We start from the raw sequence: 243,205 nt of genomic DNA, 5'->3' as shown, positions 1-243,205 counted from the left end.
AGAAAAGTACGGAAAATCATCAAAACTGTAAAGATATTTTTTTTTTAACTTTTCCATCATTATTTACTTACCTTACCCAAACAACAACACAAAAAAGTAATATATGATATGTTCCTGAGCACTTTATCATGCTTAGATATAACGTACAATGTTGAAAGATGTGGAGGTGATCTGGCGTAGTGGTAACATCCATACCTCTCACGCAGAGATCACGAGTTCAATTCTCACTACCGACATTTTTCCAAAAATGTAAGTAAAAGTGATGAACCAGTCGAAATGTGTTGAAAATCACTATAATAGAGAAAAAAAATGTTGGAAGTGAAATGCACTTTGTTTATATATTCCACCATATCTCTGGAACGCCTTGACCGATATTCACCTAACTTGACAAACATGTTCCTTACACATTAGAGGTGGTCAAAAGCGTATTAGAAAAGGGAGAACAGGCACTGAAATGGGGAGTTGCTGAATTCCGAACAAATCGAACATATAATTTCCTCTTTTTATATAAAAAATACTTGTCTCTATCAAAATTTGACCGTAATATTGTCACAAATGATCTTAGGCAACTTGTTCCGATAATGACAAGTAGAAAGAATACCAGAAGAGTTGAAAAAATTATAAAAATATTTTTGTCTGATTGCTTGTTTGGGAATCGTCCATAGTGGGACATATGATGGAACCATTAACTGTGAATAATGAAAATTAAACGTGTCTCACGATTTTATTTTAGTCTCATCAATGCCCTACATTAATGAAGGAAGTGGTGTGACAACTGCTAACTTCTACTTGCCTAATTATTATATAGCGTTTAGTACATTGTTATGTTTAATCACCATGAAACCGTTTAACCGTTTTTTTTTACTTATTTTATTTTATAGTTTTTGGTGCATTGTCTGTTTCATAAGAATATTTCTCTACAATAAAACCATTGTACTGAATTCTATTAGTCTAATAATTTAATTTGATATCGGTATTGAGTGGATTGCAAAAAATACATAGTGTGTTTTCCAAGTCAAGTTCGTTCGTTTGATACACATATCCCAATCAACATTGTTTGAGATGATATCGAATCAGCTATTTTGTAGTGGCGATCAAATTGGATTTTTCAAGATCATGGTATAATGGCATGGTGGTTTATAAATTTCAGAACAATCGGTCAGTTCCTATTGTTCAAATTTCTATTAATGTGGCACAACCCTATAGGCATATATACATACATAAAATCAGTTCAAGCTAAATAAAACCGTTTAAAAAAGTAATTTGCTATTTTGTGATTGCGGCCATCTTGGATTTGGAGTTTTCAAGTTATGTGATCTACTATTCAAGCCCTTTTATTTGATACCCATAATAACTGGGTCTTGAGAAAAATATATATTGCCATTTTGTGATGGTGGCCATTATAAATTTGCATTTTTCATAAATAACATAAATGAATAATTGAAAAACAATATATTTATTGCTGTTTTGTAAAGGTGGCCATTTTGAGTTTGCATTTCTAATAAATAATTTCGTTCTGTTAGTCAATTCCTTTCATTTGATACCCATATTGATGGGGTTTTAGAAAGAATATATTTATCACCATTTTGTAGTGGCTACTATCTTGGATTTGCATTTTTCATAAATAACTGTGTTCTACTAGTCAAGCCCTTTCGTTTGATACCCATACTGTTGGGATTTAGAGAAAATGTGTAGTCCGCCATTTTGATGTGGCAGCCATCTTGGACTGCATTTTTCATAAATAACTGTGTTCTACTAGTCAAGCCATTTCATTTGATACCCGTATTAATGGGGGTTTGAGAAAATATGTGATCCGCCGTTTTGTAACAAAATATCGAGTCAAATTCTGTTCTCCATACGGTCGTCTCGAGCCGTACTTGTTCTGCGCGCTCGTACCGCATACATTTTACTTCCCTTTTCACACAGCATGGTCGTCCCGATCCGCAAATATTTTCACTTCCATTTTTACACAGTACGGTCGTCCCAATCCGCACTCTTATCACTATAATTTTTTCATACGGTCGTCCCGATCCGCAAATGTTTTAACTTCCATTTTTAAACAGCACGGTCGTCCCGATCCGCAAATGTGTTTACTTCCATTTTTAAACAGCACTCGTCCCGATCCGCACTCTTATTATCTTTTTTTTCATACGGTCATCCCGATCCGCAAATATTTTTACTTCCATTTTTACATAGCACGGTCGTCCCGATCCGCACTTTTATCATTACCATTTTTTCATTCTCTTATCCTTATCATTTTTTTCAAAACTTTCCAATCAGAAAATCCACAAGCACACATAATGAATTCAACAACAAAGCGGCTTTCACATCAAACTCTGGAGGACTTCTAGCGGTCTGAAAACATATTGTTTCTAGAAGACATTCATTTGCACACGAGAGTTCGAATGATTTGTGGCTTTGTATTTTTATTATTGGGCCTATACTATACGATATATATTATATTTTTCAAACGACCACTTCACAAATCGAAGATTTTTCGTTTACATTCCGTTTTAATAACTAGCTTTATGGATATGGTTTAAGTTAAAACCAAAACTACAAAGCTGAAATGAACAAAATGAGTTATCACAGTTCCGTTTTTGTGGAATAACTGGGGCTATATTCACTCAGTCAACGGCCCATCAAGTCAATTATCATTTCCAAACACACAAGATATAGTTCGCTGTAGCGCAATATATTCTTTGTTCACATTCATTGAAGCAAACCTCAAAAGCTCAAGGCAAGTTCAATGAAATGCGACACAAGCCCGCTGGTTATGGCTCTTTCACATACGCACCAGCACAACTCCCACAATCGCTGAGTTGCCAGTCCCAACAGCAACGGAAACATCGTCCCGTAAAACAGCAATGGAAACTATAATTTGCAGCAGTTACCGAAACACCAATGATGCCAATAGCGTAAATAAAAACATCGTTTATGCGCAGCAAACACATAGTGGTATGCTCTCCTCATTGCATGTCATTTGTTACCCTCTTCCTTGGAAAGTTCTAACCGTACAATCAGCAATATTTTGCAATATTTTCTTTTGCTTTTTGTGTGTGGAATTGCTTTGGTGGCAATAAGAGCATTGAAAAGTTGAAATGTAATTTCATTACTATTAAAACTAGATTTGTAATATACTCTGTCTTATTTTATGTTTCAGCACAAATCGACCCTCGGTGGCGGTTGGTGATGGAAATATTCTTCTCGCGTTTTGCAGTATATTTATACCGATTCCCCTCGCGCATTTATTGACACGGTCACACCTTTAGTATATATACACACCTTGGGCCACCCTTTTCACTTTCCGGATCATGTTTACAATTCCGACTTTCTTACAATATTTCACCTTTTATTAGAAAACTCACTTGCGGCGTGGGTGATTCCTCAGTAAAGAAAAAGGATATTCGAAATTTCTGCTGAAAATTCAGCAGTCTGGCAGGATCGCCAAAATGTGCGACCTCTATTACCGAGGAATCATCCAACGCGCTCTGCGGAGCCGAATCACTCCTTCATCACTGTTGGTATGCCAAAGGGCCGACTGGATATGGGTACCGTGCGTGTGTATGTGCATCAAGTATATGCATACTAGATGGGATATTACTGTGAGGCATAATAGGCGATATCGGCATAATTATTATTATAGCTTATGGTGCCACACAGATACTGCTCGTTTAAGCTCTTCAAATCACTCATACTGCTTGTAGCTGCATCTACTATTCGTACGATCACTCTTCATAAGTTCTTGAAAGGGCTTAGATTTGGTAACCAAACTGACCAGTCCAGAGCCTTGGCGTTAATTTTTAAAAGGAGTGAGAGTTTTATTCATCTGGTTCTATAGTTATGAAACTCTGAAATTTTTGAATGTTTTGTGCCTGAACACAACAATAAAGTTCAAATGACCAGTTTTATAAATGAAGATAGTTATTATATTCTACACTATATACTCTAATTCCACTGCCTTCTCACATATCTCTGGAAAGTCAGATAAATGGAGTGGTTCTATAGTTATGAAACGCAGTGTATAATATGCTTGGTGTATGAATGTGGTGCGTGGTAAGAGGTTTGTACGTTATGCCTGAATGTATGCCTCACACGTAAACGATAAATGTTTTCCATTCCGCTGGAACTGGTCGATATCAGGCATGAAATTTTTCAGGAAATATTTCAACGAAACACTAGTGCCAGTTTTTATATTATTATTTACCTTCCTATACTCGCGCATAGGTCTGATAGACCGAGAATGAATGAGGTGGCTGAATTAAATGACTATTTTAACTGAAGAAAGTTAAAGAAAACATGTTTTCTGGAATTGTTTTCATTCAATTATGTCTTTTTCTTTGCAAAAATACCAATAACGCCTGAAAATACACAATAGCAATATTACAGAAATACGCACAGTCTGTGAGTATAAGAGCTACGATTTTGCACGCGAGTACAGGTTAATTAAACGGTTTTATTAAACTGAAATCGTGTCTACCAAATAAACAGGAGCATGCCTACACAGGTTTTATTTCCATCAAACTGCTGCTACTTTAGCTAATAAAGGTTACAATATCTCTAATGAAGTATACGCGTCCGATAGCAGAGAGTAAAAGAAAATGGAAATGCAAATTCTCGTCTGGTATAAAAATGGAGAAAGCTGCTCTTCAAGCAAAATCTGTGAAGTACAACTTCCTTTTGACCGATTGATCTGGAATTTGGAACACACCTTTGTCTCCGTGACCGAAATAAATCGCCCAAGAACACAACTTCAACAGAAACAACCGCTCGGAAAAAATTAGTAGACTAGACATATTGTTGCGCGGGCAAAACATCATGATTATAAAGCCGGACAGATAAAAAGCGTAATTTCTATTTCTAATTTATTCTGGGTTCAATATAAACGAGGATATGGAATCGAGGCGGCCCAAGCCGCCCAAATGACGCGATCCGAGTTGACCGCCGACCCGCCGTCGGAAACTGCGGTCTTCCGAATGCAAACCTGTGTTCCACTGACAAGATCCTTTGGTAATGCATCGTGCACAAACTACGTAACGCTAAACATTCGGATTTTGGACCCCCTTCCCCCTATGTAACGCAATTTCCTATCTCTAATACAAATTAAGTAACGCAACCTCACCCTTTTCGCGTTACGTAATTTGTGCACGACGCCTAAGGTCGGATGGCGTGATAAATATTTTCTCAGAACATCATATGGGTATCAAATGAAAGGGCTTGACTAGTAGAACACAGTTAGTTAAAAAAAACTTAAATCCAAAATGGTCACCATCACAAAATGGCCAATTACTTGTTTTCATGCATCTCCCACATATGAATATCAAATAAAATATCCCCTTCCTTTTGATTATTTACTACTCAATTTAGTGCACAACTTTATTTATGTTATCATTATAATTATGTGTATTATATAACATGAAACACCCAATAAAGCTGCCGCTACAAAATGGCTGATTTAATATTTTCTCAAAAAAAAGTTGGGTATGTGTATCAAATGAATAGTCTTGACTTGGAGAATATATTACATTATGAACAACATAAATCCAAAAAGTTCCCCGCCACAAAATGGTCGACCATGTTTTTCTTGCAATTCCTTCAATATCAGTATCAAATGAAATAATTTGCCTAATAGGATACAGTAAATCATGAAAACATTCCATACAAAATGAAGCAAGAAAAATAATGAAAAAAAAAATTTGAATGGTTTAATTGTAGAGAAATATATTGTAGAGAAATATCAATTTCCGTTCTGGCCGGGAGATTTTTCGTCAATGAAATTTCTTCCGACTTGCACTGTGGTCACGTGTATTCTAGAGCTTGCCACTCCAGAACACATTCAAGGCGTGTGTTATCCGGCATAGAAATCTCAACTAAGTACTGCTAATAAAAATGATGCAAATAATACCTACGTTGAGAAGGCAAAAATTCCACTGGAAACGTTAGTGAAGAACAAGAATAAGGTTTCATAATATGACCCACATCACAATGAGACCGTTTAGCTTGAAAATGTTTTTCTACGTATTGTTTTTTTTTCTTTTTTTGACTCTCTTTTCAGCCATTTGTAACATTTTTTAATTTTTATTATTTTTTTTCGTTTAGTAATTTTTGTATTCTTAGGTTAATGAACAAATAATAGAATATGAATGCAAAAAAAAAATTTTTGTTTGTTCAGAATTCAAAAAAACGTTCGAAAATCGAACTTCTTAGAGTGTTTTAGTTTTCGTTTCGAGTCTTATGAACAGTTTATTCAGCAACTTTCCAATCGCCAACTAAACCGAGAATGATTCACTGGATATACTCGGCAATAGTGAGACCCTTACGAACATATGTTTCGTTAGTGTGGTGGCCTGAAAACTACACAAATATTGGCTCGGAAAAAAGCTCGATCAACTACAACGTCTGACATGCTTATCAGTAACTGGAGCAATGTTCAGCACACCCTCCAAAGCGCCATGGATGTTCTACACCTACACCTACTTCCCTTGTACAAATATGTGCGACTTGGAGCGGGATAATGTGCTCTTAGGCTTAAATGTGCAGAATATTCTCTAGACAAAGAATCTCAAGGGGCATTTACAAATCCTGAAACATTTTCAACTGTACACTATACCGTTTTGTTTCAAATTCCGGCCATTTAAGCTTTGTTGACCATTAAACAGTATCTCATTACTCAAAATGGTACTGTTTCGCGAAATAAGTTTGATTTTTGGATACAATATATGCTTTTTTTCACATGACTACAATATAGTTGATTTACAAACACATATTCATGGTAAAAAACTAAAAATATGTTCAATTGCATTTGTCCCAAATTCCGATCACTATTTAAATACTAATTTCAATGATGATTTCTGCATAAAAGATCATTTGCTCATACATTCATAGTAGATTCTTACCTTTTCTAGCACTTAACATGAAAACAGCAAACATAACAGTTGGAACAACTACAAAAACAGAAAAATTAACTATGCTAACTCAAACCCGCACAATAAAGGGTGTGTCACATCAAATTGCATCACGGAAAAAACGCTGTAGAAATTTAATTTTTAGGAATTATATTATCAGCTTTGGTTTTATAATCAGATAAGAGTGTATAGATCACGTTTGCCATGCTTCACTGTCAATTTTACGTAAATTTGGAAAAATGTCGTCGAACGAAAAAGAGCGTCGTGAATTAATCTTGTACACTCATTTCGAGAATCCGGAGTTGTCACATCGGGACATCGGTAAGATGCTGGGAATCGTCCAATCCACGGTCAGCCGAGTACTAAAACGATACTTCGAGAACCTAACCATCGACCGGAAGGTGAAGAACGGCAAAAATGGATGCTCCGTCAGTGAAAAAGATCACAAGCGCGTAGTTAAGCAGTTTAGACGTGATCCGAGAAATTCGGTCCGGGATGTCGCCAATAAGCTGAATTTGTCAAGTTCATTCGTCCAGCGGACCAAGCAGCGGGAGGGCCTGCGTACATACAAGGTTCAGAAGGCTCCTAACCGCGACGAAAGGCAAAACATGGTGGGGAAGACGCGAGCCCGGAAGCTGTACACCGAAATGCTGACGAAGCCGCATTGCCTGGTAATGGACGACGAAACCTACGTCAAAGCGGACTTTCGTCAGCTGCCGGGCCTGTTGTTCTTCTCCGCAGAGGACAAATTCAGCGTTCCGGAGGAGATTCGCAAGCAGAAACTATCCAAGTTTGCCAAAAAGTACATGGTGTGGCAAGCGATCTGCTCTTGCGGAAAGCGGAGCGCCCCCTTCGTGATGACCGGCACGGTAAACGGGCAGGTTTTCCTTAAGGAGTGTCTACAGAAGCGATTACTACCACTATTGAAGCAGCACGAGGGCCCAACCATCTTCTGGCCGGATCTCGCTTCGTGCCACTATTCAAAGGACGTGTTGGAGTGGTACGAAGCCAACGGGGTCACCTTCGTGCCAAAGGAAATGAACCCGCCCAACGCGCCGGAGCTTCGCTCAATAGAGAAATATTGGGCGATTATGAAGCAGGCCCTCCGGAAGAACCCAAAAGTTGTCAAATCGGAGGCGGACTTCAAGAAAAAATGGATTTCTGTTCAAAAAAAACTACAACCTGACGTTGTACAGAACCTTATGAACGGGGTAAAGAGGAAGGTGCGAGCATACGGGCTTGGGCTCGAAGTATGAATAAAAAGAAAATGCCAAAAGTTGTTTAATAGTTTTTATTTTACTGTCTAAAATTTTCAAAAGGATCGGTCTACTGGGCGAATTTCTACAGCGTTTTTTCCGTGATGCAATTTGATGTGACACACCCTTTATGATATCCATGTGTTCGGTAGAACTGGTACCAACTCTGTGGTTTTCAAATCTGGAACAAAAATGCTAACAAAGATTCAATTTCCTCTGGCCAATAACCGAAACATGGTGAAGTGCCCACCCCGAAGACCTAATTAGTTTTGTTTGAAAAATCGAACAGAATCTTTGATAGTTTTTTATGTCTTTGGACAGCAGACTTATGGTAATGATTTTGTGCTAAATGATAGTTTAATTTATTAGCTATCACTTACCATCATTTTCCTTAAATTTTATATATGTTTTTTGTGCAATAAATTCAGTTTAATGAAATACAATAAAAGCTGATATTCTTACAGTATTACTTTGGTAAAAGAACGCACATTGTAATGTAGGACAAACCATTTGATTGAACCTCCAACAGGAAGTAAACAAGCGGGAAATTAAATCCGAAAATCGAACATTGGCTAGAAGGAACATTTTGCTCTGCTGAATAATGACCAACATATCTGATCTTCGCAGCGTATTCAATTTATGTTTTTATGTTCGGAAGACGATATGATTTTCATTTATTTTTGCATTTCCAATTGTGAATGATTAATTTAGCAAATATTGATTACATTTAGTTCACAATAACGATCCGTAAAATATTGAATGTGGTGAAGATGGAGGAAATCGTTGGGACGTGGAACAACGGTTTCAATGAGATTGCTAGTGTGAATGTTTTTTCGCCGTACCCAGTGACCCATCTCACTGATGAAGAAAACCTAGATGACGATTATATTCCACTGAATGGCAACCTCCCAGCCCCCAGCCCTTGTTTTTTCGCGGCGTATTTGTACTTTTCAGGATCTGGAAAATGTACGATTTTCGGGAAATGGATAATCAGAGAGAAATAATTCTCGAGCAATGGCATTGCTTCACCCTCAAAAATAAAAAATAACGGCAATAGTTTTCGCTTGAAAGCAAAAGCTCGCAGGTAATATGTTCAAAGTATATGAAATAAGTAAGGTCACATCTCAACACAAGTGAATGAATTCAGGTATTCCCTTAAAAACTTTCATTCTCCTGTGCATGTTCGTCTTGGAATATAAAAGTTACAGAAGGTTTTATCCGAGACACGACCGCATATAACGTAGGATTACGTTAAACTATTTGTTATATATTGATTTGAAAATTGAGATGCAAGCTTGCTCTTTTTACACTGTCAGTTGTTAATAAACTAGATTTTACGCTTCGAAATATATTTTATCATGATGGACCAGGAGTCCGAAAGTGAGGAACGTGGACGTCAATTAATATAGGATTAACAAATTAAAAAACACCATAGAGGAGATGTGAGAGAATATAAATACAATAAATATAGGCAATCGTGCTAGTCAATGATAGAATCCTACCATGTAAGTTTTACATTTGTAACATGCTTTAAAAAAATAAGAAAAATAATTTTCTTTGGAAGCAATTTTCGATGTAATTTTCTACATCATTTCTATAAGGTTTTTGATGCTTGAAACCGATTTAGAGGCGATAACTGTGGGTCATATTTATTGAGTCGAGTTCCCAGTGAATATCTCAGATGAAGAAAATGGTAATAAAGGATACATTTCCTTCTCAATTTGATATTTTCCGCATCAACTTACCATTGGGCAGTATGGCATATCCTCGATCGGGGCAATTTGCTCGCTCTCGGCCGTAAACATTCTCACGAGAGAAATAGCTTGTATGTGAGGGATGCCAGATGATTTTTTGAAATATCTCTGCATGGCACGAATAAATGTCTTCAAATGTAATTATAATGAACAAAAATGAGCAAACCATCACGATATTTCTAAATCATGTTCGATAAATCACACAAACAATTGTTTTCCCATACTTGGAAATGACCTCAGTGTGTTTTCACAAACATTAATTGTCTTCACAAAATTAAATGTCTTCAAAACGAAAACATGTCTTCACATCTGAAATCTATATTATGTGCTCAGAGAATGCAGGAAAACAAGAGCGCGGACTGGAGAATTATTGCACGAATACTGGGAGAACACGCTCACCGGAGGAACGGTTTCTTCTCTTCGCTGGTGGGCATGAAGGGAATAGATTGTTGGAATCTCTCATTCATATAAGCTGTTTCTCCGAGCTTTATAGTCTCTGAGAGAAACAACTCATGGGCATATTATACTTCTGCAGGGCTTAACACCGTATGATTGGAAATTTAGAATTTTGGCGCCTTACAAAATAAAATTCGTAGCACTTTTGTTATTCAGTATCTAAAATACAGAACGATAAGAGATAACTGAGGGTTAACTAATCTACGTACTGACGTAGTTGTTACCTTAAATTTTAAGACAACAGTCAAGATAAATCCATTCTCGCTTAGGGGGTGCGTATTACACACTTCTCCTATATATGTATATATTTTTATTTTTTTTTCACTTTCATAAGCGAGCTACTCACTTGCTCAAATCATAAAATCAACTCCAATTTTGACACGTCGTTGTTTCAAGGTGTCAGTAGGAGCTGATTAAATAGAGAAAGTTTGAAAAAAGCCAAGGTGCAGTTCGTGTGATTGTGGCAAAACCTAATACTTTTGGGTCAGCAGCTCAAAGATCCAGAAGAAGTTGTTCTTTGGGAGACAGAAGCACCAGCAGATGAAGGAATCCTTCGGGAAATAGTGAAATCTCTGGAAGCCATCCTGCGTTTAATCCAGGAAATACTTTCGCTACCTATTTCTGACAGAACCATTCGGTCAGCTGATGATGGTTACAATAGCAGAAGAGGGAAAAGGCGTCATCAGCAAAATAATAAAAGCGATGTGCCCATTTGCTTGTTTGCGGTATTATGAGTTCAAAAGACGTGTTTTGTAGACTGACTGTAGACTGTCAAAATTTGAGTCCTGAGAAGGAAAACCTGTTAAATTAATTGAGCCTGATATCGCGGAGAATTACCTGTGGGAAACCTGAGATGGTAACCGAGAGAATTCTTCTAAAATCAATCCGGCGATATATTATATTAATCATCGAGCTTACTCTATCGAACTCTCATAGCGACGGTGAAGAGCTTTTTTGGGAAAAGGTAACCTTAGAAGGTAACCGTGAAAGATCGTTCAAAATCATACGACTCAGCGATATTTTTCGTTATTCATCGCACGAACACCTTTAAGAAATGAAGTGTCTGGATTTTCAATTGCGATTGTGGAAAGTTATCTGTGGGGAACCTGAGAAGGTAACCAAGAGAAATCTTCCAAAAGCAATCTGTTAATCAACGAACGTGCTCTTTATCGAGTATTTGATAAGAGAGATATTGTATTGGGGAGTAGAACATTTTATGTTATCTTTCAGCTCATTTAATGTAATAAATCGGGATGCCAGAAAATGTGCTAAAAATTAAGTTTGGGTGTACATGGTTAGGTTACCTTAAATATTTCAGCCGATCTTTTCCCATGTTCGACGTTTGACATTGTTTGTCACTGATGATAATTGAAGAGTGGCAAACAAATTAGTGTTTGTACCTATCAAAAAGTGTCAAATATCCGACCTCCGGACAAACAGTGCACAATATTTAACCACCTACAAGAATACATAAAGCTGATAACATTGCTTAAAAATCTATATATATATATATAAATGGATTTCTGTTTGTCTGTCTATCTGTCTGTCTTCTTCTCATGACCTCGGAAACTACTGAACCGATCCGAACATGAAAATTGGTATGTAGGGTTTTTTGGGGCCGGGGAAGGTCTTCGTAATAGTTTGAGACCCCTCCCCCTCTCTAAGGGGGGGGGGGCTGCCATACAAATGAAACACAAATTTCTGCATTACTCGGAAATTAGTCAAGCAAACGAAACCAAAGTTGGCATGTGGAGGTATTAGGGTGCACGAAATGTTTCTATGGTGAATAGACACTCCTCCCCTCTCGCTAAGGAGTAGCTGCCATACAAATAAAACCCAAGCTTCTGCATAACTCGAGAAATAATCAATAATGTCGGGCACATGTACAGAGCATTGGAGACAGCAACATCCCAATTACGAGAACACTTGTAATACTAACCTCGAGCCGACCGCGAGTAATCGGTTACATATTACTATCATAGAATAAGAAAAACTGTCAAAATATTGAACTCTGGCCCCGTCAGGCTAACGCCATATGATCCTTGATAAAAATATATATTTGGGAAAAAAAAGTTTCTATGATGGTATGATACCTCTCGTTCCTCTGGATTGTAGAGGAGGTCCCATAAAAATAATACACATATTTTAACCAAACATATTCCAACCAAACATTACAATTGAAAATTGTCGGAAAACTGAAAAAATGGAAAAGGTCGAAGAATTCAATTCGCATATATTCTACAATTACATATTGACAAGCGTTCTTAGTCTATTTGATGTTTGCGCTAACGAAATTTATCTTCGTTCGAAAGTGGAAATGAATTTTGAAACATGTGATAAAACACACTCCCATATATATATATAAATTAAAATGGATCGCCGAATGTGTTGATAAGAGCAAAACTCTAGAAAGGAATTGTCCGATTTAGGGCTGTCTTTATTCTATCATATTTTCTGTTTCAAACATTTATTCCATGTAACGGAGAAACATGTTATTTGCAAGTGGTTGGAAAAACCATGAACGAGAATTGTGTCTGAAAATGATCCCCTAATCATAATATTGTAATGACGAGTTTTGGTAGAAGTATTAGGAATTTTATAGTAAAAGGTAATTTTAAAGGGTAGATTAAAACATCAATCAATGAATATTTTTGCGATTGAACCCATTAACGTGCGCTTAATAAGAAAACGTGGATGTGACAACGAAAAATAAATTTTGGGCGAGACGAAGTTTGCCGGGTCAGCTAGTACAATATAAAAACCAAAACAAACAGTGCGGACATTTTTTTTGCCGGTCACTGTATATTTTACAGCTGTTAATTGTTAATTTGGTTCTCTCTGCTCATGTTATGCGGCTAAATAGAATGCTGACGTGAACCTTCAGATTTGAAGCTTCATCTGCACTTCATCTGCACCCACATTCATATTGACAACTTTTGATAAAACTCAAAAGAAATCACAAATCTTCTAATTTTGAGAAAGTCGCTTACGAAATTATCTTCTCCTCGACCAGTTCATAGATCAACTAAGTAAAAAGCAATATCCACTGTGAGTGTCCGAACATGGCTATATAAATATTGGCTCATGCAACAACCAGATAAACCACGATTCTTGTTTTCGCACCACTCGCCGCTTCTCGCATGCATTTAGCACAACTCGTTTTGTTGCCCATCGATATAGTTGGGTGTTAAACTGTAAAACTTCTGTCTTTTATTATAAAGCCATTCACAAGCAAATCGAATCAGTTGCAGTTTGTTCTCCAAACCGTTCAGTTCCTTCTCTGGACGATTGGCTCCGTTAGTTTCTGACCGCGTTCCGACACGTTAACAAGTGGTGCCAATCGCCGTCTTCTCCAGTGGTTCGTTTTGTTTTGATCGGTACGTTCGTTGTGTTTACACGCGGTGAAGTCACTTTAATGCTTCCTATGTTTGTTTTTTTTTCTCGGATGAGCTTTTTGTGTTTGATTTGATGTTTATTTGTTTATCGAGAGTAAAATCTGAAGATCTGAAGATGAATGAATTCGCGAATGGACATTTTACATAAACTGATGCTGATTTTAGTGATGATTGATAAAGTGTATTGTTTCCATGGATTTATGTATAAATGTGCGATTGATAGTTAAATGTTGTGCGCTGACATTGGTGTAATGTTTTCGTTGGCACTGAGAGCCCTAATAAAATGAGCTGTATCTCATCGGATAAACTTGAACCAAAATTGCCATCTCGGGAGAGCGAATCGTGCGGAACCATGATTGATTTATCGGCATGTCTGGTGGCTGATGATTAATGACTGAATTGAACTTGAAAATTCGATTTTGGGCTGAGTAACGGTGAAGGCGTTCTCACCGTAGGTGACCATTTGTGAATGGGAATTCGATCGATTGGTTTCGAAACTAGCTAGTATAAGTCTAGGTAGAAAAAAAAGTCATATTGGATGCGAAGTTGCACATATTTTCGTTCTACTGGAAACAAGTGTTTCTTCGACGGAGGCATCAAAAAACAGTGTATAAGGTAGACATCAACATGAGATAATTACCCAGAACGGCGGATTGGTGGGACCTAGCAACATTAAAGTGCTTAAATTTGTTCCACGCAACAGAATAGGGTACAATTTTTAGATTGCATGCGTACGATAGAACGATTGACGCAAGCCGATATCATAGTGGCGAACAAATATGTAATTCAGTCAAGTGGAACGTTGGACGTTGATCAATTATATCAAGTGCTTCATATGAACTATTGTTCGTCAGGTTGTATTAAGACATAATGACTGAATCCGTCTGTCGAGATCGGTGCCAGCATTGATGTCGTGTGAAAAAATGTGTGAAAAAGATTCGCTGAAACGTAAAGCACAATGCAGAGTATCGCTGGGAGATTGCAGGAGCCGCAAGAAACAGCAAATCTCATTATGCTTAACTTCCTTATTGATATTCGACTACCATGAATTCTCTATCAACAGCTACACATAATTCAAACTTTTTGATTGAAGTCTACCGTGGTATTTGTTCAAACTAAACAGCGCTATCTGAGTCACATTGAAATGATACGTATTTAGATACCAAAATGAAAAAAATAATAATCAAATTTTATATAAGAACTGTGCTTCCGCAGCAGTATATTTCACTGATATTCTGAGATATCGATATCAAGACTGGTTTTCCTTAGGCCAGAACGAATAGGTGACTGGACCATGCGGATCACTGGTGGAATGCAAAACACTTGGTAAATGATCAAAAGAAATGTTCCTAATTTTTTTTTATTTCGATATGAACATTTTTTACATTATTTCAAACCAAAAATTATACTCCAAACAGTTTGTAAGTAAATACTTATTGTTTTAATCGTTTCCTCAACAGAAAATCAGCTTATCAGCATGAATTATCACACCGTTAGAAATAAGTGCCTGATATTTTGTGCTGCATTCTTTAATGTAGTTTACAATTTTCAATTATTCTATTTTGAAGGCATCTTGCTGGAAAAGTTATAGAAACATACATACAGCCATTTCATGTCAAAACATGTCATGTCAAAAGATTTTCGTGAAAATTGGTAGTTTTGTGCCTTTTCGCAAAACATTAGACCAGTATTTTTATATTTTCATTAGGGTGCCCATTTCCATTTTAGGATGGTTCGAAAAATCAACTTTTTCCACTTTTTTTCAAAAAATTTAGGTGAAGGAAATCGGGGTTTTCGAATTTTTTTTTGTGCCAAATGTCTTAAAATAGCATGAAACGTCGAGATCTAGTGCCATCTCGAAAATTTTTTTTTTGTCAAAAATCGACACTCTGGGACACTTTTCCGGAGTACGAAACGAAAAGTATGGTTTAGTGTGCCAATAAAAATAGTTATCTCGATTTTTCATTCGGGACTTGCTACGAAATGTTGATTTGCACAATAATATACCCTATGCAAAATATAAGCTCATTCGGACTTCATTTACTGGTGTCATAAATGTTATAATTTGAGTTTTTTGGAAACCGAAAAATCACCGGAATCGGGGTTTAAAAAAATTGATGAAAAATGTTTTAAAATTGCATGAAACGTTGAGATTTACGGTTATCTCAAAACATTTTTTTTTCTAAAATAGATTTTTCAGGCGGAAGAACGACCAAGTGCCAAACAAAAATTTTTTTTTGACAAAAAATTTTTTTCGAGATAACTGTAAATGTCGACGAGTAATGCAATTTTAAGACATTTTGCATCAATAAATCTCGATTTTCGATCAAATCAAAAAACCTCGATTTTCGATGATTTTTCGTTTTTCAAAAAAACTCAAATTTTAACTTTTGTGACACCAGTAAATGAAGTCCGAATGAGCTAATATTTTGCACAGGGTATATTATCACGCAATTCAACATGTGTTGAGCCGTATTCAGTGGAACCGAAACCTTATTTTGCTGGTAAGAAAAAAATGCCCCAGGATAAGCTTGTATTAGTCGACTTTCCCAAAAATTTTCGAGATGACACTAGATCTCGACGTTTCATGCAATTTTAAGACATTTGGCATCAACATTTTTTTTTCGAAAACTCCGATTTCCTTTACTCCGCCTTTTTCGATTTTCAAAAAACTCAAACTTTGACCGCTTTGCGCCACTTTCCCTTAAGTCCGATTGAGCTGATATTTGGCATAGTTTTTTCGAGGTGGTAAATATTTTGTATAGGGTAACTTTTTGAAATTTTAGGGTCGATTTTTTCCCATACATTCATTGGCATCCTAATGTACATCTGAAGAAATCATCATTTAATATGTGATAACAAATTTAAAAAAGATGGCATGGCACTACCGGAACATAACCAGAGAAATGTAGGCTGTCCTTTGAATTATATTATTTTATTTTCATTTGTTTAAATTTTACAAACGACAACGTGACCTTTGCGTGGAGTAACCTACTCGAAAATTGATTTAGGTGAAAAGAAAAACTATTTTATAGCATAAAAAAATGCAAGCATTGTTCTCACTCTGCACTGCTGCTAAAGGAAAATTCCACACAACGAATATAGGTAGCGTCGGTAGACGCCGGAAAACGCGGCCGCAACAGCGGTAAAGCCACTAATCTGAATAGAAAGAGAGAATATTTAGTTCTAACTGTAGTCTTGAAAAAGGCTGCTTGATATCAAATAGTTAGCAGAAGGGTTATAAAACGTTGGACCACCTAAGCGTAGTGTGTGAATGATGATGAACTGATCGCTTCGCTGCCCCGCCAGCTACTGGCTGGCATGCGTATCACAAAAGGGTGGTGCTTGCGATGCATTGTTTCGTTCCTGAAAAATGTGCGATATATTTCATTGTACAGGTCGGACTCGATTGTATACAGTTTGATTTTTTTTATTTTTAATATGGCTTATTTCAAGCAAAAATGTAATATTTCAAAGTTAAGGCGAAAGTCAACTGGTTATTATAGGTACAGTAGAGTAAAAATAGGGAAGTGCACCCGTGGCCGAGTGGTTAGCGTCTCACAATATCATGCCGGGTGTTCGGGTTCGATTCCCGTTCTGGTCGGAGGATTTTTCGTCAAAGAAATTTCCTTCTACTTGCACTGCAGTCACGCGTATTCTAGAGCTTGCCCCTCAGAATACATTCAAGGCGTGTTATTTGACTCAAGAAATCTCAACTAAGTATTAATAAATGACGCTAATTATTTCATAGGTTGAGACGGCAAAAGTTCCACAGGGAACGTTAACGCCATTCAAGAGAGTAAAAATAATGATTTTAGAAAATTTTAATTGAAGGATTACCAGGGATTTTTTCAAATGGTATTGCACCGAAATTGAGAAAGATAGAATTTCGGTATCAAAGAACAAATTGTAGAGCGGTTAGTGATCTTTATTTTGGTTGATTGAAACAATCATATTTGTTAAAGTAGAGTAAGTTTAAGACAAACGAAGCCTGGAACAGAGAAAAAGTTCAATAACTCTGTCATTGTTGAAAAATATGACCACCCTAAAAAAATTTTTGTATGATAAAGGCATGTTCTGACTTTAAGAGGATGTATCTATCAGAAATTGAATTCTGTATATAATCGCCCTGTATCGAGCAAAACCGTTGTGATATTGGCATTAGGAAAGACTGTTGTCTGCTGGCTAACTGGTGCGAGACTGTGGTGGCAAGATCAAGGCACGTTTGGACAGTGCTTGTTATTTTATAATTATTCAATCGTTTATCTCAAAAAATATATTGTTTTATTGTGATAGATGCGTAGAAATGTTCCCAATCAATTGATACAAACGTCATTGCGATCTTTTTATTTTCTGTTAACATTTTCGAAATTCTCCCTAGTATTTGAAACATGTGATTATTACCATAATAAAGGATGGTTATTCAAAGAAAAGAATAAGCTCTTTTAAATAACAACAAATGATCGAAAACGATGCTAATTTGATCTAAATTGGAACATTATAGCGATGTCAAATGAAGTCATGATGTTTGTGTAAAAATGATTTCTTTCTCTTGTGAACAAATTACAACTATTGGATGTACCAGCAGCTTCTTCTGTGACAAAGATCGCTTGCCTTGTAATATTCTCGACATGCAACATGTGAATACGCGAACATATGTAAATATGTAAATGAAGTTTTGCAACCTTGTGGGTGCAGATATAGACGAATTTCAATTCACGCTTTCGTGCGTCATTCTGGCATACGCCTCCGCAAATCATCCGTTCGTCTGCCAATAAACGAAAGCTTAACAGCCGTTCACTTTCCAAACAGCAAAAGCTAGTACCACAATTTGACTTAATAGATATTGCTAGAACACACAAGTTCAAGGAGACAAGGAACAATGGTCAGGGAAAGATGTGTTGTCGATAGGAAACAGTCGTTTGAAAAACTAAACATATGTGATACGGTTACATGTTTCACTTCAATAGCAACAGCATGAGGTGATGTTCAGAATGCGAGAATGCATTCATGCGTTTAATTTGAACGATTTCTAGGCGTATACAATAGGAGAGAGCCAAACCATTCTGCACGCGCTTGGTCTACTTGACCTTAGCTGTCCCAAGTTTTCTACCAACCTTGCGAGCCGGGAGTTAACTATTTAGCAACGTACTTCATAGTGGAAGCATACATGAACTTGATCATTATGAGGGGTTAAGTTCTGTTATAAGTTCAAGAAAAGGGTGCTTTATTGTTCAGATATTGAAAAGCATACGAAGCAAAGCAATGTGAGAGTGTTAAAATTAGTATTATTTTCTTTCAGTAACAAATAACTGTAAGTAATCATGCCAATCCGATAAATATACGGAGATTTACGCTCTGCGAACTATTATTCCATTGAGTTATTTATTTCCATCATTTGAGATCTCGAGCTAAATTATGATTCGAATGTTGATGATACATAAATAACACATGCAATCGATGTCGATGCCACGGGAGAATAATTTCGAAACTGATTTCAATTCAACTAGAAGCCACTGCTTACAACAGGGCTGCGCTCGACCATGTGATCGTTGCTGGAAATGCAAAGCTTTCGGAAACAGTTCACATTGCCCGATCGATTTTGAAAATGGTTTTCATATTTCATTATGCAAATATCCATGGTCACTTGAAGGTAGAAGGTGCGTCATCTTGCCTCGAATTTTGTAAGCGTCCCGACTTCGGTCGACTGTGAACTAAACCTGTTTCCGAGCAAGTTGTCTATTTGACAGGGTTGTTCGTTGTAGTTTTGCGGAGCAAAATTTAATTTTTTGTGTGATAGTTGCTTCTTGTTTTATAAAAAATATATTCTTCCATTCCTTGAAACGTTTTCGGGTTTTTCTGCTGGTGTGCATACACTTATTAAATCTTCCTCCGCCGCTGCATCTTAATTTTGAGTTGTGGATGATTGCAAGTCTTTACATATAAGGTGTGCAAATAGGAATCCACTGTTTTTCATTAGGACGTGCCAGTAGTAAATTTTAATCAAAAAGGACGCATTGAAAACGTTACAATGTGAAGTTAAATACTCTTAAACAATTCATCGACATTACCATTGAGAACTTTTCTCGGTTGTCAGTATTTTATGTGAGAAAACTGAGGCCAACAAAGCCTAATTTGTGAAAATTTTGCTTTTCGTATTTAATTCAATGAAATAGGCGGTAGAAGCGCATCGAAGGATTGTTGATATTCATGGTGAGAATGCTATTAGTGAAAGAATGTTCTTGTCTTGGTTATTACTGGGGATGAACAGAGGATCTATTATGACAATTCAAAGCGAAGATAATTGCGCGACTTTCGCGGTCATCAACCAAACCGTGTATTCGGTGTGGCCAACAAGGCGGGCGGACTGTTGAAACCAGGTGAAAACATAACAGAAGCTCGCTACAGACCAAACCTTATGTGTTTGAATCGAGCATTGAAGTCAAAACTGATGCCCTCACCTCGTGAGAGATCAAGTTCAGTGCCAGTAGGGGTTGTGAACTTTGAGAGAGAAGGTTAGAGCAGTGGATCGAAACATAGTTGTATGAATTATGCATTTTTTCAACTCATTCATTATTGCTTACGCATGCTAACGGAAAACGTTCCTTTCCGATCATATTGTTTTTTTTGTGGTTATCGAACGGGATTTTTTTTTATTATAAAAAGGATTTTGACCTATTCAACAGGAAAATTACTATTCTTTTACATCCGGCATTTTCAGAATTTGAACGCCACATTTCTGTTTGCGTCACCACCTGGGCCCTGTTGCATAACCGAAATTTCACTAATAATATTAGTCTTGTAACTTGTAACTTGTAGATTGCTGTTGCATAATTAATCTAAAAGTACAAATCTACAAGTCTAATATTACAAGTTGTGTACACTAATATTATTAGTGTTACATATTAAATATTACAAGTGAATATTGCATAAACAAAATACAACAGTAAATTATTAGTTCCGACTTGTACTGTTTTCTACAACTTCGAGTGGACCCGTAATTTCATTTAGGGGAGAGGGAGGCAAGTTGGCGACTTTAAGCTTTGGCGAGCCCTGGATCTTCGAATTATTTTTTTTTAACGTTGATGCTGATTCATATAGCCTGAAGTGTTTTCTATCATATTATTTATTGGATGGGCAAAAAAATTAAGAAACGTGTCCACCGCAACACGCAGCTTTGCGCAAAAAGCGTCGAATTCGCCATCTTACCTCCATGTGGGGGAATATGGTTTGGTCACCTAAAAATCAACAAATTGTAATAACAATTATTTATTTATCCTTGGCACGAACAGTGGAATTTTTTTTTATTCAGTATTATAGTGATTTTCAACTCTTTTGGCTGGTTCGTCACTTTTTACTTCCATTTTTGGAAGAATGTCGGGAGTGAGAATTGAACTCGTGACCTTTAGCGTGAGAGGCATGGATGTTACCACTACGCCAGATCGCCTCCTCTGCAGTGGAAATACCATTTTCATCAATACTGTAAATGTCACACGCAGGAAGACGATACTGAGCTCGTATATCTCCCAAAGTTCGAAAAAATAAGTCACAATTTTCTTTATTGAACGCCATCAATCGAGCCCATGAGGTATTTTCTGGTTTTCTCAAAGATAGTTTATGAGCCTTCATAAACATTTCAACCCATGTCCGTCCAGCGCATGTTCCTTTGAAAGGGTGCTCTATGCCATTTTTAACTGCAAACGAATAGGCAATTCTTCGAAGCTGGACCTGAATGTGGCTTTAAAGCGGCTTTTATTGGACGACGTATCCTGAAATTGATACATATTTAATATTGCTTGCATAAAGAACATGGAAACGCAAAAGCTGAATTGAAAACCTAACCTCCATGTCTGGATATTTTCGTCGATAGCGTCTCAAAGTTGGTTCTGGCACACCGAACTGTTTTGAAGCACCCACAACAGACAAACCTTCTACAGCCTTCATAACATTCTCCCAACTGGTGTCCGACCAATATTGGTCTCTTTTTCGCTTATAAGTTCTAACCATCTGCAATAAAAAACCAAAAATAACATAATGTTGCAGTTCGACAACTTGCCCCCAAGCGACTTTTTCAATAAAAAAAAATTAGCTGAAAAAAATTCATGATTGAAACTCGCCGGAAACAAACAGATTATGTACAATAGAGTACCTTTATCATGTATAAAATTATTTTGAAATTTTAACTTTTCTGATAAAGTGGATAATGAAGTTTGAAAAAACAGAAAAAACAACAAAATTATGAATTTTCTCATTTTTATTTTTCACTTTTTTTGTGAATACGTTTTCGGCAGAGTTACAGAGTACAAAGTTTGGCCTTGTTATGATGCATCTTCAGTAAAAAGTAGGTGGCGCTACCTTCATTACAACGCGTCAAATTACCGATTCGTCATCTTGCCTCCCTCGCCAACTTGCCTCCCTCTCCCCTACCTATTACTTTAAGCAAGCACTATCGTGATTAGACGTCAAAAACAACACTTATCAGGCTTATCTGCCTGATGTCACACACAGCGGTTTAGCAGTTTAGTATTTTCCTTAGAAGGTTGAACACCAGAAAAAAAACGTTAAAAACGCATTAAGGCAGTATTTTAGTCTAGAAAATTGAAAAAACAATTAAAAAAAAAATTCTTCATATTTCTGAAGTTTATGCATTCAAGGATATACCATAGAAAGAACTTTTTGAAATCCCATCAATTTCCATTTTAGTGATGCGGTATCTAATCTAGTACGGCTTTAGAAATTAACTTCAAACGAGTTTTTCTCGAAACTAGTTTTTTTCAAACTGGCGTACAGCATAGCTCAAGTTCTACTGAACCGATTTGTGTCGAATTCATATAAATATAATCTGTATTAGAGATGTGCCATCCGCTCATGAGCTGTTCCGAAGAATCGACTCTTTGAAGTGAGTTGACGCGGAACAGCTCGCAAAAAAAATCAAACAGCTCTTCAGCTCACTTTGATGATGATGAAGGAGAGAAAAGAGCTGTAGAATTGAAGAGAGTGTGTGAGCTGTAAGATTCAAATGAACTGACCGTCTCTCGCTCTTCGTGTTAAGACATCAGTTTAGTTTCATTTGTCCCTCGTCTTTTCAACTGTTATATTCGCGTTGACGGCATTGAGCTTTGTTTACCAGTTTAGGGGGCGCCAAAAATAATAATTGGCTCTCAGGCAGAATGAACACGTTTTTAAAATTCAAATTATTAATGAAAATTAACTTCTGTGTATCAAATGAGTATTCTATTTCAATGAAAAAGACTTTGTTTGCAGGCGGTGCAAAAATCTCATAATATTTTTTTTTTTTTTGAAGAAAACTTTCTATTGTAATGTAAAGCCTCAGTAAAAATGTCGGAAATGTTGTACTCGCCGAGTCTGTTGTAAATAATAGTCTGGAATACGTGTTTCAAGTAATTAATAATATGGTGTGAAAAATTTCATTTGAATTTTAACATTTTCAAACTGGCTTCGTGGCTATCGAGTTTGGGACCCAAATTGAAAGTCGGCTCTGACAACTGAGCTGAAGAGCTGTTCATAAAGAACAGCTTATTTAGATGAGCTGATATGATCAGAGCTGTTCATCATGATGAGCTGATTTGCACACCTCTAATCTGTATGCATCTCTATTTCGCATGAACCAACAAAAAATCGTATTTTTTAAAATTTTCCTTTTTTTTTAAATTCGGAAGAATTCGGAAAAAAAAACGTTAAAAACGGATTTTTTTACCGCTGCTATTTTACCAAAAAACATGTTTTTGACATGCGATAGCGGCATCTTCCTTCACTGATTCAGAATCTGTTTGAATTTTTTCTGTTTCAGATAAACAGAATAACCAGAATCGTAACACAAAGATTCCGTAAATCGCTTTATTATTGAAGAGATTACAAAATTTCTACAAAAAAAAATTGTTAGTCATAAACCTAGGTTATATACAACAGTACATACTGTTAATGGCTCTTCTAGCTATTCGAAAAACGAAATTTAATACGAATAAGTTTGTTGTAGATCCTTGAAGAGTAAAAAATATCGTAAATTATATCAAAGTTTGGTATAATAACATTATTTTTCTCTACTTTTATCGCGAGTATTTTGAGAAATAGTGTTTTCCTTTTTGACGTAGAACTACGTCTTTCATTAAGGGTGCCAAATCAGAAAACAGGTCACGTTTTTATGAAATAAAGTTAACGTTAATAATTATTTTTGCCGCGAACGAATTTTGGCGATTTACATACTAAACGAATCGGGAATTCCGTAAGATTTGTTTAATATGCCATACATTAGAATCCCCTGGTTAGTAAATGGTTAAAATTCATGAAAACTTTAAGTGTTTCTATTTTCCCATACATTTGTTCTGTCCATTTGAGTGCTTTCCCGAACAGAGCTATCAATAACGAGTAACTTATCTACGACCAACGGAGGGGAAATCGTAGGATTTAAAGTCTCCGTGAACAAAGGAAAAGAAGAAGAATGAAGGGGAATACTTGCCTAGAGTATAAACAGTGGATCTCGCTGAGGCAAACTTTCATTCGGCATCGGACTGTTGAGTAATCCAGTTCACTTTGCCTTCGCTGCGCTTCGATCTAAGATTGGACCCCACCAGTGGTAATCCATCTTGGAAATCGTCGTTTGATTTTTCTGTTCGTTTTTCGCGTTATTCGTATCGTGTGTTCTTCTTTCCGCGTGATAAATTGGACGCTTTACGTAGTGCGCGATGAGCAAGAAGAAGAGGAAGGCAGGCTCGAGCCCTGCAAAAAACGAACGCATTGTTGGTGTTGGTGCAGTGAAAAGCGCTCGCACTGAACCGAGCCTTCGTGAATGTGACACCGCACCGTACAACAGCGAAGTAGGCGATTTCGGCGCGTCGATCGAAAATGTAAACGCCCAGGCAGCAACCAAAATCAAGCTCCCCTCGCTGGTGGTGAAGGCGGTCGCTCTTGACAAACTCATCAGCGAATTCGCATCGATGGGTGTTACAGCATAGTACAAGCTGTGTAGCATAATTTAGTCTTTTTCTAAGCAGTTAACATTGTTTATTTTCCGTCTTCATAAGGGCTTCGTTGGTTCCTTTGAGAATACATCAATGCATTAAACTGACGTTATGGCGAAGCAGACGTTAAGGTTGTGCACCAAAAAATTATTTAGGAATACCAAGCATCTTGAATGTCTTACTGGAATGTTATAAGTTATTTGGGTTCGCGTGCCAGTCGCAAAACTGCCTTCAACTAGGATTGCATTTGCGCTCGCTAATCGTGATCATAATGAAGCAAAGCTACTCTTTTCGAGGTTGTTGAGATTAACAGAAAGAGATTATTTCGTTTATTTAGTCACCATGAAAGTAAATGTCGTTCTGGAATTTTGCTCGCCAGGAGTAAAACATTCTACACTAAGAATGACAGATTCGCTTATCTTGAGCATGAGAAAGTAATGCATCTTTTTTCGAGGCCAGTAATATTAACAGAAGCGTTTCTTTTGAGAATAGCGCAAAATGATGAGAAATGTTTATATTGCTAGTAGTTTCAAGCCACCAATGTATGGCTCTGTATGCATGCTATGGTGAACGCTTGTTTGGCGCTTGGTTTACGCTTAGTTTGTACGAACAATATCTAGAGGTGTGATTCCTTTGAGGCAATACTAAATAACATGTAGCATGATATTTGATACTTGCAAGTGTTGTCATTGTTGTTGTTTACATGCGGTGCCAAAGATATATTGATGTAGTTATGAGATATGGAATAATGGTGCTGCTGCAACATGTATATAATCGACTGTAGCCGAGTCTATGTCAATTTCGAAAAAGGCCACCGGAATAGCCTTCGAGGTAAATTTTCAATGCATTGACATGAAATAAATTGCGACATACGATTGTTTTGCGAGGGCAAGAATGAATCATCAATCAATTATCGTCAACTGATTCTACAAAGAAAAAATAATTTCAGAGATTATTCTACTAAGCAGTTGTTTCTAAAATTTCACAGCATTATAGAATAATATCCGAAGGTATAAACAAGCGACTTATATAAAATAATAGCGTAGTTCTACGTCAACAATGCGGTCGTATCATGGACACAACCTCCTATAATTTTTTCCAGCATTTTTTTCGTCTGAGACATACACAGTGAAAATAATAAAACAAGGGAGCAATTTAACAAATAAAAGAGGCATGTTTTGCGAGCGGATGCGATAGTAAATCATGTATTATGCATTCTTTTTTTCAACTTCGTTCCCATGATGTTGTATGAAACACAAAATTGTGTACAATAATTCGTTCTATGTTGAAGTAATCAGATGCAAGATTTCATGCACCACGTTAATTTTTATGTAAGATTTCATTAAAGCAATGAGAAAAGTGTCACTCATACAGCTATTGCTCCCGATGCCTTAGAATAAGACTAATAATACGAATAAGACAATGGAAAGAAATCACAATACCATATCTATCCATTAAAAATAAAGCAACATCATATTCAATGTAATCAATAACGATTTTTTTTTGTTTACCGATCCTCATATCCTTCATCTGTTAGATATGTTAGATGAAACAGGGTGTCACACTGATATTCATTAATCATTTTTAGTGACTGTCTAATTTTCAGAACTTTTTGCCAGAAGCTTATTTTCTTTTCTTGTTGGTTGACAGTTATGAATACATATAACAAATGGCCCTCTGGACTACTATTTGGAGTTTCAAAAGAGTTAAACTAACAGATTTCTGGACAGTGAAAAGAATTATATTCGAAAAAACAACTGTTCTGAACAATCACAGTTCTACGTCAAACTTTCGTCCGTGCCTCTAGGTTCAGACCCTTCTCCTTTTTTTTTGTTACAAGTTACCTCAGAAGTACAATTCAGTAAGTGCGCACTTTTGTCCCCACTGCGGGGCAAACCAAACACTAAACGAAAAAGAAAAAGATCACGATTCAAAAAAAAATTTGATTCCAAATGTCGTAAAATTGTATGAAACGTCGAGATCTACTGTCATCTCGAAAACATTTTTTTTGTCAAAAATTGGCACTCTGGCATTTTGAGTCTTTGTTTCCGAATACGAGGCAAAACGATTTATTGCGCCAATGAAATTGGTTATCTCGATTTTTCATATGTAACTTCGTTTGAAATGTTGATTTACACGGTAAAACATCCGATGCAAAATATTAGCTCAATCGGACTTCATTTATTAGCGTCGTAGAAGTTCAAATTTGAGTTTTTTGAAAAATGCAAAATCACTGGAAATCATGATTCTCAAAAAAAAAAACAGTACCAAATGTCTTAAAATTGCATGGCACGTCGAGATTTACAGTTATCTCAAAAAATTTTTTTTTCTCAAAATCGACCTTTCAGAGGAAAAAATGATGAGCGTCAAAAAATGTTTTTTTCACATTTTTTTCGAGATAACAGTGAATCTCGACGTTCCGTGCAATGATAATTTTTACATTAACATTTGACATTTGGCGCTAAATTTTTTGTAAACTCCGATTTCCGGTGATTTTTGGCTTTTCACAAAACCTCTAATTTTGACCGCTTTGCGCCATTCTCCCTTCTGTCCGATTCAGCTGAAATTTTGCATAGGGTATTTTTTCGAGGTTGTGAAAATTTTGAAATTCGAGATGACGATTTTCATTTGCACCTTAGGGTGAACAGTATTTTTTCATATCACTGATATTATTTCACTTGAATTTTAGCATCGTTGTGCTACCAAATTTTCCCCGTACAAAGCGTCAATATGCCGTTCTCGTCTTTTGCATTTCACTGAAATTCCATTCATTCACTGATGTTTGTTAAGAACTTTTCATCGATGTCCACCTCCAGGATGTCATAAACTTGTTAAAGATGAGGTAGTGAGTTGTAGATAGGAAAATCATTCTTAGGTCATTCTTGTGCTCTTCGATCAGATTATCAAATCTTTTTGAATTTGTCATGGAATGAAAACAATACACTCATCAGAAACTAAAACCAGTTATGGAGACATACAAACCTCGATAACAATATTCGATACATTCAAATAAAAAACTTTATCAATCACCAGTTTAATATCATGCAATGCTTCTGTCTTTCTTTTCGATTCATACAGCGTACCCAGTCCTCTCTCAACCGCAACAAGATGCCCGAGATGGAGGTAAAGCAATCATCAACGAATGCTCAAACCGTTCAAGTCAGCGGTGCTAACGGCAACGAGCTAAATAATAACGGCAGCATCCGTGATATTATAGTAGCGGATGTGACACCACACTCACAGCCTCTATTTGCCGATGACGAGAAGAAAATGAACAAAATGCAGGAATTGCGGAATCTGGTTGAAAGTAAGTGCAAGTTGGGATTCTTTTTTAACTTACTTCGTCGCTTGTTTTATCTCTCGAACAGGGATGCCAAGTGATTTTTTATTATTCAAGTGAAAATGTTTGCAGAAAACCAACCATAAAATGAACAAAATTCAAATGTCTTTACAAAATTCGGTGTCTTCACAGAGAGTCTAGTGTTTTGAAAAATTATCACATCTGGAATCTCTGCTCTCAAGTCACTCAGGATGCCTGTATGATTGCCGTGTAATGCTCAATAAAACTCGTTCCGTAGCTTAACAAATAAATGTAGTGGTCGACCAAATCGAACTGAAAATTGATTATCACACGAGTCTGCTCTCTCTCTCTATCTCGCCTGAGAAAAACTATGGGCTGAAATCGCAACGAACATGAAAATTAGGTTTTAAGCAAACAATGATCAAAGTCATTTATCGTTCACATGGAAACGATTAAATGACTTGTTTTGGTGGGTTGTATAGTAATGAACATTGTCGATGAGCAGAACATTTTATATCATACTTAGCTTAAGCTTCATTGTTTGGTTCCGTAAAAAACACTGAAAAAGATGTTAACTATCTCGCATCAATGAATACATAATTTGGCGAATGAAATGCGTCTGGACGTCTGGTTTATTCATAGACATAGGCGAATGAATTCGGCGAGTTGTTTTTCAAGGTGAATCAATCACTCTTTGCTTCGCTATGATATCATTCTATTCTATGCATCCTAATTATTAATATCTTCCGCTTTAACGTCACAGTGTTGTTGAGAATGTTGCAAGACGCCGTCATTCACTGTCTACTGTACCAAACTTCTGAACCTACCCGTACGGAACGTGATCAGCTTCGCTGATTATTGCGCCGACATTTAATTAAAAGCAAGCTCAAGAAACGTGAGCTCAACAGTGGTCGAGTGAGACATGAAAGTACCTACCATAAATTATCTGGGACCTTATACGGTTTTCAATATATAATATTATATATTGAATATTCGTCTGTCGAAGTCTAACACTGGGCATAGATTTATTACGACAAATGGAGAAAATTTCCACCCTTCTGCAGCGGTCTTGCAGCATTTTACGACACTTTATGCTCAAAATCGTTGTTTATGCTAATGAGGCTTGACCGTCTCGGGCCCTGACTGTCCAATTGCAACGTGTCGCGCGGTGACGGTTTCGCATTCGAGCGGCAAGTTTTCCTGCAATTGCTAGGACGGAACAGAAGTTTTGCCGAACAGAACGGCTTTTTTCGAAAGGGTTTTGACGCAACGATTGCCAATACGCACATGTGATTAGCGGATTAATGACGTGTAATAAAAATCATTGAAAATTAAAATATGACACACGGTCTCAATACAGTCGATTTTATGTCTTAACAAAATGATATATTTAAACATGTTTAATATTGGGCAGTCAATAAATTGTGATACATTCATTTTTGGACAATCGTGAACTCCATCAATATCATCCAATCAGTATAGACGATGTATTCAGTCCCCACGTACTCGTTTCATCAATGCTTGCAGCTTCAGGAGGCTACCCTCAACCTCAAAATTTATTTCAACTCTCTAAGTTTTAATTGGGGGCTCGACATCCCAGTCTCTGGAAGAATTCCGACCTAAGCGTAATGGCGGACAACTTGAACATACTCGAAGCTGTAAAATGTACATTACAGCTTCGAGTTTTTTTTTACGTTGTCCACTTTCCGTTTCCATGTTTCTAGGTTTCACTAGACATGCAGTTCAGTTTTTTTTATTTATCTTAACGTCGAGAAGCTTGGCCCTTTCCTGTTTAATTATTGCTTTCTCATTTATAAAGATAAAGACGATGTACGCGGTCGGTATTTGTCCCAGCCAGAGATGCCCACCTTCCAGATTTTTCGGGATTTTCCAGATCTTTTGTCATGTTCCCTGTTCTTGATTTTGACTGATTTCTGTAATTATTCTGATTTTTCTTGATTTTTAAATATTTCATTTTATCTAAATGAAAATTATATGTTAAAAATATACTGTAAATAATATACAAAGTTTTCCTGGTTGGAAATGATAGCTGTCATAAAAGACGAATTTCATGTCAACTCGACTGGCCATTGGAAGCAATATCTCAGATTACAGTGAAACGTTGTGAGTGTAAAGACATTGGTTATTTAACACTAGAAAAACTGAAACTCTATATATACCTAGATTGCTCAAAAGCAGTCAAAATGACTGATTTGCGAAAGAATAAATAATATGTAAAGAAATTGGGTTTAAATTAATTTTCAATACTTGTTTACAGTTATATGACAAGTTATTAGTAAATATCAACAATGAAAAAAAAAATCACTAGGGGAAAAAAATATGCATTATTATTTGTACTTTTTTAACAAAGGAAAGTGGAAATCTTTTTATGTGTAAATCTTCCGCAAGCATACTTTTGATATTTTTTATTATTATCATTTGTATGTTTGTTTTATAGTTGCAGCAAAATCGTATTTGACAAATTTAGCGTTTGTTGAATGGTTTAGATATGATAATTTTGCAGTTGATCTTTGTGCGTCTTCATATTCAAACGATTTTTTCTATCTTGCTGCTTTGTATTCGGTAAAAAACTGTTCTGCGAATTGGAACAAGAACTCTTTCCGGTTTATTTGGCATATACAGCATTTGGCATATACAGCACCTGGCCTATGACGGAAATAATTGTTCATCAACTGTTCTATTTTAGTCGATAGCAAGCCTGACTATTTTCAATGACGATGTCCCATATTTCCGAAACCGAGGTGAATTTATTTGTTTGTAGGCGTCTACTTTTATATTTTGTCAAAGCGAATACATCGTAGGATTTGCTAGAAATTTCCTGTAGCCGTAATTTTTCTAAAAACATGGGATCCCGCTTTGGTAAGTAAAAATAAACCAGTTTATTTTGTTATACCTTGTAAGTTCCACGAGCATATAAAACCCCAAAATATCCATGTATTTCCGGTATTACTGTTGTCCAATCGTGCCTCAAAATTTGGCAGCCTTTTCCTGCTGTGCGCTTTTTTTCCCAAAATAAATATATTTTTATCAAGGCTCATATGGCGTTAGCCTCACGGGGCCGGGAGTTCAATACTTTGACAATTTTTCTTATTATCTATGTTAGTAATATGTAACCGATTACTCGCGGTTGGCCTGAGGTTAGTATTACAAGTGTTTTCGTAATTGGGATGTTGCTTTCTCCAATGCTCTGTACGTGTGCCCGACACGGGATACTTCCTATTGGGATGCAGCTGACCATTAATCAGCAACGCCCCCCTAGTCTGTACCTCATATCAAACGTGGTGCGTCTTTCTCGACTCGAGGAATCCAGGATGGAATGGTCACTAGCCGGCGCAATCATCAGTTCGTGTAGAGTTGTCATGAGCGGTACAACCTTTGGCTCTTGTTGAATGATCAGTGGACTGCACAACCTTTGGCCCGTGTATCTGTAAAGAGTGTGTGTATGTATTGCCGCGACTAAGTAAAAGTTTATCGTTTGGATAGGAGGGATATGAAACGGGGACACAACGAAGGGAACATCATTAAACGTTGACATCGGCGTTCCTGAGGAACAGGTATAGATGAAGCAGAAGATCAGGATCACGGCTACCTAAGATATCCCGGACGGGGATCTCCGATTGTCTGCATTGTGCTCTCAGTGCTCTAGAGAGCTGAGAGCGAGCAGTATGGAACCGGATACACGACCAGACAACATGCTCGATGTCGTGGTAGCCATCGCCACAATCACAAAGATTGTTTGCCGCGAGCCCAATGCGATAGAGATGCGCGTTTAGGTTGTAGTGATTGGACATAAGCCGAGATATCACGCGAATGAAATCACGACCTACATTCAATCCCTCGAACCATGCACTCGTCGACACCTTAGGGATAATCGTGTGTAACCAACGACCGAACTCATCTCCACTCCACATGCGCTGCCAACTTACGAGCGTGTACTGACGAGGAATGTGGAAAAATTCATTATAAGCAATTTGCCTTTCAAAAAGAGTGCCTTCTAAAGCGCCCACCTTAGCTAGCGAGTCCGCTTTCTCATTCCCCGGAATCGAGTAATGAGAGGGAACCCATGCTAAGGTAATCTTGAATAATTTTTCGATCAAAACACTCAATAGTTGTCTTATTCTTGTTAGGAAATAAGATGAGCGTTTATCAACCTTCATTGAGCGGATTGCCTCTATTGAGCTGAGACTGTCTGAAAAAATATAATAGTGGTCGATGGGCAATGTTTCAATGATCCCCAGTGCGTAGTATATCGCACCCAGTTCAGCGACATACACGGAACAAGGATCTTTGAGTTTGAAAGAGGCACTGGAATTTTCATTGAAGATGCCGAAGCCAGTAGACCCGTTTATGATGAACCGTCAGTAAAGAACATTTTATCAGATCTAACTATGCACACCATTCTGTGCGCTTTTGATTATGTTTGATAATATTGTTATCTATTATCAACGAGAATGCACCGATAATATTATCTGACATAATGTTCTTTCTTGCGCAGTCTGACGACTCTTTCACACTCTTGAAAGAAGATGATAGCCTTCTAGGAATATCACCTTCGTCAAATTTTTACCACACAATACCATCGGTTTCGGTTCTCTAGAGGATTCGAACAACAAGTATTACTTTAGCTTTACAGAAATTGAAACTTATCAAGTATACGCCCAAGTCCACAATTTACTATTCACATGTATGGTAGCATGTGATGGTTATAGAAAAATAATTAAAACTGTCATTTCAATACAAAGCCGAACTGTTAATATAAGAAATCCACTTAATTCAATAGTGAGAGTCATTTGAGAATCTCAAATTCCCAAGCAGTCAAAAGGACTGCTCTTGGGCAATATAGGTATAACACATATGTATGTACCGGAAATGAAAGAGGGGGGAGGTAACTGCAATTATGTATGAACGCGTGTATATGTTGTACAAAAAGTCGCAACATTCTTAAAAACATGCCTCATTATATAGATAGTTGTTTTTCTAATTGAAATTTAAAAGCAGCCAAAATGACTTCCTTCGGAAATCTAGTGTTAAGTAACTTTGCACACTTGAAATGTTAAAAAAAAGAATTGAATTACTTTTTGAAAAGGCCCAAAGTTTGTATTTCCTATTTTTTACAAAAAATCATGACTCAAAAATTGTAATACCTACGAAATTTTGGTGAAAGAACTAAATGTAGCAAATTTTTTTTCATTAAATTATACCAAAAATTAACAAAAAATCACACTGAAAAAAGTATTTTAAAAATTTGAATTGATAATTCTTAAAAAAATCGTATTATTTCGAACAAGTAATCGATACATTGGAAAATGTACACTTTTACGAGAAAAGGGTTTTTCCAATAACAACTTTTTTATGCTTTCTTTGAAAAAATTACAGTTAATTCTGATTTTGTTTAAGCGGGGACCCCGGTTTGGAAGGTTTTTTGCATTTTTCGGAAGTTTAAAAGATTGCGGTATAGTGTATTCGACGAAGGTTCAGATCTCATTGAAATATGAACTGTTGTGTGTTATGTGTAAATTCCCGCGTTTGACATGTTCTTGACAAATAAAAATGTTACAAGTTAAACACTAATAGTAAATTTTCAAAGAATATATGAAAAAGTTGTTACTAGGAAAACTTTTTCTCTGTAGCAGTGTCCTTCTTCCGATGACTTATTTGGGTATTGTATGGACTATTCATGTATATTTTATTCAGAATAAAAAAAATGTTTATGAAAAAATTGGATTATAATTTTCAAAATACAGTGAAAGCTCTCTATAGCGACATCGCAAGGGACCGTCGTTATAGAGAATTGTCGCTATAAAGGACTGTCGCTATAGAGAATTCGCATGTCGGTATAAAGAGAGAAAAAGAGGTGGTTTTGAGAGGGTTGGCTTATAGTTCCACTATGAACTACTTCGTCAGACACTGAATGAGTTTCGTCATCCTTGTTATCTATAGATGATTGATCTTGCACTGTTTATTATTATTTATTATTATGTTTATTATGAGTTTGATCCCGAACGTCACTTCACATCTCGTCACTTCACTTCACATTCAATTTCATTGAAATAACATTATTTCGGGAATCCAAATAATTTTTTTTATGAGCATGTTTTTTAAAAAATTCTGAGCAAAAACAATTTGAATAAGCCATATAATTACCAACAAGTCACTCATAAATCGGAAGAAAGGCGTTTTTTTTATCTCATTTATTTATTTATTAGGCTCATTAGCATTTTAGCTGTAACAGAGCCGGGTTTTAATCGTGTACATGTACATATGTGTATGTTTCTATAAATTGTAAATTATACAGTAGTTAGTAGTAGCCATTTAGGCGTTAAGTATTCTGTTCAATTACATTATGGTAAATCACACAGTAGTAGCCATTTAGGCGTAAGGGTATTCTGTTCTTCCATTGTTCAGCAGACCGGACAGCGAAGACAGTTGATATTGATCATTGTTGAGTTATTTATAGAACAGCAGCCCGATGTGTCTTGCAGAGCAGAGCATTGTATGGATGAATCGATCTAATTTCGACCGTGGATCGATTTCCATCGCTGATGATGGTTGCGTGGACGTAGTTATTCTATAACAACACAAAGATTGTCAATTGAGGGCCCTGAGTTTGAACTCACGATCGATCGCTTGGTAAGCGAACGCGTAACCAAGTAGCTACGAAGACCCCCCTAAGAAGAAAGGCGTTGCTACAGAGGAAAAGTTTTCCTAACAACAACTTCTTCGTGTTTTCTATTGATATTTAACTCGTAACATTTTAGTGTGTAAATTATCGCGATTGACATATTTTGCAAACTTTTTTCTATTTAGCAACGCGTCAAGAACATGTCAAACGCGAGAATTTACACCCTAATTTTTCAGGAATCTCCATACAAAAATGCAATATGTTCCAGAAACTATAAAAGACAGAAAGTTGACATCTTCGACAAAAGTTCATATTTTATTAAGATCTAAAACATTGTCAAATACAAAATCTATTTTCAAATCTGAATCCATTTTTTGGTAGCCCTGAAATGGTTTTTTCTAAATTGTAGAATATCGAATCATGCTACATGATATTTGGTATTGTCTCAGTGGAATCCAACATCTAGACATCGTTCGTACAACGAAAAGCAACCAGCACCAAACAAGCGTTCAACATAGCATAGCAAATTAAAGCTCTCTAACCGCTCTACGATTTATTCTCTAACAAACAACTTCTATTTCTCTTAATTTCACTGCAATATGATTATAAACAATCTCTGATGAGGCTTCAAAAAAACCTAAAAAATCACGATTTTACGTACTTATGATAGCCAATTATCATTTATTTATTTATTTAATAGGTTAGAATGTGCCTAATTCTGCTGAAAAACGAATCGCATCAAAACGAGACCCGTCTTGATGTAGGAGACTTCGAGATTTCTACGCAGGATGTACGACTCTGCTATCATGATTCCATTAATCTTCACCAAGCTGTCCACCTCACCCCCATAAAACGACTTCTTGACCGTCCTTTTGATGTGACCGCTCCTGCAGCAGTTCATTCGACTTGCGCAACAGATGAACTCATCTTTTTGATTGAAAAGCTCGAATTTGGGTTCGTCTATTAACAGCACCGTTTTCGAGAACTCCAGCGGTTTATCAGCGTACTGCTTGGCAAATTTAAGACGTTTGGCTTTGTTCGCCCTGCTATCGAAAGGCCGCCTCAAAGCCATTCTGCTGCTAAACCCATCCACTTCGATGCGACGACGGACAGTGCCGGATGATAACTTTCAGATTTTTCTCCACTTCCCGGATGATCGCCTTGTCTGTTTTGGGGTTTCTTCCTCTGTCTGAGCGATCCACCATCGATCCGAACGTCTTCAGCATCTGAAGATTTTTTACGATTGCTGCCTTGTTGATGTCATACTTCTTGGCCACCGCCGGGTGCAATTCGCCGTTCTCGACATCTCGAACGACCAATTTTCGGATGCACGTAGGAATCGCTTTAGAAATAATTGCGTTCTTCATTTTTCTCGACTTCACCAAGTGCGAACATGTGTACAAATGCTCCAGAGTCAAGCCAGTTGTTTCTAAACGTCAAAATACTCAAAACATAAACAATCGAGGAATCACGCGATGGAAAATTATTGAAAATATATCGATTTTCATAGTGGGCCCTTTATTTTGTCACTGTTTTTTTGGAATAAAAACTGTTTTTTTCTATATGAAATATTTTTATTTTTCTGAGTTCAACATGAATGAAACTTAAAAAGAACATAATAAGATTTTTAGAATGATCCTGATGTGTTTATTTTTATTTGAACCATAAAAATGTAAGAAATGAAAAAAAATTAGGGGGCATTTTATTTTATCAATAACTGTCCTTCATAACGTTGAAATCTTTTTTTTTTTAAATAAGCCATATTTGAAACATATTTTTTGTTTCAAACTATATAATCGAGTCTAAAAATGTGTGGAATGATTTTTTGAATGCAAATATTTTTTTTGTACATACAATGAACGCATATAGATGGGATGTGCATTATTAAAAAGTATAAACTCTTAAAGTGTTTAATATTTTACGAACAAAGTTTTATTTTGTTGCGTGTAGATGTGATGGACAAAGATATCGAGAAGAAATAAAAAAATTGATTTCTTTCTGTTTTTTTTTTTAAGATTTTGTGGACTAACACAATTTTGCCAATTAGTTCAATAACAAATCCAGTTAGTGTCTTTCAATACAGAGACTTTTTTGTTTGAATGAAAAGTTTACTCTTCGTCTTTGATGGTTAATTGTTCAATAAATAATGATCACATCGCAAAGTGAAAGGCAGTTTGGGAATCGATGAATAATTTTGTATAGAATTTATTGGAGTTTTCTGTATATAATCGAGTCCGACCTGTATTTAGAACTTCAATATTTGAAAAGTATTTTTCCCCGTTTTGCGTGGTGAATGACTTTAGATGGCGTAAGTCCCAGTATTCTTGTGAGCGATCTTTTGTCGGCTTAGGTATAAAAGTAGCAGGGTTTGTGCCAAGGGGTATGGACAGAAGCTTGACGTATCACTTTGACTATTGATGATCATGATCACTTTTGAATTGAGTTCTTATATCTGTTCAAAATCCGTAAATTCAGTACTCCCAAATGGCGTGGTTAAATTTAGAGTTGTATGTATGAATGACTGCACTGCCTCACAGTGTTAATCTAAAAACATTAATCAATGGATGTGGATGGATGGATGTTTTATCTCTGCGGTTGTAACGGACTTTACTCGCATTACTGCTTACGCCATTCATCCCGATTGTGATATGCTATCTGGTTACGGTTGTATTCCGTTAATCGTTATGATTCACCAATGTTTTCAGTTCGATACTGATTTTAGGGCACTGTTATCAACACGTGAAAAATCCGTGTTCCACGTCTAGCGCGTTTCGAGAAGGTATATAAACTCAATGTCACAATTAAGATCGCCATCATTTAGTTTGTACTGATCTAAGAACATGTTCAACATGAAAGTGCTGTTGCTCTTTACCATCGGGGTGCTGGTCGTTTCCACGACTTTTGCGACCATAGAACCAAACTTGTCCCGCGGTCGCCCGTCTGAAGCTCCGTCAGTGAATTTCATATTAATAGATAGGCTTCTCAACGTAATCGATTCTTTCGTGAGGAAAACTTTGGACACGATCCGGGACTTCCAGAAAAGGTTGGAAGACGTGATTAGTGATGCGATTAAAAAGGTGGAAGACGAATTACAACTGTCTCTGGAATGTTTGAATGTTACAAATTTGGGTGATCATGCGACTCCACGGTGTTCCGTGGGGTTACGCGAAGTTCTATACAATGCTTCCACGGAGGGACAAGACACTGTTACTAAGTGTTACGATCAATTTACGTCCCAGATTAGTTCTCTGCGCGAGAATCAGGATAAGCAGATCGACTCGATGGTCGCAAAAGTGGAGAAAGTTCGGGACGATGCCGCACAATGTATGGAAAATAACTCGTTGCTTGGCAGATTGCGATGCCTGACGTATCTTGTAAGTACTTGCTTCAAATGTATGACCGTTATCAATTTTTAATTAATTTTTGTACAACAGATCGAGGATATTGCCGTTCTTGGGAAAGAAATTTGGTCCGATTTCGAAGAACTGCTGGATGATTCTATCAGAGATACGAAAACATTGACCAAAGATTTCGGTGATTGCATAAAGAGTGTATGCAGCCCTCAACACGAAGAAGTCAAAAAGTTGTGTACAAGTGCATTAATAGAATAAATGTGAAATAAACAAATCAACCGGAAAAAGTCTATCAGTATTGTTCTGAAAATAACTTTATATTGTGATTGCTTGGTGTAATGGAATTGAGAAATGGTAATTATTACTTTACGTATACCATAACATATCTCACAGTGGTTATCAACAAGATAAATTGATATTATTGTTCTTAGGTGACATCATGTTAACACTTTACGAGGCCGTGCAAACTAGGCAAGGAACTTCAGTAAAACATAATCCTTACATAAGGAAGAACGCTTACTTACCTTTGATAGGGATACCATCTGGCCTAATTTAGCAGGACATATCCTGATTCGGAGATCTGAGATTCTGGGACGTCCTGATTTATTTTTCATATTCTAACAGTTGTCCTGATTTTCAGACGAAATTCAATTTTGTTGAAGAATAATAATCTTTTTCAGCGTATCTTGTTCTTGAGTAAAAACTTTTTTATTGGTGACTTTAATTGGTTTTGCGAGCGTGTAAAGAGTGACATCTTTCATCTTTCATTATATCTTTCACGAGATCTTCTTTCTGTTTTCATACAGAATTGTCACATCACCGGCCACGGTGCTTTTTATGGATTGTCTCGATATTCTGATATTCCAATCTAAATGTCTAAAAGATTAGTGTTTTTGTACTAACGATTTGCGCCGGAAGAACCATTGTTTCACAGAAGGACGTGATGATTATGAGGCTAAATACTGCATATGTGGTTTATACGTTTCGTTGGCTAATAGCGATAAAGTACATTTTGTCATTTTGTTGAAACAGAAGTTTGGGAACCACAATGAGCCATTCCAAGTAAATTTGGTTTAGGAAAGCATATCCAAACAACGAAACATAGCAAAAATGTTCACCAGTTCTTCAGACGAAGCATTTGTACGCTGCCAGAAAAGATAAGAAAATGTTGTATTTAACGAAGGACAATACTTCTAGGAACGAGAGAGAGGGTATACCTGGGGTATGTGTTCAGATCGTGTCGCAAGTGGGATACTGTTATTGGTCTGTTATTGGCCTGACACGTGAGAGTCAATTTTGTAAAATTGACACACTTTCTATGGCACTAATGGAATTCGCATATACAAATATTTAGCTAGTAGAGCTTTCGCATTTACAAATATAGTCGTAATCATTCTTTCGGTAGCCAATGAGCCGTAGGTTTGCGCGCTCCGTATTCAAGGAATTTCTTGTGAAATTGATGTTTGGGGGCAGAGTGATCAGTGGTGAATAACGACTTACGATGTTCCGTTTACTAAAGCAATCTGTTCTTGAAGAGGTTTCTTTTGTGGCTTAAAAACATGCCATACCAACTAAATTAAGCCTCATTATGCGAAACGTTATGTGTTTCTTAAGACGTGTTTTAACGTAAGAGAAAATTTCTATTACGACCCTAGATGAATAGGCTAAACTTATTTCATACATGTACCCACTAATTCTATAATTATTTGAACATGTTTGCACACAAAAACGCATAAATCTATCCCATTTTGCATGATATGAGCGCGTGACCACTTTATCTCAAAGCCAAAAAACGATCGATTTTTCAACTTTTTTTTTCTAATGATGAAAAATGTACTATTTCAAATTTTTCTACTAAAAGCCGTTTGCTATCTCGAACAACAATAAGTTGAACTACATTATTCTTCGGAAAACGGGGATGAAGCGGTATTTAAACGCAGGAAATGGGAACATTCCTTAGGGTGACCACTATGCCCTCGCTCTCCCTACCATGTATGTTACCGTCAAACTATATGCAAGAATGTTACTTATTGCGCATTGTCGGAAAATGTGAGCGGCGGGTAAAATCAGAAAAACCTACTTATTTTATTCGTTACATTGATTACTTGTTACTACACTCTGTCCAGCTTCTATAAGACCACCCTGATTATATTTCGTTGTAACACAAACAGTTAGAATTTCAACAAGATACATTCATACATTGTAGAATGCTTAGAATAAAGAATACTTAACGTCAATGTCGTTCAAAAGAATTGTTTGTTTATTTATTTTGCCTAAATATGATAATTTCAGCTGTCAAGTTTCTATAAGACCATTTCAAAATTCATAAGTATTATCGATGAAAAATTTAAAACTATTGCCTGATTTACAAGTCAATAATTAGCTTTGCGCAGTGGCGATATCGTAACCAATGAGGTACATCCGAGGTGCGATTATTGCTAGTTGAAAAAGATGTCAATAATTGGCAACCCTGCCATTTTGGGTTAATAACCCCGAAAAATTTGTGTTGGCATACTAATTACCAAATTTTTCTGAACGGATTTCTCAATATTTTTCCATTATTCAGAACATGCATGTAATCCTTGAATGATGTGAAAGCTATCTTGAGCTTTCCAGTTGCACAGAATCCCGCCCAAACCATGCACGATCTTCCACCAAAAATTCCTGATTAAAAAAAATACTGTTCCTCCTTCCGTAAATCACGCCAGTACCCGTTGGAACCATCAGGACCATCCAAATTGAACTTTTATTCGTCACTGAAGATAACCTAGCATAGTTAAATATAAAAAAATAATTGAAGAACTTTTTGTTATGGTATGTAGCAAAATGTATTCTTTTGAAAACGTTTTTTTGTCGTGACATACCATGACCCACTGTTGATTCATGTGAGCTTTGGCAAAACTCAGACGTCTTCCGATGTGAGATGGTGTAAGATTAGGAGCTTTAACCTTTATTATGTAAGGACTTTTTACCAAAATTTGACGAATTGTCTCCCGTGAAAAAATTAAATTCAAAGATTGCTTTATTTGCATAAGCGATTTTGAAGAATTCGAAACTATTCTAACTATTTCCCGATTATCCCGGTCAGAGAGCTTCGATTTACGTTGAGCTTTCTTCTTTTTACCGTATCCTTGAGGATTCGTCAAAAAATTGAGAACTACTTGATGGGATCGTCCAATCCGACGAGCAATTCCTCTAATTCCAACATTTTCTTGGTGAAATGCATCGATTTGTCCTTTTTCTCTATCCGTGAGCACTTTTCCTTCCTGCATTTTCCAGATTTATAAATCGAATTAACTAACAACAACGGAAAATGTAACTGGTCTTATAGAAACTCGACACTTGAAAAATACAAAAACATTTGATAGTTACCAATAATATAAATTGAAGCGTTGTTTGTTAACAATGACACAAAGCAGCAAGGTCATCACCTGGGTTTTTAGAAGTTGAACAGAGTGTATGTATGCCTTAGGCAAAAAAAATCGAGATATTTTCTGTTGATTTGTGCATTTGGAATCAAAATCCATCCATTAATTGAATAGATATTAACGATCAAAATATTAGGGTGTAAAAAAAGTCCTGCGGTATTTTTTTTGAATTTTCATTTGTTCATAAAAATAGTTACAATCATCTGTTTTAAGTCAAATATGCGCCGTTTTGTTCGATGACTTGTTCCCAACGAGATGCCAACTTCATAATACCTCTGTTATAGAAGCTCGCTTCCTTATTGGCAAAAAACTCGGATAGCCAATTTACACAGGCCTCTTTTGTGGCTAACTTATGACTACCTAGCTCGTTCGCCATGGACAAAAACAGGTGGTAGTCACTTGGTGCAAGGTCCGGACTATACGGCGGATGCAAAAGAACCTTCCATCAGAGCTCCCGGAACTTCTGGCGCGTCACCAAAGAAGTGTGTGGCCTGGCGTTGTCCTGATGGAAGACAATGCGGCCTCTGTTTATCAAAGATGGCCTCTTCTTCATGAGTGCTACCTTCAAGCAGTCCAGTTGTTGGCAGTACAGGTCCGATTTGAGCGTTTGGCCATAGGGAAGCAGCTCATAATAGATTATTGCTTGACAATCCCACCAAACACACAGCAGAACCTTCCTGGCCGTTAATGAAGGCTTGGCCATCGTCTGAGCCGCTTCAGCGGGCTTCGACCACGACCGTTTGCGCTTCATGTTGTCGTAAGTGTCCTACTTTTCATCGCCAGTCACCATCCGCTTCAGAAACGGGTCGATTTTGTTGCGATTCAGCAGCGATTCACATGCGTCGATACGGTCAAAGATGTTTTTCTGCGTCAACGTGTGTGGCACCCATACATCGAGCTTCTTTGTGAATCCAAGCTTCTTCAAATGGTTAATAACGGTTTGATGACTTATCCCCAGCTCTTGGCCGATGCTACGGCTGCTACTATGCCGGTCTTTCTCGGCTAATTCAGCGATTTTGTCGCAATTTTCGACGACAAGCCTTCCGGAGCGTGGCGCATCTTCGACGACCTCTACACCAGAACGAAAACGTTGAAACCATCGTTGTGCGATGGAAATGGAAACTGTATCGGGTCCATAAACTGCACAAATTTTATTGGCAGCTTGAGATGCATTTTTGCCTTTGTCATAGTAGTAGTGTAAAATATGTCGGATTTTCTCTTTATTTGCGACACTATAACTCACGAACGACTTAACCAAATAAAACACTGCCAAGGACTATATTATAGCGCGCAAAAATACCTTTCCAACAAGCTATAGTATGACTCGATACAATGAATACAACTAGAACTACGCGCTTACAACGACACCTCGCGGAAATACCGCAGGACTTTTTTGACAGCCTAATATATAAACTTTTTCCTTCCGAAACATTGAAATGGATCACTATATTGAAAGCAGATATCGAAACACTCGCTGATTTGAGAGAAAGAAAATATCCGTTTTCACCCTCTGGGAAATAGTTGAGAATGTGAGAGGCGAGAGAATATTATACGCTCACTTCGATTCTCGCGAGAAACGCAATGCCGATTTTGATTTTTCGGCCAATTATAATTAGCCGAAAATGGTTTCGTTTTCAGTGATTTCTTGATTCCGATAATGGTTTTTCACCTCTTAGGTACAGCTGAAAATATTGCACGAAAACATGCGGTAACATTGGGTTTCATCGTCAAGTGAACGTGAGATTTGAGAAACAATTTTGTTCGATAGAAACGGACGAATTCGAACTATGCCAGGGGCAGTCTTCCATGTTTCACAAAAACACTGCGTCCGGAATAAACATGTCCACGCTGCTGTTCACAGTTTTGTGTTTGAGTACAAACATGATTTTTTCGTACCTATGTTAGAAAATGTGACATGTTTGTATTCGTGGTATGTTTGGACATACGATGTTTAATCCCAATGTTTCACATGATGTTCGAACATGGTGTACAGTTTCTCTTGCATTTTCACCCCAAGCACCGGCAGTGCGTAGAGTAGAAGAAGCGAATCGGACAGCACACCACCACCACTCAACGCGTGGTGTGTTGGTATGTTGACATGGAAAAAATGCTTTCCTTTCATGACAATGGGTGCTTCATCAAAAATATTGGGCAAATAAAATAAACCTCTTTTTCTGTTCTGAACAAAATAAACATCGATTGATATGAGAGTTTTTCACATTTGATATCATTATTTAGTGCACGCATCAATTTATATATTGAATTCATGTAACATTCGCTATTATCAGCTATTTGAACAAGTACTAAAATTGAATTATTCAGCAGTGACATGTTAGGCGTGACGCTAACCACTCGACCACGGGAGCAACAATTTTGGCTGGATCTTTGAATACAAATGGCCAATACTGCTTGTTCGCGACGATCGCGACCCGAGCTATAAAACGAGCGGAGAAGAGGAGAAGAAAGGATGATGCAATCGCATGCACACATAGCATATGTAGTGCAGTGTAAGTGTAGCTTTCAGTTTTTTCCTTCATTCAGTTTGTGATAACATCGAGAAATTAATGATGTGTTTTAGCCGCTGAAATTTCTCTGCTGGTTCTGCTGTGTGCCGCTGAAGGTTGCATCTAAAACTAATTTTTGGGTATTTATTTTTTTGGTCAGCATTTGTACGACGTCGCCCTCTATGCAGTCGGCTCACCAGACTTTAATTGCCAACATGCACGCAAAAAAAAAGCTTCTTTCTAGTCAGAGAATGTTTTCTTTGAACGAAACCAAGGATTATTTAATCAGACTTGCAAAATGTGCATGAACGATCTATAAACTTTTACTTAGTCGCGGCAATACATACACACACATGTGGAGGCGATCTGGCGTAGTGGTAACATCCATGCCTCTCACGCTAAAGGTCACGAGTTCAATTCTCACTCCCGACATTCTTCCAAAAATGGAAGTAAAAAGTGACGAACCAGCCAAATGAGTTGAAAATCACTATAATACAGACAAAAAAAAACATACACACACTCTTTACAGATACACGGGCCGAAGGTTGTGCAGTCCACTGATGATTCAACAAGAGCCAAAGGTTGTACCGCTCATGACAACTCTACACGAGCTGATGATTGCGCCGGCTAGTGATCATTCTATCCTGGATTCCACGAGTCGAGAAGACGCACCACGCTAGATATGGGGTACAGACTAGGGGGGCGTTGCTGATTAACGGTCAGCTGCATCCCAATAGGAAGTATCCCATGTCGGGCACACGTACAGAGCACTGAAGACTGCAACATCCCAATTATGAGAACACTTGTAATACTAACCTCGAGCCAACCGCGAGTAATCGGTTACATATTACTAACATAGTTGTAAGCAAACATTGTCAAAATAAATATATATATATATATATATATATATATATATATATATATATATATATATATATATATATTTTTTTTTTTTTGGTGCATGAACTTATAGCCTCTTAGTTCGTGCAATTTTTGAAATGCGAACTAAATTTCAAGTTCGTTTCTGTGAAAAAGTATTCTACGAAGAAATGTTTTGGGATGAATAATTTCTTTCCGTGTATGAAAAGAAACGAAACGAAAGCAATGAATACTGCGACATCGGGTGATATGTTTGTACATGATGTTCTTGAATTATAAACATCGTGTTTGTTTTCACATGTCTATGTTTGTGTATCGTTGTTCGTGTTGGGGATAGACACTCAACACTAGCGAGAATCATGTTCGAATTCAAACAAAAACATGGAATTTTCACATCGCGTGGACATGTGTAAGTGTTTTTCGGAAGACTGGCCAGGGGTAGCAATGTAACCACACAAATACAATTCTATGTAGTTGTTTACTTCTCACTATTGCCTACGATTCGTACAGTCACACTTTCACACATAGCCGCAACCACTGTCAGCGCCGCGAATGTTGGTAAAGTTAGTTTTGATTTTTCGCTCCTTACTTTCAGAATTAAATGAGAGACGAAAAAGCATTCTCGTTCAATTTCAGGGAGAAATTTTTCCACATATCTTCCTCTCTGAAAAAGAACTTTCGATAAAAAGGAAGAGACGAAAATTTCAACATTGTACAACTCATCGAAAACTAGATTGATTGACTGAATACTTATCTCGCAGCTGAGCGAGAATTTCGATCCCTGATTGAAAGGTTACACTTAGTCCTACGTTAAAAATACTGATTTTGTGCCAAATAATCGTCATTTTGGGAAATTGTTGATTTTTTGTCATTAACCGCCGTTTTCGTCGAGGCGGTTGAAACGCTTCGAATGTTCCAAAAAGTTTACGAAGATGCTTCTCTAGGTAAAATAACATACTGTGATTAACTTCGTTGCTTCAAACACGATGATGTCAAAGCATTTCCAAGTGCTTGCATGCATTGGGAATGATTCAAAAACAAGGAATTCAGGTTCCTTGTAATTTCAAGATCACTCTGGGACACTGAGCGGTTTTTTTTCGTCGCACCGCCTTTTGACGGGTGATGAAAAATGGATTCATCAAAGTAAGCCAAAACCAAAAATCATTGGGAATGTCCGATCATGCGTTGTCTTGTCCAAATATCCACACTACGAAGGTTATGTTGCGTATTTGGTGGGACTTGTTCAGAGTTATTAATTATGATCTCTTACTCGTCATTTTTGATTGAAGATCTCAAACGTCGTCAAAACACGTTTCCCGAAGAATACCGGCTTGTTGACATCAGAAAACAACTCGGAATCGTGCAGTCAACGATGAGTCGTATGATTAAACGTTACTGCGAAACTCGGAGCTGTGTGAGTCATTCGTTCAGAGAGGGACTGCATACGTACGAAGTACAGAAGGCTCCAAATCGTGACGAACGGATAAATACGGTGGGAAAGTCACGGGCCCGGAAACTGTACATCCAGATGCTGATGAAGCTTCATTGTTTTATCATGGATGATGAGACTTACGTCAAGACAGACTTTCGGCTGTTATCGGGGCTACTGTTCTTCACCGCCCTGCACAAGTTTGATGTACCGGAGGAAGTAAGGAAACAGAAACTTTCAAAGTTTCCCAAGAAATACATGATTTGGCAAGCGATTTTCTCATGTGGCAAATGGAGTGCACCGATCGTGACAACCAGGATTGTAAACGTCAAGGGGTGTCTACAGAAGCGTCTGCTTCCTCTGTTGAAGCAACACGAGCTAAGCGTTAGATACAAGCTTACGATTGTGGTATTGAAGTTGAATGAAATAAATATGTCAAAAGCCTACTAATGGGTTATATTTTAATGTCTGAAAGTTTGAAAAGGATAGGACAGCTAGGTAATTTTCAACAGCGTTTTTTCCGTAATGCAATTTGATGTGGGACACCCTTTACGAGCGAATTTACTCTGCAATCTAATAGGAGTACCGGTAAGTTTCTTCGTTTTTTTTTCAATTAATTCTTTATTCTGCGAAAAATGGTTACAAATTTAATATTCAAAGTATTGCCCATCGCTAGTCACAACTTTTTCCCATTTTTTTGGCAATTCACGAATCCCTTTGCGGGAATAATCGGCCGGTTTGTCGGCTAACCACGAATCGGTCCAATTTTTGACTTCATCAAAATTGGAGAATACTGGTCAACCAGGTCATGTTGCATCGATCGAAAAAGGTAGTAATCGGACGGAGCAATGTCTGGAGAATACGACGGGTGGGATAGGACATCCTATTTCAGCGTTTCCAAGCATGTTTTGACCGGTTTCGAGACATGCGGCCAATACATTGTCGTGCTGCAAAACCACTTTATCGTGTCTTTGCTCGTATTGTGGCCATTCTTCCTTCAGTGCACGGCTCAAACGCATCAATTGTCGTCGGTAGAGGTCCCCGTAATGGTTTCATTTGGTCTTAGCAGCTCATAGTACACCACACCCAGCTGGTCACACCAAATAGACAGCACAACCTTCTGGCCGTGAATACTCCGCGCGGCCGTCGATGTTGATGCATGGCCGGGGTATCCATACGTTGTCCTACGTTCAGGATTGTCGCACAGGACCCACTTTTCTTCACCAGTAACGATTCGATGCAAAAAACCTTTCTTTTATGCCGTTGGAGCAGTTGTTCGCACGTGAAAAAACGGCGTTCGACGTCTCGTGGCTCCAATTTATACGGCAACCAATGTCCTATTTTTCGGATCATTCCCATTGCTTTTAAACGATCGGACATGGTTTACTGAGCTACTCCAAGTGTATCTGCAAGTTCTTGTTGCGTCGGTGACGGATCTTGATCGAGTAAAGCTTCCAATTCTTGATCTTCAAACTTTTTTGGCGGTCCGGAACGTTCTTCGTCTTCCATGTAAAAATTACCACTTTTAAACCGTGCAAACCACGTCTGACACGTTCGCTCAGTTGGAGCATGGTCACCTTAAACTTCCACCAAAATGCGATGACTTTTCGCAATCGAATGGTTATCGATGGATTTTTCTTGATTTCTCGGATGACCATTGAATCGATGCGGTCTGTTTTCCACAGACCGTCGCACTGACACACCTCTTCTATGCGTTCTGTCAGCCACAGATCCAAGTCTCTGATACTTTGCCCAAATTTCTTGTATAGCACCACGACTGATACTATATTTTGCAGATAGATAGAAGTGTAGTGTAGTATAGTCTTTTACCACCAAACGTGTAGTGTAGTATAGTATTTTACCATCAAATTTCGGATGGGAATTGAAATTTGTTTACCAGCCATGAATTGTTCAAATTCCAACTCTCTTTACAATGATAAGTAACTGCAGCACAGCTTGAATCGAACGTAAATGGCGCGTACAAACAGTTTTGACATAACGTAATGCCAATAACAAGGAGAGTGTCAATGTTTTGTTACAAAATAGTGTAAAATTTTCCAGTGAATTCTTTTCATGTTATGTATATCCGTTATAACCAAAAATCACAGAATTTGCATAAAACTGACTTTCCATAACCTCTCATTTACCTTAGTTATCATCCACATATTTCTATTCATTCCGCTATGGAAAAGTTTATGAATTTGGGTGAATTTTTTCGTTGCGGGTCACTGTATGTCAGTACATGGTTTGATGAAGAAGTTGGCAAAAGTTTAAACTGTCCAGAGCAAATAACTATTCTGAGTAACAAGATCCTAGAGAGTAGATCACGCTGAGAAAATGATTTGACACGTTGAGTCCCGTCTTTGTTACTGTCGTTCCCATATCGTCGCTCTGCAAACGATATGATCACTATCAGCCCGATGAGAGCGACGCGAACCAGACGGCCAGAGGGGCTCAACGTGTTGATTCACAAATTAACAGGTAGTCACCGAGGGCCATGGGAAAAGAGTTTGCTTTCCACAGTAATGGATTCACGCGCAGGTTTCAAAAGTATTAATTGGTACTTCTTGTTCACTGTGTCAGTGACGTTTGTTGCAACAAAAAATAAATTAATTAATTATTGCCTTTCATACAGCTTTTGGTACGCAGAATGGTACAAACTGTTTATAGGGTAAATAAACCCTGCTATAAAACAGCATAAAAACTAGGAGGTAAGAGGTGAACGTGCCAATTAGCAACCAGATCCAAACCCATGCTCAACATGCTCAACGAGTCAGCTGGGGAAACATGTTTCAGTTTTAATTCATAGAGCAACAAGCACTTGAGTGGGCCCCAAATTTTGCAACACACTTATCAAAGTTGAATGACTGCCGGTTTAGAGTGATAGTGTGTGAAAGCGAAACACTGAGCCAAAACAAAACGTTTGAAACTGACTGACCATAAGTGCAACCGTTCAATCTGAAGGAAAAAATCGACTACTAATTTGACAATAATTATTCATTTCAGATCACGACGACATCGTGCGACGGTCTGATGATTTGTTCCTGTGCCGATTCTTGAACTGTTGTGACTGGGATGTTGACCAAGCGTATGAGCGGATGTATAAAATTTTTAAGCTCAAGGTGAGTTCAAATTATAACTGATAATTAATTGCCAATTAGAGATCTGTTCGTTCATATTTTTATTTGATTTTTTAATTATATCAGCAAGATCACCAGGATTGGTTCATCACGAAACCGTTGGCACACTACAAGCGTTTGTTAGATCAGAACATTAAAGTGGTCCTCGACAAGCGGGATAAAAATGGTCGCCGAATCTTTGTCACCAAGCTTGGTAAACTAAACATCAACACAATGGCTGCGACCGATGTATCCCATTTGGACGAGCTTTGGGTTGAGTACATGTTGAACGATTTGGAAACCCAGGAGAAGGGCATCAGCTGTCTGATCGATATGAGTGGATACTCGATCAAGAGCATGCGATATCTGACTCCCACCAACATTAAAGTTGGCATGCAGAGAGCCGATCTAATGCCACTGAAGCACATGGAGTTTCATGTGGTCAACTCGTCGGTGTTCTTGAACGCTGCCCTGGCTATTGTGTATCCGGTGCTGAGCAAACATTTCAAGGATCACGTTCATTTTCACTACAGAAACTGGGATTCTCTGCATGCGTGTTTGGGAAAAGAGGCCCTGCCAGCAGAGTATGGCGGAACGTACGGAGCGGAACTTGACTACGACCAGCTGAACAAGCAACTGTGGGATTTAGAAGAACACTTCGATAGTTTGATTCGGTTCGGCTGTGAATTGAAACCGAAGATCGACAGCACCATGTGCGCTGATTCCCCACAAAAGACGAAAAATGGAAAGAAGAAAAACAAGAGCAAGGATCAGGGTCAGATCGGTGTGAAAGTGTAAATATAGAATAATTAAGGTTAAGAGTTGTACATGTTTAATAAAACTTTATATTGATTACGGATACATGAGCTTATTCAAATCTAAGAACGCATATCGTTAATAGTCGTGTAGTGCTTTCTCTTCTCTCAGACAATTGGAAATCTCCTCCGCTAATTTATCCGTGGCGTCGTGAGACAGCCGGACCACGTCCACGAGACATCCACTTACCTCGGCAGTCAAGGCGAATGTCTCTTTAACTGTGTCTGTCAGCAGTTTTCCGGTATCGGATAGAACTTCACTCACAACAGCAACGGCATCGTCCATCTGGTTGAAGATAATGATTACTGACCTGCTTATTTCAAATAAGAACGCGCTACTTACATGACGAACCAAACATTTAACATTATCGAACAAGGAATTGTCAGCCAGACAGGTTTCGGCTAGTTTTTTGAGCTCTCCAACTTTACCAACTAAAACATCGGTTTGTTCTTTTGCGTTCTCATATACAACGTTCACCTGAGCTACGAACTTGGTGTGGCATATTTGAGCCTTCTCCAGACACCTTGCCGATATCTGGTCCAGTTTCTGTGGTACTAAGGCGGTACATTCCGAGAGGTGGTCCACTTTGGTACCCAAATTTTGTTTAAATTCCTCCAAATACAAGTTGACGCGCTCGATGGTCTGCTCAAGAAGTTGTTTTCCTTGCTGAACAAGGTTACCGAGCAGATCTTCCAATTTCTGTCGCAGCTCGTCAATCACGTCTAAACCCTGTTGAACAATTGATTCGAGAACGTTAAGGAGTTGATCGAGAATACTTCGGTGTAGGGTGGAAAACTGTTCATTCTGCCTTGTCTGGATATCACGTAGGAGATTCAGATGCGAGAAAGTTGCATCCTGGAACACTGACGCTGAACTGGATGCAACAACCAGTGCGCTTATGGAGAGAAGCAATAATATTTTCATTTTTAAATTTGATTAAATTGAACTGTAGCTGGGATTTGGACGCTACGATATATATACGTTCATGTAAAGACTGTGATGCATCGTTATCTATAGGAATTTTTAGGTTGTTGATAACATGAACGGTTGCAGTGCAGCATAATATATGATAAGCCTATGGATTAATTTAATTCAGCGTTTAAGGGAAAACCAGGTGCTCTGCCAGTCACCGATTGCAGTCGACCTGGTTTGGATTCCACATCGTTTATCTGGACGGTTTTCGGTTTGTTCAGTTTTGGGATTGTATATTTCGTTCTGGAACAGCTATGCTAGTTATCGAATTGTTTTGATTCAGAACAATATGATTCAAATGTTTTGGCGAGAGACGTAGAATTCGTCTTTTTTATACATTCGCTCAAATATATACCACAAATTTGTAATTTTGGATCTCCTCGCTAATTTTTTTTTAAAGTTGATACAACTGGTCTGATTGTAAATTTTGAGCGCGGGCGTCTCGTTCAGGGCCACAGAAGGCGGCTTCCATCATATCTCATTTCACTTCGGCATCTTTTATCTTGATACGAACCATCCAACGACAAATCACCATCCTTCTGTCATCATCACTCGGTTGTAAACATTAGTGCAGCGAACAAACAGTACCCAACAACCAAACAAAACAGTCCTTTTCAGGACCACCAAAACATTATCAAAGAGTTTAACGATGCAATTCTTCAAACGTATTAAAAAATCAGCTACTAAAATTCATTTTTTGCTCAAATGTAGTATTTTTTTGAAAAAAAAATTGCTCATTGGCTTCAATTTGATATGTCGGTCATCTGAGTAGGTCCAGCAGTTCAAAAGTTATGAATTGTTCGAAATAAGTCATTTTTGGATAAAAGGATCATCGATTAACTTTACAAAATCATAACTAGAAACGAAAGAAAACGCGAATGAAATTTTAGGATATGTTATGAAGAAAACCTCAGCTTTCAAGAAAAGCCCTCTATTTTCAACCGAGTAGACTATAAAAAACAAATGCAACCAATAATTACGAAAACAAAATCTTTTTTTTTGGTACGTGTAATATTTCTTCAAAGAAGACTATCTCATAGGCTTTATTTTGATATCTCAAGCATCAGTATCGGTTCAGTAGTTCAAAAGTTATAAATTTTTGTGGTGAAAAAAAGGAAAAATTGATTTTTTACTTTGAAGAATCGTAACTCAAAAACAAAAAATAACGCCTCTCGCTTTTAAAAAATATATAAAAAAGTAGATGAGTCTGGGCCTAGGGGCACGGCTGCTGTAGTAAATTGATCTCATCTGGTGCTAAATTCTGCTTATTTATATGGAAGGGAATGAAGAACGGACAAGTGAATTCAGGTAAGTAAAGTGCTAATGGACTTTTCACGAAAATCTAAGAACCACTCACCGTAACGCTCTCGTAGTCGAATCTTTGATCTTACACCCCGGTACAGAAATGAAAGACGTGGTCCTATGTCAAAAATGAAAAGTGGAATTGCTCAAACATTCCTTCTCGAATGAAATGATTTTATGTGCTATATTAGACCAATTTTATGTACACTCAAAACCGCCTACCAAGTATGCAACCAGCAATTCATGGCAGCCCGGACACACCAATGAGCGCTGCCATAAAATGCGCTTTGCCATAAACGTCTGCCAATCACGTTGTCACTTGGCTAGAGTCGCAGATTGTCACGATGATTCACGTTGTGCACTTCCCGAAGAGAGCAGTTGTCTGACGGGCAACCTGTAGTGTGAATCCGAGCGTCGCGCTGATTGGACCAATATTTTTCCTGGTTTTCGCTGATTCCCTCTCTCTCTGTTTGATGCGCAAACACACGCGAACAGTGTCAGTGTCAGCGTGTATCCGTTCGGACTTCCTGTGCGGAGTCCTTGCAGGCATATAGTATCGTAAGAAACATCTGATTGCGTGCACTGGTGGTGGTGGAGACGGTAAACTATTGGGAATGTCCGATGCTATCTTATCGGTGCGCTTGTGTTTGTGGTGAATTGGCAGAATTTTCATTCGAGCTTTTCCCCTCGAAGGTTAAACAAGTGAAAGTATCGCTTTTGGGAGGAACCGTGAAAATTTTCAAGATCCGAGAACTGTGATAGCTGAAAATTGTTCTATATGTTATGATTTTTGGGTCTCTACGAAACGTGATACTGTGTCAGAAATGTCATAATAATCGTGAAAATCGTAAATAAAAATAGTATTTTGGTGTCATGAGGAGATCACATCTCTAGAGCTCGACTGAATTGCACGAAGCGTGGCGTTGTGATTTGTTGTGCGGTAGTATAATGTTTCATCAAGAGCACTGACCTATTGAAAGGATATACGGCCCAAACTTGATGATCTTCGATGTAAGTGCTATTGGATATTTCGAAACTAAGCTAGAAAAATAGCTTGCGAATCTCAACTCACATAGTGTGTAGTTACTTTGTTACTTAATGGCTCATTTGCTGGCGACACCAATGTGACCGTGAGTGTTAACGGTGACGAAAATAATTATAAATGTGAAATTCCTCTCTGAAAGGGATATAAATTACCAATTTCTCAAAAGCTGAGACAAGGCAGAAAATGTCGGTATTGTCACGAATACTATAGTTCAGTGACGCTCATATGCGGATGAAAATTTGTGGCTGGCCAAAAATAAAAGAGAATGAAGAGGCATTGATGTGTGCTGCTGGTGAAATCGGTAGTAGACAACTTGGCCAGAATTCGCGTGACACCGTGCAGAAGTTTACGATATACATATACAAGCTAGTGTGAGAGGCGCCAGAGGAGAACAGCTCAAAACACGAGCATATTATTGTTTCAGCATTGTGGAACAAGTTGTGATGGATTGCAGTTAATGGTTGTAAATAAATTGTGGTATGAAGGAATGTGAAAAAGCATTTGTTGAAAATCGAAACACCTTCGGAGGTGAAACATCAAATGAACAGTTTGAGAAAATTTCGAAGGTAAAAGTAAAGAAGTGTTTAAATATTTGACAGACTAAAAGTTTAAAACAAATCGAACTATTTGATATAACACTTTTTTCGATGTGTTTAGGTGTATATGCCGTTTTTCGATTTTCACAGTGGAAACTCCAAAAAGTCTGGCTGTGCAACTTAGTATAACGGTGCAACACAATTAATTTCCCAGTAAATACAGCCCTTAATGCAAATCGTTTTCCGCTCACAACCGCGGAACAGAGTCGTTTGAAGTTCTACAGTGCTTGGTGCTTCTCGGAAGTCAAATTTTCTGGCGCCAAGAAGTCTGTTTATACAATGACGCCGTTCGTTTCGAACGAAGGATACCTCTTACTAGTTGAACACCGTTTTTTTTTCTATTTTTACATGCCCTGCTTGCGAGTTTTACTGGCGACACGCGATTATCAGTAGTTCAGTAGTCTTTGCTTCGCTCCTTCTCACACAATTCGCTTGAAATGATTTCCTAGTGCACGCAATATGCATGGTTCCAATATAAAAAAACAGGAAGTGGGTTATATCTATGGTATAACCGCAAGGGTGACGTAGGACTATCGTTGATTTAGAGATCATTTGTTTGAAGTTGAATCTGAATTCATTCTGAATGAATGAATATTTGGAGGACTTCGAAAACGAGAGCGTTACGTTGGAGGCTCAAGGTTTTATGCATCCAATATTGGATACGGAAATATCCTACTGATGGGGAAGAATAATCTTCAGAAGCTATCCTGTTAATTGCGATTGATTGAAAAATCACAAAACCAAATGTATTTGATCACAGTGTTACATGGAAAGAAAACATTCAAATAAACTCTTTAACATGAATATATTTTGAAAATTCCCAAAGGAACTGGCAGATTATTTTCAGTAACGATTAGATATTTCCACATTTTCCTCGATACTGGAAGCCCACCAGTGGTTAATGCCAACTCGATAACCACCTGTTAATAGCACTTGATTGAAACATATTTGGTCACAGTGTAACATGGATAGAAAACATTTAATTAAACTCTTTCACATGAATATATTTTGAAAATTCCCAAAGGAACTGGCAGATTATTTTCCAGCAATGATTAGATCTTTCCGGAACTTTCTCGATGCTGAATGGCATCCTAACGGAAAGAGTTCTGCGCGTGTATGTGTCGATCCTTCGCCGTCCACCTCCTCCAGCACGTTAGGCAACGATGTTGTCTTGTCGATGTCCTCACGAAAAATGAATGTGTCTCACCACCAGAATATCGCTTAAGTATGCTTTTTGTGTGTGATTGAATCGAGAGAAGGTGTGGTTTACGATGGCAATTTGGAAGGCAAACTAGAGGGGAATGAACTCTCTGAGCTCGGAACTTTCGGCGACTGAGCAATAATCGATTGCGGGCGCATACAATATTGGATACGGAAATATCCTACTGATGGGGAAGAATAATCTTCTGAAGCTATCCTGTTAATTGCGATTGATTGAAAAACCACAAAACCAAATGTATTTGGTCACAGTGTTACATGGATAGAAAACATTCAAATAAACTCTTTCACATGAATATATTTTGAAAATTCCCAGAGGAACTGGCAGATTATTTTCAGTAACGATTAGATATTCCCACATTTTCCTCGATACTGGAAGCCCACCAGTGGTTAATACCAACTCGATAACCACCTGTTAATAGCCGCGCGTGTATGTGTGTGTAGCGATGTCTTCCCAGGGAACCGTTTGTGGCATCACTCTCCTCCTGATAGATTCCCTTCTGGCCTAGGGTGCACAAACAGGCTCTTGGTGACACCGTTCATCCGCGCTTTCATGATAAATAAAGAGCTTCACCGCAACAGCGACAACATGCTCCAATCGCTGTTCAATTAGAACTGAGTGGATTTCCGCCGCTCGCTTATATACCGATTGGTGATTTCAATAGCCTGTTTTGAAAGCAATTTTAAGACTATATCAGCATTTCGTTCTAAAGACAGATTATTATTGTTAAGCAATTTTAAGACTAATATCAGCATTTCGTTCTAAAGACAGATTATTATTGTTATCACTCGTTGAATTGCACTGAAATCGATAACAACACCTGCAAGGAACAAATACTCAAAACGACCGAAATACGACTTCGTGTTGTTTTGACTGTTTTGTTACTTCGGACGTTTCGGGCGTCGGAGGAAAGTGACGTCCGAAGCAGGGGTATGACTAAAACGTCAAATCCCTCATATTGCCTGTGTACCCAATATTGCTGCGGTTCACTGACATTTTGGTTTTGTCAATTACTGTTGTTTACCACTCGGTCCGGTTATATAGTCGGATAGTGGCTAACTTTAAACTCCATGTTAAATGTGAACACCTCCATGTGAAACCGAAATATGAAAGTCGCTCATGCAGTTAGAAATAAAGCAGCGAATTTTTCTTTATTTTTACTATTTCCGTGATTTCAACGATTTCAATCCTCGCAAATGATTGGTAAACAAATGACGCCATATTGATTTTGATTTTGGGTAGCCTATATTCAGTTGATGTCTAACCCCTGGTCCGAAGTAACAGCCGGGTGCTTAAAATCCGAATCTGTACATTGGATATTTTTTGTATCTGCGATAAAAAGATGAAGAAGATAGATACGTGAACGATTGTTTTTGTAATGCATTCAATGATTGAAAACTAATAGCGTGCATCTATTAACTTGATTTGTTTACATTTGTTACATAGGACCTTTTCAAAAGTTACGCGAGAAATCATGTGGTTATTTGTACACAGCTGCTCTAAACAGTTAGTTTGATTGATTTGTGTTAAAATGAAAATCAATGGACACCAAACGTGTTTGCAAGGATTTTTTGTAATTTGTATCCAGGTGGTAGAAGATATTATATTGGCTGTTAGACATGCAGTGCGCGCATTGCAGATGAAAACAGCAATTCTGAACAACCATCGTGTGCGTGATATTGCTTTCTCCGTCATATCAATAAGGCTTCCGGTTGACCATGTATGCAACAATGATTGCGATATTATTGTTGCATACATGTGAGCCACTGCTCAGTAGTCTGTCAACAAAACAAACTGACATTATGTTTGCGATTTGTACTACGTGATTTCACTGATTTGAACGGTATGACGAGTCATGAGCGAGATTCTTCAAGCGAAACGATCTGGTGATCTCGGCAACAGAAAAAAGTAGGTGCGAAATATTTGTGTCTGAGCCTAGATGCACGGTCGGAAACTTGACGTAGGACTTTGAGGATAATTGCTTTTGAATTGAGATTTTGTAACTAATTTGAAATCCGTAAATTCAACTCATTCATGATTCCGAATGATGACCCTACAAAAATCTTTTGTTATACACTGCGTTTCACAACTATAGAACCACTCATTTTTTCTGAGTTTCCAGAGATATGTAAGAAATCGGTTGAATTGAAGTATATGGTGTAGGACATAATAACTATCTTCATTTATAAGACTGGCCATTTAAACTTTATTGTTGTGGCCAGGCGAGAAACATTTAAAAAACTAAAATACCAGTGTTTCATATCTATAAAACCAGGTGGAAAAACTCTCACTCGTTCACAAAATTAACGTCAAATTCATATGACTTATTATGAGTTTTCAATTCGTAACTCATTTTTAGTTCTTAATCAGTTCAAATAACCCATTCGGGGTGGTTTCGACCAAGCTGCGTCATGTTGTAGTGTGTATTTCGTTCTACGTAGAGGATTCTACTCGTTTAAGCTCTCCGAATCACTCATACTTCTTGTAAACTGCATCTACTTTTCTTACGATCATTCCTCATGAGTTCTTGATAGGGTCTGGTAAACAAGCTGACCAGTCCAGAATCTGAAGCCCCTATTCATTAAAACATGCCATGTCTTCCCGGATTTTATAATTGATACCAAATGACCCAATTACCACTGTGTTTTTCGTGCAAAAACAGAAGTAAATGATGCTGAAATACTTCGTTGTACTTCTAACTGTTCATTTGTGTTGATGGTGAGCTATCTAAACTTGGCTTTTTTGAGAAAGTTCTCCCAGAACCATAATAATCCCATCTTCAAAGCTCCAAGAACTATTGTAGAAGATAATCCCATGGGTTTCCCTATTTCACGAGAGCTTCTCTGATAAATAGAAATTCAACTTGAATAGAATTTCTTCATACTGGAAGGACTTACGGAACGTGTCATCTAATTTTTGTACTCGTAACTTTGCAGGCGGCAGTTTGATGGTTGAAGAAAATATTTTCAAAAAGGCTTGGTTCAGATAGCTTTTTATCAACACGAATGCCAGTCTTATAAATGAAGATAGTTATTATGTTCCACACTATATACTTCAATTCAACCGACTTCTTACATATCTCCGGAAACTCAGAGAACGAGTGGTTCTATAGTTGAAAAACGCAGTGTATGAACTGTACGGAATTGTAAGAGATTGTAGGAGAAATCAGATAGTTATTCCAACATTATCACGAAAAACTCGACATGATGATTTTTTTATCCGATTTATTTATTTAAGGCTCATTAGCATTTTAGCTGTAACAGAGCCGAATTTTAATCGTGTACATGTCACATGGTTATCATATCTATAATTAGCACATTACACAGTTGCCGTTCGCCAGTATTCCTTCTATACCATTACATAAGGTACATTCACACAGTAGCCATTTAGGCGTAAGAGTATTCTTTCTGTTCTTCCATTATCCAGTTGGACCACCGGACAGCGGAGACAGTTGATTGATCATTGTTGAGTTATTTATAGAACAGCAAGCCCGATGTGTCTTGCAGAGCAGAGCAGTTTTATGGATGAATCGATCTTATTTCGACCGTGGATCGATCTCCATCGCTGATGATTGTTGCGTGGACGTAGCTATTCTGTAACAACACAAAGATGGTCAATGAGGGTCCTGAGTTTTGAACTCACGATCGATCGCTTACGAAGCGAACGCGCAATCAATGTGGCTACGGAGACCCCCATCAATTGATGATGAAACGGACAGTATTTTGGCCGGATACCGGATAGCTTCAAGGCCGGTTAGCCGGATATCCGGCAGTCGGATATTCGTCAGTTTATATGCGAATACGAAACTAGAAGACACTGCATGTGTGCATGAATCAAATAAAAGATATTGCTGGCAATGTTATTGGAGTACATAAAATATCTTGTGACGAATCTTCTGAGAGTAACAGCTCATCGTCGTCTTCAAGACCTGTAAATGAAACAAAGGAGACGGCACAGCTTTATGATTGTTTCAACGAAGTGGAAAATGAAAATAATAATTAGCGTCGGGTTCAGAAAAAAACCATTGCTAACAAAATCGACGAAATGTGTAACCCGCGACGCTGGGAAAGCGTGCGAGCCAGTCGCTACCGGGGCTTTTACGTAGATAAGCGGCTGGCTTATGCGCCAGTCTTGCGAAGAAGAGGAGACCAGCCGCCGTGTTTGCTGTCGTTGCCCGGCTTTGAGACACCCAACACCTGAGGGCGGGTTTGTGTCCTTTTGTCGCTAAACCCGGTTTGTTCCGCGACTGTTGGCTGCGCTCCAAAGAGAGACCCACGACACCGTTTGTCCGCGTTCCGAATCTAAAGCAACAGAAATTCACTCCGGTGGTTCTCAATGAACACCGTTTATACTGAAATTCTCATCACTGGATCTACCTCAATGATGATCGGTCCCCACCCACCTTGAAGCTTGCTTCAGAAGAGGAAGCGGGGGCTTTATGCAACAACAGAAACGAGTCTCAACCCTGGGGGGGACTCGTGACCTCACACTGAAAAATCTATTCGGTTTGACGGGTTTTAGGCCACACCGCGGCCAGTAAATACGCAAAGTTTTCCTTGCCTAACAATCAAGAACTACATAAACATTTATTTACAATAATAATCTTTGAACAAACTAATTATATATTTAACCCACAACGATTCAATTTATATATATTCGAGGACAACATAAATTACGAACATTATTTTCCTTAAACGTCTATATAAACATTTTATTTGGTAATTTGGGTTTCGATCCTCTGACCCATCGATTCTCTGAACGGCACGTTTCCTAACTACTCTATCGCCTCATCTCATCCAGGCTTTTCTTTCTGCCGACGGGCTCGCGCTCACTGTCGGTTAGAACACTCTTCAAAATCTAGTGTGGCATTGTTGTGTGGCATTTATTAGTTGTGTGGTTCTTCTGTCTCTATTTATTCCTACATGCGCATGTATTAGTTACGGAAATAAATAGATTTGTACTCACGACCTAGGATTTTACGTGGTTCTGCTTTACCGTCGTTCGCTGCAGACGGTGAACGGGACAATGAATCAGCGCACACGGACGAGTGATGGCTCCGTGCTGCGTACTGTGTGCTGTTTCCCCTTTTGGCGCGAGTGCCGTCTTGCGTAAGCGCTCCGCGCGGCCACCAGAATTGACGGGTATGATGGTAACTTCCAGACCTTGCACGTGGGGTCAGTAAGCGGCTTTTTCTACATACCACATAAAAAACGAAATACCACAAAAGCCATAATAGAATTATTGTAATTTTAGCCACGTGCCACGTTTTAGGCTTACCTCCAATTGGGTTTGCTGGTGCACTGGAGAGTATCTAACTTCTTCAGCGTATCAATTAATTCGCACTACTAGTTTTCTAATCTCACTACACATTACAAAAAAAGGAGAAAAAAAGGAAAACCTTTAGTATACCAACTGCGATGCAACTTACTTCCCGACTTTTACCTTCAACACGGGTAACACGCGGTATAAAATCACTAACCGCTTCCGCCTTCTTCCACGGACAAAGTCGGAATGGGCGACCACACTTTTCGATCCTCAGATCAGCCAGATATTCATTGGAACCGGAACGGAAGTCGTAGTCGTTCCGAAGTCCCTTCTGTGCTTGGATTTGTCCCGCTTTCAAACATTCTCGGGCAATTGTCTTTTCATCTCCCGAGCGCAGTTTAAGTCGAGTCGCTGGCCGGTTTTAGGTTTCCAAGAACAAGAAAACCCACTGAAAGACTCTTTCCACTTGGGGGAAAACAACAGAAAATGAAAAAAAGGTCTACGAGGCATGTGTTGGTGCTCTGCGTCCTGGCTAAATTGAGCCGCCGAGTTACACCTGGCACTCAATATGGTCAGCCGCCCAAATCGAAAATGGGAATGGCACTCGCATTGCCATGCATCTCATTCTACACAGAGAAAGACACTCAGAAGCACACACCGTTATTGATTCTGAGCTGAAGAAAATAGTACGAGGGGTTCTCCAAAGTAATTTGTGGTACATGCTACAAATGTAAATCACGTTTGCGATTGATTCTAAATTTGGTGGTCATTAAAATCTAAGCAGAACTACATTAATTCAACTTCGTTGAATAATTTCGTTATTCAAGTTGGGATCCAAAATGAAAACTGGGCGTGAAACATTTATTATCATAAGTTTAAATTTTGTAAAGAAGTGAGAGTTTTTCCATCTGGTTCTATAGGTATGAAACACTGGAATTTTACTTTTTTGAATGTTTCGCGTCTGAACACAACAATTAATATACCGATTGGTGATTGAAAGCAATTTTAAGGCTCTTGAAATAAGTTTTTGGATGAAAAAAAAAATTGGTAGGTATAATATAACCGCAATATAACCGGTATAATATAACCGCAAGGTTGACGTGGGACTACCTTAGCTTAGCAATCATATGTTTGTATTGATTGAATTTTTGATTGAATGAAACTATTTCCGAATTCAACTGAATTCAATTTATTTGCTTTGGGAGTAAAAAGACTGAATAAATGCCATGTAAGGTTAATTCATACATTGTGATAGATTATGTTCTCCGTTACAAGTAAATTTTAGTGACTGTCCTTTTACGTTTGGTATGATTCCTAGGACAAAATATATGAACGGAAGATTATCAAACGATTATTTTATTTTACATTTCCCTCTGAAGTCTGCATCTCTCAAGTGTACGTACTTCTCAAACCGCTAATTTGCTGGATTTGATGAACTTCAGGCACTCAGTTTTGATTTTGACTGTACGTCGAACGCATATTGTTTAATCAATAGGCGTTTTGGCAGCAAACGGTTATCAACATTTTGCCCAACCATCAAATAGTATGCGTAGAAATTCAGTGAGTAGAGGATATGAAGGCATATCCTTCAATGCAATCTTGAATAACCGAGCCAAAGCGATGTGTTCGTTGTCGCTTTTGTAATCCGTGTTTGAAGAACGCTTTCTGGAGTGCAAAACGAAACATGCGGGTGCAGAAGTTCCCGGCTTGCATGAATCAACAACTTCAACTTCTACTTTTTATACAACAGATGCTTTAAACTTGAATGTTCATTCGCCTCTAGTGTCTGCACGATTTTCCCACGTTCCTAAGTTTAGAAGACTGTGTTAGGGAAACATATTCTAGATTATACAAAGGCAAGCGAGTATAAAAGTGCTCGCATTTTGCATTTATTTGCAAAGCCGGTTTCCCCAGACACCTTGCCAATTTTCACACGCTCCATGTCGGAACATCGGAACAAAAATACCCCCGACTTGCATTTATTTGCAATGCCGATTTCCCCCAGGCACCTTAGTTTTGGAATCTCTATTAGGGAATACATTTCGGTGGGAATAAAAGCTCTCCCTACTTTCATGTATTTGCAATGCCAATTTCTCCAACACTGCTTGGTTTTGAAGTCTGTGTTAGGGAACATATTTCGGTGAGAACAAAAGTCCCGCTACTTCCATGTATTTGTAATGCCGATTTCCCCAAGGCTGCTTGGTTTTGATGGCTGTGTTGGGGACACCGTAAATCGGGCCAATCAAAACGAGGCAGTTAGGGCGTTTAGATAACGCTTAACATTTTACAGTTATTCAATTGTTTATCTAATGAAAAATAATATTTTATTAATTGCGATAGATATGTAGAAATATTCCCTATCAATTGATGCAAACATCTTTCCGATTCAGTAAGAAATGTTCGAGTTTTAAGCATTCGAAATCTTGCATTTTTTCCTGCATGTTCTGTGTTTAGGTTTTCATTTTACCCCCTATATCTTCCGGTTAGACGTAGTCCCACGTCAAAAGTAACAAGTATATAACGCGTATCTATTTTATCTTTCTAATGAAGTGTTTATCATACCATTTCATTCGGTTGTTTAGGAGCTATTAATGCTCAAAACCTCGGTCTCCGGCGTAACGCTTTCGTTTTCGAAACTTTGATTTTACACCCCGGTGTAGAAATGAAAGACGTAGTTCTACGTCAAAAATGTATTCATTGCGTAGAAATATCTCCTATCAATTGATGCAAACATCTTTCCGATCTATTGAGAAATATTCGAGTTACAAGCATTCGAAATCTTTCAGTTTTTCCTGAATTTTCTGTGATTAGGTTATCAGTTTCATTTTCATAACCCCTTGTATTCCGGTTAGACGTAGTCCTACGTCAAAGAATATTTGTAATGCTGTTCTGGTGTACAACGATTAGTAATTATTCGAACATTTATTCTCCTTGTTTAAAGGAATGCTGTATATGCAGTTAAAATTGTTGGTAATCTGATGATTCTATTAGAATGATTGAAACCGATGATGTTTTTATTTTAAGCTATTTATGAAATCCCAGAGAATTTTCAACACGATTGGTATGCAAATCGTTGTCCGTTCATTCGTCAACATCCATTATCAGCAAACATAGTTATATTATTACATATAAATTGGACATATTTTTTGATCTGGCACCCTTACTGACACGTAATCTTGACGTAGGACTAGTTGATTCAGATGAAATATTGGAGGCTAAATTTCTCAAAACTATCCAAAATTTTAAGTCCATTCCGGAGATTCAAAGTGGCATTATTGAAACAAATTCCAGTTCATATAGATTACAAGCATTATAATTAGTAAGATAAAGAGGTGGAACAAATAATCCGTACCAGTTGCAAATCGTTGTGGGCAAATATATTTTCAGAAAAAGAAAACGAATTTCTAGACTGTAAGAAATTCATGAAGCTTACTGATTGGCTTACTTGAGCATTTGGACAACAGAAAAGACGTGATATAAATGCTATGGTAATTGACAAACAGAAGTTTGATCTGAAATGACTAATTTCATGATACAATTAGCGGGAACATCTAAGAATGTGTGATTGATTGAACATATTCTCCATAAAATTTATCAAAAAATGTTAAATATTAAATAATAAATATATTTTTTTTGTGTCCCGTTTTTTTCTGAACTATATGGTCAGCCTAACCACATCAAAAAGATAAAAAAATATAAAAAATTAAAAAAAAAATTATTGTGATGTATAATTCTTGAAAATATTTTTGATTTTATATATTTCCTATAGAGACCAAAAATTTTCAAACTGCAATAAAACACGGTGTTGAAGGTCGTCGCAGCAATACTCTTCAGAATTTGTTAGTATATTTTATAACAATATAATATACTTATACGTTATTCTGTTATTATGATAAAACAAAATGTGTTTAAGAAATCGTTTTGTTTTCGAGAAAAAATGCATTTTTTTTTGCAATTTTTCATATTTATATCTCAGGTATAGTACCTGCTACAGTTCTGAAATTTTGAACTTTGCTTAGTGAAAGTGTCTACTTTCTATAGGAACTAAAGAAAAACAGATTGACGACAGTCACTTCTCCGATTTTTGTCCGTCTGAAATCCCAAAGTGGGAATGGCTGTATATACATATTTAATGTATATATAAATCGCTCGTAGTAGAAGCATGCACACTCCCAAACTGAGAATTTCTGTAGTTAAGGATAAAGAAACGAACTCATTCTTCATCTCCAATTGCAAAAATCATCACATTTCAACAATTTTACTGAGTTTGCTTGAGAGTTCATAGAATCATAGTAGGGTTTTGTTGTTGGACTAAGCCTAAGGGGTTTTCAAATGGTGATCCGCGAGAAATAAGTGCTCATTCATCAGAATAATCGCTCCGCGTATCGATCATGCATTCATGCAATGATAATCGCGGGTCATCCGCTCGTGAGCTGGCTGTCTTGTCCAATTATCTCAAGTTTGTGATGTCCTGAACCAATTTGGAGCATGTTTGCACATGGGCAGGAAACCCGGAAGTAACAGAAAAGCAAACTTAGCTGATCCCGACGACAACCTAGGCAAACTCGTCGATGATATGATTCGAAATGATCTACAATTCCCCTCAAAACCGTCTCGCAAATTCTATTGGAATGACCTGGGCACGTAACGGGTGTTAAATAAAAAGTGAGAATTTTCTCAATCACACATAAAAAAAATTGTTTTTTCATCGATTTCAGTATTTTTTATTAATAACATAATGTATTTTCTTCAGAAAAATGCTGTTCGACGCAACTTTGTCGCGATGCTCTCACAAGAACGTTGTACGGCACTTACGTCCATTTTCCGGATACAATTCCGGATTCTTGTAGTCAGTTGCTTCGTGTCCTTGGCCCTTCAATTGTTTTTATACACTAGGGCACTGAGTGAGCCAAAGAAATCCTCTATTAGGCGGCACTGGGGCAAGTTTGTTGGGTTACGATCTTTCGGCACGAACGGTATCTTTTTTTCCTCAAGATACGCCAGCGTCTTCTTGGCGTAATGGGGAGACGCCTTGTCCGGCCAGAAGACGTTCTTCCCATCCGCGTGATGTTCGTTCAGGAACGGCAGCAGGATTTTATCGAGGTACTCTTCTCGGTAGATTTGTTGGTTGATTGCCAGACCGCTCGGCTTAAACCAAAAAAGGCTTTGAAATGCCCCCGTCGGAAATGGCGATGTACAACATAACCTCTTTTTCAAACTTGTGCTTGAACTTGTATTTCACTTCAGGCGGTGTGGATGACTTGTGGCTGGAGTAGTAATTATCATTTCCTGGAATATACGTTCTGGACAGCGGAAAATAGCTTTTGTCGTCCAGAACGAAAGACGTCCCGCGGTATTTTTTGGTCATCCACCGACACTGTGATTTAACCGTCTCAATCTGCTCCTCCGTGTACTCCGGCGACCTCGTCTTCTTCCTGCAGACGATTCCTTCCATCTTGAGTCCTTGTTGTCAAACAGCTTCTTTAACGATGTCTTCCTCTGCTTCGTCTTTATCGTCACCGGACGACCACTTCCGACCTTCCGCTCTACGTTCAGGGAACCCAGGATACGATATACTGTACTGACAGGTACATTCTTCCTTAAAATGTGCCACCGTGAACTTTTTTCCTTGCTAGAAATGCGTTTCGTAGAACCGTACAATGCGTTCGCGGAGCACGTGTTGTTTCGACGCCATCTTTGCTTTGACTAAATTCAAACTAGCAAAACCAAACACGCCTACTGTTTCTAGGGAGCTCAAAGAGTAATTTTCTTGGAGAAAGAAAATTTTTTACGATGTTTATTTGAGTTACTGAAAGGTATTGAAAAAAATCTCATTTTTTATTTAACACCCATTATTGGCTTAGTTATTGAACAATTGAATTACCACAAAATATGTCCCGGGTGGGTACCACGACGTCTCACAGACGGAAGCAAACAGCATAGATTGGAATGCTGCGAACAACCTTTACCGTGAGGATTAAGAGTCTACCAATAAGACCCATAAGGGAAAATGCGGAGCACTGAATAAACACAACCGATGTTAAGAGAAAAAAAACTGACTATCAATCTCCAATGTCGAGATCATTTAGATATGCTGTTCTCTTCATTCTCGAAAATGTATATTCCTTGATTTAACGATAATTTTATTCCATTTGAATACAAAACTGAAACCTTTTAATCTGTTTTATTATTTGCTTCTTAGAGTGTTCGTTCAATTGCTTTTGAGCTATCGTATCGTCATCTAAATGGCGAATGACCGTTTAGTTTGTGATCTTCAAAATCTCATGGAACATTTATATACATGTTGGTGATTCACTCTTGCTATCTTGATAAGAGTAGGAAATGAAAAAAATGCAATTTTGACTACTTTCTACTTTCTACTTCTATTTTTTTCGCTTTACTTTCATTCTAGAAAATGATTTCATGACGTAGGCCTTAGAATCATGAACCTGGCACCAAACGCATACCCAATCCATCGATTTAATGCACAGCTATAGTATTGAACTAAACAAAAGCAACCGATCGATATAGTTGAATCAACAAAATAGACAAATACTATTTTCCTAAGTCTAAAAAGAAAATTAGAGACGCATAATGTCGAGCACCGGAAGCACACCCATCAACAGTCCACGGAAGGTGTTCGGGAAAACAGCCACGCTGGACAGAAATGCCATGTTGGAGTACGAGATGAATAAGAATCTAGGTGAGTTTAGCAACGTCGTCACTAACGTACACAATTAGATAGGAGTGAGTGTTAGTGTATATGACGATTTCAATTGTGTCTCGTGAAAAATGTGGTCAGTGGCCCAAGTTTGGTCGCCTAAATTTTCCTTTGTTCGTGATTCGTGATTCGTAATTTGCATTTACAGACAGTAAGTTTCGTGAGAAGGCTGAGAAGGAGCTGGGCGAAACGGGAGGGGATCTGACTTACACAAAAATACGCCAGCTTCGTCAACAGCTGAACATCTATGCGGAACATCATCAGCGGGGATTGGGCGGCCGAAGGGATGATTCATTTTTGTTGCGGTTTTTGCGCGCGAAAAAGTTCGATGTTGATAAGGCGTTCAAAATGGTATGGTGATATCGGAGTGTATGTATTTCTTCATTTATATTATATCCTATTTTTTCAGATGCAAAAGTATTATAGGATGAAGGATGAGTATCCAGAGATATTCAAGGTCTCTCCACCATCCGAAATGAAATTTATGCTGGAGATGCAGATCCAGTGTATGTTGCCGAAAAAAGATGATAGCGGGCGACAAATTTATATATTTAGAGTTGGTAAGCATCACTCTTCACATAAAACCCAACATACAACTTATCCCCTTGTGTCGTATTTTTTTCTCTCGCACTCTCGCACTAAATTCCAGAGAAATGTGATCCATACAAAATTCCAGTAGACTACGTATTCCGCAGCAATGTGCTTGCCCTGGAGGATGTGGTTCGGAACCCGGAGACTCAAATCGGTGGCCTAGTGGTGCTGCTCGACATGGCGGGGTTGGGATTCGCACATGCTAGGTTGGGCGAGGTATTTGCAAACAAGCGAGGTATGAAAACTTATGTTTTGTTTACCATGTTCCCGCAGATATTTGTCACCGCATTTGGCTAGGAAGACTGTGGAGGTCGTCCAGGAAGCTTTTCCCATGCGTTTCAAAGCGTTCCACGTGCTACACGAGCCGTTCTATTTTGATGCCATCTTAGCAGTGTTGAAACCATTTTTAAAAGACAAAATTCGTAGACGGGTTGGTATTATTAAATATGTCAAAAATTAGAATGTTTCAAAATTTTCGCATTATTTTAGATACATTTACATGGAAATAGCCTTAGCTCGTTGCACAAGTTTGTCCCGAAAGACGTTTTACCGACGGAGTACGGTGGAACTCAGCCACCGTTTGACAATACAGAATGGCGCACGTCCATTCTTGACAACGAACAGTACTTTATTGATTTGGAGTCGTACAATAACGGCGCTGAAAGCTGCTTCCAGGACGCGCTGGATAACGTCGACGCAGAGAGCATTGAGAGTTTGCAGTTTGGTGATACAGAAACAGAGGACAGTGAGTTTGATGATGATGACAAGCGGGTTCTGAGTCCGAGGCGGACCCCGCGGTCCGTAGTTGATATTGAGGAGATTTTTCTCAGGAATGATATGAAAGAGATGAGTGTCAATGGGACAGTAGACGCCGATGGGCGTCCGGAGAAAGAGGTGGAAGATACGAAATAAAGCGAGTGGGTGCGAAGTTACTTTTTTAAGTTATGTTTTATTTTATTTATTACACTAAGTAGTCTATTCCGCTTTCATCTCACAGTGTTCATGCAAGTGATGATATTATTTTGTTCTATTTAAAATTAATTTCACGACGGGCCGAATACGATACGAGTATCATCTTTATACCTGACTAGCTGACCCAGCGAGCTTCGTCCCGCCCAAAATAGATGTTTTCAAATTAACACTTTCGAACATCGTTCGTTGTTCCAATCCCAGAGATATTCTTTGATTAAACTACTAAGTGGCCTCATTCATGGCTAGAGGTGAATGAAGTTTGTTATCTGAAGCCTCAAAAACTGATAAAATCATTCTACCAATAAATTCGCGATGATGAATTGTGAAATGAGGTCATCTAGGGTGGGGTGCAGCATATAACTCTATTATATTAGCAAACCCGAAAGCAGTTTCAGATTGTTAAAAATGGAATGAAAATTCTTACTTGAAATTTTTGGAATGCTTAGAACACGTAGTTTTTCTTAGTTTTTCAATAAATTTTCTAAGAAGACCAAATAGTGACATGTTGATATAAAACAATTCTCGTTCAAGATTCTTAAATCAACACAAAGCTCATTTTCCTCAGTGAAAATTCCAATTTATTCCATAACACCTATCACGATGTCATTGTGGAACATATGGTAATTCCATTTTTTGAATTTTCCCATTTTTTTCAAGTTTTCTGGTTTTTTTTTTCGATTTCTCTCTCTAACATTGAACAACGGGCAGAAACGAATAGAACAAAATAAAAACGGCTGAAATCGGATCTTCCCTGAGTTTCGCGCTTAACGACACATTTGGCGATCCATTTTTGTTTATATAGATAAGGAATTGATAAATCTAGGTCAACTCGTGTTCAACAAGTAGGATCAACAGCTGATTTTGATTTTCAAGGCACTAACTCATGGAAGCAAGCGACTTTGATCGCATTCCATTTAGTATGTTTCCATTATTAGAGAAAAGTATTGTCATAACAGGCATCCAATGATTCTGATTTGTTTTCACAAGTGTGTTGTAATATTTTAGGCTAAATGATTCTCATCATTAATCTGGACCGGATAATTTATATTCATTGGCATCAACGTTCCTAGATGTACTTCACTCTTTAATTAGTACTTCGTTAAGATTTTCATTCCGAATAGTACTCATTGTAATCTTCGAGACACGCTCGAGAAAACGCGTTACGAAATTGGAATTCGAAGGAGCTTTCTTTAGCGAAAACCTCGTCTTTTGTCAAACGAACGAGTCTTTAGCATATCTGCCGGAATTATTACAAAGCATTACAAACTTTCTCGAAATTTTAATTTAGAATGATAACATCGAAATGTTTTCAAAATACTGCTTGTTATCGACTCAGTTGCATTGGTTTTAAAGAGACGATTTTCTTGCTACATTTTAGCTTAAAATCTTTATATATAAAAGAGTGTTTTTCCCACGTACGTATAACTCATCATCACAGGAGAACGGCTGATCAGATCTACGTCGTCCATATATTTTTTGTGCGATAACATACAAACTCTCTTGAGGTATATTCGTTGTTTTTATCAACCAAAATATTCTCTAGAAATACATTATATGGCAGAACAACGTTTGCCGAGTCAGCTAGTTAGAGTTAAAATGATGGCAACTAAATGATAAAGGATGACTCGAGAGAAAGGAAAAGGAGATGCGAAGATGGAACTAATCGAGACAATCACGAACGAAAATCGAAAGCTCGAGAAGAGCCAAACATTTCTCCGAACTCGAGGGGAATTCTCTTAATTCGAGTTGACGCATACCCTGTCGCCATCCCGATGTCATCCGTGAAATCAACGTTCTCCACACCTTTTGGCCGACTTCTGTTGAGATCTTCATCGAATCCAACCTAATGGATGTCTCGTAACTCAGAAATCAGTACAGAAAATAACTTCTTGTTATTACGCTCAGGTAACCAGTGACCTTCATTCGGTGTAGTGACTAAGCTAAAGTGACCAGATGATAAGAGATTTAACGCGGGACACAAAAAACAAAACGTTATGTATATATGTTATGTGAATATAAACCATAGTTTAGCGAGTCTAAACTGATCAGTATTATTTTCTTCTGAGTATCGGCACTCAGTTGTGATTTTTCGGTGGTTTAGATTTTGTTTACGCCCGAAAATCACTCGCTCAATCAGAGTTTTTACGCCTGGCAAGCCCGATTCAAATCCTACAACTAATTTCAGATGGCGATAAAAGATAATTTATAGGAACAAATTTTCTTTAGATCTTACGTTTATTAAGTCTACAACAAAAATGATTCAAGGCTGTTGATTCGCAGCAGCAGCACTGTCAAGCAACTAGATAATTTTTCCATACTGCAAGCTCCACCCCACAGCAAAGGAGTTGGACATCCTGAGGCACTTTGTGTCCGCCAGATATAGCCGATCTGGTATTTACAATATCATCTCTTTGCCGCTCCTTAAACCGGGAGATCGAAGCAACCGGCCAAACGGTGGAGAAGAATCAGGCCAAAATGGACATTTTTATGCGGAAGCTTCAGACGAGACCTGAACAGCAGGCAATCACCCAGAAGGAGTAGCTTGAGGTGCTGCTGAAAAACTTCTTTCCAGCGAAAGAAGTGAAAAACTTCTTTTCGTACTCATAATGAAAGACGAGACGTACTTGATGCTAGAGTTCAACGAATGGCAGGGGACCGGGTACTTTACGTTCCCCAGGTAAGCGATGACGTCGAATATATCATTCACATCAAGTTCTCGAAGAAGGTCCTTCTCTGACAGACGTGAAGGTAATGTCCAAGCCGCTCTTCTTTCGAGTCATGTGGTGAACGGGGAGATATATAGTACGAAGTGCTTGCCGGAGTTGGGAAGGTGATGTGGTCTTTATGCCGAACCTGGGATCAGTCCATTATGCCAAAAATCACTGGAGGATGGATCGGCTGCAGATAAACATTGTCGCGAAGACCACCAACCTTCCAAACAATCCCCAGCTTCGCCCGATAGAAAACTTTTGGGCGAATGGCCAAATAGAGAGACAGACGACCCCCAATGTCACGAAAAGGTAAAATGATACGCCGGTATACATCTATTCATCGGCCATGGTTCAGGTACCGGCCAACTTCCGTAAGACCGCCCAGCGCTTCATCAAACAACTCTGCCTCTTCCTGTCGAGTATACACTAGTTTTTCCGAAACGTTAGGACCTGACCGAGCTAGGGGACCAAAGATGAACTTTTCGTCTGACTCACGTTGGTCCCTGCGGATCAATAGAGGACTTTTATAAAAATCATTTTCCAATTTTGTTGCTGTCGCTCCCAGTTGACACTCTTTAAACAAAAAGCCCAATGTCGGTGCGATGAAACCAACTCAACGTATTAATCTTTGGATGCATTAGAAGCGCTCTTGAACAGCCTGCCAAACAAAAGTTTTTTTGAGGTTCATCCATTTACGAAAATCAACATGATCAAATTGTGATATTGAAATATATTGATATCGCGGGACATTTTCGTTTCTTTTGCCAAATTCGGGACGTTTCGCGGGACGGAATCTTACGCGGGACATTTTGTTGAAATGCGGGACTGTCCCGCGTAACGTCTGGTCAGTTTAGACTAAGCGATGGCCTCACAGTTTGCGCTATTGATGGCGATCTTGATGTCGATCGTTACTACAGCACAGTATCGATCCCCTCTCAGCTTCTGTCTGAATTATTTTCCGACATTTTCGATCGGAAATTGCATTCACGGTTGACTTTTGGTTTCAGAATTTGAATGAAACTGAATCCTGCTTGTCGAGGAAGTGAGGCATTTTTGCTGAACCATTCTAAACAGTACCGGGTAAATCTTTGATCGCTGCTTTCATCGCTAGGGGATTGCATCGAGATGCTTTTACACTTTCCGACTTACCGCCACAGCCACGAATTCCTCGATGGAGGCATGCTTGTGTTCCCCCCAGTGTTGCCACACGTACAAATTTATCTGGAACGGTTCAGATTTTTTCGTTATTTCTGGTACAGTGGACCCGTTTATGAATGAACCGTCAGTAAAGAACATTTTATCAGATCTAACTTTCCCATATTCTGCCGAAAATATCGGTGGAATAGAATCGGAGCGTAGGTGATCTGGGATTCCATGGATTTTTTGTCGCATGGACAGATAAAAAATGACAGAGGAATTGCAGAAGTATGGGAAGCAAACTTGGTTGGAGATGCCTGGTGAAGGGTGCACGTCGTGTGTAAGGTACTCATGGTATAAAGACATAAAACTTGACTGAGGAGTCAGTTGGAGTAGATTTTCGAAGTTATCAATTGCCAATGGATTCATAATGGCGTGCATTATCATGGTGGAATATTATCGACTCGTGTCTGGTTGCATAATCTGTACGTTTTTCGGCAATAACTCAAAACTGGATCAATTGTTGTCTATAGAAGTCTCCATTGATTGTTTGACCTGGTTTTAGCAGTTCATAGATCACACCCTTCACACCTTTTTGATCCCACCAAATACAGAGCATTAATTTGGCACCGTGGAATTCGGCTTTGACGTTTTGCTCCTTTTGTCGTAGTGAATCCATTTTTGGTTCCCGGTAATGATACGATGCAAAAGTCTTCCATTTGTGCCGTTCAACAGAATTTCCTCGCTTTTGGATGTATCCACGGCTTTGAGTCATATGGTCAAATAGCTTGCACAGTTACTCCCAATGATTCTGCAAGTTCTGTTTGCGTTTGACATGAATCTTTCTGTCTTCAACACTAAAATCACCACACCATTTATCCAATGGTGAAGAGTCACCATAAAGTTCCACAAGCTTTCGATGTACTTCAGCTGCAAAGAGCAAACGTTTCATTAGAGAAGTTAACAAATAAAGTAATTTATTTTGTACCGGAAAGGAGGCCAATCGGAAACTCCTGTGGCACCACCAACAACCAAAGTCGGGTCTATAAAAACAAGAATGAAAGGCAGAATAGAACACAGAACTTTTCAATGATATATTGAACAGATAATATAATTGTTTTCACAATGTTTATACCGATGGGTCTGAAGCAACAAAACGCTCGGGATCAAAAGTCTTAACCGGTATTCGAATGCGACATACAGGACATACACATGGCTTTCTTGTGCAATCTTACGTAGACTCCCCTATATGCAGAAGCCAACAAAGACTCATAATCGAACGTATTCTTATAGAGTGTTCATTTCTGAAAAAAAAGAATGGGGAGCGCAGAAATTCGTGGGAATCTATAAGAAATTTTTAGAAACAACCGCGATAGCGAAACGAAATTATGAAAGATTTGTAAGAAGACTATGACTTTCAATTTGCTTCCATTATTTATTTTTGTCGAAATAGACGTGAATGACGATAGGGTTGAAGCATCTATAAGCCAAGAAAAAGGTACTCCGGAATATCAAGGGTAATCTTTGCATCAAAAGCCGGGCATTTGAATAAATAGCCGTTGAGGTAGATTGAAATTTTGTTAATTGATTGTATGCAATCAGAGTTTAGCAAGAGTATATTCAAACATATTAGTAATTCGAAGCTCGAGTAATATTTTTTTCAGAATAATATAGATTTCCTATGTAACAAATATTTTTAATGGAAAAGAAGTACAGATGAAAAAGATTTCTAGTCCTTCCAGCATAGATTAGTACGTGGTAACAGTGGTTATGGATAACATACGTAAATGCCGCAGGCTACATCTTGCCTATGTAAAATTTCTGTAGTTTCGAGAATCGTATAAGTTAAAGGATTATTCATTATTCATGGAATGTTGACAGAGTGACCGAAAGATTTATCTTTCTAAGACAAATATCAATTGACGACGTTATCGAAATGTACTACTTCCTAAAAAACAGTTAATTTTCATTCGTGGCTCTTATGTTAATTTTCATTCGTGGCTCTTATTACCTGAATCTGGTTTAACGCCTGAAACTAATTGAATTTACTGGCGAAATAATATCCTGCCTCCAGCCGTAGACAATGAACTTACTCAACCGTTACTGCTGAATTTATGATAACATTGTCTCGCATACTGGAGCTGTTGAATTGATAATTTTTATTTCACAGGAAGAGTACTCCGTTCATGGTTACAGCCAGGCAAGCGAAAATAAGTTGTCGGGTACCAAGCGTCTCCTCCCACACTCCTTTCTTTGCATATCTACACTATACAAATATCCTCCTCCGGACGAATGGATAATTTTCCCGCTTGAACGAAAATCAAGTTGTGCTTGGGATAGTAATAAACTTCCCAATGCTGCCGGAACATTGCGAGATTCGTCAGTGGAAACTGTGAGATGAAAGTTGTATTATTCATGTGATTGTTACATCAAATTACCATACATTTGAATACATAGACTGGTTGAAGGATTTTTGGTTGAACAAGGAATCGTGTCATGTGTTGCGCTCAGGGGCTTTGCCGACAGATCTCTAAGAGTGAAACACCACCAAGCTTTAATCGAATAAATGTGTGGAAGGAAAATCTGCGATATTGTGTTGCTGTCGGAAAATACAGTAATCTCACATTCAGGAAACGAGATAACAGTGTTCAGTGCGAGTAATAAAGGACTGAGATACGGGTACGTGGAAGTGTGGACGCATTGGCACAATTGGCGAATGGTGGGCGGTAGATCTGCTCCCTTGCATTCCAATGCGAACCGTGTGGTGGTACAAATAGGATGGTATTAAATTGTAGCACAACCAGATTTCATGAAGCAATTCAGATTCAATTACGACAAGAAGAGATTTTCGTGTTTCATAGTCAGAAGAAATGCGCTTAAAGATACAAAATCAAAAAGACACGTACGACATAACGAAACATAGATACCTTTAACAAATCACAATGGAAACCCATGAGGTTCAAATTTCAATTATTGATGGAAATAGAGTTCCATATTTAGCTAGTTTGTAATTACGAAAAAATTAAAGTGTTACCGGATTTACGAAAATGTTAGATCAATTCATATTATTCCTAGTGTTGGAGAGAATCATCTCAGATTGCTCACATATTTGCCTAAATCAAGCTTCAAAGCAAGCTTATATCATGCAAAACAGATCACTGCGCAAAGATCGCCATTAGATTTATATCTCAATCATAGTACAATTTGGAAGTTACATCGAAAATAAACTCAATCAAAAAAAAATCTCACAATAGATAATTTCTTTGAATCCGAAATACAATATTTCTTTCCACAATGAATTTCAGTGATAATTTTTTTGAGAATTAGATTTTACTGATTTGCAGTCTGTTGTTAAATTGTCAATACAGCTCTGAAGGTTCTTCGTTTCCCAGCCATATGTTTGAGATTTTTCCCGAGACGCTATAGATCCACTTATTTTATATTTAGTTATGATACCGCACAGTTCGGTTGAAATAATGTAGCGGGATACAGTAACTATCTTCATTTAAAAAACTAGCTTCACACACTTTATTGCTTCGGTGAGGTGCGAAACATCCAAAAAATCAATTTCATCTGCGAAGATGCGAGGAATAGATGCGAATTTCAATAAGCCGCAGCTCCTTCGAAAACATTCTGAATAGATTATTTCAATTAATCGAGAACAAAAAGGAACTATGCATCATAAACATGTTGTAATACATGTGAATTGACGTACATGATGGAAGGAGGTTCTACAGTTATTCAACATCGGCATTTTGGTTTTCTTTTAATGTTCCATACCTGACCAAAACAAAGATGGTTATAATACTAGTATTATAAACGAGGATAGTGTACTTTTTTGCATCTCCAAAAACTCAAATAAAGTTCTGTAGTTATGTACGGAGTATATGATGCAAAGTGTGGATTATTTTTCCTTAGATTTGATATGTTCAAGATCATCCAAGAATATTACAAGATTCAATTCAAGAATATCTGTAGGAAGGTAGACAAGCTTCGACCACTTAGAAATCACGTATTCACGGGTATTTTAAACCATTCTTTTAATCGCAACGCTTTCTAAGGATGAACACAGGATACTTCCTATTGGGATGCAGCAACGCTCTCCTAGTCTGTACCCCATATCTAACATGGTGCGTCTTTCTCGACTCGAGGAATCCAGGATAGAATGGTCCCTAGCCGGTAGAATCATCTGCTCGTGTAGAGTTGCGATAAAACAAAGGTTATGAAAGTTATATTTCATGAAATTTCATAAATAATTATATTTGACTAGCTGACCCGGCAAACTTCGTCTCGGCCAAAATTTATTTTTTGTTATCACTACCTTTAAACATTTACGTTTGCTCAATAAGCACCCGTTCATGGGTCCAATCTGTTCATTGATTGATCTTCTAATCGACCCTTTCAAACTACCTTTAACTGTAAAATCCAGACACAACTCTTGTTCAATATTTTCCAACCACTTGCAAATAACATGTTTCTCCGTTACATGGAATAAATGTTAGATATAGAAAATATGACAGAATAAAGATAGCCTTGAATCGGATAATTACTTCCTCGAGTTTTGCTTTTATCGACATATTCGGCTACCCATTTTTATTTATATAGATATAAGAAAATATAGGAGTGCGTTTTATCACATTAAAATCCATTTCCACTTTCGAACGAAGATCAATTTCGTTACCGCAATCATCAAATGAACTAACAACGCTCATCACTATGTAATAGCAGAACATATATTCCTATTTTCCTGCAGAGTTTTCCGAAAATTTTCAATTGTCATGTTTTCTTGGAATATGTTTAGTTGAAATATGTTTAATATTTTTATGGGACCCCTCTCCATTTTAGAGGTCATACCATCATAGAAACATTTCTCAAACCCAAAAAACCCTCACATCCCAAATTTGGCTCCATTTAGTTGATTGGTTTTCGAACTATGCAGAAATTTGTGTTTTATTTGTATGGGAGCCCCCCTTTAGAGAGGGGTAGGAGTGTCGAACTACCATAGAAACGGTTATCGGTCCCTAAAACCTCTATATGCTAAGTTTGATTCCATTTGTATGATTAGTTCTCGAGTTTTTCAGCACCCTCCCCCTCTTTAGAGAGGGGAAAGGAGTTTCAAACCACCATAAAAACATTTATTGCTCCCTAAAATCTCCATATGCCAAATTTGGTTTCATTTGCTTGATTAGATCTCGAGTCATGCAGAAATTCGTGTTTCATTTCTATGGCAGCCCCTCTTAGAGAGGTGGGAGGAGTGTTGAACCACCTTAGAAATGTTTCTTGCCCCCTAAAACATTCACATGCCAAAGGGCCTGGCCGGGTAAGGGAGTAAAAAGTGCCCCCAAACCAAATCACTAGCTGTATGGCAAATATTGTAAAGGATATTAAATAAGAAAATTTGGCGGTTTATTTGAACCCCTATGTGGTTTGACGTAGGATCTATAGTGAAAAACGTACTTTTTCGTTTATTTCACGCCATCCTCAAAAGATCCGAGATAAAAATTTGAAAAAAATACTGAATGTGTATCTTACTACGGTGTATCAAAAAAATTATCAAAAAAAAATTTCATCAAAAATTTTAGTACCAAAAAAAATATTGAAATTTTGAAATTTTTTTTTGAGATTTAGAGATTCAGTACTACTCTAATTCATATTTAAATGTGCTCTTACGGCTTTTCTAGATCGATAAATATCTTCAAACTGTTTTTTTTTCAAATATCTAATAATATCTATCTGCGAAAACAAGAACGAAGTCGTTGAGGTTCTTGATTCTAATGAGCCCTGCCTCATGAGCCGGACTGGGTGAGATAAGACTCCATTGTGTACTCCTCGTACTGTGCTGATATGAGTTATTTTTTTTAACTCATTGTGTCTTTGAGTTGAGACGGTCAAAAGCTTCTTCTTAATCAATGAAAATCGGTTATAGCGACTGCTAGAGCTTGTGCACCTGTTCTACAACAATGCGCAGTGTAGAATACACTCTAATCCCGCCTACTGTCGTCGTAGTGTATTCTGAATGTTATCTAGGATAACTTTGCACAGAACTTTGAGTACAATGCATACAAACAATATTAAAGGGTGAGTCGATAATTATTGCGGCACTTCTAAACTTGCGTAAGAACATCCATACCTCTCACGCTAAAGGTCACGAGTTCAATTCTTATTCCCGACAATCTTCCAAAAATGGAAGTAAAAGTGACGAATCAGCCAAAATGTCCTGAAAGTCACTAAAATAGAGAAAAATAAAAACTAGCGTAACTATTTTCATCTTGACCGAAATTAATCCAATTTTGCCCAGTTTCTCTTTAGAGTGTTTGTCAACATCCGCCCAGTTTTGCAGCTGTCATCTGGATCCAGTTTTGCCAAAATCTGCAAACCGTTCACGAAAAAAAATTGTTCTACACGAAGCTGCTAATGAAATATCGGTGCTGCGTCATTGATGATCAGACTTATACCAAAGCGGATCGCCGGGACAAGAATATTTCAAGTTTGCTGTGGATGTGGATGTTTCAAACCGAAGAAGCTGACGAAATTCGCTTTGAAAAACCTGATTTTACAAACCATATGCACTTGTGATGAACGGATTGAACCATTCGTAAGCAAAGGCACGATAAACGGTGGGATTTACAAAACTGCAAAACAACTTTTTTCGCTTTCGAGACAGCACGATCAAAAACCGTTCTCTATTATAGCGACTTTGAACACATTTTGGCTGGTTCGTCACTATTACTTCCATTTTTGGAAGAATGGCGGGAGTGAGAATTGAACTCGTTTAGCGTGAGAGGTATGGATGTTACCACTACGCTAGATCGGCTCCCAAAAACCGTTGTTTTGGCCCGATGTGACTTCCTACCACTATGCCGTTACTGTAGACAGGGCCCGAAATCTTCGAAGGTGAAAAATGAAGACCGATTCTACTCTCAGTAGCTTCACTTCGACTAGAAATGCTTCGGCAGTCGCCCAAAACCAAAAGTGACTTGACTAGGAAATGAATTGACCAGCGTTAACTAGCGAGGATGACTGGTGAACTAGTCCAGTCAGTGGTTATTTTAACTGACGCGACTAATGAATACAAATCTGCGTGAAGAAGCCAAAAGTTACTAACTGAATACGGATGAAGTCAGTCAGATAGTCAGCTGACTATCCGCAGTTGACTATGACTATGCAGAGCCCTGACTGTGGATTTTCTGTTGAGAGACATGAAACCACCAAACTGTCCTGAATTTCGTCCGATCGAAGCCTATTGGCAATGATGAAGCGTGAAGACCAAAGGAGTGGTGTAGGACGAAAAAAATAAGGAGGGAGTAAAAAAACAGAGAAAAACGCACCAAAAACGGCTATATTCAAACTCACTCTAGAATTTAATCGGTGCATGTAAGCAGAAGTAAATACATATACTAAACATATATTTCAAAATTTTGGAAAGCAATAATTATCGACTAACTTTGTACGTTACGCCTCTCCAATTGTCGCATACAGCCGGGTTTTCCTTCTTGGGTACCTTAAGAATGATGCATTGTTGGGTCAGCTCTGAGCATCGCGACTGATATTCGGTCGACCCCTGTGGCATTGTTGGATTTCATACGTCGATTCCGTTCGAAGTGCTCGAACCAATTGGTTAACTTTAACTGGTGGATCGGGTCGGTTAACAAGTGACCAGACGCGTCTTTTACAGGAATATTTGTATTCAACTTCATCAACTTCATTCAGGTTTTGGGAAATGTCATAAAGGAGACAGATGTCACCTGTTGCAGCGGCTGTTTCCCCTCCGCACTGAAATGCATATAAAGGGTGTGTCAAATTGCATCACGGAAAAAACGCTATAGAAATTCGCCCAGTAGACCGATCCTTTTGAAAATATTAGACAGTAAAATAAAAACTATTAAACAACTTTTGGTATTTTCTTTTTATTCATACTTCGAGCCCAAGCCCGTATGCTCGCACCTTCCTCTTTACCCCGTCCATAAGGTTCTGTACAACGTCAGGTTGTAGTTTTTTTTGAACACAAATTCATTTTCTCTTGAAGTCCGCCTCCGATTTGACAACTTTTGGGTTCTTCCGGAGGGCCTGCTTCATAATCGCGCAATATTTCTCTATTGGGCGAAGCTCCGGCGCGTTGGGCGGGTTCATTTCCTTTGGCACGAAGGTGACCCCGTTGGCTTCGTACCACTCCAACACGTCCTTTGAATAGTGGCACGAAGCGAGATCCGGCCAGAAGATGATCGGGCCCTCGTGCTGCTTCAATAGTGGTAGTAAGCGCTTCTGTAGGCACTCCTTAAGGTAAACCTGCCCGTTTACCGTGCCGGTCATCACGAAGGGGGCGCTCCGCTTTCCGCAAGAGCAGATCGCTTGCCACACCATGTACTTTTTGGCAAACTTGGATAGTTTCTGCTTGCGAATCTCCTCCGGAACGCTGAATTTGTCCTCTGCGGAGAAGAACAACAGGCCCGGCAGCTGACGAAAGTCCGCTTTGACGTAGGTTTCGTCGTCCATTACCAGGCAATGCGGCTTCGTCAGCATTTCGGTGTACAGCTTCCGGGCTCGCGTCTTCCCCACCATGTTTTGCCTTTCGTCGCGGTTAGGAGCCTTCTGAACCTTGTATGTACGCAGGCCCTCCCGCTGCTTGGTCCGCTGGACGAATGAACTTGACAAATTCAGCTTATTGGCGACATCCCGGACCGAACTTCTCGGATCACGTCTAAACTGCTTAACTACGCGCTTGTGATCTTTTTCACTGACGGAGCATCCATTTTTGCCGTTCTTCACCTTCCGGTCGATGGTTAGGTTCTCGAAGTATCGTTTTAGTACTCTGCTGACCGTGGATTGGACGATTCCCAGCATCTTACCGATGTCCCGATGTGACAACTCCGGATTCTCGAAATAAGTGCACAGGATTAATTCACGACGCTCTTTTTCGTTCGACGACATTTTTCCAAATTTACGAAAAATTGACAGTGAAGCATGGCCAACGTGATCTATACACTCTTATCTGATTATAAGCGAAAGCTGAAGATATAATTAAATTTCTACAGCGTTTTTTCCGTGATGCAATTTGATGTGACACACCCTTTAAACCATCGAAAAAAACTAAATGAACGATAACTTCGTCAAATATGCTTCTTTTCATATACCGCACAAAAAAAATCGTCAAAAAAAAACCGCACAAAAAAAATCGCACAAAAACAAATTCGCACAAAAAAAACCGCACAAAAACAGGTTTTACTGTATATAAAAATGGAATTCTGTTTGCCTGTCTGTCTGTCTGTCTGTCTGTCTGTCTGTCTGATTCTTATGGACTCGGGAACTACTGAACCGATCGTCATGAAAATTGGTATGTAGGGGTTTTTGGGGCTGGGGAAGGTTTTCATGATAGTTTGAGACCCTCTCCCCTCTCTGAGGGGGGGCTGCCATACAAATGAAATACAAATTTCTGCATTACTCGAGAATTAATCAAGCAAATGAAACCAAATTAGACATATGGAGGTTTTAGGGTGCAATAAATGTTTCTATGGTGAGTAGACACTCCTCCCGTCTCTCTAAGGGTGGAGGAGGGCGGCCATACAAATAAAGCATACATTTCCGCATAATTCAAGAACAAATCAAGAAAACGGAACTAAAATTGGCATGTGGAGGTTCTATGGGGAAGAAACATTTCTAAGGTGGTTCGACACCCCTCCCCCTCTCTAAGGGGGTCTCCCATACAAATGAGACACAAATTTCTGCATAACTCGAGAATTAATCAAGCAAACGAAACCAAATTTGGCATGTGGAGGTGTTAGGATGCTCTAAATGTTTCTATGGTGGTTCGACACTCCTCCCCGTCTCTTAGGGTGGGCTGTCATACAAATGAAAAACAAATTTCTGCATAACTTGAAAACTAATCAAGCAAATGGAGCCAAATTTGGCATGTGAAGATTTTAGGGGGCACGAAACGTTTCTATGGTGAATGGATACTCGTCCCCCTCCCTCTCTAAGGGGAGAAGAGGGGAAGGGTCTGTCTTTATTCTATCATATTTTCTGTATCAAACATTTATTCCATGTAACGGAGAAACATGTTATTTGCAAATGGTTGATAAATCTTGAACGAGAATTGTGTCTTAAAATAATCTGATATTATAATGATGAGTTTTGGTAGAAGTACTAGGATTTTTTTTAATAAAAGGTAAATTCAACGGGGTCGATTAGAAGATCAATCAATGAACATTTCTGCTATTGGACTCATTAACTTGCGCTTAGTAAGAAAACGTGAATGTTTGAAGGTATTGATAAAAAAAAAATTTGTGCGGGACGAAGTTTGCCGAAGCTAGTGAGTTGATGTGTTGATCTACATCGACTTCAATATGATAAGGGATGTAATAGAAAGCCGCCTTCTTCGGCACCAGTCTATATGAGACTTAGTATAAGTAATATCAATAAGCTTTGCATCATTTGGACTCAAATTCAACTTGTTGATATCTGTAATGAATTGAATAATTGAACAAAATATATATCATACTAGTTTAGTAATTTTGAATGTTAAGATATCTTGTACACCGAAAGGTGTAGCTTGTATCGTGTGTAACATCGTGTAATTGGGTAACCAAGAGCAATGAACTTTATTACATCTGAAATTGAAAATTAGTTGTTATTTCCTCTGCATGAACAAATCATGAATATGTGGAGGCGATCTAGTGTAGTGGTACCATTCATACCTCTCATGCTAAAGGTCACGAGTTCAATTCTGTTACCGTTTAGAAATTAGTTCTTCAATTAATTAAGTTAGATATAGAATTAAATAAATTAGAGTATAGGAAATTTCAAATGAACTAGGATTTAAGTTAGCTATAAATATAATTACACACACATATACTCACACCGAACACATAAACCAGTTGTCGGGCGAAAACGCCATAAAAGCCGTGGATTGCGCAATAGATATTTGTTAAGCGACATCCGAAAAAGGGAACGATGGGAAAAGGAAAGCACTACTGGGTCTACAATAAAAGCTCTTTATCCAAGGCACAACAAAAGCTATTAAAGTGATCCCGATTATAGAAATTCAAATAAAACATTTGAAAACTGCAGTTCGACCTGAAAGGACGGAAGGATCAGGTATGGTTTTGGATAAAGAGCAAGACCCAGTAGTAACTCTGGACTTTCAATTTTTTCCCATCAGGACCCAATATTTTTGCCCTGAATTCAGATTCCCCGGAGCGAAACGATTTTGAGGAAGATTGCTGCCGTCCACGAAGCTCTGCAGCAACGAGCAACTTGAGTTACCAACCCTATAGTAACTCTTCGAGCTACGGCAAAGCTCGCGGCGCCCAGGTTTCGCTCGACAACATCCGGCCGGCCACATCACACTGACATATACACAAATGTAAGTTGAATAAACAAAAAAAAAGGAATCTATCTGTGTTTTTACTTGTGAACTGAATCCTTGATTTGTGCCCAAAAAGAGAGTGAGCCGATCTTGAGCCTCCGAGGGTCAAGCTCGAGCTAACCGAGTTAAAAGAGGCAGTTGAAAGCCCACCCTCAATGGTCCCCGGACATTTTGGATGGACGAACCAACCAAAATGTGTTAAAAGCCACTATAAATAGAGAAGAAAAATAGTTATAAAGATAACAAAATTCTTTAGTATTTCGAGATGGTGTATTTCCTAAATTCGATTAATTGATGGTTTATAGATATTACCATAGTTTATATCTAGGGGGTCTCCGTAGCCACATTGGTTGCGCGTTCGCTTAGTAAGCGATCGATCGTGAGTTCAAAACTCAGGGCCCTCATTGACCATCTTTGTGTTGTTACAGAATAGCTACGTCCACGCAACAATCATCAGCGATGGAGATCGATCCACGGTCGAAATAAGATCGTTTCATCCATACAACTGCTCTGCTCTGCCAGACACATCGGGCTGCTGTTCTATAAATAACTCAACAATGATCAATCAACTGTCTCCGCTGTCCGGTGGTCCAACTGGATAATGGAAGAACAGAAAGAATACCCTTACGCCTAAATGGCTACTGTGTGAATATACCATATGTAATGGTATAGAAGGAATACTGGCGAATGGCAACTGTGTAATGTGCTAATTATAGATATGATAACCATGTGACATGTACACGATTAAAATTCGGCTCTGTTACAGCTAAAATGCTAATGAGCCTTAAATAAATAAATGGGATAAAAAAAAATTGTTTATATCTCGCTTTACTTACCAAGTGGTGGTAGTGATAAAATATTCGCATGAAAAATTATATTGTATATAGTTTTTCATTCGATTTGCAGACAGTTGACTGTGCTAAAATCCTAACCGAGATTTATGACTCCATGATAGGGTATTATTGCTGTTAATTACGCATATATTCTCAACGGTCTAACGCAAGTCAGTTCGTACTCCAGCACACGACAACGTGCTTTTCCTGTTTCTGTATTTCTCAGAATCGAAAGACCTCTCATCTTCACCAGCAAAGGTTAGTACATAGATAATTTCACTCGCTTCATTGATGTTAGAAGCGAAAGAGCGAATCAATGTATATTTCCCGGCTGTTCAAACGTAAACAATTCCACCCACACAGCACTATGAAAATGGCGGGAAACTGCACGCCATGTGTTTTCCCGGATTTTCTTTCTCTCCCTCAGCTGCTTCTCTCCTGAAAGGAAAGAGCACAGAGACTAGCATGTCCTGCGATGAGAAGTTGTGGGAAAACTCCCGAGAACACAAGCTGGAGCTAGACTTGCGAGTTACGGTGTGCCTTGTCTTCAGTTTGTGAGTGAAGTTCGGGCTTGTCGGTCGCAATCAACCAGTCGCTCCTGGCAGTGGTTCCACGATTCGGTCGTTGTCCTAGTCTACCAAGTGTCCCTCACCAATACAGCTCCAAGGGCTGACCCCCGGGGGTTACGGAAACCTAAACTAACACATAAGCAACAATAATAATAGCAACAACATCCCAGCCGCAGCAGCAGTAGCATTCAAGTCTGGTTCACTGTTGAAGGAAATTACAGTGGTGAGAGTGTTTATGGTTGAAGTTTGGGATTCAAGAAGGAAGGGTGATAAATCTCTGTGCGAATATTGCTGTAGAACCAACGACAAGTTTATGGGTTAGATGAATTCTGTGCTCTTCTTCCATCTGAACCACATTGTACCCAGGGAAACCGCGGATGATGGCTGATTTTTTACGTATGCAGTGTGAATTCTGGCAGCGATGCATTCGCGTGTAGATATGTGAATTAGAGTTGTGCTGCTGGGTACACTTCTCCTGATTGAGAAATAGGGTTACGTAACAATTTTTGAGGTACTACTACAAGAGAGAAAGAGTATAGTTTGCGCTTGGAGAGGAGTTTTCGGGTTTAGGGTTCGCTGTAAGCAAACACATTGTGGCACATTGCTGCTGCCTCCCAGCCATGAGCTCTGCCGAATTGTTTTCTTACGAAGGGAAAGTGAAAAAGGATCTCTCTTAGTTCCGCTGAAGGAAAGCAAACCAATGTCGTCGGGAGCTCCAAGTGTCTATGAAAATAAATTCTTTTGTCGTTGTGTATGTGCCATTGAAAGAAAACAAAATAAAATCGCGTTGCGTTTCATACAATAGAGAAAATAATCGATAAATATCCCGGTTTGAGAATTTCCCGCTTAACACCAGACTGGAGAAGATTGAGCGATTTCGGGTGGTGTATCGACGACGGGGGATTCAAAGAACGGCTCTCAGAAACTCGCATCAACTTCTGTTTCAGCGTTTCAACTGGTGGAATGAAAAGGTATGGTGAACAAACATAAGCATTAAATGTTTCGTCTTTATTCGAATGTTAACGAACCGTAGAATTAAGCTGACAGGGAATTGATTGTAATGGAAAATTGTGTCGACAGAATTATTTTATTGTGCTCCGTCGTGTTGTTGAAATGTATTAAAAATTCAAATATAATGCAATTAAGAGAAGAGGTAGTTTCATTTGGACCATACCATTTAGATCCTTAGAAAATTGAAGCCAAATATCAACTCAACATCAAATTATGGGCTATAATTTGATTCGTCACAAAAAAAAACAATTTGTACTTAAAGCCAAGCTTATGCTCGAGGTGTTACAACTTAAAGGATAACATTTAAATGGACTTTTGACAAGCAACATCTTCGATTACGTTTTTTTCATAACACACAACCTTCGTGGAAATTGGGTGACTCTTGTCTGTGCTAAGTTTATGAAAGTCGGTTGTAAACCTCCCAAGAAAATATCGCTTCGTCATTAGATGCGTCTCGTCATCTCGCAGCTCAACTGAATTATCATACACACCTAATAGTGGTTCAGCATTAATCAACACTTGTCATAAGAGTGTAGTTGGGAAAACGACATGAACGACGAAATGACTTTTCGACTTCTACTGAGGCAGACATCCAATTTTGTTCCGTTGAATGAATCTCTGTGGCAGTACATAGAGTTAACTGTTAATAAACGTCGTAATGCTTAAGACTTTAATAATGGAATTCATCCGAGATTCATTCAGGGAATATGCTTTGTCCTTGAAAATGGACCAGTAAACAATATCATTGTTTTTATAAAGTATATACAGCAAGCGATGGAACAGTGAGACTTTCCGCAATTTTTTCGATAATTATGTGTTTGCTAGTCAACCCAAAGACAGAATAAAAAAAATTGTTTTCCACGTTGAATACAACCTAGTTATTAAATAAGTATATTTTTCGAAAAGTTTTGTTCCAGCTGCAGATGGCAATTATGATCGGCCACTCCAGGGTGTATTTTCCCAGAAAAAAATGACAAATGAAAGACCAAACAACAGAGCAGGTAGATCGTATTATCATCTGCATCGCCAAGAAAAATAAATTTATAACATAAGCAAGAACTTGTGTTATGATCACTAAGGATCTTGGAAGGCGACCTGGTGTAGTGGTTAACATCCGTACCTCTCAAGCTAAAAGAGTTCAACTCTCACTCCTGAGGCGCCGTGTTCTGATCTGAGCAGAAGAGCGAACCATCAGAAAAGACCGAATGAGGTCGATTTGGGCTAGACACAAACATTTTAGTCTCACTAGGGTAACCATGTTGCACTAGGGTAACTATGAAAAAACGGGTCTTTAACGTTTATATTTCAAATTCTACATCAAAACCGTCTTCCTATGACTTTCAGAGCTTATCAATACCAACATTTTGCGATGCAGAACTTGTCAATATCTTAATTCTACACAAAGTTATTGATGTTTTTTACCCAAAAACTCATGATTTCAATTTCAATTTACTCAAAAACAAAAAATAACATAGTTTTGGAAAACAAATATTATATAGAGTGAAATTTGATCTTTCTAATTCCATCAACAAACATTTTTTATTTTTTTTTGAGAAGAAATATCAATTACTTTGAGTGAAATTGATATATTGACAAGTTCTGCATCGCAAATGTTTGTATTTGTAAGTTCTAAAAGTCGTCCGAAGAGAGTATGTATGTAGAATTTGAAATAAAAAAGTTAGAGTAAAAAAAACCCGTTTTTTCATAGTTAACCTAATGCAACTCAGATAAAAGGCGTTAAAAACAACTTTGTGGGAGATATTTATTGTTTAGACAAAAATTGTCTTAGACAAAGTTGTTACATAAAAAAAGCGCTCATTTTTATGTTATCAAAAATAGGGTGACCAAAATTGTCGATGAAATGAAAAATCTAACTTCTTATCTTTATAGATAGATATAAAAATAGTTCAACAATGTTGTAGCCCCAGTTATTTCAAACAACTTTATAGAACAAAGCTTTTTTCTATCTTTTAAAATAATCGTTTAACGCTTTTTTTCTAAGTTGCATTAGGGCGACCATGGGAAAGCGTGTTTTTTCTGCTTTCACTTTTATATTTCAAATTCTACATCAAAACTGTCTTCGTACGACTTTTAGAACTTATCGATACCAACATTTTGCGGTGCCGAACTTGTTTATATCTTAATCCTACTCAAAGTTATTGATGGTTTTTTACCCAAAAACTCATGATTTCAATTTTAATTTACTCAAACACAAAAAATAACATTTTGAAAATCACACATCATGTAGAGTGAAATATCCTCTTTCAAATGCCGTCAATAAACTTTGTTTACGTTTGCCCCAGAAAGAATGACAAACAAATGAAAAGAGCGTGTTTTTTGGGAAAAAAATATCAATAACTTTGAGTAAAGTTGAGATATTGACAAGTTCTGCATCAAAAAATATTAGTATTAGTAAGCTCTAAAAGTCTTTCGAAGACAGTTTGCATGTAAAATTTGAAATATAAAAGTTTGAGCAAAAAACAGTTTTTTAAGGTGACCCTAACGTAACTTATAAAAAAGGCGCTATATCGGTTATTTCAAGAGATAGAAAAAAACTTTGTTCTACAAAGATGTCTCAAATAATTGGAGCTACAACATTGTCGAACTATGTTTACCTCTACAGGGAAACTTCGATATAACGTCACTCGATATAATGAACATTTTACCTCGATATAACGTACACATTTCCAAAGTGTAAAGGAAAAAAACATTCAATATTTTTTTCCTGATAAAACAATGAATTATCTGTATTGTGATGCTAAAACAAGTTTTGTACCTTCAATCAATCCCGAAATACAGCTGGTTTTGTGATTTCGGATTCTAAATGAATCAAGCTTTAATCAACAGTACGAAGGAAAACATCATGAGAAAGGCGGGCTTCGTCTCCTGATTGAAGTCATTAATTAACTTTACCAAAACAGCAACACACTAATGTATTATAGACTACGTTTGTGAGTGATTTATTATGCTTCGATATAACGTACAATTCGATACAACGTACAATTTTGAAAGTGAAATGTACGTTATATCGAAGTTTATCTGTATCTATTAGAAATAAGAAAGTTAGATTTTTTATTTCATCGACAATTTTGGTCACCCTATTTTTGACAACATTAAAACGAGCGCTCTATCATGAGTAACAACTTTGTCTAAGACAGTTTTTTCTAGAGAATAACTGTCGAGCTCTAAATGCTAATTTCCACTTAAATGCATCTCCTGTGCCATTGTGCATTGGCGAGAACGAAATTTGATTCAATTTTTGAATTATTAAGCGTCTCCATAATCTGCTAATCATCTAGAACACAAGTGCGAGGGTTTTATTCGGACAATACAGTACCTTCGAACGTATTGGACAGGATCTTGTAACTAAGAAAAAACATTCCTAAACCTTTCATCGTTTAGCTAGAATATGAAAAAAGTTAAAAAAACTATTGACCTGAATAAAGCATTGCACACTCAAAATCCGTACAAGTGTATGTTTTGTAGCGCACGCTCAGTGACCGCGTGATTTTTAGACATTTCTCCTTTTGATGAAACATGATCCAAAGGACGGTAGTCTGCTTATCCGATTCCCACGCGTATAAATATCAATGGTGTACAAACGGTGACTATTACCTCCAACAAATGGACTTGGTAGTAGTTGGGATTGCTATTTTGGTCGGCATTTCTTCCGGAAATGTTTCCATATAGACAACACTTCAAGCAATTTAAATTGGTGATGTCCGGTAATCGTTCGTTGATTCGATTAAACGAATAATGACTGCATGAATCGATTATCATTCGAACGATTACTACGCAATCGATTAATGGAGCGAACGAATAATTTACGTCGATTGATCCATTCAAAGTTCTGAGTAAACCCACTATGGTAAATTCAGTTTGTTCTCCGATAAATTGTGTTGATAACATAAAATTTTCTATGTCGAGATGTCTCACGGATCTCTTAGACTACGTGTGTTTTATCAGCGACATTTTGCATTGCTATTTGTCATTAAAATTAAAATCGTCAGCGTTGCATTGGGTTCTCATTCTGTTTGGTCCGTCGGTGTTAGGTCAAAGTCACAAGATTAAAAATTTCGAGTTATTGATTACATCAGGTCGAGCATTTTGTAAGCTACTGTGGTGTGGTAACACTTATCCGATTTGGAAAATCAAGCGTACAAAAGGAATAACGGAACGAAATTGTGTTCCGAAAGATTAACAAAAACCCCATTATAGCATTAAACTTCAAGTTCGTTTTTCTCGAAATCAAGAAAATGTCACATATTCCGGTCTGACTTAACACCGACCGAATCATCAACCGATGAATCATTGAGCTGTTCATCATAGGAATCTCAAGTATAACTACAAATCAACGCCAATGCGAAAAGCTGTTAAATTGATTGCATTGATACAAATTGATGCAAAAGCATCAAAATGACAATTATATGGTTTGAAATTTATTGTTCAAGCGTATTTAGATACTTTTAATCCAGAGAGAATAGGATTACAAATATTCAAATGCGTTAGTCGAATTAGAAGATCAGTGTTCAGATTTTCATTTTACGCATATATTCTAATTTCGCTTTCAAATTCTGGAAGAGCATTTCGACAGTCATTCAGACTCTCACGACAGGTATGGAACCTATAAATTAGAATTGGTCTTCAGAATTGAACATGTAGGAAGTAATGAAAGATGTTTAACGCTTATAATTCGATCATTTCCTAACATGTCATAAAATATCACTCTCAAAGGGGTGACGCCCACTACCATAATAATTTTATTGTTCCGGAAATTTTTCTTCAAAATTTGAATGAACTTCACCCGTTAGTGATTCTTCTTTGTTCATTTCTTAGAGGCTTTACACTTGAAAGTTCATTCTTCTTGGCTCAATGATTGATGGTATTATTTAGTGAGAAACTTCACCATGGAAATGTTTAATAAAAAGAATCATTGATCATTTTTTCGTTTTGGATGGGAGAAAGGCTGCTGATACGAGTGAAGACATCCGTTATCAAATGGAGAGTAACGATTCAGCTTTCATGAAGTGCCTTTCTACAAGCACTACAGGATTTGTAGACCACTCTTCGAACTTAGGAGGACAACACGCTTTTGATGAGAACTGATGAAGTTTCGCAGTTTCAACTCATAGCATATGCTCCTAAGCCACACAAGTGTGATAGTATAATGACTATCGCAAACTCAATGGATCGCTCATCGTAATGTTGTAAAATCAATTTATGCGAACTACGTTGGACTGATTACTGCCATTTAAGATCCTTCCGAGAACTCGAATACTAGATCAAGTTCATGGCCCCATCTTCTAGTAGTTTTGGTTTTCACTTTCCTGTGTTATCTATACTTCTGGTGCGATGTACTACGTGGAATAGATCTGGCGCAGAACTAGTTGCAAACCAAAAAAATTTATCTGAGTAACGTTGCGACCAGACTCAATGCATTGATAATTTTTCCTGTTGGGAGTTACAAGAGCGACAAAAATCGTCAAGAGGAATAACCGAAATGCTTAAGGTGAAGGTGGAAGCTAGCCATTGTAGTAGTATAGGTAAAACCACGTGTAAAAATGGGGTAATAGTGTTTGTGAGAGAAGAGCAAAGCACATGTAAATAGATCAATTCACTTATCAGACTGTGTGGCGCTTCATTGACACGAGTCTTTGAATACATTTGAAAAAAAAATAACAATTCAATACTGAAGTTAAATGTATGAACGATATGTTCTGATGAACCATGCCAATTGCAAACATAAATATATAGAAGGGGTATTTTTGCATATGAAGTAAAATTCTGATTATACGCGAGCGTAACATGTGCAAATTTATAACACATGCGAATTGGGGCTCTTTTGATATTAACAAGTTCTACCGCATAGTAACTCGATGCTGATAATTCCTCAATATTTTCCTTCGTTGGTCCTATTGTTTTCACATATTCACTTTGGAGAACCTTGACCCTTCTCTTCGTTGGCTGAGACATTTTGATTGAATGTAATACATTTCCGTTTATTGTTTTTGAAAGCATAGGCAGCCGTGGCAGTGTTCCGAGCTCTGCAATACAATTTTCTTACCCAATATTAAAGTTGATAAAACTTACACTATAGACCCATTAAACGTAAAAATAATGATTGTATTGATATCAACACTATTTTATTCTATTGATTTTCATGACATGAAAGGCTATGAATCAGGAATAACATTTTATTGAGTGGTTTTGATAGCTGTTTCGATGATGTTGTCTGGCATCAGTGTCGAAAAAATAACGATGCTTTCACCAATACAAACTCAACCATTGCCGAAGATTGAAAAATGAAAATTTAACTTTCAGAGCACAGAGCACCCTAAGGTGAAGGTGGAAGCTAGCCACAAATGGCTGCCACAATGGCGCTCATTTCTTTCATCTTCGTCCCTCACCCCTCGCCCGAAAATCAATAATTTCGCGAAACAGTGTGAAGAAAATTATCGTTTTCGCACACTTCCCATGGAGTAATATCAACCAAAATTTAATCGATTACTCACAAGATATCAAATTTTCATCTGCTGTCGCACTGTATAGTGAAAAACGTCGGAAAACTCGAGCAAGTGCATCTGAAAGTTAAATTTTCATTTTTCAATCTTCGGCAATGGTTTTGTTTGTGTTGGTGAAAGCATCGTTATTTTTTTGACACTGATGCCAGACAACATCATCGAAACAGCTATCAAAACCACTCAATAAAATGTTATTCCTGAGTCATAGCCTTTCATGTCATGAAAATCAATAGAATAAAATAGTGTTGATATCAATACAATCATTATTTTTACGTTTAATGGGTCTATAGTGTAAGTTTTATCAACTTTAATATTGGGTAAGAAAATTGTATTGCAGAGCTCGGAACACTGCCACGGCTGCCTATGCTTTCAAAAACAATAAACGGAAATGTATTACATTCAATCAAAATGTCTCAGCCAACGAAGAGAAGGGTCAAGGTTCTCCAAAGTGAATATGTGAAAACAATACGACCAACGAAGGAAAATATTGAGGAATTATCAGCATCGAGTTACTATGCGGTAGAACTTGTTAATATCAAAAGAGCCCCAATTCGCATGTGTTATAAATTTGCACATGTTACGCTCGCGTATAATCAGAATTTTACTTCATATGCAAAAATACCCCTTCTATATATTTATGTTTGCAATTGGCTTGGTTCATCGGAACATATCGTTCATACATTTAACTTCAGTATTGAATTGTTATTTTTTTTTCAAATGTATTCAAAGACTCGTGTCAATGAAGCGCCACACAGTCTGATAAGTGAATTGATCTATTTACATGAGCTTTGCTCTTCTCTCACAAACACTATTACCCCATTTTTACACTATTAAGGTGAAGGTGGAAGCTAGCCATTGTAGTAGTATAGGTAAACCCACGTGTAAAAATGGGGTAATAGTGTTTGTGAGAGAAGAGCAAAGCAAACGTAAATAGATTAATTCACTTATCAGACTGTGTGGCGCTTCATTGACACGAGTCTTTGAATACATTTGAAAAAAAAATACAATTCAATACTAAAGTAAAATGTATGAACGATATGTTCTGATGAACAATTGCAAATATAAATATATATAGAAGGTGCATTTGCATATGAAGTAAAATTCTGATTATACGCGAGTGTAGCATGAGCAAATTTATAACACATGCGAAATGGGGGCTCTTTTGGTATTAACAAGTTCTTCCGCATAGTAACTCGATGTTGATAATTCCTCTATATTTTCCTTCCTTGATCGTATTGTTTTCACATATTCACGTTGGAGAGCCTTAACCCTTCTCTTCGTTGGCCGAGGCATTTTGATTGAATGTAATATTTTTCCGTTTATTGTTTTTGAAAGCATAGGCAGCCGTGGCAGTGTTCCGAGCTCTGCAATACAATTTTCTTACCCAATGTTAATGTTGCTAAAACTTACATTATATACCCATTAAACGTAAAAATAATAATTGATATCAATCAATACAATTTTATTCTATTGATTTTCATGACATGAAACGCTATGACTCAGGAACAACATTTTATTGAGTGGTTTTATAGCTGTTTCGATGATGTTGTCTGGCATCAGTGTCGAAAAAATAACGATGCTTTCACCAATATAAACAAAACCATTGCCGAAGATTGAAAAATGAAAATTTAACTTTCAGAGCACTTGCTCGAGTTTTCCGACGTTTTTCACTATACAGTGCGACAGCAGAAGAAAATTTAATATCTTGTCAGTAATCGATTAGAGTTTGGTTGATATTACTTGATGGGAAGTGTGCGAAAACGATCATTTTCTTCACACTGTTTCGCAAAACTATTGATTTTCGGGCGAGGGGTGAGGGAGGGAGATGATAGAAATGAGCGCCATTGTGGCAGCCATTTGTGGCTAGCTTCCACCTTCACCTTAAATCAATTTAAGCAAGACACATGTTAGCGGTATCTGACAACTAATTTCCAAACTGACAAATTTCTACGACGATGTTTCGGACATGGACATTTGAAGGCCGCAGCAATCATACTGGACGATGCCAATTATAAGACTGCATTGGAAGTGTTACAGTTCATCAGGAAATTCTTTTTCTAAGAAACGTTTCAAAATTTTACAGTGAGCTGTTTCTTACGATTTGCGTTTCTGTGGCAGCTAGTGAAAGAATACACGATCTAAATCGGGTCGACAGGTGATTTCAACAAGCCATATGCCACACAGCACACGAATTATTATCGTTAGAATACCAGCCGAAAAGTAACTCGAAGTTGGGCTTCACGTATGGATCACCAGAAAAGTAGCTGTGAACAGCATTTACATGAAATAATCTTAAACAAAGGCAAGGATTGATACAACTCCCAATAATGAATGTTATATTTCTTACAATTTTTCTGTTTCTGTTCTAAATTAAAAACCTTTCTAAATCATATTTTATTATAATAACCCTAAATTTGAGTTTCTTGGATGGGTAAATTTGATTTTTCATTAGAGAACGAAAAAATCCCCGTACTATCGATTCAACAGACACAGTGATGAAATTTAGTTTCGTTGAGCCGTTTCACTCGATTAACATTTTCAGGTAAATTTTACGGACTTTTTCCAAGTTCGATTCTTTTTCGATACTTATTTTGACTTACATAATACGATGAACTGTTTGTCGTGAACAACATTGCAAAAAAGCAGATGGGTCTGGGCCTAGTGGCACGGACGGAAACTTGACGTAGGACTGTAATTGTTTGTAATAATTGCATTTGAGTTGAGTTTTTCCATTGTTCAGAAATCTGTAATTTTTACTATTTTGATACTTTAAATGGAGGTCTTGGAAAAACAGTTTCTTATATTAACTTATATCATTAAAACGGGTAGGATGAGGTGAAATCCGGAACCACATTCTAACTTGGACACGAGTGACTTGACACTATTTTTTTTTATATCGATGTTCAAACATGTGTACATAATGCATTAAAATCATTACCACACTTCTTCTACTTCTATTTATTAAATAATGCATAATTAGCATCAACGCACATTGTTAGCTAACGCCCAATTGTAGGCAACAAATTTGTTCTATGCGTTGTGGGGGAAAATCGTCAAATTGTTTACTTTTTTTACTATAAGCACTTTTCATGTTTTGAGCAAAAAAATTACTGGATAAATTTCCTGTCTAATGGCACATACAATTTACCACGATAACGATTTTGCGTAGTATGTGTTTGAAGTCTCTTGATTAGTCGTTACAAGCCTCATTTTCAATTTTGTAGAGTGATCCCTCTATATAGAAATCAAAAATGTAGTCCTGAGTTAAAAAAACTGACAAATTTCTACGACAATGTTTGGGACATGGACATTTGAAGGGTGCATATGGGTGCATATTTGCTACATTCATTCGTACTCATGAGACAAAATAGTAGGTAAACTGGGAGCAGCGTTACCCGTAAGTAAAAATATTCGGATCAGGATCAGACGAAATGATCATAAATTTCCACTGATGGACGCTCTTTACATTTTTTGACGTAGGACTACGTTTCTATACCGGGGTGTAAGTCCAAAGTTTCGAAAACGAGAGAGTGACGCTTGGAGTGCATGGTTTTGAACGTTAATACCCAGTGTTTGCCAAATGATCCACTCATTGAAAAAATCGCTTTCGTTCGTTCAAATATGATCTTTCAGGAAACATTTCCCCCAGCGGTATTCTTTTGTTGTTATGTGTTGAAAATCCCGACACAAAAGAGAACGAGACAACTCTGCATCGGCTCGCACTTTATTGCACACCAGCATGCAAGCAAAGCTATCATATACGCTTTTAGTCAGAAAGCTTATTTTCTTCTTTGCCTCTAACATATGCATATCGACCTCTTCATGCATCATGAAACAGCAGGATCGTACGGACCACGCAAAGCGAAAGATTCATATTCAGCTAATGTAGCAGATCCTGATTTTTAAGTCTCAGAGAGTGCAAACTATATTATTATTTAGCTCGATAGAGGCTAAGGGAGGGTAGTCAGATTATATTTTCCATTTTTAACGCCGCTATCTCTTGAAATATGTATATTCATATAGACCGCATAGTTTTATTAGCAACACCGCTCCAGTGAGAAGCAAAAACTCTCGCGTTTTATCTCTTTTCCCATTCGCTGCTCTCCGCAAATGGTGACTAAATGATGACGTAATTTTTCTTGTATCATTTATTGCTTTGCACTTTTCTGTGCAGCGGGTTTCGCTATAGTAAAATGGGACGATATATGCGGTTCAAACTTGTATGCAGGCTTCGAAAATGGTATGCGATGTTTGATACAGATCGGATATGCAATCAACAGTCTTCGTTCCTCTCTCAGTTTAATCACTAAATATTACACAAGTGATTACTGACATTCATACAAGTATCTGAATGATCCTCTCATATTTGGTTATATGTTCGTGAGAGTTTACTTGCATGACACATTGTGTATCATTCGATTTTGATCGAAATCCAAACACTGTTAATACCTCTTTGCCGGCTGAATGGAGTGGTATGATAATCATACAAAATTCCAAGAGTTATATGATTGTTAATTATTGACCCGAAAACTTGTTTCAATTGTTTTGAAATTGCTTTGAAAGCAGGCTATCGAAATCACACAAATCTGTATATAAACTGGCGCCCGCTCGTAAATGCATTTAATTGTTATTGTGGTGTTAGATAAGGATGGTAACACTCACACGCCCATGCATTATGCTCTTCTCTCCCAATTCGATTTTTTTCGGCAGCCATACTGTACGGAGCATTTAGCGAAAATTAAAGTATCGAGGATAATTTGATACAAATGGGTGCCATTGACTATGAATTTGATAGTGAAGAATACGAAATGTTTGATGTAGTGTAGTGGATATTTCACCATATCAAAGAAATCACATTGATGAAAGCAGCGTTGTAAAATCATTTGTTTACGAACGCCGCAATCGATCGTCGTTTCCAATAGTTGAGAAGGGAGGTATTATTTGTGTTAAGTAATTCCGAGGGGGAATGCATTCCTTCTTTATGTGTTAATAACCCTTCTCCGGATTAATGATATGGTATGATAACCATTTTAAACAAAAGATAACATGTCCAAGAGTTAAATTCTTGATGCTTAATGACTCAAAAAATTGTTTCAATAGCTTAAAAAATTGCTTTGGATACATGCTATTGAAATCACACAAATCTGTATATAAACTGGTGCCCGCTCGGAACTTTAGAGCCGCTTCAATTCAAGAGTTTGAAACCTGTTTAATTCAACACAATTTAAATTTGAATCCATTTAGTTTTTATTGCGATGTGAGATAAGGATGGTCCCGCTCACACGTCTATGTATTATGCTCTTCTCTCTTAATTTCATTTCTTCTCTGCAAACGGACTGAACGGAGCCGCATTGTTTAGTGAAAGCAACAATTCTATTAACGAATGCTCACGAATGCTGCTACCGACCGATGATTCCAATTGTCGGGGGCCTGGGGAGGGGGTATTCTTTGCGCTGGGTATTTTCGAAAAGGAATCGATGAAATGTCTAAGAGTTAAATGCTTGTTATTTATTGATTACTAAGTCAACGTTGATCCTATGTTCACCTTGCGGTTATATTACGGTTATATCTGTGTTATATCACTTCTATTTTTTTCTATGAACTTACTCTTCTATATAAATAAAAATGTAAGGCGAAATGTGTTACTAAGCGCGATACCCCAAGAAGGAATCGCCCGATTTAAGCCATCTTTATTTTGATGTATTCGTCTTTGCCCGTAGATCAATATAGCGGATAGAAAAATCTGAAAATTTTCGGAAAACTCTGAAGCAAGTTCGGAAAATTCGGTGAATTGAATACGAAAATTACATCATGATAAGCGTTGTTAGTCCATTCGATGTTGGTGCTAACGAAATTGGTCTTTGTTTTTTGAAGGTGGAAATGGATTTTCAGGCGGAATAACGCATTCCTATCTATGTAAATAAAAAACGAAGGCCAAATGTGTTGCTAAACGCAAAATCCGAAGAAGCAAAAATCTCTTTTGAGCCGTCTTCATTTTGTTGCATTTGTTGTATTCTGCCCATATAACAATGTTATGATGCGAAAAAGTTTAGAAATTTGTTCTAAAGAATTCATATTAAAGCAATCATTGGGCGGGACAAAGTTCGTTGGGTCCTGGGTTCAATATAAAAATCAAATAAAAAATAGTGACACCTATTCAAGGATACATGTTGGCGTACAAAAAACTAGAATATTTCGATGAACTTGAGATCTAATTCAAATCATAAATGGTATAAAATTTTCCTTTAAATGAAGTAAAAATTAAGTTTTATTCCAAACTTTTTAATCCCATTATTCTTGAATTTCTTTGAAATACTTATCAATAGCTGCTCTTTTGATTATAATTGGGTTCGACTGCCACACGGGTCATATTTATTCGCCAGACTTGAAGGGGTTTTGAAGGATAACCTCGTCATGCCAAGTTTGACAGATTGACAGTTGCAGTCACTTTTTACAACGTGTTTTCGTCAAATTTGCTGTGAAATGACGAAGTGTTCCCTTTTAATTAAAATATTGCAAATGTAACATTGACATATTCCTATTGAAGAATCAAGTGTAAGTGTAACTTATCCGTGAGTTTCATGCTTATAATAAAACACATTTTATTCGAAAGACCTTATTTCTATTCGATAAACTAAAAAACTATTATGTGGAACTTATTGGCGTATTCACGCCAACGCGCTGCTATTGTGGCTCGTTTACGCCCAGCCCACAAGAATCTAGTTTCGACAGTTGGTTTCACCAGCACAACCATCTCATGCACAATAGCGTAGTAAACAATACTTGTCACTCTTCTATAGGTTTTCTACAAGTTATAAAAAACACAAAAAGCTTAAGTACGAACAAGTAAGCCTCGTGAGTTGAAATTAAAACCGAATCAGATTGTTTACTACGCTATTGTGCTATATGAAAAGTAATTAAAATTAATTGGGAAATTAATTATACAGGACTAACATTGAATTATTATTATTAATTTCCATTACTTAGGAATTAACAAAAACTATTTGAACTATCAGTATTTGAACCTAACCTTAATTGGTAAAACTTATAATTATTTATAAATACTCATGCATAACCTATAGTACGGACCAGGACTCGGCATGGTCATAGTCACCTGACAATCTGACTGACTATATCCGTATTCAGTCGGAAATGACTTTTGGCTTCTTCACGCAGTTTCTCCGCCAAAACGACTGAACAGTCAGTCGGGTGTTTAGTCGCTATTTCCCTCTACCGACTCGACTCTATCATATCATTCTTCCCAGTCAAATTGTCTTCATTGAATTTTGAAGTGACGAAAAACGAAACGAAGTCGTTCCTCTCTCTCTCATGTATCATTATGCTTGCATCGATATTTGAGTTCAACGTGATTTGACATACGCTTTTTGTATCGTACACGAAAATTACTCACACGTATAAAATAGCGTGCAATGTGTGTGCGCTATTTTGCTCGCTATCTACTGATACTAACGCAAGGACTTTATACTTTAATACTTTATAGCATACTTTATAAATGTCTAAGTTCGTTGGTTTGAGTTCACGACGGGTAGACAATAACCCGTCCATTGAGGAGGTAACTACTTTTTTGAATTCATATATATCTTTATATGAACGTAAAATAAGATTGCGTACACGGGTATAAAATTAGTGGCAGGGGGAAATGGAAGTGTGGATTGAAGTCAGTTGAATGAAGATGCAAATTTGTATTCATTAGTCGCGTCAGTTAAAATAACCACTGACTGGACTAGTTCACCAGTCATCCTCGTTAGTCAACGCTAGTCAATTCATTTTCTAGTCAAGTCACTTTTTGTTGGCGGCGACTGCCGAAGCAGTTCTAGTCGAAGCGAAGTTTCTGAGAGTAGAGTAGGTCTTCAATTTTCACCTTCGAAGATTTCGGGCCCTGGCACGGACAGATACTCTTGCCCTAATTTATAATACGAACAGGAAGTACGAATAGAGCAAAATAGTTTGCGAGTGCAACTAACTAGAATCATCTATATTTTGAATTTAAGACATTGATAAGATGCAAGAAGGGACTAAACGTAAGTTAAGCTTATAAAATATGAACTAATTTAACACACAATTTTCAGGAAAACAATAATTCCTCGCAGAACATAAAACCTCAGTTTTCGGTTGTTTTATTGCGGTATTATTATTTTGGAACATCGCGATCCGTGGATCTGTTGGCAATCTCCAACAGAACTCGTTTTGAGACTGTGGAGGCAATATGGCAAAGAGAAGGCAAGGGTAATTTTAATTTTTAAGATTAAACATGTGCATGAATTACCTTTTTTTTTTTAAACCAGGGTAGTACACTGAGAACTGAGTTTTCTTGTTACGAAATAGAAACTGGAGTCAGGAACCTCCAGTAGCACAAATTTTAACTAATTTCCATTGTAAAGTGAAATTTCTAGCACACATAACGAATAGATAGGATTATGTCCTCGAGCTACGTTTGCACCCTCAATGCATCTCTTAAAAACTTGTTCATTATTATTCATTTAATTAAACCAAGCTTGGGGGAAAGGCGGGCTGGTGTAATGTCGAGCAAAAAACTTTTCCTTGGCTTGGCCAACAAAATGCTCAAGAGAAGAAGGGTTTTCTGTTCTGTTATGTTCTGTTTATCAGATTGCAACGACCAGGGAAAAATAATGAGCTTCTTTTTCTTTGTGTGCCTCTCTAGTGGGCAACTTTTGAACAACAACCATTGTGAAAGTGTAGTACTTCTGTGGAACAAAAACGAGAGCTTTGACGGAAACAAGACGAACTCATTAACGAATCATTTGTTGTTGTGTTTTAACCCGGGATTATCACTTCCAATCCGCTAGTTGAAGTTACCTTCTGTTTTGGTGTTAATTGTATGGTACGGTTTTTTCTTATGAATTGTTGACGGAATGTTGAGATGTTACTCTATAATGCAGATGAATACAACCATCAAAATATTTCGTTTGCTTGTATAAGTAAGAAAAGTATTTCTTTTTATTTGATACAATTTTCTGGATATTAGCTACACAAAACGCATAAACAAGCTAATCCATTGCCTCTTCGCAATAAATCATCAATGTTCAACTTCGGGCTCATTGAAATCAATTAGTCCGATTGGTTGGCGAGGTGGAAATGTTTATCTACGAATGAAAGAATATATTCTATATTTGCCGGTCAATTAAGCTAATCGAATTATGGCCAGAATTATATGCGTGTTGAATGACGAATGTTCCACGAATGGAATCGATTGAGAGCGAAGCGGGAAACTTCACTTTTTGATTATCACAAATGTCGGAGAGTTTTCCCGAGCGCCTAATCGAATCATTATTTGATTGGTTGGTACAATTTCCGCAGGTTACGTTTTGCCAGCAGTGCTGACAAGAGAAGCACATAACCGTCAGCTCGATTATAACAGAGGGGGGCACATCCGGACACTTTTTTTTCCTTGATTTTTAATAATTTTTGTAAACTTAAAAAAAATCCTGAATTCATCCTGGTTGTCATTTGGACATCAATGTATCATATGAGCGTGTTAGATGTGTGCGTTGATGAAATTAAAATCTTATGTTTATCAACAATTATCTCCGTTTCCTCTTATTTCCAGCATATTCTGCTTTTTTCTGTTTATCAGTATTATTCTGAAAGGAATCTGCTTGCTATGAGAGTCAGTAAAAATTCGTGATTTTTCTTTCTTCCGTTTTCAATTGGTGGTTTTCGGCGGTGAAGTTTTGGGAAAAGGTTCAACATTTTTCGGGGACAAAGTTGCCAAAGTAAAATTTATCTGTGCTGTAGACGCTATGTTTTGCAGCATTGTTGTATTACCCGATGAGTCAGTTGCTACCTCCGCTCCCGTAGGTGAAATCATTTGAGCATTAAAAATCCTTGTCCGAAAAAACCTTTCTTGAGAATGGATAGCAACCTGTCATTTTGAATCCAGTTAGGATATTACTCAAATTGAAAGAAGCATTAGAAGCCGATGCAACTATACCTGAAAGGTAGTGTATAGAAATAGTTTTTCCAGGATGGTTGAGTAGCCAATCTTTCTGGGAAACTGAGAACTTTTGCTTGAAAGGGCCCATAACTGAAACATCCAGCGGTTGTAAGCGTTTTGTGACATAAGGTGGAAAAGATACACTAATTGTGCAATTTTCTCGACAATATTCAATTGTTTCCAAAGTGCAATGACTTTTTGATTGGTTTTTGATTTTTTGAAATTGCTTTTTACGTTGCTTTTTGCTACCTTTTTCAAAAGTTCCAGAACATTGCGAAACAGTTTTTCCGTTATATAACCGTTTGTTGGGAGATTAGCAAAGACAATGGACCTAGTTGGTCCTGAAGCTGGAATCATGAAAACGCTCTATTCGATAGCTCTTTCCATCTCATCTTCGTTGATGCTGGTTCTATCGGTTTTCTTTTTGTAGTTTCGAACCATCATTAAGTCTGAGAATCTGACTAAATTGATGTTTGTTGCACCCGTGGCCGAGTGGTTAGCATCTCACATTATCATGCCGGGTGTTCGGGCTCGATTCCCGTTCTGGCCGGGGGATTTTTCTCAGAGAAATTTCCATCGACTTGCACTGTGGTCACGCGTATTCTAGAGCTTGCCCCTCGGAATACATTCAAGGCGTGTTATTTGGCTTAAGAATTAAGTATTAATAAATGACGCTAGTGAATGCATACCATTCCATTCAAGAAGACAAGATGATGTTTGTTAGAAAACAACAATCAGACACAAATTATATGAAGTATTAAACAGTGTCCGAATGTGCCCCACCATCATCCGAAGACAAATCATTATTTTATCTAATAAATAGACCTTTATTTCCCAGTTGTATGCAGGTTTTTTTCATTTCAAATTAGTTACTAACTGAGGTGGTGTACTTAAATTTCTAAATCGTTCACAGAGGAATTAGGGAAACACTTACAACTTCAAGCTCAAAAGTTTCGAAACGTGTATGAAAAAGGGCACTGTGTTGTTTTCATAAGTAATAAACGACCAGGAGATGTCAAACCATATGAGGGCTGTTAACTTACTTATATTTTTAATTTGGTTGAAAATTGCACCACTTAATTTTTACAAGCGTTGTCTGAAATTGCCCCCGTCCGAAAGTGCCCCCCTTTCCCCTAATAAAAACGCACGATAAGAGTTTCACCAAAGCTGAAATGTAAATATTTTGCGTCCTTTCGTGGAGCCAACGGCACTATGCAATTCCAACATCACCCACGCCAGGCTTCAACGCTCTCTGAGGAAGCTGGAATCTAGTTGAACGCACAATACTATTTTTCTATTGTACCACTCTTCCACCGTCTTGTTTGCTTTCCTTGAATGGATGATGAGCCAATTGTGTTGATCAAAAGCGAGTTGATTAAAGTGAATCGCTGAAGCTGAAATTCTTCGTAGATTTGCTCTGTCTCATCGCTTTCGCCACTCATTTCCCGCTAAACCCTTTGGGTCCATTCTTGTTGTGTCTGCTGGTAATTATCCTTTTTACAACTTTCCCACCCGCGTTGATGCCTTTCGGAACGTAATTAGAAACAGCCCGAGGTGAACGGTGATCGCTCGGGTCCTTAACGGGGCTATTTATGGTCGGCTGAAATTGTTGATAACTTGGAGAAATATTTTTACTGGTACTGCTGATTAAGTTCTAAAAATATACTTTTGTTTTTTCCCTCTTCGTGGAAATGGCGTGGCATAGTTCACTAATGCCGGGAAAACATTCATCCTTTTCGTGAATCCTAAGTGATTTCTGAATAGATTTTCAAGGGTGTTGAATCTAGGGAATGTGAAATACCCTAGATGCTTGCTTCAAGCAAGACTTTCTTCACGCACCTGTTTGATGTAAAAAAGAGGAAAGAAAAGAAGGGGTTTCTCTTACCAATATACGATTGTGAGACGCCTGCCAACGATTCGATGCTCTCGGCGAAATGATGCCGTTAGCGCTGTCCTTCACCGGGCGAAAGCACTCGAAAGCACACCATTCATTGTCAATTAACTATACGTATCGACGCTGTATTCCGCACACTGTGCACTCACTGGATACGATACGATGATGCTTAATTTAAACGCAAATCACAGTTGGGTGAAGTTATCACGGTTTCACATTCGCATTCTGAATTTTCCACCTTGTGCCTACTTGGGCCACTAAGAGGTACTATTGATATGTACCAAAACTTCAAAATTTAACTTTATTTCTTCGATTACACACTTGAACTAACTTAATTCTACAAAACTTAGAGCTTATAATACATTTCTAAGCCTAGCTAAAAAGAGAGTATCAATCTCCCTTTCCTACTCATTCAGATAACCAACCACGTGGTTATCTGCTCCCTGTTCTCAGCGTGGGATTTTTCCCAGCCTTTTCTATGCCTACTCATGCGTCATAAGAAGACGAGACCTAAACATACATTTTTATCACCTCTTGGGTGGCCCATACGGCGCTCTCGCCATGGATCTTATCAAAACATGCTTCCCACGAAAAAAGGTTCAAGTGGGAAACGTCTAATCGCCTAAATTCTGAAAATAAACATTTTGTTTCCATCTTTCTTACCGGTATCTGTGTTTACCGTAGAAAGAGGACCTAGACCAATCGAACGTATTACCGTTCGCCCAAGCTAACTCAAACACAGCCCGCTTGGGTTTGTTTATTGATAGTTGCTATGCTTCTCTTCGCATAGCATTCTGTTTCTACATGTTTCTAGCGCCATGAATCATGCGCGCTCTTATCGCTTGAACACATGCGTTCAGCGTCCTATTTAGTTGCTCAATCCTCATTCGGTTCTTGTTTGTTTTTCTTTTGCCTAGCGAGCTAATCTCGGCGAAGGGAGAAACATGTATTTTGCTGGCTGATTTTTATTTCATTTGAATTAATTGAAATGCGCCTTTTGCGCTTTTAATTCTCTAATCATACATTGCGCCTGAAAGCGCTTCTGATGAAGCGGGTACGTAACAGATGGAAACAAAATAACCAATGTGATAACTAATTCTCATTAAATTGCGATCACAAGAAGAAAAAAATAAATCAATTACCGTCGAAAATATGGTGCTAATAGGCACAACAACTTCTCTAGATCTAATCCAATCATTTTGTAAATTTAATGTCCATAAAAAAATTATAACTACATTTTGAGCTTAAGCGAATAACATTAAGATCATGAAACATCATTCCATATCTGTTATTCATTGCGAAACTGTTAAAAATAAACTCATATAAATAAAAGTTCCATGATGATTTTTATTCAATTCCAAGAATAATATTCAACTCAAAACATTAACCGGCAACTCAAGGGGGGCAGTCCATTTTCTCCTCATCATTACATTGCATTATCCCCCATCCAAAGCCGGTTTGACTGCTGAGAAACCGAACACCTGAACGCATACAACACCACACAGAATTAGAATTGGTTGAATGAGTTGGCTTTTTGAGTCCTTTTTCCGTACAATTGAAATCCATTGCAGCTGGTTAATACGGAGCATGGGATGATTAGGTTACCGATACAAATAATACACATCTGTACAATGATGCATGTAGATTTAGATGGTAGTCAAAGCTATATAGAGTACATGGTAGTACCAACACGTGTTCTTGATAGCTACGGTTGAAATAAAACATCGATGAACAATCCATGGAAAGAGCATCATATATTAACACATTGATCGCCCCGTCACCCAGATCTGGGTGACGGGTGTATTTCCTGGGAGGCCCCGTCACCCAGATGTGGGTGACACTTTTCTCGTTTAATTTGAATAGGATTTTTAAGTGGAATTTGATAGAATAGGCACTTAAATGTAAATATGGGTGATGTAGAATAATCAAAAAATCAAAAACATGAAAATATAGTTTTTATACTATACTTTTAAACGGTTTCATTTAGCATTACCTACTGTAAGTATGATTGTATGTTTATCTGTAGGGTTGCCCATATTAATATAAATTTAACCCCCTTCCTGTTGATCGATTGATCTGAAATATGGAGCACGTCTTTATCTCTGCTGTCGTTATAAAACTGGGTATTCCATGATTTTGAAAATCCAAGATGGCGGCCGCTACAAAATGGCGGACGACATATTTTATCAAAACCCCATCAATATGCCATCAAATGGAAGGGCTTGACTAGTAGAACACAGTTATTTATGAAAAATGTAAATCCAAAATGACCGCCATCACAAACATGACATCACGACATGACATTTTTTATATCATCAATATGGGTATCAAACGAAAGGGCTTAACTAGTAGAACATACTTATTTGTGAAAAATCACATTTTCAATGTACTGTTGAAAAATCAATATCTTTATGTCGTCTATAGTAAGTTCTTCTAACATATCGTCCAGGTTTTCACTTGCATATAGTTCCTCAATATCCTAATCGGAACTCGATGAGATAATACTCGAAACTTTTCTTCTAACGCTTCGCACTATTTCGTTGTCGCTACTTTCCTCGCTTCCAGATTTACTATTACGCTGTCCGGTGAACATTTTAAGGATAAAAAAACATGGGTGTCTAAAAAAATGTTTTTTTTTAATAAACAGGGGCTTATCCGCGTTGCGCAATTATTATTCTCATTCTCAGAAAAAAAAACTTGCAACTTGCTTCTTCTTTTAGCTTTTTTACTACCAAGCGCAAAGAATGATGAAAACGAATCACATGAAAAATCGGAGCTGCCAAATGTGATATAGTTTATAACGATTATTTTACCGAAAATGTGACATATGTTCTTAGTATGTTATATTCACAGAATCTTCGCAATCGATTGAACCAAATATTCCATATTCTCCAATAAAATTGTAGTTATTCATCGTCATCTCATATAGTGTATAGAGCAAGTACGTTCGGTTGAATTTCATTTTTTATTATCTTTGGCAATCCTGTATAATTGACTGAAACATTATTTTTATAAGTTTTCTAATCAGCAGTCGGTTGATCTCATTTGGATTCAACAGAAAAGTAGTCCTGAATCGAACCCGAATTCATTATTATCGCTGCCCGCTTATTTCTCAAGCGCACCGACAGTTGAATTTGGGCCCCGCAAGAAACTCGACCGAATCGCCCTGGGCGACGAAAGTGTTAAGGATCCTAGCGTAATTATAAATGTTAACTTTTAGTTTTATAAGAAATCCTCAGTATTTTGGCAAATATGCTAAATCGCGGATGCAATGGACGTTGGATAAGCTGAATATGGCTGAAGCGGCAGTGGATAACAGCATGTCCATCAGGACAACATCAATCAGTTTTGGAATTCCTAGAACCACCAAAAAATCAAAGACAATAAATCACCAACGATGAAGCTCGAATCCATTGATCCAGTTTTTACCGCTACTCAGGAACAAGAACTGGTGGAGCATTTGCTGCAGCTGGAGAATCGATTCTATGCCATCACAATCCCAGATGTCAATGAACTGGCATTCGAGCTAGCTGTATGAAACAACATATCGAATTGGAACTAGAAATACCTACTTCGGGGTCATTCAGACTTCACGTGAACAGATGTTGAGGGATTTCACGTAGATAATCGTTCTTATAGATTCCGAAAATTTGGTAAATTGTTCATGAATATTTTCAAAGCTCTGCACGTGGAATATGGATGGTCTTTCAAGAAGTTTGTGTGTAGTTTATAAACAACCCTAAACATTTAGTACCTTAGTACTTTGAAAATAGCATCGCTCCGCCTTACCCCGTCATGGTCCGTTTCACACCGCGGGTGGTCCTTCTTACCCTGCCAGCAAAATAAAAAGTATTTTTTGTCATTTCAAAAATTAATCAGTTTCACATTTTTTAGTAGTAGATTATTATATGCTCAATGATATGTAGTACAACAAATAGGGGAAATCCTGAAGGACGTTCAAATAAAAATTAGTTTTCTTAGGGGGGCGGTCTTACCCCGTCATCCCCTATAAGAGACGGGTGGAAGATGCATTGACAGAGATGAATGAACTGCAAAGTTTAAAGCTTCTTTAAAACAAAGAATGAAATGCATTGATTAAATATTATAAGTTGCATCGATAGTAAAAGACGTATACATTGTCCGTTCTGAGGTTTATATTTTTAGTATCAATTACAATTCGACAGTCAGCCAGCTAGCAACCAGTTGCAGGCGGCGGCGATGGTATCTATCATCATCAGCATCGAGATATTTCCGCCGAATGAAAAGTGGAGGAAGGAAGTGAGAAGGTCTCACGCCTCTGCGGTTAGGCTTTAGAATGCATTTTCAAAATGAGCACAAAGTAATCATAGTACAGATCTTGCACTGATACGCAGAAGCAAAGCAGAGGAGAAACATTAACTGGGCGAGCATAAAAATAATTTCGTTCCCAGTCAAAATTTTAGTGTCGCTCCTGCCAGCGACATGAAGTCTGAGGAAGAAAACGCTTCGGAGGGCCGATAGTGTGTTGTGAATGAAAGATCTTACTCCACAGTGCAGTTTTGATCTTTCTTTGATCTTTCTGTTCTCAAATCTGAGGTAGGCTCGATGAAAAGATGCACCTCATAGCGCCTCATTGCACCCGTTAGGTGAAGAATGTATAACAATTTGTTGGAAAATTTATTGTTTTTCGCCAAGCACTTTTATAACCAAACGACGGGATGTATATGGTCTATCGCTGATTTTACTTACTGAATTCACTCTCCGATGATGACTTTTTGTTAACCGCGGGCGAACCGTGACATAGTCCCGTCACGGTCGCCATATAACGTATTCCTGTGTGGCGGAGGGTGCGAGATATTAATTTGGTGAAATAAACGTAATACACGACTGCGTGTTTACTCGCGTTTATCTGTCTCGTGTAACTAACTAACTCACTGACTAACTGGTCTCTATTTACAATCGTCTGCTTAAATAATAGGTTTTCCTTACAACTCTACACAAATGTTCTATAAGTTATTCTAAATGTGTCGTATATAAAACATCAGACGTTTTCGACGTGTTTGTACAAAAAGTCGTGTTTATTTACGGTATGGGAAATATTATTCCCCAAGTCGTAAAGCGCCTAGTGGATGACTAATATTCTGTAAATTGGATATTGGTTAATTGCATTTCACTAAGTTTAAAATGAGAAAAACCATGCGTGGGAAAAGCAATAATTAATTGGGATCGTGGAAAATGAAATAAGGATACGGATAACACTGCTACAAATGTTTGAATATAACGGGTCTTTCATTGAGGACTTATCAACATTTTTCTATGAAACAGTTTTTTTGTAGATATGGTCAGGGTTCTGCCAAAATGCACCAGAAATTTAAGAGGTGACATTTTCTAACTTGGTTCACTTTGGCTGACCTTTTTTTTCATTTTCTTTGATCCAACCATTTTAGAACCAGAAATAAATGTTACTTTTGAATCTATTAACACGTCTCGGATTCACACCAGGAGAACATGGGTTAGCCGGCGTGTCTGAAAAAAAGTAAACACTCTGAGCCTCAATTTTAGAAGAAAAACCTACGTAAGGATAATAGAAATACAGACAAACTATACATCATCAACAAGGGGCGGTAATTGCGTCCAAGAACATTCTAGCCGGTTACGTCTGTTGTGGAGTCCAAAAATCGATGGGGCGAAGGGGGATGAAAACAGAAACTTGCGAAGACCAACGAGAGAATACCACCAGACTAGATTCGTCAATCGATGGACATTCGGATCGCACGATAAGCTGCTGACAGCCTTGGATTTGCAAGTTCCCAGAGGGAAAAATGGAATAAACGAGGCGAAGTCGTTCTCCAACGGATGCAAATTTTTGTAAATTATATACAGGGGCTAAACCTAAGAATACTACCTCTTAAAGCGTGTGGGAATCTACATATTCCCTTCTACCTACCAATAAGCTACACGGGCCGATCCTGCCTATGATGATCATAAATTTTCCTATGGAAATTCCTAGAACATATTTATTGCTTTTTCGTCCAGCGGTCTTACAACGCTAAGACCGTAGAACAGCAATTACATTTTTCTCTTTCCCATCGCTATTCTACATACAACGTGGGAGGGATTCTCCGATCATTTTCTTTGTTCTTTCCATTTGAAATCATGAATATTTTTGCCTTTCCACGTTCCTTCGGAGAAATGGTATCTCCTATCTCGAAGACATGCGTATCACGCTTACAGATAAGCGTGCGCAATATCAACATTACTCATTCGAGCAGTGACATCTGTGGTTGCCCAAACAACTCTTCTAGCAAAATGTCGTTTGAGCAACGCCTGTCAAATTTCAAGCAGTTTTACGAAAAAGGGATCATCTGGGTCGAGGGAAACACCACGACCCAGATGATCCCTTCTTTGAGTTAAACTTTAAGAAGATATTAGGATGTCCTTCACATTTTTTTGGTCAAACCAAAACTGATTTTTTTAGCATCCAAACGGCCGCATCATTCCTCGTGCGAAGTACAATGACATTGAACATCTGATGAAATAAGTACCTCCTGTAAACCATGAATCTGATGGAAATTCTGAAGATGGTTTCCGATGATCAAAGCATTGTTGGGTTAACCCTCTACAACCTAACCCCGCCTTTAGACGGGCTTCACAGATTTTTTTTTTAATTATTCAGACATTACTTTCACCGCTCACTCACACTAACATGTCTTCAAAATACTTTCATCTAAAAAATTAAAAAAAATCGATTTCGGTCGCGCACTTCAAACGAAAAACAAATAAACCCTTTGAACATTTTATTGGTGGAAAAATTGTTCGGAAAGTTTATTTTGATTAGTATTTTAAGTTTTGTTATTATGGTTACAGAAAATTCCTTTTTTTTGGTAAAGCCATAACTCGCATTGAGGCGGAGTTCGACAATTGAGCGAAATAAAAATCCGATTCCTGCTGAAGAGCAACCTACTGAAAATTAACATCGAATACAGCTGTTTTGCAGAATTTTAGTCTATTTTTATGTTTTTTTATATGTTTGTTTTCCAGCACAGTATGGGGACATGTCGGAGTGAAAATTTAACTTTGCTGAGCGATCGGCAGGTCGAAGGGCCGAAGATATTGTCGTTCCTGAGTCGGACAGTTCAATCTTCTGCACACGCCGTTCAAATGTTTTTTTTTATATTCTGTCGATGGGATTCTAGAACCCATTGCGGCTCAGGCCGATTTTTGCACCAAGTAGAGAAATATAATGAGTAGTTTTTCCACAGCAGCGCTGGAAATTAAAATTTTTTGACATAGGACTACGTCTTTCATTTCTATACCGGGGTGTAAAATCAAAGTTTCGAAAACGAATGCGTTACGCCGGAGACCCAGATTTTGAGTGTTAATAGCTCCTAAACAACTGAACGAAGTGGTATGATGAATATTTCATTCGATAGATAAAATGTCTACGCGTTATATACTTGTTACTTTTTGATCCAAAAACTTGTTTCAATAGCCTTAAAATTGCTTCCAAAACAGGCTTTTTAAATCACCAATCGGTATATAAGCGAGCACCGCTTATTATAACCTGTAACTCTTAGGATTCGGGGATAGGGTTCTCAGGGTCGCTTATTCCCTAGCCGGCTACCTTCAAAACCCTTTTTTCACAAGCAGAAGTTCCTTCGTGTTTTTCGCACCTCCAGGGGACCTCCCGCACCTATTGAGGCCACCTACTAAGCCCCCTCACTGAATGCGCTCAAAGGTTGTGCAGTGCTGACCCATCTCTTCCGACCGATTGAGGACGAGGGCTGAAGACTCCTTTAGAGTCCGAAGGACGATAAAAGCGAAGGGATAGTGGTCGTAAAGGAGCACAATTATCTGTTTTATGTACAACGTTTCTTCTTTCTTTATTCTTTCTATTCTCTATTTCCTTTTCATCTGTCCCTAAATTATCCTACCTATCGTTTTCATATTTATACTGTATGTGACGTCACAGTTTTTCATGCATGATATACTTGCGGTACTTGGGGGTGAATTCTTTCTTTCTCTTGATCAGTGATCTAGCACTGGGAATATTTCAGCTGCTCTGTGCAACTTCCTCGGGGAATTTCCGCTCTTCACAGTCTCTTTGATGCCAATTCGCGATGGCGTATACGGATTGTCGTCTTCGCTTAAAATGGCTGGTAAAGCTGATCAGCTTGTCGAGCTGCGAATTACGTTATACGAAAAAAAAAACCCGCTGGACGGACCTTTTTTCCAGGTTTTTCTTCTCTCCTCTTCCTAGTTTTCTTATCCTTTTTTCTACGATCCTATCTTCTTATATCTCTTCTATCGCTTTTCCTCCACCACATCTATTCACAAAATCAATCTTTTAATAATTTCAAATTTAACTTTCCGTCGCGCACTTCTTACTTCCTTAAGCGGTCTAAGTCGTTTTCCGGCACTGCTCATTCACCGAGCTTTTCTTTTTTTCAGCTAATGTGCGGGAAAAAAATAAGTTTTTTCTTTGCCTAGTTGGCTACCCCGTTCGATGACGGTAGGCCAACTGGATAGTGTGTCGCGGTGGGTATTATTTACCCAGGACTCCAACCATTTGTGTATATCTAAAAATCATCCAGTAACCGGCGGCTTGGAATAAATTTAATTTATTTTTCATACCTTTCTGTGAATTTGGGTGGAGCTCAAATTGCGCTTTTGAACCAACGGTTACAAACCCACTCGGTTATAATTGAACAGCGATTGGAGCATGTTGTCGCTGTTGTGGTGAAGCTAACTTCGTTCATCGTGAAAGCGCTGTGAGGGAGCGCAAGGGCTGACTTTTACCTCGGGATAGGTAAAATTCCCCCTAAGGCCAAAAGGGAATCCATCAGGCGGAAAAGAGAAGGTGACCAAGAGAGTATCAGCATCGAAAATTGGTTCCGTTTGATGCAACGGAGCAGCCGCCACAAACACATACACGCGCGTAACTCTTCTTGTTTGGTGGTTATCAAGTTAGCATTAACCACTGGTGGTGTACTTCGAGAAGATTCCGGAAAGATGTCATCGTTGCTGAAAAATAATCTGCCAGTTCTCCTTGGAATTGAAAATTACATTCAAGCGAAAGAGTTTATTTTAATGTTTTCTATACATATAATACTGTAACCAAATACATTTTGTTTTGTGATTTTTTAATCAAGTGCAATTAACAGGAAAGCTTCTGAAGATTATTCTTCCCCATCAGTAGAATATTTTCGTATCCAATATTGGATGCATAAAACCTTGTGCCTCCAACGTAACGCTCTCGTTTTCAAAGTCTCCCAAATATTCATTTATTCATTCATTCAGAATGGATTCAGGTTCAACTTCAAACAAATGATCTCTAAATCAACGATAGTCTTACGTCAACCTTGCGGTTATAACACAGATATAACTAACTTCCTGTTTTTTGGATGCCTCATTCAAATGTTTATTTGGCGATATCCAAAATTGAAATCGTGCTGGAGTGAATATGCATTCTCACCGATTAAAGACACAATGTTTATACCACAAATGGGGTTTCAAGATTTTTGTTTTGTCCGACTCCTATGGATTCTCATTTTCATTCGAGGTTCACGGTGGGTCTGGTGACAACATGACAACATGATGGTTCCTGATTTGGAAGCAGCGGCAAATGTAGTTGTGCGGCTGCCACAAATACTTCCCGATTTCAGGACAAAGCAGATGGGCTTTTTGGACGGTATGATATTCGAATCAAAACAAAAAATAATATGAACCGCTCGCTGAATCTTCCACTTGATATAACTATGATGAACTCATATATTTTGTTCAAACGACTATACAAGACAGATCTATCCTCCGACATTGTACCACCTACCAAACTTTCGAACTGAGGTTTCAAAATCCTATCAGGCCCCGATGTTTTGCAAACCTTCCGGTCGCCCACGTATGATCACCACAAAAAAACCATTCACTTCAATACGTGCGTATGTTCCACCCTCTGATGTCAGGCACGACAGAATGGACTAAAATACATCCAACCACACTGATCTGAAAATCATATTCTTTAATTTTCATTCTGCCAAAGTGAACTGAGTTCATGCATACCAAAACAAAAATACCGTTTTATTTCTACGCTTATGTGTTACTATAGAGATATTCTTAATCCCCGTGCTTTTTGGACATCCTGTTTGTGACACGTGAGCGATGAAATAATCGGTTTGATCAGCTACGGTCTATTTTTACTAAACTTCAAATTGAAAGATTTCAAAATAATGTTTTTGGCGCTTGATTCGTTTTGGCAGAACCCCAACCATATTGTGTTCTAATTTATTCTGGCTGAAGTTCAACTTTTACATTTTAACACAAGAATTACCATATGATTTGTTCGCAAGATTTTTCATTTTTAAATAATGTTACAACATTTTCTAAATCCATGTATTTTTAATCCCATTTGTTTTTATTTTTTGAGGCTCATTAGCATTTTAGCTGTAACAGAGCCGGATTTTAATCGTATACATATTACATGTTTCATCGTATCTATAAAATGTACATTAAACAGTAGCCATTTAGGTGTAAAAGTATTCTTTCTATTCATCCATTATTCAGTTAAACCGGACAGCGGAGACAGTTGATATGATCATTGTTTTGTTATTAACACATGAAGGACCGCTCACGAGTTTTTTCGTGTTTCGCGTTCCGTCTAAAGGGTGTGTCACATCAAATTGCATCACGGAAAAAACGCTGTAGAAATTTAATTTTTAGGAATTGTATCTTCAGCTTTCGCTTATAATCAGATAAGAGTGTATAGATCACGTTGGCCATGCTTCACTGTCAATTTTTCGTAAATTTGGAAAAATGTCGTCGAACGAAAAAGAGCGTCGTGAATTAATCCTGTGCACTCATTTCGAGAATCCGGAGTTGTCACATCGGGACATCGGTAAGATGCTGGGAATCGTCCAATCCACGGTCAGCAGAGTACTAAAACGATACTTCGAGAACCTAACCATCGACCGGAAGGTGAAGAACGGCAAAAATGGATGGTCCGTCAGTGAAAAAGATCACAAGCGCGTAGTTAAGCAGTTTAGACGTGATCCGAGAAGTTCGGTCCGGGATGTCGCCAATAAGCTGAATTTGTCAAGTTCATTCGTCCAGCGGACCAAGCAGCGGGAGGGCCTGCGTACATACAAGGTTCAGAAGGCTCCTAACCGCGACGAAAGGCAAAACATGGTGGGGAAGACGCGAGCCCGGAAGCTGTACACCGAAATGGTGACGAAGCCGCATTGCCTGGTAATGAACGACGAAACCTACGTCAAAGCGGACTTTCGTCAGCTACCGGGCCTGTTGTTATTCTCCGCAGAGGACAAATTCAGCGTTCCGGAAGAGATTCGCAAGCAGAAACTATCCAAGTTTGCCAAAAAGTACATGGTGTGGCAAGCGATCTGCTCTTGCGGAAAGCGGAGCGCCCCCTTCGTGATGACCGGCACGGTAAACGGGCAGGTTTACCTTAAGGAGTGCCTACAGAAGCGATTACTACCACTATTGAAGCAGCACGAGGGCCCGACCATCTTCTGGCCGGATCTCGCTTCGTGCCACTATTCAAAGGACGTGTTGGAGTGGTACGAAGCCAACGGGGTCACCTTCGTGCCAAAGGAAATGAACCCGCCCAACGCGCCGGAGCTTCGCCCAATAGAGAAATATGAAGCAGGCCCTCCGGAAGAACCCAAAAGTTGTCAAATCGGAGGCGGACTTCAAGAAAAAATGGATTTCTGTTCAAAAAAAACTACAACCTGAAGTTGTACAGAACCTTATGGACAGGGTAAAGAGGAAGGTGCGAGCATACGGGCTTGGGCTCGAAGTATGAATAAAAAGAAAATGCCAAAAGTTGTTTAATAGTTTTTATTTTACTGTCTAAAATTTTCAAAAGGATCGGTCTACTGGGCGGATTTTTACAGCGTTTTTTCCGTGATGCAATTTGATGTGACACACCCTTTATTACGGATGGATCATGTAATAATCCGTATTTTCTACACTAGATGGTTAAATCCTTGGTCTGCCAAGAATTTAACAAGGCCTACCGATGGCTCGCCTTCGTCCCATCCATACCGAAGGAAACGATCTCATTCGTGGAATCCGAACAAATGAAGCGTACAAGTTTACTCCAAAAGGTGCGGTCCCAGGCGTATGTCTTATAGATTTCTTTGCAGTCCTTAATGTGTTATAGCACAACGGCCCGATGTTTATTGCAGAGCAGAGCAGTTCCAAGTAGAGCTTGTATGGTTGAAGAGAGGCTAGGACGTTGCGTGGCCGTAGTTGCAACACAAAGATAGTCAATTGAGAGCCCTGAGCTTTTAATCCACAATCGTTCGCTTAGTAAGCGAACGCGCAACCAATGTGGCTACGAAAACCCTCTGAAACTTATGTTTTGATTAATATTATGAATTATTATGATCTCCCACTTCCCATTTTTCTGATATACATTTGTCTTTCTCTCTATTTCCTTCCCTTTTGAGATGGATCGAAACTAATAGAATAGACGATACTGCTCGTTGTGTTCTAAACCCATATATTCAAACTTGCACAATGGTTGATTCAGTAAGTTTAGAGTGCGTGTTTGAATATATGGGTATATACAGGCAGAAAAACATTCATTTGAATCAGGAAGTCAATCATAGCAGTGGTTCAGAAAACCAGAAAAAAAAATTAGGAGAGTGATGTTCTCGGCACGATTGCATTGTTGGCGTAGGACTACGAAATTTTTACGGTTTTATACATTGATTATAGATTATGCGAGCTAGCCGCTGGTGTCAACAGCTCGAATAAACACGAAGCCCTTATGATGCCGCGAAAAAAGCAAAACCCCTATAAAAAATCCATAACAGGATGTCTGGATAATATTTTTCCATGAATTGTTATAAAATTACTTACATTGTACCATTTTTTTATAGAATGATAGAGTTTTTATGCCTTTTCGGGAAAGAACATTTGCATTGTTCTACTCAGAGAGACCTTCCCCTATTCATAAACACGGCTCATTGAAGCTTTAGGTTGCCGAGCCAGTCAAAAATCATATAAACTTGATTACAATTTGATTGTTACCGCATTCAGTCCTGCAATTAAAAAAGGTCTTTTTCTATCAGCTCGTTCATTGATCGTTCCATGTTGGATTACGTTGTCAGACATCCATCCGTACAAGTTGCTTCGGAAACTAGTTTTTTCAGTGCCCCATCAGGAAGTACCTGTCTCAATATACAGTCTCGGAGTGAAATGTGTCCTTGCGAGTTGTTGCATTTTAGGTATAACATGCAAAGAACACGCCCATGTTTGCTGCACGTTGCTGTCTGGGCTGGTAGAAGCGTGTGCTGCTGCTGTGAATGGGTGGCTATTCATATCATACATTGCAGCAGCACTTTGTTTAACTTCCCTGACCTAGATAGCGTTTGGACAAAATGGTGCAGTTTTACGCCAAGCGTTTTGAGAGACGATATTCTGTTGAAAGTATGTCTTAATTGAGTGAGTGCTCTCCGCTTGTGGTTGGATGTTTCCATTGAAAAATAATTCCATTTCCATAGCATATCAATCCACATATTTATACGCGAATGTCTACAATTAATTCATATCACGTAGAGGGGATGGAGTGATGATGTTGAACATTCCCATTTCTAGGTTCAATACGGTACATCATGGAAATCATAAGCATGAGTAGAGAATGTAAAAATGTTTTGAATTTTTAAAAATGCAGCCTAACTTGTGCTGTGGAATTATGATTTACTGGCTGCTGCTGCACTTAAGAAAATCGAGAGTCTTATATGAAATCTTTTTAAGGGAATAATGAAACATCAGCATATGCGAACAACCATGGATATAATTTGGTATCGTTTAATGCAATTTGAGTAACAAAATCGTTTTCAATTATTATCACAATATTCTTTTTCGTTCAAACAGAATATATCTGTTCGAAACGCATTTGCCATTTTCATTTTTCCATGATATAGTTTCCGCAATCGAGAGCCACAGCTCGAAAGAATTATTGCATGTTCGATATCTGTTGGGAACAAATGCTTGAGAACCCGATCGGAGTATTACTATTTACACTTGACCCATTTTCGTTCCAAACGGAAGCATCGTATTAAAAAGGAAGAACTATGCTTGACACGGATAGCTAGCATTTGTTGCTCCAGTTTGTGCAACACTTGGAACTGTGCCAAAAGGACAAGCACAATTATAACTATATAGTCGACAGGATTCTTGATATGGGCTGTTCTTTGTTCGTGTCGTTGTTTACAGAATTTCCAGCATTTCACGTCCCACTTGAGGAACTTATGTGGGAGGATGCGTGTTCGTCTGTGATTTCTCGCACGATGGTCATGAATTACACTTTGTTCCCTTTGGTATGAAGGAAAACAAATGAATTCTACTATTCATGCCATCAACTCATCAATGTTATTAGAGTTTAATTTATTGAAAGTAGGCGAACAGATGTACATATTTATGTCCCTGTTATGTATGAACCACTGAATCCATTGTTTTGTGGCATGTCCCTTTTTTTCTACTGCACTTAAAGCTTACTCACTGCTTATTGAGATAGAACTAGATAGCACGTTATAGCGAGATAGGTGCCAATCAGGGATAACTTGCCTAATGAAATTTTTAAAAAAGTTTCGCTTGCGGGTTGACGCATTGAAGCTTCGTCGGCCATAAGCGTCCTCTCCGCCATATACTCTGGAAACTGGAATAAACATGCACATGCAAATTGATTTCTATTGAGGAGTAGTATATTATTTGAGAACAGTTATTTTAAATATAAAGGCAAACAACCATTTTTCACTTTATATGCACTCTTTTAACAACACGCACCTCGACACCTTCAAAAGGTTTCCCCTCAGAAAGTCAGACTTCTAAACTTTGAAGCACTTCGGAAATGTTTTTCAATGTGTAGGCTACCGAAAGAACCATAGGCTATGTTGCTCACGGCATTCCTCGCATTCTTGCCTGTCTGATCATTCCAACGCCAAATGGTGGATCGATCAAATTCGAGTGGCCTCTATTCAAACGGAACGTTGCACATGCAATTTAACTAAATATTTTGCACTAGGAGAATGATTTTTAACGTTTAACGTTGTCCGCTATATTGATCTACGGGAAGAGACGAATACAACGAAATATAGATGACTCAAATTGAACCATTCCTTCCTCGGGTTTTGCGCTTACCAACACATTTTGCCTTTTTATTTATATAGATTTTGTAACTGTCAGTCCCAATCAGTCAGCACTTTCATACCAAAAAGCTTAACGTCGACCCCTAGGGACCGACGCTGGACTTAACGCGTTAAATATCTTATGTGGCATATGATTCCTTCCTACCTTCGTTTTGAATCTACAACTGAACGGACAGGTCTGATGAGTATACTTTTTTGCAGTCTTTTCTTTTTGCCAGCCTCTTCAAGGCTGGTCTCCAATGGCCCTTCTCAGGGCTGTAGGCGAATTAACTGAATAGTTTAAAGCCTCTTAAAAATAAAGAACTAAACTGAACTATTGATCACCGCTTGTTCCCATTAGACGGCGAAACTGGAAGAGCAAAATTGGACAAGTCAAAACGCGGGATTTAGCGCACCAAACCAAACGCATAACTTATTGCACTGTCCCGTATTCGTATTGAAGAAACAACTGGGAGAGCATAGATTGCTTGTGATCGACCTATCAGAACGCGGGATTTTCATGTGGATAATATTTGTCATTTGTTTCCGGCACTTTGCCCTATTCGCGCTCGCGTATAATCGCTGCTTTCATGTATATCAGCAATTCCATGAAAAAAAATCTACAAAAAAAATGTTTGTATTTTGCACACTTCATCTATATTCATTTCTTACTATATCATCATATATTCATTTCTTACCAAAAAACTAGACCCCTCTTTTTTATTAGTTCATTCTTGAAAATTTGAAACATTCGATCCACTTGACCGATTCACAATTCTTTGATCGCGAATGAAAACTTTTCATAAAAAAATATTATACAGTATTCGTTCGGTAACTGGGCGAGTAAGAAAGCTCAGTGATCAATATTCGCTTGCTAACTGGGCCGGCAAGTGAAACGTCGAATAAAATCGAGGGAGCTTCAATTGTTTGATTCGCGTTGATCGTGAAACTGGATAAACAAATGATTTGGAAGTTTCGCATTGAGTGTGACAAAGTGTGAAGTTTCGCATTGAGTGTGATATATAATTTGGGACAATTATTTTTCTGTAATTTATTCAATGTTTTTGTCATGCGAAAATAACGTCAATATTCATAACATTTCAAATTACATTCGAATGCCCTTCGCAGCAAATCTTTAAATTGAATTGAACAATTGACGTTTACGAATTGCTACTGCCCAGATAACGTTCGCCCAGTAAAAAAGCAGTCCTGTTAAATCAGGTCTAGCTATCGAACGATTACCATATTACATCTCAAAGGTATACTTACAGGCAAGAGTTTTGAATATGTTCGTTTTCCGTTTTCCGTTTCTGTACTAGGTTGCCAACCCAAAGAGACCTTAGCTTGTCATATTTTTCTCCGGAATGTGCCGACTTTTTTCTTGAATTATAAAAATTCTATCCTTTTTTCCGTTTTTGAGATACATTTTTTCAAATATCAAATGTTGTTTCATTTAATAGAACATCATGCGTCTCCATAATATAATGGCAGTTCTGATATTTTCAATCGCTGGAGACGCATTATTTTAGAAGATCAATTTTTCATGGAACTGCTGATATATGTTTGAACAATATTTTGGAAATTGATTTAGTTTTAAGCTAGTGCATTTTTCCATCACAATCCGTAGCGGTTCAAGTGGTAGCTGGAAGTTAAAACAAAAACGGACATACAAAACATGTTAGGGTAAGTCCAGCAGCGGATCTTGAAACTCATTAGAAAGCTGTGTTTAATTTTTAACGAAAAGTTGTCAGATGCGGAGAAAATGGTTGGATTTTCCCAATTCTATGTTAAATAAGCAAAGAGTAGGACTAAATCTGCAGGCAAAGAAACGCTCGAAGGCTCTACGAGAATTTGCTGTTGAAACTAACTTGCTGCCTTTTCTGGACCAGCATGGGATTGATTGCTTTTTCTGGCTCAACTTGGCGAGCTGTCACTATATCAATTCGACCAAGCAGTGAGTGACCAAAAAGTGTTCCTAAGAAGTCGATTCCGGCCAATACTTCGATGTTAAAGTCAATTTTTAGGACTGAAGAACTGAGGAAAAATAAAAGAACTGCCAACGATGAGAAAAAGCTCAGGCGAATACGGGATTTGGCTATAAATATGAAACTGGGTTTAATTTCATTAAACATACACGTTTATTGTTCTAGAAAGACCTAAAATAATAACTATTAGAAGCTGCACATTTCTCCATCTGTTAAGCTATACATGAATGTTTCGTTAATTTTTTTTCTGATGAATAAATCACATATGATAGTTGAACCCAACTGAGTAGTTCAACCGTTCCCCAGGCCGGTCTTGCTCTGTGTGACGGAGCATTGCTATCCAAAAAAATCACTACGTTTTGCCTTTCATTATATTAAGGTTATATTAAGATTGAATTGAACGATCAATTGTTTTCGATAACGTTCATTTTTCACGGTTTTGCCGGGTTTTCGTATTCTTCAAACATTTTTGGAGGGTTCCCGCGTTACTCGTTTCTCACTTTAAAACACCCACTTTAAAATGTTTTTTAAACCAACAATTTTGTACATTGCGTAAGCATCACGTAAGCATCCACGAACATTATATGTGGATCGGAAGCGGTTTTTTGTTTAATTTCTAGCAATTGTAAATCGCAATTCGTAGGCACAAAATCCACAATTTTTAGCACACTATAGAAAAGAGAATAAAAAGCAATGCAATATAATATACAAGAAGGTCATTACTGTTAGTTAGTCGACTGCGACTGCGTCGTATCTTTTTCAAAAATATTCGAAACCAGATCCAAATATCGTAACGTAATCCTTCGTCAACTATGAGGTTGTGTCTAGAACACAGTCCTTCATTTTTTTTCTTTTTTCGTGATTTCTAGATAACGTGCTGTCGAATTTTCCGGAATCTAAGGAAAGAGAGAAGAAAAATCATTCTGCCTGTACACTTGAGAAATCCATCAGCCGTACGTGAAATAAGAATTTGCAGTTTTCTCAAAAGTGTGGTGAATACACGGATACCCCTACAACGACCCGCAAATTATATCTCGACTACGTACGACAGTACGACGAATCCATCTTCGCTCAGGGAACAGTCGTATGAAGCCTCTCGACCAACCTCTCGAACACAACGAAATGGCGAAAAGCCGACCCTATACGCTGTGCCGACGATGAAACGTATTCTAAGGTCGTATTTCAGACCAATCCCAACACAAAAATCGTAAAAAAATTCCATCCTGTCAATTTGTGTTTGCATATAAGATTGCCGAAACGCGATGGTATGAGGAAAACGGAGTCCAAATTCATCAAAAAATAACTGAATTCTCTTAGCTATCTCAACTATTCCGAATACCGGAAGTTACAAATGAAGAGTAACGTCATCAAAATAATCGATCAGATGAGAAACTGGGGGAATTGGGTAGCGGGAAACGTAACCAGAACTTTCGCACCCCGGCTCATGAGTCGCATCAAAGGAAAGTATACGCAATGTCTTCCAAAAAAAAGATGAATAATTTACTCCATAATTTTACTGGAAATGCTTGTTATTCTATTTTCATTTTTTATGATTTTTCGATTCATTGAATTATGCACGAAATACAGACAATTGAATCTGTCCCATTCCTAAATAATCCAAGCTTCAAAATCGAAATGGTTAATTTTCATCTCGGGTATTGAATTGGGTATTGCGGAAATAATCATACGAATATTACCAAATAAATTTGGCATGGCTTTGGCACCGTACCAAAGGACAATTGTGAAGCCATGCCGAAAATGGTCGTTAGCGAATATTTCTCGCATATCACGCGTCGACAAACACACAAACACACATTTCGCGTACTAATCACAGTAAATTGCTCAAATGAGCTCAACCGTAAATACCCTGTCGCGTTTGTAAATCAACTCTCGTGGGGATGTCAAGTTCTTTGATTCCGGTAATGTGAATCGAATACGGTTTGAAATGAATCACGTACTCGTTGCCAACGAGTTGTCGGTTGCAGCGGAAATGCTTCATTTTAGGTGGAAATGGGTGTTATATGGGAACGTGAAGCCGCCACTTTCACGGATCGTTGATTGCATTAATTAAGTGTGTGTGTGTGTGTGTGTGTGTGTGTGTGTGTGTGTGTGTGTGTGTGATTGAGAATAAATTTATAAGATGAGGTGAATCTGGTATTAACCGAAGCTTTGCATGACCTATATGCGATAATGATTGGTTAAGTTCAGTAAGAACGGTGCTCATAAATATTTTACATAAAACCCTATGATGAAACTACTGTTGGAAGATGTTCCGAGACGCATTTAGCGTCTTTTTCAAAGTAACGCACACTCGCGTTTTACCACTCCCACGATACATTCCCTCCAGGGGCACATAAAACGATGATTTATTAAATCTCATGGAAATTTTACGTCGCGGCAATAATATAGGTATAATGGCAACAGCCGCACCACGCAATCGGCTTTATTACTCGAGAACGAAAACACCCATTCAAGCCATCAGAGCATTAACTGGAATGGGTTTTTGCGCGAGTCTGGGGAAATGGCAAATTCGAATCATTCGCAGCAAGCATGAGCAAAAATATCATTTTTCGATTGATTGGCGCTAATTAAGGTGAGCTCTGGAAGGTAAGCCACGGCAACATACGAGTTATATTAATAGCATTGAAAGGCTTCCGCCTTTGTTCACGCTAATGAAAATATGTTATCGAATCGGAATCGATATCATTCGTTCTTGTTTTTTGGACTATGACTATGAACTAGAAAGCATAGAATACAACGGGAATGATCTCGTTTGTGATGAACAAATATAACGAACTTTCATGTCAACGTTAGGTGGGGGTGTGACACTAGAGTATATTCACATATTATTTTTCCCAATGTGATCAGAGTAGTTTCCAGACATGCGAGGCATACAAGGGTCTCAGTCTTGGTTTTCGTGGGCTAGTAGCTAGGAAATCATAGCCATCGCATCATTGCAGAATTGCAGTAAATATTCTAAAATACTACAAAAACGTGTTTTGGGGCCATTTTTTAAAAATTGATGCCGAAACTTCAAATATTTTTTGTTCGTCAAAGCAACAAATAGCCTTGTATTGATTTTTTTTGGAATTTTCAACTCTATCTTTAGATTTACGATGCGATCATTGTTTATTGAATTATTCATCATCAAAGACGGAGAGGTAATTTTTCATTCAAACATAGATATTTCTGCATGAAAAGGCCCTACAGGAACGTTATATGGATCAATTGAAATATGTTTGACAAGGTTAATTGGATTTTGATATTGACTTAGTTGGGAAAAATTGTGTTAGCTTGCGAAAAAATATAATCAAATTGATTTTTTATTTCTTCCCGTATTTTTTGTCCACTACATCTACACACACAGATGAAATGTTTTCGTACAATATATTGAAAGTTAAAGCTGTGAAAGTTATTTATTTATTTATTCAGTCTTCGCCAAGAAATTGTCGGACAGACGAAAATTCAATTATTGAATCCTTATAACAAACACATTTCTGGACATATCGAATTCAAACAAATGATACACTTCATTGAACCGTTGGCAACAAACATCCAAGGGATTATTCTGTCCGTATAGAGTACGATGTGCTGCTTGCCGGAAGAAAACAAATTGTCTGGTTTTTCTACCTTGCGTTGATTCGAAGCTTGCCCAAAACTTCAGCACAGTCAAGATTGTTGTTAAGAAGGTCGAAAATCAACAGTCTCTGGAGAAATTCTCGTCGTTTCTGCAGTGTTGGTAAGTGAATCAGTGCGCAGCGTTCTTCATATGTGGTCAGATGTTGGTCGTTGCGCCAGGGGAGATGACGAAGAGCATATCGGATAAAACTTTTCTGCACACGTTCCAGACGAACGATGTGAACAGCGTGGTATGGGGCCTAAACAGTAACACCGTATTCCAATATACTGCGTACGAGCGACACATACAATGCTTTGAGGCAATGATGATGTTGATCCCGTTTTCATGCGTTGATTTCACATGAAGTTACAAAATTTCAAAAATCTCATAAAAGTGTTGACTTCACACTCTGTTTCTGTTCCTCTCTATTTTTGTAAGTAAATTTTTTTCTGATAAATCAAAAAGTACGAGAATCAGGGAAAATCAGGATCATTTCAGAAAAATCAGCTTAAACTGAGTGTTTGTCAAGATATCAGGAAACGTGTCAAAAAGTTTGGGAAATCCTGCAAAATTAGGAAGATTGACTCCTCTGACTACGAAATCAGGAATTGATATCTACAATTGTCGAATTACATTCCAACTTGTCTTAGGAGTTGGCAGCACCATCTCGGATAACAGTGAAATATTGTAGGTGTGAAGATATTGGTCATTCAAGCAACTTTACATACATGATAATTTCAAAAAGAAATTAGACTACTTTTGATAAGGGTTGAGTTTTTTTTAACTCAGCCCTTATAAAGAAAAAATATTTAAAAAATCATTTTTCTCAAAAACGTACTTTTAAAGACTTAAAAAAATATATCACTAGCCCTTACAATTTCCAGCAAGTCATACATCGGAAGATGGGCTCTTCTACAGGGGAAATTTTGTATCTAGCAACAACTTTTTCATGTCTTCTTTGAAAAAATTACAACTAATCCGAATTTCGTTGAAAGTAGAAATAGCGATGTGGTGTAGTCGACAAAGTTTCAGATCTTATTGGAATATGAACTTTCGTCGAAGACGTCAGTTTTATATCTTCATAGATTCTGGAATATATGGCATGTTTTTATGGAGACTCCTGAAAAAAAATAATTTGGAACTTGAAAATATTTATCTTTCAATGGTTTTTTTTAATTTGTTTGATATTCTTAAATGAAAATCTAGGTTATTCCGTACATCTCATTCTTTAACCTTCCTATACTCGCGCATAGGTCCGACAGACCGATAATCTATTAGATGGCTGACTATTAGAACTGAATGAATTTAAAGAAAAAATATTTTCTGGAGTTTTTTCATTCAATTATATCTTTTTCTTTAAATAAATACCAATAACCCCTAAAAATACACAATTGCAAAGTTACAGAGACACGCACAGTCTGTGAGTATACGAGTCACGATTTTACGCGCGAGTATAGGAGAGTCAACCAACATTTTTTAGGTCTTATAGTCTTTAAGTGTGTGATTTATTTGTAATATTTAGTTTATTTCAAATGTTTCCGGAAAACTTAACTCAAAAACTATAAGACCTACAAAATGTTGTTTAGAGAATAAAATCCACGATTTTATTTAAGTTTCCATTAAAAAATATCAAACAAATTTGAAAAAAAAAAATTCATTGACAAAAACATATTTTGAAAATTAAAATTATTTTTTCTCAAAAACATGTTTTTTAAATATTCTCAAAAAAAAAAGCTACGAATAGCCCTTATAATTTTTATATTTTTTTACGCGATGTGCACATTCACAAGGATAGAGTTTTTCTTACAATAACGTTTTCATGGTTTCTTTGAAAAAATACTATTAATGTTTAACTCGTAACATTTTTATGAATTAATTATCGCGATTCACATGCTCTGAAAACTTTTTTTTTCTATTTAGAAACATGTTGAGAACATGTCAAACGCGAGAATTTAAACACAAAAATGTTACGAGTAGCCCATTAGTTTTACAGGAGTCTCCATACAAAAATGTTATGTATTCCAGAAACTACAACCGATAAAAACCTGACGTCTTGAACAAAGGTTCATATTTCAATATGATCTTAAACTATGTCGAATACACTATATCGCTGTCTTGACTTTAAACAAAATTAGGATGAGTTACAATTTTCTCAAAGAAAAAAGAAAAAAATTATGCTAGAAAAACTTTTTACCAGTAAAAGTGCCTATTTTTAGATGCATGGATATCTTGTTGGAAAAAGTAACAGCTATTCATGTATTTTTTTTTTGAGAATTTTAAAAAAACACGTTTTTGAGAAAAATGAATTCAAACTTTTAAATTTTTTTTTTTCAGTGTAAGGTTTTTTAAAAAAGTATTTTTTATGAAATTTTAAGCAGTTTCCTACATTTTCTTTTCTGATCAGGATTCTGTAGACATTATAGTTTTTGATTTATAAATTTTTGTAAAAAACAACGAAAAAAATTATGGCCGTTTTCAAAAAGTAGTTTGATTCTTCCTTCAAGATTTCAAGTATGCAAAGTTGCTTAAATGATCAATGTTTTACAACTAAAACATTTCGCTCCAATCTAAGATGTTACTGCCAATGGCAAGTCGAGTTGGCGTGAAATTCGTCACTTACACCACCATTTCAGACATTCTACGTCAAACCGATATAGTGGCTCTCAAATTTTTCGTTAAAATTGCTAGTTTTTAACCCTTATCGCAAAATATTAGGCCCTTATTTTTTTTATAATTTTTATTAAGGTGCTCATTTCCATTTTAGAGTGGTCCGAACAAAAAACTCCTCTTTTTCCAAAAATGAGTTTTTTTGAAACTTCGTAACTTTAGAACTTATGAACTGATTCAAATGATCGACACCACTATATCTGTGAACCACTATAACAGTTTGACATGGAATGGCTGATTTACTTTGATGCGCATAACCTCCTGCTCTGCTTTAACCCTTTATTAGGCCGGGCAACTATATTGCCGCAAACAAAAAGATTTTTTTCCGCCCTCGGAATTTTATTTCAATATTTTGCTTATCCAAAGATTTCTAGAGGTATCTGGCAATACTCCAATTAGGGCTTCTAAAAATGTACGATATTAATTTGGGAGTCATTTTTATGTAACAAATTCTGTTTAAATTCGTTGAAAATGCAACAATTTGATAAGTTTATCACTGTAAGAGTTCTATTTAGGATATAATGTGTAAGATCATGGAGTTTCTTCAATAAAATATTTGATGAAAAATTCAAATTTTCAATTTTTTCTTTGTAAGTTTATATAAAAAAATAGAAATATAGCGAAATACAGTTTTCGCAAAGGCGCAATGCAGTGAGCTTATAAGGAAGCCATAAACATTATTGCTTCCAGTGTTTTTGGGTTCAACCAGCAGTAGCAACTATATTGCCACAATTTTTTTCAACTGTTTCAATAGTTAATTTTTTATCAAAGGTAAATATGTGTTCTTCTCATGTAGGGATTATGGTCTCTGAAGTTGAATTCGATTCCTTGCCCAGTTTTCACGGCCTTATAAAGGGTTAAACACTCCACATTCTATTGACCATGAAGCGTGATTAGACGATTTGCAATTTCGACACGTGATTGAACCCGTGCATCCACCTGATTCTTGTTCCTTTTCGCAGCAAATACTGCACTTCTTCATTTGGACAATACGTCGCTGGATGACCGTAATACTGGCAGTTGTAGCATCAGGTTAGTCTAGGAATGAACAGTCGTACATTCAGTACGAGGCAGCGATGTCAAAACAAACACTCTATTTTCCCTGATTTTATTGAAATGATCCTGACTTATCCTGATTTTTGTATTTACTTTATCAGAATAAAAATTATCCGCAATAATTTATAATGGAATCTCTGCCAAAGTTTTCTTGATTGGAACTGAGAGCTGATTCGCACTTGTATAATACTTACTTATTATTTCGTTTATTATTTATCTATTCCAAAGCAATTCACGTAATCGAAGGTGCATTTTTGACATTTATAAAAACTTTAAGTTGGCGTGAAAGAAAAATCAGATTTGCACCTCTGCTCGAAAGGACATAGGAAAGGCACTTAGTTTTGAATAAAATTAATTACTTGATGTTTTTTGAAGCTCCCTAGCATTTGTCACATACATTTTCTCCAGTCGTGGTGATAATACCACTGCAGTAATAAAACACAGCGTTAGTGGCAGTCATCAGAATTACCAAATAATCGTCAGACATTTTAACACTTGATGACAAAGTTGTTTACATTTCGACGGCTTATTTGCAAAAACTTATTGATCTCGCGAGATTTGTAACTCTGTTCGATCTACCGAGCACAAAAAATCAAGATTGTGTAACACAACTGTACATATGAAACTGAACAAATGTATGTCTGCCCTCAAAAATGATGCTTTTGTTCTCCCAAAAATCGGCACGAACTTTCTGGACAACCCAATATGAACTATCCTGATTTCTCCTGATTTTTATCACCTGATTTCTTTTTATTCTTCCTGATTTTTGAAAATTATAGTTGGCAACCCTGGTACGAGGTATCCCACTTTCACCGTCTTCGGAACTCCCGATGAGTTGAACGTGAGAAAAAGCTGTTCGTTGGTTCCAGTTCACCCCAAACCTCTTTCTTTTAATTCGTTTCACTTGACAGTCCCCCTGACTAGATAATTCATATGCGATCTCCTCAATAGAGGCGTAACGAAAATCCGCACTTGTGATGATTCCTTTCTCTTGAATGGCGTTAACATTCCCTGTGGAACTTTTGACGTCTCAACGTATGCATTAACTAGCGTCATTTATTAATACTTAGTTGAGTTTTCTTAAACCAAATAACACGCCTTGAATGTATTCCGAGGGGCGAGCTCTAGAATACGCGTGACCACAGTGCAAGTCGAAATATTTTGACGGAGAATCCCCCGGCCCCAGAACGGGAATCGTACCCGAACATCCGGCATGATAATTTGAGACGCTAGCCGCTCGGCCATGGGTGAACGATGATTCCTTTGGTTTGGTCCATTTTAACTTTTTCCTCGACACTGATAGCCATTTTTTTTCCCCAAAATATATATTTTATTAAGGCACATGTGGCGTTAGCCTGACGGGGCCGGAGTCCAATATTTTGACAATTTTTGTCTTACAACTATGTTAGTAATATGTAACCGATTACTCGCGGTTGGCTCGAGGTTAGTACTGCTGCTGATAGCCATAACAAATAGCATTTTGCAGCGCAGCAACTGATTTGTTGAATAAAGATGGGAACCACCTTCTCAACGACGAATCTACTTTGTTAGCAACAAAAACGAACTGACAAAATCGACTGTTAAATTGGCCCAATATCACTCTAATTCTGTCACCATAAAAAACAGTTCTGCCAACTCAATTGCAGGAAAAATTTGGACAATCCCTTTAAGCGGCTTTTTTTTATTTGATAGGGTACTTTGGCAAATGCAAACGGTTTATTTGAAGATAAGCACCGATTCATACTTTTTTAATATCATACCTTTCGAAACAATTGTTTTATATGTATGAGCTTAGAATGTTGAAACCTACTCACGGTTACGGATGAACATTCCTAACAAAGATACAATTAGTCACCCTGGTTTAGATTAATCCCTTATCAAAGCCAGCTATATTGTTTCCCTAACAAAATACGATTCGATGAACATCTTTAATCAAGTGGTACGAAAATGAACCGATGTTCCCCATCAATCATGATCTGGGAAGACACTGTCAGAAGTTCGAAGTTGATCAACCAATTTTCTCTTCAGCGGCAGCTCTTCCCAGAAACGGCTGATAGAGAAACGCGGGCTAAAGTTTTCCCATATACACGAAGTGCGCTGCATAATAAAATGAGATGCCAAGATAGCCCGAACCCAACCATCAATTTCCGCAACAAAAAAGTAGGGATAATAAGCGCATTAATTTTTGATTAAATTCTTCTTCTTTTCTCTTCTCTTGCCAACAGACTTGCGGAACATTATCAAAGGATTGAAAAGTCACACACCAACGAATACATCCTCCCCAGCTTCCGCTGTGTGACCAGTTCCTGAATAGGAATAAAAAAGGACGCCAGAGAGAGCGCAAAGTGACAAAAGCTCAACGTGGCATTAATGATATACGAGCGAAGCACTGTTCCAGCGACAAAGTCTATTGCTGCGTTGTCGTCGAGTATCGTCCTTCAAATGTGGGGGAGTAGGTGTTTGTTAGAGGGATTGTGTTAAGTGCGGTTGTGTGTTATTCGCGATCATTATTATTCTCGGCTGTGGCTCTGAGTTGTGTGAAATCTGATATCGTGCCCCTTTGTGTCGGATTGTTCAGTTTTAATTTTCAGACAGGATAAATATACGCGCCCGTAGGAAATATTTCTTCTGTTACACGCTGTGATATTGTTGCTGGATATTTCAATGAAGTGTGGTTCTTCTTGTGTTTCATAAAAACATGTGCAGCAATATCAAAGCGTCGTGGAAAAGAATCAACTCCGCAATATATTTTTGTGCTTACAGTAGCGCGCAAGAGGCAGCTGTCTACGAGCTGCTGGGGAAAAAATGTTTCCAAAGTAGAGTGGTCCCAACCCACGAGTGAAGTGTGTTAGAAGGGCAGATAAAAAAAAGCTCACCATAAAGTGTAATTTTTTGTATTTCCCGGTATTTTCTCCTCGTAAAAGTGTTCCCCATCGTCCCGTAACCGAAGGCAGTTTTCAAGCGTATTCAGCGCAAAATAAGGCTGATATTAATAATCGTACAGACGTGGCGTTATCAGGCCCGGACCAAATAAAGCACAATGGATGGGACAATCTCGACGACAACAGAGACTAATCCGGCAGGCACCAATCTGCCAACCTCGAGTGTACTCCTGCCGGACGAAGTTCTCGAGAAGCTGTACCGGAGCTACACACTCAAGCAGAAGCGTGTTGCCTTTGGGTGCTATCTGGCGGCTTCCATACTGTTTGATTTATGGGCCATCCTGGTGCCGCAAGGACAGGGCTGGGAAAGCATAGGTAAGTGAAGGGAGCGGAAGTGAAAGCAGACAAAATATGGATCGGTCATATCAATAAGGCGTTTAAAATAATACTGGTCTGTTTTTGGTTGATATGTTGTTATACTAACCTATTCGATGGTTTAAAGGGGACTACATTCTGCCTCGTTTAGCTTTAAACAGAAGATGGTGAATTTTAGGTCATTTTGCTTAATTGAATATTCACTCAACCTAGTTTGGGTTTTGTCACATTTATACTTTGTCTGAATAGCAACTGTTCTCTGGGTTATGGATTTTTTTATGTAATATTTGGAAGTTGATTAAGCTTTTATGGAGATTGGGTTGAGATGCTTAAGGGGGTATTCTAGTGTAGATACACGAATTTCGGACATTTTGTCGAGTTCCGTAAAACTAATACAAAGGATATTTTTACTATCCATTATATCGTTATTTGTTCATCTATCTCTTAACAACAAAACAAAAATTGAACGGAGGAAAAATATTCATAAATAGAATAGTTGAGAGCTGAGAAAGTTCGAGGGTTCAAAAAAAAAAATTGCTATAGCCTACACGATTCCAGTACTTCTGGCTATCTTTAACAAAAAACCGAACAGATTCTGAATGAGTAATGATGCTGCTATCGCATGAACCTCAGACAATTCAAAAACTTTTTTTTGACAAAATGGCGGCCCCCCTAGGAATGAAATTGTTACCCGCGTACGCAATCATATTTGCGTCCATATAAAGAGAAACGGAAACTTGATTTCTGAAGCAAAAAAGTAGTTACACCATTAATGGACGGTTTATTGGCTACCCATCGTGAACTCAAACCAACGAACTCAGACAGTTATCAGGTATGCTATAAAGGTCCTCGTTAGTATTAGTATTAGTAAATAACGTGCAAAATAGCGCACACACACTGCACGCTGTTTTATACGAGTGAATAATTTTCGTGTACGATACAAAAATTTCCCCATAGTCAGCTGGCTATCCTCAGTTGAATATGACTATACCGAGCCCTGCTCCCTAACAATCTATTGCAATATGTAATAAAAAAAGATAGTGATAGTTAATATGTTAAAACAGGGTTAAAATAAGAGTTTCGGTTTTTTGGGTAGACCGCAAAGCGTTTCCCTTTCCATGTTGTCGGCAGCGACAGCAGCGTGTCTTGTTCAAAAATATTCTAAATCAACATGCAAAAATTATCGTAATGTATTCTTATCCTATGTTTAGAATCAATATTTTCGGTTCATATTTCACAGCAACTTCATAGGTTGTTCTTCAGGTATATGGATTTCTTCAGATTTACAATTACAGCGCGGACTCGATTATATACAGTCTTCGATTTCTTCTCACTGTATATAATCGAATCCTATATATTATCGAGTCAAAATAAAAATTATTTGTTTTTCATACACATATTTTTCGTTTTTTGATCATAAAAGAAGAATTCAATTTTTGACTCATCCCCTTAAAGTCTTAAAATACCTTTCTCATATAGAAAATTCCAATTATTTCAGAACGTGATAGAGGATCATATTTGATCATAAAAATCCAACAATGACAGAGTTATTGAACTTTTTCTCTGTTTCGGGTCCTGCTTGCCTTAAACTGGCTCTAATTCAAAAATTAAGCTACGTAGGATAATTTTGTCGCTTCCATTTGGAAGATAAGAAAATTTTATACAGGATACAGTTGTGAAACTTCTAAATTAATGGATTTAAGTAACATTTTAGAAGTGAGAAACTTCAATGTTTGTGGTTTCAAGGTGTTTTCTTAATTTTACTAAAAAACACATCATAAACATGAATATTTCCATCAAGCAAATTAAAGCTCTCTAACCGCTCTACAATTTGTTTTCTGACACCCATCTTATATCTTTTTTAATTTAGCCGCAATATCATTTTAAACCATTCCTGGTGAATCTACCAAAATCAAGGTTTTTACTTCACTGTACTCGTAATAGCCAATTTACTTTCACTATAACACTGACTTATTTTATTTTCGAGCTGTATATTGGGCTGGGGAAAAAGAAATGTCGTATATTGTCAATATATGGCAACACTCAAAGATATCTTGTGTTGTACTTATCGTATCGGGTCATACTATACGGCTATTTAAAGACGACAATTTGTGCTTCAAGTGTCGTTTTGACAGTGTTATGATTGTCCTTTTCAGTTACAAGTTATAGCGCGACAAAGATGGGATCCACCAAGCAAGAAATTCGCCATATTTTCGCGATGAGCCGGCCCAAACCATCGCCAAGCCCGGATTGACCACCAGTAAGGTTTTGCTGTGTGTTTGGTGGGATTGGAAGGGAATCATCCACTATGAGCTGCTCAACTATGGCCAGACCCTCAACTCGGTTCTCTAATGTGAGCAGCTTGACCGTTTGAAGCAGGCGATTGACCAGAAGCGGCCAAAAATGATCAATAGGAATGGTGTTGTTTTCCACCAGGACAACGCTCGGCCTCACACATCTTTGATGACCCGCCAGAATCTACGGGAGCTCGGATGGGATGTCCTATTGCACCCACCGTATAGTCCGGACCTGGCTCCAAGTGATTATCATCTCTTCCGGTCCATGCAAAACGCTCTTGGTGATACTAAGTTGGCCTCAAAAGAGGCTTGCGAAAACTGGCTGTCTGTGTTTTTTGCAAATAAGGAGGGAGGTTTTTATAAGGGGGGGATAATGAAGTTGCCTTCTAAATCGCAACAAGCAACAACACGGCGCATATTTGACTTAAATTGGATAATTTTAAGTATGTTAAATAAAGCGTCAAATTTCGATCAGAAATACGACATTTCTTTTTCCCCAACCCTATATAATCGAGTCTAAAATTGTATATAATCGATATATAAACCTCCTATAAATAAACCTCCTAACCTCCTATAAATAATTAAACCGACTGATAATTCTATGTTCACGGCTCTAAATACCGATGCTAGTTTCTAGTGACAGAAAATTTATTTACTCATTATTTACCTAAAAATACACTAAGGAATATCAGACCTACGAAAATCAGAAAACTTACTTTCCCTCATCCCATTTGTTTTTGTTTAGAAGTAGACACTTCAACTTAGAACAGCCCGAAATATCAAATCTGTAGCATGTTTTTTTCAGTGATATTATGTGAAAATGTTGAAAGAAGGCTAGAAAATTTACCTCTCTGTCGCTAAAACATACTTCAATGGAGTACATTCTCAAAAACTATTTTAAAGATGATCTATAAGTTTATTACGTCAATGACTGTTGAAAATTATTATCGAAAAACCAATGCACAATGGTCCGGGAGATGCATTTCAGTGGAAATTAGAATTTATAGCTCGATAGTTATTCTCTAGACAAAAACTGTCTTCGACAAAGTTGTTACATATGATAGAGCGCTCATTTTCATGTTGCCAAAAATAGGGTGACCAACATTTTCGATGAAATAAAAAATCTATCTTTCTTATCTTTATAGAAAGAGGTAAACATAGTTCGACAATGTTGTAGTCCCAGTTATTTGAGACATCTTTGTAGAACAAAGTTTTCTCTATCTCTCGAAATAACCGATCTAGCGCCTTTTCTAAGTTGCGTTAGGGTCATCATGAAAAAAAACTGTTTTTTGCTCTAACTTTTATGTTTTAAATTCTACATGCAAATTGTCTTCGAAAGACTTTTAGAACATACTGATACAAACATTTTACGATGCAGAACTTGTCAATATCTCAACTTTACTCAAAGTTATTGATATTTCTTCCCAAAAATACGCTTTTTTCAATTGCTTGCCATTCTTTCTAGGGCAAACTTAAACAAAGTTTATTGGCGGCATTTGAAAGAACACAGTTCACTTTACATATTTGTGATTTTCAAAGCTAGCTTATTTTTCGTGTTTGAGTAAATTAAATTGAAATCATGAGTTTTTGGGTGAAAAACCATCATTAACTTTGAGTTGGATTAGGATATTGCCAAGTTCTGCACCGCAAAATATTGGTCTTGATAAGTTCTAAAAGTTCTACGAAGACAGCTTTGATGTAGAATTCGAAATATAAAAGTTAAAGCAAGAAAAACGCTTTTTCATGGTCACCCTAATGCAACTAAGGAAAAAAGCGCTAAATCGATTATATTCAAAGATAGATAAGAGATTTGTTCTACAAAGATGATTAAAGTAATTGGGGCTACAATATTTTCGAACTACGTTTATCTCTATATATAAAGATAAGAAAGATAGATTTTTTATTTCATCGACAACTTTGGTCATCCTATTTCTGATAACATAAAAATGAGCACTCTATCATATGTAATAACTTTGTCGAAGACAGTTTTTGTCTAATGAATAAACATCTCCCACAAAGTTGTTTTATAACTAAGTTGCATTAGGGTAACCATGAGAAAAAAACTGTTATTTTACGTTAACTTTTATATTTAAAATTCTACATCAAAATTGTCTTCGTACGACTTTTAGAGCCTATCAATACCAACATTTTGCGATGCAGAATTTGTCAATATCGTAATCCTGCTTAAAGTTATTGATGGGTTTTCACTCAAAAACTCATGATTTCAATTTTAATTTACTCAAATACAAAAAATAACATATCTTTGAAAATCACATATTGTATAGAGAGAAATTTGTTCATTCAGATTCCGTCAACAAACATTTTTTTATGTTTGCCCCAGAAAGAATGGCAAACAATTGAAAAGAGCGTATTTTTTGGGAAGAAATATCAATAACTTTGAGTGATTGAGATATTGACAAGTTGTGCATCGCAAAATATTTGTATCAGTATGTTCTAAAAGTCTTTCGAAGACAGTTTGTATGTAGAATTTGAAACATAAAAGTTAGAGCAAAAAAAAAACAGTTTTTTCAATGGTGACCGCAACGCAACTTAGGAAAAAGGCGCTATATCGGTGATTTCGAGAGATAGAAAAAAAATTGTTCTACAAAGATGTCTCAAATAACTGGGACTACAACTTTGTCGAACTATGTTTACCTGTATCTATAGAGATAAAAAAGATAGATTTTTTATTTCATCGAAAATGTTGGTCACCCTATTTTTGACAACATAAAAATGAGCGCTCTATCATATGTAACAACATTGTCGAAGACAATTTTTGTCTAGAGAATAACGGACGAGCTCTAAATGCTAATTTCCACTAAAATGCATCTCCTGGACAATTGTGCAATGGTATAGAACGTAAATGAAAACAAAATAAATAGATCATATAAAGAAAAACGTCAAGAAAAAATCCACTTTGCTTATTCGAAATTAATAAATATTGAATATGCTATACATTACGATTCCCTAGTCCGCACGTGGTTAAAATTAACGTAAATTGGAAACACTTCCATTTCTCCATACATTTGTTCTGCACAATTGTGTACTTACCTAACCGTGCTGTAATATTATTTATTGGAAATATTGCAACTTAAGCTCCTCCCATTGATATCTGGTTTGATGAAAAAGGAACGATTCGCGATTTCTAGCACATTGGGATGAATGATCTTCGAATTGAAGTCGCTTAAAAACAATTAAAGAACATTTTACCGCATAGTCTTGATCCAGCCAGCGCTCAGTCAACTGTTTTCATCAATTCCCTTGAGCATTTCTTCCGTGCATCCTGATTTTATATCATTGCGGATCAGTAAAGTGTAAATCGCACGCTGAACATTCAATGCTACCTCTACGGACACTGAGGGTAAATTGCTACATATCGGCCTGATGATAAATTGATCACACGGTCTGCGCTTAACACCATAATTTTCATCGGATTTTCATCGAAAAATCATCTTCAACGATAAGGCTCATTTCTGGCTGAATGACTGAATGACTAAAAGCAACATATGCGTTATTGGTCAAGCAGCAATCCACACGTACTCCATGAGTCACCATTGCATCCCGAAAAAAATACGGTTTGGTGCGGTTTATGGTCCGGCGGCGTCACTGGGCCGTACTTCTTCCGTGATGATCAAGACCGGCACGTTACTGTGAATGGGAATCGCTACCGCACAATAATAACCGAATATTTTTGGCCCAAATTGGATGATATGGACTTGGACAATATGTGGTTTCAACAGGACGGCGCCACAAGCCACAAAGCGAATTTAACAATCGGAAACCAAGTTTGGTGAGCGTGTTATTTCACGAAATGGCCCAGCCATTTGGCCGCCTCGGTCGTGCGATTTGACGCCGTTAGATTATTTCCTATGGGGCTACGTCAAGTCTATGGTCTATGCCAACAAGCCAGCGACGATTGATGAACTTCATACGAATATCGAACGTGAAAATGCAGCAGAATCGGCCGATTTATGCTTGAAAACCGTCGAAAATTGGGTTCAGCGTCTAGACTTCTGCAAGCGTGCTCTTGGTGGCCATGCAAAAGAGATCGAGAAACGCGTAAAAAACCTGGGTGTAGTCTTATTGAAAACCATGATACATTATGAAAAAAAACAAAACTCTCATAATAATGTTCGTATTTAAAAAATTATCTACTTACAGCGGTGACGAGTGTTTTCCTAACGCTGAACATCATACTAGTACTGTTGCTGCGGTTCTGTGGCAAAAGCCGATTTCGTAGGTGCATCTGGGAGGTGGCCCCACACGCCGCCTGGCTATTGGCGATCAAGCAGCTCTTCCTGCAATTGTTCCTTAAAGGAACCGTTACACCGAGGTATGCAATGATACTTGTACACATTTTATTTGTTTAATTTGTTTGAATAATCATTATTTTGTATAACATCGATTAGTTTATGATTCACGCCAGGTTACAACTTACTGAATACGATGGGTAACCGACTCGAAGCTCCGAGACTTAATTCAAATCCGAGCCTCGCAAATTTCTAAACCCAGAAAAATCTCCCTTTTCACACGCAATTTTGTTTCCTACTAATCCCTTCATTGACAACCCGGACGACCGTCTTGCCGCTTTTCCAATTCCACTTGTATACATCCCAAAATGGACAACCTATGTTCAAAGCTATACTTAGCCCCATCTTGCAACCGCGCGAAATGGAGCCAAAGTTTTACCCATTATCCTTCCTTCTCTTGTTGATTATTTATTTTCAATTCCAGAGATTCCCTCGGATGGGCTGTGCTGCTCAATTTTTTAGTGTACGTAACGCTGCCGGTGCTGCTGAAATACACTGGTATTCTGCTGGGACTCGGTTCCTTCATAACCTACATCAATGCCATCATTGGGCTGGCCAAGAAGGAAAACTATTTCTGGGAACAGGTAACGGATTAACTTTTCTCTCGGTCTTTTTCATTCCTGTTAGCACCTTCGTCTTGCTCATCCCATCTTTTATGTTCAAATCAGATTTTATTTACAGGATCGAGCAGATTTTTTATTCATATTGAGAGGAGGTCAATTTCTCGCGGAAGATTACTAACCACTGTTTGCAAACTTTCCCTGTCCTATTTTCCAGCAAATAGCGAATATACTGCTGCTTGTCGCTGCGACGGCCATCGGACTGCTGTTCTACTTTCTGGCGGAAGCGAAACAACGAAGAGCTTTTCTTGAAGCGAAACAAGGCCTAGAGGTGAAGATGCTGATCGAGGAACAATCCGCTGAACAGGTAAATATTTCTGTTGATTGTTTCAACCACCTCGGTTGATTTTCTCTCATAATGTTTGCTTTCGTTGGGTTTACTCGAAACTCAGAGTAAATCGGAATCTTTGATCTACATTCTGTATTACCTCAACCACTGATAAATTCTCAGAATGAAAATACGGGAACACATTTCATGCTTCAAAATGTTATCCTTCAAGCTCGATATACTTATACTGTTGATTATTTTTAGAGAGAGATTATTAAACTTCAAAAATCTACGATTTCGCTTTTTATGGTTTGACACGAACGTTTTTCTCTGAAGCTCTACGGAAATACGTTGTCAAAGTTAACTAAAGTGGTTGAAACCTGGAAAATAATTTAAGAAATGTATCTAAATTCACAAAGTAAATGAAATAAATATTTGCAGAAACTGTATTTCCACTGCATTAAGGAAAATGTAATTTCATCTTAAAAACAAAAATTAGACCAGTTAAAGTGAATCATATATTCTCGTGAGCTTCTCACGATTTTTTAAGTTGGTTATTCAGAATTGTTCAATGGTCAAGAATGAAATGTCTTGCGAATTATGAAACACACCCTGCATTATTAATATTCATATGCTGAAAAAGATGCTACAAGACCCGAAAAATCAATAAAAAAAAACATAAAGGAGCAAGTTTATTTGTCTGTGGAGCAGAAGTGGATAATTTCCCCCGCGTGAACCCGGTTGACAAACGGCTCCACGATAATTGTATGTAGATTTATGCGCATACCAAATTGGAATACAAACGATCGAACATAAATTTTGCCATTCAGCATCGAATAAAGTGAGTCCCGAGCAATAACTTCCGCCCAGCCCGGTATCGGAGTAGCATGAGATGATGGATAATATGTGTTAGCATTACATACAGTGCGTGTGGTTTTGCAATAACCCATGAGCTTCGCTAACTGCTTTAGATATTCAAAAGGAATTACTTGATGGACAATGTTCGAGGACTACAAAATGGTTGTGGGAGCAGATTTATCGGTGTAGGTGTCACTGTGGCTATTAATCAATTTCCTACCCATTGTCAAGAATGTGCTGGATTACATGTCGACAGCATCCGGGCACAGCAGAATGTGCTAGCAAAGATAAAATTCACAGAAATGCTTTTAGATTAAGCGGTTTCCTATGTTCCAAGCGTATTTACATACTACACACGATGGTGAAAGTTGTTGATAACTTGCTACGAAGGTCAGCAGCCACCAAATTTAATTTAATGTCCATTTTCGTGTAACATAATTTCACTCAGCGTTTCTCCGATTTTCACCGCGCAATTAGTGTGCATTTTGGTGTAGGGTAATTGAATTATGAGCTTACAGCATCAGGCCACACCATGTCGATTTATAAATAGTTACTATGTTTTAGGATATTATCACTTTTAATAATTCTCTTTTCCGACCACTACTAACTCAATAAACAGACTCAGTTGTGTGACATAGGAATTCGACGGCAAATGCATCCTAAAATTCAATCATCCTTCCATCCATTAGCAGCGAGATCCATCAATTCGATTATATTCGAGTAACTTTCACATTCCCTTGTGCCCACCTTTGTCCTCTCTCCACCACCCCCGTCCAATACCAAATTGATTTGCCAAATAACGTCTGCCGAACATACGCACTTCGATTGAGAGCCCCCACCTCACTCATAATCGATACTTTTTCCAGGAACGTCTTCTGCTATCGGTCCTGCCGGAGCACGTCGCGGTGAAAATGCGACAAGATCTGGGATCAACAAACTCTGAACAGTTCAAGAAAATCTACATGAGCCGTCACGAAAATGTCAGGTAAGAAGCGTCTATTATTGTTGTTCGCCCCTCCGGAACAGCATTCATCTCCTCCTCTCACCGCCGAAAACGTCTGCCGCCTGGCAGAAGGGATAATACGTAGCGTCGTCGTCGTTGTCTTCGTCGTCGCCCGGGGCTGGTCCGGGAATGGAACAGTAGCGTCGATTCCGACGAGATAGACAAGTTTTTGTGTGTTTAATGAATCTTTCGAGGAAAGCGTTGTTTACGCTCTTCGGCGTTATTTTGGCATGATTCGTCGTCGGCTGGGAGTAGCTTCTTCGTCTGGTTGTGCTCTTAAATTTCCGCTGAAATATTTTGAAATCAAACTTAAGCAAATTAATTAGTAGCGGACGCTTGGAACGCTAGGATTAAAGGTACACACTTCAACCTTCGAGAGATTTGTTAAGAGTTTTCAAACGCTTATTACTCAAAATGGTTATTGCAACATATGTTGTGTTATATATCATTAGACAGGAAATCCACTTTTTTATTTGCCTGAGACATGAAAAGTGAATATAGTAAAAAAGGTTAACAATTTGACGATTTAATTGGGTGTGTTTTCTTTCGATTGCACTATCCACTCGCTTCCTCCCCAACGCAACGAGCAATCTTTTTGCCTAAATTCGGGCGTTAGTTCATAATGTGAGTTGATGCGTAAAATGAATTATTCTCCATTTACCGATAATAGGCATTAATTTTAATATGCTCCCGTGGCCGAGTGGTTAGCGTCACACATTATCATGCCGGGGGTTCGGGTTCGATTCCCGTTCTGGCCGGGAGATTTTTCGTCAAAGAAATTTCTTCCGACTTGGACTGTGGTCACGCGTATTCTAGAACTTGCCACTCTAGAATACATTCAAGGCGTGTTATTTGGCATAGAAATCTCAACTGAGTACTACTAACTAAAATGACGCAAGTAATACCTACGTTGAGACGGCAAAAGTTCCACTGGGGACGTTAGTGCCATCCAAGAAGAAAAATTTGTGCTCCATTCATGTTTTTATCATGTAGATCTCACTACTAACAATTTGTGTAATTGTGGTCCAGGATGTCATAATATCGAGTATGTTGTTTGGTTATATTAAAATGCCATTAATGATTTCTAAATCAGCAGCCATTTGCAGATTTAGAAGATCGAAAGGGTATACCCACGTAAATCAGATTATGATAGCTTGAGCAGTCGCGATCTTACAGGGCTATAAAGTTATTACAAACAATGTTCCGGACAACGTGGTAACGAAGGAGATAATTCTATTTTTATCTATAATATATTTTTATAGTCATAGATTGATTTGACTCAGTCTTATATTTATGTAGGTCTTAACTATTTAGAATTGTGTTTAAAAATGATACATGATGACTCTTTGTCTTCTTCTGCATGATTGAATAAACAGAAGAAAAGGATTGTAATGACTTTAATCGTATTTTTGTGTACATTTTTGAACAGAATGCGGTACCGAATTCTATCACGTTATGTCATCTAACCCATTTAAAGGATCCAAGTACATACAAGAAACGGTTTTCCCAGTGCATCCATTTGATGTATCAGAAGAGAAAAAAATACAGATTTTGAACAATGAAAAACTCAATTTAAATGCAATTACTATACACAATCACAGTCCTATGTCAAGATCCCGTCCGTGCTCCTAGGCTCAGACCTATCAACCTTTTGATCTGAAGCCATTGTCAGATCTGAAGTTTTTTTTCGTTGAATGCGTGCATCAATTCCTTTTAAACCGATCTTCCGGAATCGTCATTCCCAAAAATATACCCACCATTACATTCATGTACAGCAAAAAGTTATGTTCGATGGGAATTGTTCTGTCCCTTGAAACCATACCATTCGCTGGTACGGATGAATCATGACAAAAGATATTGGCACGTGTTAATCTGCGATGTTTCCACGTACGAGCAAATCCGATTATAGCAGAACACAGCTGAATAGTGCCACGAAAGTGTACTACCAGATGACTCTGTGTGAGTATCATCATATACTGTGCAGTTCCAAATGAAATCGAACTAAAAATACCGATTTTGAAAACTTGTATTCTGTTTGGGTTGGAGGAAATATGAGTTTTCCACAGCATTGGGGAATTTTTTGGCTCAAGTGTAACTTTTGAAAAGGGCGTATCGATTTTAGTAAGAGAAAGCTTTGATAATTTATATTTCAAGAACTATGAGTCGTATCGAAATAACGTCTTAGAATTATTTATAGAGTACTAGCTGACCCGGCAAACTTCGTCCCGCCCAAAATCCGCTCCGCTACGTGGAATAAATGTTTTATACAAAAAATATGATAGAACAGGGGTTTTCAATTTTTTTTATGGCAGAGCACGATAGGAAAAATATTTCACGGAGCGCTTAAGTTTTTTAATCAATAAAACATATCCTATTTAATTGACGTCACCCAACTGGTAACAACTCTATTTCGGTTGCGTGTCGCAGTTACACGACATCTGACTCGAAATAAACAAGATAATTCACTAAATGCTCAGTGACATTAATTTGAAGAATGTTCGAGTTCTGCTCTTATCAAAACATTCGGCGATACTTTTTTATTGGTATAGATAGATAGATAAATGAAGATATAGGAGTGCGTTTCATCACATTAAAATCCATTTCTAGTTTCGAACGAAGATCAATTTCGTTACCGCAAACATCAAATAGACTAACAACGCTTGTCAACATATAATTGTAGAACACATGCGAATTGAATTTTTCGAATTTTTCAATTCCCCTTCAGAGTTTTCCGAAAATTTTCAATTGTCATGTTTGGTTGGAATATTTTTGGTTCAAATATGTGTAACATTTTTATGGGACCCCCTCTCCATTCCAGACGAGGGAGTGGTGTCATACCATCATAGAAACATTTCTCATACCCAAAAACCCTCACATCCCAAATTGTGCTTGATTAGTTCTCGAGTTATGCAGAAGTTTGTATTTCGTTTGTATGGCAGCCTCCTCTTAGAGAGCGGAAGGAGTGTATTCACCATAGAAACGTGTCGTGCCCCGTAAAACCTCCACATGCCAAATTTGGCTCCATTTGCTTGATTAGTATTCGAGTTATGCAGAAATTTGTGTTTCATTTGTATGATAGCCCACCCTTAGAGAGGGCGGTGAAGAGTCTAATCATCATAGAAACATTTATTGCATCCTAAAACCTCAATATGCCTAATTTGGTTTCATTTGCTTGATTAATTCTCGAGTTATATAGGAATTTGTGTTCATTTGTATGGAAGCCCCCCCCCCCTTAGAGAGGGGGAGGAGTATCTAACCACCGTAAAAACATTTATTGCACCCTCAAACCTCCACATGCAAAATTTTGTTCCATTTGCTTGATTAATTCTCGAGTAATGTAGAAATTTGTGTTTCATTTGTATGGTAGCCCCCCCGTAGAGAGGAGGTTGGAGAGTCTAACCATCATAGAATCATTTATTGCACCCTAAAACCTTCATATGCCGAATTTCGTTTCATTTGCTTGATTAGTTCCCGAGTAATGTAGAAATTTGTGTTTAATTTGTATTGCAGCCCCCCCTTAGAGGGGGAGGAGGGGTTTCAAACTATCACGGAAATCTTCCCCGGCCCCAAAAACCTCGCGCGCAACCGTTTTGAATTTCGGATACTTGACAGTAAAAAACATATAAATTTTAATTCAAACACAGAACTTTACGCGAACACCAATGAGGTACATATAGAGGTGGAGCAGTAGGCGAAATATATCTGTATTGGCAAACAAAATATCGTGTCGTAATTATTTGCATTCAATATGAAAATTATATGGAAGATACAAGACAATGTTGAAAATACTCACGGTTGCATGATAATTTGAGCCAAAATTCTCATGAAATTATTCAACTGTTGGTTTTTTAACAGATGACAATTGTATCGTGGCACATTTCGATAATTTATGTGGTAAAAAGGTCCAGAGAGCTGTCGTATGCTTAGTTCTCGAAAGCAGTAACATTTTCGGTGAAATTTTGAATAATTGACGATTATTCTCTCACATCATACACACCGACACTGAGAGCTTTCGAAACATCCACTTCATAACGTTAAAATAATGAAAATTCACTTGTTTCTATGAACGTGGGGGAGTGAAAATGGCACATGGAAATATCACTTTTAACCGTCTTTTCCGACGTGATTTCACAAATGTTCACTGCACGCTATCACATTAGCCTTATATTCAGCGGAAACACTAAAAAAATCAACGTTTTTAATTGATAAATTACTTCCTGAAAATAGCATTTTCACATGGGTGCGGTGGACAATCAAAGATAAACACAACGACTGACGTCACTATTTGAGAAATAATTATGGCAGCGCATGCTATGTCGCTCGAAACTCTACTATCTTCATTACCTTTTTTCCAGTACATTGCGCGAACACATATATTTAGCTGACCATGTACATTTACCGACCATACCATTCAGAATCCCTCTATTGCTCTTTTGTCCTGTCTGCTATCTACTATCAGCTGTTCTATCTCTCAACGAAAGAGCGAACAAAGGTAATCTCTAAATTCAGAGAAATGAGCGCTGTGAGTGGTCCTCGCTCAACCTGAAGCATACCAAGCGATACTGTGTGGGTAAAAGGGAACACAGTATCACTTGACCATTGTGGATCACGTTCGTTCGGGATGCTCGAAACTATTCTGGTACGAACACCTCTACATACCAATTTTCGTGTTGATAGGTTCAGTAGTTTCCGAATAAGAATCAGACAGACAGACAGACAGAAATCCATTTTTATATACATAGATAGATAGATTGATGTTAAAACGTGAAAAAATATACACTGAGAATTAAAAAAGGAATTAAAGTTTTTTTTTATAAATAAAAAAAGAGTTCTATTTTTTTCTCAGCGTATATATTTTCACGTTCGGACATCAATACTCTATGACTCTTTCTAATACACTATTTCGGTAGGACTCATAGTTTTTGAGATATAAATTATCAAAGATTTCTCTTACTAAAATCGGTAGGCCCTTTTCAAAAGTTACACTTGAGTCAAAAAATTCCCAAATACTGAGGAAAACTCATATTTCCTCCAACCCAAAAATACAAACTTTCGTTCGAATAAAAAATACTCACGTTTTGTCATTTGTCGATTTCATCTGGAATTGCTCTACTACGAACGCCGCGTAATCCCAAACAATCAGACCTGTCGCTTCTTTGGCCCGCACTATTAAAATTTCGCTCGAGATTATTTCACCCGACTAATCTCCCACATCAAACGCTTTTGTTTCGCCCGCCTGAATGTGGTATGCTTCATTCACGCCAAGCTAGTTCGCATTAATGGTGTTGGAAGGAAAATTGGGCGCCAGACGTTGGCAGGTATTGTACGAGTTAATGGTTAATTAGTACCGAAATTGAATTATTCATCTAAATAGGAATATTAAAGGAGTTCAAGCGACCCATTTGGCATATGGTTTTGTCACATTTGCCCTACTGTACAAATGGGTTTATTTGTATTTAAAAGTATGTGTAAGTCCGCAGGAAAATGATTGCATAATATTATGTTAAATAATGGTCTGCTATAATTGCTTTCACTGCACAGCATTTCATTTATGCATTATTTAATTGGTTTATTATGTAAATCCTATTGCGATGAACAGGAATTTTGGCTAAATTGCAATTTACAGCCGATTTTATATCAGCATTAAATTATCTGGTTTGAATGAACCGAATAAACAGAGTTCAACAGATCCTTCATTATGATTTCTTTATAGATAGTATATTGTCAAAACATTTTCGTCTATAATATGACGGTGATGGTTTCACAGTTGGCTTTCGAAAAGTTTTTATTGAGTATTAACTCTAGGGTATTTTTCGCTAGGCGGACTACCAACTTTGTACTTTTCTCAGCATTCCCGGTAAACATCTTTCACCTTATTATTCACAAATACCGAATGCGTGATCAGGGTTGTCAATAAAAAACTAGGAAGAAAACTGGATGCTGTAAAACCGTTTTATTTTAAGAAGATCGGCTTTGATTTATCTAAAATGATTCTTTTACCTATTCTAATGTTTCAGAAATACGAGATATGTTTAAAAAGTATGGCGAATTTTGAATTTTCGCTGGTTACGTATATTCCAATTTTGATTATTTAGTTGCGTTATGCTGTATATGTGAGCGACGAAGAGCGTGCCGGATACCCGAGCACTTCAACATCAGACGAAAAAATTGATGAAGTGAAGAAAATGGTATTGACTAATCGTCGAATCACCGTTAGAGAAGTTGCTGAGGACCTAGACATATCGATTGGCTCGTGCTATTCGATTTTTATCAATGATTTGGGCATGAGACGGGTCGGCTTTTGCACCACGATAACACCCCTGCTCACACATCGTTGCTTGTGCGCGCCTTTTGGGCCAAAAACAACACACTAATTATGCCGCAGCCACCGTATTCCCCAGATCTGGCCTCTGTGACTTTTTCTTGTTCCCGAAACTGAAGAGACCCATGAAAGGACGACGCTACGCTACGATTGACGAGACAAAGACGGCATCGAAGGAGGAGCTGAACAAGATAAAAAAATGATTTTTTGGAGTGTTTCGAAGATTAGCACAGGTGTATAATATCTCATGGGGATTACTTCGAAGGGGACAAAATAGATATTCATGAATAAATATTTTTTTAAAAAACACAAACTTGGCGATACTTTCTGAACACACCTTGTAGAATTTCCTTCGAAATTTCGTGTAGTATTTATATGTGATAGGTTGCCCGAAAAGTAATTGCCAATTTTTCCATCACAAATAACACGCAATTTTGTTGTACATTGAGCTTGAGCTTGGGTAGACTGTACAATTCGTAGTTGCTCTCCGTGATTGACCTGAACCAACCAAACTGCACAAAGAACACACAGAATGACGCTTGGGACTAGCAAATCATTCTCGTTGTGCAGTTCTCGGTGATTCGAGCTATAAATGGTCAATAACGACGCCGGCCACGTCCTTACAGTCACACGCAATTTTGTTGTACATTGTACATGAACTTTAATCAATTATATAATTTCCATTTATTTTTTATTTTTTTTCCAAAATATATATTTTTATCAAGGCTCATATGGCGTTAGCCTCACGGGGCCGGGAGTTCAATACTTTGACAATTTTTCTTATTATCTATGTTAGTAATATGTAACCGATTACTCGCGGTTGGCTCGAGGTTAGTATTACAAGTGTTTTCGTAATTCGGATGTTGCTGTCTCCAATGCTCTGTACGTGTGCCCGACACGGGATACTTCCTATTGGGATGCAGCTGACCCTTAATCAGCAACGCCCCCCTAGTCTGTACCTCATATCTAGCGTGGTGCGTCTTTCTCGACTCGAGGAATCCAGGATAGAATGGTCACCGGCGCATTCATCAGTTCATGTAGAGTTGTCATGAGCGGTACAACCTTTGGCTCTTGTTGAATGATCAGTGGACTGCACAACCTTTGGCCCGTGTATCTGTAAAGAGTGTGTGTATATATTGCCGCGACTAAGTAAAAGTTTATAGATCGGATAGGAGGGATATGAAACGGGGACACAACGAAGGAAACATCATTAAACGTTGACATCGGCGTTTCTGAGGAACAGGTATAGATGAAGCAGAAGATCAGGATCACGGCTACCTAAGATATCCCGGACGGGGATCTCCGATTGTCTGCCTTGTGCTCTCAGTGCTCTAGAGAGCTGAGAGCGAACAGTATGGAACCGGATACACCGGATTTCCATTTTGTTCGATAACCATTTGCCATCTTTCCGACAAGTTTATAATTCCACGCTGGTTGATCCTTTGTTTTTGTCGGCAAAAGCACTGATTGAAGTGCGATTTCACAGCTCCGTCATCATTGAAAGTTTTACTATCAGTTGTTCTGCAAAGATCGAAACTCATAGCGATCTGATGGTGCTAGGTCAGGGCTATATGGTGAATGTAACATTATTTCTCAACCTAGCTCCATTAATTTTTGGCGAGTGGCCAAAGATGTGTGAGGCCTCGCGTTGTCCTGGTGAAACACGACATTGATCATATGATTGCTTGGAAGCGGCTCAAGAAAAACCATTCCACTCCAACCCCACCAAATTGAAAGCAAACTCTTCTTTTGGTGAATATCAGCTTTCGAGGTGGTTTGTGATGTTCATCTGGCTTGGATTTATATGATCATTTTCGATTGACATTATTGTAAACAATCCATTTTTCATCGCCAGTGATTATTCGTTCCAAAAAAGAATCGAATTCATAGCGTTTGATATGCATACCGCAAACATCAATACTCTTTTTTAAATTAATTTGTTTCAGTTCATGCGGTACCCAAATATCAAGTTTCTAAACGAGTCCAAGACGTTTTATATGATCGTGGATTGTTGATTTCGGTATTTTCAACTTCTACACAATCTCTCGCTCAGTTACATGGTGATCCAATTCGATAATGGTTTTGATTTGCTTTCATTGGCCAATCTGAACGTTGCTCAACTTTGAGCCAAAAATCTCCAGAACGAAACTTGTCAAACCAATTCCAGCACTAGGTATCTTTCTTATAAGGCTTCCTAACCGTACACATCACGTAACTTTTAAGCAGCCTACGCTGCGTTTTTTCCTTTACGGAAAGAAAATGCAAAATATGGCGAAAATGCTCATTTTTGGATTCTATACGCCAAACTAACAATTTGCATAAATAATTTGAAATATTTTTTTTTATTAAATCGTTTATTTTTACAGGCTCAGTTACATAAGTTTGAAGGAGCCAAACTCTTAACTATATTCTACCTAGAATATATTAACATGTTTCCTTAATCCTATGGTTAATAAAATAGGAAACCGATTACTCGCGGTCGACTCGAGTTTAGAAGGGTGACACATTTTCGTTACGAAAAGGATGAGATGTAAGGAGATTATAACAATGTTCACACTCATACTTACATTCTCATTCACACTCACACTTCACACTCAATTGTTAAAAACTATCCTTACATCTATGTATTATAATTATTATGATCGTATTATAATGTATTATAATTCAACTTATTCTAATGGAAGAGAACCGAAGGACGAGAAGGAGGGGAAGAGGATGTAAGAACAATCACACTCGAAAATCGATAGTTTTAAGGAAAACATATATTTTGGACATGTAATCAAGATCTAGCCGAGCCAACACATCTCTCACCGGCACATTGGGCTGCCTTCCTCTGGCCCGAAGAGAGTTTTCTAAATTCGATCTGGCAACAACATACCCCTAGCACGACCAAACAACGTGTTCGATGTCGCAGTAACCTTGGCCGCAAACACAGATATTGCTGTCGGCAAGATTAATACGAAAGAGTAGCGCATCTAACGAACTGTGATTGGACATGAGCCGAGAGAAGGTACGAATAAAGTCCCGACTCAAGTTCAGACTTTTGAACCATGGTTTAAGACTAACCTTAGGGATAATCGAGTGAAACCACCGGCCCAATTCATCTTCGTTCCACTTGTGTTGGCAGTTAGCTTGGAATAGTTATAGCAAATAAAAAGTTTTTGTTCATGGTGACTCTAACGCAACTTAGAAAAAATACTATATCCGTTGTTTCTAAAGATAGAAATAAACTTTATTCTAAAAAGTCATCTCAAATAACTGGAGCTATCTCTATCTATAAAGATAAGAAAGTTAAATTATTTATTTCATCGACAATGTTGGTCACCCTATTTTGAATAATATAAAAATGAGCGCTCCATCATATGTAATAACATTGTCGAAGATAGTTTTGGTCTAGAATAACTGTAGAGGTCTAGATGCTAATTTCCATTTTCACACCTCCTGTCGTAAACGGAAGTAAATTTACTTGGGTTTTATATTTGGGTTTATCAATTGAAATCAATAGAGGATATTGACTCTATGATCGTTAGAATGATTTGGAGGGTCTATAACATATGATGTTTATATAAAATCAAAGCCAGCATAATACGCGGATTCAAGATTTCATGATATGGACATTGCACCAGTCGTGGTTGAAATGGTAGCTCAATTGGTCTGATTTTCAGAATGTTTGACCTAGAACGCCTGATATTTTCATAAACTGCACGTTGCTGCGTGGATAGTCACCACACACACCGTATTGAGTTCGAAAGTGAAAACCGGAGAAAAACACAGAGTTGAGTGTGTAAGGATGCTCATACACTGTTTGACCAAACCAAATATTTGACTCTTTTTGACAGATAAAATATAATCAACGTGTACTGCTCAAATATATTCGACACAAAACACGACATGCAAATATTCAATTATTGGATGCCTAAAATATTTTTTTCGGTCTGCTCTTTAAATTTCTCGGCATATGGTTAGGTTACCTCAAATATTTCGGTCATTTTTTCTATGTTCGATGTGTGACATTGTTTGCCATTGTTGCTAATTGAGGAGTGGGAAACAAAATAGTGTTTGTTCATATTTCAAACCAAACTTTAAACATATTTGGAACATTGGCAACGCTGTGCGTTATAATGGTTGCACCACCGATTTTTATTTCTTCAAAAGGGGAATGTTTCTGAGAGTCTCAAACTATGTTAATCATCGATCCAGTTTCCACTTGCTGCAATCACAGCCTCCGCAAACTTCCGAAACGTACGGCAGTTCCTATAAATGTAGCATATATTCATTTCTCTTCAGGTACGGGTTAATGTTTGTCTTAGGCTTGCTGTACTCGGGTAGCATTTTGAACAGGCCTTGTCCTTCATAACGCGGCATACTGAGTAATCTAGAGGATTAAAATCGGGGCCGGATGGTGGCCTCAAATCCTCCGTCCATAACGGCAGATATTCCTGCAACTACTTCTGAGTGCGGTTCGAGGTGTGCCACGGAGCCCCATCTTGTTGAAATACATTTGGCTTCGGGCCGTACTGCTCTTTGATCCGCGGTTAAATCCCGATGTAGACCTCCGTGTTTACTTTGTACGAATACATTTGTAGGATTCATGTTTTTTGTATCGGTTTTTATGCTCGCCGGCTACGTCTTTTACCGGAAGAGAACCAATATAGCGATCGGCTCTGGAAGTTGATACTGGATCGACGGTAAACATGTCAGTGAACAAGATTACCGGATTTTTTCACTTCAGGAAGTTCAAGGTTTTCTTCCATACCCATAATGCATATTTCCGGTGGTCACTAATGATTTGCCTTTGGCACCACAACTGCAAATCACCTGCCAAACCAGAAAGTTCTTTGGGAACAATGACTTCTTTTTTGTTTGGAATTTTTCGTTGACATCTCCTTGTTTCATCGCTGAATAAAATTCCTGGCCAGGGAGTTGAGAGAAGTCCACAACACATAATTTTCGTCGTCCATAATAGAGCTTTCTTTTTCTCAAAAAACAGGTAGTGGGTTATATCTGTGGTATAACCGCAAGGTTGACGTAAGACTATCATTGATTTAGTGATCATTTGTTTGAAGTTGAATCTGAATCCATTCTGAATGAAAATTTGGGGGACTTCGAAAACGAGAGCGTTACGTTGGAGACACAAGGTTTTATGCATCCAATATTGGATACGAGAATTTTCTACTGATGGGGAAGGATAATCTTTAAAAGCTTTCCTGTTAATTGCACTTGATTGAAAAATCACGAAACAAAATGTATTTGGTCACAGTATTTTATGAATAGAAAACATTAAAATAAACTCTTTCGCTTGAATGTAATTTTCAATTCCAAGGAGATTATTTTTCGGCAACGATGCCATCTTTCCGGAATCTTCTCGAAGTCCACCACCAGTGGTTAATGCTAACTTGATAACCACCAAACAAGAAGAGTTGCGCGCGTGTATGTGTATGTGGCGGCTGCTCCGATACAAACGGAACCAATTTTCGATGCTGATACTCTCTTGGTCGCCTTCTCTTCTTCGCCTGATAGATTCCCTTTTGGCCTTAGGGGGAATTTTACCCATCTCGAGGTAAAAGTCAGCCCTTCTGCGTTCCCTCACAGCGCTTTCATGATGAACGAAGTTAGCTTCACCACAACAGCGACAACATGCTCCAATCGCTGTTCAATTATAACTGAGTGGATTGATGATTTCAATAGCCTGTTTTGAAAGTAATTTTAAGGCTATTGAAACAAGTTTTTGGATCAAAAAGTAACAAGCATATAACGCGTAGATATTTTATCTATCGAATGAAGGGTTCATCGTACCATTTCGTTCAGTTGTTTAGGAGCTATTGACACTCAAAATCTCGGTCTCTGGCGTAACGCTTTCGTTTTCGAAACTTTGATTTTACACCCCGGTATAGAAATGAAAGACGCAGTCCTACGTCAAAAATCTGAATTCAACTTTCTTGTCCGTTTTTTATCTTCTATATTTTGTGTTGCGTTTCTGTGTTTCTACTTTCTCCACAGTTTCTGGATATTTAAATCCTTTCTTGCGACCCGAACTAGCTATCCTGTCAACACTTAAGTTGTGTTTGAACGCTTTATTCACTCTTGATACAGTACTTTGGTTCACTTTAGGTATATTGGCGATTGTTTGCTGGGACCACCGCAGATTTTGTTGAAATAACCGAATTAGAAATTCGCGTCTTTTCACTTCTAATGACATTTTGCTACTAATTGTTCTCGTGTTTATAAAAGTTAAATGAGAGATTATTAGGAATTCTTTTACGAATAAATCTCTTCAATCTGCCCTCAAATTGCTCTCATATTTTTCGTGAGTTATGCATTTTTTCTGCCTCAGTCCTTATGATATGAATTATAGCTTACTATCTGACCCCGCAAACGTTGTTCTGCCATATAAATTATAATGTATCTCCTCCTAACCTAACTAACCTAACTAATGGATAGTCTCCTGTGTTTTAAACTAACCGAGTCATCAGTGGACAATATATAGAATGACTTTTTAGAAAAAACATGTCGTTACCAGGCCCAAAATTTAATTGACACACTGTGTAATTCAGACCTGAGAAAGATTCAATTCCAGCAAGAATATCAATCGTGTTCTCCCATTTCCATTCGACATTTTAAATATTCAAAATAAAGGTAATCCAATTAATCGGTCGGCAATTAAAATAAACTCGAACATAAACATAATTGAGAAGCGTCGATAGAGTTCGTTTAAATGTCAAACAATAGTGCTAGTGGGATTATGGAAATTCGCATCAATGTGGATGGAGAACAAATTAAACTAAGCTCTCGGTAAATTGAAAGAATTTTATTTCTGCTCATTTCATGAGTTCAATCTGAGAATCCAAAACCAATAACCTGAAGGTGAAACGAGATCTGCCATGTCAAATAATCTGACAATTTTGAGTGGCATTTGCGAGAGCTTGGTGCTGCACTTAAGTTGAATTTAATGGTTACTATGCAATAGCTTGTACCTTTGAGTCTTTGAGTGTCTTTGAGTCGTTTCGAATAATTTATGAATGAAAGTCAATATCGCACTGAAAGTGAGTGCAGTTAAACAGTTCGTACCATGTTACAATAGTATTTCGTCATACCTTGGGCAGAATTACAATGTCACTGGTTTAGTTTTTTGTCTGGTAAATAAATCGGAACCGACGTTTTCCACAGGCTTCGCTATCTATTTTTTAATGCACAAAGACATCGCATGCAGCACGATCTTAGACCTTTCCCTAAAATTCTGATGTGTTACCATAAGCATTAAATTAAATACAAGTTTAATCCAAACGCTCACAAATGCCACTCAACATTGCCTCCATTTGACTATTTCACATGTCGTATCTCCCGTTTCACCTTTAGGCTAGGCTGATAGGGATATCAAATTAAATCTACCAAATGAGCAGTAATAAACCATTCATTTTGATGCAGGCTTACTATAATTTGTTTTCCATTCACACCGAGAGATAAATTGTCAACAACCCACCTGAATTATTGTTTGATAATTAAACAAACTCATGGTTCGAATAATCGGTTTCCCTGCATTAAAGTCTCATTTGGAGCTTAGAGGCTCAAAAGATACCAGAGGCGGAGATGGGAGAACAAATTTGATGTTCCCACTATCTGTAGGTAACCTTTCTCAGGCTGAATTGGTGTGATAATAATCCTATAACACTATCGAACCAACCAGAGCTACTAGAAGTGTTGGAGTGAAGCTAGTCTGATTCCGGCAATCAATATTATAGGCCGGAACATGTCAGTAATATGTGAATAACAGACTAATGTTTCAAGCTCAATATGAAAGTTTTAATTGAACCACTCGCAACAGGTTATTATTCTTAATCCGAAAACATATACATATGCAGCCATTCCATGCCAAACCGATATAGTGATTCTCATATTTTCGTGAAAAGTGGTAGTTTTGTTCTTTATCGCAAAACATTAGACCGTTTCCATTTTAGGGTTGTCCGTAAAATCATCTTTTCGCTCTTTTTTTTTTCCAAAAATGACTGTTTTCAAAACTTCATAACTTTTGAACTACTAGACCGATTCAGATGATCGACATATCAAATCAAAGCCAATCACCTGGTCTTTTTCTAAAATCACTACACCTGCAAAAAATTCAAATTCTGTTCTCGTTATTCTTTATTGTATTCGTTTTTTATTGTTTTCATAGTCTCGGGACCAAGGGCGCTATATTTTTTTATATTTTTTCTGAAAAGCTGAGGATTTTTCACATAACAAATGTCGAAACCAGAGATGCGTTTTTTTCGTTTTAGAGTTATGATTTTTCAAAGTTAACCGATGGTCCAAAAAATAATTTTTCAATTTCTTTCCAAAAATGACTTTTTTCAAAAAATTATTACTTCTGAACTACTGGACTAATTCATATGATCGATATGCGAAATTAAAGCCAATTAGCTGACACATTAGCCGATTAATTGAATTCTAGTCGCATACATCCAGTCTATTCGCATAGAAATATTGAACGAAGACTGAAAACATGTTAACTTTGAAAAATCATAACTTAAAAACGAAAAAAAAACATTTTTGGATATGTTATGTAAAAAAACCTCAGCTTCCATGAAAAAATATGAAAAATATATAGCATCCTTGATCCCGATATTATGTAAACTATAAAAAAAAACTAATACAATCAATAATTACGAAATCAGAACCATTTTTTTTTCGCATGTCTAATATTTTTCAAAAAAGGCTGTCTAATTGGCTTTAATTTTATGTATCGATCATCTGAATCGGTCCAATAGTTCAAAAGTTATGAATTTTTGAGTTGGAAAAAAGGGAAAAAAATGATTTTTCGAACTATCGGTTAACTTTGAAAAATCTCAAAAATGAAAAAAAAACCTCTCTGGTTTCGTTATGTTAATGTTAAAATCCTCAGCTTTTCAGGACAAAAAAAATGTGCCCTTGGTCCCGAGACTATGAAAACAATAAAAAACGAATACAATAATAACAAGAGCGGATTTCGAATATTTTTTCAAAACAGACCAGGTGATTAGCTTTAATTTGATATGTCGATCAAAGTCATTTTTGGAAAAAGAGGAAAAAAATGATTTTTCGGACAACCCTAAAAGGGAAATGGTCACCTTAAAAAAAATAAAAAAATACGGGTCAAATGTTTTGCGATAGAGAACAAAACTAAAAATTTTCACGAAAATCAGAGCGCCACTATATCGGTCTGGCATGGAATGGCTGTATAAATAACACAACATTGATGGAGAGTCGTGGAGAAGGCATTAGAACATTGGAGCACATTAACTTTGTAGCTGGAATCTTATGGAAGCTTCGCTGTTCAGTTTTCATTTGAAGAATAGAGCGGGCCCCATCAATTTCAACCTGTGGATACTCGTTTAGACGATTCAAGAGAGGAGATTTCGACGTTACCGAAGAAAGGTCTGAGCCTTGAAGACAATTAATTTGAGGCGATGTTGGACTTTCCAAATGTTTGGCAGCCATATATTTGCGTTTTTCTAACCTATTTGTACACCCTAATGTGGGAAATTGGCTGGGTTGGATTATGTTCAGCAGAATTCTGATAATACGGTCTAATTTTAAATGACTATATCATGTTAGAATATTGGTGAATGTCACCATGTTCTACATCTAGTAACACACTTTTATGAGACTATTTAATCGTATGCACTTGTAATCGGCTTCGTTTGTACAACGGATCATCGCAGATTAACACATGTGAATGCCTTTCATGATCCATCTGCATACTATGGATGAACGAAAGTCGATATGGTTCCAACCGGCAGAACAGCTCCCATCGGGCATCTTCTGCTCATTTTTTTTTCTATGCATCCGCCGAACATAATGGTGTTTGTATATTTCTGCGAATAACGATTCCGGATTCATCGGATCAGGATGCGATGATGCTCGCATTCAATTGGAACATTTTCGATAGCGTTGAACAGAAATACATACCATTCATACTAGAGAAACGCCAGAAAAAATACACTATGTTTCATAACGTTAGAACCATTCTTTGTTTTTACTTTCCAGAGATAAGTAAAGGTTAGGGTTAAATGGTGTACATACAGGGTGGGCCATTTGAAGTGGAAGGATTTGTTTTTGCAATAGCAAAGTAAAGAAGTGGAATTTTAATTTTTTTTTTAAATTCATTTATTTTGGTCCAAGGAGATTTGTTCTAACTACTTTTTGATTATGGTATCTCGTAAATGACCGCCTCTGGCCTTGACCGCAAAATGTGCCCTTTTTTCGGCATTTTCCATCACTTTGCCCAATGTTTCGGCCGATATGGCAGCAATTTCTTGTCGGATATTGTCTTTCAGCGCAGCCAGGGTCCTTGGTTTACCAGTGTATACCTTGGATTTTAAATATCCCCATAAAAAAAAGTCAGGAGGCGTCAAATCAGGTGATCTCGGTGGCCAGTCATAATCGCCGTTTTTCGATATTAATCTTCCGGGGAACATTTCGCGCAATAATTTGGTCGTGGCAGCCGCTGTATGGCATGTAGCGCCGTCCTGTTGGAACCAGTAATTGTCCAATTCATTTTCACGAACAAATGGCAATAAAAAATCGGTTATCATTGTCCGATAACGCTCCCCATTCACGGTTACCGTTGCTCCATTTTCGTTTTCAAAGAAGTACGGGCCGATGACTTTATCGGCATAAATGCCACACCACACAGTAACTTTTTGGTCGTAAAGAGGTTGCGTTTCGATGAATTGAGGGTTTTCAGTAGCATAAAACCGACAATTTTGTTTATTCACTCCTCCATTCAAGTTGAAATGCAACTCATCAGACATTATGATTTTTTGCCAAAAGCCACAATTGAGAAGTTATTTTGAATGTACAGCTGAACAATTTCAGCGCGTTGTTTAGGTGTGTATTGTTCCATGATTAAAATTGTACTGAAATGACGCTTCCAACGCGGTATGACATTTGTTAATCTGACATCTCTGTCAATAGTTATGGGGTTGCCAGATGCTTCCACTTTAAATGGCCCACCCTGTAGCACAGGGTGTACTATATACTATCTTCGTTTAACCCTTTCTCTACGGCAGTGTGCTCCGTCGGAGTGCTACTGCTGAACGGAGCATTGCGCCGAAAAGTATCACTCTCATGTCGTCTAAAGACGACACTCGTACATACAGGTCGTGGCGCGGATGTCGCCTATAGACGACGCTCGTAGCGAAAGGGTTAAAATACTGGCCATTTGAACATTAATTTTTTGTTCAAGTGCATTCAATATTCGAGAAATCAAATCGCCAGTGTTTCATAACTAGAATCAATTGAAAAACTATCGTTTTTCATAATTCACATCAATTTCGTATGAATTACAACATGTTTATAATCCGTCCATCCTTAGTTCTCAAACAGTTCAATTTATCCGTTTTGAAATCATCTTAAAACTTGTATTCCACACAAAAAAAACCGCCCGTTCAAGCTTTTCAACAGCTGCATCTACTCTTAGTAACAACAATATCCATATGTTCTCGATTGGACTTTGATCTGATGAACAAACTGGCAAGTCCATGGTCTGAAGCCCATATTCATTAAACTATGATATAGTTGGTTGAGAACTGAGGATGATCAACGAATTATAAACTTGTTGTAATTCATGCGGAATTGTTAATAATTGCGTAAAGGAGCGATAGTTTTCCATCTGGTTCTGTAGTTATGAATCATAGGCTGTTTTAGTTTTTTGAATGTTAAATGTAGAATGCGCCTGAACAAAACAATAAAGTTCAAATTCCCAGTCTTGTAAACGAGGAAAATTATTATATCCTATACTAAGTATAGGGGATAAAGTTCTCATTTGTGGTGGTTATAACCAGCCACTGCTTGGATGGATGACCAGTAATAACACAATTGTTCTTTCCGAAGAATTTCCGCTGAATGCTGCAGGCTCTACCTTCGTTGATGGATTGGAGTTCGTCAACCTTAGTTCACGAAATTCAGTCCGGGATACAAGCAGTCGTGAACATGACCTCAACGTAAATTAATCTTTTCACAAAACAGATTTTTCTCAAAAATTCAAAACTTTCGAACTACCAAACCGATTTCAAATTATCGTTATATAAAATTGAAGCCAATAAGCTAGTCTTTTTGTAATTGCAAAAATTGTAAATTATAGCTCAAAAATGAAAAACAACACCTTTCAGATTTTTGGATATGTTATGTAAAAAAACCTCTGCTTTCAAAAACATTTAAAAAAATATGAGCATTTCCAAATGAAATCGACATATGACAAAACATGAGTATTTTTGATGCAAATGAAAGTGAGTATTCCGTTGGAGGAAATATGAATTTTCCACAGCAATTGGAAATTTTTTGACTCAAGTGTAACTTTAGAAAAGGGCTTATCGATTCTAGTAAGAGAAATCTTGATTCAGATCTCAAAAACTATGAGTCGTACCAAAAGAGTGTCTAAAAGAGTTATAGAGTATTGATGTTAAAACGTGAAACAAAATACACTGAGAAATAAAAATTGTACTATTTTGTATTTACAAAAAAAAAATATTTGCAATATTTAATACATATATATTTTTTTTTTTTTTTTTGGCAGACTTATCTCACTTCTTAACTAGGCGAACCTAGCCAGAATTTTCACCTGCCCCCGGGCTTCTGAATGCCAAAGGGGGACTAGGCTCTGCGGAATGCACGTATCTGCATGCTCGTGCTGTTTCAGTCCTGACCGAGAAATTGTCGGACAATCGCGCAGGTGCTAAGGATGACCGACTTTTGGATGCCGGCCAATTCCTTCTCCATGTTCAACACCTTTAGCGCTTCCAGAAGTGTCTTCGGGACAATTCCAGTTCCAGAGAGAACGACTGGAACAATTCTTGGGACCTCCCTTAGCCCCCACAGTTCCTTGAGCTCCCCGGCCAATGGTCGGTACTTGCAGATTTTGCGACCGAGGGTCTCCTCCAGATTCTGGTTCAGTGGAATAGCGACATCGATGATGGTGACTTTGCGGTCGCTCTTGTCGTAAACCATTATATCTGGGCGGTTGTGGTGGATCGAGAGGTCGGTCAGAACAGTGCGATCCCAGTACAGCTTGAAACGGTCATTTTCCAGGACAGGTGCAGGCAGGTACCGGTAGTTTGGTACGTTGTCTTCCAGTAGAGCACATTGGAGCGCCAGTTGTCGATGAACAATACGGGCCACGTTGTTGTGGCGCTCGGTGTAGGCTGCGTTGGCCAAAACGGGACAGCCTCCCATAATGTGCTCTATGTTTTCACCTGGTTGATGGCACATCCGGCAAATGTCATCAACGTCTTGATGCCAGACGTACCGCCTGCAGTTTCTCGTCGGCATTATCCTGTCCTGGATGGCTATCATGTCGGCTTCTACTACTGAAGAGAGTTCACCACGCGTTAGCCACAGATTAGATGCGGCCTTGTCGACGTGTGGCCGGTCCAGTTGATGGGGGTGGGCACCATGCACTGCCTTCTGCTTCCAAGCTGCAATCTTCTCCACCACTGTCTGCAGATTGCAGTTGAGTTGGTACTCCGCTTGCGCCAAGTGCAGAGCGCTGTATCCTCTGTCGGCGGCGCAGACAGCCCGGTATAGCGCGTTTTGGTTGGCGCGTTCTGCGAAGTACTCGCGCAGTTGTCGTACCTGGGCAACACACAGTGCAGATATGTCGACTATTCCAAGTCCCCCTTCTTTGCGTGGCAGTGAAACTCTCTCCAGTGCCGATTGAGGATGGTGCATTCCGGCCTCTTTGAATGCTTTCCTCATCCTCCTATCAAGGTCCTCTAGGTCAGTTTTGCTCCATTTGACTACACCAAAACTGAAGGTCAGCAGGGGAACCGCGAATGTGTTGATCGCGCGTACCTTGTTCCCCGCGTTGAGGAAAGTCCTCAGGACACAGTTCACTCGACTCAAGAACTTGTCTCGCAGCTCCGTCTTGATGTCGGAGTGGCGAATCCCGGTGAGCTGTCGGAATCCAAGATATTTATAGGATTCGCCACGAACCATGTCTCTTATGAACTCGCCGTCATAGACCTCGTAACCTCCGGATTCGGTAAGCTGCCCTTTCAGCAGATGGACACAGCGGCACTTGTCGAGGCCGAACTCCATGCAGATGTCCCTGCTTATGTCTTCGACAACCCGGATAGCTACACCTAGACGCTGACGTGAATCAGCGTAGACCTTGAGATCATCCATGTAGAAGGTATGGGTCACTTCTTCGTGGGCGCCGTCGCCATACCTTATTTTATAGCCATGACCGTTTCTATTGATCGTCCTACTGAGGGGGTTCAGTGCCAGACAAAACCAAAGCGGGCTGAAAGTGTCGCCTTGGAATATCCCCCTCTTTATCTGCAGCGTTCTAGACTGCAACACATTTTCCCCATCACTGAGGTGCAGAGACGTACTCCACTGCCTCATCGCATGCTGCAGGAACCTAACGACGACGGGATCAATTTTGTAGAGCTCCAATACCCGGACGAGAAACGAGTGAGGTATGGAGTCATAAGCCTTCCTGTAATCGATGTAGGCCATACTTAGGTTCCGCTGGTTATATACCGCCTGGCCGACTATGGCTGCGTCGATGATGGCCTGGTCTTTGCAGCCATGCGTATTTTTCCTGCATCCTTGCTGCTCTTCTGCGATGATGTGATGCTGTTCGCAGTGAGCAGAAACTTTGGCGGTAATTATGCTGCTCAGTATTTTGTACAGACTCGATAGGCACGTTATCGGTCTGTACTTTGATGGGTTCAATGTGTTGCTGTCTTTCGGGAGGAGGAAGGTGACGCCACGGGTGGCGAATTCAGGAAGGCTGTGTGGGTCACGTAGCACCTTGTTGAAGCACTCAGCTATCTTTGGATGTGCGACGGTCAGCTTCTTGTGCCAAAAGTTCTGGACACCATCGGGGCCCGGTGCTGCCCAGTTCCTCAGGTACCGCGAGGCTTCGCGGACATCGTTCTCTCCGACGATGATAGCTGGCATCTCTCCAATTTCACCACAACTCTCCACCTCCCGTCTTAACCACATTTGCCCTTCGCGATGTTGTACTGGGGTTTCCCAAATACCAGCCCAGAAGTTCGTCACATCGCTAATATCTGGCAAACCTTCGCTGTAGTCGGGCTTCTCGTCGCTAATGTGGTCGTAGAACGCTTTTTCGTTATCTCTGAACATCCGATGTTCCTGGCGCTTTGCAGAGTCAGAGTAACGTTTAGTTAGGACGCTCAATTGCTGTACCAGTGTGTCGAGTTTTTCCGTCAGCTGGTGAGCTCCCAGCTGGCGAAGTTCAGTAGGCCGCACGATCACAGCAACTTGGCGACATAATTTCGCCGATCTGCTGCCTCTTTTGTACGCCATCAGTCTTCCAATTGCGGCGCGCTTGTTTAGGATCCGTTGCTCCAATCTCCTTCGCCATGGAGGCTCACGCCTTTCACGGAGATGTTGGAGCAGTCCGCCTCTTGGCCTAATACGGTATCCTAATCTTTTGGCGGTCGCCACAGCAGCACAGTAAACTTTCAGTTGCAGCTCCTCCATGTTCTCAGCATCAACCAAGTGCAGCGGAAGAACGTGCTCGTTCATGAGCTTTACTGCACTTGTCAGCCTGCGGGAATGCTGTAACTTCGGGATCCTGGGGCGCGACAAAGGGTCCGTGTCGCGGAACTGTGAGATCGCCTCGTCGTAATGGAAGACCAGATCGCGAAGTAGTTGTTGATCTGGCTGTGGATCTTCCGGCTCAGGGGGTTGTTGTACTGTGGCCTCCACTGGTGCTGATTCGCGTGCCCCACTCGCGAATGAATTGCTCAGCCGTACTGAACTTCGTCTCGACACATCGCTTGCTCTGCTTGTTCTGGAGCTTAGTTCTCTCTGCACCTGCTGCTTGATCTCGTCGACTTGCGTTTGGGAGAGCATATTGTTACGTACAATCGCTCTACGCCTCGCGTTCATCGCGTTTTGGTCAAGCCTCCCGACGAACTCTGGATACGCTTCCTCGAACATTGCGAGTATTCGAGGGCGACCGCTCATGTCCGTCTCCAAAGCAGTGCAGATGTAATAGGCGCGGATCACGAATTCATTCATTTCGTGTGTCCACATGATCCGTCGCCTAGTAGTACCCACAAGTGTGGACGACTGTCGTCTGACAGTCGCAACACGCCTCGTAGGCGCAGCGTTTCGTTGGTGATGTCGATGGCTGCTGTTTCCGTGTGGCGGTAGCTCTTCGGGTTGAACCCGGCTGGTGGCCCGCTCTTGCACATCGCCCTCCAGCCGCTGGCCGCTCGCTCTTACGCCCGTTCTAGGACCAGCTCCAGTTCGGGGACCCTCCTCGGGCGATCGCATTCTGAGTATTCTTCGTGAACGTAGCTCCATTTTCTGGGTGTATCTCCTTTGCCCGGGAGACAGCGGGTTGGCAAGGCCTCCATGACCCGGGAGGCCTTCCCCGGGAGAGATATAGCGCTCTGACTCGCTCGCACCCCCTCACTTAGCCACTTTCGACACCCGTTCTCGGAGCCAAGACCAGATGTGTGTTTCCAGTTCACGCCCGATCTAAAAATGTCGTCATATGATCTTCGTGGAGGCGTGAGATAGGAACATTTGAGACCAACAGGTAGGTTCCTACCCTAGTGTTGATCCCCATTTGAGAACCAAATTTTTTTTGGCAGACTTATCTCACTTCTTAACTAGGCGAACCTAGCCAGAATTTTCACCTGCCCCCGGGCTTCTGAATGCCAAAGGGGGACTAGGCTCTGCGGAATGCACGTATCTGCATGCGCGTGCACTCATTTTTTTTTTGGCAGACTTATCTCACTTCTTAACTAGGCGAACCTAGCCAGAATTTTCACCTGCCCCCGGGCTTCTGAATGCCAAAGGGGGACTAGGCTCTGCGGAACGCACGTATCTGCATGCTCGTGCTGTTTCAGTCCTGACCGAGAAATTGTCGGACAATCGCGCAGGTGCTAAGGATGACCGACTTTTAGATGCCGGCCAATTCCTTCTCCATATTCAACACCTTTAGCGCTTCCAGAAGTGTCTTCGGGACAATTCCAGTTCCAGAGAGAACGACTGGAACAATTCTTGGGACCTCCCTTAGCCCCCACAGTTCCTTGAGCTCCACGGCCAATGGTCGGTACTTGCAGATTTTGCGACCGTGGGTCTCCTCCAGATTCTGGTTCAGTGGAATAGCGACATCGATGATGGTGACTTTGCGGTCGCTCTTGTCGTAAACCATTATATCTGGCCGGTTGTGGTGGATCGAGAGGTCGGTCAGAACAGTGCGATCCCAGTACAGCTTGAAACGGTCATTTTCCAGGACAGGTGCAGGCAGGTACCGGTAGTTTGGTACGTTGTCTTCCAGTAGAGCACATTGGAGCGCCAGTTGTCGATGAACAATACGGGCCACGTTGTTGTGGCGCTCGGTGTAGGCTGCGTTGGCCAAAACGGGACAGCCTCCCATAATGTGCTCTATGTTTTCACCTGGTTGATGACACATCCGGCAAATGTCATCAACGTCTTGATGCCAGACGTACCGCCTGCAGTTTCTCGTCAGCATTATCCTGTCCTGGATGGCTATCATGTCGGCTTCTACTACTGAAGAGAGTTCACCACGCGTTAGCCACAGATTAGATGCGGCCTTGTCGACGTGTGGCCGGTCCAGTTGATGGGGGTGGGCACCATGCACTGCCTTCTGCTTCCAAGCTGCAATCTTCTCCTCCACTGTCTGCAGATTGCAGTTGAGTTGGTACTCCGCTTGCGCCAAGTGCAGAGCGCTGTATCCTCTGTCGGCGGCGCAGACAGCCCGGTATAGCGCGTTTTGGTTGGCGCGTTCTGCGAAGTACTCGCGCAGTTGTCGTACCTGGGCAACACACAGTGCAGATATGTCGACTATTCCAAGTCCCCCTTCTTTGCGTGGCAGTGAAACTCTCTCCAGTGCCGATTGAGGATGGTGCATTCCGGCCTCTTTAAATGCTTTCCTCATCCTCCTCTCAAGGTCCTCTAGGTCAGTTTTGCTCCATTTGACTACACCAAAACTGAAGGTCAGCAGGGGAACCGCGAATGTGTTGATCGCGCGTACCTTGTTCCCCGCGTTGAGGAAAGTCCTCAGGACACAGTTCACTCGACTCAAGAACTTGTCTCGCAGCTCCGTCTTGATGTCGGAGTGGCGAATCCCGGTGAGCTGTCGGAATCCAAGATATTTATAGGATTCGCCACGAACCATGTCTCTTATGAACTCGCCGTCATAGACCTCGTAACCTCCGGATTCGGTAAGCTGCCCTTTCAGCAGATGGACACAGCGGCACTTGTCGAGGCCGAACTCCATGCAAATGTCCCTGCTTATGTCTTCGACAACCCGGATAGCTACACCTAGACGCTGACGTGAATCAGCGTAGACCTTGAGATCATCCATGTAGAAGGTATGGGTCACTTCTTCGTGGGCGCCGTCGCCATACCTTATTTTATAGCCATGACCGTTTCTATTGAGCGTCCTACTGAGGGGGTTCAATGCCAGACAAAACCAAAGCGGGCTGAAAGAGTCGCCTTGGAATATCCCCCTCTTTATCTGCAGCGTTCTAGACTGCAACACATTTTCCCCATCACTGAGGTGCAGAGACGTACTCCACTGCCTCATCGCATGCTGCAGGAACCTAACGACGAAGGGATCAATTTTGTAGAGCTCCAATACCCGGACGAGAAACGAGTGAGGTATGGAGTCATAAGCCTTCCTGTAATCGATATAGGCCATGCTTAGGTTCCGCTGGTTATAAACCGCCTGGCCGACTATGGCTGCATTTTTCATATGAAATTTATTTTTCATAAAAAATGTAGAAAATTTAAAAAATGGGTTCAAGATGGTTTAATTGATTCGAACAAAAGTTTTTGTGAATTTTCGAAACTTCGAATTTTTGTATGTTAACAATCATTTTTAGCCACAAATTATGAATCCTGATGTGATTTAAAATAAAAAATCTCATTATCAATACTCTTCTAAAAGCAGCCATTCTCGAGATATTTGAAAAAACATTTCTAATTTATTGTCTTTTTCAATTTTAATTTTTTTTAATTTATATATGTATTTTTTAATTTTTTCATATAAAAAGTCATGTAGAAAATTTAAAAAATTAGTCCAAGATGGTAAAACTATTTTTGGCGAACTTTGTGGAACATCGAATTTTTATGAATTTCCGAAACTTCGAATTTTTGTATGTTAACAATCGTTTTTAGTTTTACAAATATCTCGAGAATGGCTGCATTTAGAAGGAGATTGATGATGAGCTTTTTAGTTTTTAGTTCGATTTCATTTTCATTTGTAATTACACAAATGTCTTTTTTGAAAAAAGAGAGAAAAATTTGCTTTGAAAATTCATAACTCAAAAATGGAAAAAAACACGTCACATCACATCTTATGTTATGTAAAAATTCTCAGCTTTTAAGAAAAGATATAAAAAAAATATAGCGCCCTCTCGTCCGAAGACATAAAAACAACAAAAACAAATGCAATCAATTATTACGAAAACAAAACCCGAACTTTTGACAAACATTATATTTTTCCAAAACAAACTAATTGGCTATAATTTTATATATCTGTCATCCAAATCAATTCAGTTGTTCAAATGTTTTGAATTTTCGAAAAGTCACTTTTGGGAAAAAACGAAAAATTGATTTTTCGGACCTCCCTAAAATGGAAATGGGCACCCTTGTTGAAAAATAAAAAAATACGGGTCTAATATTTTGCAATGACTTTTTTTAAACTTTTTTTAAAATATTGTTCACGCATTGTTCACGCTTTGAGCAAAAAAATGCTGGATAAATTCCCTTAAATGCATCTCAGGTTTGACTCTAACAACTCGGCCACGGGAGCATGGTATCTATTACTGTTGAAGAAGGAGACTGGACAATACGATATTTTTTATTAAATTATTCAACTTTTAAAGGGTCATCCATTAGCGACTTGACAGTTTTGTGTCTTTGTGCGAACGAGCCCTTAAAACATTTTATTGATCCGTCACTATCAAAGCGTTACCCAAAATCAACATTTTCAACTTTTTTTGTACGAACGAGCAAAGCCCCATAATTATTATAAATTACTACGAACAGATTCGGTGGTTGCAACATTAAGAGCACTTACTCCATTTTTCTGCCGTAATAATCGCCCCAGCCGGCAGGCTACGAATAGGCTCTGGCGAATTTTGAAGAAAACGATTATTTTCATCACAGATGACATATATCGCAATAACAATTGTTATACAACATGACATATATCGCAATAACAATATTTCGCGCAATATGCGTTTGACATCTCTTAATGAATCGTTACATGCCTCATTTTCAATTTCGATGAGTGACCCCCTTATATAGAAATTAAAGACGTAGTCTTACGTCAAAATAGAAATGGGCACCCTAACGATAAAATAAATAAAAAACAGATCGAATATTTTGCGATAAGGAACAAAATTACCACTTTTCACGAAAATTTGAGAACCACTAGATTGTTTTGGCATGGAATGGCTGTAAAAATACTGCATTGAAGAAGTTTGAGAAGAAACAATTTTGCAAGATCACCAATACTACCAGTGACACTTTACTACAACTTTCAATCTGCAAGTGACCAAAAATTGAAATTTAATTCAAAATTTTCCAGAAATTTGTTCTTATGACCCTGACATTCATTTCAGCATTTCTATCGAGTGTGCAAATTCAAATTCATCGTTTTTGTCAAAATGTGAGATTTTATTGCAATAAAAATCACAACCCTTATCCACTGACAGGATGCTGATTCGTTGTTTGTTAAACTGCTAAACTTTCGAAGTGATCCACGAATCTATCCAGTGGTAAATTGTTTAAAGATACCTAACCTCACACTGTAACGTAACCTTTTTAACTGCATATTTGACAAATTACTACTGTTACTATACAGTAAAACCTGTTTTTGTGCGGTTGTTTTATGCGTTTTTTTTTGTGCGATTTTTTTGTGCGGTTTTTTTTTGTGGGATATAAAAAAACCATATTTGACGAAGTTATCGTACATTTAGTTTTTTTCGATGGTTTATATGCATTTCAGTGCGAAAGAAGCATATTTGCGTCTCAATTGTCCACTTCTGAAATTATTCTTCTCCTCCCATCAAATGATCTAAGTTTTTCTAAGTTTTTGCATGACATGATTTTTAACAGCAACACGTTCCGACATGCAACTAAAAGCACACAACAGCCACGCGCAACCGAAAAGGCTGTCCCATCGAAAAGCAGGGGGAACAAAAGGAAATTGGACGGTGAACGGCGTGAATTTGAGTTATTTTCTTGGGGGAATTTTTTTTTATGCGGTTCCTATCCACCGCACAAGAAATGTTTTTTTTTCGAAATGTGTACCGAACACGATTTTTTAAAGCTACTGGTGAAGTTTTGCACGATTTTTTATGCGATTTTTTTCTGCGCGGTCCCTATCTCCCGCACAAAAAAAGGTTTGCCCGTATAATGAAAAACAGCAGTTTTCTTTTGTCACCTGATACCTGCAGCTCCTGTAAAAGAAATCGGTAGCAGTATAATCCTGTTACGAAGGAACTTGACATACAAATAGTAGGCACATAAATATGATTCCGACTCTTTGAAATTCACATCCGCTTCTTAACTTCCTAGCATGCAAATGTAGGTAGATTACTGAAGCGGCAAACACTTGATCAACTGTTTTTATTTTATAGCTGAAAATAAAAGAAGCTACATACTCACTCATCATCCCCTCTTCTGCCTACAGTTGGAGATAATAAAACAGGAAATGCCTTGTGTTCCTTTTCCTTCTCCTGTAATTGGAAGAAGTTAAGGATGTTGACTGAAAATAAAACCCGATACAACCAAATTTGACCAAAACATAAAATACATTGGCTGAAAAATAGGTGCTTGCTCCATAGGGGAGTTTTTTGGAGCTAGCAGCATGGTTATACATATTCTATGAAAAATTGTTGCATCCGTTCATCACACGAATTCAGCGGCCCAGACAAATTTCCGTGCGAAAAGCACAAGATGCCTATAAACGAGGGAGGAAACGCTGGAAGCGACGTGTTTCAAAATGTGCCTTTCTGTTTGTATGTTTGAAATTAAATTCTAAAATTTTTGTTTTGTATTTTACCTGAAATTTTGGGAATGCCCTTTATGAATTCTTATGAATATTATTTTACTTATGAATATGTTTTATATTCAATATGTATTAAATTCCCGAATGAGTGATGAACAATGCAATTTAATCAGGACTTCTGAATAATTGGGAAAAGATAATTGAGCGAATTTCTGATTTCACCAGTACTTTATATTGGCTTCCGGGATATGAAAGTCGCTGAAAAGTTCCGCCCAATTTGAACGTTCCACGAAAAATCGTTGCCCCATAGCAACGTGAAATGAACCCCCCAAAATGAAAACGAATTCCATCAGTATTCCTCTAATTGGATAACACAATGCGTGATGCCGCTCTATCGGTCTCGAGCGGGTAATGCGGCACCGGAGGCTTTTCGAAAAGGCTCAAAACACCTCTGCAATCTGATGCCGGTGATTTGACATGTCACAAAGCTGGGCTGTCTGTTTTTTTTTCTTTCACGCCCATGCACCACTCGTGCAAAAGTACACACACATGATGGGGGCCTTGACTCCACGCAACCTGTCACGGGTGACGTCTATGCTCCGCGAAGGAAGACCGATAACGAGTTTACATCAGGCGGAATTTCACAATCGGAATAACATGCCTTTTTTGTTTACTTTTTTTCTTTTTTTTTTTGACGATTTTTCATCCATGAATTGGATGAGCAAATTCATATTTTACGAGATTATTTTTTTTCCTTTTCACTGTTCGAATAATGTTTAGTATATAGAAAGCCTAGCCCGGCGTCGTCTGTGTTGTGACGTACAAAGCAGAAAATGGAATTGCGTTTTGGTTGAACCAAAATGTAAGAACGAAGCAATGTTACCCACCCACATCATAAGCTACAAAAGAACGGATCCAAGCTGTTACGATTACTAACAGAAAAGCAGGGATTTGCTTTTCTGGGTAGCAGACAAATAAAATCCGCTCATCGTTATTGACTATTGTTTGCAAGTGAGAGTCACAGCAAAATGAAAGCTGCATATTATTGCCAAAAATCATCGGTGGAGCTGAAGTTGGCGTCAAAAGGGACCTGCTCGCCATATTATCTTTTGTTTGCTAACATACCACATGACTACATGACTCCTTGAGTGATTCTTCAACCAAGCTGTAGCCAAAGTCATGTTTTGCGAAGGAACACGGCAGCTTTCGTGATGAAGCTGACTTCAATTTATTTTTGCGAAAAAAGCGCGTTTTGCTTGCACCACACATTGCTGCTCCATAAGATTGCTTGTGGAAATGCAGTTGCAGGGCAGACTACCCGTTAGTATGTCGGGTTGCCACATTGTAATGTGTAAAATTTTCTGAGAAAATCTGTATATCTGTATATTTAGCAAAAAAATCTGTATAAAAAATCTGTATGGAAAAAATAAGGGAAAAAATTAAAATTTAGCTTTATTCTAAATTTATTTTTCTTATTTATTAGTTATCGTATCAATACAACAAAATGAATCATAAAAATGGGGCATTTCTCATAATCATCTGAACTGTATGATGTTTATACATGGTTTTGTTGAACTTTGCCTTCAAATTTTTCGTCAATTTCATCCTTGAAGCTCCTCTTTGAGCCGATACGTAGTTTTTCGCTTTCAAAATAGAGGCTTTAATTGTGGGTGCCAACCGATTTCCGGATTTGTTTAGTTGGCATTGTAAAGCGAAAATATTCGCTCAACACACGCTGATGAATGTTATCGAAAAGTTTCTTGCGAACGACCTATGCAATGAATACAAAATTTTCTCATCACGTCTTTTGGCATCCAACTGCTGGGACCAAGTTATATCTGAGTCACTCAATTTTTGGGCAAGAAGATTCGTCTTGAGTAGTCTAAATTCGTTGTCCAAGCCTTACAATTCAAAGGATTATTATTACCTCCTTTAACGGATTGAGAAAATTGGCGCATCAAATCATTAAGGTTTAGTAGCTTGACGAAATTTTGAGGGTTTATAACGGCCGTGGTTTCGATAACCGGATTGCTGAAATCATATCACTTTGAAATCTGTTTCACGAGTTCAATATAGAAGTCACGACAAATCGATTTGAAGATCAGATTCCTAGCTGCATCCAATCCTCTTTCAGCTTCTTCCGCATCAATACAAACGTAAACATGCTCAGGGTTCTCCTGAATGTCTTCAAAATCTTTCACATCAATGTCAGCATCAGCGAATGGTTGCACGTAGCTCTCCAAACATAAGTTACCCAACATGTTCAGCAATATCATTTAAGTCTCATAACAAAGTTCGCAAAATCAAGAAGAAATTTTTTTTTGAAGAACTTTTTTTTTTGAAAATTAAGAACTGATTGAAAAGCGTAATTGTCGTTATTGATGAGCGGTAGAATAATGTTTAGAAACAGCATAATCAGTATACGATTGGCGTATTGATTATGGTTATACTTAACTTGGAACGAATAGAATAGCTCTTAAAATCGCTCAAGATTTCGCTTCAAAACTGCCTCCAACGAAAGCCATCTCGTTGCGTTGAGTTCAACATTGTTATAAATGAAGGTGTCTATGTGTGCCCTGTACTAAATTCAATATTTAAAAATGAATTTCAAAAAATCTGTAAATTCTGTATTTTTGCTGAAAATCTGTAATTCTGTATATACAGATTTTGTATCTAAAATTTGGCGAAAAATCTGTAAAATACAAAATATTCTGTATATGTGGCAACCCTGGTCGGGTGGTAAGAGGAAGAACGAGAATTGACTTCCGACAACTTAAAATTCCCCTAAAAGCTATTGCATCGCATAAATTATACGAAAAATGGCCTATGTTTTTAATTAATAGTAGTCAATTTAAACTTGATACACATTAAATTTCAATCTTCATTCAATAATGGAAGAATATTCTTAGGCTAACATAAATCAGCAGTATTCATGTGTCCTTTACTTCCTTTCCCTCTAGAATGATGTGACTCATTCTTACTATGCTGAATAAAGCCTTCAATCATCATGCAATTTAATCGAATTCTGTTTCCCCAACCTAATATATCTCGAATTTCATTCAGTACTTTTTCATAGAATCTCATTAGCACCCCATATAGGTTCACTACACAAGCGTATTTATATCCGACTATACTTGACTTCGACAAATGGAACCACTTCGAATTCAGCCATAGTTTGCGATGAAAAGAATTACATACCCGGACGAAGGAAATTCTTTTCATTTGAAAACGAAGACTATCATTCGCCTGGCACCGACGCCAACGACACTATTTCACAGCATGTCGGGAAAAGTTATCCGTGAAATACGATTTATCAGTAAATGTGAGCTTGTTCTGTTCCCCAGCCATCTCATTTTGCTCTCTCTTCCTTTGCTCTACCGTTTTTTTTCTATATTTGCAGCATCCTCTATGCAGACATCGTCGGATTCACCGCCATCTCGTCCACCTACTCGGCCCAAGATCTGGTAAAAATTTTAAACGAACTTTTTGCCCGTTTCGATCGCTTAGCGGAGGTGAGTACACACAGAGTTTTATTTATCGATGTCTGGACGTGGGAATGCATAGCATGGTTTCGGCAAAAGGGAAGCGCCATGCGATGAAAATTTCACACGATTCAGTAACGTCTTTTGGTTGAGAACTTCTTCTAAACTATGCGAGATTATATATTTATCGGGTAGTAAAAGATGTAAACATGGCCAAAATAGCATGCTTTTTTCATTGACTTCGTGAACAAACTGCAGAAGGTGTCAAATTGCAAACAAGCATATGTAGTACGGTCAGGAAAATGGGTTTTTATTGGGAAAATTCGTTCAAGCGCACTATGACAACAGTTAATATTCAGCGCCCTATTGTATAGGATGAGTCGAACGTTACCTCGCTCATCTCGTTTATTTTGGTATACCAGTAGAATCAAGATTGTCGAGTTTGTTTCAATGTCTTTTTATTTTGACTTCTTCTACCTTTGTTCTGCGTTCGTCTTAGGATTGGGCGATTTCGGATCGATTTGCAGAAGATCGATCTTTTCCATTTCGATTTCCGATTTTTTGGATCGATTCATTGTACCCGAAAAAATTGTAAGGATCGATCTTTTTCCTTCGATTTTTTCGATCTTAGAGTTTGTCAAAAAGTAGAAAAAAAATGTAAATTTGTTTTTCAGAGAATGAATGAAGTTTTCAGTGAATGATTCTCACCAATAACCACTGGACAGTTTTCATAAACATCGGATATCTTTCAAGGTTGTCAAGTTAGTGGTCGTAAATTTAGGTGAAACAGTTTTGTAAGTTTGGTCATCATAGAACAAGTGGTCACAAGTTATACAGGGCTCTGCAGCATAACTTCCTTTTTTAAAATGCGCGCCACTCAGTTAGTTGATGTCATAGCGGAGCGCTAGTGGTCTCGTTCAAGAGGGGATACTGTAAAGTTTTGTCCCGACACGATTCAGTCGCCATCATGCGTTGGAACAGTGAGGAGCGTGCCTTTGCCGTTGAGGTTTACTTTTCAAGCAGATGTTCGGTTATTACGATGAAGCCCATTTTCATTTGTGTGGGTCGGTTAACAAACAAAACATGCGCTACTGGGCTGACACCAACCCTCGAGAATTGCATCAAAAGTGTTTGCATTCACCCAAAGTCACAGTGTGGTATGCAATTTCCTCAGCTGGAATTAAAGGTCCCTGGTTTTTTGAGGAACATGAGGTTACAGTGACAGTGAATTCGGATCGGTATGTAAACATGCTACAAAATTTTGTTTTTCCCACGGCTACAAAATTTGGATTTGAGAGACACTTGGTTCCAACAAGACGGTGCAACAGCACACACTTCAAAAGCATCGATGGCTGTTTTGAGGGAACACTTTCCAGAGCGCCTCATCTCAATTAGAGGCGATTTGGAATGACCGGCACGCTCTCCCGAGCTGTCCCCTTGTGATTTTTTTCTATGGGGTTTTTTGAAATCCCGTGTTTATGTGAACCGTCCAAGAACTCTACAAGATTTGAAGACCAACATCCAAGAAGAAATTGCCAACATAACACCTGCTATGCTAACAAGAGTCATGACAAACGCCAGAAATCGATTTACGCAATGTATGGAGAATGAGGTACGTCACCTAACAGATTTGATCTTCAAAACAATGTACATAAAAACTTTAGACATGTACCTACATTATAAAAAATAAATAAATATTTTCCGATGCATACAATAGTTTTTGTTGAGTTTTGAAAAAAGGATGTTATGCTGCCGCACCCTGTATTTACATCATCACATTCACTAGGATGACAGTGAAAATTGTGACGAGATGGGATGATGACATCAGGTCCAGCTGAAGCGTTCTTTTCTAGAACTGAAACTACTATCAAGATATCGATTGTATGCTAGGCGTATGATACGATTGCATCCAACGGGATTATTGTCAACTGAGTTCTAGATGAATATCAGTTGTTGAATTTCTAATAATTTTCAATTAATTTATTTAATTGAATAATTCCATGACGGTTCAAGATGAACACCCTGGAAGATACATTCAATTTTTTGTGACCTTTATTTTGAGAATCAAACTGAAATGCCTTTGATGTTTGAATAGAAATGTAAAATGTTTTAAAGAAAAGACAAAACAGGTCGGACTCGATAATACCGTTCTGAATCATATTTTTTAAATATTTAAATTTCTCCCGTGTTTCATCAGTTCTCATCATCGTTAACAGTTTACTGTGATTGCTTGGTAAGTGTTTCGCAGTTGACTATAATCAAGTGTAATGTAATTTTCGTCCAATAAATTACAAATTAAAGTGTCCGAAATTTGAATTCAATCCGTCCGAAATTTGATTTAATGTCCGAAGTTTGATTCTTATTCGCTTCATTTGAAAAGCATTTTATTCGATGATTTTTTTTATGTTTTCAATCAAATAGGTACCAAAGTAGAAAGCTTGAAAGCATATTGAACTAATTTATTAAAAATATCAACCAAATAATACCTGTGCATAAAGTTTAGATCTGTTTTTTGCATCATATGCCTTGAGCGTCCGAAATATGATTCAGAATGGTATTCCATTTCTAAGCCTGAAAATTAATAAACAAATATATTACTCAATAATACAATTAACATAGTTTTGTAGAGCAGAAAGAGTTCTATCGAATGAATACTTACCCTTTTACCAAACAGCGAACAAATCGTTGTAAAATAGAAGAAATAGAAAAACGCTATGAGTTTATTCCCCAACCCAATAGCAATAATGATGTAACATGTCAAGTTGCATCGAACGCTGATATATATTACGTGACTACGACATTTTCTGTTAGCGACACTGGTGAGGGCAAATTTGAAAGGTCGGTTCCACGCATGTCCCGTTGTGAACTTTCAAGTTTAATGCCTCTATAAAATTGAATGCAATAAGGCGAATTGAATTCAATATGTTCGTAACCCTACGTTAACAATGCGATCGTGTCTTGGACACCACTCTCCAAATTTTTAATCTATCAGTTGCAATTCGATTCGAAAACGACTTCTTTTTTTGGCGCACAAGCAGCATCTCACGGACATGCAAAAGCATTCTTCGAGGAGTATTAGCTTCGAAAATTAACGATGCGACCAGTTACGAATTGTATCGTCGGTTCGTAATACAAATTCATTTTCGAATGTCTTCTCAGGTTACCCCTGGATACCCTCTGTCACCGAGTATAAAATGTTTGAAAGAAGTCAACAAATCTATGATGCACGAAATATATTGTTTGTCCGTCAGGTTGCCGATGAATACGCTTCGCCTCCGAAATATGTGAAATATGCAAAAACATCAAAAGTTCACATAGCGCTATGTCACGAAATGCATCGTCAGTCAGCTTTATTGAAGAAGCGTTGTTCGGAATTGTCTGAAAATGACATCAACAATCGTTTCGGTAGTTTTGATAGTAGGTTCATAACTTCGTAGACTGAAGGTAGGAGTTCCAGAATATTCAAAACTGCTCTTATTCCTATGAAGGAAACACACTGTCACTCATAGAGCATAAATTCGTCTTCTATCCATTGATTATTCATAAAATTCAAACATCAGGTCTGCGGAAGCTGTATCTGTCCGGCTTAGGTTACCTATCGATAGGTCTCACAAGAAAATAATTTCTCTATGGTATAAAATATTATAAATAACACTAAAAAAAACAGACACACAAATAATGCTAAAAATGAATAATTTTCGTGTTTAACTTTTCTATGCATCAATTCAAATGCCAAGCTGGCGAGATCCTATTTCTAAGGCGAAATGCTCCTACTCGTACTGAGTTATGGAAATATACAAAAATCGAACTTTAAGAACAATTCTCATCTATCATTTGGAACGAAGAATGAGGGTTGATTTTCTTCTGATTAAACAACATTCGAGATTATTTCATTTAATTGATGTGTTCACATAATAGCATGATGTTACATCTTTTATTGCATAGGGAGCTACAAAGCATAGGGAGTGCATTAGGGTGCCAATGAATGTATGGGGAAAAATTGACCTTAAAATTTCAAAAAGAATCCCTATACAAAATATTCACCACCTCGAAAAAACACCCTATACAAAATATCAGCTCAATCGGACTTAAGGGAGAATGGCGCAAAGCGGTCAAAGTTTGAGTTTTTTTAAAATCGAAAAATCACCCAAGGGGAGAGTAAAGGAAATCGGGGGTTTCGTTTTTTTCCAGTGCTAAATGTCTTAAAATTGCATGAAACGTCGAGATCTAGTGTCATCTCAATTTTTTTTTTCAAAAATCGACACTGGGTTTTTTTCGGATTACGAGATTAAGCGTATGGTTTTGAGTGCCAATGAAAATAGTTATCCCGATTTTTCACTCGTAACTTGTTGCGAAATGTTGTTTTGCATGATAATATAACCTATGCAAAATATTAGCTCATTCGAACTTCATTTATAAGTGCTGCAGGCGTTAAAATTTGAGTTTTCAAAAAACCGAAATATAACCGGAAATCGGGGTTTAAAAAAAAATTATGTCAAATGTCTTAAAATTGCATCACACGTCGAGATTTACAGTTATCTCAAAAAATTTTTTTTTCACAAATCGATTTTTCAGACGGAAAAAAATGTCAAAAAAAATTTTTTTGAGCTAACTGTCAATCTCGACGAGTAATGCAATTTCAAGACATTTGGCATCAACATTTTTTTTGAAAACCCCGATTTTCGGTGATCTTACATTTTTCAAAAAAAAAACTCAAAATTTAACTTCTGCAACACTAATAAATGAAGTTCGAATGAGCTAATATTTTGCATAGGGTATATTATCGTGCAAATCAACTGTTCACAGCAATTTTCGAATGAAAAATCGACATAAATATTTTTATTGGTACCCAAAACCATACGTTTCATCTCGTATTCCGAAAAAAAACCCAGTCCTAGAGTGTCGATTTTCGAGATGACACTAGATCGAGACGTTTCATGCAATTTTAAGACATTTGTCATTAAATTTATTAAAACCGCGATTTCCTTTACTCCCCCCTTGGGTGATTTTTCGATTTTCAAAAAACTCAACTTTGACCGCTTTGCGCCACTTTCCCTTAACCCTTTCATTACGGAGGTGTTCCGCCGAAGTGCTATCCCTGTACGGAGCACTGCGCCAAAAAGTATGCACATCGCGCTGGTGTGATCGAGGAGAAGTATGAATTTCATGTCGTCTAAAGACGACGCTCATACACACATACTTATACATACTTATACGTAAAACATACTTTTTTACTCTATTACTTTGGAAGGTACAAGCTTTTCAAGTAGACATGATTTAATGATTTAATGAGGTATTAGGCAAGAGCGAGCTTTTATAAAGTTTTGGAACAACCTATAAGTTTGTTCTGCAAATGCTTGGTGTCTCACATACCATGCCGGGGGTTCGGGTTCGATTCGCACTGATTGGGGGATTTTTTCGTCAAAGGAATTTCTTCCGACTTGCGCTGCGATCACGTGTGTTCTAGAGCTTTCCACTCAGAATACATCAGAAGCGTGTTATTTGACAGAAGATATCTCAACTAAGTCCTAATGAAAATTACGCAAGTAATACTACAATGAGACCACGAAGAAGAAAAAGAATAAAAGGAAGAAGAAAAGAAAAAGAAGAAGACAAATCGAAATCTGGATGCAGCAAAACCCCAGAATGGGATATGTGATACGTAAAGCCCAACAGTTCGCCTTTCGAAAATCGAAGGCCTAATGAATTAATTTTCTTGTATTTGTAGTCTTTACACTTCAAAAAGAAATTAAGTATGATCATTCATATAGTAACATTATCAGTGCACACAACCGCTAATTGGCTAATTTTTAACCGTTCCTCTCTTTGAGAAAAGGAATTTTAAATACTCAAATACACTACCCGTGTTTTAATAGACCGATTAGTTACTAATAGACCGTTTATTAACCGTCAACTCGGTCTGTTTGTTCTCTCCTCCCAGAAATACCAACAATTAAGGATAAAGATCCTGGGCGATTGCTACTACTGCATCAGTGGAGCTCCCGTGGAACGACCGGACCACGCTGTCCTATGCGTACACATGGGGCTCTCAATGGTGAAAGCCATCAAGTAAGTATAATTGGATCAACAATCGCTTCGGGCGACACGCGACCAAATGCTGCTGAACCAGTAGCTTGCGAAATCAATTGGTGGTAATCAGACGGTCATCAATTTTCTGCTATTTTTCCCGCTTCTCGATACCTTTTCCAGATATGTTCAGCAAAATACCAACTCGCCGGTCGATATGAGAGTGGGCATTCACACGGGTGCCGTACTGGCTGGGATACTGGGCCAGCGGCAGTGGCAGTTTGATGTTTACTCGAAGGACGTCGAATTGGCCAACAAGATGGAATCCAGCGGGAAGGCAGGGTTAGTGTTTGCTAGTTTGCTCTCGTTAGAAAGAAAAAACCGAAGCGCTTTGTTTGACACGGAAACGATAGACGGTTCCTACTGCTTGCCACTGCTTTGGGAAAGCTAGCAACTATCGAAATTGGTAGAAACAGTATTTTTCGATGTGTTTCGGCTCGAACCACTCAAACAAATTGAAACATGGTGTTTGGACTATTTCATTGATTATTCAAGTCTTTTCCTTAAACTTTTTCCATACCAAAATAAATTAACTTCAAGCTTATATATCTGTATCTCATGGAAATCACCTGACCTCACCTTCGAATGGATGCGACGATAAAAAAAACTCCTCTGTTGCCGATGGCTATACCGAAAAACACACCTCTCATGGCGCCCAGACGGGTTCATCTGTCGGAGAAAACGTTGAGCTTCCTCAACGGGGAGTTTGAGGTGGAGCCCGCATACGGGGAAAAGCGCGAAGAAGCACTGCGAATAGCTGGTCTCAAGACCTATTTCATTACCAAAGTATTGAAACCGGTGAGTAGAGCGAGAGATATTTTTAGATACGCACCACGGGTTGTAACGGTTGTGCCTGGCCTCCGGAGCGCTGGGGATGCAACTTCGGTAGGCATGACTTATGTATTCAGATGTTTGATATGTTTCTTGCGAGGTATGTGTAATACACATAAATAACTTTCTATTTTTACTGTTACTTGATTCTTTTTACGTTCATATGCCTTTGAGCCCCGCAAAATAACTTCCTCTGGTATAGTTCAGGTTTTTCCTCAAATTTATGTTATCGAGAAGTTTCACAACTGCGCCATTCTGAACATCACTCCAGATTCACAAAATATCAACCATCGAAAGCCCATCAACATCATTATCGTTCCACACACACACACACACACACACACACACACACACACACACACACAGTACGTCCCGTTGACGCCGTCGAAAAACGATAAAATCGCAAACCACAATCACCGTCCTCACCGAAAGCGTAGCTCGATATCCACTTATCTACCCCCGGTGATTGCCTTCAATTCAGATAGGACGAGAAAATCTTCCCACTCCCCTTTGGCGTCCAGAATTTATCGAAAGCGCGCTTGTAGAGTTGCTCGGAAATTTTGCCGAAAGTAATTTGATTCCGCGCTTCCGATGCATCACACATTCAGCACCACATTTTGATTGCTTTAAGTGGAATCAAATCGACCGAACGGTCGAGATGCCAGATAGCCGGGAAATGTCACGGTGTTAATACACTGTTTCATATTGATTGACTAAGCACGAAAGTTTAGGAAGGACTGCGTCCAAGATACCAGAAACAAGCCTAGTTATTATCATGACGCAAAGTTATTATCATGACTTCAAGTCAAACACTCCCACTTGCACCATTCGACAGTGTGCCTTTTCCTGAAGAGCATGTTAAATCTCCTAGAAGGATCCTTCTGCGGGAAACAGTAATAGGACCAATATGTGTGAATAATCCTACTCTAATGGGTGGAAACGAGCATATGCGACCCCTGTCTCGATGGCTCCCGGACAGTTGGGATAACGGTCAAAGTCCATCTAATGCATAATTTTTGCATGTAGTCCTTTTTCCTTCCTGGCACAAGTCAAGTTTGAGTATCGATTGGCAGGGACCGTTTGGCCCAAATCAATTTGCCCGTATGAGGTCACGAAAATAACCGCAGAGCCGCATTAGCCTATACATGAAAAATGAGTGCCGTGGGTGTAACTGAAATGCTGAAAAGCACACAAGCGGAAAACTGTAGAGCTTTAATGTTCGGTTGGAAAAAGGTTTTGTCGCAGATGAAATTTGTGGCTGAATATTATTTCGTAACTCTATTGTTTTTAGTCACTGATGTTCAGTGAATTCAAAAGAAGAATGAAAATCAATTGTACAAAAAAAGTCGATTGTACAAAAAAATTGGTGTGTAACTCCTATCCTCAACTTTCCGTTCTAAAATACAACCGAGCCAGGCACAGGGGGACAAGCCGTGGTGCGTCCAGGGGGGATAATTTGTTTGCATTTATGTATTCATCGTTTCGCTAACGTCTAAATCATCCTATCAAGTTCTGCCCCGCCGAGCATAGGATGAACGGTTCTGCTGATCCCAAGGACGTTGTCATAGAACCGGATGGGCCGTCGGAAATACTCAACGACGAGGATGGGTTGAAGGTATGAGCCATCCACTTGACAGCCGGAGAGTGAAATGCACTTTATTAATTTAATCTGTACTCCCCCTCAACTCAACTGATGATGCTATTTGTTTCCCCTGAGGAAGACGCCAGCCGATGAGGAATCCAACGCCGGGCTCGATGATAAGGAATCCAACGCCGCAGAGGACTACAAGGTACGGCTACGCAAGGAGCTGGTTAGCCGCGATGGCTACCGGGAGATTTACAAGGACATCGACCTGCTGCTTCGGTTCAAGGACAGCGAGATTGAGCAGGCTTACGCGCAGTACCGTCAACCGCACAGCTCGATTCCACTGCTGGCGGCCCTCATCGTGCAGTTCACCGGAATTGTTTTCTCTGTCCTAGTTCTTCCACGGTAAGACATAATGACTTTTCATTTGCCCCTGTTCGTGTACTGAATGAGATCTTCTTTTTACCGCACTCCTTTCCTCTCTTTTGCAGGACTTCCTTGCATTTTGAAATAGTTATCCCACCGCTGGTGATTATTTTCATTCTGGTGTTCATCTCGGTTGCGGAAAGTTTTCCCGGGGTAAGTCATCTAAATGCATGCCTGACTGCATGATCTTTCTATGGAAGGTAGAACAATTAAAATATTTTTACTTTTGATAAAAAGTGCTATTGTTCCTGAGTTTCTACTTCCTCATTCATTGAAATAGATTTGAAAGATTATGTACGAAAGTTTTGTTTTTGACGTGGGACTACGTCTAACCGGAGTATATGGGGGGTGATATGAAAACCTAAACACAGAACATGCAGGAAAACAAATTAAAGATTCCGAATGCTTATAACTCGAACTTTTCTTAATAGATCGGACAGATATTTGCATTAATTAATAGGAAATATTTCTACGCGTCTATCACAATTAATAAAATTTTATTTTCCATTAGATAAACAGTTGAATAACTGCAAAATGTCAAGCGTTATCTTAACGCCCTAACTGCTAAGTTTTGATTGGCCCGATTTGCGCTTTCCCCAACACAGACTTCAAAATTAATGTACCTGTGGGAATACGCTTCGCAAATATACGTGCAAGTAGGAGGTATTTTTGTTCTCATTGAGCCGTGTTTCCCTAAAACGGACTTCAAAATCAATGTGCCTGGGAAATATAAAAAGAATAAGTTCTGAAACGAATGAATCGTTAGATTTAAAGTCTCCGTAAACAAGGGAAAAGAAGAAGAAGTATTTGCATCGAGAGTAATAGATGTATACATTGTCCGTTCTGTGGATTTAATTTTTAATGTCAATTACAATTCGGTAATCAGTCAGCTAACAACCAGTTGCCGGCGGCGGCGATGGTGTCCATCATCATCAGCATCGAGATACTTCCGCCGAATGAAAAGTGGAGGCAAGAAGTGAGAAGGTCCCACGTCTCTCCGGTTATGTCCACGACATTACCCACCCGTCTTTTGTTTTTGTTTACAAACAATTAACGAAGAAAGTTGAAAATGTACATTTTCATTGGTTTTCCTTTCTCAATCTATAAAGCTCGGTCCTGTCTTATGAACCTACATTGTGTTAAATACTTCATTCCTTTCCGAAAAATAGCAAACAAAAAGTTTGTTTTTGCTGAAGAAATTAGAATCCGGCGAAATACGACAATTAAATTAAACTTCTTTTTTCATTTCAACCCAAAAATGCATCGATTTTCAAACTAATTGTGGTTTTACTTCAACGCTTCCCGTACTCGTCTGCGATACTTTTGACGTAGGATTACGTCTTTCGGGAACAAATTGGGGTACAAATTGAAAATCGAAAACCGAGCACATCGTGAAAATTGTCCAATTTCAAACGCTTATTGCTCAGTCATTTCATGATGGATTGATAAAATTTTTGCGTCTGTCGATTTTGGCACTCCATAACAATTTTTATATTGAAGAAAATAATATATGTCATGAAACTTACTATCGAACAATTGAAAAATCTCCACTCCTATCTTAACGGAAATACCCACTTCTGATTGGTCGAAATTGACGACACATGCGGCGAGTCCCAAACAGAGACATCAAAATCAAGCTACCTGGGGGAAATCGGCATTGCAAATACATGAAAGTAGGAAGAGCTTTTGTTCCCACCGAAATATGTTCCCTAACAGAGACATCAAAACCAAGCTGCCTGGGGGAAGTCAACATTGCAAATCCGGAGACGAATGAATCACTAGATTTAAAGTCTCCGTGAACGAAGGAAAAAAAGAAGAACTTTGCAAATACATGAAAGTAGGAGGAATTTTTGTTCCTGCCGAAATGTGTTCCTTAACAGAGACATTAAAACCAAATCACTATCAAAGAGATTAACGATATAATTCTTCAAACATTTCCAAAATCAACAGATAGCCTAACGGAATCCTACGTCAACTATGCGGTCGTGTCTCAGGCACAACCCTTCTGTGACTTTTTCAATGTAATTAACTTCGTTGGGCTTCAAAAGAAAACTGCTGTAGGTGAACCGCGGGTAATACGGACAGTGGGGGTAATATGGACAGGTGGTTGATTTGTATAGTTCCATTTTGAATTTCAGATTTCTGTTAACGAGAACTCCTTCCACACGTTGTTCTACAATAATTGAGCCACCCTATTCAAGGAATACAGGTCAAAAGTGGAAAAGGGAAACAAAAACCGAAAATCATACATGATTTCGAGTAAGGATGCAATTTTAGCTGCTTCGATATTAAGCATTTTGAGCGGTTTAATAACAAAATTCAATTCGCTAATGGTTATATTTCGGTTTGTTAGTTAACAGAGAAGCGAAATTAGGTATGTACGGAAAAGTTTATTCATTTTTGAGTGGAAAATTTAAATTATTGAAATAATTGTACTGGTGGGGTAAAATGGACAGTTGCCAGTGGGATTGAGATAGACTTTGAAAAGTCTGTTTTATCTATTTCTATGGAATGCCCTGCATCTATAAACGGAAATCAAATCACCAAATGTAGAATGTTTAGAAGATGACTGAAACCAGAAGCAAAATAGTTGAGGGTCTGTCGCTTTATGATGCTTTATATATTAAAAAACTGTCCATATTACCTCCGTCGAAAAAAATTTTGTACTTTTCGGTCTGTTTTATTTTCAGTAAAAAATATTGAAAACACTTTTTTGTAAAATATTTGGCCAATTTGGTAGAAAAACAGTATATTGAGCTGCAAGTAACTGCATCGAAGTTTTGGGAGACATGAGTTTCCAAAGATATAATTCTCGCGTAACTTTTGAAAAGGTCCTATGTAACAAATGTAAACAAATCGAGTTAATGGATGCACGCTATTAGTTTTCAATCATTGAATGCATTAAAAAACGATCGTTCACGTATCTATCTTCTTCATCTTTTAATCGCCGATGCAAAAAATATCCAATGTACAAATTCCGATTTTAAGCACTCGGCTGTTACTTCAGACGCATCTTTCCTCCGACGCGACGAAGTAACAAAGCAATCAAAAAAACACGAAGTCGTACTTCGGTCGTTTTGAGTTTTTGTTTCTTTCAGGTGTTGTTATCTATGTCAGTGCAATTCAACGAGTGATGACAATAATAATCTGTCTTTAGAATGAAATGCTGATGTTTCGACTGTTCTTCAGTAGTTAGTTTCAAATTCTTATCGTGAAACGTAATATGTCCAATGTGCAAACAGGGGCAGTCAAAACGTCCAATGTAACATTTTTCGCTCCGAGGCTTCAAATTTAAGCTCAAATCACGGAACAACTGTTACGATTGGTTTTTCAGAATTATTATTGACTGCTAGTGGTAAAAGTAGTGATAAAGATCGATACCTTTTAAGACAATTCGCGGAATAATGTTCGGGTCTTCAACTTCATTTTTCTCGAGTTGACGAAAATGTTACATTGGACCTTTTCAAAAGTTACGCGAGAATTGAAGTTCTTCCTAACATGTATGTTTTACCCCCACCTCCCATACATAAATTGAAGACACTGAACGGAGGACGACTGTCATCCTCAACAACAGTCTTTCAAAACACAACAACCCAACCAACGTCTTTCAAAAGCCTTTTAAAACGCATGATAAACGAACTTATCCGTCGAATTCGAAATACGGATCTCGTTCTAAAAATTGAGTCGTAAGTTAAAGAAACAAAATGATACCAGTCAGAACTTAACTGACTTTAACACTAAACCTACCGATGTTTCATCAGTGCTGAAAATATTCACATTCACGACATTCAAATTCGGCGAATTTCTGCCTTCCTTGTATTGATAACCTACTGCTCAAGCGAGAGTCGATAAATATGGAACAACACTATCAATGAACCCCAGTGGAATGAACATCAACATCAGCTTGCCATGAAGTTCATTTTTCATTTGCATCTTCTTTTTCGGTCGAAAATGACGATCATTGCGTGTTAGTGAAAATCAAAGCATAAAATTCAGCGTCACCAATTGAGAGTGACACCGATTAATGGTAAAGGATGGCAATTCATCACACAAAATTCTTGTTTTTGGCGAATTCGGCAATGGAATGTATATAATAACTCTGGCTACGTTTTATGAATCTACTCACGATTGCCCGGAAATGACATACACCACCATTTATATGTGCAATGGGTAACACGTTTTCAATAAAAATTTACTGCAAGTGATGAAGATCAACTTACGGTCGTGATAATCACCTGAAATTATTGACAGTAACGAAAGTGCCTGAATGCAGGCTTTTCGAAATTCGTTCCTGCTGTTTTCGATCAATATACCAGACAAAGTTCACGCGTCTCGACTCTTGTGTTATACTCATTATGCCAGATATGGAGTTGAGTTTTAACAGAAGAGAATTCACCCGATACTGGGAAAAATCTAATTCCTCTATTCGTGAATAAATTTTGATAATTTTAATTTATGTCACTGATACCTATTCCTACCACAGCGGATCAAGTGACCCTTTATGAATAGTTAGTGAATAATGACTCGATATACCGTTCTGAATCATATTTCGGACGCTTAAGGCATATGATGCAGAAAACAGATCTAAACTTTATGCACAGGTATTATTTGGTTGATATTTTTAATAAATTAGTTCAATATGCTTTTAAGCTTTCTACTTTGGTACCTATTTGATTGAAAACATAAAAAAATCATCGAATAAAATGCTTCTCAAATGAAGCGAATAAGAATCAAACTTAGGACACTAAATCAAATTTCGGACAGATTGAATTCAAATTTCGGACACTTTGTTTTGTAATTTTATGGACGAAAATTGCATTACACTTGATTATATTTTATATTCAACTGCGAAACACTTACCAAGTAATCACAGTAAACTGTTAACGATGATGAGAACTGATGAAACACTGGAGAAATTTAAATATTTATGAACGGATAATTATTACGTGCTCACGCTGAGGGAACGTCAAACACAAACGATAATGAGTAGTGTTGTAAGATTTCTGCCGATTATGTTATAATTCAAATGTAGTTCTCATGTGAAATGATAGTGAAACCAAGGGATTACTCTAAAGAAGTAATTGTGATATTAATTTGATAGTTATATCATCAGTGCATTAAGCATTTCAAGAAATTAGAACAAAGTGTCCGAAATATGATTCAGAACGGTATATAGTTTTGTTGAGAAACGTGACATACTATATTTCTCCAGTATATTTCGACATTTTAGGATAGCAATTATTAGCAAAATAACAAAATTACAATTTATGACACGCAAAATATCACTGTAGCTTGGAATAGTTACTGTTAGCTCGCTTGGATAGTCAGCAATACAATTAATTCACCATTCATTCACAAATACAACAAAATATATAAGGCAAAAATGTGTAATGCAATGGTTTTGTATCACAACCACACATACAAATCTTTCTGATTTCATATGAATGTTTGCACGGGTCAAATGACTCGTTGCGGTAGTTAGGGCAGATTACATATATTTCTCAGTAAAAAAACAAGAGAGGAGTAAACACTGAAAAATACATTCGATGTATGTTTTAAGAAGAGTAGTGTAGGCAAATTGCGAAGGTCATTAAAACAATAAGTTTCAGTGCCTCAGAAATCACAGAAAAATAAAGTTAGGACAAAAAACAGGTTTTATTTTCCATTTTTCTACATAATCGCCGTAACGTTCGAGGCATTTTTCATAACGTGGCACGAGTTTTTCTATTTCGAGAGCGAAGTGCGTAGCGTCCAATTTTTTGAAGTACGATGTAACTGCGTCACGAATTTCTTCAGTGTTATCGAATACTTGACCGCCGAACGCTTATTTTATCACCGTACTATTGTGAAGTTTGGACCGATTAAGAACCGCGTTGAGGAACAAAAGACCAGGTTTATTGACGAAAGGAGTGTTCCTCATCCACGATAATGCGCGGCCCCATTCTGCTCGCGGAACTCAAGAGCAATTGAAAAAAATCAAATGGACTGTGTTCGAGCATCCTCCTCCTGACTATCACATATTCCCGTTGATGAAACAGGCATTCGGCGGTCAACGATTCGATAACACTGAAGAAATTCGTGACGCAGTTACATCGTACTCTGTTCATTGATTGATCTTTTAATCTACCCTTTAAAATTATTTTTTACAATGAAATTTCAGTACTTCTACCAAAATTCGACATTATAATATCAGATTATTTTCAGACACAATTCTCGTACAAGATTTTTCATCCACTTGCAAATAACACGTTTCTCCGTTACATGAAATAAATGTTTGATACAGAAAATATGATAGAATGAAGACAGCCCTAAATCGGACAATTCCGTTCTCGAGTTTTGTTCTTATCAACACATTCGGCGATCCATTTTTTTATATAGATAGAAGAAGATATAGGAGTGCGTTTTATCACATTAAAATCCATTTCCTCTTTCGAACGAAGATCGATTTCGTTACCGCAAACATCAAATGGACTTGTGAATATTTTTTTTTATATCTGTATTATAGTGATTTTCAACTCATTTGGCTGGTTCGTCACTTGGCGCTTTGTGAATATGTAATTGTAGAACACATGGGCGTAATGTGTAATTGTAGAACACATTTACGCTCCGTTCAAGCATATTTTCATAGATTTTAGTGACTTCAATAGCTTACTTTCAGAGCAGTGTTTGAGCTACGGAATAAAGTTTTCTGGTCAATAAATAACAAACATAACTAAAACCTCTTTTATCTTTCGAAAATGATTGTCATACCACCTTGTTCAGCCGACAAAGAGAAATGAACGCTGAAATCTTTAGCTAGGTACACGAAACCGCGGTTTCAAAAAAAAAACCTCGATGTCAAATGTCTTCAAATGCATGAAACTTCGAGATTTACTGTTAAGTCCCGAAGAGTTAATTTATGAAAAAAAATATTTTTCAAGATGATAGGGTGATTTTTCGGTTTTCAAACAACTCAAATTTCGACATTTGCAACGCTATTCAATGAAGTTTATTTGAGCAAATATTTCGCATAGGGTATCTTATCGTGCAAATCCGCAAGTCTTAGAAAGCCGATTTTTGCCAAAAAAAATATGACAGCAGATCTCAAAGTTTCATGCATTTTGAGGACATTTCATCAACGCATCATTTTTTTTTTTTGAAAACCCCGATTTCAATTATCAAACTTTCACGGCAATTTAGTTTTTTTTAACATATCCGTTCAACCAAAAAAATGCTTCATCGCAAAAGACAGCAGACCAAAGACACAAAACATTGGTTTTGATAATAAAATTCAATGATTTGTGAGCGTTGTTCGTTTGTAAGTCAAGTGCCGTCTAATGCCCATAATGTCCATAAGCTAAACAACTTTAATTTTGACACATGACACGAATCACGCGTGATCTGTCAAAAACAGCGCGCTGTAAACTATTTGGTTTGGGAAAAATCACCACTTATAATGTTATATTGAAACCATCTAGATAACTTCCGGTTGCTCGGTGAGACACCCTAGTAACCCACCCCGGGTGTCGCCCAGTCACGCTACGCCACTGTTTCAAAATATGTCATAGTCACCGTCAATCACGTTTTAGGGAAACGCTCTGCGGAATACACAACTGTAGGGAAAATTTGAAGCAATCATTCCAACCCTGTTTTAACATATTAATTATCGAAAATTTTATAATTATCTATTGAGTGTACAGCGTAATTCGTTCCATTTCCCCAAGATGGCTGAAGGTGCTATAAATAGTTGAAGGCGACAACTGATTTTTGCTGAATAGTGAAGTGTCGACATCTGTTTATCAACCTGTGCCAACCAGTTCAATTTTTACTGGTTGAAAATGTCGAGTTTCGTTACAAATAAACATTTTCTGATTTTCTATTCCTTTGGAAGGAAAAGGCAGCGTAAACGCATCGAATACTTGTGGGAATTTATAGTGACTCTGCGTCATCGGATAGATTTTGTAGGGAATGAATTGGACGATTTAAAAGTGGTGATCTGCTAAAATCTGGTCAAATGATCAATAGAGACTTGTACAGGTAATAATTGCTCTGTTCAAACTGTGCTATTGCTGGAAAACGTCCAGATTATGCGACCAGATATGAGTTGATAATATTCCATCAAGGTAACATTCGGCCTTATGTAACGGTTCGAGTTAATTTTTGTTTGGAAAATATGGAATGGAATGGGAAATTTTGATTCTCCCGCTTTATAGCCCAGACCTTGCCTTTTCCGACTACCATTTTTTTCGATCAATGCAGAATGCTTTGAGTGGAATGCGCTTTACTTTAGAACAAGGTATCGAGAATTGGAAAGTTGGCTGGATCCATTCTCGGCTCCAAAGGATGAATGCTTCTTTCGTGACAGAATCCGTAAATTGAAAAATGGGGGAAAATAGTACATAATACTTTGAATAATGTATTACTTCATTTTATTATTGAAATTAATGTGTTTTTCATGCAAAATGAGACCTATTTTGAGGAAAACCCGAAAGAGTACTATAAAAATGGTATCAAGTTGCAAGTTGGCTATAATCGCTGTATCGCTCTCAAAGGCAATTATGTTGAATAACAAAATTGATTTTTGCAAAAAAAAATTGTTTTACTGTGTTACCTTATAAACTTTTCAGCCGAACTGTTATGGATGAACCATGAAGAACCATGAAGTTTAGCTCGTAAAAAAAACTTCAAAATCGGAATATTCATTTCTGCTATATTTACATTTTGCTTCGAGTTCATGTTGCATTTAATGCCCTCCCAATCTCTATTTCAATCAAGGCGCCTCGAAAGCTACCTTGTTTCCAGCCTGGAGCTTCAAATATTTTTTTTATCGGCGGTTGAGTGTGAACCTTTGTGATATGCATCTAATTGAGTCTATGACCCTCGTAGAAGAAAGTATATTTTCACTGGAGGCCCTTCATTCGGATAAAAAAGAAAATAGACGCCATAAACTTGTTTCGCATGTTACTAATGAAGAAACAGAATCGACAATGCACACCGATACGTGTGCAAAGGTCAATGTTAACTCAAAGCAGAAAAGAAAAATCGGAGCCGTGGTAATGATTCCCAATTCTGTTATGTTCATCCTGTTTAAAAGGCCCCACACTATGATTAATTTTATCTGATATTTTTCGTAGAAAATGTAATTCTCAGATTGACGTCCAAGACAATTTTTATCTGTGCAAACAAGAAAAACAACACCGCTGAAATGTATACGGAAAGCATAAAAAAATCCTAATGTTCGACAGCGGAACAACATTTTTATATCTATCTATACAGTTTTGCTGTCTATGAGCAACATCTGCTCATTCCCCGCAGAGATAACCTCTTTTATAACTGTATTTTCCACCATTAATACATCCTGTTTTTCATTTTTCCTTTTATTCCTTGTCGCTGCTCGGAATGAAAAGAAAGAAACAAAAAATCATCATAAATTGAAATGGAAAAGCTCTTTTCATTCCTGGCCTCGGCCATAACTGGGATGGCTGGTAATGGAAAATTATCGTTGCATTAGATAACGCGATTGCAGTCAGTCGTATACGCTGTAGTTTCAGGATGTTGAAAAAAAACACTCGCGGAATTGTGATTGAACGATCGAACTTGTTTGAAAAGGAAAGAAATTTTTTTTTCTGGAACGGTTTCGCTGTATACACGTGCCAGCCGGGTGGCTTAAGGGGGGATATATTTGATCTGGCACTTATCGTGTCTGTGCTGACTTTCTCCTCGATGATTTGTTTTTGTTAGCTTTACTCTAACTATCTTGTATGTATGCGTACGATCCTTACGGTCAAACGATCGCTTATTTGTTCTGTCTGACCTATTGGAAGCAATCAGCTCTGAAGAATCCCACGATTAGGATTGCAAATTCAGCTTGTTTTGTTCGAATCAAAGATACGCAGGTACGAATCAAAGGTACGCAGTGGGTTGCATTTCAATGACGAAATTTCAAACTTTTTTTCTGTTTACTGAAGTTTCGCACACGCATGCCACGATTTTCGACTTCGTTCTGCTCAAAAAATAACCTTCGTGGTTATTGGGAATTGATGTTGTGGATTATCAAAATCAGAATACCAAACAAAGGATCCACGCAAAAAAGCGTTCCAACTACGCTTTGAAACCGTATATGCGAATTTTGAAACCGCGCTTTGAAACCGTATGCGAATTTTCAATAACCTAAATATTTATTCCACATTTACATACATTTGTTTGTCATACATATATTTGAACGCCCCTGAACATTGCCTACAAATTTCGTTTTAGATTCTGCCAGCTTTCATCACATTGAACAGCAAACGTTTCAATGACTCTGTCGGAATACGCAAATCAACTGCAATAGTAATCGTTCTGCTAATAGGAATATCGAATGCTAGTGACATGGTAAGTTTCTCGCATCTCCCGCTGAAATAAAAAATATTGAATTGTTCTCCGGAATAACTTTTACTGACATTTAGTTTTTGCATATGAGTAGCTTCAATTGAACTGTCCCATTTTGAAACATCCTATCTGCTTTTTCTCTAGCTGGCAGCCGCTGGTAGAACCCCGCAGCAACTGAACATCACCAATGTGTCATTCCTGTCCAGCGAGATGCATCCGTCGTCCATCTGTCTGTTTCCGTCGTATTTCAGCAATTTCACCGTACTCATCCTGATTGTCGTATCCATCGTCACGCAGTTGTCCCATTTAAGCAAGATAGCGCTGATGATCATTATAGCCGGTAAGTGCGCGCTTTGCATATATTTCTGGTTTTAATGGTCCTCGTTTTATGGTCCGTCGGGTGGCTGTGGCACCCACTTTGCAACCGAATACGTAAATTCACCCTTGAGCGGGTTGGGAACGGGATGGGATGTTTGTTCACACTACGGTATCATCAATCATCATCGCTGCTATTTCAGACCACTTTACAAACAGATGTTGGTTTTTTCCGAGACCGAAGACCGTGTTGGAGCGAATAACTGTCAGCATTAGCTACAAGCTCACAGATTGCGATGGCACCCAGTGGATGTTGTGTGCTGGACATGTGCCAAAACAATCGCTACGTTGTATTTTATTCGAGAACATATAGCACTTTGTTCTAGAATCACCAGCTTAATACAAATGCGTAGTGCAAATCAAATCTATTTAATGCTAACGCCTCTCGAATAAAATAGTGTGCCCTTCTCGTACTTTCGGAATAAAACACTTGGGAGAATTCATATGGTAATGTTAAGCCTCCGAGAGCTTATCTGTGATAACGTAGGAAAATCGAATAGACCCATTCCAACGTGACGTGACACCGTTTTGACTCACTAAAAATAGGGTTTTTCTCGTTTTTATGTAGAAATCACATAATTCCCAAAAAGTAAACGATGTCAAAGTAAAATTGAGAAAATTTTCTACAAGAATCATCGGTTGGAGAATATTTTATAGTTGGATGGTTAGATTCCTGTATAACCAGTTTTTCAAAAAACTCGCAAGAGCGAAACTTTGTGCGAATAAACAGTCCAGACACTTGTATCTCAGGAACGGTACTTCCTACCGAGTTTTCAGTAGTGTCAAATGAAGAGTGTCAAAATTTGGTGACAATTTGATAATATGGTGACTTTTTTCTTGTTCATTTCATTCTAGCGTTTTAGCCCAATTTTGCGCCTTCATTGTTTATAAAAACAGAAAAGAAATATTTTTGACCTGTATGGAAAATGAGTTCAATGTTCTTTGATATTGTGAAACATTACAAAATAATCATCGGGCGGCGCTCACTACCGGGGGAACGCATTTGATTTTGCTATCAAATACTTTTGTTCAACTCTATGTATGCATCTGTGCGTGCATGTGCGCATATCTGTGCAATGGCGTTTATGTTTGCGTGTTGAAGCTGACGTTTCTATGCACAACGTTGACCGTTTTTTTCCCTCTTTTGTTTTTATTTTTTTAATCGTGTACATGTCACATGTTTATCATATCTATAATTAGCACATTACACAGTTGCCATTTTTCGGCGTAAGAATATTCCCTTCTATACCGGTGCATATGGTACACATTTACACAGTAGCCATTTAGGCGTAAGAGTTTTCCTTCTGTTATTCCATTATCCAGTTAGACCGGACAGCGGAGACAGTTGATTGATCGTTGTTGAGTTATTTAAAAAACAGAACTACGGAGAATCGGAAAAAAATCGGGTGACTGAATTTCCCTGAAGAAAACCTCGTCATTTGAACTCTCCATTTTAAACTCCTCCATTTGAACTCTCCATTTTAAACACAGGTGAGTTAACTACTTTGGCGTGCCTAAAAAAAGTGGTCTTGTACAGTTTGATCATGTCAACGGGCTGAGTTCCCCACCAAGTATTCGAGATAATTCGCAAAAAGTTGATCCTTCTCTGACATTTTTGTAGCAAATGTTCTATGTGGACTTGCATTGCATTTGATGTCAAACCACACCCCAAGGTATTTGAAGCTTTGAAGCTGAAAAATTTACTGCCTATAAAGAGTCAGTTGCAGAGATGAAGGAGATCTTTTTCTAGAAAACAACCTCAGTTTTTGCGATAGAAATTTCAAAGCCAATATTCATAGCCCATTGCTCCAGGATGATTGCAAAGTACTTTCTATACACGTAGACTCCTTCTCACGGCACCATAAAGCATTGTCATCGACAAGCTATTCCAGTGTACAGCCGATCGACACACAACCATCGATATCTCTGACATAAATGTTGTAGAACTAAGAGCAATACCTTAATTTAGACCAAGCTAGCTGGCTCATTTTTGCGGAAAAACTTCATCATTTTTGACGGAATCCGTACTGGGTTGGAGATAGAACATTATTTTTCTCCACCCAATATTCTAGCCGATGAAAAATAATTTTTCCAGTAGTTTTCGGATAATTATGAAGATCTGGGAAGGCCACCTCGCGGCAGTCCGTGGCTCTGGAAATAATCGTTGAAAATTGTACATAAGATAGGATACTGTAGTTTCAAATGAACCCCTTTCGGAAAATTTGACATGAATCGGCAAATGATTAAATCATAAATAAAAAACAAAATAAATAGATAAATAAATAAATAAAAATCATTCAATGCGGACCAGGAGAAATTCAACGCAATGCTTGAAGAGCAAATCGAAAGATCGACTTGACTACACCTAACCGGCGGGCACGCCAAAGGGGTTACTTCACCTGTGTTCAAAATGGTGAGAGCAAACTCATCCAACAGATCGTATATTAACGCTTTGCGGTTGTTTGTCTGCTCTCAGCCACCACAACAAGGAATCATACTAAATATTTTATTCAACGATGTAATAGTTTACATTTTTTCTAAACAAATTTTAATGTCTAGCGCACTTTTTCACGTATGTATACAGAGTTTCTATGAGCAATAGGTAAAGGTACTCAGTATAAACAAAATATTTTTAGCGTGATCCCTTTCTAGCGAAATTAATTCCTACCGCAAAGTGTTAAATTTATTCTACTGTCATCGTGAGCTCCACCCCAAGCACACCCGTGGGAATTGAAGTCCCCAACAAAAACATCGGATAAGGTAGTTGATTGATCACATTTCTTAGAACACTCGATGGTCGTGACGGAGGAACATATATCGAAGTAACAGTAATCCACTGTCCACAGATCACTGCCATGCCACTGCCTCAATTGGACCCAAGTTCACCAACCGAACACGGTTGTATAATATTTTTTTTAATATCTAACAGAACCCCACTAGCATGACTATCGCGATCGGCTCGAATGATGTTACACATCGGAACAACATAGTTCAAATCCTCGACCAGAAAAGTTTCTAATAATGCAAATCAATCAGCATCGACACAATTCAAAAGGTTTCTAAGATTTACCTGTTTCGACAATACGCTTCCGCAGTTCCACTGGAACAAGGAAAAATTCGTGGCAAATTTATCAGCGAAAACGAACTCAAATTTGTTGGGGACATCTCCTCTGGCAGTGGCATCATAGAATGTCAGGCCTGGGAGCTGGGAGCCAAAATCTATCTTGACGAACATTTCGTCATCCATCACCATGCATCCTCGGTACTTCGTCAAAACCTTATTGAAAAACTTTCGAGCACATCTTTTAGCTACCAGATTTTATTTCCGCCCACTGTTTGGTTGCATGCAAGCACGGTAATTACAATAACATTTTCGCATTCGGATTCTCCGAATGGTACTTTGGTTAGAGTTGCTTTTTTGGTGATATCGTAGTCCGAGAGTCCCGGGTTAACCTTAATTGTTCTTTCAACCTCAGCTTCCGATCGTAAGTTCCACTACGACGCGTCCTCTGATCCATCCGAAAAACAGTTGTACGTTCACGGAAACATTTCAACACATCATACACGGTCGATTTAGTCACCTTCAGCGATTTCGAGTGTTCAAAATCAAGTTTCTTCTCACGGCTTCCATCCTGCACAAATTATTCCAAACAAAACAGATCAACGTGAAATTTCTACCGTCGAATCATACAGGTTTTCCAAATTATTTACTTTCAAAAAAAAATCGGATACACCTACTACGACCGCTGCTCTAAAATGAGTTGTGATTTCGGATTGTAACTGAATCAAACCTTACACTATCCTCAAACTAGTCTGCATTTAAGGGGGTATTCAAGTCTAGAAATTTGAAAAAAATGATTTTTTCTTCATATTTCTGAAGTTTATAACCCGAGGACATACCCTAGAAAGGCCTTCTCGAAAATCCCATCATTCATCGAATTATAGACAATTTAGTAATGCGATATATTTTTTAAGCTGGCGTACACGATATATCAAGTTCTACTGAACCGAATTATTCCAAACTTGATGTAAATGAATTTTCATACATCTCTCTATGAATCATCTCATCATCATCTCATCTCTCGCATGAAAATTATATTTTTTTTTTACTTTTCACTATTATTTTAAAAATTGAAATCGTCGCAAAAACACGCAAAATGTATTTTTTTCCATTTTATATGGCTGTCATATCGTAAAAAAATTGACTTGTTCGAAGTTTATACCACAGCAACGTCTTGAAATAAGCGACAGTAAAAATATACATTGTTTTATTTGTTCCGACCTCGAAACAACGACGTCCGAAATTTGTGACCCTACACACCCTACAAGTCCAGATGTGAAGATTTAAAAATAATGTACATAGCCATTTTTGATTAGATATTTGGTATCAATAAATTTGGGAAAGACGAAAGACGAAAGACTTCGTCAATTTGAATTTGTAACGAAAAAACTATGGTTATTTTAAGATCTCATAACTTGTTAAAATGCAATTATTTTTTTATTGAACAGTTGAAATATGTTAAAACTCTACTCTTGTTACTCACCACCGGGGCTCGGCATAGTCATAGTCAGCGGACTATGAAGAAAAACCCGTTATTATTCAATTGGAAACGACTTTTGGCTTCTTCACGCAATTTCCCCGTCAACATGACTCAATAGTCAGTCGGATGTTTAGTCGCTATCTCCCTTTAGGACTCGACTATCTCATTTCATTCTTCCCCGTCAAATATATTTCATTGCATTTTGAAGTGACTCTGCTCAAAATGAATTCGTTCCTCTCTCTCTCATGTATCATGTATGCATGTATCGATGTTTGAGTTCAACGTAATTTGACATTTTGACATTCTGTATGTTTTTTTTTCACAAAACTGAACTCGGAGACAAAGTGAACTAAAATTTTGTTTAGAATTCCTCTCAAACTGCACGCTCTTTACTAATACTAATGCTAGGACCGTCATAGCATACCTGATAACTGTCTAAGTTCGTTGGCTTGAGTTCACGGTGGGTAGACAATAAACCGTCCATTAATGGTGCAACTACTTTTTTTGCATCAGAAATCGAGTTTTCGTTTCACTTCATATGGACCTAAAAATAAGATTGTGTACGCGGGTAACAAGATTCGTGTCGGGAGGAAGTAAAAGTGTGAATTGAAGTCAGTTGAATGAAGAGGCAGATTGGTGTTCATTAGTCACGTCAATTAGAATAATTTATAGTCTAAAATAACTCAGGCCCCCTATATCTTTATACCCTCCTTTTTTCCTTTGTGAGTAATTGGTCCCCTTTGTTATAAACAGTACAATAAGTTGAAATGAATACACTATAGATATACGATAGATTTGGACACGGTGTATTTCGTATATAATAGAATTACGAGGAAAACTGTCCAAAGTGATAACATATATCTTCAATGAAAAAAATGAAATAATTATCCATCACTATCAAAGAAATTATCTGACTTTTTCGTTGACATGGTCTATCAACCGGCGCACACCAATTCCGGTTACGGCTTTAACTACCCGATTCCACCATTACTGCTTTCCAGCTTGTATGGGAGACGGAAATGTGCTTGACAAAGTTAGTTATTTAGTTAGTTAGTTTAGTTAGTCATTTAACCTTAACCTAACACACTACGAAATTTATCGTTTTGTCCTAAAACCATTGCAGGCACTTCTCAGACGAATGATGTTATACCTCATCTACTTTAATATAAATACACCAACCAAAACATTCAGAAGAAACATTTCAAAGGACACAAAAATAGCATTATTTGAATACGGTGAAAATATTCAACCAACAGTCTCACTTCTATCAGTCTACTGGTCGTTCAACTTACTCCCTTTAATCAAAGTTTGTCTGAATTAACATTCGTTTATACGGTCCTGCCTTTCTAACATCCTGGACGCAGCCATCCACTGTTACATCAACGTTTTCCACCTGGATGAAGCCTTCCGGAACGAGGATTTCGAGATTTTGAATGTGTAAATAATTTGTTTCAATTTGCAGGGAAAAGCAGTCAGCGACACCATCCCTCTCGGCAGGTGTTCCACCATGGAAAGGTGCGATTTTACAAGCACTGCATTATTGTGGGACGCCGCCGGGACAGGGTTGATTGAATTTCCAACCCCTAATTACCGTGTGTTTGTTTTCTTTCTTCCATGTTCCGTCCCCGGCGCAGGTTTCCTCTTAAATACACACTTTCGGCTCTGCTGGTTGCCGTAACGATCGCCCTGTCACTGCTGGCTCGGCATGTAAGTAGAAAAAAAGATGGGCAAGATGTTGAACAATCATAAGTCATTAAAGCATTGCGCCGTCCCTAGATTGACAAAGTGGATCGGGTGATTTTCATGTGGAAGACGGAAGTCAGCGACCAGAAGGAGAAGGCGAGCGATATGCGAAGGCGAAATGAGGCTCTGGTGTATAACGTGCTTCCGATGCATGTGGCTGAGCATTTCATGGGTAATCGGAAACGGCCTCACGACGAGCTGTATTCCCAAAGTTACGCCGAAGTGGGCGTACTGTTCGCCAGCATGCCCAACTTTTCCGACTTCTACTCCGAAGAGACGGTCAACAATCAAGGGTTGGAGTGTTTGCGTTTTCTTAACGAGGTGATATCGGATTTTGATGCGGTGAGTAGTATTTTGATTCCAAGTTACAAATTGCTGTTCACACGAAAAACTGTTACTCGTTCTGCAGCTTCTTGAATTATCCCAGTTCCAAGACATAATCAAAATTAAGACAATCGGTTCCACGTATATGGCTGCCAGTGGCTTGAACCCCTCACGCATTGTGAAACCAGAGGATTCAATCGCCGTGCGATGGGCCCATCTTTCCCTGCTTGTTGAATTCGCACTGAATTTGAAGAGCGCGCTGAAATCAATCAACGAACAATCATTCAACCATTTCGTACTTAAAATGGGCATCAATCACGGTCCGATAACGGCAGGTGTTATTGGCGCTAGAAAGCCCCATTACGACATTTGGGGAAACACAGTGAATGTGGCCTCCCGAATGGAGAGTACAGGCAAAGCGGGAGCTATCCAGGTGAGAGTTGCGATTAATATTTTATTTCGAGGTATCAATATTTGGAAACAAACTTTAGGTAACTGAAGAGACCTGCCAAATTCTGCAAACATTTGGATACACATTCGAGCAACGAGGCTTGGTGGCTGTGAAAGGTAAAGGACAACTAATGACATACTATTTGCAACAGAAGAAGAATGCTTCCCCGATCCTACCGGTTACCACAATGGAAACCGTTCAAGAGGTTGAAGAACCCAAAGAATCCCCACCAGCTCTACAAACTGGGTCACCTGCCCATCAGATCACCTCGGTTTCCTCCAGCACTACCAGTCCGAACAGTGTGCGACTGAATCAAGAATATGTAGAGATGAAGGTGAGTAGTGTCTCGAATGCTGTAGCTACGAGTGGGCTGCAGCAAAATGCTCCTCATGCCGATGAGCATAAGCAACAGCAGCAACAGCAGTCGTTCGGAGGCATAACTGTGACAGACAAGGATTCGAAAACGGATGATGGAACGAAACCAGTGTTCAATGGTGAACCCGAGGAAGCTGATGTGAAAACTCCACTTCTGAAAGATAAAAATAGCACTAACGCCAATCATTTTAGCGAAGGCGAGAAAGACGCACTGCTAGAGAATAGTAATTAAGAATCTCGCAATCTAGATTACGTAGTATTAGTTCATAGGATCGTAAAACACTGGATGGGAATATGAGGAACAACCGTTAGGTTCATTAATCCACGAGAACTTCGGGCTAATATTTTGGCTGTTGGCAAACCATTTCCCACACAGTGCGCACACGGAAAGATAATCATGCTCGAGGGATAGTGCTCTAGTTTAGCAGAAAAAACACTAATAAATGTGCTACCTTGGAATGTAAGTAGAGTATAGAAGAACAATAACTTGTAAACATAGATATCTTATAGAGTAGAATGTGAATGCTAGCAAACGAACGAATGAACGATCGATGATAGTTTTAATGGGTTTAGATTAATTTGAAATTATACCTTGAGTTTACACTTACCCTATTGCGATATTATGAACATGACGAAAGACTGCCGTAAACTAGGTTTTACTCCATTTCTACATTTTTCACGGATCCGTTAGATGTAGCTCTCACTGTGTGTGCTTTTCACTTCATCTCGAGCAATAGGTGATATTTTTTTGCACAGACGTACAATGTTGCAGGCATAATTCAATGTAAAATGAAAATATTCCACCGAACTAAAAAAAATCATTGATATTTGGTATCACATAGGCATTTGTACAAAAATAAAGAAAACTACACAATGTAATCCAAACTTACCACATTCGGAAAATATTCACATTTGTAGTTCGAACGAAAACAACATATCTATCAGCAGAAAAAAAGGATTTTCCGACCGCTAAATCATACAACACAAGTCGTCTGATGTACAAATTGAGTTTCTGCAATATGTTCAGTATTGACATAGAAGACAATGACATTATCATCCAACCAAGAACACCTGTTTTTGTGTTCCTGAACTAAGCAACAATAGCAATAATTGCACATATTGCAACAAACGCCATTAACAACGACTCATATGTTCACTTCTCGTAACTAAGCATCCTGCACTATCACTTCATTCAACAGTTTCACCTATACTTTGTTATGTTTACGAAATCTGAGTACAAATCGTTAACTAATTCCAAAACAAAAAGAGAACACTTTTTACTGTTTGTATCGATGACACGGGAAAGAAATAGATTTTTAACGTGAACACATTTCTATTGTTGACCATAGCAAACATGACCTACCGCTGTTAGAAGCTGCTGAAAATGTAATGTAGCTATAACAAAAAAGTATAACATCAAAGCAACCAAAACCACAAACACAAAAAACAATGTAAGTAAGGCTAAGTAAAACGTGAGTGATATTCTCGTAATAGTTACAGTCAACGGTGGTCATCTGGAAACGATTTATGCCGAAATTCCTTTTCTTCAAATTTGTCTCGAGGAGGCTATCCATAATTATCCACAGCGAATTGGTGGAGCTTATGACACTAAGAACTTGAATAAACTTTGAGTTCATATCATATTGATATCTGGAAGAAGAAAAACAGAACTATCTCGGAACCTTGTTGATGAAATAGAAATGTTCAGTACACTCATCATATTTCGGACACTCCGTCGGCTAACCTGAGTGGCCATTTCGTTCCACTATGTCTTCATCTCTGTCGCATCCCGAGTCACCTTTTCACTCTTCTTCAACTTCTGTTTGACAATTGCCCAATATCTCTCATTTGGGCGGAATTGGAGGCAGTTGGGTGGATTGATGTCCTTTTGGAAGAAATCTACCCCGTTGGCTCGATACCACTGTAGTACTTCTACGCTATTGTGGCAGCTTGAATACAGGAGAATACTTTTTTTAGGTACTTCTGCTTGTACATTTTAACCCTAAAATGCATGATTTTTCCTTTTAAAATACTTATTAAAAGTAAAAAATACTGTGTTTAAAATACCGTTTAGAAATGATGTAAGGAAGAAAACACTGATGTACATATACATCATCATGCGTCTAAGGGTTGAAATCCATAGTCTTGTTCGTTACAAAAACCTGAGCTTTTGTCCTAGAGGCTAATGAACTGCAAAGTTTTAAGCCTCTCAAAGCTAAAAAGAAGAAGAAGATGGACTTTTGTCTGAACCTGCATCTACCTTTCTAGATCATAAGCTTTCTTGCGAATTTATCAGTAAAAATAAATTCGAAATTGGACATGACCTCGATCAGGGGCTTTATAGAACTTTTGTCCGAAAAGTTGCCCATAATCCATCCTCGCCTACGTTTCGTCGTCCATGAGGATGCATCCTTCGTACTTCGTAAGAACTTCACTGTACAGCTCTCGGGCACGTGTTTTGCCACTGATTCTGCTTCAGCGTCCTTGGTTTCTTACTGATCCGAACAGACTGAAGTCCTTTTCGCAGACGAATCCTTCTGACGGTGCTTTGGTTGGCATTGAATTTCTTGGCGATATCATAATCTGACAGCCATGAGTTTGTCCTATTCGTTCTCAACACCTCCAAATGCAGCAAATGCGATCAAAAGTTCCACACTACGATGCCTGCTATGATCCTGCCGATCGATAGTATGCCACTCACGGAAATGCTCTGCATACGGTCGAGTTAGCCAATCGTTGAACTTCACGATTTTTAACCTATCCACGTTGGATTTTCGACGAGGATGTTCAAAATCGATTTTAGGTTCGCGGCTTTTATCAAATATAACTTCTTTGAGACAAACATAATCGAGACGAACTTTTAAGTAATGAAAGAGGAAACGTTTCAAAACAAACGGCTGCCAAAACATTACAGATCCAACCAATAGGAGTCTGAGTGCTACCGCTGAACGGAGCATTGCGCCGAAAAGTATGCATATCGCGCTGGTGTGATCGATGTACAGTATCACCCTGATGTCGTCTATAGACGACGCTCGTACACACAGGCGTACACACGTACACACGCGGATGTCGCCTATAGACGACGCTCGTAGCGAAAGGGTTAAGAGAGACAGAGGTTAGCATAGCAGTCACGCTTACCAATAAACCAACAGCACCGACAATTGACTACTCATGCTGGTCTATAGCAGCTTCCTCCTCACCCTTTTGTTTTCATTTGTTTCAGTGAGTACGTTTCAGATAAAATAACGAAACTTCGCAAAGAAGCGTGCACGAAGGTGAAGAGATATTTTCTTTAGAAAGTTGCTTTAGAAGGCAGCTTTTCAAGAAGGGGATAGATACACGACAAACAGATGAATGCTGTAGGAATCACCTTGTCTGACAGAGCGTATGAATTTTACAGCCGTTCTACGCACAGTTGTCCCATGTACCAATCAGCAACTGAGAAAAATGCAATCAAAGTTCTCTAGCATATTTGTCTACCAGAAGGTTTAAGCATTTCAGTTTAGCAATACAACGAATTTTGTTTAAGCATTCAACTATTGTCTAATAAAATGTGAAAAGTTCACCTCACTTGATTCAATACATCTTGATAACGGGTTTCAAATTTCATGGTGGGACTGTTATGCCTAGAATATCAACATGGGACAATTGAATTTGATGTTGTTTTTTCAGAATACTGGGAACAAACAATAAGTTTGCTGGGTTTTCCCGATAGATTATGCACAAAACATCGCTTTATGAAAAAGGAAGTGATCTGCAACACCTTTGCAGAATATAAATCTTATTTTTATTAGGCCTTCGCTAACAAGGTGTACACGTGCTCTGATAAACTTTTATTTTGTTTATTTGAGAATTAGTTGAAAGCGAGACATAAAATTCTTGTTCTTGAACCGATACATTTATTATGGATCTACAAAAAATGGTGTGTAATACATTTACTTTCCATTCAAAGCATTCCAAACATTACAACGATCGAGACTATCAACGAGACATTTAGGAATAATATTAGAACTGTTGGTTCCACTGGCATATTTGTTGACCTGAATGTACATAGGCATTACATCTCGTCAGCATGTCGTTGGTTTCAACTGTCATAATACGATTAATGTGGTTAGTTTCTGTCATAATACTACTATCTTATGATTCCTAACTTTTGAGAAAATCCAAGGTACTGGATTCAATGAATATACCTGATGACCTAACACAAAAATACATGATCAGAAACTTGTTAGACAAGAATAAATAAACCTCGATGGAGAATCAGTAACTCGTACTTTCACAAATCAGTTTGCTTTTTTTGCATCATGGAATCAATTTCCATAGTTTAAGCATTTGTGCGAATGATTAGCCGACTTTCGAAATGAACCCGATAACCGATTTCATCGATGATGATCCTTTTTATTCCTTGGTATAACTATAAGTTCTGTCAGTTGTTTACGAATTCATAACAAATCATAAGAAAGCTCCAAATCGTGACAAATGGCAAAATACGTTGGGAAAGTCACGGGCCCAGAATCTATAATGAGACTAACGTCAAGGCGGACTTCCGGCAGCTTCCGGAGCTACTGTTTTTCACCGCCCACCACAAGTTTGATATCCCGGAGAAAGTAAGGAAGCAGAAACTTTCATAGTTTGACAAGAAATACATGATTTGGCACGCGATCTATTTATGTAGCAAACGGAGTGCGCCGTTCGTGACTACCGAGACTGTAAACGGGCAGATCTACCTTAAGGAGTGGCTACAGAAGCGTCTGCTTCTTCTGTTGAATCAACACGAGGTCCCAACAATCTTCTGACCGGATCTAGCTTCGTGCCACTATTCAAAGGATGTCCTGTAGTGGTATAAAGCCAACGAGGTCACTGTCGTACCCAAGGATATTAACGAAAGTATTATAATGGAACATATGTTTCATTAAACGATGGCTTCATCTCTTTGTTTCAACATGGATTCATTCCCGGCAGATGCACCGTTATGAGTTTGTGTGATTGCACGTGCTTTTGTATTCGCAACATTCGAAAGGGGCGGCAAATTGATGAATTAAAGCGACATTGACCACAGAATACCTCTGGTAAAACTGGAAAATTTAAAAATTTAGATGCTGGGGTGAAAGGCTTTGATCATATCTTCTTTATTGTGTATATTTGGAATCCAGATTGTTTTTTAATTGATATATCTTCTAATTTATTCCAGGTATCCGGGAGACGGCTTGTTGTTAGAATAGAATTAGATGTTTAATTGATAATATGTTAATCTATGCATCAGCCATTCCATGCCAAACCGATGTAGTGATTTTTGCGATAAGTGGTGGTTTTGTTCCTTATCACAAAATATTAGACCCGTATTTTTTTATATTTTTTTCAGGGTGACCATTTCCATTTTAGGGTGGTCCGAAAAATTAACAGTTTCCCCTTTTTTCCAAAAATGCCTTTTTTTTACATTCACTTTTAAACTACTCGACCGATTAGATGATCGACATATCAAATTGAAGCCAATTAGCTAGTATTCTATTTTTTATTTTAGTTAACTGGATTAAATATAGAGGACGTATAATTTTTTTTCTGGAAAGTTGATGATTTTTTACATAATATATCGTAAAATCAGAGAGGCGTTTTCTTTCGTTTTTGAGTTGTGATTTTTCAAAGTTAACCGATTATCCAAAATGAAGTAGGTGACAGCAATCGTGCAGAATGTATATTCGTGACAAAAGGTAAATCGTGACAAAATGCTTCTTGCAGTCTTCTATTGTCCGCCAAGAGTTAATTGTGCTGAAATTTTGGAACGTAAGCTTGTTTAATTATCGCTTCGTAATTCGAACATAATTTTTTTGGGGAACTTCAACACGGATCTACGGAAAACATGTGGCAAAACAATCCGAACCAACTCATTTTTATCATGGTGGATGTTCGTTAGTTGATCTACTAATAACTAACAACAGTGATCTTATTCTCAATTTCAATCAAGTTGCTGCGCCAGGATTCTCGAAGCACGATGTTCTTTTTTCATTGATAGACATTTCTCGTGAAACTTTAATTGAACCTTAATTTTTCCTTGGTTATGGACGTATTAATTCCGATTCATTACAAAATGCCATGAACTCGCTTGATTGGAGACTATTATACAACAAAAACGATTCAAATCTAGCAACTGACTTCTTAAATTCACGTCTATTAGACCTTTTTGATAGGTTCGTCTATGTTCGAGTTTCAAGTCAGAGACGTTCAACTTTTCACATGAAAGATGAAATACTAAGTGCAATGATTTCCAGGAGTATAGCATACAGACAATGACTATGAACTATAAGTACGTCTGATCACTCACACTATAAAAGATTTCGCAATCGTGTTACCCATTTAATCAGTCTAGCAAAGTCGTATCATCTCTCTTCGACAGATAGAACTACCGATTATAGCAAAGTGATATGGAAAAAATTGAAAGAGATAAATGTTTCCAACTCTGTATATCCGTCTATAGTGAACCAGAACCAGTAGAGGGTTTCAAATTCGCCATATATTACTCTAGAGAATGATATTTTAAATAAATTAGAATGGGATAAACAAATCAATAATCAGTGTTCGAAAATATACGCCAGTCTACGCCACTTAAGGCTCACGGCTGGGGTGTTGAAAATTCTAATAAAGATCATGCATTAATCTCCTCATTTCAGAGCAAACTTCTTGGCTTCCCGTTTTATGATTTCATTAAACTCCGACAACTGGACAATCTATAATAACATTCTCAATGGCCCTCGGTATCTATTTGGAAAATTGGAGCCTTTCAGAAACACAAGAGCCAGAGGTTTTTGTCTGCCACATTTCAACACTTCTCATTATCGCAATGCCTTCATTGTACGAGCAACTATTTTGTGGACCAACTTCCCGTTGCTATCAAAAGTATTTAGTCAAGAAGAGTGTCTTGGTAGGCTTAATGGAAGGAATAAGTTTTTTTAAATTTTCCTTTACCTTAGTAAGTTAATTTTTGTATCACACAAAAGTTAAAAAATAAAACTAAGTTTTATTGCGTTAGGAGCGATGCTCCTTATTTATTCAGGACTAAAAAGGGACTGAACATTATATCTATGCTAGAGTTTCACAAAGCCTATCTGGCTCTAGCATTATCTTATTCTTACGCATTTTCTCGTCTCGTTCTTATCGCCTCTCTTTCGTTATCTCGTTTATGTATGTGCAATACGCATGGCAGGGGTCTGGTTTTGATGACGGATCGTTATCCCAGGATACGTGCTGACGAAATGGTACAGTATTGTGTTAACTCCTCCCTTCTTAAATGGCTTGATCCCTCAAGAAGGTGTCGACGTATTATTGACCAACTCGGTTCCCGTCGGGCAACTGTTTTCTGTTCTGGTAGAGGACAGTGCTTTAGCGTTCTCTTCTTTGGTTGATTCGGTGGTGACTTCTACCTTTGTATGGGATTGTTTTCTAGTGAACACATTTCGAATTTTGTCCTCTTATCGACTGTTTGATACAATCTATAGGAATGAATCTTCGCATCGAAAATGTGCATCTTGCATGGTTGACTGAGTTCGTATGCATGTGTTTCGTTGTGTATTAGATGTTTTCGTATTATAATTATTCTCTTGTGGTTTTGGACGACAAAATCATTGTACTCATACTCGTAGTTTTTTTTTTGTGGAACCTTTAGAGTATGGGCAATATGCATATTCATATTGGAATGCTGTATCGATAGAATAAGATAACCAGCAGATTGATTTCTGCTGTGTGGTTCTTAGTTCGCTCCTTCATTAGAGGCGAATGAACTGAAAAGTTTAAAGCCTCTCTAAAAAAAAGAACAGAACAGTTCGCTCCTTCTTAACGGTCAGTACTTGATTGGTGATGATATTTGTCGAATCCGGTCATCAATGGGTTTGTTGATCATAACTTGATGATTATTTTGTACTATGTGGGAATTTAGGGTATTAGGTTGATTATGCGGAGGCCTTCAGTATCAGCATATCCTGCGATCCACTTCCATACGGTGCCGATCAATGGTTTAGGGTGTTTTTCCGTAGATTTACTTTATGTATTTTCCTTCCATGGATATCTATTACATGTGAGTCGTGATTCTCTTTTATTTTGATTATATTATATCGACTTTTTCTTTTATTATTGGTATGAAGTTTTTCATATGCGTAAGAGTTAGGCTCATAGTTTTGATAATGTTCAGCTTTAATGTTTCCATCTTTCTTCTTATATAATTGTTTGATATTTTCGTTTTTTTTCTCTTTGCCTTGTTAAATCCTCAATTGATTGATTAATTCTGTTTTCTCCTATATAAATATTCATCGGTGTATTTTTTATTAAAGAGTGGTATGTGTTATTATATTTATATGTGGCTTGTTGAATTAAGTTACCAACGGTCATATCTGGGTTTAAGGCTTTGATACATATAGTAATTTCTCTGATGGTGGAATGACATCGTTCTATTTGACCATTTGTTTCAGATCTATTTACGGGCGTTTTAAATATGTGTAAAGGGTGTGTCACATCAAATTGCATCACGGAAAAAACGATGTAGAAATTTAATTTTTAGGAATTATATCTTCAGCTTTCGCTTATAATCAGATAAGAGTGTATAGATCACGTTGGCCATGCTTCACTGTCAATTTTTCGTAAATTTGGAAAAATGTCGTCGAACGAAAAAGAGCGTCGTGAATTAATCCTGTGCACTCATTTCGAGAATCCGGAGTTGTCACATCGGGACATCGGTAAGATGCTGGGAATCGTCCAATCCACGGTCAGCAGAGTACTAAAACGATACTTCGAGAACCTAACCATCGACCGGAAGGTGAAGAACGGCAAAAATGGATGCTTCGTCAGTGAAAAAGATCACAAGCGCGTAGTTAAGCAGTTTAGACGTGATCCGAGAAGTTCGGTCCGAGATGTCGCCAATAAGCTAAATTTGTCAAGTTCATTCGTCCAGCGGACCAAGCAGCGGGAGGGCCTGCGTACATACAAGGTTCAGAAGGCTCCTAACCGCGACGAAAGGCAAAACATGGTGGGGAAGACGCGAGCCCGGAAGCTGTACACCGAAATGCTGACGAAGCCGATTGCCTGGTAATGGACGACGAAACCTACGTCAAAGCGGACTTTCGTCAGCTGCCGGGCCTGTTGTTCTTCTCCGCAGAGGACAAATTCAGCGTTCCGGAGGAGATTCGCAAGCAGAAACTATCCAAGTTTGCCAAAAAGTACATGGTGTGGCAAGCGATCTGCTCTTGCGGAAAGCGGAGTGCCCCCTTCGTGATGACCGGCACGGTAAACGGGCAGGTTTACCTTAAGGAGTGCCTACAGAAGCGCTTACTACCACTATTGAAGCAGCACGAGGGCCCGACCATCTTCTGGCCGGATCTCGCTTCGTGCCACTATTCAAAGGACGTGTTGGAGTGGTACGAAGCCAACGGGGTCACCTTCGTGCCAAAGGAAATGAACCCGCCCAACGCGCCGGAGCTTCGCCCAATAGAGAAATATTGGGCGATTATGAAGCAGGCCCTCCGGAAGAACCCAAAAGTTGTCAAATCGGAGGCGGACTTCAAGAGAAAATGGATTTCTGTTAAAAAAAAACTACAACCTGACGTTGTACAGAACCTTATGGACGGGGTAAAAAGGAAGGTGCGAGCATATATAAAGAAAATGCCAAAAGTTGTTTAATAGTTTTTATTTTACTGTCTAAAATTTTCAATAGGATCGGTCTACTGGGCGAATTTCTACAGCGTTTTTTCCGTGATGCAATTTGATGTGACACACCCTTTATTCCTAATTCTTTTATTTGCTGTTCTATTACGTTTGATACAAATGAACTTTCGTTGTCAATGACAATTTGAGCTGGTATATTCCAGTCGTATAAAAGTGGAATTAGCACATCCCTAATATCTATTATGGATTTTGATTTGATCGGTCTCATTTTTATGTATTAAGAAAATTTGTCCATAGATGATATGAACAAGAAGCTAGCGTTATATAAAAATATATCAATATGTATAATTTCTCCAGGGTGTGATGGATTAGGTGTTCTTATTGGTAAATATTTTGGGGGTTTCCTCTCATATTTTTCGGTTTTGCATACTTCACAAGTATTGACGTAATTTCTGATTAGCTTGTTCATTTTTGGAAAATAGAATTTATTTATTAGTTGTAATGAGTTTTCTCTCGCATTGCGATGAGCAAAATTATGAACGTTTTTTATTTCTTCTAGTTGTTGATTTTCATCTGGTAAGTCTTCTACTTGATTTTGCGAATATCGTGCTTTTACTATTTTTGGATTGAAGTTATCTTTAAAAATTTCTTGGATGATTCCCATTGTTGGTTCATCTGTCATTATGCCATTTAATGCTCCAGGTATAAGAATTTTTTTCATTTTATCTTTGAGAAACTCATTTGTGAAATTTGGTTCAGAAAATATATATCTTCGAAATCTTTCAAATGGAACATTTAATTCGTAACTTGAATTTTGATTACTTCGGAAAATTAACTGATTTCGGAATACATTGATTAGAGCTTCCGTTGAAGGTATATAGGAGTTGTCATCATTATCAGCTGAGTGTTGTGTTGGTGTTAATGAGTTAATCTGAATTCTAGAAAGAGCGTCAGCTACAACGTTGGCTTTACCAGGCTTGTAATGATTTCTTATACATGTTCTTCTAAGTATGCTTTCCAACGTTTTAGCTTCGCATTATTATTTTTTGGGGATAGCGTAAAGGTTAGTGGCATATGGTCAGTGTACATTTTTATTTTAGTGTCATAAATGGTTGGTTCATCTGTCATTATGCCATTTAATGCTCCAGGCAAGACGGGTCTATGGTACTAGGTGAGGCCGTTTCGTCACTAAGTTGGTTAGGGGAGCGGTATATGAAAACAGCACGGAAGAAAGTAGAAGGGGAATTATTTGCTTGTAGCGTGAAAGAGACAGACTGATCACCAGCGAGCTTCGGCAATAGCGTATTGTGTTTTGTTTACAAACAAAACACAGTAGACTTCCAATATGGCTGAAAAGTGGTTTTAGCAAGTTGGCCCACCTTAGTATATACTTCTACGCGCCTTGGCTCCAGGTATAAGAAATTTTTTCATTTTATCTTTGAGAAACTGATTCGTGAAATTTGGTTCAGAAAATATATGTCTTCGAAATCTTTCAAATGGAACATTTAATTCGTAACTTTAATTTTGATTACTTCGGAAAATTAACTGATTTCGGAATACATTGATTAGAGCTTCCGTTGAAAGTATATAGGAGTTGTCATCATTATTCGCTGAGTGTTGTGTTGGTGTTAATGAGTTAATCTGAATTCTAGAAAGAGCGTCAGCTACAACGTTGGCTTTACCAGACTTGTAATGGATTTCATAGTCATGTTCTTCTAAGTATGCTCTCCAACGTTTTAGCTTCGCATTATTATTTTTTGGGGATAGCGTAAAGATTAGTGGCATATGGTCAGTGTACATTTTTATTTTAGTGCCATAAATGAAATTTCTCAATGCGTTTAATGCCCATACAACGGCTAACATTTCCTTTTCATTTGTGGCGTAATTCTCCTCTGTTCTTGATAAGGTTCTAGAAATAAAAGTTATGGGTCTCTCGCCGTTTGTAAATTGTTGTGAAAGGACTGCACCGATTGCTTTATCAGAGGCATCGATTGTAAGGATAAAATGTTTTTTAAAAACTGATACATCTTCAGATGATAAGATCTCTTTTAAAACTATAAAAGCTTCTTTAGCTTCATCATAAAATTTGATAGGAAAATTTTTTGATTGCGTTTTAGGAATTTGGCGATGGCCATCCTCTCCTCTTAAAAGTTTTGTCAAGGGTTTTGCAAGTTGTGCGTAATCTTTGATAAAACGTCTATAATAACCGGAAAATCCAAGGAAAGCGGGCAATTCTTTTAAATTTGTTTGGTTTGAGCCCATTGGCGGAAACAATGAATCCGAGAAATTCAACTTCGGATTTCAAAAATTCACATTTGTCAGCTTGAATTTTCAAATTAGCTTTCCTAAGCGTTTCTAAGATAGTTTTCAAATTTTTAAAATGTTCTTCAATTGTTTGTCCAAAAACAATGATATCATCAATGTACACATAACAATTTTTTCCAATATGCTCACGTAGTATATCATCCATTACGCGTTGGAAGATTCCTGGGGCGTTTTTGAGACCGAAGGGCATACGTAAAAATTCGTATTTTCCATTAATTACGGAGAAAGCTGTTTTTTCTATGTCTTTTTCTGACATAGGAATTTGATGGAAACCAGATGTTGAATCTAGAGTGGAAAAATATTTATTGTTTCCCAAATTAGCAAGCACAGTTGATGTGTCTGGGATTGGATATTTGTCATTGATAGTTTTTGTATTCGGTTTCCTATAATCGATGACCATGCGATACTTTCTTTCGCCTGATGCATCGGATTTTTTTGGAACAATCCATACTGGCGAATTATACGGTGAGCGAGATGGTTAGATTACACCATCTTTCAATTTGTTTGGTGATTTCTGATTTAAGAGCTTGTGGATATGGATAGGATTTCCTATAGATAGGGGTTTCGTCGGTTGTCCGAATTTCGGCTTTTACCTTTGTTGAGAATGACAGTTTTCCGTCTGAAGGCTGAAATAGATCTTGAAAATATGATAATAGATGAAATAATTTCTCTTTCTTTGTTCCTGAAAGATGGTCATCTCGAATTTGGATTTTATTTACTTCTTGGAATTGATACTGTTGTAAAGGAATAATACTGTTATTAATAATAAGTTGTTCATCTGATGTATTCATGACAGCACCCAATTCTTTTAGAGTGTCGTGTCCTATAATCGCATCAAATGTTTTCAAATTGTTCATATGATAAAATTTTACATTTATGTTTGAGTAGGGTCTAAATATACGTGCTTGGGAATATTTTAATATTTTAATGCCACCTGCTACGGAAGAGAATGAAAATGGAGTTTCTACGTCGTGAGAAATTTTTACGTATTTGGGGTGTATGTAGTTTTTGTTTGATCCAGTGTCTACCAAAAATTTCAATGGGATATCTTTGTTACCATAGTATAGAAAGTATGGTAATGTAGATTTGATTCTTAAAAAATTAAGTTCGGCGGACTGTACGTTAGTCTCTTGCTTATTTTCTTCCTGTTTTTCAATATTGTTAGCATATCGTTCAAAAGAGGCTCCTTCGGGAAAACTTTCTTCTGCAAGATATGGAACTTTTTCTAAATATTGAAATACATCAAGGTCATTATCAGTATACTCTTTTTGTATTTCATGTTGAGGATCTTTGTACTGTTGTGTTTCGGCATTGAATATTCTCTGACTTTTCATAAGTGGGGTAGGTTGAAACGAATGTTGAGGTCTGTTGCTGTAGTTTACCAGTCTTGAGTTGATGGATGGGTCTACATCCATCGGTTCTGGTGGAGGTTGCCTTTGAAACGAATTTCTTTGCACTGGTTGTCTGAAATTGTTTGGTTGAAACGGGCGGTGTTGAAAAGAGTTTAGTTGTTCCGGGCGCATGGGAATGCGTGGTGGTAGATCTGTGGGAATTGTTGGTATGAAATTCCTGGGGCCATGTGAGAATTAGATTAATTTAGCCTTCGTTATGGATTTTCTATACTCTATATTTTGAAAAGAAATGCAATAAGAGTATGCCATTGCGAGGGAGTTTGGTCCATAATTTTTCAGGAATTTTCCTATGTCACCATCTAATCCTCGTATGAATGCATCGATTGCTTTACGGTTATACATATTTATCATGGCAGAAGAGGCCTCAGGGTGACTATATTTGATATCTGTTTTGATGTTATTAACAATCAGCGATACCAATCTGTTAATCTCATCATAATATAATTCTAATGGTTTGCCATTTTGCTGACAATTCATTAATTGGTAATCTAGGGTGGCGATATCGCGTTTTTCGCCATAGTATGTTGGAAGTGTCTTTTTTATTGCATTAAAATTGATTCCAACATTTGATGCAACGAGAACAACGTTAGCCTCATTTTTAATTTTTCTTCTTATGGCCTTGCATACCATATAAAATTTATTTTTTTGGTTCACGCTACTAGTGCGGTGGGGCCTGTACAGATAAACTAGACTTTCTGCGTCAGTTATCCAAATATTTAATTCTCGGGGATCTCCTGTAAATGTAGGCAGATCTTTAATGAAGTCTGGAATGTTTTCAATTGCTTCCGGTGATACTGGTGTACCGTCCGGGTAAATCAAAAATAGTGGAGGATCAATGAAATCAAGCTCAGGTTCGGCTGCTGCTTCAAGACGCGTAAGTCGATCAAGAATTTCTTGCACGTTTACTTGCGTCATATTGAAGTTCAAGTTTTGTAGTTGGTTGATTAATTCCTCAATTTTTAAGAACTTTTCATGATCTAAACGAGCGTTGTATAATTGTGGATCTTTGCTATTAAATTCAGGTACGCACTGCGTACTAAAACTTTTACTTCATATTAAAATTTAAATCTAGATTCCACTTTTCCTTAGTATGGAATTAAAATTTCACTTTTACTGTATATTATTGCTTTATAAAAAGGAATCTTCCCTCACTTTCAAAAAAAAAATCATTTATTGTACTTACAAAATAATTCCGAACATTCTGTGGGTACGCCACAGAACTGCGGGACACGTGGCTTCGTTTCCAATCCTCTTAGGCCAGACGCAAATTGAGACGCGTATAGCGCGAGTAACTTGCCGCGATATAGCGCCTGTTTTTGTGGCTAATGAAAACAGATAGAACGGCGCAAATTGGCCAGATGACGCGAGATTGTGGTACGCTCGTGAGACACGACTCGTGTGACGCTGTGGCTGAACCACAGTTTCTCGTGCTGATCGTACCGGTCGGGTGATTGTGTTAGTAAATAAATATATTGCGCAAATCTGTGTGAATCAGTCATTGTTTGCGAGTGGCACGTTATTTACACCAAACTGCGACTGAATATGCGCTCCACCACGCTACGTTTGTGGCACGTATGAGTCGTGTTGGTAGTCTCGTGTTCGTTGATGAGCGCAATACGCTTCTCAATTTGCGCCTAGCCTTACAGTAAAAATTCGGATGCCTCTCAAGCGCGCGTTCGGTTGTTATCGAATCCTATTATCTCTTTTCCCAACACTGCCGGGTACAGTAGAGACTCGTTGGGTTGGAACCAGAGGACTTGTCTTTCTCTCCTTCTCGGTACGTCTGCATGAATCCTTTTCACCCAGGGCGAGTGATTAGCTGTCCTGGTTACTAGTGGCGCTGATACGTACGGCTGCAATTGTTGCGATCCAGATGAGTTTCGGAAATGAAGTCAAGAATGTGATTTCCTCTATCAGATCACAATTTCCTGGTGCGATGTTATTACTCAGTGTCCACGCAACTCTGACGTTGTGGATCACTAGGCACGTCCACAAACACTTTCACTTCACTTGTTACTTGCAACACTCTGGTCCCTATTCGGGCGTCAGTTAAAAAATAAAACTAAGTTTTATTGCGTTAAGAGCGATGCTCTTTATTTATTGAGGACTAAAAAGGGACTGTCTATTATCTATGCTAGAGTTTCACAAAGCCTATCTGGCTCTAGCATTATCTTATTCTTACGCATTTTCTCGTCTCGTTCTTATTGCCTCTTTTTTGTTATCTCGTTCTGTATGTGCATACACATGGCAGGGGAGGTTTTGATGACGGATCGTTATCCCAGGATACGTGCTGACGAAATGGTACAGTATTGTGTTAACTCATACATGCAACTGATTGTAGAAATTAAAAAAGGAGTAGTCCTTCAGAGGCGAATGAACTGAAAGTTTAAAGCCTCTCAAAAACAAAGAAAGAAAGAAAGAAGAGGAGTCCTTACTCTACAAGTATTCATCAATGAAATAAATAAAAAAATAATCATTGATACGATTAAAAATTAATATCAATTTGACTATCGAAACATCAGTTCATTGAAACTCGTAAGACCAAAAATTGGAGCAAAAAGTTCACATTGGCTGTACAAATTAGCCAATCTACCTAAATAAAAGTTCTTCCGAATGCATGTGATTGATGCACGTCACTCAATATGTCTCGGCATCTATCACAATGCACGTCATGGTCAGACAAGCCAGCCATCGAAACTCAAATAGTTCTGCACATATGTTTAGTATCATTCATTCCGCTATCATGATTGAATCATGAAGCAACTTTTCGGACTGATCTGCTGCGTGATATCTCTCAGTCCAATTATTCCATCTCAAATCTGCTCTCTCCACCGTGACCGTATTAAGCATCGCTTTTATGCTCTGCGGCACTGTCAGCGGTCAAATCAGACTGTGATAGGATTAGCGAATTTTCGCTCCGCCCGAGATTGTGCCAAATATGCTCGACAAAAACACGGATTGGCATTCAATTTCGCACCGAAAAGCCGGAACCATACAAACTGGTACGATGTGGGTAAAACTAGCAGAACCAAAGCCGAAGTGCTACCGAGAGATCCTAACACGTCCGCCGATCCAAAAGAATTCTACAATTGTGAAATCCTAGAGTGCCCTGAATTTCAGAACATGTCATCAATCGTAAACGATACCCGATTCGACTATTACAGTTTGTACACTAGGACTCTACGTAAATGTCTGTTTTTTTGTATTTTCGTTCTGCATTTTTAATATGTATCTGCTCAGCCTCAGGAAATGCTACCTGCGTTGGATCTGTCGGGATGTTCATTCTAGAAGATCGCAAACTAAACTATTCGCTAGCACAGAACGAATGCTCCTCGAAGGGTGGCAGTTTGGCGCACGTTGCCAGTGAAACAAGGACCAACATGTTGTCGAAGCTGTTTGCCTGCAATAACACTCTGAAAAATACAACCAACGCTATCGAAGAGGTCTACGTTGGATTATCCGAAGCGCAGGGAAACAAGTTTTTTACCTCCGCCAATGAGCCATTGGAATGCTTTCTGTATCGAGCTTGGGCTCCCGGACATCCCAGGTGATTCACATGTTTTCACTTGTTGATATTTACAAGCAAGTTGTTACTGTCACTCAAATTCACAGGAAAAGTCACCAGTCTAGATGCATTACCCTCACTAACCTTAACATGTGGACAATTAGCAAATGTAATGTTCCAAGACGATTTGTATGCGAGCTACACACTTCTGGACCACCGAGGAACGTTGCGAATTTAAGAAGAAAATGTTCAGTAAATCGTCCGAACAATCTAATTGTCTTTGGAAGGAGGTTTAATGTGTAGTAAAAATAAAGTGTGATGCGTTTGAACAGTTTATTAAATCTACTAAGATACATAAATATAGAATCTTTGGTTGTTTTTTAACCTTAATGAACGTTATAAATTACATATAGAGCCAGAATAATAAATAATTAATAATTCGTATTTTTTCCACTAATATTTTGCTACGCTAAAAAGTTATTGTTATAGTCGTGACTTTGTCGGCAGCCGTTCCCCTTTGGAACAGTTCACCCTTAGAAAGCGTAATCGATGGTTGCAGTGGTAGCTGAAATCGCTCTAACCCAGAGAATTTTGAATACAGAAAATAGTTTTATTGAATTATTTTAAGCTTCAAAATTGTGTTTCAGCAGCACCCGTGTTAGTGTCGTTTATTCCCCGAAATGAAACCTAGGCCTTTTTGCCCTTTTTGGCCAGCAGCTCGTCAATGGATTTTTCAACATCGGCGAAAATCTCCTCGGGAGCTCGTTCCGCGTTGATCTGCAAAACAGATAAATGTATAGCGCACACTGCTCGATTCTTGGAATAGTCGAATCGCGTACCCTTCTCAACTGTTGCGGGTATTGAACCAGGATCTTCTCGGTGTTCTCACGGAAAGTAGCGATGCGAGTTTTGAGCGTTTCCTCGTTGTCATCAGCACGAACCGTAGCCGATTGCGCCGCTCGGTGCAGGATTCTAGCAACCAGTGTTTCCTGAGAAAAAAGAACGGTCGAGATTCTAATTTCTGTGGATGGTGTGTACAAATTAATATTAAAACTAACCGAAGTTAGATAACTCCTAATGACCTTCTTCGGAAAAACTTACATACTGCTGAGATTTGAAAATAGCTAATTTCTAATTTAAACTTCGCAGACTTATCGATTTGAATGTTTTGTGTGTCAAGTCAATCGACGTCAATCTTGTCATATTTCAGTGTTAAGATTTGAGTTCAGAACAATTACTTTTTTTTACATAAATCTAGGCAATTTTTAGCAATCGCTCCAAATTTTGGTTTAAAAATTAAATGAAAAAATTACATTTAAAAAGTTGTATGTTACTATTTATTAACATGAGTGTTTGATAACGATGGAAAACATTAAGGAAAGCTGAAAATTGTTGATTTCAAATCTGTTTTGTTCAGAATCTTGCGTGTGGTTCAGGCCCCAGGCAGGTCACAGAAATATTCATGTCGAAAAAGACGGTGGGTAATGACGTGGACATAGAAACGTGGGACTTCTTCTTCTTCTTGATTTGTTTTATTGAGGCTTTGTACTTATTCTTTTCTTCCGATTCAACGTTAAATCGAGAAAGAAACCATAACATGTAAGATCTCTCCGGCGTGGATTTTTCAATGACAAGCCGCCACGGGTAAGCGATCGATCGTGAGTTCAAAACTCAGGGCCCCCATTGACCATCTTTGTGTTGTAACAGAATAACTACGTCCACGCAACAATCATCAGCGATGGAGATCGATCCACGGTCGAAATAAGATCGATTCATCCATACAACTGCTCTGCTCTGCAGAAACATCGGGCTGCTGTTCTATAAATAACTCAACAATGGATCAACGACTGTTTCCGCTGTCCAGTCTTAACTGTGGATAATGGAAGAACAGATAGAAAACTCTTTCGCCTAAATGGCTACTGTGTAAATGTGTACCATTTGCAATAAGAGGGAATACTCTAACGGCGAAAAATGGCAACTGTGTAATGTGCTAATTATAGATATGATAAATATGTGACATGTACACGATTAAAATTCGGCTCTGATACAGCTAAAATGCTAATGAGCCTAAAATAAAAAAAGGGATAAAAAAGCCACCACGGGGGCTCGATAAGCTTCGAATATAAGCTACATGGTGTTCAATTGGATCGTGTTAGCACTATTAAAGACCTCGGCGTTATGCTGGATTCGAAACTAACCTTCCGCGATCACGTATCCTACATCATCTCTAAAGCATCCATCCTTGGATTTATCTTCCGCGTCACAAAGCGGTTTAAGGACGTGCACTGCATCAAGACTCGTTAGTTCGCTCGATTCTAGAGTATGCTTGTGTGGTGTGGTCGCCTTACTACCAACATAGTGTTCAGCGAATTGAGTCGATCCAGCGAAAATTCATCCGATTCGCACTACGAAATTTACCATGGAATGATCCGATAAATCTCCCTAGTTACGAGGATCGATGCAAGCTAATAGGACTCGACTCATTAGTTCCACGAAGAAACGTTGCCAAGGCCATATTTACTTCGGACCTCATCACTTCGAACATCGACTGTCCTGAGCTCCTCCAGTCAATCAATTTTAATGTTAATCGTCGTAATTTGCATTCTCGTAATTTTCTGTACCTCTCCTCAACACGAATAAATCACGGATACCACGAACCTTTGACTAGCATGTGCCGTGTGTTTAACCGTTGTAGCTCCTGTTTTGACTGTCATCTCTATCGTTCGTCCCTCAAAAAATGGTATGTTGTTGCTCTAACATAATGTGAAACTTCTAATGTAATAGTTTTTGTAGGTTTTGTAGAAATAGATTAAGATAATAGTACTTAAGTAACTAACATTAGGGCAAATGTTGCCAGTTGTATTTGTGAAATAAATAAAATGATAATGGAATGTGATAAATGAGATAAATCACACTAAGCGGGACGGCTTTTATGTAGTTCCTAAATCGCTACGGTGGCTCGATCCAAATGATGAACCACGACAGATTTAACGACTTTCATTTCTATACCGGGGTGTAAGTTCAAATTTTCAGAAACGAAAAGGGGACCCTTGGAGTGCAAGGTTCTGAACGTTAATACCTCTTTGCCGGCTGAGCGGAGTGGTATGATTATCATTTCATTCGGAAGACAAAATGTCCAAGAGTTATATGATTGTTAATTATTGGCCCGAGAACTTCTTTCAATAGCTTAAAAATAGCTTTGAAAAAAGGCTATTGAAATCACACAAATCCGTATATAAGCTGGCACCAGCACGGTAATCCTTTTAATTGTTTTGCGATGTGACATGCGGAAGGTCATGCTCACACGACTATGCATTATGCTTTTCTCTTGCAATTTCATTTCGAATTGAACTTCGCATTTGGCGAAAATCGAGGTATAAATGGGTACCATTGACTATGGATTTGATAGTGTAGAAATGTTTGATATGGTGTAGTGGGTATTTCACCATATCGAAAAATCACATTAATGAAAGCAGTTGTTGAGTATGATAAACACTTTATTCGAAAGAAAAAATATCTAACAGCAATATGCTCGTTAGTTATTGATTGCTAAACCAACGGTAGTCCTACGTCCACCTTGTGGTTATATCACAGATAAATTCCACTTCCAGTTTTTAAAAGTTGCACAGCAAGGCGCTTAGAAGTATACTGCCAGGTGAGCCAATCCGTTCAAGCCATTTTGGGGTCAGGCTGCTGAGGATTCTCGAATATCACTAAAATTATTGAGAGAATGCATAATTTCAGACGCTCGTGATCAACTGTTCGCTCCCGCTCAAGTCAACATTCCCTCTTCCCTTTACCGCCATTCTGCTTTCATATAACGCCCCTCTATTAAACTTAGTCTTCAAACAGTTGCACCTTGTATCATAGACCTGATGATAATTGTTTGTTCAAATTCAAATGAATGATTTGATAATTTGCAGCACTAGCCTATACTGCCCATGTTTGCATATGAGTCGTAATCACCAACACCATTAATGTTGGGAAAACACAATTTTCTTGTTTTTTTTTTGCCTACAAGCGTAACCATACAAAATTCCAATGAAATAATCCGTCCAGTTGAAGAATACTATCGGCAAAAAGAGGGCCTAGGAGATTTTGCGGATTAAAACATATTTTTTTCCATTTAGAAAACGCTTATGTCTATTTATGCGGACAATCAATCGTTCCAGTGAACATTTGTTCGCATAACTAGACGTAATCACCAGGTTGCTCTGTCTGTTGCGTTAGTATTTACATTTCCGATAATAGTCAAAACGACTCCGTCGGTAGTTTGAATTGTAATCGGATAAAACCAAAAAGGTTGGGAAAAAAATTAGTGAAATGTCTGGCAAATTTGCTCTTGATTTTTGCGAGTCTAGAATAGTACTTTTTTCCTGAATACTCTGGGATATGATAAAAACAGCAAGTTCGTGTTTTTTCAATTAATTGAATTTGTAAAGATGGTAATTTTAGCTTATAAATGAACACCTGACTAGACAGTCAGAACATTCTTGACCAGAGAGATAATCACTAGTGTTTTTCTCCATCTACTTTGTGCCCGAATCTTATTCATTAAGTTCGTTGATTCGGGCCAAAGTTCAGTGAACTCTTTTAGAGTTCAATTAGTAATTTAGTAATTTTTGTACTTAGGCGCCTTAGGCCTCTGTTGAAAAACATCTCACACTAGAATGAATGCTCTGAAATCAACTGCAAATGGTAGACGATGTCGGAGGACTATTTATTATCTGAAATTTTCTAAAAAAATAAACCACAAAACAAACACGCATTGCATGACTGTTTTTTTTATGAATCGAGTACATTAACATGAATCTGAAAATCAGTATGCCACCGAATTGAAAAGTAACAAGTGATATTTCGAGAATAATTTCATAATTTTGATTGACGCACCATGCAGCTAAAGCAAGTGTTCTCGTTGACACCACTGCAAGACTAGTTTTTAAAGATATGATTAAGGATGTCTGAATAGTCTGTGTGGTATCTCGTTCAAAGATGGTGAAATAGAAATAAAAAATCCGATGAGTTTCATGAATAACAAACAGCCTGGGGTATGAGTGGCATTTTCGAACATGTACCAGCGCAAATCAATAGAATTTTCTGAGCTACAAATTAAAATGGAAATTCAACCATTGTTCCCCTCATCATTCACCTGTCATAGTCATAACTTCATGGTTCATACATTTCTTACTTAGAAAATGGAACGAATATATGTATAGCCATAAATTTTAAAATCTAGTTTCAGCCATACATGGTCACCGAAACGAGTGAAGCATTCTCCCAGAACGAATGCCGCTCACAATCACAATCCTCACCAATCCTTATTCTTCCACTTTCAAAAAACATCAGGGCTAATGTCGATAAACCGTAACCCAAAAAAGGTACTGCATCGATTGTATGGCATTACCGTCTTTCACACCTATCCTTGGAAAGTATTCATGTTGCCACATGTATCGAAGCCTCCACCCGACCTGTCGGCCAATCAAGCCTAGCACGAAACGTGTGTCACATACTAATTGGGGCTGAATTTCGACCTCACTGCCCGAAAAGGTGAAATCGGTGCATCATTTCGGTTTTGAACTTGCATGCACAAACAGCTGCTGTTCGCGGTTCGCGGAAAAATCAATAATTGCAGTGTATTTAGTATCAGCACAGCTGGTGTGTGATAATATAAAATGTTACCCGCATCGATGGCAGTTTGGGGTTCGCTGAAGATCAGCAGCGGAAAACAGTAAGTGTTGATGAGCCTTCTTCACCTGGTCTTGTTGCGTGAGGCGGTGGTGATATACACGATATTACTCCTCAGGGCGGCCTCCAAAGAAGAACCCAAACCGATGCGGTTCTCTGAGTCCTTAATCGCAGCACTGGGGAACCGCAAGTGCAATTATAAGGAAGTTTCAAAGGATATGAACGCCTACATCAACAAGGAAGAAGAAAAAACAACGATTGCAATTCCCCCGTACAGTGTGAACCGATTGAAAACCATGATGCAGAAGGTCATCCGACAACAGTTTATCATCCGGAACGAGGACGGGGATCTGCTCAAGTGGGTGTACAATCCAGACAAAAACCTCGAATTGTGTCAGAAAATAGCAAAGACGATAAAGGACAAAATAAGGGCGTACAACTATGAGCGGTACCGGATTATCAGCTTGTGTTCTATTGTGGAGAAAGATGGCCAAGGTGTGCAATACAAGATGAAGTATATTCTGGACCCATACCTGGATAACTATGTGCAGTATGTTCATGACATGGCCAAATTTTGGATCATAAGTACTGTTATATTGGCATACAAAGATTGAATACCACTTACGTTTGAGCACTCAAAGTATAGAATGATATCCACCGGGGCGATGAGTTTCTCGAAATCCACTCCCTGGGATGGCTCACGAGGGTATCTGGAAGTAGCGTCAAGCTATGAGAAACTAAAAAAACTAGTTTATGCACCTCACTCACCCATCAATCAGAAAACCAACGGTACTGCCCACAACCTTCGTCATGGCAGCCTCAAGCAGCTTCAGCACGGTCTCGTTCGGCACCAGCATACCCTTCTTCATCATTTCCTGCAGTTCCTTGCCCTTATCCGAGCCAGAGGCAACCTCATCGCGCAGCAGATCGCCAGTGCTGAAGTGGGAAAAGTTGTACTTGGAGACGATCTTTTCGCACTGCGTGCCTTTGCCACAACCTGGTCCGCCGAGAACCCAGATAATTGGCACGTTGGCGTCACGCATCTGGAATGAAAAATGGCCTTACTATCGCGTAATTACCCCTCGAAAATTCGATACGATGATGTTAGCTTGCAAATATGATCAGTTGAGTGTCAAATATCCGCTTATGTCATAGAATAGCTAATTCTTATGCGAAAATCACACTGAACAAAACAAATTAGTGGAGCAAAGTTAGAATTGTTGTTTTAGTGTTTTAATTTTTTTTTCAAGATTTTAATATAATACATCTTCCGTGATTCTTTGATTTTCTAATTCTATTGTCGAGTGCAATTTTAGAAGGTGAGGCTATAAATATAGAACTGAACATTTATACATCATTTACGCCCCGTTGCAAGAAGCAAGTTGCATGAAAACCGAAGCATTAACATAATCAATTACACTACAGTCTATTTTCTGCGCTGGCTTCATGCAACTTACGGTTTCATCAGGCGTCTGAGGGGTGGATGCACTAACGCCACTGCCAACAGCTGTCTTTTCCTTCAATTTGTTCTCATGCTCCATCGCCATCTGGTGGCACATGAATAGCTAACAGGCGGACATGCGAATGTGATGAATTTGCATTGTAGTCATGTAATGAGCATCGTTGGCCCGTTTGACATTGTCACCGGCACATTTGTGCAATCAAGGTCGATGAGTGACACGACGATTTATGACGAGGGATGAAACAAAACCGGATGAGTTTTGTAGGTATACGATGTTCTATTCATGAGTACTGTAAACGGTGTTTTGTGGAAATGCACAAATGGGCTTTCATTGCATTGGGGAGAATTAAAAAACATCTTGGCCTTTGAAGGAGAAAGTGGAATCAAACGGCGAAAATTCTATGCAATAATGTTGAACTTAAATATTAATTCCAATCGTGTAAACAACGAAACAATTCTCGACGGCCCGCATCGAGTCAGAATCCTTCATTCTAAATAATTATTCTGTATCGGCGTCCTACTAGTGAAACGTATCACCGCCGTTTATTTTTAGGTGTACTTGAAGCATTTAATAGCCCTCGTTCGTGGGAACGTGCACAAATGTCTTCTGAATGAGAGCACCCCTCATGAGAAAAGCGAAAAAAAATTAAGCTTGTGATGGTTTTCACGAAATCACACTTATTGTTTTGGCTCACATTCTATGTTTCAGCGCAACACACAAAAAAATTCAATAAATGCTCATAAAAGCACATCCAAAATAATATTTAGATTAACTAATGGTTGAGTGATAAAAATGATTCGCTTTGAAAACATAAATCTGAAAATATTATTCATCATCAGTAACCACGCATTATCATACAATTACGATATCGTCGCGCGGATGCTGTAGATATCTACCGACTGTATCATTCATTTACGGTAGAGGTTTTTTTAGAATCATACAATTTGTGTGCTATCTAAAGATACAGCCCGTACCATAGTAGGCAAAATTCCCATGCTCTGAACATCCTCAACACTAATTCTGATATTCTCTAACAAACAAAAACATTTGTCAAAGTCACAATCCACGGAAGAATTCACGACATATTATTTTCCCTTTTGCATTATCTAAGTGACGGCATTTGTCATGTTTTACATTTTAATAACACAACATATGCTACTCCGAATGAAAATTTGAGAGGTATTTTTATGGCAGTATATTATGTCACATAACACGGAATGAGCGAAAACCAGTCAAAACAGAATGAAGCAATATAATGAGATAATCGCATCATTCGCTTAATTTTTCTTTTCACGAGATATACTCTACTCTTATATAGGGTTGAGGAAAAAGAAATGTCGTATTTCTGATCGAAATTTGACGCTTTATTTAACATACTTAAGTCAAATATGCGCCGTTTTGTTCGCAAACTTGTTGTCATTAAGAAGGGAACTTTATATTCCCCCCCTTATAAACCACCCCTCCTTATTTGCAAAAAAATCAGACAGCTAGTTTTCGCAAGCCTCTTTTGAGGCCAGCTTAGTATCACCAAGAGCGTTTTGCATGGGCCGGAAGAGATGATAATCGCTTGGAGCCAGGTCCGGATTATACGGTGGGTGCAATAGGACATCCCATCCGAGCCCCGTAGCTTCTGTCGGGTCATCAAAGATGTGTGAGGCCGAGCGTTGTCCTGGTGGAAAACAACACCATTCCTATTGATCATTTCTGGTCGTTTCTGGTCAATCGCCTGCTTCAAAGCTGCTCACAGTAGAGAACCGGGTTGAGGGTCTGGCCATGGTTGAGCAGTTCATAGTGGATGATTCCCTTCCAATCCCACCAAACACACAGCAAAACCTTCCTGGCCGTCAATCCGGGCTTGGCGATGGTTTGGGCCGGCTCACCGCACTTCGACCACGACTTTATTCGTTTTATGTTGTCGTACGTGATCCACTTTTCATCACCAGTCACCATCTTCTTCAAAAATGGGTCGAGTTCGTTCCATTTCAGCAGTGCATCGCAGGCGTTGATTCGGTCTAAAAGATTTTTTTGCGTCAACTCGTGTGGCACCCATACATCCAGTTTTTTTTGGAATCCAATCTTCTGCAAATGGCTCCAAACGGTTTTATGGTCTATATCCAGTTCCTGGCCAATCGAGCGAGTGCTCACATGTCGGTCTACTTGGATGATTTCAACGATTTTATCGGTTTCCACGACGATTGGCCTACCAGTACGGGGTGTATCTTCGACAGCCAACTGCACCAGAACGAAATCGATCAAACCAACGCTGTGCTGTGCGAATCGTTACAGTATCGGGTCCATAAACTACACGATTTTTTTCGGCCGCCTTCGTTGCAGTTTTACCTCGCAGGTAGTGAAAATGTAAAATATGGCGAATTTCTTGCTTGGTGGACTCCATCTTTGACACGCTATAACTTGAGACTGAAAAGGACAATCACAACACTGTCAAAAATACACTTGTAGCACAGATTGTCGTCTTTAAATAGCCGTATAGTATGACCCGATGCAATAAGTACAACACAAGATATGTTTAAGTGTTGCCATATATTGACAATATACGACATTTCTTTTTCCCCAACCCGATATATTTCTCGTCGTTACTTCCTCTGGGGGTACGTGAAGGACCGTTGCTATGTTAATAAACCACAAAATTTGAAGGAACTTAAAGAAGAAATAACTCGGATTTTCAACAGCATCGAAGTCGTAATGTTAGAGTTGTGCATGAAGAATTTTGTTCACCGTTTAAACGCGTTATCGAAAAAAGGGTTGGTCAAATCGATAATGTTCTAAAATAAGCTTTATTTTCGTTTTTCAAAAATGAAGCGTGAGCGTTTAATCTGAAAGACCCTGTATTTTCTCGACTTTCTCGAATCCAGGTCACGATAACCGTCTCCTCGTCATTGTCCGAGCTGTTATAACTACAACTTAAGGGTACCCTTAGTAGAGGAAGATAATCGCAAGGCGCAAGGTCGGGAGAATACAGAGATTGTGGAATTGGTTAAAACTTGAGGCTTTCCAGGTACCCACCGTACACAAATTCTACGGTATCTCAATTGTTCAATAATGAAGCCAACACGTTTCATGAATATTCCAATTTGATTAGCAATACGCTGTTGAGTGATTCACAGGTCATTTTGAATCAAAACTTCAACGAGTTTACGACGATTATCGTCTGAGACAGTGATTGGACGTCCGCTGCGTGTTTTGTCAACAGTAAAGGCTTCTCCAGGTTGGCAATCACGAAATGTTATTACCCATCGATTCACAGTGAACCTATCAACAGTATCGTCACAATAAACATACTGTAAACAACGATGGATCTCTCTAGGACTCACTTCCTCAGCAGTTAAATATTCGATTACAGCAGGTTTGGATTAACAAAGCACCAGAAAACGACACCATACTTCCACTACTCAAAACAAACTGAACGAAAGCAACGCCTTCAAACTGTACAAGCGTGTTGAGAAGAAATCATACTTTTCTTTCTACATACAGCCATTTCATGCCAAACCAATATAGTGGTTCTCAGATTTCAGATAATTTGCAGGCAAAATTCCTATGTAGTGCGATTAAATATCAAACATCGAAAAAAACTAAATGGACGATAACTGCGTCAAATATACCTCTTTTCATATACCGCACAAAAAAACCGCACAAGAATAAAAATCGCATAAGAAAATCGCACAAAAAAAATCTCACACAAAAAAAACGCACAAAAAGAGGTTTTCCTGTACTTGCGAAGAAATTGGATTTGATTTTTGTAATTATTGATTGTTTTTGTTTTTCATAGTTTACACGGTCTCGAGACCAAGGGCGCTATATTTTGTTATATATATATTTTTTTTTTTTGAAGGCTGAAGTTTTTTTACAAAGCATAGCTAAAATTCAAAGAGTCGTTATGTTTTGCTCTTAAGTTATGATTTTTCAACCAATGGTACAAAAAATCATTTTTCCCCATTTTCCAAAAATGCAAAAAGTTGATTTTTATGACCACCCAAAAATGAAAATGGTCACCCTAATGAAAAAATAAAAAAATAAGATAAAGAACTAAATTACTACTTTTCACGAAAATCTGAGAACCACTATATCGGTTTGACATGCAATGGCTGCATAACCCAACAACTAGTTTGTTATTATGATATCCTTGATCACATTCGCATAAAATGTCATTAGCAAAGCAACACGATAAAAATGCGCATTGGGCACGGAACAGGGACTACATTTGAACATCATTTGAACAAAATTTCGATCAACATTCAATTATATAAACCATGCTAACATCGAAACATAGTAATATGGTGTAACCAATTTCCCAGTTTGTCTCCGTTCCATTGATTCTGTCATTTGTCTGCTGTTGGCAAATAGATACACATCGCATTTCGCTTTGTGTGAATAAAAAATTGTTAGAATTGTTTGAAGAACATTCCAACATCAATTCTGCATATATTTTACCCATTAGCCTATAATTTGATTTCCTAAAAAGCGGACAAAATGCAAACGCTTCAATGAATCATGCATTGATTAACTTCACTACACTGCCGAGCATCCTTGCACCCTATAATATATAAGTACACAACGAATAAGACTCGATGTTGTAGCTTTTGGCACAGTCATTCCACCACAAGTGAAACTCGATGTCTCATGTTCAATTCCGTAGAGTCACCCTCCTCTATAAAAATCAAAGACATAGTCATACGTCAAAACTCGACGTGGTCAGGATCAAAATTTTCCAAACCAACCCTCAAACGATTCCATGACTGGACATGTTTCGTTCGGATGGACCAAAGTATGTGTCGGAGTGGAACTAAATATTTTCAGCTGCTTGGGAAGGTTTTGAGAACAATTATAGCAAAGACAAGGCCCTCGTATGACGATATTGCCTTGAAATAGAATTCAATCGGCCATGGCTACACCGAAGCATCAAATTTTTGATTTGGTCAGGAATTTACACTGATAGGCAATATGAAGTGCCCACCTCATCATCGATGTTTTCGAAAAAGTTCCATCGAAAGGCCTCTGGAATGTTTATGTTTTGCCATTTTGACATGTTTTTAAGCAAACGGCCCGAGTCAGTTGAAAAATTGTAGTTCATGATATGCAATACGGTGAATTGCATCGGGTTGTTACTAGGAAGTACAGTATCAACAAGACAGCTGTTTGAAAAATTCTTTTGAAACTAAAAATGTTCGCGAAGCCAAGATGCACTCGAAGATAACTGTCTGAGAGATCCATGTAACCATCAGTTCAGCTTAGAGCTTCGCCGTTTCATAGCACTGGAAATAAATAGCAAATTTACATGGAAACGCCCATTTATCAGCAAGGCAAACGAAGCCGGGATAAGCACTGCTATTTCCTATATCAACGTCTTGCGGAAAAATCTGAAGGTTCCGCTGATCCAGACGGGCCTTGAAGAGAACTTCCTTCTTCAGCAGGACAGCGGCCAGAGGCATATTGCCAAGAAGGCCACCTCGGATCTTGTCGGCTTAAACCACTGGAATTGCCTTGACAAAGCACGGTCCTGAACCCCATCGAGAATTTGTGGGTGTTTCTCGACGCCAGAGTTGTAAGAATTAGTGTTACAAAAATAACTATTTGAAATCCATATAGCCTGGGAAGAGATGGATCCCACTTGGATGTACTTGAGTGAAAAGCATGCCGAAGCATCTGAAGCTAATGCTGAGTGCTGAAGGTGGACGTATGAATTAGAAAATGTATTTCTTTCGCTTTAATTTATCTTTTTTGGAGCCAAAATGAAATAGGCACTTTTTTGTCACTATTTGTTTGGCTTTGAACTACATCTTACCTTTCAATATATGGGGCCCATTTCAATGTTCCGGATAGAAAAAGTGATAGATTCAAGATAGAGGAGGTATAAATGGCCCGTCAATCAGTTCGGAAGTTGATAACATTCTAGATAACGATCAGCTAACATCATATGTTGAAACTGAGAGCTATTTTGGAAATAAAGCCGCTCAGTGAAAGTATTCTGTGAAATGAAATATCCTTTTTCCCTTCTGATTTGAAAGTCGATTTCGCACATATCACGTTGCATCGAGTGGAGGCATAAATTTTCAGCTCTATTTTTTAATTGTTCAGCAGAAGCCACGATTCGGCAGACATCCAGTTAGTAACCAGTCGTTGAGGGCGACGGCGAGGACGTTCAAACTCCCTTGTTTAAGGCCGGGAGATGTAAGTTTGGCCTTTCTTTTACAAATTGGCCTTTTCTTAAGAATGAACTGGAAAAATTTAGGGCCTCTATAATACTAGACAACACCATCATCATCATCGAAACATCTCCGGCAAATGAACGTTTAAGTATAAAGCCCCAATATAAACAAACCAAGAAGAAGAAAAAGCCACAAAGATTGAGGAATTGTGTAGAAATAAATAAAAACTCAGAAACCATCAGAAACCAACGAAAATCATAACACCAATGGTTCTTTTCAGAATCACCAAAAATTTCATGAAGAGTTATTTTTTCCAGTCAACTAATTCATTTTCCGTGTAGATTACTTCATGCACAAGTCAATTATCATTTGAAAAATTCGAACAAATAGAAAAACAATGTATTTAAACCGACAGCCCTTGATGTAGTCCTACATATATTCGGTTATGTACCCCACATTACTTACCCGCCTTTTTATCAATACAAATAGTTTTTTTTTTAAGTAAAACTTTTTTTAAGTGAATAATAACTGAAACTTTCATCTTCCGTTGTGAACTGAAAAGCGACACTTTCGTTACTTCTAGGACCATGAAACAGTAAATTTACCTGGTGGTGACCCTACAGAAATAGACTGCTGCCTTTTCTGGAGCAGCACAAAGTGAATTGTACATTTTGGTCGGACTTGACCGCTACAAGATTTTTTTGATTTTTTTGTTTGTTTAAAAGAAGTCTTCTTCCGGTGGTTTCATTGCTTTTCGTTCAGCAAGGCGGAACATATTCCAGATGCAAGACGAGAGAAGAAAATTAATCTTGCACACTTATGTATGTTGAAAATCAGAGGCGACCATCACAAAAAAAGTATATTATTGCCAAAACTTCTGTATATGATGGCTCAGACGTTTCCATTAATAGTACAGCGTAGCCCGAGCGGTTCAAACGAAGTGTCGTAATGGAGGCTGGTCAGTTGACGTCTATTGAAGTGTAATTTTATATTTTATCTTTGTTTCTATTGGTTGAGCTTTTTCGTATGACATTCTATTCTCAAGATATACCAGACATGCGAGTTGAAATTGTCCGGTTGATCCTCTGTTGTTGCAGTGTTATATTCATTCTTCATTTGAAGAAAAAAGCGGTCAAACCGTATCGTTTGCTTATTATAACGTTATTTCGACAACCCAAAGCGCAAAAAAATCATTACTTTCAGCTGGTGAAGCAGGCACTTCTACTGCAAAGTCAAATAATTTTGGTCGATATGCTGTACCATGGCTCTAGCACACACCGCTACACCCGTAAAGGACGCAATTAGAACCCTTTAGTGGGAAACTACCCAGCCCCGTCAGATTATCACTTTTGACGTAGGACTACGTCTAACCGGAAGATATAGGGGGTGAAATGGAAATCTAGGCACTGAACAAGTAGGAAAAAATGCAAGATTTGGAACGCTTATAACTCGAGCATTTCTCAATAGATCGCAAAGGTTTTTGCATCAATTGATAGGAAATATATCTACGCATCTATCATAACGAATAACATTTCATTTTACTTGAGATAAATAATTGAATAATTGTGAAATATCAAGCATTGTCAAAATTCACTATGTGCCCATTTTTTATTGGTCCATTTTGTGCTCCTCAAATCGTACCGACCAAAACGGGCAACCAGAGCAGCAGCGAAATAGAATGAAGCACGATTGGAAAGGAAAAAGAAAACAATGAACGAAACATTGGTCGCAGTCTCACACATGCGTAATTCTCGAGCCAGCCAGTCAGCTTAAAAATCCCCGCTCCGCTGCCGTAACGATCATTCTCATTCAAGCCGTACACCACATCGTTTCGCATCAGAACACATCAACAAACCAACCCAAACAGCCATGTCTGGACATGGTAAAGGAAGAAAATGAAAGGAAAGGCAAAATCCCGCTCGAACCGTGTTGATCTGGAGTTCCCCGCAAGGGTAGCTAGGCCGAGCACGTTAGTACCAGTCCACCTAGCCGGCGTTATATAGTTTCGGCCGCCGAAGTGATCGAGTTAGCTGGCAAAGCTGCTCGCGACGATAAGAAAACCCGCATTCGGAACAGAACACATTCGGTTCGGTGGACAATCAAGACAACAGGCAGTTGCAGCGAGTGGCGAGTGGCAAAAACGCAATCGCAAAACGGCATCAGGTAGCAGAAGAAAAAAGTTTGTTCTTTATACAAACTGCTTTGGTGGCAAATCCAGAACAAGGCGGCATCGAGGGCGTTCGAAATGGTTTTTTTTTCAAAACTACGAGTGCTAAGTTTTCTAAATTGGAACCATAACAAGGCGCTTTTCAGGGCCATTAAACCTTCCAAAAAAGAGTTTAGGAAATACTGTTCAATGCTTTCTAAAACATTATCCAAAATAATAATAAAACACAAATTGATTTTTTCATAATTTGTTTGCCAGGATCTGATGAGTATGTGAATTTGGCAGTTGTTCTGAGCTTATGATTTTCACCAATTCTTAAATTGCTTCTAGATTGAAAGTACAGTAATTTACACTTATCTCGACATTTAGCTAATTGGACGGACCTGTAATGCGACATATTTAGTTGAACATTTTTGTAAACATAGAGTTCGGGGTCCAAATTATGACCCCACATTGAAAGTCGACACTGTACCACTGTCATCGCAAATGTTCAATTACAGGTTAAAATTACCTCCAATCCGATACTGAGTGGTGGTAATGCGACGTGCCATTGAATGTAATTTACTGTAAAATATGTCACAAGCTGGATGGGAAGAAATTTTCCAACTGTGAAAGCAAATGGCAAATGCAATCGATAAACAGAAAGTTTTAGCCGAACAAGATGGGGATATCGAGTGATAACAAAACAATAAACTCTTTAGATTGAAGATAATTTTGTGATCCTGAAAAGGACCTTTTTAGCCTGCATGTGAATCCAACGAGCGAACAAATCGTAATGAATGTATTTTTTTGCCATCGCTCCCTTTTAACGCTCATTCGTTCGTCTCGTTGGACTCGCCCCTCTGGCTGAGTCTGCCGATTTGTCTCCATCCTGTGAGTGTGTACCGCTAGAGTATAAAACACGCGGACCCCAAAAAAATATCTTATTTTCTTTCAAACCGTAAACCCGTGTGGTTGTACGGCATCGGCATCGTGGACGTAACAAAGGAGGACAAGTTAAGGGAAAGGCAAAGTCTCACTCGAACCGTGCAGGTCTCCAGTTCCCTGTTGGTCGCATTCACTGATTGCTCCGCAAGGGTAACTAGGCCGAACGGATTGGTGCCGGAGCACCAGTATACCTAACAGCGATTATAGAGTTTCGGCCATCGGAGTGCTCGAGTTGGCTTGCAAAGCTGTTCACGACAATTAGAAAACCCACATCAAGAACAGAGCAGCTTCGGTTCGGCGCTCATCAAGGCAACAATTAGTTTCAGTGAGTGGCAAAGTGTTTCTCCGGCACGTCGCATTAAATGTAATTTACTGAACAACATGTCACAAGCTGGATGGGAAGAAATTTTCCAACTGTGAAAGCTGTGGCGAGTGGCAAACGCAATAGCTAAACAGGAAGGTTTAACCGAACAAGATGGGAATATCGAGTGATAACAAAAACACAACACCAAAGGTTCTTTTCAGAACCATCAACATATTCATAAAGAGTAAACAGTAAACTAATCCATTTTTCAGGTAGATAGGTAGGTATTCACGTAGGAGAAGAAAATAAAACAATATATTTAAAATATATTTAACAAAAGCTGTCCCCATTGTATAGTCCTACGTCACTCCGGTTATGTCCCCGACATTACCCACCCGTCGTTTTTTTTTTTGTTTCAATGGGGTATGCCCTTGCAGTCCAGTCCTTCGCCGAATTTAAAGATATCGACAAATCGTTCGGCGTGTGGCTTTCGTCAAAAGAAAAGGAGTTTTATGGGAAAGGAATCCGCAATTTAACTAAGAGATAGGCGATAACATAGAAAAAAATATCCTGAGGTTCTCCTGAAAATTATGTGTTTTGCTCATCGCAAAAATGGTAAACGTTAAATGGTAAAAAATGGTAAAGTGACAACAAATGGTGCAGAGATGAACAAATGAAAAATATTAAAATTAATGCTTCAATATTTGAAGAAAAGTTCGCGGTTTCTTCGAGACCATATCCGAATAATTGACTTATTGCGTAAAGATTCTCATCGAAGCAAACTTTATAACAGAAATAATTACTGTAATCGGACAAACGAACTAACGTTGTCAATGAGAAACAAGCAATATAACGAATCTTAGTGAAACACCACACGCACTGAATTTTTAATTGACATTACCGAATGGAACACTTCTGACATCTGTTCCGTAGTCTGATATAAAATTGTGTCACTCGCACATATTTTGAACTTTTTACGCAAAAACATAAATATGTTATCATATACATCTGGCGGATCAACTTTCGTTTATTTTTATGTTTGATCGCTACCAACGAGAAAATGCCTACACGCGCAACGCGTCTTTCTCTGGGCGGCTCAACGACGATACAAAAAAAAATCAAGCTTATTTTTAGAAACCACAACAATACGAGCGCGATCGCAATCACCTTTGACAGCGAGTGTGCAACATTTCACGTGAAGGTCAAGGGTAATTTCAAGCCTTCCCACCCTTAACCTTGAGCGAAAGGTAAGGCTACACTCATCGGATTTCCTACTATTAATTCACACTCCGTTACGCAAGTACTCTCTTTCATCGGCGAGTTTTTGTCGCACTTCCCATCCTCCACAACGCTGGCAGATTTCCAGCCAAACACCGTTCAGCACTCAATCGAATTTATCGAATATGACTTACGTAAGGGCACAATTACACTCTGCGTTTCGAATGACACTCACCATGATTGCAAACTTGACGAGGCTGGCTTTCTGCACAAAATCCACAAATAAATAATACTGATTGTTGGATCACAAGTTGCTGCAACTGTAGCTGAAGATTGTCTGTCCGCACTGATGCTGTTGATGATCACGTTCTACCTCTTCTCATCGACAGAATACATATGTATGTAACGTGGACCAACAATTCTTGCGTCCTATCTTCTCTTTCTCTCGTTCTCCTACGCTGAATGGACCAGCGAGCACCGTTGCCTCCGACGACGATCGGTGAGTTTAGCTAGGGTAGTATAGGAAATTTGGGTCGTACAATTGTTCAATCATTGTTATTTATACAACATTTTATTAGTTGGATGATTGTTGAGATACGTTATATCATTTTGGAACATCAATTACCAAATTTTAAGACGTGTTTGTCGATGTAAATTTTCTCGATAATTCTCGAGGTAACATAATGTAATCGTAGAATATAAACTATCAGAATCATAAAAAAACATCAGGTATGTCAAATAAATTTCTCAACATGATAACGCCGGGCCACATACTGGGCTAGAAATAACAGCTCTGCTCCATTTACTATATTCGCCAGACATTGTTCATTCAGATTACGACGATGGCGGTGCATTCAGACCTCACAGAATAGCGACTGAAATCTTACAAAAGCATCAAATATAACGTTTGCCTCGGAAGGCAAATAATCCGTAAGTTACTTGAAGAATGGAATGTGTTAGCCATCCCTAGTTGGCTGCGCATCTTCACCAATAAGTCCCTCGGTGATCGAGGAAAAACAACCCTACCTGTGACGGATCGATAAGACAGGAACGGTAGGTCTGTCATCGGTCGGGGTAAGTGAAAGAGGAGAAAAAGAATCATAAACAAATCGATAACGTATGCTAGTTGAAATTAAGAATTTACAAGAAAATTTCGCAATACTTAAAATTAATTATATATACTTATTATCTAGTGAGTACAACTATAATAACCAAGCCAAAACATATCCTAAACAAACTTATATTCTAGCTTAATACTATCGAGGATTACATATAGATTAATCTAATTTCTAACCTAGTAAATACCAAGAAAACGATTGTTCCTGCTCTTGAAATTAAAAGAAATTATTAAGGGGACTAAACGTGAGTAAAACTGTAAAAATAGGAAATGAACTTATAACTACAATTTATTAATAATTGTTTCCTACGTATAATTTAAAACTAATATTTTGTACATATGTGCAATTCCCAGGGAAATTATAATTCGCCTTACGGACCTCAAACATCGGGTTCTAAAATTATAATTCCGGAAGAAACCCCCCTCCGTTGTTACCACTCGTAACAGAATGGTTATCAGTTATAGATGTTTATACCTTAAAGATCATTCGCTTCCAGTAGGTTAGTTAAGTAGACGGATGCGCATTTATTTGGCTATGAAAGCTCCCAAAATAATTAATTGTTTAATTTACTAAACAAGCAATAGTTCTTTCGCATCTAATACCTGTAATGACAATTTTCCCAGGCTCCTCGGTTTTGTAGTCCGTGTTTTGGAGAAACATTGCATGTAACCCACTAAAACCCTTGCTTCTTTATTTATTTGGACTATAAGCTATAAGCCCCTTACCCTTCTTAAAAATAAACATGAAAACAGAAAACGGAAAATACAAATTTATAACTTATACATTCAGGTGGTTTTTGAAATATAATCTCACTCGTTTCGAATTTCTTCAGATGTCATATTTACAGAAAAAACATTTTGCAGCATGTTGAACTTGCGCATGAATCTGGTTATCGGTTCATGCTATAGTTTCTGTACCTCAGGGGTAAATCAAACATCTTCAGTCGACGAAGAGAAACGGGACTGATGATAAAACGAATCCTGTCAGGTCCAAATTTTTAGGATTGCGTGCGGATCGGTCCGAAGCGACGAGTTAGTGCAAATAGTTTCAGCGCTTCTTTGACATTTGCTCAATTAAACGAAAGAGATCGATTCATCGTCACGCTCAAGTCTCGAACATTCTTTACTTGTTGTAGATTCAAACTTCCCAGCCTATAGTTGAAGATTATCGGCTTAACTCTCCTTGTAAAGATTTTTTTTTTTTTATCTGTATTATAGTGATTTTCAACTCATTTGGCTGGTTCGTCACTTTTACTTCCATTTTAGGAAGAATGTCGGGAGTGAGAATTGAACTCGTGACCTTTAGCGTGAGAGGCATGGATGTTACCACTACGCCAGATCGCCTCCACTCCTTGTAAAGATCATAACAGAGCATTTGTCGGGGTTTACGCTCAGTCCATTATTCTTTCAAAATTGTCCATATCCTGCTGGAGCAGATGGCAGTCAGTGATGTGTTTCACTGGCAGAAAAATCTTCACATCATCCGCGTATATAAGCACTACCGCGATGGTCAAGAATGATGGTAATCTATTCATGACCATGACAAACAAAATAGGCCCCAAATGACTTCCTTGCGGAACTCCTGAGCAGTGGTGGTATTTTCACTGAAATGATACACTCGCGCGCGAGTTTCATGCCGGAGCCGAGGATACAGTCATCACCGACGAATATACGAAGAGCCAGTGTGCGCTAGTTGGGAGCAATCTTGGTGCGAGTGAGTCACACTGTCTTTCACTCTCTTTACTCTTAGGGGTTCAAGTCTGTGAAAACCTGTGTCCAGCACTGAAGCGCGCTGATCCGCACTCTGTTACACTGAGGAATACACTGAAGAGTGCAATCTCATTCGACATATAATCCACACGCATGTTTCACCTCGGTTCACTTTTTTCAGCGAACCACAGCGCTAAGTTAATTGAAAGCCACTTTTGTTCTTTTACCTGTACGCATCAGAGCGCTCTGGTGCAATCATGATTTTTTAAATATTTGTAAGTGTATAATCATCTGGTGATTGATTAAAAACTCAAATGATGGGATTGATTAGCTCAAATGAAGGGTGCATTGACACCAATAGAAGGTGGATTTTATAATCCTTGAAAACATGTGAATACGTAAAAATATACTATAAAACTACTGTAAACCATGAAAAACACAATTTTATTTATATGTTTTGAAACATTCGAATACCTGATTCCACACAGGTGCGCTGATTTAGAGCATTTAAAAAAGTGGACAAACCATGATCATATTTTCAGCTCGACAAACAAAAATCATTTACCTTACAAAAATACCGCCGCTGCCACTTGTGTAGTACGAAAACCAGGAATAAGAAATCAAAAATATAATAAAAAATAAAAATATAAGTGTAAGGTAACGCTCTGTGCAACACCGTGTTTCAGTTCCTCCCCCTTAGAGCGTGAAATTATTTGTGTATGACCCCAACATCTGCCCCTCTTTCTAAAAGCGTTACACATACGTTACACTACGTCTTTGATTTCTATATAGGGGGGTCACTACGGAATTGAAAATGAGGCATGTAACGTTTTATTAAGAGATTCCAAACGCATATTACGCAACTTGTTATGTTGTATATCATTAGACAGGAAATATATCCAGCAAATGTTTTTCTTAAACCATGAACAATGAATATATTTTAAAAAAATTACAAATTATCGATTAAAATGGGTATGATATTTCGATTTTACTAGCCACTCGTTTTCCCTCACAAACCAAAGCGCAATCTTTTTGCCTACAATTCGGGCGTTTGCGCACTGTCGATGCGCATTATGAATTATTGTCCATTCGCCGACCGATAATAAGCATTTATTAACTAACAATTTATGTAATTGTCAGACTATTATAGCTTAAGTAGTCGTGATCTTAATATTATATATGTCTTCCTTAGAAGTAATTATGTTATTATTTTACCCGTTTCACTTCCCTGAATTCACTTGTTCGTTCTCCATTCCCTTCTCTATAAATAAACAGAACTTAACACCCGATGAGATCAAAAGAGCACTCATGGCCATACAACTCTACAAACAATGTTTCGGATAACGAGACAACGTAGGAGAAAATACTATTTTTATCTATACTATATTTCTATAGTTATAGATTTATTAGACTTTTGTTTATATCTAACCTATTTGAACTTGTGTTCCAAAATGCACTGATAATTGATGACACCTTGTCCTCTTCTGCATAATTAAATTAACGACATAAAATGCATAAATCTTTAAAAATTCTCTACATCACTCTACATCATATCACTATATGTTAAACGTTGTTAAATTAAAAAGCTTTTCTAAATAGTATTCAAAATACCGAAGGGGGCATGTTTTGAGTTATAAAGGTTTTAATATTAATTTAAATTTTGAGTAAAAATTTTAAGGAAGTATTTAAAATGTTATTTTTCCTAAATAGTTCATTGATATCCCAACTTAGCGGTACATATTGCGGTACATCATATTTTGATCAGATAACAAGATTTCAAGATGTGATTTTTTGCAAAAACGGTCAATGATTCGCTCTGTTAAAAAATCAGTCGTGGTTAAAATTAGTCATCAGACAAAGGAATTTCTGATTCACGGTGGCCTCCACTATATGTATAAAGTTTCAAAAAAACCCGAGATAGCAAGAAAACTTTATGAACTTTTGAGCGAGTGCGTCTGATAATTTTGAAGGCAATGTGGATTTGATTCGATTATGAAATCCATACAAGTCTCATATGGTTGGTCTTAAGTTGAAGCGGACCTAGTAACAAAATCGGAAATTTCGAGTTATTGATTGCATTGGGTTAAGCATTTCGTAAGCTACACACCACATTCATCAAATTTGGAAACTAACGTGCACAGTAGGAATAACGCATCGAAATTGTTTTGAATGATCAACGAAAACTCCTTAAAGCACTAAACTTCATGCTCGTTTTTCTCGAAATCATGAAAATTTCACATGGTTCGGTCTGACTTAACACCGACCATTTTATAGAAGAGCAAAAACTAACATATTTTTAAGGAGATAATGGGAAAGAAATTGTTCTCCAAAATTATCCTCCAAATTTTAACTTCCTAAAACTAATCTTTAAAACGAACAGTTGAGTAAAACTTCATTATTACCATTACAGAGAACGAAATCGCTGAAGTTACCCTCTTTTCTCGCTTTTGCCAATCACCTTGCCATGCGGTCTCATTTCTCATTCTACTTTCCACACACGAGCACATCAATGATGCTTATAATCTTAGAATATTAGAGCATGCACTAATAAATTACTTGCGTTAGTTCAATCTCGAAAAATGTATTTTGAGCTAACATTGTATTTTTCACGCGTACGTTATATTAAAATATCCTCAATGTCCAACGCTGTGGTGAATATAGCTCTGAGTAAACACACCAATTAGAGCCACTTGTCTAACAAAAGATAAGGAATGTGTATGATTACATTGCTCGTTAGATTAAACGATTGATATGGATTATCGAAGGTCAGTTATACGCTGTTAATCCAGCGTAACCGTAACTAACTCAAAACTATTTGCTCATAGAACAATCTTGAAAATGGAATAAAATGGTATACGTTCATATTTTCATTTGTCTCATCAAAACATTATTCTCTTTTCACACAACCTATAACAAATTATAACTTCACCCAGTAAAAAAAAATCCAAACATCACTTACCTACTTAAATCGTCTCCCTATTATTAGAGTTTATGAAATATTCAGTCAAAAAAAAATACCACTCTCGTGGGAAAAATCACAGTGATACACGAGTACACCCAATAGAACGGCTCTACAAGATAAAACGTATAATTTCGTCGGAACTGTTTTAACTAGAAGCAATCCCTTCAATTCCCTATATCTTCTCACTATTAGAGCAATGACATTACAAAATATAATGTGCCCTAGATCCACTCAATGCTTTTTCTGACTGCTCTGATTGAGAAATGAATGAAGCGGTATACTACACGCATACTGTTATTGCGAATTATTATCGATCCGATAGTTAGGGGCTGTCATTAGGAAATACTGTGCCTGATAAAACGCGCTGTTTGAAATCTCCCAAGAAACCAAGCGATTTGCCGTTCGATGCCGAGAAAATGTTTCGAATCAGCAAGGTGTTTACTGCATTGTTATCAAACCGAATATATTTCCCCGCGAGTGCATCTCTCCTCGACGCGTTTGCGTTTGCTGCACAGTTTCATTTTCGTCACGTTGCCAGTCCGAACACTTGTTTACATATTCACAACGCTCTGGCGAAAATGAACAGCACTCAGCTGCGCAAACGCCGGAAAAATCGTTTGAAAGATTGTCAGCTAACGAAAAAAACCTGAATGAACCGGAGAGAAAGTATAAAGATTTAAATACAGTGTGTCGAAAAAATACCCGTACAACACTTGTGCTTCTTAGAAGTGATTGATTCAATCAGTGATGTATTCAATTAATCAACAGAAACGTTCCATTTTTTCGTTAAGTAGTAGATAAAATATTTCACCAATACTCCAAAGTCTAATATAAGAGATATTGGGGAAAGGCTCTTCTGTTACGGGTCTCTAGAAATCTCTAGACGTTCCAGAAAGCAAGATCTCTAAAGACTTTTCGCTGGAGGATCGTAAACCAAACCTTACAAATCGGCATCATTGTAGAATTCTACGATAAATTTAACAAATCAAAGTCAACCTAAATAACTCGCGATGTCCTGACTGTTCTTCAACGCTACAAGAAATGTCATGACGGTCATTCTCATCGATAAAGAAATACGACCCAATAACTCCTCCGGCATGAAAACCACATCAAACGAAAATCATCATTTTCTTCAGTATTCGCCAGTGCCAAATTTGAGAAGTTTCGGCGCTTCATATGGTCCATTCGATCTTGTAATGATGTAGCCTTATGACAAAATACACTATAATAAGGTTTGAGAGATGCTCAATTCTTGAGAACGCCGTGCAATTGACTGATTTTGGTCATTTCGGATCACTTTTGGTTGCGATATTTTTGTTGCTTCGTGCGGGGCTGCTTCTCGTTGGCACGGTAACATCCAACAGCAAAAATGTAGACTAAAAATTGGTCACTAAAATATGCACAGTCTGTTGGCTGGGACGATTATTACGGTCGAAAATTGGAGTAAGCGCTCTTAAAGTTGCATCCACCGACTCCGAATATCGGTAGTATTTTTTTCATAATTATTAAGCGTTACTCGTTCGTGTACATGATAAAGATGTTGATTTTGACTAACGTTTTGACATTGACAGATCATTAAAACCATTTCAGGGTTCGTTCACACAAAGATACAAAACTGTCAAGTCGCTAATGGATGACTCTTTATTATCAATTCATTCCTAATAGAGCAATTGTTGTAAAATTTTAGCAGAAAATTTTAACACAACCGCATTGGT

At 38.2% G+C, this 243,205-nt stretch overlaps 8 protein-coding genes and 1 non-coding gene across 20 annotated transcripts; 7 read left to right on the top strand and 2 right to left on the bottom strand.

Moving 5' to 3' along the window:
* The first annotated feature begins 15,073 nt into the window (after window positions 1–15,073).
* Window positions 15,074–50,262, top strand: LOC129774367 (alpha-tocopherol transfer protein-like). Its single transcript, XM_055778100.1, has 4 exons — window positions 15,074–15,092; window positions 27,824–28,052; window positions 49,289–49,404; window positions 49,489–50,262. The coding sequence occupies exons 2-4, from the start codon at window positions 27,854–27,856 to the stop codon at window positions 50,197–50,199; spliced, it is 1,026 nt and encodes a 341-aa protein (XP_055634075.1). The 5' UTR covers window positions 15,074–15,092; window positions 27,824–27,853; the 3' UTR covers window positions 50,200–50,262.
* Window positions 36,981–43,849, top strand: LOC129774370 (uncharacterized). Its single transcript, XM_055778102.1, has 3 exons — window positions 36,981–38,063; window positions 38,124–38,396; window positions 43,793–43,849. The coding sequence occupies exons 1-2, from the start codon at window positions 37,530–37,532 to the stop codon at window positions 38,298–38,300; spliced, it is 711 nt and encodes a 236-aa protein (XP_055634077.1). The 5' UTR covers window positions 36,981–37,529; the 3' UTR covers window positions 38,301–38,396; window positions 43,793–43,849.
* On the top strand, window positions 40,424–40,560 carry LOC129780700 (U4 spliceosomal RNA). Its single transcript, XR_008744005.1, has one exon. It is a non-coding gene; the product is annotated as a U4 spliceosomal RNA (small nuclear RNA).
* LOC129774375 (uncharacterized) lies at window positions 50,217–60,526 on the bottom strand (the record flags this gene model as incomplete). The annotated part of the gene is made up of 3 exons (XM_055778109.1): window positions 50,217–50,502; window positions 50,560–50,946; window positions 60,347–60,526. Coding segments are annotated over 3 exons (774 nt in total), but the record flags the coding sequence as incomplete, so codon positions are not given.
* On the top strand, window positions 52,898–75,975 carry LOC129774366 (alpha-tocopherol transfer protein-like). Of its 2 annotated transcripts, none has more exons than XM_055778098.1 (7): window positions 52,898–53,502; window positions 67,029–67,319; window positions 67,486–67,688; window positions 67,747–67,897; window positions 67,987–68,134; window positions 68,202–68,358; window positions 68,418–75,975. In XM_055778098.1, exons 2-7 carry the CDS (start codon window positions 67,211–67,213, stop codon window positions 68,838–68,840), a joined length of 1,191 nt encoding a protein of 396 aa, XP_055634073.1. In that variant the 5' UTR covers window positions 52,898–53,502; window positions 67,029–67,210; the 3' UTR covers window positions 68,841–75,975. The 2 variants fall into 2 exon arrangements, with proteins under 2 accessions (XP_055634073.1, XP_055634074.1); XM_055778099.1 differs by having other exon boundaries at window positions 52,898–54,102.
* Window positions 75,976–85,506: 9,531 nt separating this feature from the next.
* LOC129774360 (adenylate cyclase type 3) lies at window positions 85,507–202,379 on the top strand. Of its 9 annotated transcripts, XM_055778086.1 has the most exons (22): window positions 85,507–86,483; window positions 131,595–131,981; window positions 132,133–132,212; window positions 132,294–132,626; window positions 139,085–139,256; window positions 139,658–139,817; window positions 140,011–140,160; window positions 141,846–141,964; window positions 173,717–173,828; window positions 179,740–179,867; window positions 180,009–180,167; window positions 180,545–180,683; window positions 182,227–182,331; window positions 182,438–182,706; window positions 182,793–182,880; window positions 192,964–193,080; window positions 193,222–193,417; window positions 199,358–199,430; window positions 199,628–199,700; window positions 199,770–200,078; window positions 200,146–200,493; window positions 200,552–202,379. In XM_055778086.1, the coding sequence occupies exons 4-22, from the start codon at window positions 132,410–132,412 to the stop codon at window positions 201,116–201,118; spliced, it is 3,501 nt and encodes a 1,166-aa protein (XP_055634061.1). In that variant the 5' UTR covers window positions 85,507–86,483; window positions 131,595–131,981; window positions 132,133–132,212; window positions 132,294–132,409; the 3' UTR covers window positions 201,119–202,379. The 9 variants fall into 9 exon arrangements, with proteins under 9 accessions (XP_055634061.1, XP_055634064.1, XP_055634058.1 ...); XM_055778089.1 differs by lacking the exon at window positions 131,595–131,981 and having other exon boundaries at window positions 85,507–85,735; XM_055778083.1 differs by having other exon boundaries at window positions 131,595–131,821; window positions 132,133–132,626.
* Window positions 202,380–217,015: 14,636 nt separating this feature from the next.
* LOC129775973 (uncharacterized) lies at window positions 217,016–218,099 on the top strand. 2 transcript variants are annotated; one of them, XM_055781277.1, is made up of 3 exons: window positions 217,016–217,452; window positions 217,509–217,815; window positions 217,881–218,099. In XM_055781277.1, exons 1-3 carry the CDS (start codon window positions 217,023–217,025, stop codon window positions 218,074–218,076), a joined length of 933 nt encoding a protein of 310 aa, XP_055637252.1. In that variant the 5' UTR covers window positions 217,016–217,022; the 3' UTR covers window positions 218,077–218,099. The 2 variants fall into 2 exon arrangements, with proteins under 2 accessions (XP_055637252.1, XP_055637251.1); XM_055781276.1 differs by having other exon boundaries at window positions 217,016–217,458.
* LOC129775974 (adenylate kinase isoenzyme 1) lies at window positions 218,093–241,988 on the bottom strand. Of its 2 annotated transcripts, XM_055781278.1 has the most exons (7): window positions 241,488–241,988; window positions 235,937–236,210; window positions 224,916–225,023; window positions 224,227–224,501; window positions 224,084–224,168; window positions 218,613–218,762; window positions 218,093–218,550 (listed from the first exon to the last, which is right to left on the bottom strand). In XM_055781278.1, exons 2-7 carry the CDS (start codon window positions 235,937–235,939, stop codon window positions 218,461–218,463), a joined length of 711 nt encoding a protein of 236 aa, XP_055637253.1. In that variant the 5' UTR covers window positions 235,940–236,210; window positions 241,488–241,988; the 3' UTR covers window positions 218,093–218,460. The 2 variants fall into 2 exon arrangements, with proteins under 2 accessions (XP_055637253.1, XP_055637254.1); XM_055781279.1 differs by lacking the exon at window positions 224,916–225,023 and having other exon boundaries at window positions 241,488–241,981.
* Window positions 223,352–224,709, top strand: LOC129775975 (dynein light chain Tctex-type protein 2-like). The gene is made up of 2 exons (XM_055781280.1): window positions 223,352–223,501; window positions 223,577–224,709. The coding sequence occupies exons 1-2, from the start codon at window positions 223,446–223,448 to the stop codon at window positions 224,070–224,072; spliced, it is 552 nt and encodes a 183-aa protein (XP_055637255.1). The 5' UTR covers window positions 223,352–223,445; the 3' UTR covers window positions 224,073–224,709.
* Window positions 241,989–243,205: the final 1,217 nt, after the last annotated feature.

Source organism: Toxorhynchites rutilus, chromosome 3 (assembly GCF_029784135.1).
Source record: "Toxorhynchites rutilus septentrionalis strain SRP chromosome 3, ASM2978413v1, whole genome shotgun sequence".
NCBI classification, from domain to species: Eukaryota; Metazoa; Arthropoda; class Insecta; order Diptera; family Culicidae; genus Toxorhynchites; species Toxorhynchites rutilus.
Note: the sequence above shows the minus strand (reverse complement) of the source record. Positions and strands in the feature narration are given on the sequence as shown.

Excerpts from the sequence above, each read along its gene's own strand:
- LOC129774367 (XM_055778100.1), top strand. The coding sequence starts at position 27,854 with ATGCCCGAGATGGAGGTAAAGCAATCATCAACGAATGCTCAAACCGTT. Across the intron at positions 28,053-49,288 it reads ATTGCGGAATCTGGTTGAAA|ATCACGACGACATCGTGCGA; the intron begins GTAAGTGCAAGT and ends TATTCATTTCAG. Across the intron at positions 49,405-49,488 it reads ATAAAATTTTTAAGCTCAAG|CAAGATCACCAGGATTGGTT; the intron begins GTGAGTTCAAAT and ends TAATTATATCAG.
- LOC129774370 (XM_055778102.1), top strand. The coding sequence starts at position 37,530 with ATGTTCAACATGAAAGTGCTGTTGCTCTTTACCATCGGGGTGCTGGTC. Across the intron at positions 38,064-38,123 it reads TGCGATGCCTGACGTATCTT|ATCGAGGATATTGCCGTTCT; the intron begins GTAAGTACTTGC and ends TTTGTACAACAG.
- LOC129774366 (XM_055778098.1), top strand. The coding sequence starts at position 67,211 with ATGTCGAGCACCGGAAGCACACCCATCAACAGTCCACGGAAGGTGTTC. Across the intron at positions 67,689-67,746 it reads TTGATAAGGCGTTCAAAATG|ATGCAAAAGTATTATAGGAT; the intron begins GTATGGTGATAT and ends CTATTTTTTCAG. Across the intron at positions 68,359-68,417 it reads AAGACAAAATTCGTAGACGG|ATACATTTACATGGAAATAG; the intron begins GTTGGTATTATT and ends GCATTATTTTAG.
- LOC129774360 (XM_055778088.1), top strand. The coding sequence starts at position 132,410 with ATGGATGGGACAATCTCGACGACAACAGAGACTAATCCGGCAGGCACC. Across the intron at positions 182,881-192,963 it reads TTGCGGAAAGTTTTCCCGGG|ATTCTGCCAGCTTTCATCAC; the intron begins GTAAGTCATCTA and ends ATTTCGTTTTAG. Across the intron at positions 193,418-199,357 it reads GCTGATGATCATTATAGCCG|CCATCCACTGTTACATCAAC; the intron begins GTAAGTGCGCGC and ends TCCTGGACGCAG.
- LOC129775973 (XM_055781276.1), top strand. The coding sequence starts at position 217,023 with ATGAAGCAACTTTTCGGACTGATCTGCTGCGTGATATCTCTCAGTCCA. Across the intron at positions 217,459-217,508 it reads CACTAGGACTCTACGTAAAT|CCTCAGGAAATGCTACCTGC; the intron begins GTCTGTTTTTTT and ends GTATCTGCTCAG. Across the intron at positions 217,816-217,880 it reads TGGGCTCCCGGACATCCCAG|GAAAAGTCACCAGTCTAGAT; the intron begins GTGATTCACATG and ends TCAAATTCACAG.
- LOC129775975 (XM_055781280.1), top strand. The coding sequence starts at position 223,446 with ATGTTACCCGCATCGATGGCAGTTTGGGGTTCGCTGAAGATCAGCAGC. Across the intron at positions 223,502-223,576 it reads AAGATCAGCAGCGGAAAACA|GGCGGCCTCCAAAGAAGAAC; the intron begins GTAAGTGTTGAT and ends ATTACTCCTCAG.
- LOC129775974 (XM_055781278.1), bottom strand. Across the intron at positions 224,169-224,226 it reads GTTGGTTTTCTGATTGATGG|ATACCCTCGTGAGCCATCCC; the intron begins GTGAGTGAGGTG and ends CGCTACTTCCAG. Across the intron at positions 218,551-218,612 it reads ACCCGCAACAGTTGAGAAGG|ATCAACGCGGAACGAGCTCC; the intron begins GTACGCGATTCG and ends TCTGTTTTGCAG.